Here is a 285,219-nt window from a genome sequence, read left to right on the forward strand (position 1 = left end):
ATCCAACAACATGCTGCCAAAAACAAACAAACAAAAAACCTACTTTAATATAGTGATAGGCGGAAAGTAAAAGGACGGAAAAAGATATACCAGCAAACACTTTTATTGTTTATTGTTATAAATGACAAAAGCAGGAATGACTATATATTAAACCAGATAAAGTAGACTGAAGGGCGAAGAAAATTACTAGAGACAAGGAGACATAATCAAAGGATAAATCTACTAGGAAGACCCAACAATTCTAAGTGTCTAGACACAAAACAACAGAGCCTCAGAATACACAAAGTAAAAACCCACAGAATTGAAAGAAGACATAGACAAATCCACAGTTATAATCAGGGACTTCAATACCTCCACTTTCAGGAACAGATGGAACTACTAGCCAGAATATAGTCAAGGTTATAGAAGAACTGAACAATTAGGATCTAATTGACGTATACAAAACATTGCACCCAACAATGGCAGGGGACACATTTTTTCCCAAGGGTCCACATGGCATTTACCAAGATAGGCCATAAAACAATTTTAAAAATATTTTAAAATAGAAATTATACAGAGTATGTTCTCAGACCACAGTAGGATCAAACTAGAAATCAATGACACAAAGACAACAGAAAAATCTCCAACCACTTGGAAGTTAATCAATCCACTTCTAACTGAAGCACAGGTCAAAAAGGAAATCTCAAAGGATATAAATGGTGGCCCTCACCAAGGCATTTGACCAAAGTTCATTGCCTGTTACTGAGCCCTGTATCTTATCCATCAGGACAGGTGAGTCTGGATGTGAACAAGGGAAGATAGGAAGGTCTGAGCATGGGCTCCTGCCTGCAGCAAGTACACTGAGGAAGCCATAGGTAAAAGGATGCCACGGAAATAAATAGTCTTCATTTTTCCTGGGACAACTCTTATTACTGCCTTACTTTTTCAGGAATGAACGTGACACTTGATTTTATTTTTATTGAGATGAAATTTACATAACATGAAATTAACCATTTTAAAGTGCACAATTCAGTATCATTTAATACATTCACAATGTTGTGCAACTATCACCTCTACCTAGTTCTGAAACATTTTCAACACCCCCAAAAGAAAATCCTGTATGTATTAAGCTTTTCTCCCTGTCCCCCAAGCCCCTGCTAACCACTGATCTGCTTTATATCTCTATGGATTTAGCTATTCTGGGTATTTCATATAAATGGAACCAGACAATATGACTGCCAATTTTGAAATGTGATAGTTTTTCTAAACATGAGCAATGAAAGATCAAAGAAGGGCAGATAGAACTATAACCATAAATATAAATATATATCTGTGATGACCCAATTGTAGATATCTGCCCAGTTCCCTTCAACCTGCTTTTCTTTGTGAAGTACCCCCATGGGACACTGCAGCCATATTTGCACCAGAGCCCTGGGCTCAGTAGTTTGGACTAAGGGTAATAACAGGCCAATCAGGTTTTCTCCACCACAGGTTCCGTATTGGGCTGACATTCCAATTCAGTATGTGTGATTCTTTTGACCAGTGCAGCAGTAAATCAGGATGCTCCAGATAGCCATTTTGAACCAGATGTACAGAGAAAGAAGAGAATGAAGGAATTGCTTACACTCTATTTTTCCATAAAATATCTTCAGGTATTTGAAATAGACACATTTTAACTGTCTATTTATACCCTTTATAATAATATAGAAATATGAAAATGAATCGCAACAAATAAAAAATTAACGATCAGAATACTAAAAGCATTCATGCTATTAATCTAGTGAGTATGTTTAACATTATTGTCTCACAGATTTATATATCTCTGACAAGTTATAAGTAAATAATGTTTTGAAAAAAATGAATTTTTTAAAACATACTGAGCTTGTTATTTTAATGATTCCAGGAACGCCTCTGCTCCAAACAAGTTTATACAACTTTAAAATTTTGTAAAAAGTTCTTGAAGCTTCCACACCCGTGAAATGAATAATCTGAAGGTTGGAAGTTGGATATGTCCACCCGCATGCTATTGCCCCCTAGTGGCTGGTGATGAGAACCTAAACCTGAGTTAGGACCTGCCCAGTCTGTGACTCCGGCAGCTTAGCTATCCCACCCACGATAAGAAGATAAGTTACAGGAGCTTCAAGATGGCGGAAGAGTAAGACGCGGAGATCACCTTCCTCCCCACAAATATATCAGAAATACATCTACATGTGGAACAACTCCTACAGAACACCTACTGAACACTGGCAGAAGACCTCAGACCTCCCAAAAGGCAAGAAACTCCCCACATACCTGGGTAGGGCAAAAGAAAAAAGGAAAAACAGAGACAGAAGAATAGGGACGGGACCCGCACCAGTGGGAGGGAGCTGTGAAGGAGGAAAGGTTTCCACACACTAGGAAGCCCCTTTGCGGGCGGAGACTGTGGGTGGCGGAGGGGGGAAGCTTCGGAGCCACGGAGGAGAGCGCAGCCACAGGGGTGCGGAGGGCAAAGCGGAGAGATTCCCACACGGAGGATCGGTGCCGAGCAGCACTCAGCAGCCCGAGAGGCTTGTCTGCTCAGCCGCCGGGGCGGGCGGGGGCTGGGAGCTGAGGCTCGGGCTTCGGCTTCGGTCGGATCACAGGGAGAGGACTGGGGTTGGCGGTGTGAACACAGCCTGAAGGGATTAGCGCACCACAGCTAGCTGGGAGGGAGTCTGGGAAAAAGTCTGGAGCTGCTGAAGAGGCAAGAGACTTTTTCTTGCCTCTTTGTTTCCTGGTGCGCCAGGAAAGGGGATTCAGAGCGCCGCTTAAACGAGCTCCAGGGACAGACACGAGCCGCGGCTATCAGCGCGGACCCCAGAGACGGGCATGAGACGCTAAGGCTGCTGCTGCCGCCTCCAAAAAGCCTGTGTGCAAGCACAGGTCACTCTCCACACCGCCCCTCCCGGGAGCCTGTGCAGCCCGCCACTGACAGGGGCCCGTGATCCAGGGACAACTTCCCCAGGAGAACGCACGGCGCGCCTCAGGCTGGTGCAACGTCACGCCGGCCTCTGCCACCACAGGCTCACCCCACATCCGTAACCCTCCCTCCCCCCTGGCCTGAGTGAGCCAGAGCCCCCGAATCAGCTGCTCCTTTAACCCCATCCTGTCTGAGTGAAAAACAGACGCCCTCAGGCGACCTACACACAGAGGCGGGTCCAAATACAAAGCTGAAGCCCAGGAGCTGTGCAAACAAACAAGAGAAAGGGAAATCCCTTCCAGCAGCCTCAGAGGCAGCGGATTAAATCTCCACAATCAACTTGATGGACCCTGCATCTGTGGAATACCTGAATAGACAATGAATCATCCCAAATTGAGGAGGTGGACATCGGGAGATATGATATATATGTATTTTTTCGCTCTTTCTCTTTTTGTGAGTGTGTATGTGTATGCTTCTGTGTGTGATTTTTGTCTGTATAGCTCTGCTTTTACCATTTGTCCTAGGGTGCTGTCTGTCCATTTTTGTTTTTTGGGTTTTTTTTTAGTATAGTTTTTAGCACTTGTTATCATTGGTGGATTTGTTTTTTGGTTTGGTTGCTCTCTTCTTTCTTTCTTTCTTTCTTTTTTTTTTATTACTTAAAAAATATTTTTAATAATTATTTTTTATTTTAATAACTTTATTTTACTTTACTGTATTTTATTTTATTTTATCTTATCTTCTTCTTTCTTTCTTTCTTTCTTTTTTCTACCTTTTATTCTGAGCTGTGTGGATGACAGGCTCTTGGTGCTCCAGCCAGGCATCAGGGCTGTGCCTCTGAGGTGGGAGAGCCAAGTTCAGGACACTGGTCCACAAGAGACCTCCCAGCTCCACATAATATCAAACAGTGAAAATCTCCCAGAGATCTCCATCTCAACACTAAGATCCAACTCCACTCAACGACCAGCAAGCTGCAGTGCTAGACACCCTATGCCAAACAACTAGCAAGACAGGAACACAACCCTATCCATTACCAGAGAGGCTGCCTAAAATCATAATAAGGTGACAGACACCCCAAAACACACCACCACACGTGGACCTACCCATGAGAAAGACAAGATCCAGCCTCATCCACCAGAACACAGGCACTAATCCCCTCCACCAGGAAGCCTACACAACCCATTAAACCAACTTTAGCCACCAGGGAAAGACACCAAAAACAACGGGAACTACAAACATGCAGCCTGCAAAAAGGAGACCCCAAACACAATAAGTTAAGCAAAATGAGAAGACAGAGAAACACACAGCAGGTGTAGGAGCAAGGCAAAAACCCACCAGACCTAACAAATGAAGAGGAAATAGGCAGTATACCTGAAAAAGAATTCAGAATAATGATAGTAAAGATGATCCAAAATCTTGGAAATAGAATGGAGAAAATACAAGAAACGTTTAACAAGGACCTAGAAGAACTAAAGAGCAAACAAACAGTGATGAACAACACATTAAATGAAGTTAAAAATTCTCTAGAAGGAATCAATAGCAGAATAATTGAGGCAGAAAAATGGATAAGTGACCTGGAAGATAAAACAATGGAAATAACTATCACAGAGCAGAACAAAGAAAAAGGAATGAAAAGAATTGAGGACAGTCTCAAGAGACCTCTGGGACAACATTAAATGCACCAACATTCGAATTATAGGGGTCCCAGAAGAAGAAGAAAAAAAGAAAGGGACTGAGAAAATATTTGAAGAGATTATAGTTGAAAACTTCCCTAATATGGGAAAGGAAATAGTCAATCAATCAAGTGCAGAGAGTCCCATACAGGATAAATCCAAGGAGAAACACGCCAAGACACATATTAATCAAACTATCAAAAATTAAATACAAAGAAAAGGTATTAAAAGCAGCAAGGGAAAAACAACAAATAACACACAAGGGAATCCCCATAAGGTTAACAGCTGATCTTTCAGCAGAAACTCTGCAAGCCAGAAGGGAGTGGCAGGACATATTTAAAATGATGAAGGAGAAAAACCTACAAGCAAGATTACTCTACCCAGCAAGGATCTCATTCAGATTTGACGGAGAAATTAAAACTTTTACAGACAAAAGGCTAAGAGAAATCAGCAACACCAAACCAGCATTACAACAAATGCTAAAGGAACTCCTTTCCTCCAAGAGAAGGAAAAGACCTACAATAACAAACCCAAAACAATTAAGAAAATGGTAATAGGAACATACATATTGATAATTACCTTAAATGTAAATGGATTAAATGCTCCAACCAAAAGACATAAACTGGCTGAATGGATACAAAAACAAGACCTGTATATATGCTGTCTACAAGAGACCCACTTCAGACCTAGGGACACATACAGACTGAAAGTGAGGGGATGGAAAAAGATATTCCATGCAAATGGAAATCAAAAGAAAGCTGGAGTAGCATTCTCATATCAGACAAAATAGACTTTAAAACAAACAGTATTACAAGAGACAACGAAGGACACTACATAATGATCAAGGGATCGATCAAAGAAGAAGATATAACAATTGTAAATATTTATGCACCCAACATAGGAGCACCTCAATACATAATGCGAACACTAACAGCCATAAAAGGGGAAATCGACAGTAACACAATCATAGTAGGCGACTTTAACACCCCACTTTCACCAATGGACAAATCATCCTGAATAAAAATAAATAAGGAAACACAAGCTTTAAATGGTAAATTAAACAAGATGGACTTAATTGATATTTATAGGACATTCCATCCAAAAACAACAGAATACACATTCTTCTCAAGTGTTCAAGGAACATTCTCCAGGATAGATCATACCTTTGGTCACAAATGAAGCCTTGGTAAATTTAAGAAACTTGAAATCATATCAAGTATCTTTTTGGACCACAACGCTATGAGACTAGATATCAATTACAGGAAAAAATCTGTAAAAAATACAAACACATGGAGACTGAACAATACACTACTTAATAATCAAGAGATCACTGAAGAAATCAAAGAGGAAATCAAAAAATACCTAGAAAAAAATGACAATGAAAACACCACGACCCAAAACCTATGGGATGTAGCAAAAGCAGTTCTAAGAGGGAAGTTTATAGCAATACAATCCTACTTTAAGAAAGAAGAAACATCTCAAATAAACAATCAAACCTTACACCTAAAGCAATTAGAGAAAGAAGAACAAAAAAAACCCCAAAGTTAGCAGAAGGAAAAAAATCATAAAGATCAGATCAGAATTAAATGAAAAAGAAATGAAGGAAACGAAAGCAAAGAGCAATAAAACTAAAAGCTGGTTCTTTAAGAAGGTAAACAAAATTGATAAACCATTAGCCAGACTCATCAAGAAGTAAAAGGAGAAGACTCAAATCAATAGAATTAGAAATGAAAAAGGAGAAGTAACAACTGACACTGCAGAAATACAGAGGATCATGAGAGATTACTACAAGCAACTATATGCCAATAAAATGGACAACCTGGAAGAAATGGACAGATTCTTAGAAATGCACAACCTTCCGAGATTGAACCAGAAGAAATGAAAAATATGAACAGACCAATCACAAGCATGGAAATTGAAACTGTGATTAAAAATCTTCCAACCAAAAAAAGCCCAGGACCAGATGGCTTCACAGGCGAATTCTATCAAACATTTAGAGAAGAGCTAACACCTATCCTTCTCAAACTCTTCCAGAATATAGCAGAGAGAGGAACACTCCCAAACTCATTCTATGAGGCCACCATCACTGTGATACCAAAACCAGACAAAGATGTCACAAAGAAAGAAAACTACAGGCCAATATCACTGACGAACATAGATGCAAAAATCTTCAACAAAATACTAGCAAACAGAATCCAACAGCACATTAAAAGAATCATACACTATGATCAAGTGGGGTTTATCCCAGGAATGCAAGGATTCTTCAATATATGCAAATCAATCAGCGTGATACACCATATTAACAAATTGAAGGAGAAAAACCATATGATCATCTCAATAGATGCAGAGAAAACTTTCGACAAAATTCAACATCCATTTATGATAAAAACCCTCCAGAAAGTAGGCATAGAGGGAACTTTCCTCAACATAATAAAGGCCATATATGACAAACCCGTAGCCAACATCGTCCTCGGGGAAAAACTGAAACCATTTCCACTAAGATCAGGAACAAGACAAGGTTGCCCACTCTCACCACTACTATTCAACATAGTTTTGGAAGTTTTAGCCACAGCAATCAGAGAAGAAAAAGAAATAAAAGGAATCCAAATCAGAAAAGAAGAAGTAAAGCTGTCACTCTTTGCAGATGACATGATACTATACACAGAGAATCCTAAAAATTCTACCAGAAAACTACTAGAGCTAATCAATGAATTTGGTAAAGTAGCAGGATACAAAATTAATGCACAGAAATCTCTTGCATTCCTATACACTAATGATGAAAAATCTGAAAGTGAAATTAAGAAAACACTCCCATTCACCATTGCAACAAAAAGAATAAAATACCTAGGAATAAACCTACCTAAGGAGACAGATGGAGAGATATACCATGTTCTTGGATTGGAAGAATCAACATTGTGAAAATGACTCTACTACCCAAAGCAATCTACAGATTCAATGCAATCCCTATCAAACTACCACTGGCATTTTTCACAGAACTAGAACAAAAAATTTCACAATCTGTATGGAAGCACATAAGACCCCGAATAGCAAAAACAATCTTGAGAAAGAAAAACGGAGCTGGAGGAATCAGGCTCCCTGAGTTCAGACTATACTACAAAGCTACACTAATCAAGACAGTATGGTACTGGCACAAAAACAGAAATATAGATCAGTGGAACAGGATAGAAAGCCCAGAGATAAACCCACTCACATATGGTCACCTTATGTTTGATAAAGGAGGCAAGAATATACAGTGGAGAAAAGACAGCCTCTTCAATAAATGGTGCTGGGAAAACTGGACAGCTACATGTAAAAGAATGAAATTAGAACACTCCCTAACACCATATACAAAAATAAACTCAAAATGGATTAAAGACCTAAATGTAAGGCCAGACACTACCAAACTCTTAGAGGAAAACATAGGGAGGACACTCTATGACATAAATCACAGCAAGATCCTTTTTGACCCACCTTCTAGAGAAATGGAAATAAAAACAAAAATAAACAAATGGGACCTAATGAAACTTAAAAGGTTTTGCACAGCAAAGGAAACCATAAACAAGACGAAAAGAAAACCCTCAGAATGGAAGAAAATATTTGCAAATGAAGCAACTGACAAAGGATCAATCTCCAAAATTTACAAGCAGCTCATGCAGCTCAATATCCGAAAAACAAAAACCCAATGCAAAAATGGGCAGAAGATCTAAATAGACATTTCTCCAAAGAAGATACACAGATTGCCAACAAACACATGAAAGAATGCTCAACATCATTAATCATTAGAGAAATGCAAATCAAAACTACAGTGAGATACCATGTCACACCAGTCAGAATGGCCATCATCAAAAAATCTACAAACAATAAATGCTGGAGAGGGTGTGGAGAAAAGGGAACCCTCTTGCACTGTTGGTGGGAATGTAAATTGATACAGCCACTATGGAGAACAATATGGAGGTTCCTTAGAGAACTAAAAATAGAACTACCATACGACCCAGCAATCCCACTACTGGGCATATACCCTGAGAAAACCATAATTCAAAAAGAATCATGTACCAAAATGTTCATTGCAGCTCTATTTACAATAGCCAGGACATGGAAGCAACCTAAGTGTCCATCAACAGATGAATGGATAAAGAAGATGTGGCACATATATACAGTGGAATATTACTCAGCAATAAAAGAAACGAAATTGAGTTATTTGTAGTGAGGTGGATGGACCTAGAGTCTGTCAAAGAGAGTGAAGTCAGAAAGAGAAAAACAAATACCGTATGCTAACACATGTATATGGAATCTAAAAAAAAAAAAAAAAAAAAAATGGTCATGAAAAACCTAGGAGCAAGACAGGAATAAAGACACAGACCTAGTAGAGAATGGACTTGAGGGTATGGGGAGGGGGAAGGGTAAGCTGGGACAAAGTGAGAGAGTGGCATGGACATATATACACTACCAAACATAAAATAGATAGCTAGTGGGAAGCAGCCGCATAGCACAGGGAGATCAGCTCAGTGATTTGTGACCACCTAAAGGGGTGGGATAGGGAGGGTGGGAGGGAGGGAGACACAAGAGGGAAGAGATATGAGGACATATGTATATGTATAACTGATTCACTTTGTTGTAAAGCAGAAACTAACACACCATTGTAAAGCAATTATACTGCAATAAAGATGTTTAAGAAAAAGAAAAAGATAAATTACATCCGCCAGATTCCCACCAGGGGTCTCCAAAGGGGTAACTCTATATATCTCCCTAAAAAATCTTGCTCCCAAAGGCCCGACTTGTTTCCCAGGATTTCCCTTTTCCCAGCATCCCAGGCTAAATTGGGAGCATGACAAGGAAGTGCCGAATAGACAAATCTTCTATGCAGGAAAATTCCAGATAATTTTTGTAGAAACTCTGCTCTCGAGGTGGTAGGGCTCAAATCTCTACCCCTTGAGTGTGGGCTGCACTTAATGACTCATTTCCAAAGAACATAGTTTGGAAAAGGGGAGAGAAACAAAGAATAACTTTGTTGTGGAAGAACGTGCAAACATGGCCTCAGCCAAGTGATCAAGTGATGAATAATATTGGTAGCACACACCCTTGATACGATGGGCCATGAGAATGGCATTTCACCTCTGTGGTGTTCTTTCCAAAACGTTATAACTGTAATATAACCATGAGAAAATATCAGACAAACCCAAATTGAGAAATATTCTACAAAACACCTGACCAGTACTCCTCAAAACTGTCAAGGTCATTAGAACAGGAAAAGTCTGAGGAACTGTCACAGCCAAGAGGACCCTAAGGAGTCATGATGACCAAAAGTAATGGGATCCTGGATGTGATCTTAGAACATAAAAAGAACACTAAATGGTTTTAGTGAAATCTGAATAAAGTGCAAAGTCTAGTTATAGTAATATATCAACATTGATTCTTTAGTTTTGATAAACGCACCATGGTAACATAAGATGCTAACAGGGGAAAGGAGATGAAGGGCTTATAAGAACCCTCTGTTCTAGCCTTGCAACTTTTCAATAAATCTAAAACTATTCTAAAATTAAAAGTTATTCTAAAATAAATATATAAAATCACTTCCATTACTACCCAAGGGTTCACCACATAAAAATCCACCAAGCTCATACAATTCAATATCAAAAAACAAACAACCCAATCAAAAAATAGGCAGAAGACCTAAATAGACATTTTCCCAAAGAAAATATACAGATGGCCAACAGGCACATGAAAAGATGCTCAACATCGCTAGTTATTAGAGAAATGCAAATAAAACCACAATGAAGTATCACCTTACACTGGTCAGAATGGTTATCATCAAAAAGTCTAAAATTAATAAATGCTGGAGAGGGTGTGGAGAAAAGGGAACCCCCTCCCACATTGTTGGTGGGAATGTAAATTGGTGCAGCCACTATGGAAAACAGTATGGAGGTTCCTTAAAAAGACTAAATATAGAGCTACCATATGACCCAGCAATCCCACTACAGGGTATATATCCAGAAAAAACAAAAACTCTAATTCAAAAAGATACAAGCACCCCAATGTTCACAGCAGCACTATTTATAATAACCAAGACATGGAAATAACCCAAGTGTCCATCAACAGACAATTGACTTAAGAAGATGTGGAATATATATACAATGGACTATTACTGAGCCGTAAAAAAGAATGAAAATTGCCATTTGCATGGATGGACCTAGAAAATATTATACTTAGTGAAGTAAGTCTGACAGAGAAAGACAAATATCATATGATATCACTTATATGTGGAATCTAAAAAATAATACAAATGAATCTGTATACAAAACAGAAACAGATGCACAGACATAGGAAACAAACTTATGGTTACCAAAGGGGAGAGAGAGGGAAGGAGGGACAAATTAGGGGTATGGGATTAACAGATACAAACTACTATACATAAAATAGATAAGCAACAAGAATTTACTGCATATAGCACAGGGAACGAAGTTCAATATCTTGCAATAACTTATAATGGATAATCTGAAAAAAATAACTGAATCTCTTTGCTGTACACCTGAAAGTAATTCAATATTATAAATCAACTATACTTCAGTAAAAAAAAAACCCAAGAATTCACTGAGGAGTCCACATATAAGTGATATCATATAGTATTTGTCTTTCTCTATCACTTCCTGCTCTTGTTGCCTGGGACATTTTTGTACCCTGTGAAAAAGATGTCAGCAAAAATTTTTTAAAGTTATGCACATATTCATAGAGCAAGACTTCAAAAACAAGGCCAACTTTTTGCAGATCTATATTTCTATTTAGGATTTTTTCAAGGCAATATTTCTGACTTTAATATAAAAGAAGGGACACACTTCACTGGGGTGACCACTCAGGGAATAATCAAATGTGAAACAGTCTCAGGACGAAAGGCTTGTGTTTGAGGCTGCTATGTTGTGGTGACGGAAGGACCAGTTTCTGCAGGGAGTCAGCAGTAGTCTGAAATACTTGTATAGGAATTAAGTTTTTCAAGATATTTACATAACCAAAGCAACAGAAAATTTCCCCTGATTACTTTACAAAAACAATTGTCTTGACTTTATTAATACTGTCCTCTTTCCTCTTCAAAGTGATTCACTTTGCTAATAAATTATAGGATCAGCCTACCTAAAAAAGATTCCCAACATAGTTTGAAAAATAGTATAAGGGTTTTTTGACTATGTCTTTTGTTTTGTTTCAGTATTATAGACTGTGGGATCTGCAGGTTCACTCCCTGCCATGGCCTCTCCCAAGCCTGGTCCCGTCCAGGTCTCTCTAGCTTACCTTTGTCCCCAACGCCATCAGTCATGCTTGTTTGGGCCTAGATCCACCTGTCATATCTTGTTAAAAAAAAAAAACCCTCTTTCCTACAACCTCTAAACAGGCTCAAATCCTAGCCCCCACCCCCATTCTAGAGCCCATGTCCTCCCTATCTATCATCTAGTCTTTTCAAGTTTGTCTTCTCCAAAGCCCTCGCTCCTGCTGAAATCTGCTCTGACTGCTCCCTGGGCACCGCAGTCGATGATGTCCTAAGTGGGGAAGACCCTCCTGTTTTGCTCCGTCCACTCTCCCAGGTGAGCCCAGCCCTCCTCACAGTTCCAGAACCAGCGGTTCTCTGATGCCTCCCAGATCCGCGTCTGCAGCCACGTCCTCTGGATGGCCTGCCGAGCACCTGCCGGGAGCACTGCAGACTACATCACGCACCTCCTCCTCCCCACCTGCTGCTCCCACTCCGTTCCCCAGCTCAGTGACCGTCCCAACCTGTCACCCGGGTCAAACGCCTGCTGGGGACTCTACACTCCCCGTTCTCCCTCACCCTCCACGTCCACATAATACAACTCCAGTCCGTTTCACCTTCGAAATTCTCCTCTGACCTCTACCCTCGTTTGCCCGACCCCATAATTCTCACATCGCCCCTGGTACCGCCTCCTAAGGACCACCTTCTGGCCTCGTCTTGCCCACGTCACATCCACACTCCACAAGGAGGGTAAGCGTGGGCCATCTGAAAGGCAAACCAACTCTCTTGCTCGGTGTCGAAACCTTCATCTACAGGAGAAAGTCCAGGGTCTTGAGTGGAACCCGAGGCCTCTCTTGCTTCTCACTTGCTGCATCCCTGCCTCAGACCTTACACCCTGGCCGCTGGAGGCCTCCACCGGCTGTCTCTCCACCTGGGCCTCCATTGTCTCTTCTGTCCATAAGCTTCACCCTGCAAACATTTCTCTTTTTAATTAATTAATTAATTAATGTATTTTTGGCTGTGTTTCGTCTTTGTTGCTGAGCGCAGGCTTTCTCTAGTTGCGGCGAGCGGGGGCTACTCTTCGTTGCAGTGCGCGGGCTTCTCACTGCGGTGGCTTCTCTTGTTGCAGAGCACGGGCTCTAGGCACTTGGGCTCAGTAGTTGTGGCTTGCGGGTTCTAGAGTGCAAGCTCAGTAGTTGCGGCACACGGGCTTAGCTGCTCCGCGGCATTTGGGATTTTCCCGGACCAGGGCTCGAACCCGTGTCTTCTGTATTGACAGGTGGATTCTTAACCACTGTGCCACCAGGGAAGTCCCCCTGCAAACATTTCATCTGGCTAATCCTACTTATTAGATCCCTCTAGATAGCCTTGCTCACCTCTCCTCCACCTCAGCCCCCAGGCCCAGACTGTGTCAGGGACCCCTCCTTCCTGCTTCCAGAATATCTCCATCATGACAATTTACTTTTTCATTTACTCACCAACAACTCTTTCATGAACACTAGTCTGTGCAAGGCACAAGGGTCAGGGGGGAAGCCAGGGATCAGAGAGGTGTGTGGAGACCCTGTGTGTCCCCTGGACATATCCACCAGGAGGCCTTATCTCTTCACTGCCCATCTGCTCCACTGGGCTGTGAGTAGAAAGGACAAAATACTCTTAGTCATCATTTTACTGCCGAGCCTGGCACAGGATCTGGCTATAACCTTTGGTGGATGAGTAGAATGAGAACTCAGACCTCCTGACATCAAACTTGCTATCCTGACTCTTTAGAACTAGAAAGAACCTTACAAATGTGGCCCACCCATCCCCACCACCTTCACAGATGAGAAACCAAAACCCAGCAGAGAAGAAGGTCAAGTGTCAAAACCAGGACTTCTGAGTCCAGAGTTCAGTACTTTTTCTTTCTAAATCATGCTGCCCCTAACTTGAGTGGAATAAAATGTGCTTTGTGGACCTTAGTAACATTTTACGTATTAATATTCTCCATCACTTATTTTACAGTAACTTAATGATCATTCGTCTTCATTCCTTCTTTTCTTTCTCTCTTTCATCCTTATAATCACTTTGACCCCAAAAGGATTTTAGACTGACATGCCTACCGTGAGACAGGCATTATAATGTGTGCTGGGAGGCGAAAGAGATCAAGTTCCCTGCCCTCAGACGAGACAGCTGGACGGAAACAGTGCAGCCAGTGTAAATGCAGTCACTGAAGCAGGGGCCGGTGTAAATGCCGTCATTGAAGTCCCCCTGGTTTGGATGGACCAGGAGAGGCTGCCCGGAGGTGGAGAGGTTTAAGCCTCATCTCAAAAAAGTCAGTGGGCGTTTTCCAAGTATTTGGGGCACCAGGAAGGAAGGTGTTCCTAGCAGAGGCACCACAGGTATAAGGAACAGGGGCAGTAAACGTCAGTCCTTACAATGATATTGGCTATGCTTTTTAGACTTAAAATTTTTCTAACTTTATCAGTTATTACACTACATCTCACATTCTGCTAATGGTTTATGGTTTTCTTGATTCCCTTTCAAAAAGAGTAATTGATTCAGCTCCTCCAATGTTGAATCCACTCCATTTGACAAATTGGATATAAGGTTCTAAACCCTCCGTGCATGCCATGGTCACCAGCACTCCGCCTCGTTCCACGAGCCTGTGTTGATGACCATGTGCTGGGCACTGAGCCAGGTGCTGATGCAGAATCAAAGATGAAGATGAGGGCGCAGAGGATGCAAGGGGCTGGCCCGGTGAAGACCGGAGAGATCAGCACTCACCCACTAAAAAGCTCCTAAGAAAACTAATTTCAGCTGTTATTGTATTGGTTGAATTACTCTAAATTCCTTGAAGGCAGGAATCATATCTGACAGTGCCTGGGAGTCACTCTGATGCTCCTCATGCATCCCTCCCCCCATATCTATCACCAGGTCCTGCCCATTTTACCCGTAAGTATTTTTCAAATCCATTCATTTCTCTCCATCTTTATCACCACCTCTGAAACGGAGCAGGACCCTATGATCCTTCCCCCCAATGTCCTCCAGCCACCTTTTGTCTGTAGAAAAACTTTAGTCAAAGAATAAATTTAATCAGAGAAGTGAGAAAATGCAGAAGCAAAGGGAAACAGCCAAACAAGACCAAATCATAATTGTTTAGTCATTAAATACAGTCAAGGACTTTAGTTCCTCCTCAAGGGCTATAGATAATATTCTGATAATATCCTGTGAGCTGTTTTGTACTTACTGACACCCCCAGCAGGTGGAAGAAGTTAGCTACATGATGACCAGACTGTAGCCATGACATAAGCTGCCACAATTCTGAGAACTGGCCTCAAAGAAATGGGAACACACTGACCCTGGAACTAAAGATTAACTGTACTCAAAACAATCAAGATGATGCTGGTCAGACCACCGCATGACCAACTTCAAGATGACTGTCAGAGCTGACAGTGCTGCTTCTGCATGTAACCCCTCCTCCACCTAGACACCCTTGAAACTTCCCTTTAAAAGCTCTTGCCCACTGATTGTCAGTGGGTAGTTGGCCTTTGGACATGAGTCCCCTTTTTCCCCAGTTGCCGGCCTCTGGAATAAAGCAAACTTTCCCTTCCACCAACCTTGCCTCTCAAGTATTAGCCAGACCCCAACTTTCGTAACACTTCCATATCGCCAGTCGCCACTTTTCTCTCTTCTGGATTACTGCAGTCGTTTTCCTTGCATCATTTCTAATCCTTCGTTAATACCCTCTAATCTATTGTCCACATGTCAGCCAGAAGAATCTTTGCAACATGCAAGCCTAATCATGTTCAATTCTCACACATGTTCAAAGTCATTCCATGCCTTCCAACTGTTCTTGGTAAAAAGACGTGGCCTGTCCCATCGCACTTCCAATGAGAGCAGAGACCTTGAATCAAGCCTTTAGAATTCTCTTTGTTCTCAGTAGTGGGGAAGGAGAAACTAATATGTCATTTGATGTCATTTGATGACTTAAATGCTTGGTCTGCCACAAATTAATACATCACATGTCATTCATTTAGCATCTAGAGACCTTTCCATATCAGCAAATACAGAGCTGTTTCATTTTTCTTCATAACTGCATGGTATTCCATTATGCTTGCTGTTTCATAATTTCTCTAACCTGTCCCAATCCCACTTAAGATGTTCCCAATGCTGTAGGTACACATCTTATACATAGATCTTAGTTTGCTGTTCTTCATCTTCAAAATTATTTTAGCTCTTCCTATAGCATTCTTCCTATTCCTACATCTCCATACAAACTTTTGAATACATTTTTGAACCTCCCTGAAAAATTCTATTGTAATCTTGCTCAGAATTGCAATAATTGTATAGGTTATATGTAAAGAATGAAAAATGAGAACATGGAATATGATTCTGCACAGCCTAGCACCAGTGATTCTATGTGAACAATGACTTTTGCACAAGAAGCCAAAAAAAAAGAAATTGCAAACTATAAGCATAACTCAAAAATAGGAAAATATAGTTTTATTGAATTGGGGGGGTCCATGACATTATTTACTTATTAGAAAGATGTCTACTGAGGAAGTACTATGTGATAGGCACTGTGCCACGTTGCTGGGATATAGACAATGTCTCTATATTGCAGTGTGTGGACACAACAATAGATATATAAATGTACACATACACACATATGCAAAAATACCAGATGGTGAGACTGCTAAGGTAAAGAAATAAACAGCCCTGGGTGCTGTTTTTGGTTGCGTTATTAGGGAGGCTCACCTAGAAAGAAATGTTTAAACTGAGCTTTGATGACAGGAAGGATCCAGCTATGCAAAAACTGGAGGGGTGCACATTTCAGGCAGAGGGAACGGCCAGTGCAAAGGTCCCAGGGCAAGCATGAGATTAGCACCCCGATGGAAGCGAGAGCCGGCGTGCAGCTGCCGAGGGGAAGCGCGATGAAGCGGAGACAGAGGCAGGCTATGTGAAATCAGTCAGACAGGGAAAGACGAATACCTATGATCCCACTTATATGTGGAATCTATAAACAACAACAACAACAAAAAAAAACCAAGCTCACGGATACAGAGAACAGATTGGTGGTTGCCAGAGGTCAGGATGGGAGTGGGGTGAAATGCGGGACGATGGTCAAAAGGTACAAACTTCCAGTTTATAAGATAAGTAAGTCCTGGGAATGTAATGTACGGCATGGTGACTTTAGTTAATAATACTCTATTGCATATTTGAAAATTGTTAAGAGAGTAGATCTTAACAATTTTCATCACAAGAAAAAAAATTATACCTATGTGAGGTAATGGATGTTAACCAAACTTATTTTGCTGATCATTGATATAGAGAGAGCGAGAGAGAGAGAGTCATGTTGTACACCTTATACTTACGCAATGCTCTCTGTCAATTATCTCTCAATAAAACGGAGTGGAAAATGAGGTACCTGCAGACACCAAAGTTCTTCTCCAGGGTCAGAGGCTCTAATAAACAGGGCCCTTTATATTTGACTCCCCAGGGAGGACCACAGGCTGCCCTGTGAATACAAAGATGCTTCATAACAGCGCAAGTCATCTTCGTCCTAAAGTTCATGGTTACCCAGGGCCTTTCTTCTCAGTCCACCTTTTCAATGTCCAGGCTGAACAAAAAGCAAAAGACTGAGCAGTGGAACCTCACTCAAGGAACTCCTTTGAGGATTGTGCAGAGAAAGACTAAGAAATAAGGTCTCAACTAGAAGAGAGCAGGGGATCCAATTTCCCTTCTTTCACACCCAGATCTCAGAAAGTCAGCAATGGACATCCGAGGGAACCCATCATGGCTCTAGCCTGAATTGTGAAATGGAATTTTCACATCCTACTCCTGGCTAGCTCCTGTTTTTCCTTCTCAGGATAAAACCCAGCTCAGGCATCACCACCTCAGATGGTGCGGGTCGTTGTTCCCATTTTCCTTCCCTCCCCAACCCCAGGCTAAGGCTCTGTACCCACCCCCTTTGCCATGTGACTTTGCCCCACCTCCTGCTAGAGGGGCAGAGTATACTTCACTCTGGGGTTGCTGACCTTGACCACGAGCAGCTGTTCCAGCCAATGACATGTGGGCAGAAGTGGTTCGGAGACAGTTCCAAGTCAAGACCTTGTATGTTTCCATCTCTCCTCTTGTGTGCCTGTCATTTGCCATGAGAACACGTCCTGGGGTAGCCACTGGTCCAAAGTGGATGAGAAACCTGGAGACCCTCCCACCGACTTGCAGACCATGAGTGAAAAAAAATAACTATTGGCTATTGCAGGCCGAGTTTTGGGTGGTTCGTATGCTGCTTTATTGCCTCTGTGAACTCTTCTAGCCCTCACATCCATCCACACACATCACTCCCTCCTCTGATCCACTTTCTCACCTCCCACACATGTGTACGAAGGCATACATTCATCCATTGCATTGTAACAGCTGTATGCACGCCCGTCTGTTCTAAAAGCCAAGCACCTCTTACTTGTCAGCAGGAGCACAAGGTGTGGCTTAATAAGCTTCTGTTGAACTAAAGTGAATTTTAAAAAAGCTTATTGAATTTTGCATTACATTGCATTCTCCTTTTGTTCTATGTCATGTGTTTCTGATTCCTAATAAGTATACCAGCCCTTTATGAGTTGGCTGTGTTATTGGCAATGGGCTTGCCTATCATTCCTAGATGTTTAAGCCTTTATTCAGAGCACCTTCCAATCGAGCTTGAATTGGGGTCATCCCTAATTAGGATCAGATATCAGAATATTTCAATTTACTCCATAATTCCACTTTCTTCACAACCCACACAGTGTAAAACTGTTATAATACAGGGAAGCTGTATTTTGACTGTCAATATTGTGTATTTATTAAGAACATGACTTGCCCTTTGCCAAATACAAGCTGTACAACCTCACCAGGCTTTTCACCTCTGAATATCTGGCTTGATACCATTTATCTTTTCTCCTTTTCCAAGTTATGATCCTTCCAAGTCCCAGTCCCAAGACATCCTCATTCTCATTCTCTTCCACATTTCTGTAGAGGAGGGAATGAATCTTTGTTCTCTTCCCACCTGAGGTTCATCGGCTGGGGCCCTGTAAACTAGACTGACAAAAGGTAGATTAACAAGAGAAAAACAAACAGAGGTTTATTAACTCATACATCATGCATACACCGGGAAGCACTCAGTGACGAGGAACTCAAAGGGCTGGTTAGAACTTGGGTTTATACAGCAGCTTAACAAAAGAATAATACATTTGTAGAGAAGTGACAAGACAAAGGGAAGGGACTTTGAGCTTCTAGGAGTGGCAAGTTGTGGGAAGGTAAGTATACGGGGAAACTAGCGGGAGATAAGGGCTCGTTAGTAAGGTTTATTATCTGGGTTCCTCTGGTGCTGCTTCTGAGCTGATAAGCATCTAGAGCTGTCTCTGTATTAGGAATCATCCTGCCCTTTCTGGTAGAGGGGGGAAGGACAGAGAGTTTCTCTTCTGTCTGCTCTTTCTTGGTTGCTTTTTCAGCACAAAATAATCCTCATGCCAGCGTGGCATATGGTGGAGTGGCCTATTCTGGACCTCATCACCTCCATCTTTATCCCTTCCCTTCTTCTGGAACTAGAAAATCCAGTCCTTTTCCGGCTCCCTCTCGCATGCACTCAACCTGCATCCTTCCCTATGCATCATTGCCCTCTCCCCTCTTCCCCCAGCCCACACTCCAGTGCCCCCTTGCAGCTGCCTCTGCCAGTGGATGCCAGGCTTCCAGGTGTCTCCAGGAAGGGCAAAACTTAGGGGATACTGCTGCTTCTGAAGCTTGATTGTTTGGGGGCAGAGGAGGAGATGTGAAAAAGGGAAGAGAGCCGCTGTGAACAGGCAGTAGACAACGGTGGCAAAATGTTGGAAAGGAGAGCTACCCAGATCTTCAAGAGGCTAGGCAGGAAGACGGGAGGCTCTTCCCTGAGGAAGTCAGGTTTAAGCTGAGAGATGAAGGACAAGGGGCAGTTTCCCAGGTAGAGAAAGGTGGGCACAGCATACCACCCAGGGAGAGGAGCAGTGCCAAGGTCCTGTGGCACGTGCCAGAAATACCAGAGAGCATGACATCAGGTCTGGATTTCAGGAGAAAAAGAACCAGACAAGATTCACTTTTTTAAAGTGTGTATTAGAAAAATATTTAAATAACACATTAAACTTAAACCATTACATTGAGGTTACAGGAAATAACCTCAGGACAAAGATATCTATGCTTACATTATTTTTAAATATTTAATTTATAGAAAATATTAGTGTGGATGGTAAAAGAAAAAACTCATTCCTCTACTCATAACACTTCTGACACCAAATGTGTGTATTTGCCACACCAAGCAATTCTCCAGTTCTTGGCAGACACCGACCGAGTGTCCTGCAATTTAATCCAGTTCTGACACTACCCAGTTAGTGCAGACCCCACAGGTTAAGGCTCAGTCCCACAAAACTGTCCCTACTTCAAACACCAATTACAAGTCCATCCCTCCTGTACTTCTGACTTGCTGGCTGTAAATTGGGAGTTCCCAAGACCCAAGTTCAATAACTTGCTAGAATGTGTCACAGACCTCAGGAGACACATTTATTATTATTGGTTTATTATAAAAAATGCAACTCAGGAAGAATTGCATGGGGCAAGGTATGGGAGGGGCTGAGGAACTTCTGTCCCCTCTCCAGGAGCCACACCCTCCCAGTAGACCAGTGTGTTCACCAATCCAGAAGCTCCCCAAACCCTGTCACTTAGGGTTTTTTATAGAGATTCCATTAGGTAGGTATGATTTGATTAAATCATGGGTCATTGGTGATTAACTCCAGCCCCTCTCCCCTCCCTGGAGGTAGGGGGTAGGAAGAAATGAGATTGGAAGTTTCAACCTTTTGATTACATGATTGGTTCCTCTGGTGACCCGCTCACAGCTGAAGTTACCTAGGACAGCCACGCCCCAACCAAGAGTCACCTAATTAGCAAAAAGACACTCATCACTTCTGAGATTCTAAGGGTCTTAGAAGCTCTATGTCAGAAACCAGGGATTAAGACCAAATATTATAACAAAAGATGTTCCCTTCACCCCTATAATTCAGATAATTACAAGGGCTTTAGGAGCTCTATGCCAGGAGCTGTGGGCAGAGATCAAATATATATTTCTTATTATATTACAGATGTTATGAATACATAGCAAAAAGCAAACTCATGATTGTACATAAATGATTGAAGTTTAGGAAACATAGTCTAATCGTCAAATATCATTTACCACAGCATTTTTAAAATAAATTTTATTTTGAAATAATTTTAGATTTATAGGAGTATAGTATTGTACAGGGCTTTCTTGCATATATCTCATCCAGTTTCATTTCCCCTGACATCATCTTACATCACCGTGGTACATTTGTCAAAACAAAGAAACTAACATTGGTATATGAATATTAACTCCACTCCACACTTTATTCACATTTCTCGAGCTTTTCCATTAATGTTGCAGGATCCCATTCAGGCCACCACATTGTATTTAGCCATCATGTCTCCTCAGTCTCCTCTGGTCTGTGGTGGGTTCTCAGTCTTTCCTTGCTTTTCATGACCTTGAACATCTTCAGGAGCACTGACCAGTAAATGCACCCCAATCTGGGTTTGTCTGCTGTTTTCTCATTATTAGACTTTTCTGAGTTTTCAGAAAGAAATCACTTTTTAACACATTATTCTTCAGTAGCAAGAGAACAGTGAAAAGTTCTAACATCGCTACCACAAAGGGATTTTTTTTAATGGACTTTGCATTGCTGAGGATCAGAATATGGCAACCCCCAATTTTTTTATTCCACTTTGGCATAAAGATTATTTGGAGCTGAAGGCAATTGAGAAACAACAGATACAGGAGGAATTCTCTGCCCTCTCCCTTTCTGCCTGGAAGCAGGACATGGCATTTCGCTTTGTGTCGGTGTCCTTCCTCCCCTCTCTTGTGCCAGGAAGAGGAGATGACCCTTATCACTGGAAGCAGCGCTGACTTGAGTCTGCATAACAAATAATGCTAAGTAACCCTAACCTTCCATTAGTTTCCCCCGTATATTTACCCTCCCACAATTTACTAGCCCTAGAAGCCAAAGTGTTTTCCTTTGTCTTGTCACTTCTCCACAATTTATTGCCCTTTGTTAAAATGGTATAAAATCTCCCAGGCTTAACCCGTTTTTAGGGTTTTCACTTCCTTTCTGTGAGGATCCCCACATGCATATGAAATAAATCTTTTCTCCTGTTAATTTACCTTTTGTCAGTTTAATTTCCAGACCCTAATTACTGAACATAAGAGGGTAAAGAAAAAGGTTTTCTCCCCTACAGAATCCAATGCACCTTTAAGGAAAATCTTTCAGAGCTCACTGCTGATTTAATTACAACAATTGATACAATTTGGTGACTGTCATTAATTTTCATGCTATTGTTTTGTAATTTTTCTAAACAATAGTCACAATTGCTTGAAATAACTCAATCATATAAGAGGTCACTAAGTGTGTGATAAAAATGTATAACTTATAAGTTCATTAGCAGCAGGCAAATTCTTACTGAACAATGACTAAAAGGAGAAAAATGTAAGTTCATTGAGGTTCATCCTTAACCTTATATCTAGGGAGCAGTGTTTTACTGTTTAGAGTTTATCTTCTATTCTTAAAGAAGAAACATATTTGTCTGTAACGGGGGGTCCATAAAAAATAGGGGCTTATTCTCTTTTCTTTCCATCTGAGGAGGGATAGAGAGCATGCAATATGGCCAGAGAGTAGGGAGGACCTCCACCTCCCTCCCCCCGCCCCCATGCAGAACCTATAGGTCAATTATGAGAATGTTATTTTTATTCAAACTGGTAAGTATGAAGCAATAGTTCTCAAGTTTCAGAGTGCACCAGGATCACCCGGAGTGCTTGTTAAAACACAGATTGCTGGCCCACAACCAGAGTTTCTGATCCAGTAGGTCCGGAGTGAGGTCTGGGACTTTGCATTTCTAATTACAGTTGACCCTTAAACAACACGGGTTTGAAATGCATGAGTCCACCTATATGCGGATCTTTTTCACTAAGTGTGTACCATAGTACTACACCATCTGAGGTTGGTTGAATGTGTGGATGGTTGAATTCGTGGATGCGGAACCCTCGATTTGGAGGGTGGACGGTAAAGTTATTTGGGGATTTTTTGACTCCTCGGGAGTCTGTGCCCCTAACCCCCACATGGTTCAAGGCTCAACTGTAGTTTCTGGTGCTGCTGAAGCTACTGGTCCCATCTGGAGACGCACCTTGAGAAGCACCGGTATAGAAGAAAGGACTCTGCTAGGATGAAGCCACCTTCCTAATTAACTCCGGGGCCTGCTTCTACCCCATAGAATCTTGTGGTCTTTTCAGTCTGCTGATGTTTGGTGCCCTGGACAGGTGCAGAGCGGAAAGCTACAAGCCATGTGCTCAGAGGCAAGGCCCACCCTTTGTACTCCTTTAGGTTCCTCCAAAAGCATAGAATCAGGGTGAGTTTCTCTGTTCTCTTTTCAAACCACAAGCTAGCAAAAAATCTTCTCTCATATACACTTGCAGAGTGCCTCGGCAGACAATAAACCGTTTTCACAATGTAATCCAAGCCGGGAGGCATCTAGGACCGTTTGTCAGAATGCCTCTTCTTCCTGAATGTATATGTCTTTCTATTGTCCTCACTTACTCTGTCCCTGTCTCCTGGTGAAAGCTGTTCATACAAAAATAGAGAGCACAAAGTACAAAGACTGTCAAAGGTATTGTATTTCACCCTCCTATCCTTGCAGATTGTCCTGTGGACTACCGATGAAGAAAAGCAAAAATATTCATGCCCTATGCTGAATAATTTCCTTCTAAAACTCTATCTCACTTAGAAACAAAGACAAGGATTTTATACCCATAATAACAACAAAAATGAGAGACAATCTGAATAGCCAACATTTCTGGGAATATCTGCATAAATTGTGTACCTACAGCCACACAATGAAATGTTATGAAGTCATAAAATGGTATATACAAAGACTTTTAATGAAGTGGTCAAATGCTTATGAAATTGACTTAGACTAAAAAGCAGAATATGAAATTGCATATACAGAGTGAGCTCAACCATGTACAAAAAGGACCAAAGAAATACACTTCTGTCAAAATGGTAACAATGGTTATTTTTTGGTGGAGAGATCATGAGGATTTTCTTGTGCTTCTTTAAACCCTCTGTACTTTCTCTGGAAGAAGAGGTTTAAGTTTCACCCCCTGGAGGAATATGTACCCAGAAATCATTTCTCTTTATATCCACTGATTCAAGAAATCCATTGATTCTCGGTCCCAACCTCCAAAGTTTTGGGACTCTCTGTTCACTAGCTGTACTTACGTGGTGGACCCTGGTCATGTTGTAGAGCATCTTTGACTCCCTTTTTCCAGGGAGGAGCTAGGCGGTTCCCTGCAGCTCAGGCCTTTGATCTGGGCTCTCCAGTCAAGAGCAGAGAGTCCATTCAAAGTGAGACAGGCTGGGACTTGGGACCTGGGACCCTTTGCTGCAGTGCTTGCACCTGGACAAACATCTCCTCAAGCAACAGAATACAAAGAAACTATAAGCGACTAAAACTAACCGCACGCATGCGTAGTAGCAGCAATTATGACCTGTAAGATACAAAAAGGCCAAAACCCAACTGTCACTTCTGAGGTGCAGGGAGCAAAAGCAGGGTCCTGCACGTGATCCCTGCACACAGCACCACCAAGGGGGTGGGCAGACCACCAAAGCCACCCCTTCTGTCCCACCCACTGACCCGCCCCTATCCTCACCCCATTTAAGGGACCAGCTTGCCCCCCACGCAGGGGAGAGAGCAGGGGCATCTCTTACTTATTCTCACTCCCTCCTGCTTCAGCACGAGTCCCAGTAAAACCTTGCCTGAATCTCTCATCTGGCCTCTTACACTTCCTATTGATTAAAGAGTCCAAGAAGCCCGGCCAGCAACAAAAGGACAGCAACGTGAGGAAGCAGGTGCTACTTGGATTCTGACCAGAGAGGGCGACAGCGGAGGCATCTGACTTCGGGGGTGAGAGACTAAAGATACCAGTGGACAATGGTCAGACCATATATGAAAATGGAACTCTGACCCCCAGCCTCGGCAGCCACCCGCCAGGGAAGCCAAACCACAGAACAGTGAGGACTTGATCAAAACTGCCGGCTTCTTTCATTCTTGCCTCTGCTTCCAAGTCAGGACCATCCCAAGAAAGCCACGCGTGGTCCTCTAATCAGTCCCATCAGATGGCCCGTAGGCTCCAGTGGGGCTCACCTCAAGCTTCCCCACTCCCTGCCTGCCTCGGAGCCTTCGCCCAAATGCAAGTGACGGTGTGGACTCCCCGCTACAGCACACTCGTGCTGTGCCTCTGTTTGTTCCCCTGTGGGTGGCCGCCATGTATTTTCGCCCAGGACACTGGTGAGGGACAGAGCCCAGTGATGGCTCTGTGAAGTACAATGCTGGCCCTGCAGCAAGACAGTGGCATCTTCCCTGGGACAGCCTATTGTGTGGCCAATGCCCCCTCCTCCCCGCCCCTCAGAGATTCTGTGAGTCACCTAATACTCAATAATAAGTTCCTTTTCTGCTTCCCTCAGCTAGAGGCAACCCTGGTGCTCACAGCCAAGAAGGCTGACTGACAAAACCTAATGTCCCAAACTTTCTGCCTTTCGGAACAGGCATGTGACATCGCTGCAAGATGCGGGTGCTGCAGTGACAGCAGAATGTGTGTACACAAGAGGCTGCTGGCCCCCATGCCCTCAGCGGGCACCCTGCCAGCAAATGTGGCCTGAATTGCAACTGCCAGCAGCTGCACCTGTTTGCTTCAGGGCTTTCTTTGGGACAGGCTGGAAGTGTCAGGGATTTTATGTCCCCAGGGAGCAGCCCTCAACCAATGGCTGACAGGAGTTGGTGAAAAAATACCCCAGCCTGCTCCTATCCCGCCATGGGACAGCTCTGAGGCTTTGTTCTGCACCCCAGCCCGGACTTCCTCAGGGTACGGAGCTGACTTGCCTCTTACTGGCTTCCTTCCCTGAGTCAGGCTCCCATTCCTACAGGGTTGCCTGGGATCACCTCCCTTTGAACTACTCCCACTCGGATTCTCATCTCAGGGTTTGCCTCCAGCGATGCCCAAATCTTCATGGATTTATGAATTTTCTAATTGCTTCCTCCATGCCAATTCGAGCCTTTTCTAGGAATTCCCCCTTGTTTTAAGTACTGGTGATGTTCAATAAGTATTATTAACTAATCAATCACTTTATACATTTGAATTATACCCAATTTTTTCAATATATAAGTGATCTCTTTGCAGCTGGAATTATTTCTCAACTCCTGAATGTAACCTTTTCTTTCTCTCACCACCAGAAGAAGTAGTCGTATAAATAGTACTACTTAGGTCAGAGGTTACAAAGTCAGATACCTTCCTGGATCAGGCAGGTGATCTTTGTGTGTAGAGAGGAATGCGGATAGCAACAGGGAGGACAAAGCCTGGGCAGCCTAAGAAGTGTTCAAACACAAATTTTATAGAACTGCCTCGTTGGCTGATTGAGACAACTGAGTTTGGCCAATTGCTGCTAGATTGCAACCCATGGGCTTAGATATTTGGTACACAGCACTTCTTTCTGTTTTGTTTGTAAGGTCTTCCCAAGGGCCATGTCTAAAAAGTATCTTATATCATAGCCTGGGCGCTCAGTGACCAACAAGGATTCATAATACTTCTGGAACTGCAATTTTGAATCCACTTACCAACCTGATTTACTCTGAGAATCAAAACGTTGTGCTGAATGTGTCTATTGTTACCTCCCAACCCACTGTCCCCCTTATAAATGACCCACACCAACCCCTTACACACAGGTGTTGCTGAGGGGGAGGCATAGGGTAACCAACCATTTTGATTTGGGGGACACTTTCAGTGCTAAAACCAGGAAAGTTCTGGGCAAACTGGGATGAAGTCATCTTCCTAGATGTGGGCCTCAGCAGCCACATGTGTGCTACCTGCTGTGTGCTGTCTGCTGTGCTACCTGCCCCAGCCCAGCTGTGGTTACCACAGCAGATTGCACCAGAGCAGACACTTGACCAAAAAGAAGCCAACCCCTATACTGGGCTGAGCCAATTAGAGTCTCTCTTTCTAGAATTGGAGAGAAATAGGAAATTAGAGAATGAGGGACCCTTCAACTGAGAGGTCAGGGAGATCCAGGGCCAAGGCAGTCCTACGGTACTTAAAAATGGGCTGGAATCATGAAGAAGCAGAGAGATAGGGCTCACATTAAAATTTAAAAAAAGCCCACAGCTAATATTATCCTTAATGATGAAAGACAGAAAGATTTCCCCCTAATATCAGGAATGACAGAGGATGTCTGTTCTTAACACTTTTATTCAGCATTGTAATGGAGGTTCTAGCCAGGACAATTGGGCAAAGAAAAGAAATAAGAGGCATTCAGATTGGAAAAAAAGAAATTAAACTATCTCTATTCATAGATGACATGATCTTATATATAGAAAACCCCAAGGAATCCACAAAACACCATTAGAATTAATACTAATGGTAAGATGGCTGTTTAGATATTTGGCCCATTTTTTTAACCTGGATGTTTGTTTTCTTATTGTTGAGTTTTGAGAGTTATTTCTTTGTATATTTTGGATAACAGTCCTTTATGAGATGTTTCTTTTGCAAATAATTTTTCACCATCTGTGGCTTATCTCCTCATTCTCTTGAGTGACTTTTGCAGAACAGAAGTTTTTAATTTTTATGAAGTCCATCTTATCAGTTCTTTCATGGATTATGACTATGGTGTTGTAAATAAAGTCATTAATACAAGTTCAGCAAGGTAGCAAGATACAAGATCAATATACAAAAATCAGTTGTATTCTATACACTAAAATGAACTATCTGAAAATAAAATTCCATTTACAATAGCATCAAAAAGAATAAAGTACTCAAGGATAAATTTAATAAAATAACTGCAAGACTTGTACACTGAAAACTATAAAATATTATTGAAAGGAATCAAAAAAGACCTAATAAAAGGGAAAGATATTCCATGTTCATAAGTTGGAAGACAATGTTGTTAAGATAATAATATTCTCAAATTGATACAGAACTTCAAAGCAATCCTTATCAAAATCCCAGCTCGTTTCTTTACAGAAATTGACAAGCTAATTCTAAAATTCATATGGAATTGCAAGGACCCCACAATAGCCAAAACAATCTTAAAAAATAACAAAGTTGGAGAAATCACATTTCCCAATTTCAAAACTTACTGCAAACAATAGTAATAAAGGCAGAGTGATACTAGCATAAGAATAGATAAATAGATGAATGGAATAGAATTGAAGTTCAGATGTGTACCTTCACATTATGTTCAATGGATTTTCTACAAGAGTGCTAAGACAATTCAGTGGGGAAAGAATAGTCTTTTCAACAATGGTGCTGAGACAACTGGATATCCATATGCAAAAGAATGAAGTTGGAACCCTACCTCACACCATATACAAAAATTAGCTCAAAATGGATCATGGAATTACATATAAGAGCTAAAACCATGAGAAGAAAACATATGAGTAAATCTTAATGACCTTAGATCATGCAATGGTTTCTTAGATATGATACCAAAAGCCCAAGTGAAAAACAAACAAAAAAATAAATAGGACTTCATAAAAATTTAAAAACTCCTTTTGTGCTTCAAAGGATATCATCAAGAAAAAAATTTTTTAAGTGATGTGTAATCTATAGGATGAGGGAAAATATTTGCAAAGCATGAATCTATCTGATAAAGGATATGTCTCTAAGATATATGTAAAGAAATTTTACAACTCAATAATAAAAAGTCAGATAACTCAATTGAAAAAATAAATAAAGTGTCTGAATAGATAGTTCTCCAAAGAACATATACAACTGGCTAATAAGCACATGAAAAGATGCTCAAAATCACTAGTCACTAGGTAAATGCAAATAGAAACCACAATGAAATGACTAAAATACAAAAGACAGATAATAACAAATGCGGCCAAGAATATGGAGGAATAGAAACCCTCATACACTATTGGCAGGAATATAACATGGTGAAGCCACTTTGGAAAACAATCTAGAATTTCCTCAAAAAGTTAAACATAGAGTTATCATATGGCCCAACAAGTCCACTCCTAGGTTTATACCCAAAAGAAATTAAAACATGTCGACACAAAAACTTATACACAAGTGTTTATAGAAGAATTACTCATAATAGCCAACGACTGAGAAAAAACCCAAAGGCCCATCAACTGGTGAATGGATAAAAAAAATGTGGACTATCCATATAAGGGAATATTATTCAGCCACAGAAAGGACAAAGTACAGATACATGCTACAACATAGATGAACCTTGAAAACATGCGAAGTGAAAGAAGCCAGTCATAAAAAGCCACATAGTATATGATTTCACTTAAATGAAGTATCCAGTATAGGCAAATACATAGAGACATTCAGAATGTATATTCATGGTTGCCAGGGGCTGAAGGGAAGAGGGGGAAGGAGAGGTAAATGCTAATGAGTACAGGTTTCTTTTTGGATTGATGAATATTCTGAAATTAGATATTAGTGATGGTTGTATAATTCTGCAAATATACTAAACCAACAAATTTCATCCTTTAAAAGGGTGAATTTTATGGTATGTGAATTTTACCTGCTTTAAAAATCAGCACGAGAATGGGGCAGATCTGGATGAAAGAGAAGTGGAAGAGCATGTGGCCTGTGTGATTGGGCTCCTCTCTTGTGTGGCCAGGGTTCCTGGGGGTCTGGGAGACTGCATGGTGAATTCTTTCCAATAATACCCCTGTACCTGAACTACTTCAAATGAACGTCTGTCGTTTGTCCCCCAGCAGTTGCTGACTAACACAGGCAATTTTTCTGCCTGCATTCTAGCTGACCACCTGCGGTCATGTTGCACGCCACCCCTGGGGAGCTCAGGGCTTTGGGGCTCAGGCTTAGACCTGGTGAGGAAGCAGCCAAGTGTGCGAATCATCCCAGACAAGGAGACGACTTGTGAATTCAGGAAACATTCATGCAGGAGAGACATGACTGAGTCCAAAAGGATATTATCATCTTTATACCAATAAAGGATATTATTATCTTTCCTAAAGATTATGGTTTTCAAAAAGACAAATGCTCCGTTGAAGGCTTTCCCACATCTATTGGGTAAAAACCAAATTGGTGCTACACATTCCCAATCAGTTTTGCCTTGAAATCCCAATGTTTTCTGTCTTCGGCATTAGGTCCTAACCATTAGTTATTTAGATGAATGTTTCTCTGATTTCCTGCTGTACAGCAAGGCTCACTTGAATATGAATTTTGTTGCATGTCATTTCTTCAGGAAGAAACCTTTATTTGAAGATTCACTGTGTGACTCAGGACAAGATTCTTTTAAAAATAATTTTAAATGTTTGGCTTGCAGAAGTAACCTTCACCATCTGTAAAACAAACACTGAGAAAACTCCCCCCTGAGATCTTTTTGTTGAGCTCATTTAGTTTAGCGTGTCATTTGTGTTTGGGAGAAAATTGGTTTTATGCTAAAGAAATCATTCAGCACATTATGCCTTGATTGGGGGAGAGAATGCCTAGTTTTGCGGGACTGATTTTACTCAAGCATTTGCAATTTAACAGCTATATGATTGTACAGCAGCAAGGAAAAAACCCAGAGCTCCCTTCCTTTCCTTTCTTTTTTTTTTTTTTTTGGCCCACGTCGCACAGCTTGTGGGATCTTAGTTCCCCGACCAGGGATTGAACCTGAACCCTTGGCAGTGAAAGCGTTGTGTCTGAACCACTGGAACGCCAGGGAAGTCCCTATTTTTTTTTTTAATTGTTCAAAATCTTACTAATATGAGCATGTGTCGCCATAGAGGATATTTATGCGTTCCCAGTAGGGATGGATACTACCATATGTGAGACACAGGTTTGTTCTTTCCACCCACCGGTGCCTCCTCAGTGGCCCCCAACCTTGCTCACCTACTTTCACAATTCAGGCGTCACCTCTTCTTAGAATTCCCTGTTCCCAAGCTGAATCACACACCTCTGAAATCCCATATTAAAGCCTGTCTTTTGGCACTCATCGCACTGTATTGCAAATCGTGAGAATGTGAGCTCCTTGAAGGCAAAAAGTATCTCTTTTTCTTCTCTGTGACACCGACAAGGAACATAGTTCCTAACACAGAGTAGATATTCCATTCATGATTGTTCAGTGAATGGATGGATGCATGATTTAGCTTGAAGATTTTTCTCTCTGCCACTCCCCAAAAATGTTTTATTATAGACAGTCCAGATGCAGGGGAGGAAAAATTTTCCTCTACCCTTGTAGGTTCTTTTGGCTGGCCTATTAACTAAGTTGACATAGGACAATTTAACAGGAGAAAAACCAACTTGATTACACAGATATGGGAGTTCCATAAGAATATAAGACCCAAGGACAAGTTGGGCAGTTGAGGCTTATATGCCATCCTGAGCTAAGGAATGTGATAGGGGCTGGGGCTTCGAAGGGGAGGAGGGTCATTCACAGGACAAAAAGAAGAGCGGATGTTTGGTAATTAGATATTCACCCTGCATCCAGATAGGTCATTCAGATAAAAGTTATCTCTGGTAAGAGCCGCTTCCTCTGAGCTAGGCTCCCTATGTAAATTTGTAACAGGGAAGAACAACTCTGACTCCATATTGGGTCCCTTTCTTTTACTTTAAACTTTGTATTTTATTGCTTTTGCGACAAGTTAATCACTAAAGGGTTGTTGCCTACCAGTTAAAGTATACATAACGGCCCATCTGCAGGAACCCTGCCTCCCCTGCCTGAGCTTAAGCTAAAATACCTTTTTTAGCTCGCAGAAAACATCCTGACCAGGCCCACCTGCGAATGGTTGCAGGCAAGAAGAAATTAACACATCCCCTCCGGAGTCTGACTGGAACCAGGAAATGTTTGCAACAACTTATCGTCTTTTTTACTTTACCTCCTCAACCCCCCCCCCCTTTGTTCTATAAAGGAAACTAGCATCCAAATCTGGACAAGATAGTTCTTTGGGACACTAGTCCATCATCTTCTAGGTCTGCTGACTTTCCAAATAAAGTCACTATTCCTTGCCCCAACACCTCATTTCTTGATTGATGGACCTGTCATGTGGGGAGCAGTATGAGCTTGGACTCCATAACACATTCTTTTAGGTAATTAAGAGAGAGGTAAAAGTTCTTCTTGAGTCTGCTGGGTCATGACTGCCTTTGGCTCAAAATAATCCACCTGCCAAAGTGTCATATTTTGGGATAATGTATTCTGTGCCCCTTCTTAGACAATCTATTTTCTGCTACTTGTTGTGTGCCCTATATGTACAGTGAAATCAGATCATATGTTCTCCATAATGAAGAACAGTGATTCCCAAAGAACAATGCATGTTCTGAAGCTGGTCCACAATAGATCATTTATTGATCAGCTGCACAATGGGAAAAATAAGGACATGTATTGAAGTTTTTTGTTTTTTTTTTTTAAGATATCATGGTGTCACTATGCATTCTTATTTATTTACTTATGGCTGTGTTGGATCTTCGTTTCTGTGCAAGGGCCTTCTCCAGTTGCGGCAAGTGGGGGCCACTCTTCATCGCGGTGCACGGGCCTCTCATTATCACGGCCTCTCTTGTTGCGGAGCACAGGGTCCAGACGCGCAGGCTCAGTAATTGTGGCTCACGGGCCCAGTTGCTCCGCGGCATGTGGGATCTTCCCAGACCAGGGCTCGAACCCATGTCCCCTGAATTGGCAGGCAGATTCTCAACCACTGTGCCACCAGGGAAGCCCATGTACTGAGTTTTCATGGAGGTAAAATGACACTTTTTTTCTAAGATAAATAATTCTCTTCCTACTCTTTTGGTATAAAAATATTTTTCTTTCATGAACTGGTGAAGTAAATAGAAGGTAAGACCCATGGGCGTGCATGCACACACACACACACACACACACACACACACAATAGGTGAGATATACATAACAATACAGAACATTGATATATATACTACATATTTATATGTAATAAGAATATGTATACTAATATATTTTAATATCTTGTATTGTTCAGAGTAATGGCCAACTGCTTTTTGTACCAAGAAAGGCCCCAAGTTCAATGTCTTGAGGAGAGAGGAGTATTCTTCTCTCACACAACTGTGCCACGGTGAGTAGACCTGGTTGGTGGGGCAGCCTTCTCATGCAGTCGTTCAGGAACCCAGGGTCCTTCTGTCTCATTATCTTGCTCCTCAGGTGGGATCTCCTTGTCTATGTGGTCAAACCTGGGTCACGGACACACCAAAGTAGAGAACTCCAGGCAGGCAGTCTGTCCTTGGGGTTGGAGAGGACTCAGAAGTTTCACACTCTCCTTCTGTTCATGTCTACTATTGGACAGGAATTTAGTATCAGAACCACAGCCAGCGGCACGAGGGGCTGAGAAATATACTCTCTCACTTGGCAACTTTGCAACCAGCTCAGACTCTGCTGCTGTGGAAAAAAGAGAAACCGACCATGGTTGACAGGCTCCATCAGTATGAGCAAGTAAGATCTACAAAATGCTTGAATTTTCCCTGGTGCCAAAAGGGAAAGAAAACTCCCTCCCTCTCTTTTTCTTAGAGCATTCCCTTTAGGAAACTGGTCATGGTAAATCCTTTCTCTGTCTCTTTGAGATGTAGGTATACTTTTTAAGAAGCTGAGTAAAACTCATGCCAGTTTTGCAGCCCAGGAGTGTCTTCCTCTGAGGCCTTAGAGCCAAATCTTTGAAATGTGAACATCAAGAAGGATGGTATCCTGTCTCCTGTTCCTGTGGGAATCCAGCCTTGGTGCTAACTCCAAATTGTAACTTCCTGCTTGTCAGAAAGATCTGGGTAGTTTTATTTTTATTTATTTTTTCCCTTGGATAAAGACAGTTCACATGTATGTAATGGACTGTATCTGCCTGGATATACAAAGGGGAGGGATTTCTCCCCATCTCTGCAATCTCTTTAGTGGACGACCTGAAATGTACACCGCAGTCTTGTTCAACTCTTGTTCAATAATGAAACTGTTTCGTTCTTTTCTATCATTTGTGGAGAGGATGTTTCTGGGTTGGCAGGAGATCTTACTTATAATTATTTCCCCAACTCCACCATATAACTGTATTTGGTAAAATAAACGTTGTCAGTCCCCTGTCACTTCCTCAAATTGCACTGGCCCTTTATCCCTGGAGCATGGGGACCCTCAATGTAGGTCCACGCTTTCCTTGACTTCATGCTGTAGGGGAGGAAACAGATCTTTCCTTCTACCCTCCTAATTTCTCAGCTGGGGCCCCTGTACCAAAAGACATATTAATGAAAGAAAGGCATGCAAGTTTATTTCATATAAGTTTTACATGATACAGGAGCCTCCATAAGGGAATGAAGATCTGAAGGAGCAGTTTTACCTGAGTTTTTATGCCAGGTTTGATGAGAGTGGGGACTTGTGGGGAAACACAATACGACAGAAGGGTATGAGGTAAGCTTGGTAAACTGGAAGAAACAGCAAGGCCTGTTTGTTCAGATTCCAAAGCATCCCCTTTCCTCTGGGTATAGGGAAGGCACCTCTCATGTGAAAGTCTTATGACTTGCTTCAGGGGAAGACCAGAAATCCTTCCTGCACCTGCCATTACTCAAATTCCTCCAGCATGAAATATTCAGTATGCTAAGGTGCCATATTTGGGGGGTAGTATGTCCTGAACTCCATCCGTGTGTGAATTATAATTATATATATATATTTTGTTGTTGTTGTTGTTGTTTGTTTTTGTTTTTTTCTAAATTCAATCCAGTCCCACAGCTACTCCCATCATTTCTTCAGAAGCTCCCCAAGTCCCAGCTCTAGTTCCCTGGGCAGAACCTTAGCTTCATGTCTTAACTTCCAGAATCTATTCCTACCATGGCAGAACCTTAGCCTTTGTAGCCACAGCCCCTGAAATGCCAGGAGGGTGGCTGGCCTTGGCCAAACCTGCTGCACTCTGGTCCCCGCACCCAGGCCTGGTGTACAAGAAGCACATGCTTGCATACAATGACGATAAACTCATCATCACATGATTACAGTAGTTTATTACATGATCTATGACCGATACCAAAATATGGCACCGGCGACATAGCAAGAATGCGAACTCAGAACTAGGTCATATCATTAGGTGACGTAGCTTCCCTAAGAGAATATTTGCAACCATATAAATGAATTGTGTTAAGGTTCCAAGGTTTGCTGGGGGTACAAGAGTTTTAAAACACCCTGGTCTGGATCTTCCTATGGTGTGGTCCTGGACCTCTGACCATTTCTACCTTCACCTCAAGCCTGTCTCCCATGAGGAGACCCTGGGGCTGCCCTCACCCACTGCTCCCTTCTTACCAAAACCTGTGTCTTTAGGCTTGATTCAGGCAAATGTAATTTGCATCCTAGCTCCGTGTCTGAGGTTTTGTTTTCACAGGCCCTGCATTATCAGGGTGGGCCCTAAATGCAATCATTAGTATTCCTATCAGAAGGAGACAAGAGGGAGTCTGGGCACACAGAGAAGGTGACGTGAAGGTAGAGCAGAGAGAGATTTGAAGATGCTGGCCTTGAAGATTGGAGTGAGGTGGCCACAGGCCAAGGAATGCCTGCAGCCCCCAGAAGCTGCAGAAACAAGGAATGGATTCTCCCCTAGAGTCCCAAGAGGGAGCACAGCCCTGCCAGCACCGTGATTTCTGTCCAGTCATACTGATTTTGGGCTTCTGGCCTCCAGAACTATGCAAGAATACATTTCTGTTGTTTTAAGCTAGCAAGTTTGTGGTAATTTGTTATAGCAGCCACTGGAAAATCAGATTGTCTAAATCAATGTTCTTATAGCCACACAATAAAATACTTTTTAACCCATGGCAAATGGTCATGAGGAAGTATGCTTGTTGATGTGGAAAACGTTTACTCATATATTAAGAAGAAAGTGCCGCCTACAAAACAGCGTGCTTGATTTTGGCATACATAGAGTCAATCCTCGTTATTTGAAGATTCCCTATTTGTGAATTTGCCTGCTTGCTAAAATTGATTTGTAACTTCCAAATCAAAGTCATTTTCAGACATGCATGGGGAGGCCAAAAATTTGAGTCATCTGATGTGCACGTTCCCAGCTGAGATCAGACAAGAAGACACTCTGCCTTCTTGTTTCAGCTCCCATACTATAAACAAGTGTCCTTTTGCTGTCTATTTAGTGCCACGTTTTCTATACTTTTGTGCTCTTTGTTGGTGATTCCACTGTTTAAAATGGAGCCCAAATATAGTGTTGAAGTGCTGACTAGTGTTCCTAAGTGCAAGAAGGCTGTGATGTGCCTTATGGAGAAAATATGTGTGTTAGATAAGCTTCATTCAGGCAGTTATATTCCTGTTGGCCATGAGTTCAATGTTAGTGAACCAACTATATACATTAAATAAGTGATCGTTAAACAGAAACATACATAAAACAAGGTTATGTGTTGATCCGCTGGTAAAAATGTGGTGATCAAAGGCTCCCTGGAACTTAACCCTGTATTTCCTTTAGGAGCAATGGTTCAGTGTTCTAGAATTCAGTGTTGGTGGTTACTTTGTAGAACATAACTACTGTGAATAATAAGAATCAACTGAACAGTACATCCACTGAAATGAATTTTATATGATGTATGCATATACACAAATGCATGGAAAAATATGAAAGAATGTGCACAGGCATACAAACAGTTATACAAACAGGTAATGAATAGAATTATGGTCCTTTAAATTTTCTTGTTTTTGCCAACCTGCATTTTCTAGTTTTTTTCATAATAACTATGTATTACATGAATTGTAATTATTAAAGTGGATTTGGTGCATCTTCAAACAGAAAATGAATTCATCATATTCAGGTATTTGATCATTTTCATTGTATAATAAAGATGAAAGAATACGGGAATAAGAAGGGTTTATTTTGGTTTGGGGGTGTTTTTTTTTTTAAAGTCAGAATAGTACTTTCAAAGGTAGTAGGCTGGGCTTCCCTGGTGGCGCAGTGGTTGAGAATCTGCCTGCCAATGCAGGCAACAAGGGTTCGTAGCCCTGGTCTGGGAAGATCCCACATGCCGCGGAGCAACTAGGCCCGTGAGCCACAACTACTGAGCCTGCGCGTCTGGAGCCTGTGCTCCGCAAAAGAGAGGCCGCGATAGTGAGAGGCCCGCGCACCGCGATGAAGAGTGGCCCCCGCTTGCCACAACTAGAGAAAGCCCTCGCACAGAAACGAAGACCCAACACAGCCAAAAATAAATAAATAAAATAAAAATAAAGGAATTCCTTTAAAAAAAAAAAAAGGTAGTAGGCTGTTTCCAGCCTTTAATCCACTTCATTTTTGACTCCCTTTACTTTCACCCCGGATCTTCATTGTACGAGCATATCTGGAGGTTTATCATTAACCACTTAAAGTTGATTAAAACTGAACCTATGATTAAAAACCAAAACCACATTCTTAACAGGTGATTGGATAAACAAACTCTGGTACTTCTAGATAATAAATCAAGCCATGAAAAGACTTGGAGGACACATAAATGCATATTACTAAGTTTTAAGCCTATCTGAAAAGGCTACATCCTGTATGATTCCAACTTGATGACATTCTGGAGAAGACAAAACTATAGAGACAGTAAAAAGATCCGTGGTGGCCAGGGGCTTGGAGGGAGGGAAGGATGAATAAGCAGAGCACGGAGGATTTTTAGGGCAGTGAAACTACTCTGAATGATACTATAATGGTGGATACATGTCGTTACATGTTTGTCAAAACTCAAGGAATATAGAACAACAGGGATAAACTCTAATGAAACTATGGACTTTAGCTGATAATACCGTATCAACACTGGCACATCAATTACAACAAACATCAATTACAAAGGTACCACATTAACACAAGATGTTAATGATAGGGAACTGGGAGTGGGGAGGGTTATAGGAACTCTCTGTAGTTTACACTCAATTTTCCTATAAATCTAAAACTCCTACAAAAACAAACAAACAAACAAACAAAAAACAGTCTATTAAGACCAGAACAAAACAACTCATTCAGTTTCTTTTGGAAATTGTAAAGAAATGTGTTGCCTTGTACAGGACAAAAAGCCTTGGCTACTAAGTTTGCCAGTTAAGGGCTTCCCTGTTGGCGCAGTGGTTGAGAATCTGCCTGCCAATGCAGGGGACACGGGTTCGAGCCCTGGTCTGGGAAGATACCACATGCCACGGAGCAACTAAGCCTGTGCGCCACAACTACTGAGCCTGTGGTCTAGAGCCTGTGGGCCACAACTACTAAAGCCTGCGTGCCACAACTACTGAAGCCCACACACGCCTAGAGCCCGTGCTCCACAACAAGAGAAGCCATCACAATGAGACTCCCACACCCCGCAACAAAGAGTAGCCCCTGCTCACCACAACTAAAGAAAGCCCAAGCCAAGCAATGAAGACCCAACGCAGCCAAAAATAAAAAAACAAATTTATTAAAAAAAAGTTTGCCAGTTAAGGACAACAACATAAACTTCACGATATTGTTTCTCTATCTCTGTGGCCAACTCCTTTTCCAGATTGAATACTGGCAGTGACAACTTTGTTTATTTATTCCACATTTATGAGATTTTAAAAAATATTTTGTTTTTATTTTATTCTTCTTAAAATCAATGTGATTTTCTTTGCCTCAAATAGCATTACCATGTCATTTTTTTCTAAACTAAGATCTCATTGTGCTTACTTTTTTTTTAGAATTTTATTTTATTTTATTTTTTATACAGCAGGTTCTTATTAGTTATCTGTTTTATACATACTAGTGTATAATGTCAATCCCAATCTCCCGGTTCATCCCACCTTCACCCTCCCCCCCCCGTTTCCCCCCTTGGTGTCCATATGTTTGTTCTCTACATCTGTGTCTCTATTTCTGCTTTGCAAACCGGTTCATCTGTATCATTTTTCTAGATTCCACATATATGCATTAATATACGATATTTGTTTTACTCTTTCTGACTTACTTCACTCTGTGTGACAGTCTCTAGGTCCATCCACAACTCTACAAATGACCCAATTTCCTTCCTTTTTATGGCAGAGTAATATTCCATTGTATATATGTACCACATCTTCTCCATCCATTTGTCTGTTGATGGGCATTTAGGTTGCTTCCATGACCTGCTATTGTAAATAATGCTGCAATGAACATTGGGCTGCATGTGTCTTTTTTTGTTTTTCTTAACATCTTTATTGGAGTATAATTGCTTTACATTGTTGTGTTAGTCTCTGCTATATAACAAAGTGAATCAGCTATACATATAAACATATCCCCATAGCCCCTCCGTCTTGCATCTCCCTCCCACCCTCCCTATCCCACCCCTCTAGGTAGTCAAAAAGCACCGAGCTGGTCTCCCTGTGCTTTGCAGCTGCTTCCCACTAGCTATCTATTTTACATTTGGTAGTGTATGTATGTCAATGCCACTCTCTCACTTCATCCCAGCTTACCCTTCCCCCTCCCCATGTCCTCAAGTCCATTCCCTACGTCTGCATCTTTATTCCTGTCCTGTCCCTAGTTTCTTCAGAACCATTTTTTCTTTTTTTAGATTCCATATATATGTGTTAGCATACAGTATTTGTTTTTCTCTTTTTGACTTACTTCACTCTGTATGACAGACTCTAGGTCCATCCACCTCACTACAAATAACTCAATTTCGTTTCCTTTTATGGTTGAGTAATATTCCATTGTATATATGTGCCACATCTTCTTTATCCATTCATCTGTCGATGGACACTTAAGTTGCTTCCATGTCCTGGCTATTGTAAATAGTGCTGCAATGAACATTGTGGTACATGACTCTTTTTGAATTATGGTTTTCTCAGGGTATATGCCCAGTAGTGGGATTGCTGGGTCATATGGTAGTTCTATTTTTAGTTTTTTTAAGGAACCCCCATACTGTTCTCTATAGTGGCTGTATCAATTTACATTCCCACCAACAGTGCAAGAGGGTTCCCTTTTCTCCAACCCTCTCCAGCATTTGTTGTTTGTAGATTTTCTGATGATGCCCATTCTAACTGGTGTGAGGTGATACCTCATTGTAGTTTTGATTTGCATTTCTCTAATAATTAGTGATGTTTAGCAGCTTTTCATGTGCCTCCATCTGTATGTCTTCTTTGGAGAAATGTCTCTTTAGGTCTTCTGCCCATTTTTTGATTGGGTTGCTTATATTTTTAATATTGAGCTGCATGTGCTGTTTATATGTTTTGGAGATTAATCCTTTGTCCGTTGATTCGTTTGCAAATATTTTCTCCCATTCTGAGGGTTGTCTTTTCGTCTTGTTTATAGTTTCCTTTGCTGTGGAAAAGCTTTTGAGTTTAATTAGGTCCCATTTGTTTATTTTTGTTTTTATTTCCATTACTCTAGGAGGTGGGTCAGAAAAGATCTTGCCGTGATTTATGTCAAAGAGATTTCTTCCTATGTTTTCCTCTAAGAGTTTTATAGTGTCTGGTCTTACATTTAGGTCTTTAATCCATTTTGAGTTTATTTTTGTGTATGGGGTTCTAATTTCATTTCTTTATATGTAGATGTCCAATTTTCCCAGCACCACTTATTGAAGAGACTGTTTTTTCTCCATTGTATATCCTTGCCTCCTTTGTCATAGATTAGTTGACCATAGGTGCATGGGTTTATCTGTGGGTTTTCTATACTGTTCCATTGATTTATATTTCTGTTTTTGTGCCAGTACCATATTGTCTTGATTACTGTAGCTTTGTAATATAGTCTGAAGTCAGGGAGTCTGTCCTCCAGCTCCGTTTTTTTTCCCCTCAAGATTGCTTTGGCTATTCACGGTCTTTTGTGTCTCTATACAAATTTTAAGATTTTTTGTTCTAGTTCTGTAAAAAATGCCATTGGTAATTTGATAGGGATTGCATTGAATCTGTAGATTGCTGTGGGTAGTATAGTCATTTTCACAATATTGATTCTTCTAATGCAAGAACATGTTTTATCTCTCCATCTGTGTCATCTTTGATTTCTTTCATCAGTGTCTTAGAGACTTCTGAGTACAGGTCTTTTACCTCTTTAGGTAGGTTTATTCCTAGGTATTTTATTCTCTTTGTTGCAGTGGTGAATGGCATTGTTTCCTTAATTTCTCTTTCTGATCTTTCGTTGTTAGTGTATAGGAATGCAAGAGATTTTTGCGCATTAATTTTGTATCCAGCAACTTTACCAAATTCACTGGTTAGTTCTAGTAGTTTTCTGGTGGCATCTTTAGGATTATCTATGTATAGTGTCATGTCATCTGAAAACAGTGACAGTTTTACTTCTTCTTTTCCAATTTGTGTTTCTTTTATTTCTTTTACTTCTCTGATTGCCATGGCTAGGACTTCCAAAACTATGTTGAATAATAGTGGTGAGAGTGGACATCCGTGTCTTGTTCCTGATCTTAGAGGAAATGCTTTCAGTTTTTCACCATTGAAAATGATGTTTGCTTTGGGTTTTGTCGTATATGGCCTTTATTATGTTGAGATAGGTTCCCTTTATGCCCACTTTCTAGAGAGTTTTTATCATAAATCGGTGTTGAATTTTGTCAAAAGATTTTTCTGCATCTATTGAGATGGTCATATGGTTTTTATTCTTCAATTTGTTAATACGGTGTATCACATTGATTGATTTGCATATATTGAAGAATCCTTGCATCCCAGGGATTAATCCCACTTGATTATGGTGTATGATCCTTTAATGTGTTGTTGGATTCTCTTTGCTAGTGTTTTGTTGAGGATATTTGCATCTATATTCATCAATGATATTGGTCTGTAATTTTCTTTTTTTGTAGTATCTTTGTCTGGTTTTGGCGTCAGGGTGATTTTGGCCTCGTAGAATGAGTTTGGGAGTGTTCCCTCCTCTGCAATTTTTTGGAAGAGTTTGAGAAGGATGGGTGTTAGCTCTTCTCTAAATGTTTGATGGAATTCACCTGTGATGCCATCTGGTCCTGGACTTTTATTTGTTGGAAGATTTTTAATCACAGTTTCAATTTCATAACTTGTGTTTGGTCTGTTCATATTTTCTATTTCTTCCTGGTTCAGTCTTGGAAGGTTATACCTTTCTAAGAATTTGTCCATTTCTTCCAGGTTGTCCATTTCGTTGGCATAGAGTTGTTTGTAGTAGTCTCTTAGGATACTTTGTATTTCTGTGGTGTCTGTTGTAACTTCTCCTTTTTCATTTCTAATTTTATTACTTTGAGTCCTCTCCTTCTTTTTCTTTTTTTTTTAACATTTTTAAAAATTAATTAATTAATTAATTAATTTATGGCTGTGTTGGGTCTTCGTTTCTGTGCGAGGGCATTCTCTAGTTGCGGCAAGTGGGGGGCCACTCTTCATCATGGTGCGCGGGCCTCTCACTATCACGGCCTCTCTTGTTGCAGAGAGCAGGCTCAGCAATTGTGGCTCACAGGCCTAGTCGCTACGCGGCATGTGGGATCTTCCCAGACCAGGGCTCGAACCCGTGTCCCCTGCATTGGCAGGCAGATTCTCAACAACTGCGCCACCAGGGAAGCCCTCCCTCTTTTTCTTGATGAGTCTGGCTAATGGTTTATCAGTTTTGTTTATCTTCTCGAAGAACCAGCTTTTAGTTTTATTGATCTTTGCTATGGTTTTCTTTGTTTCTATTTCATTTATTTCTGCTCTGATCTTTATGATTTCTTTCCTTCTACTAACTTTGGGTTTTGTTTGTTCTTCTTTCTCTACTTCCTTTAGGTGTAATGTTAGATTGTTTTTTTTTTGAGATTTTTCTTGTTTCTTGAGGTAGACTTGTATTGCTATAAATGTCCCTCTTAGAACTGCTTTTGCTGCATCCCATAGGTTTTGGATCATCATGTTTTCATTGTAATTTGTCTCTAAGTACTTTTTGATTTCCTCTTTGATTTCTTCAGTGATCTCTTGGTTATTTAGTAATGTATTGTTTAGTCTCCATATGTTTGTGTTTTTTACATTTTTTCCCTGTAATTTGTTTCTAATTTCATAACATTGTGGTGGGAAAAGATGCTTGATATGATTTCAATTTCTTAAATTTACCTAGGCTTGATTTGTGACCCAAGATATGATCTATCCTGGAGAATGTTCCATGTGCACTTTAGAAGAAAGTGTAATCTGCTGTTTTTGGATGGAATGTGCTATAAATATCAATTAAATCTATCTGGTCTATTGTGTCATTTAAAGCTTGTGTTTCTTTATGAATTTTCTGTCTGGATAATCTGTCCATTGGTGTAAGTGAGGTGTTAAAGATCCTCACTATTACTGTGTTATTGTCAATTTCCTCTTTTATAGCTGTGAGCATTTGCCTTATGTATTGAGGTGATCCTATGTTGGGTGCATATATATTTATAATTGTTATATCTTCTTCTTGGATTGATCCCTTGATCATTATGTAGTGTCCTTCCTTGTCTCTTGTTAAAGTCTATTTTATCTGATATGAGTGTTGTTACTCAAGCTTTCTTTTGATTTCCATTTGCATGGAATATCTTTTTCCTTCCCCTCACTTTCAGTCTGTGTGTTTCTCTAGTTCTGAAGTGGGTCTCTTTTAGACAGCATATATATGGGTCTTGCTTTTGTATCCGTTCAGTGAGCCTGTGTCTTTTGGTTGGAGCATTCAATCCATTCACATTTAAGGTAATTATCAATATGTATGTTTCTATTACCATTTTCTTAATTGTTATGGGTTTGTTTTCGTAGGTCTTTTTCTTCTCTTAGAGAAAGTTCCTTTAGTATTTGTTGTAGAGCTGGTTTTGTGGTGCTGAATTCTCTTAGCTTTTGCTTCTGTGTAAGACTTTTGATTTCTCCACAGAATCTAAATGAGATACTTGCCAGGTAGAATAGTCTTGGTTGTAGGTTCTTCCCTTTCATCACTTTAAATATATAGTGCCACTCTCTTCTGACTTGTAGAGTTTCTGCTGAGAAATCAGCTGTTAACATTATAGGAATTCCCTTGTATGTTATTGGTCGTTTTTCCCTTGTTGCTTTTAATAATTTTTCTTTGTCTTTAATTTTTGTCAGTTTGATTACTATGTGTCTCAGTGTGTTTCTCCTTGAGTTTATCCTGACTGGGCCTCTCTGTGCTTCCTGGACTTGGGTGGCTCTTTCCTTTCCCGTGTTAGGGAAGTTTTCAACTATAATCTCTTCAAATATTTGCTCGGGTCTTTTCTCTCTCTCTTCCTTCTGGGACCCCTATAATGTGAATGTTGGTGCATTTAATATTGTCCCAGAAGTCTCTTAAGCTGTCTTCATTTCTTTTCATTCTTTTTTTCTTTATTCTGTTCTGCAGCAGTGAATTCCACCATTCTGTCTTCCAGGTCACTTATCCGTTCTTCTGCCTCAGTTATTCTGCTATTGATTCCTTCCAGTGTATTTTTCATTTCAGTTATTGTATTCTTCATCTCTGTTTGTTTGTTCATTAATTCTTCTATGTGTTTGTTCTTTAACTCTTCTAGGACTTTGTTAAAGTCCTTTGTTAAAGATTTCTTGCATCTTCTCGATCTTTGCCTCCATTCTTTTTCCGAGGTCCTGGATCATCTTCACTATTATTATTCTAAATTCTTTTTCTGGGAGATTGCCTATCTCCACTTCATTTATTTGTTTTTCTGGGGTTTTATCTTGTTCCTTCATCTGGTACATAGTCCTCTGCCTTTTCATTTTGTCTGTCTTTCTGTTAATGTGGTTTTCGTTTCATAGGCTGCATGATTGTAGCTCTTCTTCCTTCTCTCATTGTGGTTACTTTTTTTCTCAGTCGCCTAAAAGGCATTTTTAGCTCTTCATCCAGTTATGATTTACAGGTATTTATAATATTATAAATATGATGGGATTTTTTTAAAAAAACTATTGCATCAGTAAACATTGTAACAATAATGCAAATCAAAAACAGGGGAAAAAACCTCAGACTTTCAGGGTAAACCCTGTCCATTTTCATTTTTCCCTCTTATAAGGGCACTATATATTGAAATCATTGGATAAATACAATGTTGTATTTTCTTTACAATAATGTATATGTACTTTTCATAGTTTGACAATTAAAATTTTAAAGGAAACATATTTCAAGTTAAAATAACACGATTGATTATTATTAAACATGGTTTGTTTTTAATTTTTTATATTGTAAGTAAAATGTATAGAAAAGTGTTCATGCATATAACTTTTTATTTTTTTAAAAATATATTACTTTAAAATAAACTCAAAATGGATTAAAGACCTAAGTGTAAGGCCAGACACTATCAAACTCTTAGAGGAAAACATAGGCAGAACACTCTATGACATAAATCACAGCAAGATTCTTTTTGACCCAGCTCCCAGAGAAATGGAAATAAGAACACAAATAAACAAATGGGACCTAATGAAACTTAAAAGCTTTTGCACAGCAAAGGAAACCATAAACAAGACCAAAAGACAACCCTCAGAATGGGAGAAAATATTTGCCAATGAAGCAACTGACAAAGGATTAATCTCCAAGATTTACAAGCAGCTCATGCAGCTCAATAACAAAAACACAAACAACCCAATCCAAAAATGGGCAGAAGACCTAAATAGACATTTCTCCAAAGAAGATATACAGATGGCCTACAGACACATGAAAGAATGCTCAACATCATTAATCATTAGAGAAATGCAAATCAAAACTACAATGAGATATCATCTCACACCAGTCAGAATGGCCATCATCAAAAAATCTATAAACAATAAATGCTGGAGAGGGTGTGGAGAAAAGGGAACCCTCTTGCACTGTTGGTGGGAATGTAAATTGATATAGCCACTATGGAGAACAGTATGGAGTTTCCTTAAAAAACTAAAAATAGAACTACCGTATGACCCAGCAATCCCACTACTGGGCAAATACCCTGAGAAAACCATAATTCAAAAAGAGTCATGTACCAAAATGTTCATTGCAGCTCTATTTATAATAGCCAGGACATGGAAGCAACCTAAGTGTCCATCATCGGATGAATGGATAAAGAAGATGTGGCACATATATACAATGGAATATTACTCAGCCATAAAAAGAAATGAAATGGAGGTATTTGTAGTGAGGTGGATGGAGTTAGAGTCTGTCATACAGAGTGAAGTAAGTCAGAAAGAGAAAAACAAATACAGTATGCTAACACATATATTTGGAATCTAAGGGGAAAAAAAAAAGGTCATGAAGAACCTAGTGGCAAGACAAGAATAAAGACACAGACCTACTAGAGAATGGACTTGAGGATATGGGGAGGGAGAGGGGTGAGATGTGACAGGGTGAGAGAGTGTCATGGACATATATACACTACCAAATGTAAAATAGATAGCTAGTGGGAAGCAGCCACATAGCACAGGGAGATCAGCTCGGTGCTTTGTGACCACCTAGAGGGGTGGGATAAGGAGGGTGGGAGGGAGGGAGATGCAAGAGGGAAGAGATATGGGAACATATGTATATGTGTAACTGATTCACTTTGTTATAAAGCAGAAATTAACACACCATTGTAAAGCAATTATACTCCAATAAAGATGTTTAAAAAAAAAAAGATATTACTTTAGAATAAATTTTCAAGAAAAAGATCACTGATTTTTTAATTTTTTGACACTGCAGGTTGGAAATTAATTTATACCCAGACAGTGTGTTATTTTGAGGCACATTTTTCTTTAATACAGTTTGGACTTTATGCATCTCATTAGGTAAAATTATAGAGTGACTCATATCAAAATAATACTGAGATATATCAGTGATTCAAGTGTAAAAACTAAAACCCATAAAGGAATAAAAGTAAACATTAAGAATATGTTTACAATCTTGGAGAGAAGACCCATTTAAGCCTGCAGCAAATAAATAAGTAAAACAATTAACAGATTTGATTAAGTGAAAATTAAAATCCTTTGCAGAGCTAAGGAAAAAAATGCAAATTGAAAAAATATGTTTGCAACACATATGACAGCCTAATTTCCTTAGTATAAAGAGTGCTCATAAATCAATAAACAAGGACAAACAGCCCCATAGGAAAATGGGCAAAGGACCAGAAAAAGTAAGAATAAAAGTGACCAAAAAACATATATGAAGATACTCAATTTCTTTCATCACTAAAGAAATGCAAATTAAATCAATGAGATTATTTATATTTATCTGATTGACAGAGATAAGGTTTGGTTATGCTCAGGGTTCCTACGTAAAGTGGCACCGTTTCTTAGAATACACATTCTCTGACAAATATCATAGCTTGAATTTCCCAGAAAGCACAGCCCAGAGGCAAAGGCTTACACGCTGCCAATTAATCCCAGGAAGCAGGAGAGGAGCTCAATGAACAGGGAAGGAGGGAGACCAGGAAGGAGAGTGAATTAAAGAAATTAGGTGAAAACTATAACATATTTTTAAACTGTTTTCACATATCATATAGTTGGTAGTGTTGCTATTTTAAAACTTTTCTCTGTGGGTAAAACAAATAGGCAATTATGCGGTATTCCAAATTCAACATTTTCAGTGTTCTCAAGAACCAGGATTCTCAGGGTCAAAGAGAAGGGATAGAGCTGTAAAATAAGTGAGATTAAGTAAAACTCTGTAGCCCTACATTTGATTTGGAAACATCACTTTGAGACTATGATATACTTTTTATAAAACAAAATAAACCACTTTTTTCCATGTCTTTCTGCTGAAAAAGCTTTGAAAAAAATGACAATCCCAGTAGCAGTCAGGACCTCCAGCACCTAGATTATTCTCCAAATCATCTTCCATTAAAAGGAACCAGGGCTCCTTGGAAAAATCACTGATACCAAGTCTGAGACAGGAAATGTACAAGATGAGCCTGAACATCATATCATATTAGAAAGCAAGGAAATTATCAAAGCTACAGGAGTCATATCTGAAAGACCAGAAGCCAACTTGAAAGGTTCCCATTAACCAAAAATAGCTTAATTTAACCTCCATCCCCCGCCTCCCAGCCCTCAGTACAGGATCCCCACTAGTCATGAACCATGGAAACTGAATCCTATCTCAAAAGAAACCTCCCATCTCCTGTGCTGAATATGTGGAATGCCACGTTTGAATCTTCTTTAGGCTATACGTGGGGGAAGGGGGCACTAGTCAAAAAGGCTTCAGATTGACCCAGATCTATTTGATTTTTCTATTCCCCACCTCCTCAACCTCACCCCGTCCCCTCTCACTCACCCTCAACACACACAGCCATCTACTCACTCCTTCCCTCATCAAAAAGGCCTTCCCTATTCTTGCCAGGTGAGAATGGCTTTACATGACATTCTTTCCATATCCTCTCAATGGCTAAAGTGATCTGAGTCAACCAGGTCTTGGCTCTTGCCATTTCAAGAGAGGGTTTTTGAAATTCGGAAAGACCTTTATCTCTCAGTCAAGGCCTTTCAAACAACCATTGATTCAATGCTCAGGAAGTCAGAAGGAAACCCAAGACGTAAGTGTCAGAGAAGAACAAAGTGTTTATGTCTTCAAACCTGTTATCCTTCAGCTCCTGGGCCTGTCAGTCAATCTCAACATCACTAAAAGTGTAACACACAGACATTATGTGTTCCTGAGGGGATGCAATTATGATGTGCACAGCACAGCACCAACTGTGAACTAGTCATACCTTAAACACTGAACTTGAATCTAATCAAGCTTTTAAATATAGCTTTCAATGCAGAGGAAATACGAAGGTGAAATAAAGGTTAAATCACCCCCTGAAAAAACAAACAGATAAGTCATAGAACATTCTGTGGGACAAAAGCATGTATAAAGAAGGGGAGGGGGCATTTGCTGCAGATTCACAAACTAAAGAAACAGAACAACCAAATGAAGCATATGGACCTTGCTTGGATTCTGACTCAAACAAACATTATAAAAATACATTTTTAATGAAATCCCTGATTTTTTATGCAATTAGGAAAATTTGAATATAGACTAGATATTACCCGATATCAAGGAATTACCACTTATTTTGTTAGACGTGCTTTTTAATAGAAAAATGTTCTAATGTTTTAAAGATGCATATTGAAATATGTTGGGGTAAAATAACATGATATTACGGATTTATTTTAAAGTAGTTTATACTTTACTTTTTCAAAATATTTATTTATTTATTTGGCTATGCTGGGTCTGAGTTGCAGCACACTGGCTCTTTAGTTGTGGCATGTGGGATCTAGTTCCCTGACAAGGAACTGAACCCAGGCCCCCTGCATTGGGAAAGTGGAGTCTTAGCTACTGGACCACCAGGGAAGTCCCTATTAAAGTAGTTAAAAAAAAAAGAAGAAAAATTCAATCTAAATGTACCAACCTGAGAAAATGTCTATAATACATTTTCTCAGGTTGGTACATGCAAAATGCAAGTTGAAGGTAAAAATATATAACATAATTATATTTCATCAATATAAAGTTTTGTAGTTAGATGATAGATATAGAAATGACCCTATACATGTGGGTAAAATAGGAATAAAATGCACAGAATTTAAATAACAGTTACCTTGGGGGGAAAGTGTTGCTTGGAAAGAAAGAGGACTTTGAAATATAACTTTTAATAATCGCTTACAGTTGTACTGTAATTGATGAATATTTGCTTTTTGTTCTTTAATTATTTGTCAAATAAAAAGTTAAAAACCTTAAAACCACAAACTTAAAATTTAAACCTATTCTACCTATTACATATATAGAAAAATGAAGAGAGAACATCTGGAAGGACAAGAGTTAATGGTGATTTCCTCTGAGAACAGGCATTTGGAGGAGCTGGCAAGACAACTAGAAATTTCATCCTGCAGACTTCAGTACTGATTGAACCTTTTATAACAAGCATGAGGTAAATTCACCATTGAAAGAAAAAGGAATAAAAGTTAATACACAAACTCAAAGCATAGAAAAAACTATTAAACCAAACATCTTTTTATATACAACCTGTTAACTTCTTGAGGATGCATATTTCATCAAATATTTGCTCTTAAAAAAAAAGAGAAGAAACACTAAAATGTTACCAACTGGTTAAAAACAAACACCAAGTTGTTGCGATCAACTTTGGGTTTAAAGTCCTGGATTTGGATCCCAGAGTTGTCACTACAACTGTATGACATTGGCCAAATTACATCATCTCTCTTAGCCACATGACAACTATGAAAGGGGTTAAATAACAGGAGAAGCCCAAACCCAAATCCTTGTTCGGCCATTTACCATCTGTTGTGTCCTTGGTTGAGTGACAATTTCCCTGTGCCTCGGTTTTCTCATCTGCAAAATGGAGGTACAACCTCCTAGGATTGTGGTGAGGATTAAAGGAGTTACATACAAAACATTTAGAACAATGCCAACCCCAAATAAACCTCTCAGTAAGTGGGGTTATTATCACCTCCTACGTAGGAACTACAAAAACTTAAATGAGATTCTGCACATTGAGCACTTGCACAGTACCTTGGTAGCTGTTATTATACTCATCAATCCAGGATTAAGTGTATTTTTTTATTGTGGTTAAAAAATATATATACATAAAATGTGCCATCTTAACCATTTTTAACTGTACAGTTCAGTAGTGTTAAGTATATTCACACTGTTGTGAAACAGATCTCCAGAACTTTTTCATCCTGCATAACTGAAACCTTGTACCCATTAAACAACAACTCCCTTTTACCCCTTCTCCCCAGCCCCACCATTATACTTTCTTTTTCTATGAATTTGACTACTTTAGGTACCCCAAACTAATGGAACCATACAATATTTGTCTTTTTGTGACTTGCTTATTTCACTTAGCATAATGTCCTAAAAGTTCATCTGTGTTGTAGCATGTGCAAGGATTTCTTCCTTTTTGAGGCTGAATAATATCCCATTGCTTGTACATACCACATTTTGTCTATTTGTCCATCCATCGATGGACACTTGTGTTGCTTCTATCTCTTGGCTATAGTGAATAGTGCTGCTATGAATATGGGTATGCAAATATCTCTTCAGCACTCTGCTTTCAGTTCTTTTGGATATATACCCAGAAACAGGATTGCTGGATCATACGGTAGTGCTATTTTTAATTTTGTGAGGAACTTCCATACTACTTTCCCTAGCAGCTGTACCGTTTTACCTTCCTACCAACAGTGTGCAAGGGTTCCAATTTTATCACATCCTCTCTAACACCTGTTATTTTCTGTTTTGTTTTGTTTTAATAGTAGCCATCCTACTATCAAGTATCAGGTGACATCTCTGTGGTTTTGATTTGCATTTCTCTTATGATTAGTGAGGTTGAGCATATTTTCATGCATTTGTTAGCCATTTGTATTTCTTCTTCGGACATATGTGTATTCAAGTCCTATTTCTCTTAAAAAAGAAAGAGAAGAAACACTAAAATGTTACCAACTGGTTAAAAACAAACACCAGTATGGTTATGATCAGGTTTGGGTTCTCTCTCTCTCTCTTTTACTGTGTCCCCCCATGGCAGACAGAGAGAGAGTTCTTTGGCATCCCTTCTTATAAGGAAAGGACACTAATCCTATCAAATCAGGGTCCCACCCTTAGGTTCTCATTTAACTTTAATTCATAAAGCCCCCATCTCCAAACATAAGCACACTGGGGGTTAGAGCTTCATGAAGTTGGAGGGGGACTCAACTCAGCCCATACCACTGAGTAAGTGCATACATGTTCCATAAATCTGCTGTGGCTTGTCACCCTTGCCATGAGCTTCTTCAAGCTACGGCTATCTCACGATGCCTGTATCACTGTAATCATCACCCTCACCTTCATCCTTATCATCAACAAATTGTAGTTTTCTTTCCAGGGAGATTCTCTCAGGCCCCCTTGATGGAGCTTTAGCAAGACAAATGTCTAGCATATCAAGGAAACAAAGTCTTGTGGACTTTTACAGTAACCAAGAAGAGGCGTATCCACTAAGGCCTAAACTGAAATTCTTCAGTAACCTGAGTCCTCAGCTAGAGCAAAATCTTCTACTGCAAAGCTGCTCTCCTCTTTGAGCAGGGGACTGAATGCTGAAGGTCATAAAAAATTTAACAGGTGCAAGTACTGTTCATGAACTCTAATAATTTATTTTGCATTCATGGTGCATTTAGGTTTATAGGACATTGTCAATAAATTGTTGCAATGTGCATTTATGTTTATGATTTATAAATATTGTAAATACTATGATGATTATTGAAAGGCATACTGACAAATCTTATTGATTACCAATGTTTAAATATGTCAGTTTTGTTTGAAGGGTAAAAACTGTCTGTACTTTTTAATTCTCAAGGCTCTTATCTCTAAAGTGGACACATTTTTTTTTTTTTTTTTTAGTTTTTTAATTATTCACTTTATTTTCCAGTTTGGGTCACATATAATGACTTTTTTTCTTTTTTTTTTTTTTTAACATCTTTATTGGAGTATAATTGCTTTACAATGGTGTGTTAGTTTCTGCTTTATAACAAAGTGAATCAGCTATACATATACATATATCCCCATATCTCCTCCCTCTTATGTCTCCCTCCCACCATCCCTACCCCTCTAGGTGGTCATAAAGCACCGAGCTGATTTCCCTGTGCTACGCGGCTGCTTCCTACTAGCTAGCTATTTTACATTTGATAGTGTGTATATGTCCATGCCACTCTCTCACTTTGTCCCAGCTTACCCTTCCCCCTCCCTGTGTCCTCAAGTCCATTCTCTATGTCTGGGTCTTTATTCCTGTCCTGCCCCTAGGACACATATCTAGAGGTATCAAGTAAAACAAGACTCCAAATATGGAGGAAATGGTCCCCGTTCTTGTGACAGCTACTTAATAAAGTAATAAAACAAAGGTAAAAGCTAGAAAACATATAAAGCTTGCCACCAAGAAAATAAGTCACAAACTGAACACAGCACTTTCCTCCAGGCTAGATCTTACAGACACACACACCATCGGTTTCAAAATCATTTTAGAAGAGACTCGGAAAACCGCCCTGCCTCACCCATAGGTTCCTTAGCTTCAAGGGTCCCAACTCTAGTGGGGAGCTGACCCAATTAAAAGCCACAGGCATGATGGCAGCCAGGCCAGGAGACCCAGTGTTCACTCAAATATCTCAACGGAGTCAAGTTAACATTGATTGTTAACATTGATTGTTATGGAGACAGCCAGTTTTCTTCATGAATGAACAGCTGTTCCATCACTCTGCCCAAAGGAACACTGCCAAAGTCTGGGGGCCCAGCTGGCTCCCAACGAAGGCACACACTGCCAGAGAGGGGGCTCAGCGGGAGAAGTGACCCAGCCTTCTTTGACAGGTCAATTGAGCTCTGCTGTAGAAAATGCTTCACACAGGCCTGTTTTCTCTCCTCCTCACCCGCAGGGCAAACATGGCTTGATTGTTAAAATGACCATGAATAACTATGGCTGGCTTTTTGCCCTGTTGGTGGCTGCACATACCGATTTTTCCACTACTTTCAAAATCCTTTCTAAAGGGTGTTGTGAGGAAATTCTAGAAGACAAACACTCCGTATAAATGAACCCCCAAACAGAGGGGTGTTGTCACAGGCCTCAGAGCAGCCTTTCAAGTATGCAGACTTTGTCCATAAGACACCGCCTTCTCACTAATTGAAAGGATGCTAATTCTTGCTGAGTCCCTCTTGCTTGCTCTACCAAGTTGAAGCTGGTTGGATCTAAACTTTGTGCTGTGTTCTCTCTTTGTATCTGCTATTTGTAGAACATTACCTGTGGTGGGAAATATAACTATGAAGACTGGAGTCCCTGCCCTCAGTAAACTCACGATCCCTTGGACCCACAAGTGCACAAGAAGATGGGGTGGAATAGAAAAGTGGCACTGAGCTGATACCCGGCCTGCCAAAGTCAAGCCTGTGTCCTCACAAACTCCAGAGCTAAGCAAAGGGAGGATGAATCACATAAATACGTGGCTTTAAAGCACTGAGGTCAGGACGCTGCACCCATTAAAAAGAACGAGGCAGAGCCATATGTGCTGACAGGGAGCAAGCCCAGAACACACTGGAGACTGACAAAAGTAAGGAGCAGAGCAGTGTGCATGATGTGTTCCCATTCATGCCGAAGGCAGGGAATGGGGAGGAAGAGGATATAAATATGCGGAGAATAAACACAGAAACATTCCCAAGAATCTGGTAACAGAGATTTCCTCTAGGGACAAAAGCTGCATGACTAGGATTTGGAGTGGGGGTGAGTGGGATGGGACATACTTTTCACTATCTTTGAATTTGTTATAGTATGAATGTATTATCTTTCAGTATCTTTTGAATTTAACTTAAAATAATTTCTAAGACACCTATGAGTAGCCTTCTTCATTTGGGGTATAGAGAAACAAAAATGTGTGTGTGTGTGTGTGTGTGTGTGTGTGTGTGTGTTTATTCAATGCAATCCCAATCCAAATCTCAGCATGCTTTTTTCTGATTCTAAACTGATTCTAGAATTCAAATGGAAATGCAAAGATCCTGGAAGAGCCAAAACAAGTCTGGAAAAGAACAGAGTTGAAGAACTAACAGTACATGATTTCAAGAAATATTATAAAGCTACACTATTTAAAACACCATGGTATTGGCGTAATGGTAGACGAAATGATCAGTGGTATAGAGTAGAGTGCGCATGCATAAAAAACTCTAGAAGGATATACAAAAAAACTAATGGCATTTATTATCTTCTTGCAGGTTGGGAGTTGGTTGGATGAAGAGCAGGAGGGGGAGCTTTTCACTATATACATATTTAATGTGTGAATCATGTGAATGTACTACCTATTCAAAAAATGAAATTCAAAAGCACTTATGCCGCTTCTTAAGGCACAGTTTATGCTAAATTTCGAGAGCAAAGTATCAGGAAGTATTGCAAATCTTCCATTTTGGTAAGGAAAAAAAAGTCAAATTGTCCATCAGATCAATTTAAGCCAAGGTTTGGATCCTGGGGCTATTGGTGTTTACAAAGACACTAAGTTATTTCTGAGAACATTAGGAAATGTTGTGTCTGAGCAAGGTATTTTTTAACCCTATGCCGTGGTCACATCTGATCCCAAAGCAAAGAAACTCTTTATCAAGAAAGAAGCTGAATTTCTGGTTCCCTCCTCCAGCTGAGATCTCAACCAACAAGACTTTTTCCTTTTCCTTCCTTTTCTTTTTTTTATTGAAATATAGTTAATTTACAATGCTGTGTTTTCTTTTTTAAGGCAGTTTTATCGAGGTATAATTGGCAGACAATAAACTGTACACATTTAAAGTGTATAATTTGATGTTTGACATATGTATTGAAAATTGCAAAATCTCTCAACACGAAGACTCCATCCAATCCCTAACACTAAGAGACTTGACCAAACTCTAACTTGGCTCCTAGTAGCCTAACGCTGTGTCCCTGGGTTGACCCAGCCCCCCTAAGTTCCTGCCTGGGAAAACCCAGGCTGCCAAAAGAATGTACTGTTTGTTCCAACCAAGACCTGATAAGCCCCTGACCTCCCTTTTCTTAGAGCAATTATGTTAGAAAACTTGCAATTGTTAAGTCCTTTGTCCTGTCTCTTTGAGAAGTATATGTATCTTCTATAACCCAGGAATGTCTTTCTCAAACAGATCCTTTCCTTTGAAATGTGACCATCAAGAAGGATAAGGCCCCTGTCATGCCGTCTTTGTGGGAGGGTAGGAACCAACTTCAATAAGCACCAGTTAGCAGACACAGATGGCGTAATCATATCTCTCTCTTTTTTTTTTAAAGAGATATTTAAAATATTTGAATATTAAAAGTTCTAGGGCTTCCCTGGTGGCGCAGTGGTTGAGAATCTGCCTGCCAATGCAGAGGATACGGGTTCGAGCCCTGGTCTGGGAAGATCCCATATGCCGCGAAGCAACTGGGCCAGTGAGCCACAATTCCTGAGCCTGCGCACCTTGAGCCTGTGCTCCGCAACAAGAGAGGCCACGATAATGAGAGGCCCGCGCACCGCGATGAAGAGTGGCCCCCACTTGCCGCAACTAGAGAAAGCCCTCACGCAGAAACGAAGACCCAACACAGCCATAAAAATAAATAAATAAATAAACCCAAAGTTTAAAAAAAAAAAAAATTAAAAAAAAGTTCTAATTTTTCATAAAGATGCATTATAATTGCAAGGAGTTTACAAGAATTATCTTCCTATTAAACATCTCCTAGAAAATACATATTCCACTAAAGCAAAGATTACTAGCTACCCTCCAAAATATGCGTTACCACTTTAATAATGCAGAATTTTATTTTAGGAAGAAGCGCATGAGGGAGAGACTTCATTTCCCATTCCCTTCTTTTGTTTTGTCCACAAACTGTCTGCTTGTAGCAAATACCTCCATAATTATCATTAATATAATTGCCTCAGCTTTTAGCATCCTCCTTAATAAACACGTCAGGATGAGGAAATGCTAAGAAAGGCAAACCTTTGCCTGGAATGGGCATTACCTCTAATCACGTCTCTTAATGTCCTCTAGGACTTTTCCTTAGTTCACTCTGGCGTTTACTTTTTAATTTAATTTAATTTAATTTTCACCTTAATGTTTAAAAGGCCCTCCCGATCCTCCCCATCCATTCCTCAACCCCAGGCAACCACTGATGTGCTTTCTGTCCATATAAATTGCATTTTCTAGACTCCCTCCCCCAGTTTTATTGAGATAGAGTGGACATACATCACAGTATAAATTTAAGGTTGTTGAAGAAAATTCAATTAACTATCAAGTTAAGAAGAAAAAAAGGGAATTTTGTTAGAACCAAACTGAGAATTATAACAGCGGAAGCAGATTCTCAGAAAGCTCTGAGAACTCTTCCTCCTGTTGGAAGTCGAATACACTTTTTGAGACAAAGGGTCATACATCTAAATGACATACTGATATGTTACATAAAGTTCACCAAGGATACATAGTACAGGTAAGCACGTACAAAGCAAGCAGCAAGTCACCATGACCCCCCACAGAGCTGTGAAAGAACGCTATTCTTTAACAAGTTATATTAGTAGCATCAGAAGAAAGAAAAAAAAATGATCTTTACGGTTGAGCAGGCTCTCCCATCTCTGAGCAGACCTGGTCAATGTGTAATGCAGATGCACACTGCACATCAGGGAGGGAGGAGTCCCAAACAGACACACAAAGAGAATTTTATATTTAATTTTTTCTTGTCCTGTCTTAAAATATAAATTTTATTTCATCAAGGTGCACAGCATAATGGTTTCATTTACGTATATTGTGAAATGATCACCACAATAAGTTTAGTTAACATCTATCATTTCACATAGATACAACAAACAGAGAAATCAAAAAGGAAAAACATGCTTTCCTTGTGATGAGACCTCTTAGGATTCACTTTCTTAACAACTTTCCTACATATCACACAGCAGTGTTAACTACAGTCATCATGCTGTACATTACAGCCCTGGTAATTATTTATCTTGTAACTGAAAGTTTGTACCTTTTGATCTCCTTTCAACAATTCCAATGCTAAAAAATGTAGACTTTTAAAATATATATGGAATCATACAAATATTTATTCTCTTTTTGTCTGGTTTCTTCACTCAGAAATATTACTTTGAGAGTCATCCATGTTTTTGTGTGTGTCAATAGTTCATTCCTTTTTATTGCTGAGGAGTATTCTATTCTGTAGATATATAACATTCTTTCTTACCCATTTACCCACGAATGGGGGTAGTTTCCTGTTTGGGGCTCTTGCAAATAAAGTGGCTATGAACATTTGTGTACAAGTCTTTGTATGGATGAATATTTCCTTTTCTTTTGGTTAAATATCTAGTAGGGGAATGGCTAGATCATAGGGTAGATATATGTTTAACTTTTTAAGAAATGGCCAAATTCTTGGTTCTAGTGTTTTTATCTTTTTTCAAATTCCATCTGATATTCTGATGGAATGTTCTGATAGATGCACTTGTGTGCAAATAAAGACAGTTTTACTTGTTCTTTTCCAATCTGGATGCCTTTTATTTATTTTTCTTGTCCAATTGTACCCCTAGTACAATGTTAAATAAAAGTGGTGAGAGAAAACATCCCTGTCCTATTCCCGATCTTAGGGGGAAAATATTCAGTCTTTCACCATTAAGTATGACATCAGACAGGATTTTTGCAGATGCCCTCTATCTGATTGAAGAAGTTCCCTTTTACTATTAGTTTGCTGAGAGTTTTTATAAGAAATGAATGTTGGATTTTGTCAAACACTTTTTCTCCATCTATTAAGATGATCATATGATTTGTTCATTCTTGTTTTTTTAGCTAATATAGTGAGTTATAATAACTGATTTTCAAATGCTAAAATGACTCTGCATTCCTGGATAAACCCCACTTGATCATGTTGTATTATCCTTTTAATATATTGTTGGATTCAACTTGTTAAAATGTTAGAATTTTTGCACCCATATTCATGAAGGATATTGGTCTGCAGTTTTTTTTTTCTTGTGTTACCTTTGACTGGTGTTAGGATCAGGGTGATGCTGGCCTTATATTGTAGAATGAGTTAGAAAGTATTGCTTATTCTTCCTCTTCAATTTTGGAGGAGGAGTTTGTGTAGAATTTTTATTATTTTTTCCTTAAATCCTTTTTAAAATTCACCAGTAAGGCCATTGGGGCTTGTGTCTTAGTCCATTCAGGCTGCCATAACAAAATAACAGACTGGGTGGCTTATAAACAACAGAAACTTCTCTCTCACAGTTCTGGAGGCTGGAAGTCCGAGATTAAGGTGCCTTCATGGTCAAGTTCTGGTGAGAGCCCTCATCCTAGTGCAGACAGCTGACTTCTCATTTTGTCCTCACATGGTGGAAGGAACAAGGGAGCTTTCTCCAGCCACTTTTAAAAGGGCACTAATCACATTCACGAGGGCTCCATGCTCATGAGCTAATCACCCCAAAGGCCCTCACCTCTTAATATCATCACCTCGGGGGCTAGGTTTCAACATATAAATTTTGGAGGGACACAAAGATTCAGACTATAGCAGCTTGGAGTTTTCTTTATGAGATGGTTTTTAATTACAAATTCAATTTCTTCAATAATTATAGGGTTACTCTGGTTATGTGTGCTTTTCTTCAGTGAGCTAGGGTTTATGTCTAGAGTTTATATCTCTCAGGAATTTGCCCATTTCATCTAAGTTGTTGAATTTATTGGCATTAAGTTGTTTATGTTATTCCCTTGTTATCTTTTTAACATCTGTAGCTGTCACCCATCTCATTCCTGATATTAGTAATATGTGTCTTTTCTTCTTTACTTGATCAGTCTGTCTAGAAGTTTATCAATGTTATCAATCTTCTCAAAAACCAGATTTTCATTAATTTTGTCTATTGTTTTGTTTTCTATATCACTGATTTCCACTTTGATATTTATTTCCTTTCTTCTGCTTCATTTGGATGGAAGAAAGAGAAAAGAAAGTATACATCCCCTCCTTTTGAGGCTATCTCCCAGAAACTATTATACATACATCACTTCCCCTTACATCCCACTGGCTGTAAGTAACTTAGCCACATGGGCAGGCTTTGCTTCCAGGGAAGCTGGGAAAATGGAAAGTATATTCAAGGTGGTCACATGTCCCACTGAAACTCAAGGTTGCTACTGTTGAAAAGAAGAGAACAGATAATGGGGGACAAGGATTAGTCTCTGCCATCTGTAAAACTAAGTACAGAGCAAATTCTCAAAAGAATCTATTGCTGTGGGGTTAAAGAGATGATTCCAACTGGATAAATGGAATATAGCTGGGAATTCCAGAGAACACAAACCCTTATTTCCCAGGGTTAGGTGTGAAAAGAACTTTTGCTCCTTTTTACTTTGAACTATTTGGACCTGTAACACAGCACTTCTCAAACTTTAATGTGCAGATTAATCACCCGGGCATCTTGTTAAAAATGCAGTTTCTGAATCAGTAGGTCTAGGGTACAGCCCAAGATTCTGCATTCCTAACAGCTCCTAAGTGAGACCAGTACTGCTGGTCTGAGCATCATATTTTGAGTAGCAGAGTATAGAACCTGTAATGGGTTGAATTGTATCCCCCCAAAAGATATGTTCACATCCTAACCTAACTTCCAGCACTTGTGACTGTGACCTTATTTGGAAATAGGGTCTTGGCAGATATAACTAAGACGTAAATTAAGATGAGGTCATACTGGATTAGGGTGGGCCCTAGATCCAACCACTGGTGTCCTTGTAAGAGGAGAGGATACACAGAGATCCACACAGGGAAGAAAGCCACGTGAAGAGAGGAAGCAGAGACCGGACGTGGTGCAGCTATAAGCCAAGGAATACCAAGGATTGCCAGTAGCCACCGGAAGCTAGAAGAGGCAAGGAAGCATCCTCCGTTATGCTCGCATCCTTCAGAGTGAGCATGGCCCTGCCTGCGACTTGAATTCAGACTTCTAGCCTCCAGAACTGTGAGAAAACATGTTTCTGGTTTTTTATGCCACCCAGTTTGTGGTAATTTGTAACGGCAGCCCCAGCACACTAATACACACCCCTTGATTTGGTGTGTGGGGGGCTGGAAGAGTCTCTCAGAATCGTACATTGTCAAAACTGTGTCATACTTCATTTGCTTCACCCCCAAGGCAACATTTCTCAAAGCATAGAGTAATGACTTAGGATCTTCTCTTAAAATCCACATTTATGGGCACCACTCTAGCCATGGAATCAATATTCCTAAAGATTGGGCCCAACATTAGCTTTTCAAACAGGCACCCCAGGTGACAGTCTCTGTAGCTGTTCCCTTAAGGTCCTGCGATGTACACAGCTTCATTATGTGATGTGGATTCAAGGCCAAGATGCCGACAGCTGCCTCTCCATTTAAGGTCCACCTTGAAATCTCACTGTGAAGACCTCAGTCCTTCAGCTAAATGGGTATAGGATTAAAAAGCAAATGCCTCATTGTTACCGACCTGGGTTCTTGGACCCTTTAATCAGTAGAAATTGATAAGAGGCTGGACAAGAATTCAGGCAGGTTTTGTGGTTACACAGGTAAATCCATTTGTCAACCCAGCGAGTGTCTGTGCATTTCACTGTATCTAAATATTCCATACAAGAAAATACCAAAAAGTTTCATTTCTACCTCATGAAAACACCACTTTTGGGCATATAGGAAAAGAATGCCATGCTACCAAGTGGTGGCCCAGGCTTGTATTAGGACACAGAGCCGGACCTGAATTCATGTTTTCTGGTCACCAAGAGGCCTTGGTCAGAAAGGCTCTTGCTGTTGTCTATGAACTTGGAGCACCATCAGAGTATGAACTATATATCCAGTACAGTAAGTCCCCTACATATGAACGAGTTCCATTCCAAGAGCGCGTTTTTAAGTCCAGTTTGTTCGTAAGTCCAACAAAGTTAGCCTAGGTACCCCAATAACACAGTCAGCTATATAGTACTGTACTGTAATAGGTTTATAATACTTTTCACACAAATAATACATAAAAAAAAACAAACACAAAAAATAAAGAAAACATTTTTAATCTTACAGTATAGTACCTTGAAAAGTACAGTAGTACAGTACAACAGCTGGCATACAGGGGCACATAGAGTGACCAGGCAAGAAGAGTTACTGACTGGAGGAGGGAGAGGAGGTGGGAGCTGAAAGATCGTCAGCAATAGGAGACTTAGCAGTATCAGCTATAAAAACCGCTGCTTTTATGCTTGCTTCCAGACATACTGGGCTTGAAATAAAGATACTGTACTATACAGTACTGTACAGTAAAGTACACAAAAGCACAACCACTTGTAGAGGATGCATGCATGTGGCAATGTACACCAGACACGTGAACTAACCTATGTGATTGGACTTGCAAACACATGTTCACACCTTTGAAAGTTCACAACTTGAAGGTTCGTATGTAGGGGACTTACGGTAGAGCAAAGCAGCCACTAGTCTGGCTTCTGGAGCCTGAGGCACCTGGTGTTCAGGCCTACTTCTCCCACTTCCTGTGATTGGAGCAAGTCACTTACCTTCCAAGCCTATACTTATTTGTAAAATAATAATAATAATTGTATCTATTTCATGGAGTTGTTGCAGGGAGTAAATAAGAATTTAACACAATATATGACAGATGGTAATCACTGGGAATTGTTGGCTATTGTCACAGATGTTTGTACTAGTATTTATCAGACTTCCAGGTCTGTGTTCTTTTTGAATCTTTACTGTTTATTTATATTTTTAATAAGAGCAGAGCTAGTGACTCCTTGTTTTAGCATAAAGTGAAGGAATTATGTCTATTTAATTCTATGTTACCACAACCATTTTTAGAAAACTGCTTACAAGTAACAAAACAGCTTTATTTTACAAACATTATGGGCTGAATTGTGTCCCCTCAAAATTCATAAGTTGAAGCCGTAACCCCTAGCACTTCAGAATGTGACTGTATTTGGAGATAGTCTTTAAAGAGGTAATTAAGGTCATTAGGGTGAGTCCTAATCCAATATGACTGGTGTCCTTATAAGAAGAGGAGATTAAGACACAGGTACAGAGGGGAGACCATGTGAGGACACAGGGAGAAGACAGCCATATATAAGCCAAGGAGAGAAGCTTCAAGGGAAACCAACCCTGCTGACATCTTGAGCTCAGACTTCCAGCCTCCAAAACTATGAGAAAAAAATTTCTGTTGTTTAAGCCACCTCATCTATAGTACTTTGTTATGGCAGCCTTCACAAACTAATACAAATGTATATTAATAAATAGTTTATACCAAGATGAAGCATAATTAAGTAACATTTTAATTATAAGAGTACAACCTACCATTTTTTTATCATTATTTTTTAAGACTTTACTTTAAAGAGCAGTTTTAGGTTCACAGTAAAATTGAGAGGAAGGTAGAGTTTCCCATATACTTCCCCCACTCCCACCCCATGCGTTAACATCCCCGTCAGTGTGATACATCTGGTACAACAGATGCACCTACCCTGATATATCATGCCAGAAGTCCATAGTTTACCTTGGGATTCACTCTTGGTGTTATACATTCCACGGGTTTTTAAAAAATGTATAATGACATGTATCCATCATTACAGAGTCCCTAAAAATCCTCTGTGCTTCACCTATTCATCCTACCCCCAACCCAACCCCAGGCAACCACTGATTTTTTCCTGTCTCCATAGCTGCCTTTTCCGGAATGTCATACAGTTAGAATCATACAGTATGTAACCTTTTTCAGACTGGTTTCTTTCACTTAGTGATTGGCATTTAGGGTTCCTCCATGTCTTTTTCATGGCTTGACAGCTCAGTGCTTTTTAGCGCTGAATAATATTCCATTGTCTTGGATGGACCAATGTTTATCTATCCATTCACTACTGAAGGACACCTTGGCTGCTGCCGAGTTTTAGCAATTATGAACAAAGTTTCTATAAACATCCATGTGCAAGTTTTTGTGTGGTCATAAGTTTTAAACTTCTTTCAGTAAATACCGAGGAGCATGATGGCTGGATCCTATGGGAAGGGTATATTAAGTTTTGTAAGAAACCGCCAAACTGTCCTCTAAAGAGGTTGTTCCATTTTGTGTTCCCTCCAGCAATGAATGAGAGTTCTTGTTGCTCCACTTCCTTGTGAGCATTTGGTGTTGTCAGTGTTCTGAGTGATTTTTTTTTTATCACTAGTCCTGGAATCTTAGGCAATTCACAAGCCCATCTTCAGCAACCCTCTCTCCATTCTCTCCTCATTCTTCTTTGCCACATGTGCCCCTTTCTAGCTGCTCCATCCATATGTGAATGGTGTTCTATTCTGATAGAGGAAAAGGAAAAGATCTTTTTAAAAAACTTAATTATCAAATGTCTTACTGTCTTGATATATGTATTTTTCATCTCTGGAGGGTTTGCTTAAAAATACACATATGTAGGTAAACACACAAGGAGATACAGTACAAACGGTGCAAAATCAGACGTCTGGAACAGTTAGGCTTTTCAGGGAGATAGTTGGGGGTAGGACAAGCTACTTCTGAGCCTCCCAAAATGTGCCCCTTCTCCTGCCCCTTCTCCTCCCCTGGGGTAAGCTGGCCGCACTGTTGTATTTCTTCCATCAATAATTCAAACTTTCATGTCTCTCTACTCTGACTCCTTTCAAATGTCAAACTGTAGCCCTGATTGATCCTCTCTTTTATGCAGGTTGCTCTTCCTGCCAGCTTGAAAAGCTTTCACGGCTCATTACCATAGCAATAGGAGCACAATGCTGAAATCAGCACCAACGAAGGGCAGGGGAGTACCTGCTCCCACACAATGGCAGATCTGGGGTCACAGCCATTTCAGGCCTGCTAAAGGGGCAAATCTGCATTTCCTAGCTCACAGACATTAAAAGTAGGGAGAGATTATCTCTTGGGCAAATTACTACACACCTCCAGACCTCTTTCCTCTCCTGTATATATCTGATAGAGTTTTTCTTTAACCCAATGCTGAGGAAAACCTCAAGATGGTTCTGTTTAATCTCACTCAATATAGGGTTGACCCAATATATAGGCCAGGGGACCTTCTGTTCCACAATGCACCATCCCTCTAAGGGCTTAGAGCCACCCTACAACTCACGAGGCTTGCATCCTGGGCTATGGAATGGGGGAGAAGTGAGTTGCTTGGGACTGAACACAATTTGGTGACTGACACAGGTACAGCATGGGGGCTTCTGGCTGTGGAGGAAGGGGGGCCTCACCAGTCTCTGAGAAGGTAGACTGAGGTGAGGCAGTTCTGTGGCTCACTCAGATGGAGAACAGGTGGGCCACAGGCTGGAGAAGCTCCCATGAGGCCTCCTGGATGTCAAGAGGAGGCTGATGGCCTCTAGAGGTGAAATCCACCCTTCAGATTCTGTACCCCCATCCAGATTTCATCAGTCTCACCCCTGTGTCCGATCCCCTCCCCCCAGTCCAGGGACTCCCTTCCAGATTCAGGTACAGAAGGCTTTTACTGCTTTCATGTCTTCCAAATCTCTTTCTACATGCATGCATCCCTCCATTTCTCTCTGGTGCCTGGGCTTGGAAAATTCAAACACCAGTAATTGAAACTTGTTTTTCTTTCTGGTTTTCCTGTGCTATTCAGATCCTCAGGCAATGAACAGAGTGCCTAGATCAGGAGTCTATGGACCTCTTCTTAGAATAAAAATGTTAAATGCATAAAAATAAAAGAAAAAGAAACCAATCATGTTGAAATACAGTTGTCAATATATTAAAAAACAAACTGTGATATAGTAATATACATGCTTGTTTAATATATCAATAAGATTAAGTACCTTGATTTCAAAGTGTTGATATGTATAAATGTTATTTAGAGATATTTGATATAAATATGGTATGTTATGAAAATATCTATGTTTTCTATTGGCTACAAAGTCATGGGTACTGTGAATACAGTGAGGTCTATTTCTACATTAAAATGGAAGGTATGCTGAGTCTCAGTTAGAGGTTATTTCAAGAACTGTGAAGGGCTGAGGTTTTGCCCTCCTTCAAAGGGTACAAATTAGCATATCATGGTGTCATGGATGCTCATAGAAGACAGGAGACTTCTGAGGCAGAGACAAAGGACAGTTGATTAATCACAGCCAGAGCAGTAGGCAGAGGCATCAACATTCATGCCAGTCCTCTGAGCCCCATTTCCCACAAGGTAATGTGAAGAGTATTATTTATGTTAACATGGAATGAACTTGTTTTTAAATAAAGTAATAAATATTTTTTTAATTTCTAAAATATTGATAGTGGAACTCACATGATCAAAAACTCTTTGGGGTCACAAATAATTTTTTAAAAAACAAGTTATCAATTTATTTTTTAATTTTTATTTTATTTTTTGGCTGCACCACGCAGCTTGTGGGATCTCAGTTCCCCAACCAGGGATTGAACCTGCATCCTCGGCAGTGAAAGTGCCAAGTCCTAACTGCTGGACCACCAGGGAATTCCCCATCAATAATTTTTAAGTGTGTCTACTTAAAATTTTGTGGTCCTGAGCCTAAATAACCAAAACAATCTTGAGAAAGAAGAAAAAAGCTGAGGTATCATGCTACCTGATTTGAAACTATACTACAAAGCTATAGTAATTAAAATAGTATGGTACTGGCACAAAAACAGACATGTAGGTCAATGGAACAGAATAAAGACCCCCAAAAATGAAACCACGCTGACATGGTCAGTTAATCTATGACAAAGAGGCAAGATTATACAATTGGGAAGTGATACTGTCTTCAATAAATGGTGCTGGGAAAACTGGACAGCTACATGCAAAAGAATCAAACTGGACTACCTTCTCACACAGTGTACAAAAATAAAGTCAAGATGTATTAAAGACTTGAATGTCAGACGTGAAACCATAAAACTCCTAGAAGAAAACATAGGCAGTATGCTCTTTGACATTGGTCTTAGCAATATTTTCTTGGATATGTCTCCTCAAGCAAGAAAAACAAAACAAAAATTAAACGGGACTACATCAAACTAAAAAACTTTTGCACAGCAAAGGAAACTATTAACAAAACGAAAAGGCTGCCTACTGAATGGGAGAGGATATTTGCAAATGATATATCTGATAAGGGGTTAATATCCAAAAGATATAAGAACTCATATAACTCAACATCAAAAAAACAAACAACCTGATTAAAAAATAGGCAGAGGATTTGAAGAGACATTTTTCCAAATGGCCAAAAGGCACATGAAAAGATGCTCAGCATTATTCATCATCAGGGAAATGCAAATCAAAACCACAATGAGATATCACCTCACACCTGTCAGAACGGCTACCATCAAAAAGACAACAAATAACAAGTGTTGGTGAGGATGTGGAGAAAAGGGAATGCTCGTGCACTGTTGCTAGGAATGTAAATTAGTGCAGCCACTATGGAGAGCAAAATGATCCAGCAATTCTACTTCTGGGTTATTTTCCAAAGAAAACAAAACACTAGTTCAAAAAGATATATGTACCCCTATGTTCATTTCAGTATTATTCACAGTAGCCAAGATATGAGAGCAATAAGTGCCTATCAATAGATGAATGGATAAAGAAGATGTGGTATAAATATACACAATGGACAATATAATTTAGATTTTTGGATTCTTGTCTTTCTCTATTTCCAGTCACAGTCCCTTGGCACACATGACACATTTTCCTCCTTTTCTTTGGCTCCCAGCTTCCTCACTTTTTTATTCACATCATGTGGTTTCTTCTGAATGTACCATGTGAAGAACTAGTGCCACCAAGGCTGACGGTGGAAGAAGATGCCCTTGATGATGAAGAGCAGCTGCATCGCTTTCTAAGCAACATCCTCTCTCTCCGCAATCTCCACCCCCATCCCCACCCCACCCGCCCCGCTGGGCCCTGATTTACTGTGTTCTTGATGTCTCTCCTGATTGACTGACACTCACTGGCCTCAGGAATGCGCTGGAAAACCAGTCAGTACTAAAGTGTCAGTGTTCTGCGGGCTGTTCTGATTATCTATTGCTGCATAACCAACCACCCCCAAACGCAGTGGCTTAAGACAATAATCATTCTGTGATCCTCCCGAAAGCCCTGGTGCTGACTGGATGCAGCTGGGCACTTCTTGCTCAGGGTTCCTCCCGCAGTCACAGTCAGATGGAAAACCCAAAGGCTGTCTTAGTTCATTCAGGCTGCTGTAACAAAACACCACAGACTGGGTGGCTTACGGACAACAGAAATTTATTTCTCATGGTGCTGGAGGTCAGAGGACCAGGTGAGAGCCCTCTTCCAGGTTGCAGACTGCCGACCTCTCACAGTGTCCTCACATGGTAAAAGGAGAAGGGAGCTTTCTGGGGTCTCTTTGTAAAAGCACTAGTCCCTCCCAAAGGACCCGTCTCCTTATACCATCACCTTGGGGGTTAAGTATCTGGCAGTGGGACACATTCAGGTCACAGCAGTGGGTGACTCTGGAATTCGAGGGGGAATCATCTGGAAGGCTTCTTCACTCACGTGTCTGGCAGTTGCTGGTAGCTGTTGGCTACGACCACAGCTGGGGCTGGCGGCCAAACATCCACACGTGGCCTCCACGTGGCATGGGCTCCCTCACAGCGTGGTGGCTAGTGAACATCCCAGAGAAAGCCAGAGGGCAGCTGTGCTGCCTTGTATGACATCAGTTATGCTGTGCTCTATTTGCTGGAGCAGTCATAAGTCCCCACCCAGATTTATGGAGGAGAAACAGCCCCAGTCTCAATGGGAGGAGTGTCAAAGAATTTTGGGGCCAAGGCAAGTCAATACTTTTTTTCTTTCCCTACTTAGTCAAGGCTGGACCAGCTTTAATAACATACTAGGGCTTCACTTTATTGATGTAGGTAATCTGCCTTGCTAGGAATGGCAGAAATTGCTAGCTGTTGCTAAACATTGCTTCTTTCTTCTGTGTGCCCACAGCTGGGCACACAGCTACCCAGAATAGGAGCCTCTATTTTCCAGCTACCTTGCAGCTAGGAATGGACATGAGACAAAGTTCTGGCCAAGGAATGTAATCGGAAATGTCATATGCAACTTCGGAGAGGTGTCCTCAAAGGGAGAGAACAAGCTCTTCTTTCTCCTTTTCTCCTTCATCTGGGTGGAATGTGAAAGTGACAGCTTCAGCTTAAACAGTCATCTTGGACCATGCGGATGAAGGCCACACCTAGGAGCCGTGGAGCTGGAATTCCTGCTGACTCTGCAGACCTGCTACTTCAGCCAAGACTGTCTACTTGGAGACTCATCTGTGAGAGAATGGAACTTTGTGGGCTTATGCCACTATTATTTGGGTTTCTTGTCACTGGCAGCCGAACCCAATCCTAAAATGATAAAAAAAGCAAAGCTCCCTTTCTGTGCTTGAAGTTCATGTCCCATAGGGTGGAACCCTACAGGGAAAAAAGATCTTTTCCAGGTCCTTCCATAGGGTGACTATCCTTGTACTGTTCACTGGATCATTAGGCTCTCTGTTGAGACCAGAGAATCTAACGGCATTGGGGTAGGAGCATTTTTTGCTGTGTAGGATCCCCAATTAAGATCAATAGCAGACCTCTCCCCACCCCCATGAATCACTGTTTAAAAACAGACTTTTAAACAAGACTGATTATAATCATCAAACTTGCCAAGAGACCTAACTTCATTATTCCAATCACTAAAAAGAAATGATAATTACAAAACATGACAGAGGTGCTAAGTATCGCTACAATGGCAATCATATTACAATATAGAAATACATCAAATTAACATGTTATACGCCTTAAATTTACACAATGTTATATGTAAAATATAATTTAGAACAACAAAAAAATTCTCCTCACATTTCCAAATGCTCCCTCGGTGCAGGATACCACCCTCAGCTGAGAACCACTGCTCCAGACCAAGGAGACTGACCCACCCACTTTAGTTCTTTCTTTCTGAAGACGACTACTGGGCATGACCCATCCCATACCCACAAGGGTGTGATCTCACTATGTCACCCTAGGTGACATGAAGTAGTTCTTAACACAAGTTGTGAGAAGATCTTGCTGGGCGTGGAGAACTTGCCACATTTGGTAAGATGGTCAGTCAGTGGGAACATAAGCAAAAGCCAGGACAGCAGAATTGGATGCATGTACTCTACTCCACAGTGCTTAACTATATACTTGTGTGAAAAAAAGAATTCACATCAAAACAAAGGGCAGAAACGACTGAAATACAATTGACATTTCAAACATTTTCAAGAAATATCCTCCTTTCTCAAACATCATTGAAAAATAAGCAATAGTGGAAGAGTCGTTGAGCCAGGCAACTTCTCAAGTTTGTAAGTTTTCAAGTATTCTTACCTTTGCTGCAAAGTTAAAACAAACTGTGAATCCCTCATTCTAGATATACATCTCAAGGTTAAAGAACTAATCTACCGCAGAAGACTTTTGAAGGGGCTTTTGAGAACCAAAGACATGCAAGCATTAGTAAAGTAGAAGAACCTTCTTTTCTTCAACACTGCATCTGGGTGCAAAAAACACACAACGCTATTTCCGTATATCCTGGGCGGGGGTACTGTTTTATATATGCCAGACTTCATGCTGTCAGGCTGGTCTCCAGATTTCAGGATACCCTCAGCTTGGCCACTTTTTTTTTCTCACCTGTTCAATGGTCATTGCCTGACCCCCTCCTCTGCTCCTCCAGCTGGGTCTCCCATAATCCTTTGCATTTGGACCACACCCTAATAGGTACATCACACCAAGTAGAGGAAACTGTGAAAGCAGCTCTGGAACAGCATCAGTTTTTTGTTTTGTTTTGTTTTTTTGGGTTTGTTTTGTTTTTAAAATACTAGTTTCTTTTATTTATTTATTTTTACATCTTTGTTGTAGGTGTCTCAACACATTCAGGCACCTTTCTACTGCTTTGCTCAGTATTGCTCAGGCTATTAAAAACTGATAATGTGTCCTTCTCAACTTCAAATCATATGAAGGTTCATGACATTATGAGGCTATAATCACATTCTTTTACAGCCCCAGTCAATACAAGAGACTGAAGACAGTAATTCAAATGCCTAAAATTATGAGGTATCTACTTAGAATAAAGATTATGCCTATCTTCCTTTGTACTATAACAACTGGCCTTTCAAAGGTTTCAGATGATCAATAAGAAACCTTCTTTCAACATAGGATTGCCAGACTTGGCAAAAGACAAAAACCCCAAAACAGAGAAAACAGGATGCCAACTTAAATTTGAATTTCAGTTAAACAACAATATATATACATATGGTATCAGACCCATGCAATATTTGGGACATACTTACACTAAAAATTTATTTGTTGTTTATCTACAATTCATATATATCTGACAACCTTATGCAGGTAACGAAAAGACCCTATGAGTTAGAATTCTTTGGGCTGCTTGTGACAGAAACCCAGCTCATATTGGCTTAAGTAAAATGGGGAATTAATTGGCTGATATAATTGGAAGTCCAGGGATAGGACTGGCTTCAGATATGGCTGGGTACAGAAGATCAAATGATAGCAACACTAGATTTTGTCTCTGTCTTTTTCAACATGTTAGGCTGATGTCTCCACATGGAGGCCCCAAACAGCTCTAGGCTTATCTTTTCCTAGTATGGGTTGCCTTAGTGGCAAAAAGAGCTTCCCTTTCCCAGCAGCTCCAGCAAATGTCCTGTAACAGAGTCTCAATGCATTAACTGGGTCATGTGCCCATCTATGAATCAATCACTACAACCCCTGGAATTGGACATTGTGTTAATTTCCGGTGGCTGCCGTAACAAATTACAAAAACTGGGTGGCTTACAACAACAGAAGTTTTATCCTGACATGGTAGTGAAGGTAAAGTTGTGCTTTCTCCAAAGGCTCTAGGGAAGAATCCATTGCTTACCTCTTCCAGCTTCTGGTGGCTCCAGGCATTCCTTGGCTTGTGGCCACATCGTTCCAGTCTCTGCTTCTGTGGTCACATAGCTTCTACCTCTCTTCTGTCCAAAACTCCCTCTGCCTTTCTCTTATAAGGACACCTGTGACTGCATTTCGGGCCCAGATGGATAATCCAGGATAAGCTCCTCCTCTCAAGATCTTTATTTAATCACATCTTTTGCCATATGGAGTAATATTCACAGATTATTGGGATTAGGACATTGAAATACATCTTTGGGGGGTAACTGCTCTGTTTACCACAGGCATTTAGGATTGAAAAGCCAGTGAGAACTACGTACCTGAGGAAGGGAAAAATGGACGCTACAAAGCACACACAGCAAGAGGTTTACGACAAGGACTTTCTATTCTATTCCATTCCACTGATTTCATGTATTTAATACCTTGAGAGCGCCTCCAATGTCCTGGGCACTGTGCTGCCCACAGGAGCCTGTAGTCCAGTCTGGAGTATTTATCCAGCACTGACTGTGTAAGTGCCAGGGAGGAAACCACGCTAACAAAGGACAGTCCCTCCCCTTGGGAACTTTACTGATTTTACACTGTGGGCAGACTGTGGTGGGTACTACGGGAGTGGGTTCTGACTGGGACTTTTGGGCTGAGTTGTGAGAAAAGGAAGGGGGAAGGGGGACCTTCTAGGCAGAATAGCAGAGCAAAGCTGGTCTGTGGGGAGCACAGGAGAGTGGCCTGGCTTGAGGAAGTTTGGACAGAGTGTCTAGGACGCTAAATTCTATATAGGCACGGAAAAGCCATGGAAAGTTATTAAGAGAGGGGTGACGTGACCAGAGTGGTATTTGGGGAAAATTACAATATTGTATAGAATGGTTTGTTGAGTCTGAGGTAGAACCCTTGGGCCTACTTTTCTGTCTTACTGCATTTCTTTCTTACCCTCCCATCTATAATGACTCCCCAATCCAAACTAGTTCCCTTGCTGTTCTGCTTCACGCTTTTCTCATTCTAGGCCTGTCATCATGCTGGTGTATTTCTCCACACTTCCAGGCCTGTGCCGAGCTCCTGCCGCACACGTGGCTTCCCCAGCGCCCAGCTCTGCAGCGCCACGGTGGCCGGCAGCAACCAACAGCTTCTCCAGGCACCCGGAGCAGTTTTGTAAGAGAGCACCTCCTGTGAGAAACCAACCCATGAACAGCTTTCCTGGGAAGCTTAGAAGGTGATTTCTGGAAAGTTCTGGAGGGCAGATTTTCAGCAAGTTCTGCTGATGCCACAGCAACTTCTCTGCCACTCAGGGAGCCACAAGCCCTCTCCACGGAGGTCTCAATCTTATTCCTGTGGCCTGGGGATAGAGAGGCAGCTCTTTCTCAGATGCTCTATCTCAGCACCATGGGGGTAGCAGCTGCTCAGAATACCTTCTGTTCCTATATTCTTTACAGTTCTCTTTGCTTTTTACTAGCCAGACGCTCATGAGTCCAATCTGCTGCTATGTTAATGATTCTTTGTATTTAAACTTACCCTGTTTAAATTACTCTGTGTTTTCTCTCTCTCTAGATTAGATCCAAGTGGGTACACCATCCTTCCCAAGCGGGTGTACCATCCCAGGTACAACATCCTGTTTAATGTTATAGCCACTAGCCACATGTGGCTATTGAGCATTTGAAATGTGGCTGGTGCCAAGAAGGAACTGAATTTTTTTTTTTTTTTTTTTAACTTTGGGTTTATTTATTTATTTATTTTTATGGCTGTGTTGGGTCTTCGTTTCTGTGCGAGGGCTTTCTCTAGTTGCGGCGAGCGGGGGCCACTCTTCATCGCGGTGCGCGGGCCTCTCATTATCGTGGCCTCTCTTGTTGCGGAGCACAGGCTCCAGACGCGCAGGCTCAGTAATTGTGGCTCACGGGCCCAGTTGCTCCGCGGCATATGGGATCTTCCCAGACCAGGGCTCAACCCGTATCCTCTGCATTGGCAGGCAGATTCTCAACCACTGCGCCACCAGGGAAGCCCCTGAATTTTTAATTTAATTAAATTAAAAAAAAAAACCTGAAGCAGTGTACTTTTTTTCTGTTAAATATTTTATTGCATGTAAAATGTCCCATTTGTATTTTATTAATAACATGTTGAAATGATAATATATTAATATATAATTGATAATATATAATATAATATAATATTATCAATATTAATATATAATATTGATAATATATAAATGATAATATATTACAGGGGTCCCCAACCCCCAGTACCAGTCTGTGTCCTGTTAGGAACTGGGCTGCACAGCAGGAGGTGAGTGGCGGGCGAGTGAGCGAAGCTTCATCTGTATTTACAGCCGCTCCCCATCACTCGCATTACCACCTGAGCTCTGCCTCCTGTCAGCATTATGGTGAGTTGTATAATTATTTAATTATATATTACAATGTAATAATAATAGAAATAAAGTGCACAATAAATGTAATGTGCTTGAATCATCCCAAAACTATCTCCACCCCCCCGTCCATGGAAAAATTGTCTTCCACGAAACTGGTCCCTGGTGCCAAAAAAGTTGGGGAGCACTGATATATTAGATATAGTGGGTTAAATAAAATACATTTACATTATTTTCACTTGTTTCTTTTCACTTTTTTAATGCAGTTACTGGAAAATTTTAAATTATATATGTGGCTTGAATTCTATTTCTATAGGACAGCCCTGTCCTACACCCATTTTCTGTTCAGTCTTTCCTGATTTTCCTAAACAGACATGACTTCTGCCTCCTCCACAGCTCTTTGAATTTTTCTTAGGATAATTGTGGGGGGCATTTGCTAGTTATTTGCCTCCTCTTTCTATAGGCATCTCAATCTCCTTTTGTGGAATTAGTGGCCACATCCAGCTACAGAAACCAGAGTTGTCCCTGCTAGCCTGGGAGATGGGCATAGAATCAAATTCCTCCAACTGTATGCTCCCTCTGGACACTATGTATCCTGAGCAAGTGTTGCAAACAAGTGGGGTCAGTTGGAGGTCCAGTGACGCAGCAGTGTGGCATATATACCATACTCACTCTATCTGCTGTGTCACTTTTGCAGCGATTTCTGCTGCCTAGCCCTCTGCAGCATCTAGGTTTTTCCAAACTGATTGGAATTCAATCAATATGATTTCATGGATTCTCACCATTGACTCTCTGAGAAACTGAAATTTGTCCAATCAATTCCTTTTTTTCCTTAAGAGTTACAAAAGCTGTTCTGTTGTTTGCAACCAAAAACTCTGATTGATTCTGTATTGTTGTTCTACTATGTATTACATTTATTTCTAGCAAGTTCTAGCTATGGGGAAAGTCTCAGAATTGCAGGATAAACTGAAAAGTCAGGCTTTGGGAAGCACAGGAACCAGCCCCACAGATCTACATGCCAAAAATGATGGGTGCCATCACTGAGATAAGTGCCCAATGATCTTTTTAAGTTCTTGGGTCATCACTTTGCTCATCCCAGAAATAGAGTGTAATAGATCAGCTGAGAGTAGGGGTCTGTAGTAGGCAGAATAATGGCCCCTCAAGATGTTCATGTCTTTCTTTTTTCTTTTCTTTATTTACTTATTTGTTGGGTTTTCTTTTCTTTCTTTCTTTTTTTATTTTTGGCTGCATTGGGTCTTCGTTGCTGTGTGCAGGCTTTCTCTAGTTGTGGCAAGCAGTGGCTACTCTTTGTTGTGGTGCATGGGCTTCTCATTGCGGTGGCTTCTCTTGTTGTGGAGCACAGGCTCTAGGGTGCGCAGGCTCAGTAGTTGTGGCTCGTGGGCTCTAGAGCACAGGATCAGTAGTTGTGGCACACGGACTTAGTTGCTCCATGGCATATGGGGTCTTCCTGGACCAGGGCTTGAACCCGTGTTCCCTGCATTGGCAGGCGGATTATTACCCACTGCGTCACCAGGGAAGTCTAAGATGTTCATGTCTTAATCCCTGAAACGTGTAAACGTTACCTTAAATGGCAAAAGGGACTTTGCAGATGTGAGTAAATTAAGGACCTTGAGTTCCGGAGATTATCTTGGATTATTGGGGTGGGACCAATGTAATCACAAGTGTCCTTAGAAGTGAAGAAACTTTTCCAGCTGGATCTGAGAGATACGACTATGGAAGCAGGATTAGAAAGATGTTACTGATTTTGAAGATTGCTGGTTTGGAACATGAAGGAAGGGGGTTATGGGCTGAGGAATGCCAGCAGCCTCTAGAAGCTGGAAAAGGCTTGGATGGATGAAATGGAAAAGGCTTGGATGGATGAAATGAAATGGATCTTCCCAGGAGCCTTCAGAAAGGAATGCAGCCCTACTGACACCTTGGTTTTAGCCCAGTGAGATTTTTGACCAACAGAACTGTGTTGTTTTAACTCTAGGTCTGTGATAATTTGTTAGGGCAGAAAATAGAAAACTAATACAACAGTCTATCCCTTGAGCTGGAGAAGCCATCACTTTGATTGACAGTCTGACCAAGGCTGTATCCCTTGGAGAGTAGGAGGTAGGTTCCTGTATGAAAATCGGGTGCCATTACCTAGTGAGAGAAAGAATGCTGAACAGACAAAACCTGGGGGCCTGCTGCAACCAACCACCACAGCCCCTTCCACATTGTTTAATCAAAATCTATCCAGTTGAATTTTTAGGGCCAGCAACCGATTAGGTTAAACGTTCTGGGCAAGAAGCCTTGAGGAAACAGAAGAGAACTTTATAAGAAATGTAAACCCAAATTTACATATGCAACACTGCATATATAAATATTGCATCTTAAAAGAACTTTAAGAACTACATCTTAAAAATTCCAAATTTTGTCATAAAGATTCTTATGAAACTTGGAAAGGACTGATTCCCCCTCAATAAAGATGTAGTTAACTCAGCTAGCTTCCCTAGTACCTAGACATATGGACCTCTTCTATAAAGTGTTTAAGAATCACTGGCTTAGTCACTGACTAATTAGCTGTTGATAAATCACAGACACTAATGGGAACATACTTAGAGGCAAATGAGGTGGAAGTTATGGTCCACAGTCTAAGAAGGCAAAACATTGCTAGGAGAGCCAAAAGGAGCAATAAGGGAAGTTACCGTGCCTGTCCTAAAACCCTGACTGTGGTCACTGAAGATGGGGAGAAGGTCAGAGCCAAGGAATACAAGTCAAGTCTATGGAAAAGCCAGGGCTGACAGCCAACGCACGTTCAGCTTTTGAACACTTAGTCTGACCAGGTGGCAGTCTAACAATGGGTAATGAAAACATCATTTTGGAATATACTCGAATATCACTCTAAAGGGGTCATTATTGTCAGCTCATGATTCAGGTAAAAGGTTTTGGCTCATGAAGATACTTTTCCTGCAGTTAACGAGATCCATGCTCAGGTGTTAGTAAGACATCTTAGTCACCTTTTTGAAGGGGAGTTCGTTCTGGTTGAAAATAGTTTTGGCCGTGAGCGTTCCCTCAGGAGTTTGCGTGTGTTTCTGCCTGTTTTTTGGTGTTGGGGTTTGGGAGGGGTGAGCCAAGGGACTCTTTTCCCAGACACTAGAGCCAGGTAGGTTCAAAAAGAGATTGTTCTAGGAAAACTGTTCTCAATCCTGGCCACATGTTACAACTATCTGGGAAGCTTTAAAACAAAAATACCAATGTTTGGGCTCAGAACTCCAGAGGTGGGACCGTGGTATCTGAATACTCTAAAAGCTCCCAGAGAATTCCAATGTCTGGCCAATGCTGTCAGGGTCAAGAACCACTGCTTTAGAATTTTCTAGTATGGTTATCCTAAAGGTCGCTAGTTTTGTGGCATCTTCTCAGGCAGGTACGGCTCAACAGTGCTTCTCAAACTTCCGTGTGCCCGAAGGCCACCTGGGCACTGTTTAAAATTCAAATTCTCAAGCCCCATCCTTAGAAAGCCCTAGAGGATCCCGCTTGCGCAGCGCCCAGGAGTCTTCGTCTTCTGTTGCACGCCGTCCCAGGGTCGCAACCCGACAAATTAGCGCTGAGAGATAACAGCTGTGGGGCGATCAGGACCAACTGAGAAGGGCTGGTGGAAGAAAAAGGACAAATTCGTGAGCACAGATCCCAGGACTACTGAGAAAGAGACGTGAGTATGACCAGGAGTGTGGCGCTGGGTGTGGTCAGCTCTGGGTTCCGGAAAATTCCCTCGGGGCGGGGGCGGGGGTGCTGGGAGGCGTGTCTCCCCGGGCCCCCCCGGGCCCCATCTCCCCGGGCCCCTTCTCTCCGCCGCCGCTTCCCACCTTACGCGCCTCCTCCGAAAGCCTCTGAACCTCTCCGTTCGGCTCTCTGAGCCGCGACCAGAAGGCGCGCCGGGAGCCGCCGTGGGGAGGGGAGGGGCTGGGCTGCTAGCGGCGGGAAGGGGGCGCGACGGGGGCTTCCCGGCTCCAGCCACAGGTCGGCCGCGGGCCAGGGCGCGCGCACCGTGGGGCCGAGCGTCCGGGCGCGGCCACGGCCTCGCCTCCTCGCGCTCGCGAAGCCGCCTCCTCCCCGCGCTGCCGGCGCTGCCCGGGGGCGGGGACTCGCCGCAGCGGAGGCCGGAGACGCGGCGGCGCTGGAGGCTGCGCGGGGCGCGGAGCGGGCGGGAGCGCGAGGCCGGCGGCGGTAGGAGAGCGGCCCGGGCGGCCTGGGAGCCGGGCCTCGCAGCACCGAGCGGCCGCCTGAGCCGCTGCAGGAGGTGAGTGGGCGGCGCGCGTGCTCGGCGCGCCCTCCGGCCGCTCTGGCCGCCTTACCTCTCCTTGTCCCTCCTCGGTCCCGGGCCCGCGCCCAGGGACCCCGCGCCGGGTCCCGGAAACATCCCCCGGCTTGCGCCCGGGCCTCAGCCTTTTACCGGAGTCGGCTCGGTGCCGGCCCCGCACCTCCCCGCGCCGGAGCCTCCTTCCCGGGGCCGCCCCGACCCGCCGGGTTCCGTCTCCCGGGCTGGGCTCCCCTGCGGAGGCCGGTCTGGGGCGATGCGGGCCCTTTCTTTTTGTTCTTAGGTATGTCACGCGCGTCGGCATCCAAAGTCAAAAGCGAGCATTCTCCAAAGTCGCGCTAGTGCCAGCCGTGCGGGCGTGATTGGCACGCGGGGAGGGCGGGCTGGCCGCGCCGCTCATCTCTTCCCCCTCAGCCCCGCGCGCGCTCGGGCCGCCGCGGTGCCCAAGTTGGCAGCGGTCGCGTACTGGCAGGTGACCGGGAGCTTGACGCCGGGTTCTCGGTCTGCGAGCCGCCAGGGCTCCTCTGAAGCACGTCTCAGGGATGCTCCGGGTTCCCTCCTGTACCTGTATTTCCCACCTTTGGCGGCGTGGAGGGTCCACAGAACTTTTGTTCTGCTGTAAAAATAGTCTCCTGGGTTTTCATACTCTTTATATGTCACACCCTATTTAGTATTTTTAATGATTGTTTTTTGGTAAAACAAAACAGGCAAAATGCCTATTTTGATGAGTGTTCTTTTTAGCGGAATTTAAGAATCATTGTATTCGGCAAGTAATGGTGGTGCTTAAGATATCCCGTTTACAAATTTGCAAAACCAGACTCGTGTGGCTTTCACGGTTTTCAGATTTCCTTTGTCTGGTTTGTGGTCTTCAAGGCCCAGTTGCCCTAAATTATGCAAATATTGAGGGACATTCCTAGGAGCAGAGTAAGATGTCCAGTAGCCTGCTTAAATATTTAACAGCTTTAGAGTGACTCTGTTTGACTCATGGCCATGAGATTGACTCAAATTTGGCAGTTTTAATATTTCTGAATTTTTTGTAACGTGAAACCTGAGAAGTGGAATCTCTTGTTGGTCCTTGTGGGTCTCCTAGGGCATCCCTAGCTCCTTCTACTTGTGTTAGAGAAGATTAAGCCAAGCTCATGCTATCGTGAAGAATAGTTTTACTTTATTTGTAAATAGAAACCAGTAACTTGCTAAGGCTTGCTGTTCTTAGGTCAGAATTCAATTTTTAAGGGGTCAGTGGTGAAAACATTGAGTTCATAGGATGTTTAAAGAAAACAGGTTAACTCTTCAAGACGTATTTTGTTCTCCTGTGAAGATACCACTTTTTTTTTTTTTTTTGGTTTTTCTCAAAAATGAAAGACCAGCGATGAGAGGAAGGAATGCTGGGGGGGTGGTGTCAGATTTTGGGGATGTTGCCATTAGGAGCTAAGGATGCCATCTGCTTTCTAATTGCTGGCCCTAGGTCCAGTTATTGATGGGGGAATGAAAAGATTTTGCATTTATATAGTTTTTTTTGAGGGGTGTGGCTGAAACAGCAGTGAGGATGGTTGACCATGTCAGGCCCAGGGCTACCTTCAGTCCATTTATGTGGCCACCTTCCCTCAGCAGGGAGGGAACTGCTGACTGTACTGAAGATCCTGTGAATGCTGCAAGCTGGCTTTCTGCATCTGAAGCACAAAGGATAGCCAGGCAGAGCCTGGGGAAACTGCCTCTGCCGGGAAGAGTTAGAAGGTGGGGTGTCGCTTCAAGCCAGCTGTGCTGCGTGGGGAACAGGATCCCATCACGGGCAGTTTAGTGAAAGGGAGCTTGAAGGTAGTGTGGTCCCTGAAGACCAGTCCTGCTTCTAAACGGGCCTGGGGTGGCCAGGAGAGGGGGAGGCAGGGACAGGGATGAGAGGCCCTGTGCCTGGGGCTTTAATTCAGTTGTATTATTGTTGTTTTTATTTTTCTTTAGAAAAAACTAAGGTGCCTTAGGAAAAGATTAATTTCTCGTTTAATGACTTGGGAAATGGGAAATAACATCTGTAATTGGGATAAGAAGAAAGAGCACTTTTTTTGGTTTAAAAAAAAAAACTTGGTTAAAATTATTTTCTAAAAATTCACGGAAGTAAAAGGAATGGTCTTGATATGCCCTTGGCGTTCACCTTAACAAAGTGTGAATGGGGTTTCACTTGCTCCCCCAAGATGGTCCTAGATTGTGGTTATTTTCTTTTCTAGACTTTTTCAAGTGACTGATGAAATTACATTGAAAGAGAGACTTGGCTTGAAGTTTAAGGATTATTTCCAAAATTCCCAGAGAGCCTACTTTGCTTCACAAAGAAATTTCCCCCATTTTCAGGGAAAAAAATGCATACCTTCTCAGATTTTTACAACATTTTGATCTTATTTTCCTTCAAGGCTGCATTAACAGAACTTCCTCTCACTAAAGTTTTGAAGGTTAATTAGTGCCTGACAGGAAGAATATATATGTAAAAATACCATATAATATGATTATAGTGATATATATTGTAGTTTGCTGTGGTTTCCAAGCTTTTTTGCTCATTCTTGTTAGTAAAAAAAATTTTAACACCTAAAATGAAGACTGTAATATGTCAATTATATCTCAATTAAGGCCAATTTTTAGCACTCCTCTTATGTGTGTTTGTTACTTAATTATAAATTATATACATGTGCTGTCATTGTTTTCTTGTACCTCAAGATTCAGTTTACACTTAGGGATGGATTCACTGTTAATCACAGTGGAGGTAAAACCCTTTTTCATATACTCCTTGAATTTTGAGTATTTTTGGCCTGGTTCTTGTCAGATCTGAGTACATCGTCATTGTTTTTACTTTGTGATGTGGCTCAGGTGAAGCTGACTCAGGGCGGGAAGTGTGTTCCCAGCCTTGGGCTTGTGTTCACCTCTGCTTGCGTTTATTAGTGTAGCTTTAATTTGTGCTTTTTGTAGGAATCTTAAAGCTATTCATATCCTCTGTGGGGTTTAGTTTAGTTATAATTTGTCCATCTACCTCATGGTGCGCTTGCCCAAGTCAAAGGAGCGCTTCAGGCACCCCAGAGGGCTGGTGACAGGTGACCCTCGACAGAGGGTCTTTGTGAGGATGCAGTCAGTCAGTTCCTGCTTCTATTAGCACTATTAGTATTTCATGGTAGTATAATTAGTACAGTGTAACATAGTGTAAAATAATTAGTATATACATAATATATTTAACTTGTTATATATATATATATTACTTGTTTAGTAATATTTATATTACTAAAACATAGTTGCTATTCTACTTTTTGGATAAAAATAAATGTAACTTCTAGGATTTTTTCCCCAGCCAGGTGGAACATCTTTTACACCTTCTGGGATGCATGCACCCTGCTGGTAGACAGTTGGTTCTCTCACTTTAGCCACACTCTCAATACCACAGCAGTTCCTTTCAGTTAAGTATTTACTTGGTGGCAAGTAAATGCTCTCATTTAATTTTCACACCAGCCTTAGAAGACAGACCCCAAGGTTATCCCTTTACAGATGAGCCCAGAAGGTTGGGAGGAGAAGAGGAACCGCCCCGTCACCAAGTCAGAAACGGGTCCTCACGCTGCCCTGCATCTCCTCTCAGTTACCTGCCCAGGCTCAAGACAGGGACCTGGGTCTTCTTAGTGTCCCCGGTGGTGAGGTCCAGCACAGAAGGGAGCCTTGGAATGTATTTGAATCAGTTCAGTGTATTTCTCTACTTCATAATACATATATATGTTGTCATTGTTTTGTTTTAGAAGAAGCTGTAAAATACGGTGTTTTAATTTGGGAATGCTACAAATACAGCTTCAAAACTTGCTAATGTTACCATTATACATCTGCCTAACATCTCAATTTTTTATTGTCACTGTTTGGCTTTTGTATTAAAGATACGCTCATTGAGGAAAAAAAAATGGTATAAAGCAAAAAAATGAAAGCTTCATTCCTCTATACATTCTGCTCCCTTACTACAACTTGTATATATCCTTCCTTATAAACATTTGCTATACATTTTCTATGGTGGAAAAATATATTGATTTATTGAGAGTATTTAAAAAATTTTTTCAACAAAAGTAGGATATGATAATTGCTATTTTGTAACTTTTTTCATGTAACAATTTGTATTTTGATCATCCGTTGCTCCATAACAAATCATCTCCAAGCTTAAAACCATCATTTTATTATTGCTCCTGATTCTGTGGGTTGACTGGGCTGCAGTCTTTTGAGGCTCAGTTGGGCTGGAACTTCGAGATGGCTCATTCGCTGTTACCAGTTTTTAAAGTATTGCCTTGGTGAATTCTTGGACAGAATTTTAATATACTAATGATTGATTTAGAAAAAATTTTTTTAACTATTTCTCTGATTTCAGTGCTGTCAGAACTGGAGGGTCTAACCCATCAAAATGCTCTCTGTCATTTATATCTGTGGAGCAGATAGATGATTCCTTATCTTTCCTCTGTGTTTTCTGTATCAGTGAGGGAGGTCCTGTAGAAGCCACGTTGCTCTGGAATTAGTGATCACTTCATTCTGATTAAAGAAGAGGTACCTTTATCCACAGGTGAGCAGTGACTTTGAGATGGCCAAAGGGAGAAAAGACCCTCGACGGAGAAGTTACTTTAAATGGAGTCCATTTGGGGTTACTCTTTACCTCTTAGGGAGGTAAAAAGAAACCTTATTTCTCTAGGGCACACAGTAGTAGATAGGTTTAGGGACAATGTTTGCAACTGCAGATGGGAGGTGTGAGAAAATAGTAGAATAAAACAGAAGGCCAAAGACCAAGAAAGAGCCGGGAGGAAAAAACTCAAACTTAACCTTTAAACAGTAGGGAAATACAAATATTTCTCCAAAGATAAACAACACACCCCCTCCAACATGCCTTTCCTCTTTTTGAAAATAAGTGAGTGCAGCCAGAACAAGATTCACTCGTCAGACTTGTCCAGTGAGCTCTGGAGAGGACAGTGGTTCTCAGCCTTGACCTGCATCAGCATCACGTGGAGGGCTTTTAAACACAGACCCCAAGTCGCTGACTTGGTAGGTGTGGGGTGGGCCAGAACATTTACATTTCTAACATTCCCACGTGATGCTGATGCTGCCGGCCCAGGGAACACACTTTGAGAACCACTGAACTACAGCAGGTGTCTCAAGGTACAGCAGACCTTTTCTGTAAAGGGCCAGATGGTATTTTAGGTTCTGCAGGCCCTGTGGGCTGTGTCACAGCTACTCACTTCTTGTAGCCTGACAGCGATAGACAGTACGTAAATGAATGGGTATCGTTGTATCCCAATAAAACTTCATTTAGGGACACTGAAACTTTAATTTCACATATTTCAGTACTTTTCATGTCATGAAATATTATTATTCTGATTCTTTCACTTAAAAAACTTAAAATCTGAGCTTTCAGGCAGTGTACAGAAGCAGGTGGCTGGCAGGATTCGGCCCTTAGGCTGAAGTTTGCCAACTCCTGAACTAGACCAGGAGGAATTTGGGAACGCCTGCCAACGTGTAGTCTTGGTGTCTGTAGGGAAGGTGGCCCTTCTTCAGAAAATCAAGTGCTGGAAGAAACACAGTGGAATTTGGTTCTCCTCATTCACTTTCACTCATTCACTTCAGTTTTTGGTATTTTCACTGCGTAGCGCTAAACATGCACATTAATTTTTAGTTTTTCTTTTTAAAACATTTTCTTGAGTATAATTGACATAACATTAGTTTCAGGCATACAACAAAATGATTCAATATTTGTATATATTGTGAAATGCTCACCACGATGAGTCTAGTTAACATCTGTAACCACATAGTTAGGATTTTTTTTTTTTCTTGTGATGAGAACTTTTAAGATCTACTCTCTTAGCAACTTTCAGATATGCAATACAGTATTATTAACTACAGTTACCATGCTATTGAAGGTTTTTCTTTCTAAACTGTTAGCTTCTAGAATTGGGGAAAAATTGGAGGTTGGGAAAGTGAGAGGAGGAGAATCTGTGCACTTCCTGGTAAGTTTTGAAAGCAATGACTTGTCATTTAACCCTAATGGTTTAGAGCAGGAGTTGGCAAAGTTTCCCGAAGGGAAAGATAGTAAATACTTTAACTGTTTCAATCTTCGTAATAACCCTATGAGTAGATCCCCATCTCTACTTTTCAACTCTGCCTCGTAGCTAGAAAGCAGCTGTGGGCAGGACTTCAAGGGCTGGGCATGGCTGTGTTCAGCAAACCCTTATTTACAAAATGGGCCACCAATGGCCTGTGGGCTTTGGTATGCTGACCCCTTCCTTGGAGACATTCTTGGGACAGAGTAGAATATCTCTAAACCCTCCAAAAAAAATGCGGAGTGGGGCGTCCTCTGGTCTGTTTGCTTCACTATGGTGACTTCTGAACTCCGTGCAGGGCACCTCCGGCTCTGGCCCTCCGCCATCCCGGTGAAGCCATTTCCTCTGAAAAGGAATAAAGGTGCGGCTCCCCTGCTGTTTGGAGAAGCTGTGTTGTTTCTGCAGTGATGACATTGGTCAAACAAGCCAATCCGATTTGATTGCTCCCATATATTTGCCTATATGATTAAAAACCTCTATGTGAGAATGAGGAAATGAAAAAATTATTTAACTAGGAGGTTCAAGGGGCTCATGCATTTGGCCAGTTGCCCATTTTCTTATGCTTTTTCTTTTTCTGAAAAAAGTAATTAGAGGTCTCTGTTTGCTTATAAAAATTTTTGTCTTACAAGCAAACAATAATTTTAACCAGTAGATTGAATTTTTTAAATTAAGTCAGTAGAAAGAATCTGCAGGGTTTTTTTTTTTTTTTTCTTATGACTCTTTCAACTTACCAAGAAACTTTTAGTGCAGACACACACCACTTTCTTTCACTCCAGGGAAGCCTGGAATTTCACAGAGTTTGGCTGATTTAGGTTAATCTTTTTCAGTATGTCAGGTGACTGTAATCAAATATGAGACAAAACACATTCTGAAGCCTAAATTATAACTATTAATCTGTCTGACACAGTCTGTCTCCCACCCACTTCCATCACCCTCCAGTCAACATAAATTCTAAGGTGGAGGAGAGGAAGGCGTTTGAAATGTTTGACAGCCGTAAACTCTGGCTCTGAGCTCCTGCCCTCAGTCTTCATCGGGCTTTGGCATTTAGCACCTGTGTTTGTCCCTTTGTCTTCAGCAGCAGGGTTCCTGCAGTCCTGGAAGTCCGTGGTGAGGCATGTTGCAGGCCCAAAGGCTCACTGTTGGCTCTCCCTTCCTCGTGGTCATCTTCTTACCTGGGCAGCCCTGTGTCCATTGGGAAGTCCAGGGCTCTCCTAACCGTCCCTCTGGGAGGCTGCACACCGTCCGGCTGGCCAAGTGCTGGGTCACAGTGACGGGCTTCTGAGACTGTACGCAACTTCCTGGAACCTCTCTTTTACATAATGTGGTCCTGGTCTGGGATATCTACTGCTGCAGCGGCATCCGGAGTCAGTCCCAGGAGATGGCAGTTACTGCTGCTTCAGTCGACAGCAGAGTCAAGGGAAGAACGCAGATGGCTGGTTCCTATAAAGTAGAACGATTGAGGAAGGAAAACATTCATCACCTTTTTCTTATAAAACGAGAAAAAGACCAGATCTGGAAATGATTTGTTATTCATCTTTCCATCTCTAATAATGATAGTCAGCATTTATCGAGCAATTGACACTATGTGCCAGTTGTGGTTCTAAGCACTTCTCATATCTTTACTCATCTGTTACTCACTTTAACCCTCTGAGGAAGACGGTGAGGAACAGATGGGTCCTCTGACTCCGAAGAGGTGGAACCAGCATCCAACTCTGGCCATCAGGTTCCAGAGTTTGTTCTCTCAACACTGCCCTGAGCTTCCTGGTGCTAGCACAGCACCTGTCCCCTAGTAGTTGCTCATTAAATTTTTTATTGACTGGCTAAAGGAAGGAGAATGTTAAATGATCGTCTGTACACTTCCTTGAAGTGAGAGTTGAGTTATATTGTTTTCAGAGTTATAGTATACCCACCCTGACTTACATCTGCAGGAATAGCAAAGGGTCAAGTGAGGGTCCCATCTAAAAGTTTATTTTTAGGGAATTAAGCATATGACAAAGATGGCCTTTCAAAGAACCAAGTAAAAATAGTTTATTCCATAAAGGATGCCCAAGGAACTGGCCAGCCATTACAAAAAAAAAAAAAAAAGAAGTTGTTTTCTTTGTATTTCCTTACTCCTTGCGTCAAAAAGGAATTCCAAGTGGATGAAACATTTACATATAAATATGAAACCATAGATATGTTGAGAGGAGATATGGGTAAATGTATATATAAACTTAGAGTAGGAAATGTCTTTCTAAACATAAGCAAAATCTAGAAGCAATAAAAGAAAAGAGTGATAAGATTAGGTTATTTTAAAAACACCACCAACCACCAAAAATTATTGGCAAAAAATTTTACAGAGAAAGGAGGAGTGGGCCCAGTTGTTGGTAATTTAAGAAGTGTCCCAGGCGATTCTGATGCTCTCTGAGGGTTAAGAACAGCTGGAATAGAAGGATACAGCCAGTGGAGTGGGAAGAGGAGGAGTCTTAATTTCACACTTCGTGTGATTTTTCTCCCCAATTGTATTTGTCTTCTTATATTTTAAAAAGTTAATAAGAGTAAAAAAAAAAAAAAAAAAAGTGTGATTAAAATCAAACATGATGAGGCAGTGGAGACAGTTTTAGCAGATCTATAAAATGTTCTAGAACTTTAGTATTTCTGAGCATTAGTCTCTGTTAGTACGTACAATGTTTGCTGATATCAACTGTCAGTTGAATTTAAAACTTTTTTCCCTCTTTTGTCCCGAGAGACGAGAATCTGGCGAAGAAGCCATCAGCCAGTAGAGGCTGGATTCAGCCCTCAATTCATGGGAATTCTGGGGGTGCTTTGTTGTAGGTGATTCAACTAGATTGCTCATGCAGAGACAGAGGATGTCTCCCAGGGACACACTTAGCTACAGATACCATGGGGGAGAGCCAGCTTTGTCAGCTCTTCTGTGTTCTCACCTGCAGGAACTTCACCTCGAACCTGAGTTCCTGGTAGTCTCCCTTCCCCCTCCTCTCTCACCTCCTTTTCCTCTTCCTCCGTTGCTGGCCCCACCTGGCATAAAAGCATATCTGTTCTGAGGGAGACTGTTTATTGTGTGTGCTGCCCTCCCTCTGATAAGGTCCTTTGATTTGGTTCAGCGAAAGCCATTTGGAAAAGTCAGCTTCCCTTGTCTTTGCTGACCAGGGCCAGGATCCAGCCAGACCTGGCTTGGGGTTGAAGCCCGTGAGTGAAACATAGCTCCTTTCTTCTCAGCTGTATTTGTGTTTCTTTTAAGAAGCTCCATGCTCCCTGCAGCCCTTGAAGTCTCCTCCTCACTCGGCTGTGCTGCACAGATATGGCTTCGAAGGGAGAGAACAGTGCTCAAAGGAAGCAGAGCATAAATGCCTATTTCTGCTGCAGGCGGGGCACCTCCGGTCCTGGCTTCACACACCTCTAGAAGGCTTTCCGGCTTTGCTCAGGAAACACTTTAATTGGGTATCTTTGGCAATTCTGTCACAGGGTAAAAAACCCTCCCTGGTTAGGAATCAGATCAAAAAGGCTTTGGGGAATAATGAGAAATGGGGTCTTTCTAGTGTGATGTAGAAGCACTAATATTTGCTATTGCTGCTTCAAGAGGTGATTTCTCAGACTGTACTGGGAGGTAGGAACTATAATTATAGATGAGAAAACTGAAGCGTAAGAGAAATTGTTACCTGCCCGAGGTGTTGAGCCGGTGTGTGATGGGTTTCTAGGACGGTGCTTGCTCCCACAAGCCTGTCCCAGGGATCTGGCCGCACTGCCCAGGGCACACACCGCTGGCTCTGGGTGGGCTACTTACACGGTCTTCTCCACCGACAGCTTTGCAATTCAAGGAGAAGACGCCAATCCATGTTTCGGGGCAGGACACCTTCGTGTTGGTTGTGATGACGGTTGTGGCGTGCCTGGGGCATGCTAATACTGCTACTGAGGCCTGTGTATTTGTTTTTATTTGGCAGATTCTCAGCCTGGTCTTTGAGATGATGGGATTGGGAAACGGGCGTCGGAGCATGAAGTCGCCGCCCCTCGTGCTGGCTGCCCTGGTGGCCTGTATCATTGTCCTGGGCTTCAACTACTGGATTGCGAGCTCCCGGAGCGTGGATCTCCAGGTGTTCTGTTTGTGTGGATGTCATAGAGTATTTAAAGCTGCTGGGCGGTGGGGTCCGAGGGGCTTGCTGTTTATCACCACCTAAGGTGTTGCATGCTGTAATGCTCGCTAGGGGCTCTGCATGTCCCCCCACCCAGCCCCGGGCCTGACTCCACGCCAGCTCTGCCCTTGGGTGGGAGGGGACCCCCTTGTGACTTTTAGGATTGCTGCCAGGACATGCCTCTCTGCTTCTCCTGTGAGTTAACAATTTTCAGTCAAGCCTTTTGGGCTGGTCCTGGGAAGACAACTTACGTAAGTAGTAAGTACCCTGCCCACAGCCCGTTCTGGTCCTCCAATCCACACTCAAAATCTAAGAGTGGTGTTGGTAATGTACGTGGAGAATGGGCACGAGAAATATGTTTTTAGAGGTACCGATCTTTATCAGCATCATTTACTGATCATAGTAACTTTATCTTTCCCATTCATCGCTGCCCATCGTGGGTCAGGCAGTGCTGAGCAGTGACAGAGACTCTCATTGACCGCAGTTTAGTCAGCCTCTGAGGAGCCCCCTTCGTGACTAGGCCTCCATCTTGGTCCCCCATCCTGTTTTTGGCCTGCCCAGCCCAGGCTTAGCAAAGAATCCCGCTAACTCATCCCTCCACCCCTGATACCTGAGCAAGTTCCTCATCCCTTATCTTTGATGTCTAGCCCTGGGCCTGCCTTTAGCAGGACTCCTGTGAGGCCAGTTTAGCAAGAATCTCCCCACCCTCTCAGTGCTTTTCCACCCACTGACCCCCTCACTCTGCTCGTTGGCTATAAATCCTCTGCTGTCTTTGCTGTGCTCAGAGTGGAGAACAGTTTCTCTCCTGACTGCAGTAGTCACGACCCCTGTTGCAGTAGCCTTGAATAAAGTTTTCCTTATCATTTTAGCAAGCGTCAGAATAATTTTTCTTTAAGGATATATTGCATACATTACCTTCTTTTGTACACAGACTCTCTCAGGTTGGGATTTTATGTTCCCCACTTCACAGGTGGGCAAACTAAGGCTCGGAGAGGTTAAGGACGAGGGGAGCTGGGATGCCAACCCAGTCTTTCTGACGGCAGAGCTTGAGCTCTTAGCCATGGAAATCCATCCCATAGGGGCGTTTTGTCCTCCTCTCATGCTTACCTCCCACGGTTGTAGTGCTTTCGTCTGAGCTTCCACTGGACCCCTGTTCTCTGGGCAGATGGGGTCTTGGTGTCCAGAGAATTGAATCTGTTTTCAGAGATTGTGTCTTATAAAGAGTGTTAAATACTCTGTTAGTGAGGAAAAGGAACTAAATATTTGAGCACCAGCTCACGCCCGGTAAAGCATAAGGCATTTTATGTACAGGCAGACCTTGGCGATATCCTGAATTCAGTTCCAGACTGCCGCAATAAAGCCAATAGCGCAATAAAACAAGTCACGTGAGTTTTTGTTTTCCTAGTGCATAAAAAGTTATATTTACACTATATGGTAGTCTGTTAAGTGTTCAATAGTGTTATGTCTAAAAAAAGTACATACTTAATTTAAAAATACTGCTGGGACTTCCCTGGCAGTCCAGTGGTTAAGACTTCTCGCTTCCAGTGCAGGGGTGCGGGTTCGATCCCTGGTCGGGGAACTAAGATCCCCACATGCTTCGAGGCACGGCCAAAAAATAAAAAAATAAAAATACTTTACAGCTAAAAAATGGTAACCATCATCTGAGCCTTCAGGGAGTCATAGTAGTAACTTCAATGATCATGATTGCAGATCATCATAACAAATATAATAATAATGAAAAAATTTGAAATATGGCGAGAATTACCAAAATGTGACACAGAGATGTGAAGTTAGCAAATGCTGTTGGAAAAATGATGCTGACAGACTTGCTCCACGCAGGGTTGCCACAAACCGTCAATTCCTAAAAAACACAGTATCTGTGAAGCTCAATAAAATGAGGTGTGTGTGTACCTGCCTCATTCAGGCCTCCCAAATCCCTGTGAGGGGTGTGGTGGTGTTTCCACGGAGACACGCGGTGGAGACACAGATGCTCAGAGAAGTGAATTCCACCATTTCTCTAGAATAACCTGTGGGAGCATCTACACCACTGACCTAAAAGATTGAGCCCTGGGAACACACCGTGTGTGACCACACTTGATGCTGGCTGGGGCCCCAGCGTGGTCTTGCTGAGGGAGCGCGGGCGGTCTGGTCTGGACATGGCTTGACACGGTCCTTACTCTGCGATGTCCTTTGCAGACGCGCATCGTGGAGCTGGAAGGCAGGGTCCGCAGGGCGGCAGCGGAGCGAGGGGCCGTGGAGATGAAAAAGAACGAGTTCCAGGGGGAGCTGGAAAAGCAGCGGGAACAGCTGGACAAAATTCAGTCCAGCCACAACTTTCAGATGGAGAGCGTCAACAAGTTATACCAGGATGAAAAGGCAAGACCTGCTTGGTTTTCCTCTTAATTCTGTTCTAAGTACCATTTATACGCTGTCGAATTCTCCTCAGTGGGAGGATAAGCCGCTGTGTGTGTATGTAATGTAGTTATGTGGAATGAGCCTCTTGATCAAGCTCTGGGTGTCTCCTCATATCGCCGTTAGGCCCTGGGTGGGTTTGTTGGAAAAACTTTTGCAGTGCTGATAAATGGGAGAAATGCAAAAGAACTGTCTTAGCGGCACGTTCGTCCTCCTGTTACCTTTTTTCCTTACTTTCTACAAGTATGCATTAAGTACCTACTCTGTGCCAGGCCTGTGCCGGATGCTTGTATCTCACAGAGGAATAGCATTTGTGCCCTTGAGCATCTCACAGTGAGAGGAGATGTAGACCTCCTCATATATACTAACAAAGAAGGTAGGGGACCCAAGAGTGCTGGTTTTTAAATTTAAAGAATACCAGATCCTGCACAGATTAAAAAAGGGGCTTCCCATTAGTGAGCGTATCTAAGCTTTACGTGTCTTGCTTTTTCTGGTTTTCTTGGGACTGTGTGACTCCACTTTCCTGTTTGTTAAATTGTATAATGGTGTGAGTTACTAATATCTTCCTTTCTAAAGTGCATCAAACTCATGACTATTTCCTCGCAAGATTTGACTATTTCCTACTAAAACCAAGTCCACATTCAAGATAATGGATCTCAGGATATGACCTCCTTCCAATAAATCAAGCATTTCACAGAGAGAGGCACACGGATTAGTAAGAGCCAAATCTGTGTAGAGTGCTACTAGTTACCAGATCATGAATCATTTCTAGATAGGGCCTCAGACTTTTCCTGCGTAACTGGTTTAAAAGGTGAGAAATACTTTTTTTTTATTTGTGGAGTACTTTCTCATAGTCACAAATGTGTATTTCTCCTTTGGGAATTGTTCCAGTTTTAATGCTGTTATAGGAAAGTGCTCCCTATAACTTTATAATAAAGTGCTTTCCTATAGGAAAGTTCTCCCTTTTTCTCATGTGTGGGTGACACTATCTGTGCTCCTGAAATCCCCTTTAACTGAATAGAATGGGACCTTGCCATTTCTCACAGTGTGTACACATGCTTAACCTCCTGAAGCACGCTTTGGGAGGTGGCAGAGTTTATTCTCAAGGGATAGAGTTGGCAGAAACTCCATCTGGGATTTGCAGGATGTGCCGAGAAGGTCTCTGGCACCCTGGCCCTCTGCCCAGTTAGGAAGGAGGCCTGTGATGGGACCTGGGGAGTGTTGGGCTGGGAAAGGGGACCCAGCAGAGACCAGCAGCCTTGCCCCGTTGGGCCTGGGCCGAACAGGGCAAGGTGGGAAGGACCGTACGTGCTGAGGTCTGGGACCAGCCAGAGCAAGGTTTTCCCATCTACAGGGAGGGAAGAAAAAGGAGGAAGTTTTGTGTACCTGTCTGCCTGCCTCTCCACCCCTGTGTGTATGTGTGTCATTACCTGAAAATTTGACTCTTTTTTCTGTAGGAAGAATTGTCTTTTATTGATACTCTGAGTCTCTGGCCTTCTACGTTTTGTTTTTAACTTTTTTTTTTTTTGAAATGGTAGTGATAGAAGATAGAAGGGCTGTTCGTGTCTGCATGTGGTGTTTGCTTATTGCTTTTAACTGTCCTTGTTTTCTTAACTTCATCAGTCTCCCAAATGCCTCTGAAATTTTACTGGCTCATGAAATCCAAAATTCTGGGAATGACTAATCTCTCTTTTCATACTCCTCCAAGCTCCTGGATATTTTTGTGCATTGCACAAAGTGTGGGTGCCTGTTTGGGGTGGGGAGAAGGAAAAGCGATTGCAGGGTAATTTCTGCTCATGGGACCTTCTGCCTTGGCCTTGGTACGCCGAGGGGCTCCAGAGTCCTGTAAAACAGGTTGCAGACAGCCGTGCTTCCCGTATTGTATGGGCAGAGTCCTCAGAGACTGCGCTGCACGGAACCATTTGTTCTAGCGAATTCATAGTAACACAGTCAATGAAGCTTCACCACAGGCAAGCCCTAAATATAGAAATGCTGGTTTATTGAGTGTGAGCTTTTGTGGGGATTAAGACTTCAGACTTGGAATTCTTTGAAATGTGATTGACTGACTGTTTCCTAAAAACATCTGCCTCTATAGGAGGAAATGAGAGGGAACATCTCCCAGCCAGAAACCAGGTGACTGTTACACCTCGGTTCTGAATGCTTCAGTTTTACGGCTTCTTTTTAAAAAAGGGGACATAATGCGGGATCTTAGCACTCCTACCCCACCCCCAAGTTCAAGAACTGTTTGAGCATCCAAGGGGAGGGAGGCTCTTGCAGTCACAGCAAACATCTAACAGTGGATATTGAAAGTCAAGGAGCCCCAGTACAGAAGGTAAAGTACACATTGGAGAGAAAGTCATATAGCCGCTGGGAAAGGGTGAGAGTCCTTTCATTTGGAGTTGTAAGCTTTTAGGAGATGTGATATAAAGGTCTTTTCATTTTGGGAGTGGGGGCTCGTTTCTTAGCTCCAGGAGGATTTTTGCCGTAGCTTGGGGTGGCGGTGAATGGCATGGGGCTTCCGGCCAGGCAGCCCTGGGTTCAAATTCTTGTTTTCCTTAACTGCATGATTTCAGGGAGGTCAGTTAAGTTCTCTGGACCTGTTTTCTCAGCCGCCAAGTGGAAATAACGACAGAATCCCTTTTGCAGGGTGGCTGCAATGATTCAGTGTAATATTTATGAAGGGTTTATCACAGTGCCTGACATGGAGCAGGAGCCCGAAACGCGGTAGCTAGTATTATGGCAACTAGTCGTCGTGGTGGTAACGGTGATAGCGTAGGGGTAGAGGTAGTAGTAAACCACAGCGTCTGGAGTGATAATATTATTATTATTTTTTGGTGTGGACTCTTCTTTTTTCTTCTAAATTAAAACCATGAGACCAGATGGTCCTGGCTTTCAGAAGAGATGAAGGAGGGGCTGGGGTGTCTGTGAGAGCCAAGCGCGAACAGCGCATTTGAGCCGTGGAAAGAGCACCAACAACGGCTGTCACACCAGCGACCAGAGCGCATGTTTTTCAAATCTCTGCCGAGCCAGGGTTACGTTCAGCATTACACAGGGATTGTCTCCTGTCTTCCTCTCAGCAGCCTCATGAAGTTGGTGCTCATTGTACAGGGAGGGATCTGAGGTCCAAAGGGAGTTTGTAACTGTCGCCTAGGATGTGACCTAGACCCTGGATGGCCGCCAGCGGGGCCTCCATCTCTGCCCCTGGCCTCCTTCTGCTCTGTGCAGACCCCGCTTCTCTGGGCCGCAGGGGGCCTCTCCAGAGCTCTCCATCACCTAAGTCACGCAGGGGGCCTGGGTGTGGCCACAGAAGAAACCAGGTTGGCCTGAGTTGATAGCTGTTAAAGCCGGGCGATGGGATCACTTTTCTGTCTCCTTGCTTCGAAAGACTACTGTATTCCCGCTAGCTCTCCTTTGTCCCCAGTTCCAAATTCTGAGGCAAAAAATACCTGATTGTTTCAATCTGGCTGGGAAGTCCTCAGAGAAGTTGGGCTGGTCCGTCACCCCAGTACATGACTCTGTGTTATCTATTTCTTTTAATCTTAGGAAGTTAGCACTCGTGCTTTGAATTGCAATGAGGCTCTTTTTCAGAATTTTAAAGACCCTGCTGGTGGACTGATAGTGATTCTCAGCTGTGGGAGGAGCCGGCTTGCTGGCACGTATGGGTGCAAACCTCACGTGACCTAGGGAGTTCCAGCCTCGGCCGGCATCCTCACCTCAGGCTGGCATTGCTACTCTGCATGGGTATAAAAGTCCCCAAGTGGGGGGCTGGGTAGAAGCTTGAAAGCCGAACCTATCAGGGACAGTGTGGTAATGAAATTCATGCTTTGTTCGGGTCAACACTGTCTAACAGAATTCCCTGTGACGGTGGAAACGTTCCTTTTTTTTTGTTCTGTGGTACGGTAGCCGCTGGCCCCGTGTAGCTGTTGAATACCTAAAATGTGGCTAGTGGGACTAAGGAACTGAATTTTGAGTTTTCTTTAATTTTAACTAATTTAAAATTAAATAGCCAGATATTGGACAGCACAGGTTTGGACAGTAGAGACAGACCAAAAGCAAAAATAAACAAATGAGGATGTCTCAAACTGAAAAAGCTTTTGCACAGCAAAGGAAATTATCAACAAGACCAAAGGCTGCCAGATGAATGGGAAAAGATATTTGCAAACTATGTATCTGATAGGTGTTAGTATCTAAAATATGCAGAGAACTCATACAACTCAACATCAGAAAAACAAAGAACCCAATTAAAAAATGGGCAGAGGATCTGAATAGACTTTTTTTTTTCAAGGAAGGCATACAGATGGCCAACAGGCACATGAAAAGGTGCTCAACATCACTAATCATCAGGGAAATGGAAATCAAAACCACAGTGAAATATCACCTCACACCTGTCAAAATGGCTATTATCAGTAAGACAACAAATAACAAGTGTTGGCGAGGATGTGGAGAAAAGGGAACCCTCCTGCGCTGTTGGTGGGAATGTAAATTGGTGCAGCCACTATGGAGAACAGTATGGAGGTTCCTCAAAAAAATTAAAAATAGAACTACCATATGATCCAGCAGTTCCACTCCTGGGTGTGTATCCTAAGAAAACAAAAACACTGATTTGAAAAGATATATGCACCCCTGTGTTCACTGCAGCATTATTCACAATAGCCAAGATATGGAAGCAACCTAAGTGCCCATCAGTAGATGAATGGATAATGAAGATGTGGTGTATACATACAGTGGAATACTATTCAGCCATCAAAAAGAATGAAGTCTTGCCATTTGCAAAAACTTGGATGGACCTAGAGAGTATTATGCTAAGTGAAATAAGACAGAGAAAGACAAATACTGTATGATTTCTCTTATATGTGGAATCTAAAAAACAAAACAAATGAACAAACAACAAAACAGAAACAGACTTATAGATACAAAGAACAAACAGATGGTTGGTTGCCAGAGGGGAGAGGGGAGGTGGATGGGGGGAGGAAAGAAATAGGTAAGGGAGATGAAGAGGTGCAGACTTCCAGTTGCAAAATAAATGGGTCACAGGCATGAAGTATAGGGAATATGGTGAATAACTGTGTAATATCTTTGTATGATGGCAGATGGTAGCTAGACTTACTGTGGTGATCATTTTGAAATGTATAGAGATATTGAGTCACTGTGTTGTGTAACAGGAACTTACATAGTGTTGTAGGTCAAGTATACCTCAAAAACAAACAAAATAATAGAAAAAGAGATTAGATTTGTGATTACCAGAGGCGGGGCCGGAGGTGGGAGGAGGCAGAATTGGATGAAGGCGGTCAAAAGGTACAAACTTCCAGTTACAAGGTAAATAAGTACTAGGGTGTAAGGTACACCATGATAAATATAATTCACACTGCTGTATATTATGTATGAAAGTTGTTAAGAGGGTAAATCCTAAAGAGTTCTCATCACAAGGAAGAAAAATTTTTTTGTTTCTTGAATTTTATATCTATGAGACGATGTTCACTAAACTTATTTGATAATCATTTCATGATGTATATAAGTCAGATTATTATGCTCTACACCTTAAACTTACACAGTGCTGTATGCCAATTATATCTCAATAAAACTGAAAGGAAAAAATTAAATAGCCAAATAGTAGACAGCACAGGTTTGGATCATAGAGGCAAAACTCATGTAAAACCCCTGATTTTTGGCCTCTGAGTTAACAGTCATGTTCTGTGGAGGAGCAGTTGGGCCAAGGCTGGGTCTCCTTTGCTTCTTTGGTGCCTTTTCCTTTTCTCTGTAGGGCTCAGAATTGGGCGATGGAAGATGAGGTCACCTCATCGGGTGGCTGTGCTCCCCATCAAAGCCTCTGTTGCTTGCCAGAGTTCAGTGGTGCAGAATCATCAGTTCAGCTTATGAAATTGGCTGGTGTTTATGCCTCACCTTGGGGTTTTGAACTTACTGGTTACAGAAGTTGTTTCAGAGCAATCGCTCTTCGCCTGGCTGCCCGGCACAATCACCTGGAAGCTCACCCAAGAGATACAGAGTTTTAAAATACACTAGGTCAGGAATTCCCTGGCAGTCCAGTGTTTAGGACTCTGTGCTTCCACTGCAGGGGGCATGGGTTCGATCCCTGGTCGGGGCACTAGGATCCCACAAGCCGTGTGGTTTGGCCAAAATAAATAAATGAAATAAAATAAAGAATCAATATATATACTGATAAATAAAATACACTAGGTCAGAATCTCTGAATGTTGGGCCTCAGAAGTATAGAATTTTCAAAAAATTGTATGCACTCGCAGTGTGTGCACAGGCACAAGATCATCATGGTGCAGATAGCTAATCCAGAGACTGCTGATGGAGATGGGATGTTTCATGGTATTATACTTTTAAAAATAAAATTGTGTTCTCAGGTTTTTATTTTCATTTTTTTTTGACCCTTCCTCAATGAAATGATTTTAAAAGTAGAGGGCATTATAAATAAAGAGATATAATTCTTTAAAAAGAAATTGGCAGTACTGTTACAAAGTAATTGATTTTTTTCCTTAAGATTTATTTTTCATCTTTACCCACGTTTACTGGAATCTTTGGAAGTTTTTAGATGTGCCAGGCTGCAGATGTACTGCTCACTGCTGTTCCCCTGAGAGCGCCATCCACCCAGATGTGGGACATAGGTGTGTCTCAGGGTCGTCAGTACTGAGACCAACTTGCTCAGACTCCCCTTCAGATGTCACCGAGAATGGGTAGCAAGTGGGAAACATCACGTGAACTTCTCAACAGCTGCGCTACAGTGATGTCATGAGACCTAGAACAGTTTCATTATGAAATAGCCGGATGTGCAGAAAGGTCAGAAGAATAGTAAGTTAATACCTCTGTGCTCCTCACTCAGGAATTATTTAAAACAAAAACATAAAGTTGTGGTCCCCTGTGTCTTCCCTGTCAGTTCCTTCCCTCTTTCCCTCCTGCTCAAAGCCACTACTGTGAATTTTAATGATTGTAGTTTCTATTTCTGAACTTTTACTACATGCGTCTAAAGCAATGCAGTTTTTTTTTTTTTTTTGGGAGTTCTTACTGTATGTTTGGTTGCTCTAACACTCTTAACTTGCTTTTTACAGTGAACGTTGTTTTTGAGGTCTCTGTTGGTATATAGATCTAGTTTATTCATTCTCACTGCCGTGCCCTATTTCTTTGCATAAATATAGCACAGTTTACCCACCCCTGCTATGGGACCGTAAGTTGTTTCTAGGGTCTGGCTGTTGCAGAGAATGAGCTGCTTCTACCGGGCTCCCTCAGCACCTGTGAGTTTCAACAAGCTTGCAGTATTTTTCTGACTACAGTTTGGGACCCATTAATGAGCCGTGAATAATAATTTATTAGGTTATGACCCACATTGGAAACATTTAAAAGATTAGAGTACTGTTATATCATTTTGTATTGTTTGGTCAAACCATTGTGTCAGCTTATATATAAAAATACATGTGTGAATGTTTACACTGTATTATAAGAAAATTTGTCATTGTGAGTCATGGTCACAGGAGTTTTAGGGATAAACTTAAAAGTTGAATTGCTGGAACAGAAGTTGTACATATATATTATTACATTTTTATTAGCTCTTTCCACCTTGCTCACCAAATGTGGTCCTGCTGTTGTTGTCTTTTTCTTGCGGCACCTTCCTGGCCTGTTCCTTTTTCACCAGCCACAGCCCACTGGATGCAGGGAGAAGCCTGGCCCAGTGAAGTGCACCCATTGCCAGGGCAGCGGCTGATCAGTCAGGTTCTCTGTCTTGATAATTTGAACCAAATCTCACAGACTGACCGCTTGATGGTAAACACTTCAAATGAGACTTCAGATGATTCTTGGAGATTGGACTGTCATTTTCATTTTCTTTCTTTTCTGCATTCCTGTCTGTTGCATAAATAGATGTGGTTGAGACCGTTGGCATAAATGCTATTATGCAAGTTAACTGGGTGGAAACTCATTTCCTGAGTTATATATAAGTAGGGATATTCAGCTTTGTTTTAACACAAAAAATGATTGTGTATGAGTCAGGATTAAGTAAATGTCAAAAAGTTGTCTTTTTCTTAATTATCAAAATATTGTTGTTGTAGACAATTTTGAAAATATAAAAAGAAAATCAAAATCACCTGTAATTCCATCACTCAGAGATTAACCACTGGGAACCTTCCACCCCCTTTTAAAAAATACAGATTACACTCAAGCTTTTATAAATGATGGTTGCATTCAAGCTTTTATAAATGTAGTGTGCCATGAAGATTGTAGATAAAGTGGGTTCTTTAAATGATAAACGTGTTTGAACACACCTAGTTTTTGCACGTCATTTAAAAAGACCCAGAAACTCTTGGCTTATTCTGCATTGTTATCTTAGGGGTATTGAGGTGACCCTCCCTTAGGTAGGAAGGCAAGGGTATAATTCCAGATAAGAGGATTCTTCATAAATGTTTGCTGAAGGGAACTTTTGTAGACTGCCTTGACATCAAATTGGCATAGGGGACCATGTTTTGAATGTGAAGATCTGCTTTTGAGTCAGGTGAACAGGATTATACATATATGTGTTGTCCTGTTATTTATTATTGGGTAACAAATTGCCCCCAAACACAGTGGTTTAAAACCATGACAGACATTTATTTTGCTCACAATCTGCACTTTGGGAGGGCCCAGAGGGAACAACTTGTCTCTACTCCACACTCCACCGTCTGGGGTGCCCCTTTTTTAAAAAATATTTATTTATTTATTTGGTTGCACCAGGTCTTAGTTGCGGAAGGCGGGCTCCTTAGTTGTGGCATGCAGTCTCTTAGTTGCGACATGCATGTGGGATCTAGTTCCCTGACCAGGGATCGAACCCGGGCCCCCTGCATTGGGAGCCTGGAGTCTTATCCACTGCGCCACCAGGGAAGTCCCTGGGGTGCTTTGAAGGCTTGGGGCGGAGTTGCCTGAAGGTTCCCTCACTCGTGTGTCTGGCAGTCAGGGACCCTACACGTGGCTTTTCCATGTGGCTGGCGGCTTCCTCGAAGCATGGAGGCTGGGTTCCCAGGGTGATGATACCAACAAAGGGAGAGGGAGCGAGCAATTCAGGAGGAAGCTGTCATCTTTTACAGGAGTTTCCCAGGGCTGCCAGGACAAATACCACAAACTGGATGGCTTAAAACGAAAAGCTTGCTTTTTCATGGTTCTGGAGGCTGCAAGTCCACAATCAGGGTGTCAGCAGGGCCATGCTCCCTCAAAGGCTCTAGGGGAGGACCCTTCCTTGGCTCTTGTAGTAGATTCTGGTGTTTGCTGGCGGTTTCTGACATTCCTTCACCTGCAGGTGCATCACTCCAGTCTCTGCCTCTGTCTTCCCTCTGTGTCTCTGTACCTTCACCTCTTCTCTTTAGTCATGCTGATTAGGCGCCCACCCCCCTGACTTCACTACAACTTACATCTGCACAGACCCTGTTTCTAAATGAGGTTGTTAACAGGTTCATTCACAGGTTCTGGGTGGACATGAATTTGGGGCTACAGTATTCAACCCCATATACCTTTCACTGGCTGGGCCTCAAAAGCCTGCAGGGTCACTTCCTGTGCATTAGTTAGAAGCAGGTCACTAAGGCCAGACCAGATGAAAGGGGCGGGAATTAGACTCCATTTTGGGGAGCAGTGTCAAGAACTTGAGGGGATATTTTTAAACCACCGCATTTGTGTGGGTACAAATAATCCTCACATCGGCACCCAGTGAAATACTATTTTCTTTGTACCGGCGTATAGGTGTATACCTATAAAACAGGTTTTTAAGGGTCCTCAGTGGAAACAGAGCCCCAGGTTATAGTTAGTTTTGGCAAAAGCTAATGGAGAGTCTCTTGTACAGGTCTACTTCGACTCCTGAGGATGGCACAGAGTGGTTGAATTCATTCTTTTACTCTTGGCAGAATGCCAGTTAATGTTTCTGGGTCTGAAGACTTACCAAGATCTTGGGTAGCCTCCTGACTAGTTGCTGCCCTGTAGCCACGTGGTGGCCCTAAAGGCATTTGAGGGACTGATTACCTAATATCTGAGATGGTCGGGGGAGAAGTCTGGGAGACCCTGAATTACTAAGTAGCACTTTGTCCAGGGAAGGCTGAACGTCCTGCTGTTGTGTTCATTTTCACTTGCCAGAAGTGAGAGTCAGAAATAGCTTGATTTGCCATAGTTTTGTTTGGGACATTCTTTCTAGGCTGGTTTCTTGCAGCCATTTGTCTGCTTTGGCATATTGAGACTTTTCACTTATTTGTTAAAATATGTAAATTAACACTGAGTAGTGCAAAGAAAATCGTTTGAGTAACATTTCATTTGTGGTGGAAATACGGTTCCCGTGTGTCGTTCCTGACCTAGAAGAAGAAAGATGGTAAAGCGGGAGGGTGGAAGAGGGGACGCTGGCAACACGTTAACTGTTTTGTGTCCAGGAAGAGGAAATCTTAAATAGAAGAGGCAGCTGGGAAGGTGGAGGGAGGACGGGCCCCCATTCCACTTGCCTCGGCCCCCTGCTGTCACTCACCTGTGTGACCTGCGCCCCCACTGAGGTGGCCTATCAGCTGCCGGTTTGTCCTCTCTTGCACGGTGACGTGGGGCACGAAGGGGCTCTGGAAGGCATTATTTGAGGTGAGTGGCGGGAAAATATCCTACGTTTCTGGGGCTTTCCTGTTGTGAGTGACGGGTAGTGGGGGGGGGGGGTGGTGTTGGGGCCAGGAGAACCCCAGGTGTGTGCCTCCTGGCTCCTGTGCGGTGTTTGGACCTGGCCTGGGGCTGCTTCCCTCGGTCGCGGCAGCGCTGGTTTCTGTGAGTGACTTCCTCTGTAAGATTCTGCCTCTTGAAAAGGAAACGACGAGCATTAAGAAGTCTGGCCATTTGTCCTGCTTTAGAGTTCCCAGAATGCTTTCACACATGTCATTTCTCAACGTGCCAGCCTGGGAGACAGGCACTGTCACCTCTGAGATGGAAGCGAGGACTGACCCCCTGAGAGGTAACCCGGCTCGGGGGCCTGCAGAGTGGCTGGCGGGGGCAGGGCTGGGCCTGGGCTGCTGGTTCTTTCCATCCCTTTGGCCTCACCACCCTGAATTTTCAAACAGCAGGACACAGTTCTGAGTGTTCCAGTTTCTTCTTTCTGGGCCAGCCTTTCTTCCGTAGCTGGGAACAGTGATGATTTTCTTCCAGACAGTGGGTTTTCTTAGGGAATCAGAGTAGACTTGTGCAGATAAAAGTATTTTTTTTGATTTTTATCACCTTTTACCCCTGTGGTTGACTGAAGAATCAAGGGTTCTAAAATAGCTTTTCTGTTTTTATTGCCGTAAATTCTCCGTGTCCATTTCTATCCATCTGTTCAGTATTTATTCTGCCAGGTGCTGGCCTTGAACCCTGTGGTGGACCAGGCCGGGCCCTTTGTCTGTGCACTTCCCGTCGAATGCAGCAGAAAGACGAGTTAATAGGTCTATCGGGGTCGATTTTTAAGCAGAAAGGATTTAGTACAGGGAAGCAGGTGACTATAGAAAGGTGGGAGGGTCTGGAGGAGCAGCCCCGGGCCAGGGACGGCTCCTGGGGCACCAGGCAGGACTGGCCCCGAAGGCGCCCTCCCTGTGCCCGACCTAGAGCTGGACGGGAGGCGGTTGCTGCACCTCTAGCTCAGAGCCAGGGTCCCCATGCCTTGCTGCTTTCCGCACCTCCAGCCCCCTCACCCTGTTCAGCGTTCCAGTCGCAAGTCAATACCTCTGATCTGAATCTAAATCCTGCTGGGAACGAATCTGAAGAACGTGCATTAGCCTTTGCCATTCAGGAGGGCACAGTAAGTAAGAGCTGCGTGCCTCAGACGCCTAGTGCATCTTCCAGCAGGCAGGTGGAGCGGGGTGTCTGCACGCTGTGTGAGTCGCTGTGTGAGGAGAGCCGTCTCACGTGTCACCTGGAAGTGACAGGTGAATGTGTCCCTCCCGGGGTGCGGGGACAGCACCTGGTGGCTGGGCGTAGAGAGAGTGGGGTTGGACGCAGAGTAGAGAGGGGTGCAGGGGTCCTAAGAAGAGGGTCTTTTGTAAGTCACTAGGGGGTTTGGACTTGAGTTCGAGGACAGGGGACCCATCACAGGGTTCAAGCTGTAGATGAAGGCTGTCAGATCAGATCTGGGGGCTTAAAAGGCAGGCCCGGGCCCCTGGGGAGTGTGCTTAGGGTAGGGAGCGGGGCAGAGAGGAGGCAGACCACTCAGGCAGCTCTTGAAATATCTGAATCAAACATGTTGCTGAGCTGAATTGAGGTAGGAGTGGAATGAATTCTGTAAAGTGAGCATATTCGAGAGACGGCCAGGAGGAAGAGTGGACAGGCCTGGGTGGCAGGTGGGATGGGTTGGGGTGAGGGACAGGTCTGTATAGAGGCAGAAAGGGGAAGCAGGTGAAAGCAATCCACCAAAAATCTGTTTCCTGAGAAAAAGTGTTTCAGAAGACTCTCAGTCTTTTCAGGTTGTAAATACTCTAGTTTGCTGCTTGAATGTAGCTTCAAAGACAGCTTTGTGATTAAACTCAAGTAATTTACCCCCCAACATTAAAAAGAAAAAAGAGTGTTTGTTAGGAGAAGCAGCAAAACACATTTTCTGGGCCGTCCCTGCTTTGCAGGGAACGCACCTGGGGTCTGTTGTGGTTGATGCTGGACGTCAGGAGAAGCTAAGGGAGAAGCTTACTTGATTCAAGACCCAATTAGATGTCACAGTACGTCCTGGGTTAACTCCACGGGGAGGGCGGTATCTTGCCTTCCCGTCTGTGAATTGCCCCTGACCGTCTGGGTTGAGCAGGCGAGAGTGTGTTTTCTGTGCTCTGCTCTCCTGTGTCCACAGGAAGGGAAACAAGCCCTGCAAAGGTGCTCGCTCTCCGCTCGGCTTCCTCCTGCAGGAAAGAGCCTTTCCGTCAGCATCTCCTTGCTCCTCGGGAGCGAGGGGCGCCCCCGGGTGGCTTTTGTCTGGTTCTCCCCTCCTCACAGTTCCCCGACCCTCTGTTCTTCTAACCCAGCACTGCGGGACAGGCGTTTGATGTGAAATACAAAAAGGGAATTTGACCTAGCCGTCTTTTCATGTATTTCCCTTTGGTATTGATGAGTGAGATCTGCGGTTTCGTGTTTAAAACAGTGTGGGATGTGTTAGGAGCGCTGGCTGTGGCCCTGGATCCGTACACTTAGTTCAGTTTTCTCCTTAGTCCCCAAGTGTCTGTGCACACCCTGTTTGCGGAAAGTCAGAGCTTCCCAAACTGTGGCCTCTCCCACAGGGGAGGGCGAGTTGTTGGGATTCCCATTTGGGAACAGGAAAACTGGCGCCCACGGAAGGGGCTCAGCCCAGCTCCTCCTGCGGCCGGTGCGGTGGGTGGGTCGGGAGGAGGCTGGACCGCACGCTGCCGGCGGCAGGGGCGCTTCCAGGCCGGTTGAAGGACGGCCAGGGAGCGTTTGGATTGCTGAGGCTGTACGTGCTGCCATCAGTGCTTTTCTTCCTCCGAAAGCAGGGATGAAGATTTTCCAGCTCCAGCCCCTGTGTGGGCAGCTTTCCAGCTGTGCCTGTCCTGGTGAGGGCTGGGGCGTGGTGCCGAGGAGGGGCACCCCAAGTGGGCTGCTCCAGGGGAAGGGCCCCAAGTCCCCTGGCAGCTGATGACAGACCATCAGGGTCTGCGCGCTGAGAACGAGGCCATTCTGCCTGAGAGCCAGCTGCTAGAGAGGCAGCAAAGAACCATCTGGGGTTCCCACTGCCTGCCCTGTTTGGGTCCTCCTGGCAGTTCTCTGTGACCCAGGTCACGGTGGGCTAGAGGCTGGGCTGGGCTCTCCCCCTCCCCTCCCCTCCTCCCCCCCCACTCCCCTCCCCTCCTCTCCCCCTCCCCTCCCCTCCTCCCCCCCCACTCCCCTCCCCTCTACTCCCCCCCCCCTCCCCTCCCTCCTCTCCCCTCCCCTCCTCTCCTCCTCCCCTCCCCTCCTCCCCCCCCACTCCCCTCCCCTCTACTCCCTCCCCCACTCCCCTCCCCTCCTCTCCCCCTCCCCTCCCCTCCTCTCCCCCTCCCCTCCTCTCCTCCTCCCCTCCCCTCCTCCTCTCCTCCCCTCCTCTCCCCTCCCCCTCTCCCTCCCCTCTCCTCCTCTCCCCTCCTCTCCCCTCCCCTCCCCTTCCCCTCCCCCTCCCCTCCCCTCCTCCTCCCCTCCCCTCCTCTCCCCTCCTCCTCCCCCCTCCCCTCCCCTCCTCCTCCTCTCCCCCTCCTCCTCCCCCTCCCCTCCCCTCCCCCTCCTCTCCCCCTCCCCTCCCCTCCTCCTCCCCTCCCCTCCTCCTCCCCTCCCCTCCTCCTCCCTCCCCTCCTCCTCCTCCTCCCCTCCCCTCCTCCTCCCTCCCCTCCTCCTCCCCTCCCCTCCTCCTCCCCTCCCCCTCCCCTCCTCTCCTCCCCTCCTCTCCCCTCCCCCTCTCCCTCCCCTCTCCTCCTCTCCCCTCCTCTCCCCTCCCTCCCCTTCCCCTCCCCCTCCCCTCCCCTCCTCCTCCCCTCCCCTCCTCTCCCCTCCTCCTCCCCCCGCCCCTCCCCTCCCCCTCCCCTCCTCTCCCCTCCTCCTCCCCTTCCCCTCCCCTCCCCTCCTCCTCCTCTCCCCCTCCCCTCCTCCTCCCCTCCCCCCTCCCCTTCCCCTCCCCCTCCCCCCTCCCCTCCCCTCCTCCTCCCCTCCCCCTCCCCTCCCCTCCTCCTCCCCTCCCCCTCCCCTCCCCTCTTCTCTCCCTCCCACTCCCCTCCTCTCCTCTTCCCCTTTCTCCTCTGCCTCCTTCCCTCCCTTCATCTTCTATTCCCTACCCTCCCTTCCTCCCCTCTCCCTCCGTCTGTCCTCCCTCCTTTAACCATTGTGCCCCTTCCTGGGGAGCTGGGCATGGGTGTGAACCAGTCTTGGTCCAAGGCTACCTCCCTGTCGGCCTCGTTCTCGTCCGCACGGTGGGCAGCTTGAGCAGACCTGGAATCAGAATCCACAGAACCTTCCGTCTCCTTTCAAGTCTTTTTATTTTCTTCAAGAAAATCACCACTCTCCCCCATCTTTTTTCTGATGCTCTCAATCTCTCTATTTATTTCTCTCTTTCTTGCTCCTCCCTTTTATCCCTTAATGAGCCTCAAAAGCCCTTATAGCTGATAAATTGTTGACGGACCTGTATATACTGTGATAAGACAACTGCTCAGTTTGGGGAGTGAAATTGGAGTCATCCCTGGGTAGCCTCGGGAGATTGGTTCCCGGACACCCCGTGGCTGCCAGCCTCCGTGATGCTCAGGCCCCGCGTATGACTGGTGGAGTGCAGCCCGCCCTTGTGTCCGTGGCTTCAACTGACGGCGGGTGTGAAATCCGTGGTTACAGAGGGCCAACTGTGTAAGTGAGAAGTAACACATGGGAAGGATCCGCGCCTCTAAAAGGTCTTGAGCCTCCCAAAATTCCCTTCAGAAAACAAAAGTTTGGGGATTCTCTGGCGGTCCAGTGGTTAGGACTCAGTGCTTTCACTGCCATGGCCTGGGTTCGATCCCTGGTCGAGGGACTAGGTAAGATCTTGCAAGCTGTGCGGCACGGCCAAAAAAAAAAAAAGTTAACCTCACTATCATCTAACTCACCTTTTTTTCCCACAAAAATCAGCCTTGTAGTTAAGATTTAAAAAAGAATTTGTTTTTAACTTTGCTTTTTCTGTTTTAATTATTGGCAGTGTCACAAGATTAGTGTGTCTGTGTGTGTAGACTAACTGTAGAAAAGTTTAAACATGAAAAAGTAGACAGAATGATCTAATGGATCCCCAGTGTCCAACATCAAGCTTCAGTGGTTATAATTCATGCCGTTTTGATCATTCATATTTCAGTACGTATCTCTAAAAGGTGGGATCGTCCTTTGTCGTTACTGCACAACCCCCAAACTCCAAATAATTTCTTAATATCAAATATTCCGCCAGTGTTCACATTTCTGCATGTGATATTTTAAATCACAGCAGTGACTTATGTCAGCTGTAGGGTTTTGTGGACTGGACGTGTTGCCTCACCGTTTGTGCTGTGGTTTCTCTGAGAAACCACGTATGTTCAGTGGGCCAGCGTTTGGCCCACAGGCACCGTGGGTATGAAGTGTTTGGATGACAACTTGTCTGTTGTTGCTGTGAATCGGTGCCAGTGTGAGTGTGTAATCCTATTTGGGTGTCGTAAATAAATAATAACTAACTGGCACTCTCCTGCCCTCTCTTCTTATTGCTCAGGGGCTATGCTCTCTCTCTAGCAGGTGGCTGCTGAGCTCTGAAATGTCCCAGTTGAGATGTGCTGTAAGTGTGAAATGTGCTAGATTTCAAAGGCTTGGTGTGGGGAAAAAAAAAAAAAAGTAAAGTATCTCATTAATACTGTTATGTTGATTACATCTTGAAATGATAATTCGGAGGTATTTAGATTAAATAAAATATTAATATTTAATTTCATCTAATTTAATTGGGATGAATTCACACAACATAAAAGTCACCACTTTAATCATTTTAAAGCGTACAAGTCAGTGGTTTTTAGTATATTCACAGTGTTGTGCAGCCATCACCACTATCTAATTCCAGGACATTTTCATCCCTCTAAGAAGAAACGTGTACCCGTGGAGCAGTCGCTCCTCGCTTTGCCCTCCCCCCAGCCCGCAGTGACCACTAATTTATTTTTTCTGTATAGGTGTGCCTGTTACGGGTGTATATCGTGTTTCAGTGTGTCAATACTTCATTTCTTTTTATGCCTGAATAATATTCCATTATATGGATAGACCACTTTTTGTTTATCCATTCATCACTTGATGGACATTTGGGTTGTTGCCACTTTTTTGGCTGTTCTGAATAATTCTGCTGTGAACATTTGTGGACAGTTTTTGTGTAGACATATGTTCCCTTGGGGATATACCTAGCAGCAGAATTACTGGGTCATATGATAACCGTTCAGGTTTTTGAGGAGCTGACAAATTGTTTTCCACGGCGACCGCACCATTTTACATTCTCACCAGCTGGGTCTGAGCGTTCCAGTTTCTCCACATCCTTGCAGTACTTGTTATTTTCCTTTTGTTTGTTTGTTTGTTTTTCTTGTAGCCATCCTAGTGTTGTGAAGTGGCACCTTCTCATTTTGATTTGCATTTCTCTAATGACGCTGAGTATCTTTCATGTACTTTTGGCCATTTGTGTATCTTCTTTGGGGAAATGTCTATTCAACCCTTTGCCTAACCTGTTTCTTTTTTACTTAATTTAATGTAACTGCTAGAGAATTTAAAATTCCCATATCTGACTGACATTATGTTTCTGTTGGGTAGCATTGCTTTGGGAGATTTTGAAATTGGTGAGGGGTAAAGAGAAAACTCTCATGAATACTTCATATTCTTCCCTTCATTCTTAATGTCATTCACTGGTCACGAAGGTTAAATTCTTCTTTTTGAGGTTCATCTCCCAGAGCATTAACAGGAATGTCCTTACAAAGAAGTTATCCAGGCACCTGATTGCCGGTGGGTTGACAAGGGCTAGATTGTTTGAGGGTCATCTTTAGCAAGGCTTAAGATGGACCCACATCTTCAAAGCAGGTTGGTTATTTTAATGAGCCAAACAAACACAGCAATAAAGGTCACCTTCTCTTTTTTATAACGTGATGAGCCTCACACTTCCAGTGAGCTTTTCAAAAGTTAGCATTTTAACACATTTAGTCATTTGTGTCTTATTGAGCTTTTCAGAACATGATAATCTATTGTAGATTTATTGCTTTGGAAATTTGCTATGACATGTTGAGGTTATTTTCTTAGGAATCTAATGGAGAAATAGTTTGATAAAATATACTTGTTTCCTGCCTGGAATAGAATGGTTATAATACATTTGTTTGTGGGTGATTCATTCCGAGGTCTTCTGAGCTTAGTGTCCAGTTAAACTCTGGTGGCACTTCCTTGTCTGCTGCTGAGACTTCCCAGGGGATGGGTCACACACACCAGGAAGTACAGCTCCCCCCAAAGTCACTCTGCACCAAAATGCGAAAGTCAACTGGGTTGTTTAGAGTACAATATGTAATTCATTTAAAAATAATTTTGTTTAATGCAGGTGTTTTTTTCCTTTATATTGAACCCCCCAAAAAAGCTAGAAGCGTTTTCCTAGTTTTCCTGAAAATGATTTAGGATTTTCAGTAAATATAAAACTGCATATATAAAGATCTTGCTGGCATTTTATGGTTCTTTTCTCATTTACTTACGTGGAGACTGTATTTTTCCATGCATCTGTAAGTAGGTGGGGGAAGATAACTAAAATGTATTTTGTTTGGAAAAATAAAGTCACATGGGAGACAAATATCTACAGATGTTTCAAATTGCAGCAATTCCTAAGCCCTCAGGCAGTTGCATACTCTAATAAGGATTTTTTTGGGTGGGGCTGAGGGGAATGAGCGGAGAAGGGGCAAGTAAGATTGCCATAATTGTTGTAGAAATGATTTGCCCAGGAGAGATCGGCTTTCGAGATTATCAGCATGTAATCATCTAAGTGCTCCTTTTCTTTTTCTGTTCTGTTTCAGCACTGTTGTTCAGAGGGAGGGTGGTTTTGATACCCATGCAAGGTGGAAATTGAAGTGTACAATTCAGTTGTGTTAAATATATTCATATTGTTGTGCTGCACATGTCTGTAACTTTTTCTTCTTGCAACACTGAGACTCTACGCCCATTAAACCCTAGTCCGTCCCCTCCACCTACCCCTCCCCCCTCCTCCCCTCCCCCACCCTTGGCAGCCACCTTTCTACTTCATGTTTTCATGATTCCATCTGCTTTAGACACTGCCTGTGAGTAGAATCATACAGTACTTGCCCATCTGTGACTGGCTTAGCATGATGTCCTCGAGGTTCACCAGTGTTGTAGCATGTGACATTCTTTCTTTTTAAAGGCCGTGTTCTATTCCATTGTATGTGTCTGCCACATTTTCTTTATCCATTCATCCGTTGAGGGACACCTGGGTTGCTTCGATTCTTGACTAGTGTGAATAGTGCTGCTGTGAACATGGGTGCAGATATCTCTTCAAGATCCTGCTTTGTGTTCTTTTGAATATATACCCCAGAGTGGGACCGCTGTGTCTTAGGGCGATCTTTCGCCTTTTTAAATGAATGTGTGCAAACCTTTTCTGAGAGTGGCAGGACCTGCGAGCTGTGTGAATCTGATTCCCCGCTGGCCCACGCAGAATATCCATAAACACTCTTCTTGATGATCTCTCCCTGAGAGATTAACTGTACAGATAGTATCACTGTGACTTCTTTCCTGTTGTGCCAGGAAGTGTTCCCCATGCTCAGACCTCCTGAAATAAACACCAGAATCATTTGGCCAGGTTTCACTGCTAGGCACGCACCCCTAGAAACACCTTCCTCCAGAAAGCTCCACCCAGGACAAAGAGTGAGGGCCGGACGGAGAGGTCCGAGAGGAAACAGAGGCACAGAAGGGTGAGGCGGTGTGGCTGTCATTGTCCTCCTTTACCCAGAATGAGACAGCAGCCTGTCCCCAAGTTACGGCCAGCAGGTTGACAAAACCTTGTTGATTATGACACAGTAAGAAACTTCCATGTTATGGCCCAGTACGCACCTCTGTGTGTGTCCAGAGAACATCACTTACCTGTGTGACGCGTGCTGGTATTTAATGTTCTGGTCCCCTCTTCTTCAGGTGCTTGTTTGCTGTTGCACCGGGTACGGTCACAGGATCGTTGTCCTGCTGGGGTTCACATCCCGCTTTGGCAAGTACGCAGTAAGGAAGAGTTCCGTGTCTGGGGCAGGCCTGCCGGGCTCGGGCTTGGGCTTGGGCTCTGCCTGTTTGCTCTTGAGAAGGCCACGTGACCTTGAGTCTCTAAAGCCAGCTGTGCCTCAGTTTCCTGTCCCCTACAGTGGGATCATATTGTGCGCCCTCACACAGCTGGTGTGAAGAGTCATGGGGCCACGGATGCGGGGCGCCCAGAGCGGCACCTGGCCCCAGGTGGTGACTCCGTGCCCACCGGCTGCTGGTTAACACCTAACCCCACACTCTTCTTACTTTTTACTGTTTTTCACTGTTATCCCAAGGCCTGTGTTGCTTCTTCCTCCTCTGTTGTCAGCATTCCCAGCTTTGTGTAACTAACTGGGGGTGACCTCTCCATCCTTTGAGCCCGCAGGGTCTGGAGAGAAGGAAGGACGTCAGAAGTTAAAATGGATCAGGAAGCTTCGCAGGCGGAGCGGTCGCTGAGCCCCCGTTTCTTTTCCCCATCAGCCAGGATGGAATTCAGTTTGGCTTCTGACTGAGACAGGACTGTACCTGGGCTCCCCCAGAGAAAGGCCGGAGTTGCTGCTTCAGCTGGCACGGAGCTGAAACAGGACCCGGGGAGCCGCCCGCCCCTTGCTCGGGTTGCAGGCTGGTGCTGGGACATGGTGCTGCCCCTCCCCAGGCCGCAGAGGGCTCACAGCCCGGGGTGGGAGGGGGGGCTGCTCCCCACCTTTCTCCCTCAGGCGCATCTTGTCAGGGCGCTTCTGAGTTGTCAGGCTGCCAGTGTCTCATTATGTGATTATCTTCCTTGCAGGCAGTTTTAGTGAATAACATCACCACAAGCGAGAGGCTCATCAGAACCTTGCAAGGTGAGTTCCACTCCCCCCAGACATCAGGCCTGTTAGGAAAAACCCACCTTTCCTCTCTCCTTTTCTAAGGTCTCTTAGTGAACTCTAATGATGGGTGGTTATACAAGTAATTGGGTAATCTTTACTCTTTTTGCCTAACTATGTTTCCTTAAAGAGCTTTTCCTTGTATAAGTTTACTGAATACATTGCAAGCTGTTACGTAGAGAATTCAGATTCTCATTTTGTGATACATTAAGACATATGTGTGTGTAATCTGTTTTATATATATATATATATATATATATATATATATATATATATATATATATATGGTATATGTATGCTCTCTTTTCATTAGGTCACCCTGAAATCAGATTTCCTTCATGAAATTTATATAAAAATTATCCAACCTAGTTTAATTCCATTTCCTAGCTACTCTTATTCAGTTTGGCAGCCAGAATTTTTCTCTGGGCCCTTCTGAAGCCGCCGGGGGAGGCAGGGATGGGGTGAAGCCCCTCTGTGAGGTGTGACCAGAAGGGTCACAGGGTCCAGTGCAGCCTTAGAACCTGGTGAAAGGAGCACTGGGGCCTCTGATCCCTGACCTGACCCTAGTCTCACCTTTGCCCCTAGTTAAACTCCATCAGCGCCCTCAGCCTCAGTTTCCACCTTTAAGGTGGGAAGGTCAGTCTAGAACTGGGCTGTCAAGAATTGTAGCCACAAGCCCCCTGTGGCCAGTGAACATTTGAAATGTGGCTCATGGGACAGAAGAACTGGATTTTTAATTTTTGTTTAATTTTCGGCAATTTAAATTTAAAACTGATACTTGACTCAGTTATTGGGAAACTTAAGTATCTTTGGGACAACTTGGGTATACCAATATCCTTTTTAACTGTAAATTTTATGAAATCTAAATTCAGATCAAGAATTCCCGATTCCTATTTAACATCTGAATTGAGATGTGCTATAACTGTAAAATACACACCAGGTTTCAAAGACTTAGTATGAAAAAAAGAATATAAAATGTCTCATTCATGATTTTTTACATTAATTCTATGTTGCCATGGTAATATTTTGGATCTGTTGGGTTAAATGAAATATATTATTAAAATTAATTTCACCTGGTTTTATTTACTTTTTAAAAATGTGGTTGCTAGTAAATTTTAAGTGACCTGTGTGGCTTATAATATTATAGTTCTATTTGGCAGTGCTGGTCTAGAATTCTAGTTCCAGATCAGCTTCTAAGAATATTAATAGGGGAAACTCAGAGCTTCGCTAAGTTTAAATGGGTTGCTTGACTGCCGGGGGCTTCTCAGAGCTGATGATCTGCTGGTCAGTCCTCAAGTAGGGCACAACAGCCTGCAGCCTTTGCTGTACTTAGTATTTTTAAACAGCTTTAATCAGGTGTAATTGACATACAGTAAACTACACATATTTAAATTGCACAGTGTGACAGGTTTTGACATAAACGTACAGTTGAAGAAACCACCACAAAATCAACACAGTGAACATATCCATCACCCCAAGAAGTTTCTTTGTGCCCCTTGGTAATCCTCCCCAGGCCACTCTGATCTGCTTTCCGTTCCTCTAGAGGAGTTAGTAATTTTTATAATTTTTGTATACAGGGAATCAGACGGCATATACCCTTTTTCGTCTGGCTTCTTTCACACGGCATAATTATTTTGAAATTCATCCGTTCTGTTGTGGCTGCCGTAATTTATTCCTTTTTATTGCTGAGTAGTATTCCATCGCCCCATGCTCGGTTTGATTATAGAATTTTTTTTTAAGTTAGGTCGGTTGAAGTATAATTTACACACAATAAAGTTTACCCATTTGCAGTGTACCTTTCTGTGTGTTTTGACACATGCACCGTCCCCTGGATACCAGAGTCAAGACACAGCTCGTGTCCGTCACTCCAGGAAGCCCCACCCACACCTGCCCTCACCTCAGCCTCGGGCACCCAGCGACCAGTTGTCCACCCCTGTAGTTTTGTCTTTTCGAGCATGGCATGTAAATAAGTGCTTTTGAGATGGATCCCTGTTGCTGTGTGTATCAGCAGTTCATCGAATCCTTCACTTTTATTTAATTTGATCCCCCACCCCCCTGCCCCCCAGAGAGCCTTGTAGGTCTAGGGTTGTGAGGACAGACCTTGGGGAAACTCAGGTGTCTGTCCAGGGCTGTGTTTCAGGCCCTCGTTGCTGCCCTCGACCCGTCCTGGTGTCCCCTTTGTGGCAGCTTTTCCTTCTACCCCCCAGCTTGGCTCTTGGTCAGTGAGCTGCTGCTTTTTTTCTACAGAGCTTTTCCGAGCCAAGTCATCAGGGCAGCAGTGATGCGGCTGATGGATTTCCTCAAAGAAAGCTGTTGTTTCCCAGATAGGAGGGTCAGGTGACTAAGTGCACATGGGGCCTCAGAGAATAACTGGCCTGTGACCAAATGACAGGATGCTGGCAGGTAGCCTGGTAGCTGAGAACAGGGGGTTCAGCAGGAGTGGCTGCTTATCTGACTGGATGTCGAAATTAGTGTTTCACAGATTGAGGGATACGTCTTCTGGGGGCAGGAGACACAGTGGCGTGTGTGCCCTTGTGGGACAGTTCAGGGTTTATGATGTCTAGGAGAGAAATAGGTGGATAGAACCTCCTGGTGCACTGTAAGGGTTGCAGGACAAAAAGGAGATTTAGGAGAGATGTGTGAAAAGGAATCAAGGTGCTGGTTCCCATAGGATTGCACATCTTCTGGGCTGCTTCCAGGGCTGGGGTGGGGAGGTTCCTGGGGAGGGGCCGTGATCTCATCCCTTCCTCTTTCCCCTCCTTATTCTGTTGGTGCCACGGCCCATTGTGTTCCCGTGGTGGGTTTTGATGTGTCTTCTGTTGTCAGGATGGCCATGCCGGTGCCCTGTGTGATTTCGTGTCCTCCTCTCGGTTTAGACCAGTTAAAGGCCCTGCAGAAGAATTACGGCAGGCTGCAGCAGGATGTCCTTCAGTTTCAGAAGAACCAGACCAACCTGGAGAGGAAGTTCTCCTACGACCTGTAAGTGTGTCCACATCAAGTGTGTGCCCTTTGGGGGGCTGACGTGTTTTAAGCGGAGGGCCTTGGACGGGGTGCAGCATAATCACCACTGGCCTTTTCTGTTATAGAGCATATAGGTCTCTGAGGAAAAGGTTCAGTCCTTTCTAGGAGTCATGTCCTTTAGACATAATGCATTTTATTTTTTAAGTGTCAGCAGTGCTTCGGAAAGCCCTGGAGAAGTGTTAGCCAGTGGGCTCCTCATACAAGAGGGCACAGGTCTCCTTAGCAAGAAATGACTTAACTCAATATACCTTAAATTATGTAACTGAGAACTCTGTGAAGCGCAGGTGTGCTGGTTAAATCAATAATCTAAAGCCTTTAAAAATGTGTTCCAAAAGTGCTCAGAAGTGACCTAAGTCAAACTCATAGACTAAAAGGAGTTTGGTATAATATTAATATAATTTATCACTGGGTGTTGGCATTGTGGGCATTTTGTTTTCTTGATACTTTTAAGTGTCTTTCCAAATTTTTGCAGTGAGAATGGAGTCCTTTTATTTTTTTTAGCTTTATTGAGGTATGATTGACAAATAATCATTGCATGTATTTAAGGCATAAAAACATGATGTTTTGATATACCTATACATTGTGAAATGATACCCCCAATCAAGCTAATTAACCATCCATAGTCTCCCATCTTTACCTTTTTTTGTGTCTATGGTGAGAACACTTGAGATCCACTCTCTTAGCAAATTGCAAGTATAAAACACATTATTATTAACTGTAGTCACCATGTTGTACATTAGATCTCTAGCATACGGTTAGGACAATCTGTTTTAAGCTGATGACTTTAGTCACATACAAAAACTCTACATATCAGAGTCCTTCTGTGGTCAAAAGAAAACAATAAACTTTTTAAAAGTTTGGCTAAACCCATTAGTAAGATAGTAAAAACCAGTTTAGAGGGTAGCGAATAAAGTTGTAGTCTATGTATTTTTCTCCCCTTTTTTCTTCATAGAAACAGTATAACTCAAGCACAGGAACTTTGGGATTCTGAGACAACCAGCTGCCCTAACTCCACCCTCTTTTTTTCTTTGACTTACTTCTATTTAGTCCATGCCCAAGTTCATACAGAGTTTTTACATAATTGCAGTTGCCATTAAATTTTTTAATCATTTTTTTACTTTCTTGCATTATGTGTATATAAAAATCCATTTTGTTTCAGAATATTAAATACTCCATAATGTGGAGGTACCAAATTCAATTCACCATTTCCCAGTTGGATATTTAGGTTAATTCTAAGTTTTGGTTATTATACATTGGCCTGACATCAATACATATAACTTTTAAAAGTTATTATTTTGGATTATTCTAAAAAAGACTGGATTGTAGGTTTAGTGTGTCAGTTGGTATAAATCACCAAATTGTCTTCTGAAAGGATTTTAGCCATCTGGTCAACAGCAGTGTTGGTGACCTCACACCCACTCATAAGGATTCTGATGTCCTTCCACTCACCATAATATCTTTCTGATGACTTTAAAACTAAATACTACTAAAACCAGGAAGCCTCAAATACATAAATATGCAAAGGACATGTGCAAACAATGCAAAGGAAATGTCATTAGAAAACATGCATATGGAACCTTCTTCCGCTAGGCCAGTGGCTCTCAGTGGGTGGCAGTTTTGCTACCAGGAGACCTTGGGCAATGTCCCAAGACGTTTTTGGTGGTCACAACTCAGAGGAGGTGTTACTGGCACATCGTGGGTAGAGGACAGAGATGCTGCTACATCCTGCAAAGCACAGGGCTGCTCCCACAACAGAGCGTTTATCTGGCCCAGGGCACCAACAGTGCCGAGCTGAGAAACCCTGAGTTAGGCTGGTAGTCACTGGAAAGCATTCAGACCAAAGTGAAGTGCTCCAGTCTTCTTATTCATCCTTGAAAGATACCTTAACACACGTATTTCCCTTCCATTGATTGAAATACAAGAAGCCGTTAATGGCCTCACTTGATAAATGCTGACCCAGAAGATTTTGACCTAGCTGGAAATCGGCCAGGGCCCAGTGACAAGGAGGGCAGCTCAGCTCCCATGTAGGAGTGTTCAGACGGGCAGTGAGCAGAATACTCAAGCCTGGTGGCCATGCGTGCAGGATGCGCTCTTTTTCTCTTAGGAAGTTGATAGGTAAATTGAAAAAGCTGACTGACTGCATCTATTTTACTAGCTGTGCCCAAAACCTTGTACCAGATATAGGATGCTTCCCATCCTATATCTAATGTTTATAAAATGTTGAAAGCTGGAATGAGTTAGGTTTTCTTAACTTTCTCTGGATTATAGACCCCTTTTTGAGAATTCGATGAAAGGTGTAGACTCCTTGTTAGCAATTTTATAAATGGGTATATACACAAAGTTGCATGTTCAATTTAAGGGACCGCTGAAGCACACCTGCATGCCCTCTTCATTATGTTTCCTTAGGCTCCTCTTGGCTGCAACAGTTTCTCAAGCTTTACTTATTTTTTATGGTTTGGATTATTTTTTATTAGTTTTGAGGACTACTGGTCAGGTATTTTGTAGAATGTCCTTCAGGGATTTATCAGATGTTTTTCTCGTGGTGAAACTGGGGCAACACATTTTTGAGAGGAAGGTCACAGAGGTGAAGTGCCATTCTCATGGCTTCACATCAAGGGTACGTGCTATCAGGATGACTTATCACTGTTGATCACCTGATTGAGGTAATGTTTATCAGGTTTTTTCACTATAAAGTTACTCTGTTTTTTTCTCACTTTATGCTCTAATCTTTGGAAGAAATTCACTATGCTTAGGCTACGCTTAAAGATTGGGAAGCTATGCTCCACTTCCCTAAGGATGGAGTGTCTACACAGATTATTTGGAATTTTCCTGCACAGGAGATTTGACTCTTCTTCTTATCTATCTGTCTAATTATTTATATCAGTACGGATTCATGAATATTTTGGGTTATAATCTAATACTATCTTATTTATTTTTTCTTTTGCTTATATTTTTCCAGCTTTTGCCATTGGGATCTCTTTCAGTTGATTCCTTTATCCAATTGACATATCCCTGATATTGTGGGTTTGGCCCCCCGCCACTTTTAAAATTACTTTTTTATACTCTGGCACCAAAAGATGCTCCAGACTCATTTTCATATACTTCCTGTCCCAATCAACCAATCAACCATTTCTCCAAGGAGCCCTTGTTCTTTTTATTGGAGAATGGTATTAGAAACCAAGATCTGGGGTACTAGGTGTGTTTGTTGCTACTAGGGTGTCATTGCTGCTAGGCTCTCTGAGATGACAGAGCAAAGAGATATATGTGTGTGTATACTAACTTGTGTTATATATAGATACTGATAAATATTTCTATATGTATTCATCTATATCTAAATTAAACTAAACATGAATTTGTACTGCTGTCCCCAACTCTAATCCATTTACATTAACATAATAGTATGTAATTGGTTATGTTCTCAACCTGGGACGCTATTCAATTACTTTATCAATGTTTTGTGACTCAAAACATTTTTTTAAATTTATTTTCTTTTACTTTTTTGGCTGCATTGGTTCTTAGTTGCAGCATGTGGGATCTTCGTTGAGGCATGTGGGATCTTTCATTGCAGCGTGGGCTCTTTGTTGTGGTGCACAGGCTTCTCTCTAGTTGTGGCATGTGGATTTTCTCTCTCTAGTTGTGGCGCGCGGGCTCCAGGGCACGTGGGCTCTGTAGTTTGCAGCACGTGGGCTCTCTTGTTGAGGTGCGTGGGCTTAGTTGCCCTATGGCATGTGGGATCTTAGTTCCCTGACCAGGGATCGAACCTGTGTCCCCTGCATTGGAAGATGGATTCTTTACCACTGGACCACCAGGGAAGTCACTGTGACTCAAAAAATTTTGAAACTGCCTGTGGCAAGACCGGTCAGTGCTTATCCAAATCCATTCATCTTTTTGCCCAGCAAAAATACTGGGCAAATTCCTTGCAGTTAGGTATGGCCAAGTGACTAAGTTCTGGCCAGTGGGGAAAGGAAATCTTGGGGTGGGACTTACAGGAAGGCTTCTGAGAATAAGGACAGTCCACTGCACATCCCTTTCCTTTACCTTTTCTCCTCCCTCCTTCCTGCTGCCTGGGCTTCACACAAGATGGCTGGACCACTCGCAGCTATCCTGGATCATGAGGTAATCATGGGGATAGAAACCAGTGTTAGGATATTGAAACAGCAAGAGAAGCCTGAATTTTTGATGACTCAGAGCTGCCATACTAACCCTGGATTTCTTTTATGTGAGGAAAAAATAAACTGCTATTTTTTGGCCTTTTTGTTTCACCTAGCCAAACCTGATGCTAACTTATATACTTTTGAAAATGCCTTTAAATATTGTTGTTTCTTAAACTGGATCATTTTCATCAATGCTCATCTATTACCCCCAAAAAAGACTTCTTAGGAAAGGCCATTTAGAATTGAGTCCTAAACAATAAGGAGTAGAGAAAGGAGATTAGGAGATGTTAGGAAACGAGAACCTGGGGAGCCCAGAGTGATCTGGGCAAGGCAGATAATATCATATGGTCATGGAGGGGAGTGAGTAAGAGTAGTATCTTGAGGATGGGCATGAAAGTGACTAGTTATGTGGACCTTGCTAGGAAAATCTTCTCTTTCACAGATTCTGATGACGTGAATGTTAGGTCTTTTGTAATAGTCACACAGGTCCATGAAGCTGTGTCCTTTCTCTTTCCCCAGTCTATTTTCTCTCTGTGTTTAGGTTGGGTAATGTCTATTGTTCTGTCTTCCAGTTCATTGATTCTTTCCTTCTCTGAGTTTAAAAATTTTGGTTATTGCATTAAATTTCCATTTGGTTCTTCTTTATATCATCCCTTTCTTTGCTAAAACTTGCTGTTTCTTTGCTGAGACTATTTAGTTTTTCATTTCTGTCAAGCATGTTTTAATTACTCATTGAAACATTTTTCTGGTGGCTGCTTTAAAGTCTTTGTCAGATCATTTTAACTTCTCTGTCATGTTGATTTGGTATCTATTGATTGTCTCTTTTTGTTCAATTTAAGATCTTCCTGGTTCTTCATATGATGAACGATCTTTGATTGAAACCTCTGGGCAGTGGTGGTGAAAGCCCTGGCTCTTCATTGACGTCCTCTGACGCCACCACCTGGGGAGAGGGAGGGGGACCTCATTAGTGTCAGATGGGGATGGAAATGCAGGCTTCCCATGTAATCTCCAATGACACCACTGTGTTGTTCTAGATCCTAAGGTCCCTAGCCAGTCTGCCTTCGTCTCTCCATCTTTCAGAGTCTTCTTATGTTTGTTTTATTTATTTATTGTTTTAAATGTTTAATTCTCATGGCAGACAATGTTAGTCCCCTACCCCACCCTACTTACTCTTCTTTTTTTTTTTTGGCTGCACCATACAGCATGTGGGATCTTAGATCCCGGACCAGGGATTGATCCTGCACCCCTTGCATTGGAAGTGTGTAGTCTTAACCACTGGACCGCCAGGGAAGTCCCTGTTTGTTTTAAATGTAATGTCCAGAGTTCTAGTTGTGCTTAGTGGAGGAAGAGTGAAAAATACATCTATCCCATCTTCCTGGAGTAGAAGTCCAGTTCAGATTGGGCACTACCCAGAGGTAGCACAAACCCCACATGTTACGGGGCTCAGTCCCACAAGACTGCCCCTACTTTGGACACTAGTCATAAGTTCTTGGTGGCCCCAGGCCACCTGTTCTTTTTGCCTGGGTAGCTACAAATTCAGGCCTTCCCCAAACCCCTCAGGAGCAATAATTCTCTAGAACTCAGGAAAGTTGTAAACTTACAATTGCAGTTTTATTATAAAGGATACAACTCAGGAATAGCTAAATGGTAGAGACTCATAAGGCAAGGTCTGGGGTGGAGGTAGGGGGCAGGCAGGAACTTCTGTTGGCGTTGGGGTGCCACCTTTCTGGTTCACAGATATGTTCACCAAACAGGAAGCTCGCCAAGCCTCAGAGTCCAGGGTGTTTATCTGAGGTTTTATTACATAGGCATGACCGACTGAGTCATTGGCCACGTGTTTGATCTCAGTCTCTAGTCTCTCCCTGCTTCCTGAAAAATGGGGCTGTAATTTCCAACCCTCTAATCATATGGTTGGTTCCCCTGGCCACCAGCCCCCATCCTAAAGCTATGTTGGCTCCTCCCAGTAAGTCAACTCATTAGCATGAACTCAGGTATGGTCTGCAGGGGCCCATTATGTATAACAGAAGACACTCCTGTTACTCAGGAAATTCCAAGTGTTTCAGGAGCTCTGTGCAATAGTTGGGGACAAAGACCACCTTTTTTTTTTTTTATTATGCCACAGATCATATTTTAAAAATTTGTTTTTTCTAACCAGTGAAGTTCACTTATTTTACAACAACGTGACATATTTTTTTGTAACTTTCAATTAACTCCTGTTTCCTTGTCATTTAATAACTGAAAACACATTTGTTGCCCTGCCCGTGTCTTCTTCAGATAAAGTGCGGGAAGCAGGAAAGAGACGAGCTGTGTCTCACTGGGAAGTGGATTTCACTGTCACAGCAGGGGCAGACTTGCTGTATAGACGCATCTCTAAATAGCTGTCCTTTCATTTGCTTGCTTTCACCTTCACAGGAACCAGTGCATCAGTCAGATGAAAGAGGTGAAGGAGCAGTGTGAAGAGCGAATAGAAGAAGTCACCAAAAAGGGAAATGAAGCTGTAGCTTCCAGAGACCTGAGTGAACAGAAGGACCAAAGCCAGCAGGTAATCCTGGCTTTTTTCTGCCGAGGATCTCCCAGAGGTCTTCCTACCCTCTCTTCAGGCATCTTCGTCCTTCATGTGCTCTCTGACTCGCTCTAGGTCCCTGACACACAACAGCCTGGTCCCGGGATGCAGGGTCTCTGGCCGAGTATGCTGGCCTCCAGACCTGGTCCCTGTGCTCTGGGCCATAAGGCGATTGCTTCATTTAAAGCTCACAGCCACCCTGGGAGAGAGTTGTTGTTGTTGTTTTCTTGTTTGGAGGGCTCTGAGGCCCATGGAGGCGGTTAGGAACTGTCCCAAGGTCACAGTACCGGGTCAGTGATGGAGCTGATCAGAGCCCGTGCTATCAGGCTGCCTCTTGTGAAAGCACAGCCCATGAAAATGCTGCTCACAGCCTTCTGGGGATCTTGGTTTGTTTTAAATGCAGCACTTTTATTGAGATATAATTCACGTACCATATAGTTCACCTATATAATATTTATAACTCAGTGGGTTTTAGTATATTCACAAAGTTGTGCAGTCATCATCACAGTCGATTTTAGAACATTTTCATTACCCCAAAAGAAATCCCATACCCATTAGCTCACTTCCCTTTTACTCGCAGTCTCTGGAGCCTGAGACAACCTCTGATCTATTTTCTCTGCAGATTTGCCTTATCTGGGTATTTCCTATCAATGGAATCATACTGGTTTTCACATAGCATAATGCTTTCAGGATTCATCCATGTTGTAGCATGTATGAGTACTTCCTTTTTATGGATGAATAATATTCCATTGTATGACTGTACCACATTTTGTTTATTCATTTGTCAGTTGATGGGCATTTGGGTTATTTCCACTTCTTGGCTACTGTGAATAATGCTGCTGTGAACATTCATGCACACACATTTTTGTGTGAACATAAGCTTTCATTTCTCTTAAGTATACTGTATACCTAGGAGTAGCATTGCTGGGTCGTATGGTAACTCAACTCTCCTTAATGTATTGAGAAACTGCCATACTGTTTCTGAAAGTGATCATACTCTTTTACATTCCTACCAGCAGTTTATGAGGGTACCAGTTTCTCTACATCCTTGCCAACTCTTGTTATTATCTGTCTTTTTCACTATAACCATCCTAGTAGGTGTGCAGTGGTATCTCATTGTGGTTTTGATTTGCATTTCCCTAATAACTGATGATTTTGAGCATCTTTTCATGTGCTGTATTGGCTGTTGGTATATCCTCTTTGGAGAAATGTCTATTTGTATCCTTTGTCCATTTTGAAATTGAGTTATTTTTATTATTTAGTTGTAAGAGTTCTTTATATATTCATATAAAGATATTGGATATATGATTTGCACATATTTTTTCCCATTCTTTGAGTTGTCTTTTCACTTTCTTGATAGTGTTCATTGAAGCACAAAAAAGTTTTAAATTTTCATTATGTCTAGTTTATTTTTTCTTCTGTTGCTTGTTCTACTGGTATCATGTCTAAAACCGCTTTGCCTAATCCAGCATCCTGAAGATTTATTCCTGTATTTTCTTCTGAGACTTTTATAGTCGTTAGTATTTAGTTCTTACATTTAGTCGTATGATTCATTTTGAGTTAATTTAGTTTTTGTATATGGTGTGAGCTAATAGTCCAACTTTATTATTTTGCATGCGGATATCCAGTTGTCTCAACACCATTTGTTGAAAATAAATAACTATTCTTTTCCCCACTGAGTTGCCTTGGCATCCTTGTCAAAAAATCAGTTTACTGTAAATATGAGGGTTTATTTTTAGACTCTCGGTTCTGTTCCATTGATCTCTTTTTCTGTCCTTATGTCCATACTACACAGTCTTGATTACTGTATCTTTGTAGTAAGCTTTGAAATCAGCAGCTTTAACTGCTCCAACTTTGTTCTTCTTTGTCAAGATTGTTTTGGCTATTCTGCACTGGTTGACTTTCTGTATGAATTTTTGGATCCGCTTGTCAATGTCTTCAACAAAGCCAGGTGGGATTCTGACAGAGATTACATTCAGTCTGTACGTCAGTTTGGGAAATGTTGCCATCTTAACAACATCCAGTCTTCTGTTGTGTGAATGTGGGATGTCTTTCCACTTAAGTCCTTTAAAAGTCTTTTTCAATAATATTTTGTAATTTTCAGAAGTCTTGCACTTCTTTTGTTCAATTTATTTCTAAGTATTTTTTGATGCTATTATAAATGGAATTGTCTTAATTTCATTTTCGAACTGCTTATTGCTAGTGTGTAGAAATACAATTCATTTTTTATATTGATCTTGTATCTTTCAACCTTGCTGAACTTGTTTATTAGTTTGAATAGTATTTTTTTTTGATTCCTTAGGATTTTCTGTATTAAGATTATGTCATCTAAAAATAGTTTTACATCTTCCTTTCCGATCTGGATGCCTTTTATTTCTTCTTATTGCTTAATATCCCTGGCTAGAACCTCCAGTATAATGTTAAATAGAAGTGGTGAGGATAGACATCTTTGCCTTGTTCTTGATCACAGAGGGAAAGCATTAAGTCTTTCACCATTAAGTCTGATGTTAGCTGCGCAGGCATACCTCGTTTTATTGTGCTTCACAGATATTTGTGTTTTTTTACAAATTGAAGGATTGTGGTAACCCTGTGTTGAGCAAATATTGGCTCCATTTTTTCCGGTTTGCTCACTTCATGTCTCTGTGTCACATTTTGGTAATTCTCACTATATTTCAAACTTTTTCATTATTACGTTTGTTACAGTAATCTGTGATCAGGGGTCTTTGATGTTACTGTTGTAATTGTTTTGGCCTTTTTTAAGCAATAAAGTATTTTTTAACTAAGGTAGTACATTTTTTGGACATAATGCTATTGCATACTTAATAGACTACAGTATAATGTAAACATAACTTTTATATGCACTGGGAAACCAAAAAATTGGTGTTACTCGCTTTATTGCGATATTCACTTTATTGCAGTGGTCTGGAACCAAACCTGTGATGTCTTCAGGGTATGCCTGTATATTTTTCATAGGTGCACATTATCAAGTTGAGGTAGTTCCCCTCTGTTCTTAATTTGTTGAGTGTTTTTATCAAGAAGAGCTGTTGGATTTTGCCAGTGTTTTTTCTGCATTGAGTTGATGTGTTTTTGTCCTTTATGCTATTGACATGGTATTACATTAATTGATTTTTAGATGTTAAACTAACCTTGCATTGCTGGGAGAAATCCTACTTGGCCATGGTGTATAATCCTTTTGTATGTTGCTTGATTTGATTTGCTAGTATTTTGTTGATGATTTGGGGGTCTATATTCATATTAGGTCTATAGTTTTATTTTTTTGTAATGTCTTTCTCTGGCTTTGGTATCAGGGTAATTACTGGGCTCATAGAATGAGTTGGGAAGTAGTCCTTCCTCTTCTGTTTTTTGGAAGAGTTTGTGAAGATTTAGAATTAAATGTTTGGTAGAATTCACCAGTGAAGCCATCTGGAACTGGGCTTTTGGGGGGCGGGGATTTTTAAATTACTACTTCAGTCTCTTGTTATAAGTCTGCTCCGATTTTCTACTTCTTCTTGAATCAGCTTTGGTAGTGTGTGTCTTCCTAGGAACTTGTCTGTTTCAGCTAAGTTACCAAACTTGTTGGCAAACAATTGTTCTTAGTATTTCCTTATAATAAAACTTTTTTATTTGTGTAAGGTTGGTAGTGTTATCCTCTTTCATTTTTGATTTTAGTAATTTGAGTTTTTTTAATTCTCAGTTCATCTAGCTAAAGCATTGTCAATTTTTTTCATCTTTCAAAGAACTAACTTTTGGTTTCATTGATTTTATTTTCTTTTCCATATGTCATTAGTTCCTGATCTAATCTTTATTATGTCCTTCCTTGCTTTAGGTTTAGTTTGCTCTCTTTTTTCAGGTACTTAAGGTGAGAGATTAGGTTATTAATTTGAGATCTTTTTTCTTGAGATAGGCCTGTAAATGTCCCCTTAGTACTGCTTTAACTGCCTTCCAGAAGTTTGATGTGTTGTGTTTTAAATTTTTCTCAAGGTATTTTCTAATTTTCCTTGTGATTTCTTTGGCCCATTGGTTATTTAGGAGTATGTTATCTAATTGCCACATATTTGTGAATTTCTCAAAAAATTTCATTCCTGTTATTGATTTATAATTTCATTCCATTGTGACTGGAGACCATACATTGTATGATTTCAGCATTTAAAATCTGTTAAGGTTTGTTTTGTGTCCTAGCATCTGTCTGTCCTGGAGAATAGTCAGTGTGCACTTGAGAAGAATGTGTATTTTGCTCTAGTTGGGTTGGGTGCTCTGTAGATGTCTGTTCAGGTGGTTTGTCATGTTGTTCAAGTCTTCTCTTTCCTTATTGATCTTCTGCTTACTTGTTAATACATTATTAAAAGGTTTCTCTGGGAGATGTGGACCCAGCCTCAGATCTTCTGCTTTATGCCAGGTGGTAGGGCATGACCGGGGTAGAGTATGGCATTTCTCAGGGTTTCCATGTTCTTATTCATCAGAAGGACGTAGTGGTCCATTGCATTGCTCAGCGTTGTTGAAGGTTTATGGTCATGGAGCCCCTGGCTGCCTGTGGTCCTGTTTCAGCTCCGAGCCCCCAGTGAGCCCCAGCCCAGGCCGCAGGAAGCAGGCCTGCCCCAGGCAGAGGTGCCACAAGCAAGAGGGAACATGCCCAGCAACAGCGAGCCCCAGACACCAGTCCCCAGTTCTGAGGCGGCTTTGGATTTGAAGAAACAAGGCGAGAAAGGTAAGTGAAGCTTGGCAATGACATGTTTTAAGCCCTCTTCAGGGTCCCGTGCCAATAGAAAGCATAGCAGCGGGTCATGCCCTCCACTCCACACAAATACACAGGGCAGAGTGTGCTGCTGGCGGCCGGTGGGGACTCGGTAACGGGGCTGCAGGTGGCAGGTGAGTGTCTCTCTGGCACCTGGACTTGGGGCCACGGGCTTTTTCTCTGCCTTGCTGATGTCTCACATTGTAAACTAAGTGCCTAGTTCTTTGGCAGCTCTGTAAAGGAAGGTCCAGGCAGAGCCTTTATTCAGGACAGTGGTGGGACTGTGGGATTAAGGGGACGTGGCTGAGTCCTAGGCAGCTGTCGTTGGCTCCCAAGCACTCGTCTTAAACAGGACGATCAGATAACCTCAGCAGTGCAGCCTCCTCCACTTGCAGGGTGTCTCTGTGAGCCAGATAACTTAGTCTGAATTTTTTTTCTAAGCCATTTCCTCTTCCTGGTGGTTCTGAAGATGAGCTGCGGGCATAGAGAGGCCTGGAGTCTGCTGAGGCCACAAAAGAATTGATCCACCTGCCCCGTCAGTCCACAGCCCTTGGGAAGGCTCTGGGAATTGAGTGGTACGAGGGTTTCTGGTTTTGTCTTAATTAATTGCTAGTGAGGTCACAGCTAACTATGTTCTGTGCACAGAGGGAACCAAGGAGATGCAGGTCGCCAGCAAGGAGGAGCTTCAGAGGGACGGCCTGGAGCTGCCGAAGGAGCCAGGGCGAGAGCAGAATGTGGAAGAAGACAGACGTGTGGGCGGAAAAGGCCATGTAGAACCCGGAGAAGTGGGCCACACCCCACAGGTGCCAGCTGCCCTGTTGGCAAGCCAGGAGAATCAGGAGATGGAGGGCCCTGAGCGGGACCAGCTCGTCATCCCCGACGGGCAAGAGGAGGAGCAGGAGGCCGACGAGGAAGGTGGGTGAGATTGTCTACCTGGCACCAGCCTCCTCGGTCTCCTTCCTGACGCAGGATGGGCAGCCATGAGGATTACCAAACAGCAGGTCACCGTTTGGTGGTTCGTTTTGTTTGTTTTGTACGCGCTATCCAGCAGGAGGCAGGACAGAAGAGCCGTCACTCCCAGCACTTGGAACTTTTAGAAATAATATTCACAGGGAGCCTAGGGGGCTTTCCAGGTGGAAGACCTTGGGATGGGAGCTGAGCGTCGAGTACACATAGGTCTCCTGCCAGGTGGACCCCGCGCCTCATCTTTGTTGCTCCATTTCCGCATGCGGTTTCACCAGCAGTGCCTGGCAAGCAGATGGAGGAAGGAGGGACGGAAGGATTGGCTAGATGGAGTTTCACGCACGTTTGAGCCTTGCAGAAAAGTGACGTGGGAATCCCACCTTTCTGGTTTGGTTGACTTTTCTCTTTTTTAAAGAAAAGTGTGGGAAACTGAGATTAGCAGAATATTCTGGGGTGTATTTTGGTCCCTGAAAGATGGGGAAAATTTCAATCCTAGCTAAGCCAGGAGTGCTTAGACAGAAGACACCTGTGTTCTGAGCCTGATCAAGTGACAGAAGTTGGGGAATGTACTTATTTGCAGAAGTTACCCTGATTCCATTTAAATCTTAATTTTCACTCAAGCTTCTGAGAACTGTGTTCTCACAAGTTTTCAGTTAAAGAATTGGGGGAAAAAAAGAAAAAGGGAAACTCTGGTGGCTGATCAGATTGGCATTCAAGTTTCAGACCATTCAGTAGCTGGTCATCAAGTGCAACCGCTACCAGTAGGCCTGAGATACTGCTGGGGCTGTGTGTCACACCTTGTCCTGGGTCACCTGTAATGGTCTGATTAGTAGGATAAAGCTACAGGAAACGCAGGCCTGGCCTTTGTTTCCACTTCAGGCAGTGAGTGCAGGGAAATAGAACTAGAGCTGTCTTTTCCAGGCACACTTTTTTAACAAAAGATTTTATTTACCTACCTATATACAGATATAAAATGTTTACATTAAACCCTGTGAGTATGTTTCTTGAATGCATTCTGTCCCGATCTTCTTTTCTGGTTGCTGTTCTCTCCAGGGATGAATGCAGTGATGAACGGTCTAATTCTGTGAAAATTTTATCCTTTGGCTCACAGTAGCCACTCCGTTTCCTTCTCTCGGGGCAATGAACCATTCTAAGGAGATGGCTGCCATTAACCAGCAACCCGTAGTTTCCGAAAACAGTGGTGCCTTCCTTTAACCTTGAGTTGATTGTCTCTTTAAAAAACTGGGATTTTGGTTTGGTGAGCTAGTTACCCCGTTTCCAGCCTGGAATATAGCCCTTTATTTAGGGCCATATTTTGTATAGATTCAGAATTGGAGTGGGGCATACATAAGCAGAGAACGCCTGCATGGTATTCGCACTGGAAGCAAGCACGTGCGTCCCTGTCATTTCCTGAGAGGAAGCAAAAAGATCTGATTGTTAAACCAGGATTGGGATAACCCCAGTACCTGGGCTCTGGTGTTCCCATGGCATCGAGAGAGAAATGATGTAGCTTATGTTTTATGGCTCTGCTAATTTTATAGGGAGAAACCAGCAAAAACTGGGAGCAGATGATGACTACAACATGGATGAAAATGAGGCAGAATCTGAAACAGACAAGCAGGCAGCCCTTGCGGGGAATGACAGAAACGGAAATGGTAATTAACGGTGGTGGGTGGGGTCGCCTTTCATTTCTGCTTTGTGGTCCTTCACTTTTGCAGTGACTGTACACCGAAGCCCAACAATAATAGTGTAAATAATCCATCATTAGAAGACTTTGTTTTCTTCAGAAGCCTTTGAGTGTAGGGGCAGTGGAGGGAGGTGAAGGGTTGAAAAGGCCACGACGAAGACGTGTCAGAAAGTCTGCATATATGATGTGGGGCTCAAGCCCTCAGGAATCAGTGAGGATTTGTGTTCATTGACATTTAGGGATTTCCCAACAAAATGGTAGTTCACTGCTTCGTTACTCCACAGCACCAGTTGAAAAGCCCCGATACACGCACAGAGCTTCCAGGCAGCTGTTTATAGTAGCACTTCGTGTTATTGTTATTTTGAATTCTTGAGGAGTCCAGGCCAGCAGGATGATCAGATTCTGGATCTGTCTGCCTCTTGTGACTGGAATCAGGTTGAACATTTTATAGGTGCAGTTGTGTTCCTCTGGTTCCCCACCAGGAGGCACGGAATGGCAGGTTGATCCTTGGTTAAGGTGGTGCCCACCAGGTCTCTCCGTTGCAAAGGTCCATATTCCATGTGTAATACATCGTCTAGAGGGGGATGCTTTGAAATAGTGTGGCTTTGCCATCCATTGAAAACCGTTGTCTAAATCATAACTCCTCACATTTATTAACTGCCGTTCTTTAAGGACCCCCTCACCCCTGACATGTACACATGTGAGCGCACACACACACACACGCTCTCTCTCTCTCTGTGTCTTCCCCCCTTGTTTTAGTATCACTGTGGACTCAAGGTTTCCTTTTTTGAAATTCGTTTTTCCATCAGGCTCTTGGTGTTTCTTTCTGTTTTTAAGAGCTCTTTATATGCTGGGGAGGTTGGCCTTTATCTGTAATTTAAGTTGCAAATACTGCCTGGCAGTGTGTCTTGGTTTTGCTTATGGTTTTTTGCCATGTGAAAGTTTCAAAAATTTTTGTCTTTTCTTTTATTGCCTCTAGATATTGAGTCATAGTTTTCTCATCTAGACTTGAAAGGAATTCGCCCATGTTTTTGTTCAGTATGCTTTCAAATTTTTTGGGTTCCATTATAAAATAAAACAGATTCACAAAACCACACATAACAAGTGAGTTTTTAGAAGGTGAACACGTTGTAACCGCCCCCTGCCTCGCTGGTCAAGAAACAGAACTTGGGGGGCCCTCCTGAGGCTCCTTCTCTGTTGCTCATCCTGTCCCAGCACCTCCCCTCCCTGTACTAGAAATGCCTACCCTGACCTTTCCAGTCAGCATTTGCTTGAATTTCTTTATGGGTTTATCACTCAAGTGGGCATCCCTGGACACCATAGTTTAGTCTTGCCTGTTTTCTTAAATTTGATATGTCTTTAAGTCTCTGAGTCTCCAGGTTCCCCCTCCATTCCTTTCTCTTTTTTTGTTTACAGTCTGTTTAAGAGCCATAGCTGTTTGACCTGGAATTTCCCACAATCTGGATAGTGTTGATTGTGTATTCATGGTTTGGTGTAGTGTATTCTTCTTTCCTCCCTATTTCCTGCAGATCACCAGCTGATATCTAGGTGGTATTTTAATTCAACTCCTCCTATTTCATTTGTTAATTGGAATATTTTATAAACAGATGTCAGTGGTATTGTTCATATAGCATAGGCAGGATAAATGCTTCTCCTAAGCATTGGTAATTTACTGTGAAATTTACCAATTTTCACAGTAAGGAATTATTTCCTCTCATCTTCTGAAGGTGACCATTTAAAAAATATAAACTTGAGGATTTAAACCTTTTTGACAGGTTTCACTCAGTTGCATTTATTATCCTTTTTGAAGTTCACATTGTCCCATCTTCTTTGGCTAGTGGGGTCTTCCCCACTTTCATCTGAACCTTTTGGTTCTTTTGTCCCTGTCCTGCTCAGCCACTGCTTCACTCCACTCAGTGCTTTTTCTCTGTGAGGGGCTCTACCTAGGAAGGACCCAGAAAGGAGCCAGTTTCAGAGGGAGCCTCCACCAGCTCCTTTGTCTTACCATGGACACTCTGTGGTCACTTGCTATGGTAGTAGCAGAAACACTGCCACTTCCAGCTGCAGTTCTCCCACTGGCCCAGGTACTTTCTGGTGTAAACCTGTTGGCTGTTAGGGGTTCTGTTGTTCTCAGGTCCATCTGATGCTCCATTGCTTCCCTGTTTTCTTTCGATGCCCCGATCATATGGGTCGCTGTCCATGGTTTGTTTTTAACCGCTTGTATTTTGGGGGTCTGCGGGACTCCTTGTCATCTAGTTTTGTTCTAAATGTTCTCCAGTTTTTGAGTTTTTAAATTTAGTTGCTTTATGTAGGGACTCTGAAAGGTTCAAAAACTACACCACTGTTTCTACCATCTTTCCAGAATCCTCCTCTGCTTTCATATTTTACATTTAGATCTGATTCATTTGAATCATTTCAGATGTATTCAGGTGAATGGCACAAGGTGTGGGTCCAATTTTCGTTTTCCAAAGGTGTTTACAATTGGCCCAACACCATCTTAATTCACCACCTCAAAGTTAGTGATCTGAGGTGCTACCATCATCAAACACTAAATTTTTATATGTACTTGGTCCTAATTTCTGGATTTTCTATTTCTGTTCCATTGGTTTGTCTCTTGATTTGCAGTGTACATTACTCTTAACAGCTTTTTAAAAAAACATATGTGGCAAGTTGAGTTTCTCTGGAAAATCCCAGCCAACATCTCTTTGAATAATGCTGCTTCTTTCATTTTTGATTCCTTCTTGAATTCAGATTAGAAGTATATTAGATCTTCTCAGTCTATTCGTGTCTCTTACCCTCTTTTTCATATTTCGCATTTCTGCCTTTCTGATGTGTTGAGAATTATTTCCTCAGAAATATCTTCCAGTTCAAAAATTTTTCCTTCAGCTATGCCTTATCTGTTAATTTTTCATTTCTAAACTTTATACTTGGCCATTCTTTATGGGCCCTTATTCCTTGCTCATGTTTTCAAACACCTTTTATTTCTCTAACTATATCAGGGTTGTTTCAGATTTCATATTTTCCAATTGCAATATCTGAAAACTTTGTGGGTGTTTCTATTTTGTTTCTGCAGGCTCTCCTCGATCCCTTGTTTCCTTGTTGTGTTTTGTGCTTCTTAACTGTGAGCTACTGCTTTCCTTGGAACTCTACCTGTGGGAAGTCTTTGAGGACTGAGGCACAGTTGTATTGGATTAGAGACGGTCACTTGCCTCTGCCAGTCTCAAGGAGGGTACTACAAACTCACAACCCCTTCAGTAAAGTAGATTGTCGTCTTCAGGGTTTTTTTTTTTTTTTGGACCACATGGAAAAATGTGACTTCAAAGTATATACCTGTACAGTCATCTCATGCAGTTAAGAATCCCCCACTCCACACACTAGGCTTTCTTGCTGTCCCCCTTTCATTGCAAGTTTATTTCCTATTACCTTTAAGCCAAGGATGTGAACCTTTGGGGTTTCAGCTTTATATAGGCATCCCCTTCTTGACTCCCCACCTTGAGGGGAGCCCTTGTCTTTAGGGCCTGTCCTCCTGCACCTTTTGAAGCTGTGAAGGGAGAAGCCCAGAGTCTTCAGGCTTCAGCAGAAGTCCTCAGGGCAAAAGCTGGCATTGATGCTTATTACCATCAGGAGTTGATACTTCCACTTCAGTTTTGGCCTCACAGATTCCTCCTTTTAGTGTCATTCATAGGCAATGCATTTTAATGTTTTATTTAATTAAAAATTTTTTTCACTTTTCATCTTGAAATAATTTAGACTTAAAAAAAAAAAAAAAAACTAGTAAGAATTTCCATATATCCTCCATCCAGGTCCCCCAAATGTTAACATCTTATGTAACTACAGTAATCAAAATGAAGAAATTAATACTGATATAATGCTATTATCTATAGACATTATTCAAATTTCTTGAATTGTCCAACTAATATCCCTTTTCTGGTCCAAGATCTAATCCAGGATCATACACTGCATTTAGCATTGTACTTAGTGTCTTTTAACCTGGAACCTTCTGTCTTTATCATTTGTATCATTGATAATTTTTGAAGTGTTCTGGCCAGTTGTTTGGTAGAAAGTTGTTTGATTCAACAATGCATCCTTAAAAAATATCTTTCATATTTTATCCAGCATGTCACTCACTACAGTTGGTTGTTTGGGGTTTCTGAAATTGGAAGTCTCAAGTTGATTTTTAAATTATTTTCATAGACTCTTTAGGTAATTTTTTTTTTAATGCAAAAGATGAACACATTAGGAGTCAGAATTTTAAACAGATACAAGTTAGATGTGTGACTTTGCAGTGAAGCCTTGGGATCGTTCATCCCTTATACCCAGGCATCCTTGTAAGGATTTGACCTTGTACCTGCTAAGACTTTAAACAAATTGAGGAGTGAGGCAAAGGAAAGAAGCTAAATGTTCTGTAAGCTCTTTTAAGAAAGAATTTTAAGTTGAAATCATTTTAAAATTATGTCATCAAGATAGTTGAAGACCCTGCTTGCTCCAGGGAGAATTAGAAGAGGCATTAGCTCCAACTTTATTAGAGAACTTAAGGCAGCCGTTTATTTAATAAAATTGTCAACCATTTAATGTGCAGTAGTTGTAAATGAGGATCTTGCTTTTAGGTTTTATTTGTGATGTGTCTTTTTATGTCCTTTGTGTATCAAAGGATAGAGTAAGGAGGCTGGAAGCCATGTCTAGACATCAGCTCTGTAATGAGAGCTTTGGCGTCACGAAAGCTGACCTAAGTTGCGAATGGCTTTTAGGAGGCAGTGTGCTTGCTGCCCGAGGTGCAGGAACAGAGATTCAGGCAACCCACAAGGTTCACGATCATGTCAGAAGTTCCATGAGAGTACGTTTTATACTGTCCATTTGACAGGACGTTATTTCACTCTTTCACACAGTTACGGAGTTTTTAGATGCTTTAGCTATCTTGTCCTTGATTAGCAGTGCACTTCCATGTTGTAATGTTACTGTGGGAGATACAGTCCTCTTTATGACACAGCTTCTAGACATTTATGTCCAATGGGACCTGCCTGGGCTGGGTTTCTCAAAATGTTTAATACTAGAACATTATGTTGTTGTTGTTATCCTTTTTTAGTTTTTAACGCTGAAAATCAGAAAGGAGGCAAAATAAATTTACTAGAACAGCGAGAAAAGAGGAATCATACACTCTGAATCAAACTGGAATCACATACTTTGTGTCAGAATTGAACAGAGATCACTACAAAATATTCATGAGGGATTGAATACTGTGAAATGTACTAAGTAAAATATCTAAAGATGATTATTGTGGAGTTTTAGTTTGTATTCACTATGTAGGAAAATGAGATTGTCTTTGAGACACTTTTGAAGTGTCTGTATTGAGATGTCAAAATTGTCGAAATTTGTTGGCTAATAGGTATTTCATGAGAAGATCAACACCAGAAATAGAACACAGGTTCTCCTTCAAGTACGGCAGCAGTAGGATTCTACTGTGGAAGTAACTTCTGACGTGAAGGAGACCCACCGCACTTACAGAGCTCCTTGTCCTCAGTTCCCTCTGGAGTCATTCTCTTCTCCACATGCTGTGCTGAGTGACGGGTACCAGCCCCTGGTATTTCTCCTCGGTGGGCACTGAATGATTTTTGGTTTATCCTCCTGTACCCACCTCTGGTTCTGACAATCAGTGGCCTAGAGCACTGAGTGTTAACACAAACATCACTAGCAACGGTGTTAAACAAGTCTAAACACAAAGGTGTTTTGTGTGATAATTTTTTAAAAGATTACTTGTATAATAACCCTTGTCATTAATGTACAAAATGCTTTTAAGTGACTTGTAATTTGAATACTTGTGATCTATACTTGCCTTGCTTAATATGTGTGGGCAAAGCAAAATCTTGTGTAATAGTCCTTAGACTTTTGTGGGTTAGACTTCTGACACAGCAGGGGCCAAAGCAGAGCTGACCCTGGCTGCCTGCGGCAGAACAGTGAGGGCAGCACAGTACTGTGGGGAGAACTGCCTACTTCGCTACTAGAAGAAAAGAAGAGAAAGCTGATGTTGAAGGATATATACATCATTACAAATTTGGAAAGATTAGAAAGTCAAGAGAAATGCAATAGTTGTTCGTGTCAGTTTACACATTTAGCATGTGGTAAAGGACTATCACAAAACTGATTTAAAAATCAAGTTAATCTGAAAACGACTAATCATAATTTACATTAATAGTGACGTCAGGTTTGACTTGAGTTGGTTCTTAACATTTTAAGGTAAATAGGTTCTTGCCGGGCTTGTGAATGACTGGCAAAGTCACACTAATGACCTTTAGTGAGGCTCTCTAAAGGGTAGGTGGGTGGTGATGCTTTATTAAAATACATTTTGAGTCATGGGATTTGAGATGCAGGGGCCTCAGGTCATTGGACATAACTAACTAACTCCCTTGTTTACAAAGAAGAAACTGGAGCCCGGAGGAGTTCTGAAGCTTCTCCAGGCCAGCAGCCCGTCAGCTGGAGTGCCTGCGTCACGGCCAGCTGTGGACTCCGGGTGCCACTGGCAGTCACTGAGGGCAGGACCTGGTTTGCATTCAGGTTAAGATCTCCAACTTGAATGCTGTGTGATATTCTCCTACCTAATCACTAAGATTAAACTTTCTACCCAGAAAAGGCAACTGAAGAAGGGTATGAAAGTAGCTTTGTAAGATACTTATCTAAGTCCTTGTCCAACCTCCCTCTGTGTCTTAGTCTTAGGGTTGATATTCTCTCTTGCTTAGCCTTTATTCATCTCATGTTTAATCAGTATGCCTAGAGTTGCTGAGAAATAAAATACTGTTAGTTCAACTTTTAAAACTGCTTTCAGTTTTCCCTTCATCCCCTGCTGGATCCCTAAGGAATCAGCTTGTAAACTGTGGATTAAGCATGGTGGTTTGCCTTATTAATTCAACCTTTTGTGGAATGAGATGTCATTGTAAATTTAAAAAATCATGATTTCATCTCCTGTACAGAGGCACCAAAAGGCCATCTGTTCAGGAGGTGTGTACTTTAGCTATTTCTTCAAGCAGTCATGCTTTATTACTGTTGACTTCCCTTGGGATCACAGACACCTCTTCCAAGGAATCATCTAGAGGTGTCACGGTTATTTAAAAAACAAACAAAACCTGTGTAATAAGCATCAAATAGATATCAGACCCCCAACCTTGGTCTTTTGGGTTCATCCAAAATTAAACCAGCAAGGTAGTCCAATTTTTAATAGGTATAAACTCTTTATTTGATTCACACCCTCCTCTATACTGTCAGATGGTGTGTAGACAGGAGTGATGATTCATTTGATCTTTTTTCCTGCAGGTAGGACTGCAGATGAAAATTCCCTAAGCAATTTTGGACTAGATTTCATGAATTATCTAATCACCACACATAGTATACCTTTGTGTGATAGAATTTGAGAAATAAACCATTATCTGTTAAGTCAGTATGCTGTCATTAAATAACTAGATTGGTAACTAGCCTGATATAGTTTTAATTGGTAACAGGTGGCTGTCTATTCATAGTAGAACTTGGAATGGTGTAAGAGAATTGTGATTTCAGGGTGCTTTCAGGTCCAGGGGGAATTGGTCTATTCCCACTATGTATTTTAGCCTAAAAGATTATTATAAATAATAAATGATAGTTTATAGGACACTCAACCAACTTCTAACACTTGTCTTTGAAATAAGTTTGAAAACAAATATATACATTTTAAAGTTTCCATTAACTGGGGGTTATATTAACATTTTTTCACATAGTTAGCTTAGACTGAAAATGTTCATTAGTGTTAGAAAGTTGGGGAAATGGCTTATCTCGTGTATTTAAATGTTTGTATGTTTGTTTGTGTACTATTTCAGCTCAGAGGGCAACACTTTCTTAAAAAGTGTACTAACTAAGCCACTGTTCCGTAACAGCTGGTTTGTAAAGGATTACGCAGAAGTAGTTATCTTGCCACGCACTTAAAAAAAAAAAAAAAAAACAAAGAAACAAAAATACTAAACTAAAATGCTTCTATCCTTGTTGGTGCGCCTGTGAAACACATCTCTGGGAAAGTTAGTTACATGACTTGAAATATTCTCATCTGTAAACTATATATAAACTTAAGGTGACATTTTTATAAACCAGGACCCTAACCAAGACAAATGCCTACTTCTTATCCTTACTCCTTAGAATAAAATTAAATGTTCTAGGGACTTCCCTGCTGGTCCAGTGGTTAAGACTTTGCCTTCCAATTTAGGGGGTGTGGGTTCAATCCCTGGTCGGGGAGCTAAGATCCCACATGCCTCGCAGCCAAAAAACCAAAACATCATAAAACAGAAGCAATATTGTAACAAATTCAATAAAGACTTTAAAAATGGTCCACATCAAAAAAAAAAAATCTCTTAAAAAAAAAAAATGTTCTAAAGTAGAATAAAAATCCTGAGTCAAGTGACATAGGCTTACACTTCATACCCCTACAGAGATTCTAATACTGTGGGAGTGCTTGGTAAATATTTGACTATTTAAAGTCCAAGTAAATGATTGTGACTGATCAGTGTTTTACCTTTTAGAACCTTTATAAACAGATTTAGATGAACAAATGCCTTTTTAGAATGAATGTTAATAAACACATGGGAATTAGGATAAAAACTCAAGGCTTATTAAGAGGTAAGCCGGAGTCTTTGTGGAAGAGCTCCTGATGTTAGAGCTTGCTTTTTACTAATTTGTCTCTCTTAAAGCTGTAGTGAAATGCAATGGAACCTCCAGTATAATGTGACATGTCTGCCTTTATCCAGAAATCAAACCTTCACCTGAATATTTTAACTCAGTCCAAAAAAGCTGCTACATTATCAACATTTAACATCTGAGCATCATTTAAAAGAGTAGTTCTGTGACCTTAACCAGCAGTCTACAACTGCCAGTTTTTTCCCTGTGAAGGATATCTTGGTATAATAACATCCTTGCTCTCGTTTTTTGAGATGGGTTCATTCAGAAGTTATTTGGGAAGTCAACAGATAACACATCTGTGGTCAAAACAAAGAACCACACTTTCCTTTAAACTTGGCTTAATGTCTGAATTCTAAACAGAAGGTTGCAGGTATTTTATCTATCTTTGCAGTAGTTTAGAAATTCAGAGTTTTACATAACTTTATGTGATCCTGGAAAAGCTGATACATTCTCTTTTTAAATAGAAGGAATAGAAGGCAATATTAGCAGAGGACTACAGAAAAAAGTCAGTGTAAGTGAATGCAACTTCTTCACTTCACTGGAAGCAAACTGTTTAGGGGTAAAGCTGCCAGACTTCAACTTGCCACCTCCAAGTTCCTACTTCCAAATTCCTCTGCACTCTTAGTGTCCTGTGTTCTCACCATCAAGTGTCTCTGCTATTAAAGGGAGCCCCGGAGGCCTTGTTTTACCTTCTCTATTCAGTTTTCCAACAAATTGCCTCCAGGATGTCTTTTACATTTTTAAAAGATCCACATCCCATTAATTGAGTGAGCAGGTTCTGGAACAATGAAGGCCTTTTTCTCAAGTTTATACTACAGCTGGGAAGACAGAAACAATTAACTATTTAAATTACAACTGAAAATGCTAAGCACTTTTAAAGGGTTTGGCCTAAACCAGGAGATGGAGACACCTTCTCTGAAGATGTCACATTTCAGCTGAAAGGATAAAGGGAAGCTATCTAAGAGAAGAGGCTTGCTGGTCAGAGGAAAAGCAACAGAGCTGCAGCTTGAGAAGCCAAGGGGAGAGGGCAGAAATGGAGTGGCCAAATTGGGCATTGGTGGGTGACCAAGACTATATCATTAACCAGAGAATAGTGGATCTTTCACGATCATACCAGCTCCTCCGAGAACAGGGCGGGGCAAGGATGACTGTGGGGAAATCAGTTCTTCGCAATGACTCTGTCTCCATTACTTCATCCCACGCACTCACACCTCAGCTTACTCTCCAGACTCTGCCCCACCTCTTCAAGAAAGGTCTCCCTGCTGTCGCCAGCAACCTCTGTCAAATCCAGTGGGCCCATTTTGGTCCTTATCTTAGGCCTTTCAGTTGTCTGTGGCCCTGCATTATTTTCTGGCTAAATCTCCTTTGCAGGCTTTTGCATAGCTGGAGCGGAACTCCCTTAAACTTTGCTGAACAGGGTGCCCTTTGACCAATAACTGAGGTAATGTTTTAGAAAAGTCAAGAGTCTTATGAAAATAGTGACATAAAAACTTTGCCAGAAGGTGGCATGGCAGGATTTTAAGGTGCTCACTTATGTTTCACCTACCCGCTCCCCCCACCCCCGTTCCCTGGCCCACTCTTAGAACTTGGCTGTCCCAACTCTATTCCTTGGGACCAATCTCAGGCCCTTCTACATGCTCCCTGAGCAACTGCAACCCCCAGTCCAGGCTTTAGTTTACATCTTTGCAGCCACTTAGTCCTCAGTTCATGTCTACCCAAGAATGCACCTTTCAGCTCCACACCAGACTACTTGCTGTCTTCACTAGGATGTCTTTCAACGACATCTCAACAGGGACTTCCCTGGTGGTCCAGTGGTTAGGACTCCACGCTTCCACTGCTGGGGGGCCTGGGTTTAACCCCTGGTTGGGGAACTAAAATATCACAAGCCACGCGGCCAAAAAAGAAAAAAAAAAGACATCTCAACATCTAAAACAATCTTTATCCCCAAGCCTCGTCTCCTGTTTTGCCTATATAAGCAAATGGCACCACTCCATCTAGTTACCAAAGCCATAAAACCTACAAATCATCACCCTTGATTCCCACAAACTCACCCAATCATTACCAAGTCCTGTACCTCCTTTATCTTTTGATTCTATTCACTTTCCTCTATTCCCTCTGTCACTACCTTAATTAAGACCAACCATCATTTCCTCTCACCTGAGGAGCTTCCCTGCCTGCAGCCTTGTCCCCTTTTGAACCAGCAGTCTTGAGCAAGCAGATCTGATTTGATCCTGTTGTTTCCCCGAGTCAAACCTTTTAGTGGTATCCACCAACATCAGACAGTCAAATTCGTTCACCTGGCTTCCCAGGTTCTGGAGGACCGGCCTCCCCTCACTTCTCAAGCTCATCCCTCCAGCCCCTTGTCCTGCTCTATACTTTATAGTCAAACTGCCACCTTCTCATCTCAGGCTTGTGCACATCTGTGTCCCTGTCTAGGACCCCTTTACCAGCTAATAATGCCTCTTTATTAATCTTTGGGACCCAGATGAGATGGAGACTTTCTCCATAAATCTTTTATGTGAGGTGGTTCTACACCAGCATACTGCATTTTCCCCAGGATAAAGACCTGTCTGCTTTTCTGCATTCTTAAGGTTGTTAGATCTGTGAGGGGAGAGGTGGTCTTATTTCCCCCATCATTTTTTTTAGCACCTCGAATGGCAGATATTTTAAAAGTTCTAAAAAATGTAACTTTCAGCTTTTCTGATTAGAAACCTGCAGTTAAAACTTAGGAACACTCTTTGCTCTTAAGAAGACCCACTCCTGAAAAAACAGCCTTAGGTGCTGTCTAATTAGGCAGAACACTTGCTCAGTAACTTTCATTTACATTAACTGACCTAATTAGACATCATTTAAAAAACGCCAGAGTGCCCTCTTAATCCAACAGTCCCTGGTGGCCCTGACCCGCATTCTTCTAGCTTGCCTCAGGCTCTTGGCGGTTTGCAAATCTTGCTGTTTTTTATCCTCTGTGCATTTTCTTTTGATTCTTTCTTCTACTGCCTCTTTTCTACCATTTCTGTCATTTTTGTTTGAAGTGTTCAGAAATTACCAGCCAGAAAGTGTTTCCTTCTCAAAAAACTAACCACATAGCTAACAACAGGTATATTCTTTATCTCTTCATTGCTCAAGTTTCTACTGTACAGCCTACTTTATTTTTAAAGACTTCTGGATTCTGAGATTTCAGGATGCCTACTGGCTGTTCCTGGATGACACATGTGTCGCCAGTTTACTTCAACAGCCACGAAGGAGGGGGTCAGGAAAGTTCTTACTCTATAGCCGGCAAGATTCGCTCAGGTTAGCTGCTTGCAAATATTTCCAGAAATAAAGTTTCAATAATCACATTTGCAAGAAAGGTGTCAAATAAGAATTAGGATATTTGAAACTCAGAAACCACAGAGCAAATATAAAATGGGTGCTAGTCTTAAGCCAAGCCAAAAGTCAATTTAAGTTAGGCGCAGGGTAGCTCATTCTGCTAATAGTATTGCTTCCTGTGGAGGAGAAGGAAAGGCCCCCAGAGGCCGTGGCAGCTTGACACAGAACAGCAGAGCAGAGACGGGAAGAGGAACTGGCAGCAAAGGAAGAAGGGTGAAGCCACTGGCACTGGGCATTTGTAGGTATAGGTGATTTAAGTCAATTTTCAAAGCCAGAGGATGCTGGAAAGACCCTGATTGAAAATGTCTGATGGGTTAAACTGTGAAGTAGTAAAGAAAAAGGAGCATGCCGTGTTGAAACCTAACTCTAAAAGTGAACAAATCTATAAAGTCTTATCTTTTGAATAATGTCACTAGCAAACATGATGTGTAATCTTTTAAAAGTGCCAAATGTAACAGTTAAAGGATTTTTAAAAAAATGTATATTCTGACAGGTATATAATTTAAGATACCATGACACATAAAATCACAATCCCCATGTAATTTAGTCTCCCTATGTAGCTAGGAGGCCCCCCCAGAATCCCTTTTAAATGTATTTTGCCCAAATCCCATGTGAGTGTTTAAAAAATCCCTTAATTTGAAACTTCTTTTGGATAATTTGTTTGAACTACTCAAACATTAAGAGTAATAAACACCTTCAATTCTTAACATGTATCAACAAAGTGCTATTGTTTTTCATCTCCAGTAGTACATTTTTTGTCAAGAAATTTATTAACCTTTACAAACACTATTTTCACTCAATCATTCATAAAAAATGATTTCTGAGTAAATCTGTAATAAAACCATATAACGTTCATCAATGCATTCAATAAGACCAGTTTCATCCATGGAACATAATAAACCACTTTAAAACAGCAGTTTTCATTCACGTCATGTAAGGCTGTCAAATTAAAAGTATTCCTTATAATGGGCTGTTACCCAAGAAATCCATCTCACTGCATGTTATGTGGTAAGACTGATGGATAGATCCTCTAAGAGTAGAATCTGAAAGTAGACTCCACCTCTTTGGTCACCTTTTCAGTCTCTCTTTCAAACAAGTTTCACAACAGGAAAATATCTGTGAGCAGAGAAATCAAATTCAGGAGGAACCTGTAAAGAAAACAAAGTCAATTAATGTATCTTATACATATTCAGACAGTAAACAAAATAAAGACTATTATAATTTTAGAGTTTCTCATGTTTTTAGAGACAAGGCAGCACAAAAGAGATTTAGAAGAAAATGATGTAGCTTATCTCTGGGTTTATGAAGGTAATTAGAAAACATTCTGAGCAGTGGTTTTCTAACTTCAGAGAATAGTTAGCAAAGGAAAATGGACTTAAATTACAGGAAAAGGTCATGGGCCAGCAAGTTTTTTTTTAGTTCCAGGGTCACTGATACTCCTGAGCAATGAAATGAATCACTGCTAAAGCAAAGCAGGAGATAAGGAAGAGAGATCATAGAAAAGCAATGGGAGTAAACAAATAGACGTATGTATATAATGGGCAAATGCCACCAAAAATGCCTCGGTGGTTGGCCTCTTACTTCTGCACCGAATGTTGATACAGCACTAATGATACAACAGCATTACCAACGGAAGCTTACAGAATCTTCCATGTCCTGAGCCATTAAAGTCTTTAATTATTGAAGCATTCACTTTTCTAAAGGCAGATGACTTTTTAAATAACTCTCCCATAAATTTGTTTATACACATTTTCTTTTATTACCTTAAGTCACTCAGTAATTTACATGGAAGCGCAGACTTTAGAGATTTTAAGTCAACAAAATCTTTAAGTTTCAAGGAAAAACGGCAAGCTCTAATTTATTTTCTGCCACTGAATCTCTTTTAGAATAGTTTCTATGAGCGTTTTGACTTTTTTGTAATATTTATTCATCTTACTGAAAAACAAAATGAAGTTTTACAATAAATTAAGACCATTTATTTTCCCTACAATATACTTACCTTAGATTCCTTTTTGTGTCCTCCTGCCAATAACTTCACAACCACAAAGTTGGGTTTGGCAACCTTTAAAATTCTATTGACCTAAACAATGAGCAACATTAAGCTATCAAAACATAAAATTCATAGTCAAAATGTATTGATATATAGATAATAAGAGGAAACTGGCACGATGTAAGTGTTGATATTTTATTAAAATAAAGGCAATTTAAAAACATGAACACCATCATACGTCTTTTAGTAACACAGAACTCTAGTAGTCAACCAGGAAAACTTGAAAGGGCTACTGTATCTCGTTTTCATTAAAACAAAAGAACATTATGTTGCAAAGTCCTACAAAGACAATACAATATAGTGTTTGGGGCATGGACTCTGGAGTTAAGCTGTCCATTTTCAAATTCCAGCTTTGCCACTTACTAGCTATGAAACCTCTGGAAGTTTTCTAACCTCTCTGTTCCTTAGTTTCTTCATCTGTAAAAATAGGGATAATAATTTACCTATCCCACAAAGATTTGTTCTGAGGATTAAGTGAGTTAATACATATTATGAGCTGAGACCCACACCTGGCAGGTAATAAGTGTCCTTTAAGTGTTGACTGTTACTTCTGACAACCATTTGTCTAAAAGGCTTCGCCTGAACACATGAATAACAATGGAATGGAATATTCACTTCTCTTAAGAGGAAGTAATGGGCAACTTGAAGGAAAACAAATTCCCACTGCCCTCTTCTTAGTGACCTCACTTGACACGTCACCACAAGTTCAGGAACTGCTTCTCCTCAGCTCCAGATCACACATCCACTTACCTACATGACTACTCCATTTGGACATCCAAAAGCCATGTCCAAAACTGAGCTCCTGACCTTCCCAGCCCTGCCTCCCCCGTGCTCCAGCCTGCAGTCTTCCCTACATGACTCAATCCACCCTGGTGGTGCTCAGGCCAAAACCCTCAAAACCATCCTTGACTCTCTTTCTCTTACCCCACATCCAATCCATCACCATCAATCAATCCCATTGGCTAGACCTTAAAATTCACAGAGGACGCAATCACTTCTGATCCACTGGCACCACCACCTTTCAACTGGATCATAGCTATGGCCTCTAACTGGCTCCCCTGCTTCCACCCTTGGTCCCACCACAGTCTCTTTTCAGCACAGTGGCCAGAGTGATCCTTTAGAACAAAAATCAGATCTGGTCACACCTCTGCTCAAAACTCCCCAACAGCTCACCCCGTTGTTCACCTCACTCCAACACAAAGCCCTTGGCTGTTCTTCAACTACAACAGGGCACACTCCGACCTCTGCACCTTTACACATAGTGGGTCCCTCTGCCTAGAAGGCTCCATCCCCAGATGGCCACGTGACTTGCTTCTTCACCTTCTTCCAGGACTTGCCCAGAGGCCAACTTATTTTAAAATGTCTAATCCCCTCCACCTGCCTCCTTCTTGTAACATTCACTACCCCTATTCCCAGCTTGATTTTTCTTCATAGTACTTATGATCTTCTAATACACTATATAACTTATTTATTTATTTACTGCTTGCCTCCCCTGCCCCGAGGAGGGCCCAGATTTCTGTGTTTTTTCCTTGCTGGAACCTACCATAGTGCTTAGGACATAGTAGGCACTCAACAATATTAGTTGAGTTAAATAAATGAAGTCCACTAAAAGAAATATTCCATCTATTATAGGCACCTTCCTCTAATTTTTACACTCCCCCCTTTTATTTTCTTTCATTACATGACTATATATGATTTTTTTAAAAAGTCATCTCTCTCCTACCCCTCTTCCCTAAGGCACTTAGCAACCCTAAGAAGCAAACACTGTTATTAATTCTTATGTATCTTTCCAGAGATACGTTATATTCATATAATATTGGCACACATACATGTGGTCTTCCTTTGTTCCTCTTGACTGAAATGGCAGCATACTATACATACAGATTTTAAGCTTGCTTTTTAAACTTCTTATATTCTGAAGAACATTCCATTACAGTAAATAAATATCTTCCTTGTCCTTTTTAGGGCTGCACGGTACTCTACTGCATAATGAAAAATCATGTAACAGTTCCTTTTGATGGACACTAAAGTTTCCTCATTCTTTTACTATTACAAATCCTGCTGTAATAAATACTCTTGTATATTCATCATTTTCCACATGTGCACGTGTTATCTATAAGATAAATTCCAAGAAGCAGAATTTCTGGGCCTAAGGACATGTGATTTTTGACAGATTGCTAAAATACCCTTCCATGGAGTTTGTACCAAGATATACTCCACAAAATGGTCTGTGTGTTACAGGTAACTCTCATTTACAGAATAAATGCATTTCAGTAAAATTAGGTATAAATTATGAAACTAACAAAAGGCTGAAACAGTATTTTATATTTTACAAGTTCTAAACTCTAGAATGATACTCAAAATAGTCTTCAAAACAATAGTCTTTATTTTAAGTGGAATACAGTTGTTTTTACTTCCTGTGATAATTGACCAGATCATTTTTTAGATTTAAGATTTATATAATTATATTTTAATACAGTAAACTATAAATTAAAAATTTTTAATCATAACAACTGAACTGTGGATCAATCTGGATCTTATTTCTATTCTTTCTGCTTACTTTATGGTTCTAAGTCTTAATTTCTCTTTGCATTGATTTCTAAATGTACACAAAGGAGATATTTACATCACTTCTTTCATCAAATAATTTTAAGTCTGACAAGGTTAGGTTAGCAAAGCTATTTGAAATCCTTAGCAGAAACATGACAGGCTTCATTTATTAATACTGTAAGGTTCGTTTTATAATTAAACTGTCATCCAGTAGTAAGATAGGTAGTTCCTGCCAAGCTTTTCCTCTAGAATTACTGTGACTGCAGTCTTACCTCATGGTCTGGGTTTGGGATATTTTCCAATATCATTTTTGCCTGCTGAAAGTGCTTACTAGCTGCCACATACAGTTCTGGAGACTGAGGAGGAGGGCTATATTTATTGAGGTCAGACATTTCCTAAAAAAAAGAAATACTATTATTTAAAACATGCTTAATATGAAAAAACTCTAAAATACCTTTTTTTTTTTTGATTAATTAATTAATTAATTTATTTTTGGCTGTGTTGGGTCTTCGTTTCTGTGCGAGGGCTTTCTCTAGTTGTGGCAAGTGGGGGCCACTCTTCATCGCAGTGTGCGGGCCTCTCACTACTGTGGCCTCTCTTGTTGCGGAGCACAGGCTCCAGATGCGCAGGCTCGGTAGTTGTGGCTCACGGGCCTAGTTGCTCCGTGGCATGTGGGATCTTCCCAGACCAGGGCTCGAACCCGTGTCCCCTGCATTAGCAGGCAGATTCTCAACCACTGCGCCACCAGGGAAGCCCTAAAATACCTTTTTTAAATTAAAGAATTCTACATTGATTATCCATTCACATACGGACACTAAAGCAAACACCTGGCATGTCCCTATTTTTTTCCTATTCAATTTTCAATCTTCATATACCACGCCTCATATTATTCTCATATTTAAATAACTGTTAATGTGATGAGTATATCCAAAGTCAAATAATTTTCATACTATTTAAAACTGCTATTTTATCACTTTATCCCATTGATCCAATAAGTTTGACTTGACTATTTTAACAAAATGGCTAGGTACGAACAGCCCATCACCAGGGAGGTCTAAGACTAAATATTTTACAATTATTTTAAGGAGCAGGTTCACCTTGAACTGCAGATAGTGCACTGGTGGTGGTGTCATTACACTGTTGAATGGAGCAAATCTGTGCTCATATCGAACTTGTTCACTATCAAGCTCAAACTTGGGTTTTCGTACTTTGCCATCCATGTCAAATGCTACCATAGTCTACAGGAAAAAGAGAGAAAAACAGATGGTATTAATATGAAAATGTGAACATCCTCATTAATACAGAATAGAAAACAAGAAACAGCTATCTACATATAGTTAATCAAAACAAGGCTCAGAAATCAGAAACAGGAAGAGAAAAACTGGCTTTAGTATTCATTTTGATATCCTGAGCCACCTTTTATACAAAAAATGTTCAAGTTCCAGTGTCTAATATATTACTAATTTTCCTAGTGAAATGATACCACATGCACATTATTCTTCCTAATGCTTTTACAATAGCTTTAAAATCTTCAAGTAAAAGCTCCTGAAGAAAAAGTAGAATATAATTTTTATAAGAAAAGCATTGGTCCTGTTTTTCAAACAGAAGTCCATATTCTGTTTTATGTATTTTAATGTAAGTTGCCTTAAATCATTTCTTGAATTGCCAAGCACAACTTAAGAGTTACTAATTCCTGAAAATGCCTGCTTTGCTTAACCCATTTACTGTGGAGCTTGCCCCATTCCTAATACACTTCTTAAAAAAATCCAGACCCCATCTCTTCCAAGAAACCTTTCCTGATCATCAATCAGAAGTAAACTCTTCCTTCTCTTAGTACCTATGACACATATATGTCACCTGGCCTGTCATTAACTAGGCACGTGATACAAGGATCACATCTGATTAGACTTGGTATGCTGCAATGTAGCCAGTACAAGATATCTGACACATGACAAGGGTTCAATATTTGTTAAATTAATATAAACCACTAGACTTGGAAAAAAGGTAATTTTCAAGCAGATAGTAAAAATAAAGGTGAAATTAGAACCTGGAAAGAATCACAGAACAGAGTTCATTTTATTGGGTTGGCCAAAAAGTGCCTTCGGTTTTCAAGAAAAAATAAAAGACACATTTTTCATTTTCACCAAGAACTTCATTGAACAACATATTCACCCTTTTTGTTCCACTACCTTCTGCATTTTTCAGGCAACTTCATAATTCCATCTTCCCAAAACTTTTTATCTTTTTGAGCAAAGAACTGTTCCAGGTGCCTTTCACAGTCTTCCAGGGAATTGAAATTTTTTCCATTAAGAGAATTTTGTAAAGACCGAAATAAATAGAAATCCAAAGGTGCAATGTCTGGTGAATAAGGTGGATGAATCAGAACTTCCCAGCCAAGCTGTACCAGTTTTTGCCTGGTCATCAAAGAAACATGCAGTCTTGCATTATCCTGATGGAAGATTATGCATTTTCTGTTGACTAATTCTGGACACTTTTCGTCGAGTGCTGCTTTCAGTTGGTCTAATTGGGAGCAGTACTTGTTGAAATTAATCGTTTGGTTTTCTGGAAGGAGCTCATAATAGAGATCTCCCTTCCAATCCCACCGAATACACAACATCACCTTCTTTGGATGAAGACCGGCCTTTGGTGTGGTTGGTGGTGGTTCATTTCACTTGCCCCACGATCTCTTCTGTTCCACATTATTGTACAGTATCCACTTTTCACTGTCCATCACCATTTGTTTTAAAAACAACGCTTTCATTACGTTTAAGTAGAGAATCGCATGCACAAATACGGTCAAGAAGGTTTTTTTCGCTAAACTTATGTGGAACCCAAACATCAAAGCGATTCATATAACCAAGCTGGTACAAATGATTTTCAGCGCTTAATTTGGATATTTTGAGTATGTCGGCTATCGCCCGCGTGGTATAACGTTGACTGCTCTCAATTAATGTCTCAATTTGATCGCTATCAACTCCAAGCGGTCTACCCAACCGTGGAGCATCCTCCAGCACAAAACTTCGCAAACCACTTGTGACATGTTTGATCAGTCACAGCACCTTCTCCATACACTGCACAAATCTTTTTTTGCGCTTCGATTGTGTTTTTACCTTTCTTGAAATAATAAAGCATAATATGCCGAAAATGTTGCTTTTCTTCCATTTCAATATTAAAATGGCTACACAAAAATTCACCAATTTTGATGTCTTTTTTTAATTGCACACTGAATATGACAGCTGTCACATACAATCTAACAAAATTGTTTCGAATGAAGTTAAAGACAACTAAGTGCTACCACAGCCATCTTACAGAAAAAACTTAACGAACCTTTTGGCCAACCCAAGAATTAAACAATGTAATAGCAATGTAGCAACTTACTTTAAACATTCCAGCACACATATTCTGATATGCCTGGCTCATTGTGATCTCTCGGCTCAATGGGCGAACTGTAATTAGAAAGAAAATCATCCAAACTCTTTCCCTCCTCCTCTTGCATTACTGCAGGAGAAATCTAAATTTAAAAAACCTTCTTTCTACCTTGTTTACTAAATTAAAATGTCAAACAGTTTGTTCCTACAGGCTAAATTTTATTTTATGGCCCAAATCTACAAATAATAAAATATAGCAGAAAGTTTAAACAATAACTGTGTTCCCAAATAGTTAATACCATAAGATTTTAGTATGAATCAATTGTAATTTCTTCTCAAGTCACAATACAGGGACTTCTTTTATAGGAATGCCATGGTGATACAAGTCATTTAATGACCCAGGCAAAGTGTTGAAATCTGAAGGGAACACAAAGCACTATTTTGTAACAATTGTAGCCTATCTGTACCCTCCCATGAGTGATTAACAGGGGAGTCCCTTTGAAACATATCTTTCTCCTCACGGTCCTTGGGCAGTATGCCAAAGTGCTCTGTGATCATCTTTCTGTGCTGACTGTAACAGCACAACTCCAGATTTCCTTCCTGAGCTGTCAGCCTTCTGTCAAAAGAGTATCAAAAGTCTCCTGCTGTCTTGTTCCTTAACCTATCTTATTCCATGTGGCTACTTCTTCTTGTCCTAAGGTCCTTTGACACATGAAATAGCAAAGTAGTAAAAGAAAAGCAAAAAAAGGAACCAAAAGGTTTGTACCAATATTGTGACTCAGTTTCTACCCTTATACCTTCTGAAGAGAAGATGGGTGAGAATTAAAATATAATGACTAATTCACCCATTAAAATGCACAGGTAGCTCACTCCAATGTTACTTATTTCTTAAGTTTAAAAATAATTCACAGACTCATGCAGCTCAATATTAAAAAAAAAGAAACAACCCAATCAAAAAATGGGCAGAAGACCTAAATAGACATTTCTCCAAAGAAGACATACAGATGGCCAAGAGGCACATGATAAGCTGCTCAACATCACTAATTATTAGAGAAATGCAAATCAAAACTACAATGAGGTATCGCCTCACACGGGTTAGAATGGGCATCATCAGAAAATCTACAAACAACAAATGCTGGAGAGGGTGTGGAGAAAAGGGAACCCTCTTGCACTGTTGGTGGAAATGTAAATTGATACAGCCACTATGGAGAACAGTATGGAGGTTCCTTAAAAAACTAAAAATAGAATTACCCTATGACCCAGCAATCCCACTACTGGGCATATATCCAGAGAAAACCATAATTCAAAAAGACATATGCACCCCAATGTTCACTGCAGCACTATTTACAATAGCCAGGTCATGGAAGCAACCTAAATGCCCATCGACAGATGAATGGATAAAGAAGATGTGGTACATATATACAATGGAATACTACTCAGCCATAAAAAGGAACAAAATTGGGTCATTTGTAGAGACGTGGATGGACCTAGAGACTGTTATACAGAGTGAAGTAAGTCAGAAAGAGAAAAACAAATATCATATATTAACACATATTTATGGAATCTAGAAAAACGGTACAGATGAACCAGTTTGCAAGGCAGAAACAGAGACACAGATGTAGAGAACAAACGTATGGACACCAAGGGGGGAAACGGGGGGGGGTGGTGGTGGTGGGATGAACTGGGAGATTGGGATTGACATATATACACCAATATGTATAAAATAGATAACTAATAAGGACCTGCTGTATAAAAATAAATAAAATTCAAAAAAAATTCACAGCACCTTTCTAACTTTTTTTTTTTTTTACCTTTCTTCTTTTTTTTTGTTTTTTTACTACTACGGCCTTTCTGCTGCTCTTCCATTATCCTTTCCTCTGCCATCTGAGAGCCATCGGCACGACTTAATGTTGACATCAACCATGCATAAAGGAATTCAGAGAGATACCTTAATGGAAAGAAAATGTTAGTCAATGGCAGATGTATAAATGAGATAGCTTGGTCAATGCAAGTACTAGTATTAATAAAGAGATATTTTTTATAATGCTTTAAAAGTTTTTTTCCAAAAACAAAATTATTCAGTTAGATAATTGATAGATTAGATCTTACAAGAAATGAGCATTACAAATGATTAACTTTCCCTTACTTGTTGCCACACAATATGGAAAATTTTGTTTAATTTCCTACAATGATATGAGTTTTACAACTTTTCTAAAGATTTCTGGTGGGGAGGGACAAATTAGTGGTATGGGATTAACAGATACAAACTACTATATATAAAGTAAGATAAGCAACAAGGATTTACTGCATAGCACAGGGAATTATACTCATTATCTTGTAATAACCTATAATGGAATAGAATCTGCAAAAGTACTGAATCATTTTGCTGTACACCAGAAACTAACACAATATTGTAAATCAACTATACTTCAATTAAAAAGAGATTTCTTGATAATTATTTATATATATGTAAATCAAATGAATGGCCATTAAATTGTTTTTACTATATCAATATAGGTCACATTTCTCCTAAACCTATTAAGTTAATGTCTTATTTTGTTATTAATTACAAAAGGAAACAAATACAGAAAAAATAAAAAATTATAAACATGCAAGCATATAATTTACTTGAGTTTACTCAATAAGGAAATATGATAGATTATTCCACCAGATACTAAATTTTCATAAGTTTAAACTAACAAACAATACGTTCTCTTAAGCCAGAGAAGCAGTTTAAATCTAGGATATGAATATATATTCTTTAAATAAAATTAAGGACCACTACTACATTAATGAAAATCAAAGATTTATAAGAACTTTTATTATGATCAAGTTTGAGTGTATGACACCTATTCCCCAAATTTTTCAAACAGTTACAAGGCAGGTTACAATATTACAAAACACATAAAAAAAATAAAACATAAAAACATAAAAAAAGAACATTTTAAAGCAAAACAAGGGAATTCCCTGGCGGTCCAGTGGTTAGGACCTGGCGCATTCACCACAGTGGCCCAGGTTCAATCCCTGGTTGGGGACTAAGATCCTGCAAGTCACATGGCATGGGAAAAAAACAAAAAACCAAACAAATGAAAAGATACACCTGGAATGACTCAGGTACTGTATCTTAAAGCTAAACTGAGCACTACGCTTCCTGGCAGTTAAAGCAAACCAGTATATATATGTATATATATATATTTTTTTGATTTAAAAAAGTATATAATTTCACATGGAGAGAAAATCATTCCTGGCAATGAATTTAAGAAAAGCATTCAATATAGTATACTTTTATAGGATACAAATGAATTTTTTTCCCCCATCACACTACAAAATGAGGGTTTGTAATCTCTCTTAACTCAATGAGAAGACTTTTTTCTTTTTTCTTTTTTTTTTTTTCTGCCGTGCTATGCAGCATGTGGGATCTTAGTTCCCCGACCAGGGATCGAAGGCAGTGCCCCCTGCAATGGAAGCACAGAGTCTTAACCACTGGACCACCAGGGAAGTCCCGAGAAGATTTCTGTACGGAACTAATGAGATACCTTTTAACTATCTAACCGAAGGACAGACAAGTAAAGGGGATAGCTGGCACAATTCAGGACTTTCCTTTCAAATATCAGATATTTCAATGAGCTTTTATTAAGTGCTTTATCAAAATTAATACACAGTTATATCTAAGGAGAGTCAGAGTGCTAATATTCTATACCAATTCTCAATTGTGATCTCAGGACCAGCAGCAGTCTCACCAGGAAAGCAGTTAGAAATGCAAATGATTCAGTGGGTCCTACCCTAGACCTAGTAAACCAGAAACTCTAGGAACAGAGCCCCAGCAAGTTGCTTTCCAAGTGATTATGATGCACGCTAAATTTAAGAAGCACTGTTTTCTACTGATTTTAAAAGGGTCCACATGCTTTAGGAATCACATTCATGAAGAACAACAACAGTGTATATCTTGTGAAAATATTGGAGCCCAATCTGTAATTTTGAAACTAAAAAGCAGTTAAAACTAACATGAAAGTAGACCAGAAGGGTACTTACAAGCAGAACTAAAATTTCTTTTGTTAACAAGAGAAGAAATGAATCTGCTCAAGTATTCAGGTAAATTTCTAATGGAGTATTTATCGGAATATCATTTTCCAATCCATCGTGCAAAAAAACATATAAAAATTGTATCTTGAGAAATCAAGAGCACAAAAGCTTCCAATTAGCTGTCTCAAACCACAACACTTGAGCATGTTCCCCTATAAAATGCCTCGTTTGAACAGGGGTGTCTAGTATGAATAATAAGAAAAAATCCCAAGTAGCTATAACAACACCTGCTGGTAAGAGTTGTTACCTGTTTTTCATAACCAAGAATTACCTGTTAAGAGCCCTAGCAGCCATGACCACAAAACCATGTTAACAGCGTAGAAAATAATTACTTTCCTGCCTCCACAGCAGTGACTCCAGGGAATATACAATATCTTAAATACCAAGTTAAATAATTTAAATATGAATTAAAAAGATGAACTAAGATCTAATTAGTTATATTAGATGTATCTTAGATATATTAAGATCTAATATATTAAACTTAGCTGTTTGTGATGGGCAATAATAGGTCATTACTATTTTTAAATTACCACAACTAAATTACCATACTTTACTAGACTAAGAAAAAGATGCAAGATAACTGAATTCATTAGCTCTCAATTTTCTTATTTTATTTCTGTGACAGCTTTTTCACACCTAAAATATTCTCAAGCATCCTCTTACTAGGTTTATCTCATCTCCAACTGAAAGCAAAGAACTACTCTGCTGAAGATCATCTCTTATCAACTCCTTCAAAGCTCCTGAGACAAATCCTCAGGGCCATAGTTTGCAAGTTATACTCCCAATGATAATCTTAGCCATAATTTCTCCTCAGAAGAAAGATGTGGTTCAAATTTTGAAACTTATTTCAGTTAAGTACATTCCACAGCTAGTACACAGCATCACTGAAGTCAGTGCAAAATGTATGTTAATTTTTCTCTTTGGAAACAGACAAAAGCTCGTCAATTAATCCATTTACTTTGAAGCCACTTTTATTAGTGAATTTTAAATAAATATTACAATGGCTAGAAAAAATATATTTGTACATTGTTATGACACTTAAGATGTTTAAGATGATCTAGCTCTAATTTTCAATAGATATTTTTCAGTTGTCCCACAACTAAATTTCAAATACAGTAAATAAAAACGTACCTTAAAGTTACACTCTACTTTACAGATACTCTCTCAGATGTTACGTATCCCACCCACCACCAATTTTAACTCCAATCATTCTCTTACCAATATATGTAATAGTACTCGTGCATGCTGTAGAGTTCCAATTCAAAGCCACTTAGAAGATACTGTATCATAATTCGAAGGTTATGGTAAAGGACCCAGGTACCTAAACAAGCCAAATGTTGCCTTTGGGGCTCCTGTTTCAACAGCATAGTGTGAAGGGCTGCATCAACCTTCTCTGCCTATCACAACAAAACGTCATAACATTAACTTTCTTTTTAAGGTAATGAGAGAATTACAAAAAAAAAACCAGCTAAAAATAGCACATGAGCAGAAAATGTAAATCTCACCACCTCAAGAATTCATACTTTCAAATGTACCTTTGGTTAGGTCTACATTCAAACTTCTCATTTCTCAAAGGATCACATTTATCTAAACATTTCCTAAATTAAAAAGATATCCATTTTATAGTACAAAAGTAAAAATAACTGACTTCATATCTTTAGTTATATTATTAATATGGTTCTGCTCACAAATTTACTTGAAGATTAATACATTTTTATTATAATGTAAACTTGCTCTAATTATAACTACAGCTCTACACATATTTTACAATTCATCCCGATTATCAAAAAAAATAATTTAAGATGTTTCAAGGTTTGGATTATTGTTTTGTTTTGTTCTGTAAACCCTTTCTTTGGTATACGTAACTGTTACATTTTAAGTCAAAAGGAAATTCACCATATTGAAAAATTAAATAGCCAAATTATTGTTCCAAAGAATTGTTTTTGAAAATCTGGTCAAGGTATATGAATTGCTTAATTTTGGAAGGAAGGGCAACTTGTTGGCTCTTACCTCATCCTGCAAGGTGGCAAATTCCTCAAGAATATGACCGAGCTTATCTCTCTGTCGAGCCCTGTTATGTCCATGGATCTGAATAAGACTACAGAATGGCTGCAATACACATACAATTTGTTAACCGTCAATATGAAATACGCTTATACTAAAGAAAATTAACATTCAAAAGTTAACAAGTTTTCGGGTTTCCCTGGTGGCGCAGTGGTTGAGAATCTGCCTGCTAATGCAGGGGACACGGGTTCGAGCCCTGGTCTGGGAAGATCCCACATGCCGCGGGGCAACTAGGCCCGTGAGCCACAACTGCTGAGCCTGCGCGTCTGGAGCCTGTGCTCCGCAACAGGAGAGGACGCGATAGTGAGAGGCCCGCGCAACGCGATGAAGAGTGGCGCCCGCTTGCCGCAACTAGAGGAAGCCCTCGCACAGAAACGAAGACCCAACACAGCCAAAAAAATAAATAAATAATAATTAAAGGTGCTAATAATTAAAAAAAAAAAAAAAAAGTTAAGTTTTCAAAATCTTGTTTAAGGGAAAAAAATGTATATAAGAATCATGCTATGCATACTTTTTACACAGGTGTTTCTTTTTAAGAAACTCAATACTGGAATTTATCAATAGCTAGAGGAGTGGCTGTTTATGAAACTTGTTTTCGTATGGCAAAAATATCTTCCTTCAATCTTTAGATATTTTCCCACAAATTAAAGAGGACAGTTTCTTTTTTGCTTATGTCAAGCCAAAAGCCAGTGTTCAAGGCTGCCACTTCTCTGCTGCTTTAAATATACCAGAATGCCTATTAATTAGATAAGGGCTAATACCTACAAACCCTGACTAAGGTTCTTTATTCCTATTCTTACCTACACAGTATTCTCATATAAAATATTGTAACATTTCATGAATCAGACAATAGGAACAGAAGTTTGTTCTGATTTAAGAAGTATGCATTTTAAGATTCTTTAAGGATAATAATGTTTTACATTTGCATACTTTGACAGATATCTCATTTAATTGATAAGTAGCCGATAAGAGGTATAGGGGTAGTATTAACATTTCACTTTTTAAAGACTGAGAAGTTTACAGAAAAGTAAAGTGATCTGCCTAATAACAATAAAATGTTAGTAATAAAAATAAAATCTGGTCTTTTATTGGTTTTCCTTTCATCAAACCATGCTGCCTTTATATCTATACAGATAGATCTATCTGTCTATCTATCTATCTATCTATATATACACACACACACATATAAATATTTAGTAACTGTAATTAGGCAAGAAAGAGCTGTCTATAAAGAGCTTATAATTAAATAAGAATGATTTATAATTAATTTAATCACCTACAAGGTTTTTATTTTTCCAAATTATTCGAGATTTGAAAAAAGTTCATGCTCTCATCTAAAAGTGATAATTTTAATTTTACTATAATCCTGTTCTCATTAAGGCAGTACAAAGATAAGTGCCTGGGGATGTTACCCATATTCTTTGTTTATAAGGTCAAAAATAAATAAAGTTTTTGTGTCCATTTAAAAAAAAAAAAAAAGTGAACTCCTTTCTTCCCAGATGGGGGTCATAGCTTATTCTGTTTCTGTGGTCCCCAAGGGTTACAGTGAAAGGGCATCAAAAGGTGCCTCAGTATCTAACAACCTTCCAGAAGACTACAGGTTATGAAGCTATCCACTCGAGTGTAAGAAGAGACAGAAATTTCCTACGAATTTCAGGGAAGATGAATAAGAAATGTCAGATGAAAAAACAGCACAAATTAATGCTACTGAAAATACTGCACACCACGATTTTTAAGTGTCCACTATAATGATCCAAATTGTAGTTCTTACCCGAACACAGTGAGTAACAAAGGAATCAATACAGTCCTTAGCCTGGTGATTATTATATAGGCAGCACCTGTAAGATAATATAATATTTTTGTTATTAAAATTAAACTATTTGGCCTACATAAAGAAGTGGTGATTATTGTAGGTGCTACCAACACATAGGGAAAAGTGGAAAAATGAGAAAATGGAACCAAATACATTACTAAGTTGAAGACTGCTAACATTACAGTCTGGGAGGATCTGCTACCTGCCTGGCCCTGGAGGAAATACAGGGCTGAATAGTTGGAAAGATTTTTTTTTCCTCTCCCTGAGGTGGGACTGACAGTAGCCTTTGCACCTAAGGAGATGGGAAAAAGTAAACACTTTTCCTGGCGCACTGAAAGGAGCTGACAACTTGCTACTCCTAAGTGTTTGCCATAACTGAGCAATCTGACCAGAACCTCAAAGATAAACAGAGTCATGGTCATGCAACAGATAATGACAGAGCATGCAGCAGCCAGGGGAAAGAAAAGGCAGGACACCTGGAACAGGTGGCAGCAAAACAGAAGTGGAAGGCCACTTACTTTGGGCTGCAAGGCCCAAAGTAAGAAAATTACTTAAGATGACAAAAATAAAGCCCTTAAAAAAAAGACTTTCTGGATCTGAAAATTAGGATTTTCAAATTAAAAAATTTAGTAGGTGAAAGATGCTCATAGTAGCCTTGAAGTTCTAGGGAATAAAATAACTTTCTTACAACACAGCAAAAATAATGTCATGAGGAATACAGGGGGAAAAAATCTACAAGATAGAGTATATAAGGAGCTCTTTAAAAAGAAAAAGAAAAAGAAAAAGAAACAGATGAAGGTGAGGCAATAATTAAATAAATAATAAAATAGGAAAAATGATCTGATTTGAAGACTTGAGGCTTTAATGACTGATTTCCAGATAGGAATAGTTGAAAATCACACATGAACATTCTGGTAAAACTCCTGAACTCCTAAAATAAAGAGAAACTCTACAATCCTCCAGAAGAAAGTGTCAAGTCACTCACAAAGGAAAAAAACATTGTAACATCTGTAACACTGGAATTTTTAAAACAGCAGGATAACATCTATAGGCTACCATGCAATGAACTTTCCTATATACACAGTCGATTCTTGGTATTTGTGATAGTTATGGTCTATAAACTTGCTGTGGACCCTGAATAGAGAATACTGAAACACTGCTGCTAGGGTAAAATACAGGGTTAGGTTCCTGCCAGCCTCTGGTCCCAACATTTTAATCAACTGATCAATGTATAACCTTGGTTTACGTGTATTTCTTTTTAAAGACACTATACGTAATGTACATTGTTAATTGATTAGCAATGAACTCACGCCTGAGCAAACCTTATCTAACACACATATAATCTCTCTGTAAGGCACACCACAGCCTTCTTGTGCCAGGAACACTAGAAAGCCCATCACTACACTTGGAGGCCATTAAACTACAAAATCACCAACAAAAAGCACAAAAACAGGGGTATCTAATAGAGTTTACAGTATAAGGCACAAGAAGACAGAGTTGCCTTGTTTGACCTCAGCGTTGGGCGACTTGAATATTTTGCCACTCTGCACGTGTCCACGAATACAGCAGGAGCAGAGTGAATATTGATTTGAGGGTTAACAAATACATTTAGCAAGTAGGCAAATTAACAAATACAGAATCTGCAAGTAATGAGGATCAAACTGTAGTTAAATCTAAATGGATAATGATAAGTGTGACAATGTGGAATCTAAGTGTTCAAGATTGTTAAATAGAAAAGACAAAATGCAAATTAAGAGGATGTAGACACTATTTCATATACGTCATATTGTCAAAAATTGAAAAGTCTGATAATGCCTAGACTATGGGGAAATTGGAATCCTTATACACTGTTGGCTGGCATACAAACTGGTTCAATTATTTTGGAAAGCAATTTGGCAAAACTAGTAAAGCTGAAGATGCACATGCCTATGATTGGCAATTAATTATATTTTTAAGTATATAGTCTATGTGCAAAAGGAGACATAATTCAAAGATGTTCACTACAGCACTGATTTCAACAGTGATAAATTAGAAACAAGGTAAATATCCAATTGTAGAGAAAAGCAAAATAAACTGCAGTACAGTTAAAGGACAGATTTTAATGAATAAAATAAATTTGCTGGATAAACTTGGTCAATTTCAAAATGCTAATGTTGAAGGAAAAAATCATGTGGCAAAAGGATATATATATATAGTGTGACAAAATTTATGCAAAGTTTAAAAACAAATAAACTGATATTATTTATGGACACATATATTTGGGTAAAGTGTACAAGCATTCATAAAAGTGAAACACATAAACTGTAACGTAGTGGTTACCTCTAGGAACAAAGTAAGAGAAAAGGATGGGGTGAGGGAGGAGGATTTGAAATTATAGTCAGCAGCTCTCAAAATGTGCCCTAGGTTCACCTGGTGGTGATGGTAGGGGCGGCCCTTGAGGGGGTGGCTTTTGGGGAGAACACAAGGTCAAAACTATTTTCATAATAACATTAAGATGTTATTTGCCTTTTGCACTCATTCTCTCACAAGTGTACAGTTTGCTTTTCCAGAAGCTACGTGGTGTGTAATATTTCAACAGACTGAAAGTAGAAGCAGGTTAAAATAATCCAGCTTTCTTCTACTAAGACAGACATGAAAGAGATTTGCAAAAAGGTAAAACAATTCCACTTTTCTTACTAATTTTTCTTAAAAAGTTATTTTCCATAAAAATGTTATTTATGTTAATATGCAATTTATGAATGTTATGTATGTATATTAACATGTAATAGATTTACTGTTTTTCAAAAAGAATAAATATTTTTAAAGTATTGTTTTAATTTCTAAAATAGTAGGTATCAGTAAACAGGACCCATATAAACAAAAGCTATTTGGGTCCTTAATATCTTTTAAGAATGAATTCATTAAAATTAGCCCACTCCTTGATACTTAAGCTCAGCCCTACTCTTGAGACCTTTCAGTTATTACTTACTGTCAGGAAGCTTCATTCCCTGATTTTGCATAGCTCACTCACTTCATCCCCTGATTTTGCATAGCTTACTCTCTGTTTATTTACATGTATCACCACTTCCAAGAGGCCTCCCATCTAAGAGAACCATCTTATCTTACCTTATCTTTCTATACAGTACTTATGACCTGACATTATATATTTGTCTACTGTTTAGTCTCTCCCACTGCAAGGCAAGCTCCTTGTCAGCAGGAGTGTCCTTTTCTCCAGAACCCAGAAAGGTGTCCGGCAATAGTAGATACTAATTTATTATATTTATTAAATAAGGGAATTAATACAATTTATTAATTCATATTAATATATTTAGTATTTATAAAATTTTATCAATTTCCTTACCAGTAATGGAATTTATAAAAGCAAAATAAAAACTCTGCTTAAAATGGATGGCGGTACAGGTGTCTGTCAGTTCATACAACTGAATATACGATATATTTAATCACAGAAATTTAAAAATAAATTTTAATGATCTCTTTTTGCAGATTACACGGTATTATGTATTGAAAACCCTAAAGATTCCACCAAAACTGTTAGAACTAATAAATGAATTCAGTAAAGTTGTAGGATACAAACTCAATATAAAAAACTCTGTCACACTGAACTATCAGAAAGAGAAATTAAGAAAACAATCCCATTTACAATAGCATCAAACAGAATAAAATACCTAGGAATAAATTTAACCAAAGAGGTGAAAGATCTGTACTCTGAAAACTTTAAGACATTAATGAAAGACACTGAAGAAGATACAAATAAATGGAAAGATATTCCAGACACACGGATTGGAAGAATTAATATTGTTAAAATGTCCATACTACTTAAAGTGATCTACAGATTCAATGTAATCCGTATCAAAATTCAAACAGCATTTTTCACATTTTGATGTGACAAAAGATTAAGAAAAAAAGTAAATCTGCAATGCCTATCACAGATAAAGGATTAACCTCTCATAATATACAAAGAGTTACTACAAATTTTCTGAAAAAAGTAAACCACTTAATAAAAGTCAATGGGCACAGACGAATGGATAAAGAAGTTGTGGTACATATATACAATGGAATATTACTCAGCCATAAAAAGGAACGAAATTGAGTCATTTGTTGAGACGTGGATGGATCTAAAGACTGTCATACAGAGTGAGGAAGTCAGAAAGAGAAAAACAAATATCGTATACTAACGCATGTATGTGGAACCTAGAAAAATGGTACAGATGAACCAGTTTGCAGGGCAGAAGTTGAGACACAGATGTAGAGAACAAACGTGTGGACACCAAGGTGGGGAAACCGCGGTGGGGTAGGGATGGTGGTGTGCTGAATTGGGCAATTGGGATTGACATGTATACACTGATGTGTATGAAATTGATGACTAATAAGAACCTGCAGTATAAAAAAACAAACAAAAAAAAACAACTAATACTAAACTTTCTTTGGGTTATTTGTATGGAAATACATTAATATAAATGTTTCAGACATTACATGAAATTTCTAAAAATCTTATATGTTCTGGTATAATGTTGTAAGTCATAATTCTAGTTATTACTTTAAAATGTATATCTCAGAAATAACTAAATTTCCTTGTCAACTGCATTATTATGAACTTTCATCAAATCTTTAACCGTGGTCATTTTTAAGTCTTGTCATTTACAGACAGTTCTGGGTGTACTCGGATGCTTTTGCAAAAATGTTCCTATAAAAGGGTTTCATCTTCAAGGAATTCATGGAAAAGACTCTGACAAGTACAAGTTTCTGGTAACTGACTATACTGCTGAACTGAATGAATAAGCATTTTCAGAACTCTAATGGAAAACTGATGAATTCATAGAAGTGCTAACAAAAGATCAAGATGAAAAAAAAAATTAATTACATGGGACTGAGTGAACTGATGAGGATGATTATAATTTTTGTGACTTTCTATTTGAATAATAAAAAAAAAATCCAACAAGGACTCAGAGGCAAAAAATATACAAACCAATTTTCACTGCAAAGTAAAGGAGCTGTTACAGTGGAGGATTACTGGACTGAATGTCAATATTATGACATAGTATGAGTGTGTTTCGTGTTTGGTAATTGCAATCATTGTTGCTTTTGTTGTGGTCATCCATTTACAATGCTTGGTGTCGGTTTATTTATCTCTTGTAAAAATAAAATAGTGTGTGTGTGAAAAAAAAAAATCCTACAGGAGTAGGAGAGGGGAAAGTCAGGGGAAAGGGAAACAAGTTGGGTCTTGAAACACTTGAAGTAGTAGTTTATCAAGCAAAGGGAAGAGGTCTTCCATTTTCAGTTTCTTATTTCAAAAACAAGAATACTTTAAAACTGGAAAACTTTTTTTGTAAACAAACGAGAAAAAGACTATGCTCATTAGGTCTTCTATTTAAAATGTTCTATAGTACTATACTATTCCCTCAAAAAAAAAAAAAGTCAATGGGCAAAGGATATAAACAAGCAATTTATAGAAAAACCATTCTAAATGTCCAATAAATATCATATTAAGTGCTAAAATTAAACTAACAATGAGATATCACTTCTCACTCAACATACTGGAAAAAATTAAAGAATGATGACCCCTACTGCTGGTCAGGATGCAGGGAAAGTGTACTCTCTTATACTGTTAGTAGAAATATAAATTGTTGAAATCTTTCAGAATACAATCTGCTAATATATATTAAAATTAAAACTACACATGTCCTCCCACCCAGTAACCCCACCCTATAAAATACATTCATATTACGAAACATTTGGCAGCCATTAAAAAGAATTAACTAGGTACTTTGAGACATAAAGTCATCATGTATTTTTGAATGGAAAAAAGATAAAGAAATTTTAAAATAAAAATTTTTAATTTAAAAAAGCAATCCAAAAAAATAATTTAAAAGCTCATGATAAAAACAGTTTAATGGGATCCCAAATATATATAAAGTCATAGATGTGTGTGTCTTTATACACAAAGATATCCACGGTGATGGTCATCGAAATGTAGTTATCTCAGAGGTAAGATTTTGGCTGATTTTTACTGTTTTCCACATATTTTTCTACCATGTTTAAATTTTCAAGTGTGACCATGTATTATTTATATAATCAGCTTCTGTTTCTCGTTTTAAATCAACTTACTTTCCCCCTGCCTTCCTTCCCCTATTAAATCAGCTTCCTGTTAAATTTTACTACTGAAATGTTTTTCAAATCTGTCTCCTCTTTTATATTCCCAGAGTTTAATCCTTCCTCATCTCTCACCTGTACAACGGAATTAGCCTAGCTAAACATTTTGCCTCCATTATTACTACCAATTTGCCTCCAATTAAAAAATACATATTTTACTATGCCAATTCCCTCCTAAAAACTCAATCAGTTCTTCACTGACCATAAAATAAAGACCAAACTTTACCAAACCATTCAAAACTTTCTGGACTCTAACTCCAAACTATCCTAACCGTTCAACTTTTATTTCTTTGTTTATTCATTCATTCAACAAAGTGTGCTTACTGTGTGACAGACACTGTTCCAGCACCTACTACACAACAGTGAACAAACAGCCAAAACTATCAGCCCTGACCTTGTGGAATTTATATAGTTCTACATATATGGGGGTTCGGGGGGGTGGAAATAAACATAAACATAATGAAGAATTATACAGGCTCTTATAGAAGTAAACATAATGAACAAGCAAATTATATAGTGCAATATGATTTATAATAAGTATGTATTTTGTCATTCAGATATATATTTCTCAGATATATTTGGGTCTTCATCACAGTTCCTGGCTCACAGCTACCGAAACTCTTGGAATTTCCTAAGGGTTGAGAGTGATAAAGGTGTCTTTCCTTATGTTAATGAGGTGATTGGAGTGCACCTAAGAATGGGGGCTGGTTACCAGAACCTTGTGATTAGAGGGTTGGAACTTTTGGTCCCACCCCCTGATTTCTGGAAGGGGAGAGGGGCTTGAGGTTCAATCAATGACCACTCGCCAATGATTTAGTAATCATGCCTATCTAATGAAACCTCCACAAAAACCAGAAAAGAAAAGCTTTTTGGCCCTTTTCCAAGAGCTTCCACATTGGGGAACATGCTTCCATGTGCCACCATTCAGACTCTATGCATCTCTTCATCTGGCTGTTGATTTGTATCCTTTAATATCTCTTTATAATAAATTGGTAATCTAGTGAGCAAATGGCTTTTCCTGAGCTCTGTGAGTCATTTTAGCAAATTAACTGTACCAGAGGAGGGGTTGGTCAGAACCTCTAATTTGTAGCCAGTTGGTCAGTCAGAAGCACAGGTAACAACCTGGGAAGTAGAGGGTGGTCTTATGGGACCAAGCCCTTTACCTATGGAATCTGATTCTATCTCCAGGTAGACAACGGTCAGAATTGAGTTGAATTCTTGGGCACCCTGCTGGCATCTGAGAATTGCTTATTGTAGGGAAGTCTACATACACATACACACACACACACACACAAACATGCACGCACACTGGGCTTGGGTCTGGGAACCCCTCTACATATAGTATGTAAGAAGATAATTGTTATGAGAGAGAGAAATGGAGTGCTGGGCAGGTTGGGAGAATGGGGAAGGTTTATACTTTTTAAATTGACTGATCAGGGCAGCCCTCACTGAGGTGACACTGAATAGACTTAAGGCAGTGAGAAAGTCAACCTGCGGAGTTTTGAGGAAAATACCCTCTACCCCAGATCGTATGTGAAGGCTGTAGGATGAGAGAGGGACAGTATGTTACAAGAATAGCAAGGAGGCCAGTGTGGCTGAAGCAAAGAAGGTGAGGGGACAATGGTAAGAGATGAGGTCAGAGAGGCACCAAGACAGGGGTCTAACCCAGAGCACATGGGGCCTCATGGGTTCAACAATAAGGACTTTGGCCTTTACTGTCAATGAAACTGGAAATGTAACCAACACTGAGGATGCCTCCCTCGGGCAGTCCTTAACTGACAGATGTGTAAATTCTCAAGCTCCCTTGTCCCTGACCGGACAACTGTGAGGTATAATCCACACAAGTCTCCAGGGCTCCCCGACAGGACCAAACCAAAGTTACCAACTGTGAAGCACACCTTCAAGTGGCTTTCTTCCTTTTTATGTCCCACCTGCCTGAAACCCTGCAAGTTTTCCTGGAATTACTTTCTAAATTACGTTTACATGAATCTTTGTGTCAGGGTCAGCTTCTGGAGAACCAACCTAACACAGGAAGCTAAAGAGTTTTATGTGAAACGTGGCATGATTTATTCAACAAATTGAATGCTGAACCACTAACTTTTCTTAAAATATATAATTTCATACACCACGTCTTCACACATCCTGGTTTCTTTCCTAAGAAATAACATCTCCTTTCTTCCTTCCCTGAGGCAAATGCCAATAAAGTTGGCACTGTTTTCCAAAATGCCAACTCAAACGATCCTTTCCAGCATTTTATGGCAGCATGTTTTTGGGGAGGTGACTCTACCAGAATATAATTTAAGGATCGATTATCTGCATTTTCTATTTCTATCTAGATCAGATTATTGAGAAGAAATCTTATCTTTTCATAATTATTTCCCCAAAGTGCCTACTTAGCACAGTGCTTTGCACACAGTAAGGGTGAATATAACTTGCTGAATTTCTGATCACTCCTTGTAAGCTTTTCTTCTCATACTGGACCCAATATCAACTTCACAAAAACCTCAATTTAAATCTAAATAATTGGGACTTCCCTGGTGGCACAGTGGTTAAGAATCCACCTGCCAGTGCAGGGGACACGGGTTCAAGCCCTGGTCCGGGAAGATCCCACATGCAGCGGAGCAGCTAAGCCCGTGTACCACAACTACTACTAAGCTTGTGCTCTAGAGCCTGCGAGCCACAACTACTAAAGCCCGCATGCCTAGAGCCCTTGCTCTGCAACAGGAGAAGCCACTGCAATGAGAAGCCCGTGCACCACAACAAAGAGTAGCCCCCACTCACCACAACTAGAGAAAGCCTGCACGCAGCAACGAAGACCCAACGCAGCCAAAAATAAATAAATTTAAATAAATAAATTTTTTTAAAAATCTAAATAATATGTGGCAGAAATCAATTAATTTTAACATGATTGAGTTATTTTTTCATGTGGAGACTTGATTCCAACAGTTTTTACGTCTTTGCTATAAAGGAGCACAGAGAACTTGGGCTTTTAAGAAACACACATGCTATACAATGTCTTATGACACTTACTTTGGGGAGAGCACCGGAGGACTGACAAAAGACCGAAGTGCATCTTTCACCATGTCTTGCATGAGATGGGTTCCAAAGACCTTTTTGTTATCCACCAGGAAAGTGGTCTTAAAACAAATGTTATATATATTAGTAATGCTGTCACAATCTTGACATATTGTACATGTAGTTGTCATTACTGTGACATGAACATACTTCTTATAAATGCCACAGAATACAAGAGATTAAAATGTAAAAAGTTGGTGGAAAATTTTTTTTTCCACAATGCCTCCACAATGGGTACTACTTATTAATCCCTATTTAAGGTGTATTCTGATGCAGGAGAACAAAAAATGTGCAGAAAAAAATCTCTCAGGTCAAGAGTAGTAATATTGAACTAGTGAAAATGAACTGATGGGTCTGAATATGTCAAATGAGCTAATATACAAGAAAGGGTTTCATAAATTATGAAATATTTAATGGTTATAAATATCAAGTCAGTCGATAACCTTATCTCTAATAAACACCTTGGAATACATACAAACTTTCTGAAATTGGAAAAAATATAGTTAAAATAATAAATTATTAAATTGAAATACACTACTATTTAATAATAATTTACATTTAATTTTCTTCCCTTAACAATCTCAATGTATCTTAATATTTACTATACTATACCTTAACTTGATTTCCTAACACACTTGAGTTGTTTCCAGTTTTTGGTGATCATGAACCAAACAGCTTTAAACACTGGCATGCATACAGGTTTCTAGGAGAATGTCAGATTCCACTTCTCTTGGGTAAATAAGCAAGAGTAAAGTTTGTATATTTGTTTTTATAACGATCTGCCATCATTTTCCAAAGTGGCTATGTAGCACTTCATATTCCTATCAGTAATGCATCCTCTCCAGTGCTTGATATTTTCAGTTTTGTTCTTTTTTCTTGTTTTATTTTAGATATTCTGATAGGTGGATAGTGGTATTTCATTGTGGTTTTAATTTGCATTTCCCTGTTTTCTTACTGTTACGTTTACAGAATTCTTTTTAATGTTCTCGATACAAGTCCCTTGTCAGACATGATTTGCAAATATTTTCTCCTACTCTGTAGAGTCTCTTTTCATTTTCTTAACAGTGTCTTTCACAGAATTAAAGTTTCAAATTTATCAACTTGCCATTTTTTTAAAATGGACTGTGCTTTTGATGTCATACCTAAGAATTCTCTACCTTTCCCAAAGTCACAAAAATTTTCTCCTATCCTTTCTTCTAACAGTTTTATGGTTTCACATATAGTACTACATAATAAAGGACTAATTAAGGAACAGAACTTCTCTGGACTTTCCCCTTGGTTCCGCTGATCACATGTCCATCATTTTGCCAACAGCACACCTGTCTCATAGTCAGGTAGTATTGAGTTCCCCAACTTTATTCTTTTTTTTCAAATTTGTTTTGGCTGTACTAGTTCCTATGCCTTTCCATATAAATTTTAGAAGCAGCTTGTTGACATCTACAAAAATTTCTGCTATGATTTTGGGATTGCTCTGAATCTGTAGATCAGTTTTGGGGAGAACTGACATCTTAAAAAAATATCAATTCTTCTAATCCACAAACAAGATGTATCTCTCCATTTATTTAAGTCTGCTTTGATGTCTTTCATCAGTACTTTGTAGTTTTTCAGTATACAGGTTCTCCAAACAGGTGTTAGAGACTTATACCTACATATTCCATTCTTGATGTTATTGTAAATAGTACTGCTTTAAATTTTTTGATTTGCATCGTTCATTGCAAGTATATAGAAATACAATTGTTTTTTGTAAATTGGCCTCATATCCTGTGAGACTGTTAAACTCATCCATCAGGTCTAGGAACTCCTTTGCAGATTCCTTGGTACTCTACATAGATAATCATGTTGTCTGTAAAGAAACATTATTTCTCAGTTTCTCAACTGTATGCCTTTTATTTCTTTTCCTGCCTTTTTCCACTGGCTAAGATTTCCAGTACTATGTTGAGTGAAAGTGGAGTGATGAGAGTGGACATCCTTGCTTTCCTCCCAGTAGGAGGAAAGAATTTAATCTTTCGTCATTAAGTATGATGTTAGCTATAGGTGTTTGGCACATGCCCTTTATCAGATTAAGGAAGTTACCTTCTATTCCTAGTTTTGCTGAGAGTTTTTATCATGAATGGACGTTGGTTTTGTCAAATGGTTTTCCTGAATCTATTGGGACTTTAGATTATATGGTAAATTACACTTTAAACACTGAACCAACCTTGCATTCCTGGGATAAAACCCACTTGGTCATGATGTATTCTTTTTTTATATATTGCTGGATTTGATCTGATAATACTTTAAGATTTTTATGTCTATGTTCATAAGGAATATAGGTCTATAGTTTTCTAAGCTTGAAATGTCTTTGTTTGGTTTTGGTACTGAGGTAATGCAGGCCTCATATGAGTGCCCTTGCCTCTTCCATTTTCTGAAAGAGACTGTGTATAGAATTGGCCTGGAGTTTTGTTGGAAGGCTTTTAACTATGAACACAATTTCTTTGATAGACACAGGATTATTCAAATTTTCTATTTCTTTTTGAGTGAGTTTTGGTAGTGTCCCTCACGGAATTGGTCCATCTCATTTAAGTTTTTGCATTTATGGACATACAGTTGTTTAGAATATTCCCATATTATCATTTTAATTTGTTTAGGGTCTGTAGCAATTCCTGATATTATTCATCTGTATCTTCTTTTTTTCTTGTTCCATCTAGTTAGAGGTTCATCAATTTTAGAACCCGCTTTTGGCTGCAATGATTTTCTCTATTGTTTGCCTCTTTCCTATTTTACTCATTTTTGCTTTTATCTTTGTTATTTCCTTCTGCTTGCTTCTAGTTTGATTTGCTCTTCTTTTTCTATTTTTTTAAAATAGAAGCTTAAATTATAATTTCAGACCTTTCTTCCTTTTTTTCATATGAACATTTAATACTATAAATTTCTCTCTAAACACTGCTTTAATTGTATCCCACAAATTCTGATATTTTCATTTTCATTCAGTTCAACATATTTTCTGATTACCCTCAATACTTCCTCTTTGACCAATGGGTTCTTTAGAAATGTGTTAATTTCCAAATATCTGGAGAATTTTCCAGATACTTCTGTTATTGCTTCCTAATTTAATTCCAAATTAGAGAGCATACTTTGTATGATTTCAATTTTTTTTAATTATTAAGGTTTATTTTATGGCCCAGAATATGATCTTGATGAATGTCTAACACTGTAAGTCAATACTTCTATTACAAAAATATACCACTAACTGTGGAATATCCTTTAAAAGTATCTACCTTTTGTTCCATCAATCAATAAAACAATGTCAATACACAGTATTTGATGTTTAAAGACATATTTTGATACTAAGTGGAACTTACTTGTAATAGAGATCTTGAAAGAACACAAGGTGATTGTTCACTAAATTCACAGAAAAAATCCTAATAGATACACAGAAAAAAAGTGTCATTAATAGATTAAATAAAAGCTGAAAATGTTTGTATACAGAGTATAATTTTTACCAGACCTTCTGGGAATGATACACTACCAAAGTTAAAATAAGAAAGATAGCTAAAGATCATTTCTATAAGAATTGTCTAATTGTATGAACGGAAAAATGGATAATTTTAGAGCCTAAAATTTTTTTTTAACAAACTTACCAGTAACAGTATTATGTGGATACTGATATTATATTTGTACATCATGAAAATAACAGTATCAATAATAATTTACTAACTAATGACAGAGATTTACTTCCTACTTCACAGAAATAAATACCAAGTAACCAGGCTAACTGAATTCACATTCTCTTTTTTTTTTTTTTACATTCTCTTTTTTCGTAATTAATTTTTACACCTTGCGCACACTCCTCAAAGTGAATATTCTCCACCAGAGAGAGATTCTACTATTCCACATTACAAAGAAAATTAAAACAATTTATCCCACAGAAAATGCCTCAACTTCAGACTCTAAACCTCTAGTTGTATCCACATCTGTACACAGATCCTTTCCTTGCCTACTTTAACAACAGATGTATTAGACTCCATTCCTTCTGGCTTTTTCACAAACATTACACACTGTCAATTATCCATACTTTGCTCTCCTAGATATTAAAATTCTTCCTCTCTACCAGATCGTTCCCATTTTCATTTAAAGTCAAGTTTCTCTTATCTTTAAAAAGAAAAGAAGATCATCACATGATGTCACATTTTCCTCTCAACTGCTGCCTTCTTCTCAGCCAAACTTTCTGAAGAAGTTGGCTGCACCCACTGTCTCCACTCACTCAACTCAATTCTCACCCATCTTCAACACATGTAACCTGGCTCTTTGCTCTAGTCATCACTTGTCCCCCATTACTAAATCCAATGGACATTGATTTGGGACCTTATTCATCTCTTTCACTTGACCTCTCAGCAGCGTGACTTCCTTCTTGAAAAACCTTTTAAATGACTTTTCATGTTTCTTCCTCTGGCTACTTCTCAGCTTATTCTGCAGTTTCAAAGTTTAGTTCCAGAAAACCTTCTTTTCTTAACCTATATATTTTTTCCTCGTAAATTCTGAAGCATAAACACTCATGCTTCGATTACTATCTATACTGTAATAATTATAAAATTTTAACTCTAAGCACAGACTTCTAAACTCTATCCATATAGCCAATACTATCCAATATCTCTACTTAAATATATTAAAGGTACCTCAAACTTTACTTCACTAAGACCCTCAAAGGTCCTTTGAGAATATCCCCCTTTGAGTGAACAGCACCAAACGTGCATCTAGACTTACAAGGCAGAAGCCTAGAGACCTTCCTCAGAGCTCTCTCATGCCCCATGTTTAATTCATCACCAGTATTCTATCAATTTTAGCTCACACATAGCTCTAACACTGACAACCTCACCATCTCCCTGCCATCCTTTTAGTCCAAGTTACCATCTTCTCCTTCCTTGGACTGCAGTACTGGTTTCCTAATTTATCACACTGTGTTTACTCTGGTCCCTTCCAATCCTTTCTCTACAATGCAGCCACATTTTTGCACATTCTTGATCCTATTATGTCACTGTGCCCCCCACACACTGATCTTTCTTGATAAAACTAATGGTTTTCCTTTGCTCTGCGATAAAGATTGAAATCCTTAATGTGGCTTAAATGGCCTTGTCTGGTCTGCCTACCTCACTAGCCTCACCAAATCCCCCATCCCCATCACTCAATGCTACATTCTGCTACTTTTCTTTTAGTTTCTCAAATGTATCATGTTCTTTCCCATCACATGGAGGAGCATTCAGCTTCCTGCACCTGGAACTGTCCCCCTACTGTCCCAAATGATGTTTACCTAACTGTTAGATCTTAGCTTTACCTTCACTTCTTTAAGAAAGACTTCTCTGATCATTTAGGTCAGTTCCTTCACTATATGCTATATGTTCTAGTTCCTTTGCTTCATACTCCCTACACTGGTTTGTAATTCTATAATCATTTTTATGATTATTTGATCGATTTCTACCTCATACTACACTGTAAGCTCCATGACAAGATGGATGATATGCTTTTGCTCATCACTGTATACCAGCCATAGCACAGCACCTAGCACAAAACAAGCATGTTGGCTGAATTGATGAATGTACATATACTGTACTCGCTATCACAGTTCGTCTGTACTCAATTTCTTATTGCTAGTATACACCCCTAACAGGATACAGTCTATAAAGTCCATTATTTACCTCATTTAAACTAGGTATATCTTCTTAATTAATCCACAGCTGTCCAAAGTATCATCTTATGGGTTCCTAAACTATGAGTTTCCCTTTACTAGTGTCACTACCTTCCCCCTTACCATTGGTTTTTGCCCTATATGCAAAATACCAGAAACTTTGAAAATGCAGAAAAATGCAAAAAACAAAACTATCATATAGCGTTCCACTATCTATAAATAGTCATAATTAATATTTTAGTATTTGTTATTCTAATCTTTTGAGAAAGAATTTGGTTGAATTTGGCTTTGTCTCTGAATATCTTTTCTGTGTGCAACAACATATATAAAAAATATTTTAAAACTTTCAACAGGGACTTCCCTGGTGGCGCATTGGTTAAGAATCCGCCTGCCAATGCAGGGGACATGGGTTCAAGCCCTGGTCCGGGAAAATCCCACATGCAACTAAGCCCGTACGCCACAACTACTGAGCCTGAGCTCTAGAGCCTATGAGCCACAACTACTGAGCCCGCGCGCCACAACTACTGAAGCCTGCGCGCCTAGAGCCTGTGCTCCACACAACAAGAGAAGCCACAGCAATGAGAAGCCTATGCACCACAACAAAGAGTAGCCCCTGCTCGCCACAACTAGAGAAAGCCCGCGTACAGCAATGAAGACCCATAAATAAATAAATAAATTTATATTAAAAGAAAAGTTAAACATAACTTGACATTCACAAACATTTCCCAATGTCAATACTTCCCATGTCAATAGTTTTCTATAACATATTTTTTAATGGCTGTGTGACATATATTGTAAACATACCACAGAATGGATATTGTCACCATTCAGTATTTAAACTGTTACTAGTTTTTGAACATTACAAAGGATGATGCAACAAACACCTTTTTTCTTATTCTAAATGTCTAGAAGGAGTTTCTGGGCCAAGTATACACATTTTTAAGACTTTTGAGAGAGACAGCCACTGGAGTATAAGAGAATGACTACTTCCCTTTACCAACATTAAATATTATTATACTTTTCAATCTAGCTGTTATAAATTGCATTTCTTTAATTACTAGTAAGGTTAAGCATCTTTCATGCTTATTTCTTTTTAAATACGTATGCTCGTGTCCTCTCCCAATTTTTCATTGGGATGTTTATTTTTATCTTACTGATATGTAGAAGCACTCTCTAGAACCTGGCACTTTATCCTAATAATAACAGGTTTCCTATGCAGATCCACCAGACAATTTGGTCCCTTATCTTCCATAAAACTTTAATCTTTTTCTCTACTCGTGCTCCCTGCTGCACTCCCCCCACTACCACTCTGTCTCAAGTCTGTCAGAGATCCAAATTCTTCCATTACTATGCCTTCTCCATGTCCAGTGACAGCAGTCCAGGCCTGGCTCCTCCAGCTCCCCTCTATTATGATGTGTCATTATGCATTCACCCCGTCCCTGACAAGGCAATCCATAATCTTTTGTCAGAATATCAAGTTCCAACTGTTGCATTATACTTTCTTATTCCAATTCACATTGATCTTCTCCTTTTCTGAAATCCTACAATTAATCTAGTGAACACAAATATATATTCATATATCAATTAAGGATTAGAAAAGTAGATGCAGCAGAACAATAAAATCTCTATTCTAATTCTCTTATGACACTAACTAACCATCTAATTTGGTTATAAAGCCCTGAAAACCTTAGTTTGTTTAGCTGTACAATAAACTGCAAAATGAACTGGCTTGTGCGTATAATCTTTTTTACTTTTAAGATTCTATGATTCTTATGACAGAATAAGGAAAAACTACTAAAAAGAAAGGAAACACAAAAGGAGGTAATAAAGGCATAATCAGTGAAAGTTTCACTAAGGAACAAAGACTTAAGCTGGGCTTTAATGGTAAAGAATTAGTGGAGGGCTTCCCTGGTGGCTCAGTGTTAAGAATCCGCCTGCCAATGCAGGGGACATGGGTTCGAGCCCTGGTCCAGGAAGATCCCACATGCCGCAGAGCAACTAAGCCCGTGCACCACAACCACTGAGCCTGCACTCTAGAGCCCGCAAGCCACAACTACTGAAGCCCACGTGCCACAACTACTGAAGCCCGTGCACCTAGAGCCCGTGCTCCACAACAAGAGAAGCCACAGCAATGAGAAGCCCGCGCACTGCAATGAAGAGTATACCCTGCTCACCACAACTAGAGAAAGCCCACATGCAGCAACAAAGACCCAACACAGCCAAAAATAAATGAATAAAAAAGAAATAAATGTAAAAAAGAAAAGAAAAAAAATTTTTTAAAAAAGGAAAATAAAGTTACTATAAGAAAGAGCATAACAGAAGCACAAATCTTTATTGAACATTTATCAATTATACCCCAGAGGCTGCTGCTAAATTCTAGGAATATAAACTAGATAATCTGTCATCTGAAGGAACACAGGTACAGAAGCAACCTGAAACCAAACGGGAGGACTTCACAGAGGAAATGACATGGGGCTAGAAATTATGTACCTCAACACTGAGGGGGAGCAAAAGTCAAATGCGTATATATGTATAGTCATACAAAATAAATTAGTGTACTTATGTCTAAATAACACTATTATTTTGCCTGTTTTCTACCTTCCTAATTGAAGTATATGTCATTATAGCCTTACCAATTAATAAAACTCCATCTCTGAATGTCTTAACATTCCCCAAATAAACCTTGTGTTCCTATATTTTTACCCATAAAAAAGATTAATCCAAAATATGCCAGCTTAAAAATGTACATACTCTTTTACCCAATAACTTCACTGTTTAGCAATTTATCTTAAGGGGTAAGGAGGCACATGATATAAAGATTTACCTACAAAGATGTTCATCTTAGTATTGTTTATAAGTGTAAAACACTGAAAATAACCTCAATGTAATTCAACGTGAATGGACTAAAAAAATCTGTGGTATATACTTACAATGCAATACCATGTAGCCATTAAAATAATGTAGAAATATGTATATTTGTTGACGCGAAAAGATGTTCGTGGTATAGAGATTAGTGATGAAAAAGCAAGTTACCAAATACCATGATCCAATTTTTGTATGAAAAAATATTTATACATATGCACATATATATGTACGTGTATATGTATACATGCGTGCATAAACACAAACATTTATTTATATAAAAGGTTCTGAACAGAGAATTGACGATTCAAAGCCCCATTCTTAAAACTTGGGTGAATTATCTAACTCCTCCACACTTTAGGTTCTTAATCTCTATAATGGATAGTATAAAATCCTTATGAGGATTAAATACAAAAAGTATACACACACACACACACACACACACACACACGACTTAATTCTCCAGATATCACAGATAACAGGTGAGCGGCATTATTTATCCTTGGGACAGTCAGTCTCTAAAAAGTAATAAACTATTCTGTTGTTAAATCAAAGTTACATTCCAGAATAGAGATTTGTACTTACCAGGATACAATGTAAATTTGTTAAATTGACCACCTCACAGACTGTTTTTATTCTATCTATTAATCTTGCAAAATAGTTGACCATTTCTTCCCTCTTTATTATTTTTGCGTATCGAGGGAAGGTGGGTGGAAGTAGTCTCTGGTTAACAAGAGGCTCAAAACCCATCATAATGGGATGATCTAAAAAGAAAAAAAGTAACATTTTCAACATTTCTCTGAATTTTAAACCTCAAATACTACTAAATATAAAAAGAAAAAGGCCAGTTTCAAAAGCATCTCTGAATTCTAATCACAATATTCTCTAAATGGATTTTATAATTTACAATTAATGTATCTATACACACACATTTTTAAAATGAGATAAGCAGATTTAATAACCTAATATTGTACTTCCTCCCTACATGGTGGTGGTAGTGGTGACAGAGAGAGGTTTCTACCTCAAAATTAACTCCAAGCCAAGAATGGGATAAAACAGAGTTAACATATTCTCTCAGAATAAACAAAAGGGCAATGCTGTATTAACCATGAGATTGTGAAGAAACGTTTCAAACGGGAGCACAAACATGGGCTTGTCTTCCCTTCAATTTCTGAACTGCAGAATCAATTCACACTCAACTACATAGTAATGTAAAGCGGCAGAGGAAAACAGTCCCCATCCCATCCCCATGAGTTTGGAATGCATCTGGCACTGAGATGTAATTCCAGAAATTCACAATGAAAATAACATATCACAAGAGACCTGAGGGTGAGTTCCTCTCTCCCATTCTTTGTCCTCTGGTGATCTCACTTTTCACACTAGTACAAAGCTCCAAACTAAGTCTTTCTCAACTTGAAATTTCCTGCCACTTTTATAGAAAAAAATTCTGTACTCCAATGAAGTATGCATTGTCAGACTGACTCTATGGGAGCTATTTTACAAATCTAGAAATTGTAGGTAACTGATAAACATGAAATTCTGTTCTGTCTGGTAGAGATTCTACCGGCATCTTCTATACTCTATAGAAAAAAGTTTTGCCTCCATTTATAATTTATTTCAATATTCCACTACTCCATATAAATGTGTGTTTTAAAACTTTTCATGTCTGGTTGTGTCACTGAATGAGTTTAACAAAATCCTTAACACATGTTCACTTTTATATCTGTATAAGAGTCATGGTTTTACCTTTGTCTGAAAATCATCTTTTAATACTCCCTATTCCCTAAGTACTATAAGATATAAGCAAGCACAGTGACTTACAAATATCATGTCCTTTTATGCCTCTTTGCTTATACAAACTATTCTCTCTACCTGTAAAACCTACCCCCTTGTTCTTAGCCTGAACTTGATATAGCTTGAATTCTCTCTCATCATTGGTCCCCCCAATGATGTATATACAATGTTCTTTGTATATACACTACTATACTGTCTGTGTGGGATTACATCATTTGTCTCTCTCTCTGAGTTCTTTTGAAAGCAAGAACAGGGTTGGATCCCAAACACCAAATTCCTGGCTCATGACATGCACTGGATACTTGTTTGCTGAATGACAAGATATGCATGCTCAAAATAAAATGAAAGACTGCCACCACTATAATAATTTGAATTTCTGATTTATAATACTTCATTTAGAACTAAGGTAAAAGTAGTAGTAACGATGCTGTAAGAAGCTTCTTTACCACATTAACATGAATACATTTCAGACTTTAATGATAAACGCACAGAATCCAGATACTTAAATAGTCCATTACACTGATTTTCTCTGAAAGTATTCTAATATGCACGGAAAATTACTACCCAGGAATATGCATTTACTCTTAATACATCTATTTTTAGGCTTTAAACCACAAGTAGAAGATAAATACATAATAAGACACTCATGAAAATTTATATTACCATGGAAAGAAGTAAATATTAATGGGAAATGGATAACAAACACAATATATTCTGACTTCAATTTTATACAAACAAAAAAGTGCAATATAAAACAATATTACCTTTTGAAACTAACTCAGCTGTCCTGCACAGCTGATGTTTAGCAACATCCCTGACCTCGACCCACTACATACCAGTAGCAACCTCCTAATTGTAAAATAGATCCAGACATTGCCAGATGTCCCTGGGAAGCCCCAGTTGAGAAACACTGGTCTAGATGAACACAAGATGCAAGTATAATTCAGTGAGGGTAAGCTCAGGATGTCAGAGGAGCGTCTTACCCATGTAAAAATTAGGTGAAAGACTTCATAGAAGTGAAGTATAAGAAAAGACCTAAATGGGGACTCCCCTGATGGCACAGTGGTTAAGAATCCACCTGCCAATGCAGGGGACACAGGTTCAATCCCTGGTCCGGGAAGATCCCACATGCCGTGGAGCAGCTAAACCTGTGCGCCACAACTACTGATGCTGTGTGCCACAACTACTGAAGCTCATGTGCCCTACAGCCCACGCACCACAACTACTGAGCCCACATGCCACAACTACTGAAGACCATGTGCTCTAGGGCCCATGTGCCGCAACTACTGAGCCCATGTGCCTGCAACTACTGAAACCTGTGTGCCTACAGCTCGTGCTCTGCAACAAGAGAAGCCACCGCAATGAGAAGGCCACGCACTGTAATGAAGAGTAGCCCCTGCTCGCCACAGCTAGAGAAAGCCAGCACACAGCAACAAAGACCCAATGCAGCCAAAAATAATAAAATTTTTTTAAAAAGACCTAAATGATAAGTTAGTTAAAGGACAAAATATTAGTCAGGACAAAGTATTCCAAGAATATCAAAGGCCTGGAAGACAGATAATATGGCTCTTTTTCTTTTTCCCTTAGGGAGCTGCAATTTTCCAAGTCATAACTTCTCTGAACTCAAAAGTAAAAATAGATGCATATAAACAGAGTGGGGACAAAATCCCTAGGCACAAAAGTTAGAAGTCATCTACATGCTTCTCTCTATTCTCTACACACATTTAAATTTTCCCCCTACATTTTTCTGGACATAGTCCTTGTAAATGGTTAAGTGCTAAAGTGGTTCCTCGTAGCTATTTTTAAGTCTCAGCTGTTCTTGAATCTCATGCCTAAGGACTTTGTAACCATCCTATACAAGACATAGTAACTTGCCTAACTAGAAAAGAGCATAAGAACTGAGATATAATAAGAGATCAAAGCCGTTATTCAGGATATAGAAGAGTTAAGGAGGAGTGGGGATAAAAGCCAGGCAGGAGTTTGCATTTGATTTCATGGCAACACAAACTACAAAAAGTTAAAGACAGCTTTACCACACAACCCCTCCCAGAATAAACCGGTCTAACATTTTCCCACTAAATTTCATATATCTCTATCACACAATTTATCTCAGACTGTCTTATATTAAAATAACCTGAATAGCCCTTACTAAATGAGCCCAGAAAAGACGCTAATTCACATCACTTTCTACCCACTGTGTGTTATGCTCGGTAAAGATTTCCTGAATTAAACTGGATACAGATCAGACAACTTCTAGACTCTCTTCTGACTTTACAAGTCTGTAGGTGTACAAATATTATCTTGGTTTTCCAGTTAAAAATGCATAAAATTCTTCAATGACAAATAAAATGATTTTCCCTTCACACTAGCACTCTTTTAAGGATACAATAATAACATTTAATTACTATATTCAAAATATTATGGCACATTGGTTTAGAGTGTTTTAGTTACTAAAGTTCTTGCTAGATAATTGACCTTCATTATCAATAGCAGAAAAGTATTACAAATAGCATAAGGTCCTTGGATAAAAGATTTATAGTAACAATGTGCTTTGATTTAACTTAACAAAGTAAGCTATTCTAAAATTAATTAGATGCCAAAATTAAAGATTTGGAAGTGTGTAAGTCAAAAGAGATAGAGACAGTATATCATTTTTGGACAATACATCTCTCCCAAGTTAGGCAGGCAGGCAATTTACAGTTAGACTTATTGAAATAAGTTTTAGATGCCCTGAAGTTGGAAGGAATTCTAGAAAACAATGCAGAAGCTGCTGAGGTTTTGTTATATTATACTACACTTCTTGGTTACTTGATTTCTCTCTATAAAATGTTATAAAATTATGCTACGTGAAAGAAGCCAGACACAAAAGGACAAATATTGTATGATCCTGCTTATATAAGGTACCTAGAGTAGTCAAACTCATAGGGACAGAAAGTAGAATGATGGTTGTCTGGGACTGGAGTAGGGGGAAATGGGGAGTTATTATTTAGTGAGTACAGAGTTTCAGTTTGGTAAGATGAAAACTTCTGGATATGGACAGTGGTGACAGTTTCACAACAATGTAAATGTATTTGATGCCACTGAATTCTACATTTAAAAATGGTTAAAATGGCAAATTTCATGTTATAAATATTTCAACACACACACAAGTTATAAAAAGGTATTTAACCACAACTGTTAACCTCAAAAAGCATAGTCTCAATGAATATTCTATCCTAATCACTGGTCAGAGTAAGTTATATAAGCAATATAATATGCATATAAATGAGATTACAGACACATCTACAAATTTTGGAGTTTCTTTGGTATGTATTTTTGAATAGGTATCCATGCAACAGATTTAAAAAGTTTCAAATGCAACAAAAGGAGGTACAAAGAAAAGCAAATCTCCTGCTCACTTGTGACTAGTTCATCTCTTGAGAACTAACCACTACTACAAGCTTCTTCCATGTGTGGTTATTTATATATATATATTTTTTCAACTTTACTGAGGTATAGTATACATATTATACAATACAAATATTAAGTTTATAGTTCATTGTTTTGAAAAATATATACAACCATGTAACTACCATCACAATCAACGTATACAACATTTTCATCTCCCCAAAAGGTTCCCTGTGCCCCTTACCAGCCAGTCACTCCCATGCCCAGCAACCATGGCACTGTTTTCTCCATGAATAAATCAGTTGTTCCTACTTTGATACAAAAAGAGTCACACAATTTGTACTCTTTTATATCTGACTCCTTTCAGCATAATGTTTCAATGATTTATCCATTATGTTGCGTGCATCAACATTCAATCTTTTCTACTGCTGAAAACCATTTCATTGTATGGATATACCACTGTTTGCCCATTCAAACAATGTTACTTTTGTAAATAAAACATCAACATTTTATACACGCTGATCTGCTTTTCTGCATTATTTTTTTTTTTTTTTTTTTGGATGACCACAACAAAAGCAACAATGATTGCAATTACCAAACATGAAACACACTCATACTATGTCATAATATTGACATTCAGTCCAGTAATCCTCCACTGTAACAGCTCCTTTACTTTGCAGTGAAAATTGATTTGTATATTCTTTGCCTCTGAGTCCTTGTGGGATTTTTTTTTTTTTTAAATTCAGACAGAAAGTCACAAAAATTATACTCATCCTCATCAGTTCACTCAGTCCCATGTAATTCATTTTTTTTTTCATCTTGATATTTTGTTAGCACTTTTATGAGTTCATCAGTTTTTCATTAGAGTTCTGAAAATGCTTATTCATTCAGTTCAGCAGTACAGGCAGTTACCAGAAACCTGTACTTGTCAGAGTCTTTTCCATGAATTTCTTGAAGATGAAACCCTTTTATAGGAACATATTTGCAAAATCATCAGAGTACACCCAGAACTGTCTGTAAATGACAAAAGACTTAAAAATGACCACGGTTAAAGATTTGATGAGAGTTCATAATAATGCAGTTGACAAGAAAATTAGTTATTTCTGAGATATACATTTTAAAGTAATAACTAGGATTATTACTTATAACATTATACCAGAACATATAAGATTTTTAGAAATTTCATGTAATGTCTGAAACATTTATATTAACATATTTCCATACATATTTCCATACAAATACAAATATAAGATTTTTAGAAATTTCATGTAATGTCTGAAACATTTATATTAACATATTTCCATACATATTTCCATACAAATACAAATATAAGATTTTTAGAAATTTCATGTAATGTCTGAAACATTTATATTAACATATTTCCATATAAATTACCCAATGAAAGTTTAGTATTAGTTGTTTTGTTTGTTTTTTTATACTGCAGGTTCTTATTAGGCATCAATTTTATACACATCAGTGTATACATGTCAATCCCAATCGCCCAATTCAGCACACCACCATCCCAACCTCACCGCAGTTTTCCCCCCTTGGTGTCCATATGTCCATTCTCTACATCTGTGTCTCAACTTCTGCCCTGCAAACTGGCTCATCTGTACCATTTTTCTAGGTTCCACATACATGCATTAATATACGATATTTGTTTTTCTCTTTCTGACTTACTTCACTCTGTATGACAGTCTCTAGATCCATCCACGTCTCAACAAATGACTCAATTTCGTTCCTTTTTATGGCTGAGTAATATTCCATTGTATATATGTACCACATCTTCTTTATCCATTCGTCTGTTGATGGGCATTTAGGTTGCTTCCATGACCTGGCTATTGTAAATAGTGCTGCAATGAACATTTGGGTGCATGTGTCTTTTTGAATTACGGTTTTCTCTGGGTATATGCCCAGTAGTGGGATTGCTGGGTCATATGGTAATTCTATTTTTAGTTTTTTAAGGAAACTCCATATTGTTCTCCATAGTGGCTGTATCAATTTACATTCCCACCAACAGTGCAAGAGGGTTCCCTTTTCTCCACACCCTCTCCAGCATTTGTTGTTTGTAGATTTTCTGATGATGCCCATTCTAACAGGAGTGAGGTGATACCTCATTGTAGTTTTGATTTGCATTTCTCTAATAATTAGTGATGTTGAGCATCTTTTCATGTGCTTCGTGGCCGTCTGTATGTCTTCTTTGGAGAAATGTCTATTTAGGTCTTCTGCCCATTTTTGGATTGGGGTGTTTGTTTCTTTGATATTGAGCTGAATGAGCTGTTTATATATTTTGGAGATTAATCCTTTGTCCGTTGATTCATTTGCAAATATTTTCTCCCATTCTGAGGGTTGTCTTTTCGTCTTGTTTATGGTTTCCTTTGCTGTGCAAAAGCTTTGAAGTTTCATTAGGTCCCACTTGTTTATTTTTGTTTTTATTTCCATTACTCTAGGAGGTGGATCAAAAAAGATCTTGCTGTGATTTATGTCAAAGAGTGTTCTTCCTATGTTTTCCTCTAAGAGTTTTATAGTGTCCAGTCTTATATTTAGGTCTCTAATCCATTTTGAGTTTATTTTTGTGTATGGTGTTAGGGAGTATTCTAATTTCATTCTTTTATATGTAGCTGTCCAGTTTTCCCAGCACCACTTATTGAAGAGACTGTCTTTTCTCCATTGTATATCTTTGCCTCCTTTGTCATAGATTAGTTGACCATAGGTGCGTGGGTTAATCTCTGGGCTTTCTATCTTGTTCCATTGATCTATGTTTCTGTTTTTGTGCCAGTACCATATTGTCTTGATTACTGTAGCTTTGTAGTATAGTCTGAAGTCAGGGAGTCTGATTCCTCCAGCTCCGTTTTTTTCCCTCAAGACTGCTTTGGCTATTCGGGGTCTTTTGTGTCTCCATACAAATTTTAAGATGATTTGTTCTAGCTCCGTAAAAAATGCCATTGGTAATTTGATAGGGATTGCATTGAATCTGTAGATTGCTTTGGGTAGTATACTCATTTTCACAATGTTGATTCTTCCAATCCAAGAACATGGTATATCTCTCCATCTGTTGGTATCATCTTTAATTTCTTTCATCAGTGTCTTATAGTTTTCTGCATACAGGTCTTTTGTCTCCCTAGGTAGGTTTATTCCTAGGTATTTTATTCTTTTTGTTGCAATGGTAAATGGGAGTGTTTCCATAATTTCTCTTTCAGATTTTTCATCATTAGTGTATAGGAATGCAAGAGATTTCTGTGCATTAATTTTGTATCCTGCAACTTTACCATATTCATTAATTAGCTCTAGCAGTTTTCTGGTGGCAGTTTTAGGATTCTCTATGTATAGTATCATGTCATCCGCAAACAGTGACAGTTTTACTTCTTCTTTTCCAATTTGTATTCCTTTTATTTCTTTTTCTTCTCTGATTGCCGTGGCTAGGACTTCCAGAACTATGTTGAATAATAGTGGTGAGAGTGGACATCCTTGTCTCGTTCCTGATCTTAGAGGAAATGCTTTCAGTTTTTCACCATTGAGAATGATGTTTGCTGTGGGTTTGTCATATATGGCCTTTATTATGTTGAGGTAGGTTCCCTCTATGCCCACTTTCTGGAGAGTTTTTATCAGAAATGGGTGTTGAATTTTGTCAAAAGCTTTTTCTGCATCTATTGAGATGATCATATGGTTTTTATTCTTCAATTTGTTAATATGGTGTATCACATTGATTGATTTGCGTATATTGAAGAATCCTTGCATCCCTGGGATAAATCCCACTTGATCGTGGTGTATGATCCTTTTAATGTGTTGCTGGATTCTGTTTGCTAGTATTTTGTTGAGGATTTTTGCATCTATATTCATCAGTGATATTGGTCTGTAATTTTCTTTTTTTGTAGTGTCTTTGTCTGGTTTTGGTATCAGGGTGATGGTGGCCTCATAGAATGAGTTTGGGAGTGTTCCTTCCTCTGCAATTTTTTGGAAGAGTTTGAGAAGGATGGGTGTTAGCTCTTCTCTAAATGTTTGATAGAATTCACCTGTGAAGCCATCTGGTCCTGGACTTTTGTTTGTTGGAAGATTTTTAATCACAGTTTCAATTTCATTACTTGTGATTGGTCTGTTCATATTTTCTGTTTCTTCTCCTGAGTCAGTCTGGGAAGGTTATACCTTTCTAAGAATTTGTCCATTTCTTCCAGGTTGTCCATTTTATTGGCATAAAGTTGCTTGTAGTAGTCTCTTAGGATGCTTTGTATTTCTGCGGTGTCTGTTGTAACTTCTCCTTTTTCATTTCTGATTTTATTGATTTGAGTCCTCTCCCTCTTTTTCTTGATGAGGTCTGGCTAATTGCTTATCAATGTTGTTTATCTTCTCAAAGAACCAACTTTTAGTTTTTATTGATCTTTGCTATTGTTTTCTTTGTTTCTATTTCATTTATTTTCTGCTCTGATCTTTATGATTTCTTTCCTTCTGCTAACTTTGGGTTTTGTTTGTTCTTCTTTCTCTAGTTTCTTTAGGTGTAAGGTTAGATTGTTTACTTGAGATTTTTCTTGTTTCTTGAGGTAGGCTTGTATAGCTATAAACTTCCCTCTTAGAACTGCTTTTGCTGCATCCCATAGGTTTTGGGTCGTCGTGTTTTCATTGTCATTTGTCTCTAGGTATTTTTTGATTTCCTCTTTGATTTCTTCAGTGATCTCTTGGTTATTTAGTAACGTATTGTTTAGCCTCCATGTGTTTGTCCTTTTTATGTTTTTTTCCCTGTAATTCATTTCTAATCTCATAGCGTTGTGGTCAGAAAAGATGCTTGATATGATTTCAATTTTCTTAAATTTACTGAGGCTTGATTTGTGACCCAAGATGTGATCTATCCTGGAGAATGTTCCGAGCGCACTTGAGAAGAACGTGTAATCTGCTGTTTTTGGATGGAATGTCCTATATATATCAATTAAATCTATCTGGTCTATTGTGTCATTTAAAGCTTCTGTTTCCTTATTTATTTTCATTTTGGATGATCTGTCCATTGGTGTAAGTGAGGCGTTAAAGTCCCCCACTATTATTGTGTTACTGTCGATTTCCTCTTTTATAGCTGTTAGCAGTTGCCTTATGTATTGAGGTGCTCCTATGTTGGGTGCATATATATTTATAATTGTTATATCTTCTTCTTGGATTGATCCCTGGATCATTATGTAGTGTCCTTCCTTGTCTCTTGTAACATTCTTTATTTTAAAGTCTATTTTATCTGATATGAGTATAGCTACTCCAGCTTTCTTTTGATTTCCATTTGCATGGAATATCTTTTTCCATCCCCTCACTTTCAGTCTGTATGTGTCCCTAGGTCTAAAGTGGGTCTCTTGTAGACAGCATATATATGGGTCTTGTTTTTGTATCCATTCAGCCAGTCTATGTCTTTTGGTTGGGGCATTTAATCCATTCACGTTTAAGGTAATTATCGATATGTATGTTCCTATGACCATTTTCTTAATTGTTTTGGGTTTGTTTTTGTAGGTCCTTTTCTTCTCTTGTGTTTCCCACTTAGAGAAGTTCCTTTAGCATTTGTTTGTAGAGCTGGTTTGGTGGTGCTGAATTCTCTTAGCTTTTGCTTGTCTGCAAAGCTTTTGATTTCTCCATCAAATCTAAATGAGATCCTTGCCGGGTAGAGTAAATCTTGGTTGTAGGTTCTTCCCTTTCATCACTTTAAGTATATCATGCCACTCCCCTTCTGGCTTGCAGAGTTTCTGCTGAGAAATCAGCTGTTAACCTTATGGGAGTTCCCTTGTATGTTATTTGTCGTTTTTCCCTTGCTGCTTTCAATAATTTTTCTTTGTCTTTAATTTTTGCCACTTTGATTACTATGTGTCTCGGCGTGTTTTCTCCTTGGGTTTATTCTGTATGGGACTCTCTGCGCTTCCTGGACTTGGGTGGCTATTTCCTTTCCCATGTTAGGGAAGTTTTCGACTATAATCTCTTCAAATATTTTCTCTGGTCCTTTCTCTCTCTCTTCTCCTTCTGGGACCCCTATAATGCGAATGTTGTTGCGTTTAATGTTGTCCCAGAGGTCTCTTAGGCTGTCTTCATTTCTTTTCATTCTTTTTTCTTTAGTCTGTTCCGCCGCAGTGAATTCCACCATTCTGTCTTCCAGGTCACTTATCCGTTCTTCTGCCTCAGTTATTCTGCTATTGATTCCTTCTAGTGTAGTTTTCATTTCAGTTATTGTATTGGTCATCTCTGTTTGTTTGTTCTTTAATTCTTCTAGGTCTTTGTTAATCATTTCTTGTATCTTCTCAATCTTTGCCTCCATTCTTATTCCGAGGTCCTGGATCATCTTCACTATCATTATTCTGAATTCTTTTTCTGGAAGGTTGCCTATCTCCACTTCATTTAGTTGTTTTTCTGGGGTTTTTTCTTGTTCCTTCATCTGGTACATAGCCCTCTGCCTTTTCATCTTCTCTATCTTTCTGTAACTGTGGTTTTTGGTCCACAGGCTGCAGGATTATAGTTTTTCTTGCTTCTGTTGTCTGCCCTCTGGTGGTTGAGGCTATCTAAGAGGCTTGATGGGAGGCTCTGATGGTGGGTAGAGCTGACTGTTGCTGTGGCGGTCAGAGCTCAGTAAAACCTTAATCCACTTGACTGTTGATGGGTGGGGCTGGGTTCCCTCCCTGTTGCTGTGGCGGTCAGAGCTCAGTAAAACCTTAATCCACTTGACTGTTGATGGGTGGGGCTGGGTTCCCTCCCTGTTGGTTGTTTTGCCTGAGGCAACCCAACACTGGAGCCTACCCGTGCTCTTTGGTGGGGTTAATGGCAGACTCTGGGAGGGCTCACGCCAAGGAGAACTTCCCAGAACCTCTGCTGCCAGTGTCCTTATCCCCACGGTGAAACAGAGCCACCACTCGCCTCTGCAGGGGACCCCCCAACACCAGCAGGTAGGTCTGGTTCAGTCTCCCCCAGGGTCACTGCTCCTTCCCCTGGGTCCCAATGCACACATTACTTTGTGTGTGCCCTCCAAGAGTGGGGTCTCTGTTTCCCCCAGTCCTGTCAAAGTCCTGCAATCAATTCCCACTAGGCTTCAAAGTCTGATTCTCTAGGAATTCCTCCTCCCGTAGCCGGACCCCCAGGTTGGGAAGCCTGACGTGGGGCTCAGAACCTTCACTCCAGTGGGTGGACTTCTGTGGTATAAGTGTTCGCCAGTCTGTGAGCCACCCACCCAGCAGTTATGGGATTTGATTTTACTCTGATTGCGCCCCTCCTACCGTCTCACTGTGGCTTCTCCTCTGTCCTTGGATGTGGGGTATCCTCCTTGGTGAAGTCCAGGGTCTTCCTGTCAATGATTGTCCAGCAGCCAGTTGTGATTCTGGTGCTCTCGCAAGTGGGAGTGAGAGCACGTCCTTCTACTCCGCCATCTTCTTCCCTCCCTTCTGCATTATTTTTTAAGGTGGATTTTTCTTTTGAAACAATTTCAAACTTACAGTAAAGTTGCAAGTGCAGTCAATACCGAATCACTCTCAAATACAATGAGAGTGTTGTTCCTATAAAGACATACCCTTATATATTCACGATTCAACAATCAGAATTAGGGAACTAACAATGACCAATTACTACCATCTAATGCTCAGACCTCATTCAAGTTTTGCACACTGTACCAATAATATGCTTCAAATCGACATCAGAATCACAAGTTGTATTTATTTTCATTGTCTCTCAGTCTCCTTCAATCTGGAGCAGTTCTTCTGCTTGGCTTCTATGAATAACTTTGACAACTCTGAAGAATAACACGCCAATAATTTTGTATACTGCCCTTCAATGTGGTTTTCCTGTTTCCTTGTGATTAGATTCAAATTATTAACCTTTGGATTATAAAAGAAGTGACATTATATTGTTCTAATTGCAACCCATCAGCAAAGTGGAGATTTTAACTAACTACTACTGGTGTTAACTTTGATCACTTGATTAAGTTGGTGTCTGCCAGGCTTCTTCACTATTGTTACCTTTTCCCTTTGTAGTTAATAAATATTTGGGGTGCAGGGGAAGGACACCTAAATATGCTCATTATCATCAAACTATCTACTCATTAATTCATTTATTTATATCAGTATGGAACCATGGCTTCTTCTTTTATTCAATTGGTTATGATCTATCAGAATTATTTATTTTGATGCTCAAGTTGTCCCCAACCTGGACTGTGTGAAACAGCTGTGTTCAAGCTGTTTTCTGTGTTTAATTGACCTGTCCCATCATTCTTTGAACATTTACTCACTTCCAGCTAATAAGACATTCCAGGCTCATCTTGTTCTTTCCCTGCCCTAGACCTGGAATCACCCATTCCTCCAAGATGTACTAGTTCCTTGTATTTTTTATATTTTTTTACAGTTTTATTGAGGTATAATTGACCATAAAATTGTAAGATATTTAAAGTGTACAATGTGATGATTTGATATATGTATAATTCTGAAAGGATTCCCCCCACTGAGTTAATTTAACACATCCATCACCTCACATATTTATTTTTTTCCTTTGATGAGAATATTTAAGTTCTACTCTTTGAGCAAATTTCAATTATACAGTTCAGTGTTATCAACTATAGTCACCATTTCATACATCATATCATCAGACCTTATTCATCTTCTAACCGAAGGTTTGTACCCTTTTACCAACCTCTCCTTATTTCCCTCAGCCTCTGGCAACCATGTTTCTACTGCTTCTATGAGTTAAACTTTATCTCTTTTAAATTCCACATATAAGTGATAAATGCAGTATTTGTTTTCCTCTGTCTGGCTTATTTCACTTAGCACAATGCCCTCCAGGTTCATCCATGTTGTCACAAACAAGAGGATTTCCCTCTGTTTTAAGGCTGATTAATATTCCAGCGTATATATATTGTATTTTCGTTATCCATTCATCCATCAATAGACACTTAGGTTGTTTCCATACCTTAGCTATAGTGAATAAAGCTAGGAAAAGCATTAATTGAAAAAGCATGCCAATGGAAACCAAAAGAAGCATAGAAGTAGCTAAACTTATACCAGACTAAATAGACTTTAAGCCAAAGAATATAACAAAAGACAAAGAAAGTTATTACATAATAAAGCAGTCAATTCATCAAGAGGATATAACAAACGTAAATATTTATGCATCCAACACAGGAGCACAAAAATAAAGCCAATATTCAGAGCTCTAAAAAGGGAAATAATAATTCAATAATACCAGGAGACTTCAATATCCCATTTTCAACAATGGATAGATCATCCAGACAGAAAATCAGTAAAAAAAAAAAAAAAATTGGAATTTAACTACACATTATACCAGATGGAGCTAACAGACATATACGGAATGTTTCATCCAAGAGCAATAGAATACACATTCTTCTCAAAGGCACACTGAGGGACTTCCCTGGTGGCGCAGTGGGTAAGAATCCGCCTGCCAATGCAGGGGACACGGGTTCAAGCCCTGGTCCAGGAAGATCCCACATGTGCCACAACTACTGAGCCTGCGCTCTAGAGCCCATGAGCCACAACTACTGGAGCCCGCACGCTAGAGCCCGTGCTCCGCAACAAGAGGAGCCACCGCAATGAGAAGCCCGTGCACCACAACAAAGAGCAGCCCCCGCTCACCACAACTAGAGAAAGCCCATGCGCAGCAATGAAGACCCAGCGCAGCCAAAGAATAATTTTTTTAAAAAGGCACATTGCACATTCTCCATGATAGAGCATATGATATGACACAAAACAACTCTTAACAAATTTAAGACTGAAAGCATACCAACTATCCCTTCTGACCACAATGGTATGAAACTACAACACAAGAAGAGGAAAGCTGGAATATCTACAAGTATGTGGAAACTAAACAACACACTCCTGAACAACCAATGGGTCAAAGAAGAAAACAAAGGAGAAATTTTTCTTAAATCTTGAAACAAATGAAAATTTAAAAACAACAACATACAAAAAGCTATAGGATACTACAAATGCAGTTCTGAGAGGCAAGTTTATAGCGATAAATGCATATATTAAGAAATTAGATCTCAAATAACAACCTAACTTTACACCTCAATGAATTAGAAAAAGAACAAATTAAGCTCAAGTTAGCAGAAGGAAGGAAATAAAAGACCAGAGTAGAAATAAATGAGATAGAAAAAGAATAGAAGAGCAACAAAACTAAGAGCTAGTTTTCTGAAAAGATAAAATTGACAAACCTTTATCTACACTTTATGTCTTTTGATTGGAGAATTTAGCCCATTTACAATTAACATAAATATTGATAGGTATGGATTTACCATTTCCAGTCTGTTAATTGTTTCCTGGTTGTTTTGCAATTCCTTTGTTCCATTTTTCTTTCTCTTGCTCTCTTCCTTTATTATTTGATGATTTTCTGTACTGGTATGCTTCCTTTCCCTTTTACCTTTTGCATATCTACTACAGGCTTTTGCTTTGTGGATGCCATGAGCCTTGCATAAAACATATTTATAACAGTCTATCTGAAGCTGATAATAACTTCAAATGCATACAAAAGCTCCCTCCTCCCACATTTTATGGTTTTGACTTCACCATTTGCATCTTTTTGTGCTGTGTATCCAATAACAAATGACTGTAGTTATAGTTTTTTAAATACTCTTTGTCTTTCAACATTCATACCAGAGATATAAATGGTCTACCTGCCACTATTACAATATTAGAATTATTTTGAATTTAGCTATAAATTTACCTTTACCAGTGAGTTTTATACTTGCACGTTTTCCTGTTACTAACTAGTGTCCTTTTGTTTCAAATGAAGAACTTCCTTTAACACTTCTTGTGAGGTCAGTCTAGTGGTGATGAACTCCTTCAGCTTGTCTGGAAATTTTTTCTCTCTTCCTTAATTCTTAAGGACAACTGCTGGATATTCTTGGTTAGCAGCTTTTTTGTTTTGTTTTCCCTCAGTACTTTGAATATATGATCCCTCTCCCTTCCGGTCTGCAAGGTTTTTGTAGAAATAGCTACTGATAGTCTTATGGGGGTTCCCTTGTACACAACCAGTTGCTTTTCTTTTGCTGCTCTTAAGATTCTAACTTTTGACAATTGTCAAAAGCTTTTGTCTCTAACTTTTGACTAATTATAACGTGTTTGAGTGTGGGTCTCTTAGGATTCAACTTCTTTCGAACTCTCTGAGCTTCCTGGATCTGGACATCTGTTTCTTTCCCCAGGTTAGGGAAGTTTTCAGCCATTATTTCTTTGAATATGCTTTCTGCCCTGCTCCTCTCTCTTCTCCTTCTGGAACCCCTATCATGCATATATTGATCTTCTTGACGTTGTCCCACAAATCCCATAATCTTATCTCTTTTTTTCCTACTCTGTTTGAATGAATTCAACTGCCCTGTCAAGTTTGCTGACTCTTTCTTCCACTTGATCTAGTCTGCTGTTGAACCTCTCGATTTAATTTTTCAGTTCGTTTTTTGAATTCTTCGGCTCTGTGATTTCTCTTGTGTACTTTTTAATATTTACTATCTCCTTGTTGAAACTCTTATTTTGTTCATGCATTGCTTCTTAACCTTGGTGAGCATCTTTATAACTGTTGTTTTAAACTTTCAATCAGGTAAACCACTTATCTCCATGTCATTAAGATCTGTTTCTGGATATTTACCTTATTCCTTTGTTTGGAATATATTCCACTGTTTCTTCATTTTTCTTGACTCTCTGTTGGTTTCCATGCATTAGATAAAACAGTCACACCTTCCAGTCTTGACAGAGTGGTCTCATGTAGGAGACGAATATTGTCATATAAGAGATGGACCTCGTCAATCAGCCCAGACCAAGACCTTAGTTTTCTCTCAAAGTTTTGTGACCGTCCAAGCCTCCTCCTTTGCTCTTAGTGGCTCCCAGTAGTTGAGGGTGTGCCAAGACCCATCAGTGTCCGAAAGGGAAGGATCACAATCAGAACCTAGAGGTACGCTGCTTAGAAGCTGGACCCTCAGGGAGCAGCTGGATAAGTATGTAGTTAAACTTCTTCCAGGGAGAAAGTGGGAAAAGGTTGTATTTGCCTAATCCTTCTTTGCTGGACCTCGGTACATGGCCATGGGGAAGGGTTCTCCTGCACTCATTAACAACTATTTGTTTGATAAAGCCCTGTAAGACTCTTGAATGCAAATCCCATTGGCCACTAGAGCCAGATGACCTGGGGGCTCATCCCTCAGATGGCAGCTGCAAAAGCTTGGGCACCAGATGTGTGTACAAGCTTTTTTTTGGGAGACGCTGTCAACTGGGTTTTATTATTGGAGCAGGCTAATGGCGAGAAGGTGGGAGAGATGCCTGCTGGCTTCCCCTGTCTCTGGGGAAGATCTCAAGTGGCCCTTAGATGCCTGCTAAATTAGAAGCCCAGAACGCAGGCAGCAGCTTTTAAAGTACAGAGTTAAACCTATTTCAGGGAAAGACTGGAAGACGGGTGATTTCGTTTGCTCTCTGTGTGCTGAATCTTGGGGTGTAGAGCCAGTTAAGGAATGCTTCTTTGCTATAGTCTTCTGGAACTCATGAGTGGAAGCCCCTTTGGCTATCACTGCCAGGAGATCTGGGTCCCATGCTTCAGGCAGCAGCCACAAAAGCTGGGGTGCAAATGTATGTACAAACTTTTCCAGACAGATGCCGGTGACTTGGAGTGGGCTGGAGGCAGAAGCCAGCCTTTTATGTATACAGATAAACCTCTTTCAAGGAAAGACTAGGAGATGGGCAATTTTGCCTGCTTCCTCCCAGCTGATCCCTGTGGGGACAGTCATAGCAAGTGACTGCATTCCCAATAGGAACTGCTCCTCTGGTTGGCATAGTCTTATAGGTCTCATGGACACAAGCCCCACTGGCTTTCAGAGCTAGGTGTTTTGGGAGCCTATCCCTCGGGAAGGAGTCAAAGTTGGGGTGCTAGATGTAGGCTCCAAATGCTTCACTCCTCAGATAGAACCTGAGAGTTGGGGGTCCTCTCCCAATTGTGTGGTGCTGTGTCAGGGGTGGGGTTTTTGACAAGTGTGTCTCAGCCTTTCCCACCCCCTTTGATGTGGGTATTTCCTCAACTGTCCAATGTGTATAAGTTGCTCAACTAGTTTCTGGATCGTTTTTAGAGGGAAGCGTTCCATGTGTAGGTATACATTCAGTGTGCCCATGGGAGGAAGGGGCGCTTCCTATGTCACCATCTTGGTTGACTCCCACCCCCGGTTCCTTTTAGCAGACAATCGTCTTTAGGAAGCAAGATCTAGATGTTAAGCGTGCTCACTGCTATGTGGACATAAAAGTAAGTATGTTTACATACATGCACATGCACATTCAAACATATGCATATTTACATGTACATTTATTTCTATATCAATCTATATATATTAGAAACTATGTACTATACCCATATCTTTAATTTCAATCCAACACCACAGAGTTCAATCTAGTTTTCTCCCTTTCTAGAAATTACTGTAAGTCAGTACCTCAAGTCTGAAAAAAATGGCAAAGCATAATTATCAATACATTTATATATATGATCAATTCCACTGTATGCAATCTATCTTTGTATTAGTTTCTAGGGCTGCTGTAACAAATTACCACAAATTGGGTGTTTTAAGACACACATTTATTCTCTCACAGTTCTGGAGACCAGAAGTTTAACTTCAGTATCACTTAGCTGAAATGAAGGTACTGGCAGGGCTGCACTCCTGAAGGCTCTAAGGGAAAATCTGTTCCTTGCCTCTTCCAGTTTCTTGTGGCTACTGGAATTCCTTGGCTTACAGCTGCATCATGCCAACTTCTATCTCCGTCATCACATCACCTTCTCCTCTTCTGTGTGTGTCCAATCTCCCTCTGCCTCTCTTGTAAGAAGGACACTTAGGATGATATTTAGGGCCCATCCAGATAATCCAAAATTATCTCCTCATGGGAAGAGTCTTACTTAATCACATCTGGAAAGATCTTTTTTTCCCAAATAAGGTAATAATTACAGGTTCTGAGAACTAGGACCTTAATATCTTTGGGGCTATCATTCAGCCCATTATAATCTCCTATCACTGACACGCACCTCCCCCTTAGTCCTGATCTCCACGTCCTTTACAATTTTTCAGCAATGCTTAGCATACTTTTTGGTATTTTTAATTAGGTCTTCACTTTCAGGATTTTTCTCTCCTTCTTTCCTGAACTCTGCCTGCTCACCTGTACTCTGTTATTCATTATTTCTTCCTTTGGTCCTAATATTTCTATTTCATGCTTTTGTTTCATAGAGGTTATTTTTTAATGAATTTTTTGAAATCTCGAAAAAGAATGTTTCTGATCTGTTTTTCATCTGCCTCTGCCTTTTGTTTTTGTTCATTAATTTCCTCGAATATTTGTGTATAAATACTACTGTGCAGTTTCTTTTTTTATTATTAAATCATTCAGTGAATGCTTTCTGAGCCAGTTATTTGGGTGTGGTGTTAGAATAGCTCTCTAGACTATCAGGAAGCCTCACTGACTTGCAGTTAAGCCACATGTGATATGCCTGTGTGAGTATGCAAGAGAAGTTACCTTTCTATTTCCTTTACTGACAAAGATTACCATTCACTAAGCTGCTAACATCTATAGCATCTCCTCTCTCTTATATGAGTAACAAAAACAGCATTTTTGCGTGGTTTGTGGGAGAGCCCCACCTCCTCTGCCTCTCCAGGATATTAATCAGGTAGGTTCCCACAGCCAGCCTGTGTGCCCCACTCTTAGCTGTTATTCCAGAGGAATCCCTAGTTTTATCTTTCAGATCATGCCAACTACTTTGGGGAACACTGTGCTTTTGATGGTTTACTTCTTCTGTTTATACCAGGAAAATCTTGGAATCCATTCTCAATGTTCTCCCTCATCTGGGTCCTACTGTTACAGTGTTTGGCTGCCTTTTTTTTTTTTTTTAAGGTTATAAAGGTTTCCTATTTTTTAAGAAGTTGAGAGGATTCTGTTTCTCATATTTCTTATAGTTTTCAATTGGTTGTAGACAAGAGAAGCAAGCAGCAGAAATAGCTTTAACTCCAAAAACCAGAAGTCCTCTAGATTACACATATCCCTCACATGTGTGAGGATGTCTGTTTATTTTTTTGTAAAAAGAAGATGTTTTAAAAGAGTAAAACCACCTCAAGTTCCTGGCACTAGTACATCATGACATAGGCCTCTCTAATGGGTGGTGATTTTAAAATGAAGTCAGTTCCCACCTCTCCTGTGCACTGCCAAACCAGCATATGAAGTCGACTGGGTTGAGGCAGCATAATTTCTGCTTTAGCACCAAGTACAGCCCTCAGGAGGTTAAAGGTGCAATACTACCAGACAATAAACCATCATAATTCTAAACTATATTTTAATCTACTTTTAATTCACATTAACTTTTAATTTAGTTTCTTTTACTCAGTCATAAATGCATACCACTTGAGAATCAAATAGCCAAACAAGGTTTTTATTAAAACTAACAATCTTCTGCCCACCCTCTCCCGCCAATTCCATTATTTCCTCTCTTCCCAGAGGCAATGTCTTCCACTTCTTAGCTCTTTTGGTATTTACCTACATATCACCAAATAACAAGCTTATAGTGTTACTTACTTCATATTTTTTCAGTTTTACACATTACCTGACTTAATCCAGCTTCAAAAGGAGAGGATATGTGTAAAAAGAGATAATGGAAAAAATATGAAGTAGCACTATAAGCACATATAAATTATATGCATATATACATTTCTGTCCTCTCACCTCCAACATAGTTAGATCAAAATTTTGATTATTATCAATGTTCAGCACCATTATGATTAAGCAAATTACATTCATATTTGGGCCATGGATAACTTTTGCAAACATGGAAATAAGTTTTACTTTCATATATATTCTGAAGTTAATCACTTCTTACTTTTTGTTTGCTTTGTTTGGATGTACTTAACACTTTAATTCGACCCCAAATCCTTTGCCAATTCTCTAAATCTCTTTTTTCTACATTAAAGAGAACAGCTATTGTATCAATTTCATTGGTGACAACAGATCTTGTATCTACTTTGAGCCATCTACCCTCAAGCCTTGTGACTTTCTTCAATCTGGACTTGTCCTCCACGTATTATGCTCAGATATATAGTATCTTATGATCTTGCTGCACTATCACCCTACGATTTCCTTCGTTATTCTCTTATGCTGGATTCTTATATTCCTTAAACTCCATGCTTTCCTTTACCTTGATTTACTCCCTTGTTTTAATGGAGCACATTCCAGTAGCCTTGAAAAACTTTTGGGAAGATTAATTTTGTAAGATTTTCAATACCTGAAATTATCTTTCTTCACAATTAAATGATAGTTTTGGAAAAGGATTCAAGATTAGAAACCATTTCCCCCCCCAAATTCTGAAAACACTGGTCCACTGCTTTTCTTTTAATCACAACTCTACTGAGATACAATTAACATACCATATAATTCATCTATTAAAAGTGTACAACATAATAGTTTTTTAGTATATTCAGAGTTGTAAAACCACCACCACCATGAAAAACAGAACATTTTCATCACCCCAAGAAAAAACTCCGTATACGTTAGCAGTCCTCCTTCTTCCCACCCTCCTCCAGCCCTAGGCAACCACTGATCTACTTTATGTCTCCCTGGATTTGCCTACTCTGGATGTTTTATATAAATGAAAATCATATATGATCTTTTGTGACTGGCTTTTTCTACTTAGCATGTTTTCAAGGTCCATCCATGTTGTAGCAGATATTAGTACTTCATTTAATTGCCAAATGCTACTCCATTGCATGGATGCACAACATTTATCCGCTCATCTGCTGACGGACATCTGGGTTGTTTCCAACAACCTTTTGGCTATCATGAATAATAGAGCTGTTGAGCATTACTGTACAACATTTTGTGTAGACATGTTTCCATTTCTCTTGGGTGTATATATACTCCTAATATTAGAATGGCTGGGTCATGTGATAAATCTACATTATACCTTTTGAGACACTGCAAGATTGTTTTCCAAAGTAGTTGCATTATTTTATACTTCCACCAGCAGTGTATGAAGGTTCCAGTTTCTCCATAACCTCACCAACACTTGTTACTATCTGTCTTTTTGATTACAGCCATCTAGTGGTTGGGAAGTGGTATCTTTTCATTTTGATTTGCATTTCCCATGGCACGTCTATTTTTTCACATGCTTATTGGCCATCTGTAAATCTTATTCAGAGAAATGTCTAATTTATATAGATCCCTTGCCTATTTTTTCATTGACTTAATTTTTCTTTTTATTGATTCTTAAGGTTTATGTCTAGGTTTTAGAGTTTCATATTTTTAGTTCTTACATTTATGTCACTGATCCATTTTGAGTTGATTTTTGTTTATGATGTGAAGAGGGGGTGGGGGAGGGTAACAAACTTTATTCTTTTGCATGTGGTTATCCAATTGTCCCAGTGTCATTTGTTGAAAATACTTTTCTTTTCCCATTGAATTGTCTTGGCACTCATGTGAAATATCATCTGACCACAAACATGAGGGATCATTTTTGGATTTTCAATTTTAGTCCACTAATCTATGTCTACCTTTATGCTAGTTCCAAACTCTCTTGATTAATGTAGCACCGTAGTAAGTTTTAAAATGAAGAAGTGTGACTACTTCAACTTTGTTCTTTGCTCCACTAATTTCTAGCTTCCATTCCTGTTGTTGAAAAGCTTGATTACATTCCGTCTTGATTCTGTGTGTGCAACTTGCTTTTCTCTTTCAAATCTCTTAGGATCTTCTACTTTTCCCCACTATTCTGAAATTTCATGATGATATGCCTTGATAGAAGTCTACTTTCATCCTAATTGTGCTGGGTAACTCTTTACTGGCCCTCTTAACCTGGGTATTTGCTTCATTTCCTTCCAGGAAATCTTCTTAAATGATCAAATGATTTTTTTTTTTGCTTCTATTTTCTTATCTCTATTTCTGGAAAAACTTTTATTAATTTATCCTTCATTTATCTTGTTTATTACTTATCTTTATTAGACAATGGACCTTCTGGACTGATCCTATTGTATTTTTACTTTTTTCCTCCTTATTTTTAACCTGTTCATTTTTATTCTACTTTCTCTAAGATTTCCTCAACTTTATGTTCTATATTTTCTATTTTTTTAAATGATTTCTGCTCTTACATTGTGAACCTCAAATATATTCTTTTTTCCCTTTTTTTTAATAACATCCTATTTTTGTTTTACATACGCATTTTTTTTTCATTTTTTTAAAGGTTTTTGTTTGCTTGCCTGTTTTGGTCTTTTTTATAGGCTAGATATTTCCACCCATGACTATATACTCGGGCTTGAAACTAAAGGACCAAAAATCTCATTAAGAGCTCTATGAATTAGGTTAGGCTTTTCTACCAAACCATTTTATCAGGAGAACTGCTAATACCAATAAATTTAGATTTTGCTGATGTTTTTCTCCATCTCTTGGGTTTGCCAGATTTCCCTAATAAGAGTCTTCCAAATTCTTAGGTGAAGTGCAATAGCCAGGCTGCACTGTTTTGGAAGCTGAGTAGGGGGGAAAAAACAGCTAGAGCTTGATGTGGTGTGCAGGAAAGGGGAGAACAGGTGTTACAATAAGTACTTAAATTACCACTTAGCTCCCCATAATGTGTACCATTCAACAGTGTCTGGTATCTTCTCAGTTCAGAATCTCTCTGCTCCCCTATTCCAGAGAATAAACTTTTAGTATTCTGAGGCTCAGGAATGTTACCATGGAGAAAATGGGGAGGAAATCTCTGTTTATAAACAGTTTTTAACCAGTTCTCATCACCATAATTCTCATCCTCATTTTTAGAGGTACCTGGTATACTAAAAATGAGGCCCTTCAGAGGATCTGCAGTATAAACTGGACTGTATCTTGACTTTCCCTATCAGTGGCTAAGAACTCAGTTACTTGTGGACAGACAGCTCAATGTCCTTCTGTTTTCCAGCTTTTAAAATTCTGTTACTATTGTCTTCTTTTCCTTTTCCTCGTTATTGATTATACCTATTTTTTTTAAAAATCCAAACACTTACCACTGTTTCATTAAGGTTTCAGAAGGTAAATGCATGTCTTTAATCTACCACTTGAATCAGACGCCTTTTAATTTTTTTCAAAAGGATGACAAGGCTCTTTCTGTTTTTGTTGTTTTGTCTGTGCCGCACAGCTTGTGGGATCTTAGCTCCCCAACCAGGGACTGAACCCGTGCCTTGAAGCAGTGAAAGCACAGAGTCCTAACCATTGGACTGCCAGGGAATTCTCCAAGGTCTCTTGAAACTGAACGTCAGATTTGGAGATACACTTCAAAAGTACCTGCCAATTTCAGGCAACATAAGTTTAATTAAATTTTTCATTTCCATTAGCAACTGTTAAAGATACTTGCATTCTAAAGAGTAAACCAAGCCTAATCCACAGACAACTATAAAAGAATATGGGAAAGAGAAATAAATTTTGACAAGTAGAACATGGAAAATCTCATTGGAGGAAATGATCTGAACATTATTTTGAAGCATTCCACAGACATATAAAAAGAAGCACAGAATTCACAAGCAATACAACAGCATAAGCAAACATGAGGAGCAACATGTGCTTCACTGGATCCTCTTCTTGTTTTTTCAACAAAGTTCTAACTCAAGGTCCTGAACTCAGCAAGCGCTGAGCAACCATATCTACTCCTTCAATTTCAATTAGCACTTAACATGAAAATAACTCCAAAACCTGCTGTTCCATCCATTTTCCAGAGCAAAATATTTACTTTGCCGGTGGACTGTTCCATGTCACCGCGTCAAAAAATCCCATTCGTCATACCTGAGCTGCCTTCCTTAAGCATCTCCTGTTCCCAAACCATTTCTGCCTCCTTCATCTTCAACACATCACATCCACCGAGTAAACCGACCAGCAAGTAATCCTTGAATCAAGTTTGATTCTTCCTACTTTCTCCCTTTATACCACTGTTTCCAAGTTCCCACGGATTAAGTAGCTTTTCAATGAGAAGCTAAAATTAATGCTCAGCAATTTCAAGCTTTACACAGTCATTTTGTCACTAGCTGGAGTTGTACTAATATTAAGAAGGCAAAATGAATAACCTGAGACCAAAACTAATCTACACTATTGCTTTAATCACCATTTTCTTAGAATAAACATTGCTGGGAAGGCACTCACTTTTTTTTTTATTATAGAACTGTTTAGCTTCATGCTTCAGTTGGATAATTACAAAGTTAAATTAAGTGAGTTAAACAGTGTTTAACTAAGCACAGAGTGAGTACTCCCTAAATTTAAAACTTCACTTGCTTAGTTTATTCAAACCAACTTTATGCAAACCATCTTCCTAAAGCTTACTCATGAACAACCCATAAAATCAGAGAAACAGTTGAGAATATACACACAGGTTTGTTTGTCTGTTTGTTTATTTTTAAGTGCTGACTGATCTGAACTACAGGGAAGCCACAAACCACATGGGCAACTAATGTTCCCATGGCAATTATTATCCTCAGTTATATACAAGAACAGCCCACAGTAGTCAGGATATGGCAAAAGGAGCATCAGAATAGAGTCATCTGAAAGACTCGTGTTTTGCATCATAATACCCTATTGATACATAACCAACCAAACAAATTACTTGGAAGTAATGTATTTTACAGTGGTTTCCATAAAGTATTCTTGCACTAGATTTCAAAGTATTGACGAGTTGTAGGTATGTTTACCTCTCTGTAAACATGTACTAGATAGCTTGCTATGCATAAAAACCTTTTTCTTTTTAAGGTCCCATGGTTACAGAATGTCATCTAGTCAATCATCTAATAGTCACTTATCTTTCTCTCTCCTGGAGAAAAAGAAAATGGTAATGAATTAATAATGAATTTATAAGTTCAGTATAATTATTATCCATAAAGATAATACTGATTTCCTAAACCAAATTACCTTTTGGACTGCTCCACTACCTAAACTTTGAGTAAGAAAAAAAATTCATGGGAAGGGGAATACCACAACTTCTGTCCCTAAAAGGAGGGGAAAGGATGAAAAAGGAAAGGAGTGTGAATCAATAAAACTGGACTTCCTGGTCAGAGGACTAACAACTGTGAAAAACTAATTTTAAAATACAAATATCATCTCATTTTAATGGTTTTAAGGATAACCAAAATTGCTACACATTACTAAAATGTTAACTCAGTCAGGGCTTTTACAATAAAGGTACACTATGCCTTTTATTTTTAAGGCTTAATTCATAAATAAAATCTACTGCCTGTCAACAACGTGCCAAGCACTGTAGAGACCACGCAAAGTTAGACTCTGGCCTAACAGTACTAAAAATCTCATGGAAAGACAAAAGGTAAACTATAATATGATATACTAAAAAAATGTAACAAAGGCATGTATGAATGCAATGAGGCCACAGAGGGAATACCTAGGCCTGCCTGGTGGAGTCAGGGAAGACTGTGTAACGGAGCTGATGATCTCTCAAAGGAGTAAAGGGAAGAGGTGATTAAAAAAGAATGATTTACTGCTAACATCACTGCGTGATTACGAGACAGAGTAAAGATTCAGAACCCAAACAGTAAGATACAGGAGATGGCCAACTGGTCTAGAAAAAATTTAAAAAGAAGGTACCATAAACACTCTATATAAGTCTATGGAGCAAAACATACCAAAGTCTACATAGACTGACTTAACGGATATTTTAGAACAAACCAAACACTGTATACGCTGGATGGGAAAGAACAAAAAAAGAGTAGGAGCAAAACAGACAATTACCTCCTTTTGTAGTATCATTCTGGGCCTGGATGCCATGATGCAATGAATTATGAATGGCAGAAAGAAGATCTGCTGCTTGAACCATCAATTTTTGAGCTTCTGCAACAGCACTGGTCTAGCAAATAAATCACCAAAAACATTCTTACATATTCTTTCACTGAAAGATATACATTAAATAGGAAAATCCTATAAACAATAATGAAATTAAATGCTTGCTGTAATGACATTGGTTTTCACAAACTATTCACTTAATATAGGATGCCCAGATCCTGTTAGGATAGAAATAATTTTTTTACCCATATCTATACATTATAGGAGCCATTAAAGAACAATAGGAAACATTTCTGGTTTATTCTACTAATCTCATGTTTAAAAAAAAAAAAAGAGAGAGATGCAATCAACTAGAAAATGGGAAATTGCAACATTCCTACTAAGTCACTCATCAAGGTGAAATTTAAAAAAAAGAACAGAATTACAGAAGTTAGTAAAGGTTGGATCTCTACTTACCACTTATTAACTATTCACAAATTAGTCTATAATTTACTTCGAGTTAATGCAATATACACACAAAAATATTCACCATCTATTCCACACAAATCTAAGTTAATTACTTAACTGAATGAAAGAGGCCTACTTAAAATTCTCATTTTTAATTTCTCCAATTCACAATAACTACCCAGAAGCAATTTCAGCTTCTATTATTTTATCCACTAATACATAATACGTTATTTTTATATCAACAACAGACATGGACATGTTATGGAACAGAATGTAAAATTCATGTGACTTTTGGAGAAAATCAGGGATACTCTGATGTAAACACACCAAATGCTGAGTGCTGTATATGTGTGCGTATACATTTCAATAAAAAGTCTCAGAACTACCAAAATAAAGCATTCCATCGAAAACAGAAACAGTAAAATTTATAGTAAATACCCTTACCTCTTTCTTAGTGAAGGCTATAAGCACTGTCAATAACACTCGAGTAAATTTCACTCTGCTGAATACTGCTAAACACTGTTGGTGCTAAAAAAACAAGAAAGGACTAAAAGTTAAAAGATGCAAAGTCTGTCAAAGAAATTTCATTTTAAAATATAGTATTTTAAGTCCTAAATCTCAGTGTTAATAACTTACTATTGAATACATTACAAACACCTTCACTTATAGTCTTTTAAATGTCTGAAAAATGAGCTGCAGGCAACATAATAAAACAAAGCCTATTTTACTGAAATAGAAATACATAATAAAGCTTATGTATCAAGAGGACTGATTTTTCCCTAAGTCAGGAGTTACACTATTATTTCAAAACTGATTTAATTAGCATTTTTAAAAGGACTGATAAAAAGGTGCTTTAAGCAGAGTCAGAAAATTTAGGATCTTAACAAAGGTTTGACAACTTTTGATACTGTGTAAGTTCTTGAATTCTGCCAACTTTTGGTGGATCATCTGTAAAAAAAAAAAAAAATCATTTTTTTCTTCCTACCTCACAGGAATATTGAAGAGCTTTGAAATCATGTATTTGAAAGAGCTGTATTAAAATTCTATCAAAATAAATACAAGGGAAATAAACTCCCTTGCAATGTCCAATTTGTAAAGAAATACCTTAAAAAGGGCTTCCATAAATTATAACGTACTTCATAAAACTACAACATTAACTTCTCTGATATTATCTACCAGAAAATAAGTTCAATTACTTCTAGTTCAACTTCTGGATCTCTTTCTTCTCCCTGTCGACTTCGAGTACTCTAAAATTTTAAAAAAGGTATATTAAAACACACACAAACCTGTAAAAGCATTAGATTACAATTATACAAGGTAAAGCAATAAATTAATTTATTGAGTATATGCAAGAATCTATTTGAAGAAAAATATTTGGAAGAAAAAAGCTGTATCAATTATTTATTTTCCTATTAATACTATGTACAGAAAGTTCATTTTGATATAAATTATAAAGATCACACAAAAGAATACGGTATTAAAAACAGCAAAAGCAAAACAATGAAAAACATAAGCAGAAGCACATGGTACATAGTACTTCCTGCTTTTAAAAAATCTATTGGGGCTTCCCTGGTGGCGCAGTGATTGAGAATCTGCCTGCCAATGCAGGGGACACGGGTTCGAGTCCTGGTCTGGGAAGATCCCACCTGCCATGGAGCAACTGGACCCGTGAGCCACAATTACTGAGCCTGTGCATCTGGAGCCTGTGCTCCGCAACAAGAGAGGCCGCGATAGTGAGAGGCCCGCGCACCGCGATGAAGAGTGGCCTCCGCTTGCCACAACTAGAGAAAGCCCTCGCACAGAAATGAAGACCCAACACAGCCATAAATAAATAAATTAATTAAAAAAAAAAAACTATTAACTGAAATTCCTGATGCTCTCCAAACTAACCCTGTTAGAAAAAAAAGTAACCTTTACAAAATCACATCATAAAGTCACATGGTAAATACTGATCAGTTCTATACTAAAATGCAAAACATCTTGTTAATACATGTGTTACATATGGTTGACTATTCTGACAAAATTCCAAGGCAGTACCATAGGAAGATCTGGTAGATCGGGGTTCTAGCCCTGGAGCTGCCACTTACTAATGGCATGCCCTTAATAAGACTCAAGACAGGTTACTTAACTCTTTTCAGCTGTATTTTCTTCATCTAAAAGTGCATTTTATTGCCTAATGCTCTGAGTAACTGTAAATATCCAATAAGACAATAATGTAAAATTGTTTTGACAACCATGCTGTGTTATACAGGTATAAAAAAACAGTAGAAATGTAACTTTTTTTCATTTTTAATTTCTGTGAGAACAAAATCATCAGGATCATCTGGCCAAAGGATGTCATTCAAAGAAGGCTTTTATCAGATTTGAGGAACTTCCATTTACTGAGCTCTTCTGCTATGTTCTAGACACTGCCTTAACTATTAATGATACAAAGGTGAAGAAGGTAGTCCTTACCTTTGAGGAATTTAAAATTCTAGAATCTTATGCTATTCTTAAAATAGCATACTAAAATTTTAAAACACTGGCAAAAAATTGAAAAAATTTGAAAGGGTTAAATTTTCAACACTTGAAAGCAACACTAATTCACCAGAAACCCCTCTAGCAGTGTTCTAATTCATTACCAAAAAAAGGTACGGCATATATAAAGAAAGTTGGTGGTCCTACCTACACTAGCTATTTGTAATTAGCTAAAGTTAACCTGACATTTAGAAGAATATAAACATCCTATACCAAAGAAAAGAGAAAAAAATATATACCTTTACTCTTCTTTGCATGTCATCCTCCACATCTTTTAGCATGCCTAGAAAGAGAGACAATGATTTTAAAAGGAAACAAATCCAAATGTAAAATTTGTGAATTATATTTATAAATGGTTTTACCTGTAACTCGAAGATCTGTCACACTGTTGGCCATTTTAAATCCATAAGTCATTGACTGAAAATCTTCCTATACAGAAAAGCAATAATTAGGCCCTTGAATAGTAGCAAAACCTTTCATTATATTTCTCTTAGAAAATCACTATTTGCTAATAAGAAAACAGTAATGGAATGTCACCCTAAATATTGCTATCATACATCCAAGCTTTCTTTACAGGCATACCATTAAAACACCACATTCTAATGTTGTCTCTGTCCCCTTAATTTCAATTGCTGTCCTTAGGCTATTTAAGCATACTCACATTAATATGTTCATTTGCAAAATAATGCTTATGATAATATCACAAATAATTCCCACTTACAAAGAATTCTCACATTCACAGGTGAACAGTAAATATGTAATAATTACTATTTGCAAAATTTAAACAAGACTCTTCAAAACTTATTATGCCATTTTACACACTGTTAGGCTAAAAGGTTAAGTCTTCTCAAAGAGAATTACTCAGTGACAGCAAAACCACATTCCCGCTTCTGCCCATTGTAAAGAAAAAAAATGATTCATACATGGATTCCCACTCTCAAAATCGTTTAAAACACTGATGAGATATTAGCAAATTAAGTGGTTTAATGGATTCACTATGAAGAGTTTAATAATATCTGGCCGATTTCAGCTAAGCAGTTAGAAGCTCTATTAAAGGAGTGTTTCTGCCACATTACGATTCTTATAAAAATGTATATAAAAGCCTAACATAATGAAATAACAGATATTCACAGCAGTAGCCAGAACTATAGTGAAACTTCTGGACTCTTAAAAACGTCAGTAAGCATGCAATTCACGTCAGGTACTATATCTGACAAACAGAAGTACAAACAATGTCTCTAGTCTCAAAGAACTCAGGAGAATTGTATGCCTCACAGGATTGGGTCTTTCAAAAGTCTCAGGTTGTATTAGAGAGCTATAAACTTACCCTCCAGATGAAGTTTATACTCTATCTCTACTTGGACATCAAACAGGATTCTCAAATTATACATGTCTAAATAGGAACTCTCCTAGTGTTTACCACATCGCTAAAAGGCACCCCCATCCTTTTACTCAGGCTGAAAACCTGCATTTCAAGTCATCTTGTTTTCCCAAAACCCGTATCAGATCCATCAGAAAACACTGTAGGATCTATCTTCAAATTCTAATCACCAAGTCTGACTCCTTTCACAGCTTTCTCCAGTTCAAGGATCCACCATCTCTCACTTCTATAACTGTCTCCAGACAGGTCCCCCACCTTCCACAACTGTCTGCTATATAATTTATTCACCACCAAAAGCCAAAGAGATTGTTTTAAGATAAGCCATTTCATGTCACTTTCTACTCAAAATCTTTCAGGAATTTCCCTCCTCACAGTAAAATTCCAAATTCCCCCATGGCCTCTAAGGCCCTCCATCATGTGGCCCTGGTCTCCCTCTCCAACCCATTTCCTACTTACCACTCATCTCCATGTTCACTGCACTGCAATCACACAGGCCTTCTTGTTGTCCTTCAAGCATATCAAACACATACTCTTCTCAGGACCTCTGTACCCGCTGAACCCCCCTCCCCAAACTGATTTTCTTCAAAAGATTTACAAAGCTCCATCCCTTACTATATTTCAGCCTCTGTTTCAATGTCAATTTCTCATACGAGGGTTTACCCTGTGCGTTCTCTCTAAAATAGCACCCTCCACAACTTTATATCCCCTTCCCCTACTTTACTTTTCTTCACAGAACTTGTCACCACCTGACATTATATATGTAATTTGTTTACTTACACATTGACTATTTGTCCCAAGGAATGCATAATCTCTGAGCTCAGGGCTTTGTTGTATTCATGCTTTATCTCTAGGGCTTAGAATAGTGCTTGGCACAGAGTACTGTTCAAACCTATTTGTTGAAGGATTGATGAGCTACTTCAGGGCAGGGGCCATTTGGCCGTTAACCTTACTAAGAACATCAGGCTGGTTACAAGTTATACTGAGGAGTGGTGGAGACTGTGGCAAATGAGAGAACGTACACGTCATCTAAAGGAAGTAGGCCGCTGCTTACCCTCTTGGGGCCATGAATGAATACAGCACTAGTTTGGTACGGTCTCCTAGGTTTTCAGAAAAACCTAATTTAATGTAAAATCATCAGATTTTTTAATGTTACCAAGTTTTAAAAAATTAAGTAGCCCAACACTGTGTAGAAAAAAGAAAATGGGGGGAAAAAAAAACAACCTGTAAGCCCTATCTGTGGACCCTTAAGTTTGCCAAGAAGAGTCTAAGGAAAAGCATTCATCTGGGAGACTATCACAGGTCTGTGTAATAAATACAGACCTCAGTAACAAGAACTTAATCTAAGTCATTGGAGGTCTGAAGCAGAAGAGTTACGTCAACAGATGCTGCCATTAAAATATCACTACTGAAACTCTGTGGACTTGAGGAGGACAAAAATCAAAGTAAACCCAGAGAGACCAGATACTGGATACCACCCAACAGTCCAAGCAGCAGCTGATGGTGAATGGGACTGATATGATAACCAGAAATGATGAGAAGTTGTTGAAATCAGGATATATTTAAAAGGTAAAGCCAACATGATGTGCTGAAGAACTGAATATGAGGTAAACTGTAGTACAATCAAGGGTTTTGCGGTCTGAGCAACTGGTAAATTATGATGCCATTCACTCAGATGGGGCAGTCTGGGAGGAGCAGGTTTAAGGGCAGAAATGGAGTACAATTTTAATTATATTAAGTTTGTAATTCCTTTGGTCATCCAAGGGAAGATTTCAGGAAGGCACCTGCTTGAGTCTGAAAGTCAGAGGAGGAAGTCAGGATTAGAGATATCAATTTGGACTTCATCAGCTTATAGTTGGTATTAAAAGCCACAGAACTAGAGGAAATCAACCCAGGGAGAGCCCAAGAGAACTGGAGATCTACAGGAGCAAGCACAGGAAATGGACTAACCAGTGAGAAAGAAAGAAATCCAACAGATTGTCATAATAGAAGAAGAAAGTATTTCAAAAAGTGGTCAGTTGAGTCTAATGAAGCCAACAGGCTGAAGAGGGAGGAGTGAAAACATTGGATTTAGCAAGACGGGTATCATTAAGGACCTTGCTAAGACCAGTTTCTGTGTAGTGGTAGAAGAATGTCCAATTGGTGTGGGTGAGAAGAGAACGAAAGAGAAAGTAAAATAAATCAATATTAACAGCTCATTCAAGGAGTTTTTGGTACATACAGGGTAGCAGAGAAATGAGACTGTAGATATAAGGAGCCATGGGATCAAGGGAACTGCGGTGTTTTGGTTTTAAATTGAGTCATATAAAAACATGTTTATATGCCAGTAAGAATAATCTAGCAGTGAAGGATACAGCAGCAACACAATACAAAGGGTTACTAACTGCAGTAGGCTGGAGGGGATAGAATCTAGAACACAGTGGAGGGGCTGAGAGCTTACAATGTCACAGGGACACTTTCATTTTAACAACAACAGAGTGTGTGGATAACGTAACAGGTTAGCATTTGTGATAATGAGAAGATGGGATACTTCTAATTACATCTGACTGTATCTAATGTCCCATTAAGGGAGAAAGCAAGCTGACAGTGAGGGTTGGCACTGGAGGTCTGAGAAGTAACAGGTGTGAAAAAGTCACCTTAGACACTGGAAAAGCAAGTTTGCTACGGAAGTGTTGTAGGATAGGATTGTCTCTAGTGTTGAGTGCCCATCTGAGACTTGCAGTCCTAAAATTAAAGTGAGAACAGACACACAGATGTGAATTTTCCCTAGCTGCCTTCTGTTGTTTGGGTGCAAGCAGCAAGTAGGCAGGTGGTTGGAGTTTTGCCAGAGAAGTGACACATTATGAGATTAGAGGGGCAAGGGTGTTTGAAAAGCGATTTTAGCACTAACTGGGCCATGGAAATGAGAACATGAGGAAAGTAACAGAGAAAACTAAAGCGACAGCATCTATGAATTGGAGGTCTCTGTGGCACTAAAGGACAGAAGGAATAGGGGAATCCAAGTAAGTGGTATGGATCAAAGGATAGTATGCTTGATATCAAGATTTTAGAGGTGAGTAATTAGCAGGGAAAAAATTTTGTCCATTTCTGAGCAATGCACAAATCATTTTCTGAGCACCCTATGATGGCTGGTATGGGCTAAATACCAGGGATACAATGGTAAAATACTATCACTGCAGTTATAGAGCTTATTATCCAGGGACAGAAGTAAGATGTCTTGACAGATAAAGCCCATGTTCTTCGCTTGTACTCTACAATATCTTTACAATACTACCAAGATATAACTGCAGAAAATTATAAGGGATATTTAGCATTCTATAAAACACAGCATTTAAAACAATGCAGCCTTGCAAAGAAATTTAGAATAGTAAATATTTACAATCATAACTGTAACAGAACACCCAATATCAGAAGTGAATGTGATTTCACCAAAGCAGTAATCTTGATTGTACTAATATTCTAATAAAGTAAAACTGTTTCAACCCCTTCTAAAACTTAATAGTCACAATGTATCAGTTGTGATTTATTACTGCTTTAAACATTCATTTCACAGATAAAATACTTTGCATAAATATTTCAGGGGCTCCTAAAATAATCTGATTCATTCAACTAAAATTTGAGTACCTACCACAGACCAGATACTGGGTAACCTAGTAAGGGTACAAGTAAGGGTAAAACATGTGCACAGATAATTCAGATTAGGACTTGAAACAACTTAAATGTCCATTAGTAAGTGGCTTGTAATTTACTGTACATACAGTGGAATACTACTGCTGCTGCTGCTCCTACAACTACTAAGAGCAGCTAATGTTATTAAGTGCTTATCATGTGCCAGGCACTGTTCTAAACATTTTACTTGTATTAACTTTGTTAATCCTCACAATAATGCTCTAAGGTGGGTACTTTTATAAACTACATTTTATAAATGAGGAAACTGAGGCATAGAAAGGTTAAATTCCGAAAAACCACAGAGCTAGTACGCGACAGAGTAAGAACACAAACTTATGTGGTCTCACTCCCCAGAGGCTTTTCTAACTTTTATTTTGAAAAAAATTCAGATTACAAAAATAGTAAAGAGAAGTCCCATATTCCCTTCACCCATACTCCCCAAATGATAACATTAAACCACATTTTACATTATAATTCTCTATTTTTTTTCCCTGAAACCTTTGAGACTAGGTTGCAGACTATGATACCCCTTTATCTATAAATGCCGGTGTGATTTTATAAAAACAAAAATCATTCTCTTACAAAACCACAGTACAATTATCAAATCAGGAAACTGATGTCTCTTTAATCTGGAACATTTCTTTTGTCCTTGTCTTTCATGTCCTGACATTTTAGAACAGTACAAGCCAAAGTTATTTTGTGTATGTCCCTCAATATGGGTTTGTCTTATGTTTTTCCAAAATTCAAATCAACTTAATATTTGATAGGATATTTGACCGGAATACCACAGAAGTGATGTTGTGTCCTTCTTAGATCACTGAATCTGGAGACACATATGGTGTTGACTTATCCCATTACTGGTGGTTAATTCTGGCCACTTGGCTAAGATACTAAGTGTCTACACTGTAAACTTATCATTTTCCCTTTTGTAATTAACAAATGTCTTGTGGGATGATACACTGAGGCTAGGTACAAGTCCTGTGTCTCATTATACTTTTGTCTACTAGTTTCAGCATCCTTTGATGACTCATGCCAGAAATAGTTCTTCAAAATCTGTATTCTCAACACGATGCAATGCAAATAAAAACAATGAGGTAGATCTACCTACATGTGCTGGTATGTGCAGAAATCTATTCTCTATACTCTGTGGGAAAATGCAAGTTGCAAACAGTCTACATAATTCCATCATGTTAAGTAAAATACACATGGGTACATATCATAAAAAATACTTGGAAAGATATACATCAAATGGATAATAGTGTTTACTCTTTGCCAGACAAGCCAAGAACTTCTATAGTTTCATTTATTTACTGTTGTATTAGAAATATGCTTGGCTGCAAGTAAGAGAAAAATCCAACTACACTGACTTAAGTGATACAGATTTACAGCATGCCAAATAACATGAACATTAGAATATTAGAAAGTAATCTTTCTTTCAGCTCCACTATCCTAAGCTTTCAGATTTTTACATCTGTCACTTCATGTTCACAAAATGAAGCAGTACCTCCAAACATCACATCCATATTCAAGCTGGTATACTACTAAGGGTAAGAGGGGATGCTGTAATAATTATACCAGGACAAAAGGTGTCAGGCAGGACTGTTCTATGCAAACCAGCATGTACAGACACTAGCTATGACAGAAGAACATGCTAAAGAACAACAGAGAACAAAACTGAAGTCTGGGGAAGTCAGGAGATTGGGATCCAAGTTTAAAGTTAAGTAAGACTCTGCCCTAAAAGGGTAAGGAGAAGAGAAAAGGCCTAAGAGTCAGAAGGAACATCCTGTGCACAAGCATGGGATAATGAAAGAGAATAACATATAGGACCAGCTGAAGAATAAAATGCCAGGGTAGAAGAAAAAGGTTTACAGGCATACCTTATTTTACTGTATTTTACTTTATTTCACTTTGCAGATACTGCATTTTTTTTAAAACAAATTGAAGGTTTGTGGCAACCCTGCATTGTCAGATGATGGTTAGCATTTTTTAGCAATAAAGTATTTTTTAATTAAGGTATGTACACTGTTTTTTTAGACATAATGCTGTTTCACTTAATAGAGTACACTATAGTAAATATAACTTTAACATGCACTGGGAAAACAAAAAATTCGTGTGACTCGTTTTATCGCAATCTTTGCTTTATTGTGGTGGCCTGGATCCATACCTGCAATACCTCCGAGGTACGCGTGTAATAAATACCACAATGCAGCATCACCTCACACCCCTAAGAATGGTGATCATCAAAAAGACAAGGGATAACAAATGCTGGCTAGGATGTGGAGAAAAGGGAACCCTTGTGCACTGTTAGTGGGACTGTAAACTGGTTCAATCACTGTGGAGAACAGTATGTAGGTTACCCAAAAAATTAAAATTAGAACTACCACACAATCCAGCAATCCCATTAATGGGTATATGTATCTCCAAAGGAAATGAAAACAGGTAACCAAAGAGACATGCACTCTAATGTTTATTGCAGCATTATTCACAATAGCCAAGGTATGGAAACAACCTAAGTGTCCATCAATGAATGAATGGATAAAGAAGATGTATATTTATACAATGAATAATATGCAGCCATAAGAAAAAAAGGAAATTCTGCCATTTGCAGCAACATTAATGGACCCTGAGGACATTATGCTAAGTCAGACAGAGAAAGACAAATACTGTATGATCTCTCTCATACGTGGAATCTAAAAAAACCAAAATCGTAAAAGCAGAGAGTAAAATGGTGTTTACCAGGGGCTAGGGGTGGGGGAATTGGGGAGATGTTGTTTAAGGGTACAGACTTGCAACTAGTAGATTAGTAAGTCCTAGAAACCTAATATACAGTACAGTGATTACAGACAACAAAACTATTATAAACATTAAACTTGCTAAGAGACTCCATTTTAATTGTTCCCAACACTAGAAGAAATGACAATTATGTAACACAATAGAGGTGTTAGCTAATGCTACTATGGCAATCATTTTGCAATATAAATGCAGCAAATCAATATGCTATACTACTTAAAATTATACAATGTCGTATGCCATGTAACTCAATAAAAAAATTAAGAAGTAATAAAAAATGAGTAATAAAGTTGGGGCCAGATGATAAAAATAGATACTCTAAGGGTTTTGAATTTTATCAGGTAGGCAGTAGAAACAATGGACTTTTGGTTAAATGTGGTATTTCCACTACACCTCTTGAAATCATACTATACATCAGTAAAGGAATGAAAAGTTTGAATTCCAAAGGACAAAGAAGACAAAGAGAATGGAAGACAACATTCAAGACACATAAGGCAATTTTTGGAAGATGCCAAGTAATTGGACAACAAGAGAAGCCACCGCAATGAGAAGCCTGCACACAGCAACGAAAAGTAGCCCCCGCTTGCCGCAACTAGAGAAAGCCCGCGCGCAGAAACAAAGACCCAATGCAGCCAAATATAAAATAAATTAAAAAAAAAAAAAAAAAAAGATGTGGGGCTAGAGGAATAAGAAGCTGGATGTCTAAGAAAGAAGCTCTTAGATTCCCATCCTCACTCTGCACAGCAAAGTGATATGCCTATCATTTTATTCCCAGCACTTGCCACAATGTCCAGCATATGTTAATGAAATCAATAAATAGATAGTACAGATTAAGGATAGGCAAATTTTTTCTTAAAGGGCCAGATTATATATATTTTATGCTTTGCAGACCAAGTGGCAAAACAGAGAATACTGAGTAGGCACTTATATAACTATATAAATGTAACCATTTAAAAGGAAAAAAAATATTCTTAGATCAAGGACCATAAAAGACACAGGCAGCAGGGCTGGTCTGCAGGCTGTAGTTTGCCAAGGACTTCCTGAGGGTTTAGATGCAGGGTACGGGAGAAAGAGAGGAGTTAAGGATGATGCCCAGGTTTTTGGTCTGCGCAACTAGAAGAATGGAGTTCCATTTGCTGAGATTGAGAAGACTACAGAAGAAAGAATTTGGAAGCAAGGGGAAACCAGCAGCTTCATTTTGGAAATGTTATGTGTGACATTCTAGTGAGAATGTAGAATAGGCAGCAGCGTATATGAATATGACATTTAGGGAACAAGCCTAGGTTAAGAATATAAATTTGGCCTCATTAGCAGAGACAGAATTTAAAAATACGAAACTGCATGAGATCATCAAGAGTATAGATAAAGAAGTGTAAAGAGTGAGCCTGAGTCACACCAATGTTTAGAGCTGTGTGCCACATAACTACCGAGCACTTGAAATGAGACTAGTTCAAACTGGGATGTGCTCTAAGTGTAAAATACATACCAGATTGAGAATATTCAGTAGAAAAAAAAGAATTCAAAATATTTCATTAATATTTTTTCCCCAAAATATCTGGACCAATTTATTCTCTCTCCAACAGCGAAAAGAAGTATCCATTTTAGGGACTTCCCTGGTGGTCCAGTGGCTAAGACTCCACGCTCCCAATGCAGGGGGCCCGGGTTTGATCCCTGGTCAGGGAAGTAGATCCTGCATGCCACAACTAAAAGATCCTGCGTGCCACAACTAAGACCCGGCACAGCCAAATAAATAAATAAAGATTAAAAAAAAAAAGAACTGTCCATTTTATTGCTCTGTTGCAAGCTTCAGGTTGTCTCAAATTTATACCCATTTACTTCACAGGCCAAAAAAATGGTATCTAGTTTTAACATGCATTTTTGGATCATCAGTGAGTTGTTTAAAAAAATTCTTTTCCCATAATTTTGTAAGCCATATGCATTTCCTGTTTTGTAAATTGTCTCTTCCCCCACTTCTAAGGTCCAGTGGCAGGCAGAGAATACCCTACAATTAGTGTCTTGCCCAGCTTTCCACAGAAGTGGGTAGTAATACTAAATAAAAAACAGATGTGATAGTACTATGGATTGGTATCCTCCACACAGGATACCCTATGCAGCTAGGGTCATTAATATTTTTAAACTGATTATATATTGAAGTATTATTTTAGATATATTGGGCTAAATAAATGTTATTAAAATTAATTTTACCCATGGTTACTAGAACATTTTAAATTATGTATGTGGCTTGCATCATATTCCTATTGGATACTGCTGGTTTAGAGAATGAGATGACAAACAAGAACAACCAGTGAGATGGGAAACCAGGGATAAAGGACATATTAAATGCCAAGAAAATAATCTGTTTCAAAGATGGAGTGATCAACTATGTCAAAATCTTCTGATAGGTCAAGTTTAAGACCAAACATTAACTACTGCGTTTAGCAACACTGAAGTTTTTGATGACCATAATGTCACAATTTTGGTGGAACACGTGTTCAAAGCCTGATTGGAGTGGACTCAACAGAGAAAAGAGGAGAGAACCAGAGACGGTGGGTATGAACACCTCTTAAGGATACTGGCTGAAAAGAAGAACCGAGATATGGGCAGAAGCTGAAGGACAAGACTATGCCATGAAATGGTATTTTTGAGATTGAGTAAAATGAATAAAGCATGTTTGTATGCTGATAGGAATGATCCAGTAGAGCAGCAAATTCATTACTCAAGGGATAAAGGTGAGAATTGGTAGACCAATGTCTTTGAATATAAGACTGAGTATGGAATCTAAGGCACAAGCAGAAGGGATCACTCTTAGAAGCAGAGAAAGTTTATCTACATAACAGAAGGGCAGCAGAAAAGAGGTCACATATGCAAGTAGGTGGGAAAACTGCTTCTGTTTATTCAGTGCAATAGAAAGGTAGGTCATTTGCTTCAAGTGAGGATGGTCAAAGTGTTAGAAGTTTGAGGGGAGTGGAGTGAATGAACTAGGGAAATGTAATGATTGTTAGGGAGCACGGAGGGCCTACGTGCAGTTACTGGTGATGAAATGGTAGTAGGACCAATCAGTGGAAATGAATTTTTTTCCAGTCACACTGAGATGTGCAGGTTTATGGGCAGAGTAGGCCAAGGGTTAGATTCAACTAGAATTGAGGTATAACAAGGCAAGAGAGGAAGGGAGCTGAAAGTATATGCAATGGAAATGACTGTAATAAAGGATGATGATACTTAAATTTGGAAAAGAGGGTCAAGAGGTTAATAACAATGAAACGATGATATAAATAAACTGAAGTCCAAGTAGGAGTGAAGAACTCTAGGAATCAGAACACAAGTAATTTAGAAACAGAGGTGGTGGTCTAAGAACGGGATGCTTTAAACTTCAAAGATCATTAAGGGGTTACAAAGACTAATCTAAGGTATGGTCATTAAAAAGAGAAATTCTAAATGCTTCTAAAGAGAAAACATGAGTCGCATATAAAGAATCAGGATGGTAACACTGGGATTACAAATCAGTGGAACAATGCCTTCAAAATGCTGAGGAAGTTATTTTCCAGCCTAGAAATCCATTACACCCAAACTATCAATCAGGTGTGAGGGCAGGGAAGACATTTTCAGACATGCAAGGTCTCAAAGAAAAATTCCCTCCCTGTCTCCCCGAAGAAACTGGAGACACTGCACAAAGTAATAAACTAAGAACAATAAAGGCACGAGATCCAGGTAACTAGGGATCTAACAAAAAGAGAGGGAAATGGAATTCCCAGGAGAATGGTGCAGAGAAACCTGGGATGACAGCTGTGCAGTGGGCCTAGAAAGCAACTGACCCAGCCTGAAGCTAGAGAACAAAGAAGTTCAAGAAGAGCATTTCAAAACAAAAATTATAAATTACCTGATATATATATATAGAGATGTTTATATACATGATGAAATATACGGATTACCTGATGTGTTTAATAATAATGGGAAAAGAAGAATTAAGGAAAAGTACACATAAAACTAAGCAAACCAAAAAGAAGAGGTAGTTATTACCTTCAAGAAAAAAAAAATTTGTATGAGGAAAAAAAAGCATACACTACTCTGGCTCATCTGTCATTAATATATATACAATCACAATAATGTCAGAATTGAATGATTTAACCACAAAGTGAATTACTATTTGGAGTGAGGAGGTAATGTATGAATGCTAAACATATGCTAAAAATGTGCTGCTATACTATAGCTAAAAACTGATAAACCCTTAAACCCAGAAACTAGAATATAAGCCTATTATACAGAAACATAGAAGTAGATAGTAGAAAAAGCTAAAAGAATTGAATATTATTATGAATGGATAAGGAAAGAGCAGAGCACTATAATTTTTTCATTATAAGTCTTGTGGGCTATTCGATTTTGTATACTATGTACAAGTATCATTACTTTTATTAAAATACACACCCTAGTGAAAACTTTCAAAGAGCAAAACTGAACATGACCAGATTACCTTTAAGAAACTGATGGTCAAGTGGAGAATGGACTAGAGGGAAAAGACTAGGCCAGAAAGTAGAGTTCAGAAACTCTCACAGGAGCCTAACCTAAAGTGGACAGAGGCATGAACTAAAGCAGGAACAATGAGAGGGAAGAAAAAACAGTGCCCAGATTCAAGACACTTGCAAGGTAAAAGGATCTGGATGTCGGAGGTTAAAAAAAGTAATCAAAGATAACACTAAAGACACCATTTTACAAGATACAGAATCCAAGAGGAAAAGCCATCTGATGGGGGAACTGTGGTTCCCATTTGCATGCGAGCAAGATATTGAGAAAGAAACATCTTTAGGCAACTGAAAACGTCTCCAGTTCAGGAGTAAAAACAAAGCAGAGACAAAATACATAATCATCTAGGAACTTCTGAAGCATCCATTTCAAACAAGCAAATTATTTAAGTCGTTCTTATTTATTCATTACCAGGCCTCTTAAGGATTTTACTAGAAGATCAATTTTTTTTTTAATTATTAAAACTGAGACAAATTTATCTGGAAAATCTGAAAAGTTTAGCAAAACAGGAAAAATATCATCTTTCCAGCCTAGGAGCTAACTTTTGTTTATGTTTCTTTTCAGTTTTCTTTATTTTTACATAATTGATTACATTGTGTGCTGCCTTCTTAACCTTTTAAAGTATGCCTTTTTCCATTATATTAAATACTTTGTGATCACTATATATTCATTACACGTAATCAATTATGTGTAATAAATTAACCATAATTTATTTCAACCATAACCCTAATGGTGGCATTTTGATTGATCCCAGTTTTCCCTATTAAAAACACTGATTAATGTATTTGGGCATAAAGCATCCACATTTCTAATAATTTCTTTAAGGCTGAGTTCTAGAGGTGAACTAACTAGTTTAAATGGTGTCAATATGTTTAAGACTCTTGATATATACACTGCTAAACTGTTTTCCAAAACAGCTATGCTAATGCATACCCCCAACTAGTAAAAAAAAAAAAAAAAAAAAAAAAGTGCCAACATATTGCATCCTTACCAACATTGAATATTCTCATTTTAAAAACTTTGTAGATGAAAAGTGAACTAATTATTATTTTGTTTTTCTTGGATTACACTGAGCCTAAATTTTTAAAATATTATGGCCATTTGATAACCTTCCTCTATGAATGAGGTATTTATTTTACTGCGCATTCATCCATTCGGGTTTTAGTGTCATGCTTTATTTGGATGGGATCTTAATACACAAAAATTGATTATCTTGTTGTCTATATTTTTCCTAAGAATTTTTTCTATCAGTTTTCTTCCTATTAGTCCTTTCCTTTAGGATTTCTCCCATCTCTTAGTAAGTCCTTCATCCAGAGACTATATAGAAATTTGATTACTTCTATCATAAAAAAATTTTTTTAGTTTATTTAAAAAGAAAGTAATACAGGCATATAATAAAAATTCCAGTAGTACAAACAAGTATATACCCTGACCCTCAAATACCCTAGTTATCTTCTTGTGTATGAAGATTTAAGTACCTATCTCTTTAGAAAAAAGAAAACAAAAACAGTAGCAAGCTACACATGCTTTTCTACACCTAACTTATTTTATATTAATTTGGAAATCTAATCTCATCTGTATAAGTAAGCCCACCTCCTCCTTTGTAAAGGTTACACAACACTTACTTGGCTGTATGAGTGTAGTGTCATTTAATGAGTCTCCTATTGATGGACATTAGTTTCCAGACTTTAGTTACTGCAAACAACACTACAATTAATGTCCTTGTATGTAGACCTTTGGGGATAAGCACAAATATATTTATAGGCTAAATTCCTAAAAGTGAAACTGCTGAAACAAGACATGCATTTTAAGTCATAGATATTACCAAACTGCTCTTTTAAAAAGTTGTATGAATTTACACTCCCATCAAAAAATGTATGAATCTTGCTTATAATGGAATCCTGTCCTAACTAATAAATGTGGAGGGAGTGCTAGAGTTCAAAATCATCATTTTGCAGCCAACACAGTCAAGATTAGTCCAAGCAAGTACCATGAATGGATACTAAATATATAGGGAGAGACTTTAATGAGCAGGATATTTATATGATCTTAAAGTGTTTCCCTAGAGATTGCTTATTATGTATGCAAGGTTAGATATAGTAACCATCTGGGAATGTAAACTGGTGCAGCCACTATGGAAAACAGTATGGAGGTTCCTCAAAAAACTAGAGTTGCCATATGATCCTGCAATTCCACTCCTGGGCATATATCTAGACAAAACTATCATTTGAAAATATACACGCACCCCAAAGTTCATTGCAGCACTATTTACAACAGCCAAGATATGGAAACAACCTAAATGTCCATCGACAGATGAATGCATAAAGAAGATATGGTATATATACAGTTGAATACTACTCAGCCATAAAAATGAAATAATGTCATTTTCAACAACATGGATGGACCTAGAGATTATCATACTAAGTGAAGTAAGTCAGAAAAAGAAAGACAAATACCATATGGTATCACTTACATGTGGAATCTAAAATATGACACAAATGAACTTATCTATGAAAGAGAAACAGACTCACAGACAGAGAACAGACTTGTGGTTGCCAAGGGGAAGAGGGCGTGGGCGAGGGATGGATTGGGAGTGTGGGATTAGCAGATGCAAACTATTATATATAGGATGGATAAACAACAAAGTCTTACTGTATAGCATAGGAACTATATTCAATATCCTGTGATAAACCATAATGGAAAGAAATATGAAAAAGAATATGTATATATGTATAACTGAATGTGTATATATGTATAACTGAATCACTATGATATACAGTAGAAATTAACACAACAATGTAAATCAACTATACTTCAGTAAAATAAATTTTTTTTAAAAAGTAACCATATAGCAATCAGAAAACACCTTGATGGGGTGATAAAATCACATCACCATTGAGGGGCAGATGGACACTGTATGCCTCAGATGTGATATCATAAGAAGGACACAACATCACTCACATCATATGCCAGCCAGGACTGCATAATATAAATCTAATCATGAAGAAAGAGCAGACAAACCCCAAGTGAGGAACATTCTATTAAAAAGGGGAAAGCAGGAGAGGGCTGCATTTTCCAAAAATATTACTGTCATTAGAGACAAAAGGATAAGGAACTGTTATAGATTAAAGGACACTAAAGAGATATGCAGCTAAATGAAGGACATGATCCTAGACTGGATCCCATACCGTAGGGAAAGATAAGAAGGACATTACTGAGTCAACTGATAGAAATGGAACATGGGTAATGGATTGGTATTATAGATTTACTGAGGTTGATAATTGTGCTGTAGTTGTGTATGAGAGTGCCCTTTTCCTTACAAGGTGCATACTGACGTGTCTCAGGGAAGAAGATCATAATGTACACAACTTACTCTGCAATGATTCAGAGAAAAAAAATACATATATACATACATGCATGAGAGAAAAACTGAAAAAACAAATGAGATAATAGGTTAATAGCAGCTGAATCTGGGTGTTCTTTGTGCTGTTACTGTAACTGCTGTTATTTGGAAAATATTTCCAAATAAACTTTCTTTTCAAAGATTAAAAAGAGGGAAACAATGACTATTCATATCCTACACACACACACACACACACACACACACACACACACACACACACAGAGCATGTGAGTGCCTGTTACAGGTAGAACATGGTATCTCACAGTTTTAATTTGCATTTCTAAAGTGAGGTTAAGAATCTTATGTTTAATGGTCATTTTATTTCCGTAAACTGTCTTCCGATTTTTAAATAACTTTCTACACTTGAAATATTTTTTCTATCTACAATTTACTCTGATGTTGTTATAAACTGAATGTTTGTGTCCCCCCCTCACTCCCAAACTCATATGTGAAATTCTAATGCCCAGTGCGATAGTATTTGGAGGTGGGGCCTTTGGGAGGAACCCACAGAGTTGTTTAACAAAAAGTCGCAAGGCTTAAAAAAATAAAAAATAAAAAAGAGGGGGAACCTATAGATCGAGACTTAAGACATATCAATCAACTGCAGTAAACAGCCTGAATGTGTCCCGTCAAATTTTATATGTTGAAACCTAACCTTCAATGTGATGGTACTGGGAGATGGAGTCTTTAGGAGGTGATCAGGTCATGAGGCTGGGGCCCTCATACATGGGATTAGTGTCCTTATAAAAGAGACTCCAGAGAGCTCCCCACCCCTCCTTCTGCCATGTGAGGCCACAGTGCAAAGATGAACCAGGAAGCAGGCCCTCACCAGGCACCAAATCTGCTGTTGCCTTGATCTTACACTTCTTAGCTTCCAGAACTATAGGAAATAAATTATTGTTTATAAGCTACCCAGTCTATGGTATGCTGTTATGGCAGCCCAAATGGACTAAGGAAGATGTAAAATGCTGATGAAGTAATTTTCAAGGGTACTAACTAATTGTTCCAGTACTATTTGGTAAAAAAATCCTTTCTCTTTCCCACTGATTTTTTATGTCTTTTTGGGTGTACTTTAAGAATGTACTTAAAATAATTTGTATGACTCTTCTCACTTTTTAACTCAAACTAATCTTATAAAAAATTCCATCCAAATGGATAAGACTTTCCATAATGACATCCATATCAATTCAAATATGTAGCTAAAAAACCAATGAGTGTATAAGAAGTACACAGTATTTCATAAACAACTCATAAGCCACACATTCAAATGTGAAAATCACATTAGGCATATATTTCATTATTCTCATATACATAATATAAATTTAGAAAAGCTTTGCACTGAACCATTGCTGGAGCCTAAGATATTTATTCTGTATCAGTAACAGGGTGAAAAAAAAAAAACAGTTTCAACATAGTAAAGAATTAAACAAAAATAATTACTTATCAATAGTTTCAAATGCTATCACATCTCCCCTTAAAATATCAGTATCTGAAATCTTTTTTTTATGATAAAGAGAAAAAAATCTTTCTATGTCTAAAATGCACAACACTTCCTCAGGCTGAGGTACTTAGTACTAAGTGGAAGAAAACGTTTATATTCTAAATTATTCTTCATAACTTTGTTTTCCTTAGCTCCCTCTTATCTAAAGACTGAGATTGACAGAAGGAACACACATTAAGATGAAGGTCCTTTCTTGGAGAAAACTGGATTGTTTTAGCCAATATATTTGTAAACATCAACAGCATATTACTTTAAAAAACTATTCTTAACTATAAATGTTGACAAAAAAATACATATCACACAATCATTTAAATACTTCACACTGAATAAGGTGGTAAACGAGCTTCAGGAATTCTTATATTACAAAATCTTACCTCTTCAAAAACAGCAGCTTTATTTACTTTTTCCCTTGCAATGTCACAGATTTTCAAGATACCCAGAGCAAAAGCTTTCATGGCAGGATCTTCTATAAAGTCTGGATTATGAATGTAAAGGCACGTAAATACTGTCTGTGCCAAGGAATGGCCTTCTAACCATGTTATCTATAAAGAAATAAAAGAATGCACATGTTTAAGGTGATACACAGAGTCTGAAAAGTCTGATCCAACAGTCAAAGGCCAGAGTGCCACAGGCCCAAATAAATATGATTAATCACAAGATTTAAAAGATGATTAAAAGGAAGGTCAGAAAAGACAAAATACAGTTAGAATTCACTTTCATAAACTAAAGTCTTTCAAGAATTAAAAACATGATTACTTTAAAGTAACAGATATGGGAAGCATTCTTTTATATAATTCAGTTTGCGAATATTCAGAGATTAATGAAATTACAGGGCCTCCTTACATCACATCCAAAAGCTATCAATTCTACAATGTAGTCAATAAAAACCCATGAAATTAAGGAATTCACAACTTTAGAGCTAACCCGGTTCTTAGCCACTCATTCAACTCTTCTTTTTCAACCCAACTATTACTAACCCGGTCAAGTGCATCACATCTCACCTGGATTACTACAAGAAACTATACAACTGTTTCCCTGCCTCCCACCTCTACTTCAGTAACCCCATTCAGAGGGATCTTTCTAAAACACAAAAATAATCAGGCAACACTATTTTACTGAGTGACTACCATGAGCCAAGTACCATGTGCTAGAAGCTAGAAGAACAGCAGCCAAAACTGAGTAATTATGATATCTAAGTACTATGCTAGGTATTTTCATATATCTTATCTCATTTTTTCCTAACACTTTGAGGAAGGCGGTATTTTTCTCATCTTACATATAAAGAAATAGTCAGAGAGTGTAAATAATTTGCCCAAGTTTATTCAGTTATAATTTACACTAAGTCCAAGAATTCTGCAATAGAGCAAAAAAAAATGCTACATTACAAAATGCGAAAAGCACATGAAAACTGCTCTAATTAAGATGTGTATTTTGCGTTACTAGCGTGCAGAAGAGAGACTTTCCAGACTGAAAACCATCTGCCTATTAAAGTTCAAACTTAGATACAGCCCCGAGTCTCACAGAATTGTTCCTCAACTTTGACAAAAATCCTCCTCCTTGCCTCCTTTTATCCTATTCCACTAGGACAGTAAACAGCGAAAGAGTAATTAAAACATCTCTGAGAGAAACAGACAGCTTTGGAGGAAGAAGAATCAGGATCAGGATTCTGGTTATGCCCCTTCCTAGCAAAGTAACCCTAGGCAAATAGATAAGAGTGACACCAGATAGCTCACAGAGCTGATATAAGACCTAAGTGAGGGACTTCCCTGGTGGCGCAGTGGTTAAGAATCCGCCTGCCAATGCAGGGGACACAGGTTCAAGCCCTGGTCCGGGAAGATCCCACATGCTGCGGAGCAACTAAGCCCGTGCGTCACAACTACTGAGCCTGCCCTCTAGAGCCCGTGAGCCACAACTACTGAGCCTGCCCTATAGAGCCTGTAAGCCACAACTACAGAGCACGCATGCCACAACTACTGACGCCCACACACCTAGAGCCCATGCTCCGCAACAAGAGAAGCCACCGCAATGAGAAGAACACGCACTGCAATGAAGAGTAGCCCTCGCTTGCCGTAACTAGAGAAAGCCCACGCACAGTAACGAAGACCCAATGCAGCCAAAAATAAATAAATTAAATAAATTTATTAAAAAAAAAAAAAGACCAAAGTGAAAAATACACACAAAAAATACATAACAGAAGTACTTCACACACACTGGCAATCAATGAGTATTTTACTGGATGCACAAATGAAGAAATTTTATATTATGTTTAAGGACAATGATTTAATATCAAGTTTAAAAAAGAAAGGGACAGTCAGAAAGAAGGGGGCAGAAAAAAGGGCTGTACAAATGAGAATTTTCCCACAATTAAACCACATGATCCAGGGAAGACAACCTATTCAGCATATATATAAAAATCATTAAAAAATTTTCTTCATGGTAGAAAATGGCCAGTTTACTTCAGTATACCTTAGATTAGGAAAAAAACTTATCCAAAGCCAATCCAAAATTCTCTTTGGTTCAATTTCATGCTTATTAATGGAACCTCCCAATTTCAGATTTGTTTCCCTGGGTAGCGTGAGAATAAAAAGGGTACTTTGGATAATGCCTATATATTATTATCTTCCTTGGAAAGAAAATATCCTTCCAGAAAATGAGAACCTAAAACCACTCAGATGAAAAGATAAAATGCTGTTTCCTACAGCATAACTTGGCCTGCTAATCTTATGTACATCTTACTAGGCCAAGCATTACATATATTTCATATTCAATGTTGATGTATATACTTCCAAACTGAAATTCAAGTAAGTCACAGTTTTTAACTTAACCAACATGTTATCTTAACTCTTACCAAACAGCAAAAACATGTATCCATTATCCCTATCAATTCAGGCAAGGTGAGGTCTTTAATTTTAATGGTGCCATCCTAAAAAGAAGGGGAAATATGACATATATATAAGTTTTTAAAATATGTATGGCTACTATGTACAGTAAATATTTTAAAATATCAGTTCTAAGGAAACTATCTCATCAGCTGATAAAACTAAGGTGCCAAATTAACTCTGTATTCTTAAAAATAATGTATCTTAATGGGTCTTCAATATGAAAAATCAAAGCCTCTCAAATTTGAAACAGAATAAAGGCCTTTATAAAAAAATAAAGTCAAACCAACAAGCATTTTAAAAGCACAGTTCAAATTAGTTTTAAACATTAATAAGTATGAAGCATTTTAATGAATTGAAACTACTCACAAGAAAATAAAACTACTTACAAAGAAAAAAAATGTTTTAAACATTTCCCTTAAACTAATTAACTATACTACTCATAATTTTTTTTTAACACTATCCACTTACTTAGCAAATCTTTCTTCACAAAATACGCAAAAATTAAACTCTGAGGCAACTATGAATGAACTTCTAAATCAATTCTCATTGAGTTAAACATCTAGTTCACTACCACGAGCATTTTACTTAATATATTAATACATAAAATTTAATCCCTAAGCCAATTACCCAGGTATGTGAATACATACTCAAATGCTTTCAAAAATTAACTTAAAAAATGCACACAGACACAAATTTAGAGCAAGCTTTTAATGGAGACCTTAAACAATTAAAATTTCAATGGAAAGAGAAAGATAACCAACGCTTGTTTACATACCTGAGAGGCATTTAAGCAAATTACACTTTAACATACTAAGTTTGATTTCCGTTATTAATCAAAATGTTTTAACATATGAATAACAAACAACAAAAGAAAACACAGAAGGCACAGTGGTGACTACCTTGATAGCTTGTTCAAAATTGAGAACTTTTCGATTAACTTGGTTTCCAATCATGCCAGCATCCATCTTGGGATCCATCATTTCAATGGCTGACATAGCTTCAAAAAGACCAAATCTGCAAATAAAAAAACTGACTCTACAAATTGTTTATGAACTAATAAGCTTACCCAGATTCCAACAATGGTACAAAAATTATTACAGTACTTTAAATAACTACCCTATTTTATGTATTTGGTCTTCCCAACTTGCTATCACTTCTACTTCAATTAGATAATCTTCCTTTAACATAAAAATTCTTCCATGTACTTGTCACTCAAATTATTTTACATGTACTATGAGGCAAGAAAAGAACTAAAACCAAAGTTGTTTTTGTTCTTCCTTCAAAAAGTTCACACATTAGAAGTTTTTGGAAAAAAAGAGATCAACTGATCTACAATGGATTTCATTTTGCCTTCTTTAAATAATTTTCTCCATTTAACACTTAGAAAGTTATGTTTGGAATAATCATTATCAAATGTAAATTTTAGATTTTTTTTCATTTTCTTTACACCTTGAAAGTCTAAAAACCTGGCATGTTACCATCTATAATGCCCAAAGTTTTGGCCATTACATAAGAAAAAAATAAAATCCAGAAATTTTGATGGTCTGGTGTTTGTAGCTTATTAGCCATAGAAGCAGATAGTTGTGATGTAGTGTGGACAGATTAGTTAGTATATCTTTAATTGAGATATGAGAAAAGAAAAGCCTGAAAGAAAGTTTGACTGTCCATCAAGCTACTGACTTCCTATTTTGCTTAGTCTAAGCCATTAGATTACCAGGAAAATAAAGACATCTACCTTGTTACATTAAATCATTTCTCTCAGAAAAGCAGCAGCAGTAAGACATCAAGAAAAATAAACAAATCGGACCTAATCAAACTTACAAGCTTTTGCACAGCAAAAGAAACCATAACCAAAATGAAAAGACAACCTACAGAATGGGAGAAAATATTTGCAAATGATGCAACCAACAAGGGCTTAATTTCCAAAATACATAAACAGCTCATACAACTCAACAACAACAACAAAAAACAACCCAATTGAAAAATGGGCAGAAGACCTACATAGATGTTTCTCCAAAGAAGAAATACAAATGGCCAGCAGGCACATGAAAAGATGCTCAACATCTCTAATTATTAAAGAAATGCAAATCAAAACTACAATGAGGTACCACCTCACACTGCTCAGAATGGCCATCATTAAAAACTCTACAAATAACAAATGCTAGAGACGATGTGGTGAGAACAGAACCCTCCTGCACTGTTGGTGGGAATGTAAGTTGGTACAGCCACTACGGGAAAGAGTACGGAGGTTCCTGAGAAAACTAAAAATAGAATTACCACATGATCCAGCAATCCCACTCCTGGACATATACAGACAAAACTTTAATTCAAAAAGATACATGTACCCCTGTGTTCACAGCAGCACTATTACACAACAGCCAAGACATGGAAACAGCCTAAATGTCCACTGACAGATGAATGGATAAAGAAGGTGTGGTACATAAATATAATGGAATACTACTCAGCCATAAAAAAGAATGAAATAATGCCATTTGCAGCCACATGGATGGACCTAGACATTACCATACTAAGTGAAGTCAGACAGAAAAAGACAAAAACCGCATGATATCACTTACATGTGAAATCTAAAATATGACACAAATGAACCTATCTACGAAACAGAAACAGACTCATGGACATAGAGAACACACTTGTGGTTGTCAAGGGGGAGGGGGTTGGGGGAAGGATGCAGTGGGAGGTTGGGGTTAGCAGATGTAAACTATTATATAGAGAATGGATAAACAACAAGGTCCTACTGTATAGCACAGAGAACTTTATTCAATGTCCTATGATGAACCATAATGGAAAAGGATACATAAAAAAACATGTACATATGTATAACAATCATTTTGCTGTACAGCAGAAATTAACACATTGTAAATCAACTATAATTCAATTAAAAAAAAAAAAGAAGAGCTTTAAGGAGACACTCCCTGAAATCCATCAAACCTCTTAATGCTTCAATTTAAGATACTCTGACAATATGAGCATACTGAAGAAAACTCTCATCTATAAATCTGATGCAATGTTGTGAATCAAAACCCAAATGGTATTTTTCAAAGAGCTTGTCAAGCCGAAAGAGAAAATATGCAAAAATGGAAAAGAACCTTTTCAATAAAACAATAGGGATCACCAAATATCAAAGATACTATAAACCTGTAATAATTAAAAGCATTCTAGCATACACAGATGCAGAAAAAACAATCCAAAGCCATGTTTTTGTAGGAAGTACATATGATAAAGGTGGAATTTCAAATTAGTGGAAAAACAGTGTATTAGTCAATAAATACTATTAAGACAAATGGCTAACCATCCTGAAAAAGTGAAATCTTTGATTTACACAATTTAATAAAACAAACCCCAGGCAGATCTAAGTTCTAAACCTAAAATAAGCAAACAAACAAAAACTCTTTTAATAATTTACAAAGCTACAAAGAAAAAAGTTGATAACTCCAACTGTGTAAAATATTAAAAATTTATATGCAACAATAAACCAGTCAGTTAAAACACTGACAATTATCTAGGGGAAATATTTTTAATATAAGTAATTTTGAAAAAGTTAATATCCAGAATATATAACTAACTCATACAAATAGGAAAAGGCAAATAATCCAAAGAAAAGTAGGCAAAGGACATGAATGGATAATTAACAGAAGAGAAAATATAAACTATTAATAAAAAAGTAAAAAGCTATTCAAATTCTAATGTAATCAAGTAATGCAAAACAAAATGATGCTGGTTTTTGGCGGGGGTGGGGCAGGGTAAGGAAACTTTTTTTTGTTTAATTTGTACTCTCATATGCTGTTGGTGTTAGTGTAAATTGATAAAGACTTTTGTGAGGGGAAAAATTTGGCTGAATCCATTAAAATCCAGTCATTTGATTTCTGGGCTTCTATCCTAAAAATCATTTGCACATGTATATGTATAAAGAGGCTTGTATAAATTAAATGTTTTCAATTTTCCCATGTTACCAAAAAATGTTGCAATCTGAATGTCCATCAATAGGGATACCATAGAACAAATTATGGTACAGTCATTTTATAAAATAAAAAGCAGCAGTTAAAATGAACAAGGTGGAGCTAACATGGAAAGATCTCCAAGACATACTGAAAGGGGGGGTGGGGAATTTGCAGAATACACACAGTCGACCCTTGCTATACAGGGGGTTGGCTCCAGGAGCCTCCACAGATGCTCAAGTCCCTTACATAAAAAATGGCATATAGATGAATACTGTACTATATATCCCCATTTACAGTTAACTAGTTTTATAGATTTCATTCACGTATATAAGTATATATATTTTTTATAGGTCCAGGACATGTTACAATCTGATGACTTATAACAATGACTATCTCCAAGCAAAGAACAGAGATTGTGTTGGAGAGATGGTGTCATGGGAAGTTCTGCTTCATCTCTAATGTTTAAATTTGTTAAAAACAAAGTGTCCGTTTATTGCTTATATGAAAACAACTAAAGAAAAGCTGTTAATGGCACAATTAAAACCCTAGATCAATAAAGTCTACCACATGACCCAGCAATCCCACTACTGGGCATATACCTTGAGAAAACCATTCAAAAGGACAAATGTACCCCAATGTTCATTGCAGCACTATTTACAATAGCCAGGACGTGGAAACAACCTAAATGTCCAACAACAGATGAATGGATAAAGAAGATGTGGTACATATATACAATGGAATATTACTCAGTCATAAAAAGGAACAAAATCGGGTCATTTGTAGAGATGTGGCTGGACCTAGAGTCCGTCATACAGAGTGAAGTAAGCCAGAAAGAGAAAAACAAATATCGTATATTAATGCATATATGTGGAATCTAGAAAAATGGTACAGATGAACCTATTTGCAAGGCAGGAACAGAGACACAGATGTACAGAATGGACATGTGGACACAGGCGGCAGGGAAGGGTGGGACAAATTGGGAGATTAGGATTGACATATATACACTACCATGCATAAAATAGCTAGCGGGAACATGCTATAAAGCACAGGAAGCTCAGCTCGGTGCTCTGTGATGACCTAGACAGGTGGGGTGGGGGGTGGGAGGGAGGCTCAAGAGGGAGGGGATATAAGCATACATATAGCTGATTCACTTCATTGTACAGCAGAAACTAACACAACAATGTAAAGAAGTTATACTCCAATAAAAAAATTTTTTTAAAAATAAGGTATTTGCTTTATTAGTAAAATTGCTACAGAAACCAGAGTAGCAGTAAGTTAGCTATTCCATGCATTCAACAAATACTGAGTGCCTGCTTATGTGCTAGGCACTGTTCTAGGCACTTGAGATACATGAGTGAGCAAAAAAAATTTGCCTGTCTCATGGGGCTTACGTTCTAGTGGAAGGAAACAAACAATAAAGATAAGTAAATGACATAGAAGGCTAGAAGACCATACATGCTAGGGGGAAAAGAAATGACAGTTAAAGAAGATATGGATTAAAAGGATACAAATTTAATAGATGGCCAGGGCAGGCTGCTGGCAATCATGATCCCTGGGCTCAGTGTCTAAAACCTTGGGGAAATGAAGAGGGCTATGTCCCTCTAGCGGCCCTCTCTCAAATGTTATTCCATAGTCAGGAGCCACATTCTTTCCTGCATTAGCTTATGGTTTGATTTCATTATATCCTTCCTATCACTGCCTGTGACATCAAAATGATGACCTACAGTGGTTCTCAAGGTGTGGTCCCTAGATCAGCAGCATCAATCTCACCTGAGAACTTGAGAAATGCAACTTCTGTGATCCCACACTAGACCTACTAAATAAGGAACTCTGGGGGTGGGTTCCAGAAATCTGTGTTTTAAAACCCTTCTGATGATTCTGATGTCACTAAAGTCTGAGAAGAATTAAGCTTCAAGTTTCTACTTCCCCTAACAAATGTCCAATCTTGTCTACTTACTAATTTAAAATTTCATACTCCCAACCTTGAAAATTGAGTCTGGCCACAGCAGTATGGGAACTGAGGCTATCTATGGGAGTATAAATATAATCAAGAATTTCCTTTCATTTACCTTTCTAGGGATTCTCAATCTACTTTCATCTAGGCATTTAATCACCTACCTCTGCTCATCAACCAGCGTTATCACATACGACATGCAACCAATACCTTTTCTCAAGAAATTCCACATCCTGTACACCTACCCTCAAGGAATGACCATAAGTCACCGTTTCACTAGGTACAACCACTTCCTTACCACGACTAAGGTCAGCTGCCCCAAAACAGCTGACCAAGGTTAAAAATATATAATTAGTGTTATTCTTACAGCTTTGAAATGTAAAATTACTCAGACTTCAAGGAATACTATTGCACAGGAGACAAAATAGATGGAAATATTACACTACACTATTTCAAAGTACACAAATACTTACAGCTTATCATGAAGCAGTTCTCCCAACTTTAATTCTAAAAGAAACAAAGAGAAAAATCTTTTGAATAATACCATATTTATATTTAACTGTGAATTGTAAGAAAAAAATGAAACAAAATATTAGCACCTGAAAAATGTGCTTGCAGTCCTTTAAACTTCATTTTCTAAGAAACGGTCATGTTATTTCTACTCAATTACTAATATAATGTCTTCTACACAGTGAATATTTAAACACTAACTATAAATTGAACTTCTGAGAATTAACAAGTGACCCATCACAGGCTACAATAATACAACCAGAATTATCAGCCTCATTTTAAAAAAACCACTAATACATTTCTCCCTAAGTAAACTTTTTCACAGAACTGTATGCTATTTCTCAAGTTGTTTTTAAACTACTTGGCATCATAATCTAATCTTTTTTTGTCCCAGGAACAGGGTCGAAACTATTTTTTTATTACATTTTATTTAAATAGTGTAGAAAACACTTGCATAAACAGCTGATCAAAAGAGTGTTAATCCTCCATAAAGCAGCAGTTCTCAACCTTGGCTGCATGTCACTATCAATTGGGGAGCTTTTGAAAACCCCAATGTCCAATCAGCACCCCAAACCAATCAAATTCTAGGAGTGGGACCCATAGAGTGGTTTTAAAGTACTCCAGATGATTTCAATGTGCAAGTAAAGGGAGAACCACTACTGTATCATTTTTAAGTAGCTTAAATGTTGATGGTCAACTCCTGTGGAAGACATAAAGAAGCAGTTCTCAGAATATTACTAATCTCCCTAGCTAATAAGTTAAATGACATTCATTTTTTAAAGTTCCATGTACTGAAACAGATAAATCAATGAGAAGCATTTATCAAAATACTATAATGAAGCATAATAGAACAGACAGTGGTTCTCAAAGATGGTTTGAGAACCCAGGAGTCTGTGATGTTAAAGTCATTTTGTAATAATACTAAAACTAAAATACTAAAATAATACTAATACATTTTGTAAATAATACTAAACTTTTTTTCATTGTGTTGACATTTACAACGATGATGCAAAAGCAATGGTGTAAAGAGGAAAAGGGCAAAACTCTGTAGCTTCAGCACAAATCAAGACAGTGGCCCCAAGCTAAACAGTGTATTCTTCACTTCCATGCACTTTCACTTAAGAAGTCCTTGATGGAACAGTAAAAATTATTAATCTCAGGGCCAGGACCAGAGTGCAAGTAAGGCATGTAGGGTGCAAAATTTAAGGAGGTACTTTCAAGTAGTGCCTTCTTAAATTTTGTACCCTAATTGCCTCACTCACTTCATCCTAGGGCTGGTCCTGATATATGTAATTAAATTTCAATCTTTGAATACATCTTTTTAATATTCTATTTGACAAATGGGAAGTATACATAAACACTTCCTCTGCTTACCAAAGTAAGAGACTGTCTCAAGGAAAAGCTCTTGCACAACCATCATGGAACACCACTTTTACTTGAAAGAACAGTGACAAATTATAGTTATTCAGACTTGTCAATATGGCATTTTCTTGAAAATAAATGAGTTTGTCACTTTAGGAAAATAACTGACAAGGTTTATTGCCAGTGATAAAATTTGAGCTTTCAAGAAAAAATCAGAATTTTGGAAAACATGTATCTGCCACTGTGAACTTGACAGTGTCCCAATACTTAAAAAGGCTTTCCTGAGGATACTGTGGCGATATTAACAAATGTGCTTTTTAATACTGTATAATGAAGTGTGTCAACACTTGGAAAATGTGCTTAACTCACTAAACCAATATTTTGCAAATAGCAATGCATGTTACAAAATCAGGCATGGATAAAAGATCCATTCAACGTTCTAGACAGACCAATATACTTTATGTAACACAGCATGAAAGGTCCACTGATATGCTTTCAGATTCCACACTGCAAACTTAATCTTTAAGAAACTACCACCTGCCAAGTTTTGGTATAGTAGCAAAGAATATCCACAATTACCTGAAAAGGTTCCACCATCTTTTAACTACATATTTGGTGAGGCCTGATATACTTCCTATACGTCTACCAAAACAACATGTGGCAACAGACTGAACACAGAAGCAGATAGGGAATTCAGGTGCCCTCTATTATGCCGACATCAAAGAGATTTTCAAAAGTATAAAATAATGCCACTCTTCAAAGTTGTTCTTTGTTTTGGAAAATACATTTTTCATTTTAAAAATGTTATGTTGACATGCAATGGGTTTATTACCATTTTCAAATGAACAAGTATTTTTTAAATTTCTGTTTTAAATTCTAATACTGTAAACATCAATATACATATAATACACATAAACAACACTTTTTAAAAGCATAAGAGGGTATTTTTAAGAGTATAATGGGGTTCTGATACCAAAAAATTGAGAACTGCTGTAATAATTTACCATATACTTAGGGTAGATTTGGGTACCAAATAGCTTCACTGAACACTCCACAGACCCAGAAGCAAGTTGATCACTCTGGGCCCTGATTTTATCATCTGTAAAATGAAGGCTTGTACTAGATGATTCTGTTAAAGTTCCTTAGGACATCCTCCCTTTTGCCTTGGCAATGAACAATGAACTATAACTTGTAGCTGGAGTTTGGGTTTGCAGCAGTGCTAAGCACTTGAAGCATACGATCATTCTCCTGAAGAAAAGTAATCTAACGGGATGAGAAAAACATGGAACTATTTGACAACGCAAATACATTTTACCCTCTTATAAATGAGAAGATCATTTGAAAACTGGTGTTACAGATCTTTGAATATATTTCTACACGTAACATTGTACATGATGGTTAAGCTCACTGCTAGGGTCGCTATGAAGGCCCTACTGAATCTATGATATAGCTGGAATCCAATACCGTTGTACAGTGATAATTAAACAGATGAATTAAAGTTTACCCCTGGGTAAAGGTGGCCAACTGAACACATGCAACAACCTTTAACTCCCTCCTGAAATCTCATTTAAACAATTAAAGGAAAAAAATAAATTTTTTTTTTAAAGAAAGCTATGAACCTAAAGGAAGAGGAAAAATAGGTACAGAAATAATACAACAAAATTAGGGAAACTTGGAAACAGAAAGACGTTTCCTAGCAAACCCAAGAAAAATAAAACCAGCAGTGGAGAAAGCCAAAACCAATCCGATTTACCACTTACCTCTGAAAGTGAGGATATAAAGATGGGCTAAAATATAGAGAACTGAGTCATCAGACAGCCCAGAGCCCTGCCCTAATTTACAGAACAAGATAACTACCCCTCCCTCACCCTGGATAATACTGAAGGCTTTCTTTGAAAAGGGCAAACCAAAAAATCTCCAGGAACAGAAGGTTATTTGAAGGGTAGGGTTCAGTACTGGAAAGAGGGGGCATTAAGTGAATATGTGAAAATTCCAGACCTCTTCCCCACTTAACTGTTAAATCACAGGCAGACAGTCAAATCTTCAACCTCAAGCAGGAGATTAGATAAATTTTCTCTACAGAATATAATCTTTCCAAGAGGAAGGAGCTAAATAACTGACACCAGAGGTTCTCCAACACAAAAGCCAAGTCAGATCACCTGATACTGGCGTTCATAGCAGAAGAGTCCTGCTCAAAAATTCGGAGCTTCCAGCTGGCTTTTTGGCAGCCCCCCCATTCGACAGGCAACAAAGGATTCTTAGATATCTGAAGTAATCCCCTAACACGAAAGATAGAAACCAAAGAAAACAAACTAAAAAAGGCAAGTTGGAGGAAAGACACTACATTGGGAAACAAAATTTCAAAAGAACTATTACTATTCTTAGAGAGAAAAAATAGTGCAACCCTGAAACAAGAACACTCTACTTTTATTAAAAAAAGAAACATTCAGAGGGAAAAAATCTTAGAAATTAAAAACATTACAGCAGAAAAGAAAAATTAAATTAAGAGTCTTAGTCCACTCAGGCAGCTATAACCAAAATACCATAAATTGGATGGCCTATGAATAACAAACTTTTATTTCTCACAGTTCTGGAGGCTAGAAAGTCTGAGATCAAAGCACCACCAGATTCAGTGTCTGGAGAGGGCCCACTTCCTAGACAGCCATCTTTTCACTATAACCTCACATGGCAAAAGGGACTAGGGAGGCTCTGTGGGGTTTCTTTCATAGGAACATCAATTCCAATCATATGGGCTCCACTATGATGACCTAAGCACCTCCCAAAGGCCCCACCTCTTAATACCATCACATTGGGCATTAGGTTTCAATATATGATTTGGGGGTACACAAACATTCAGTCCATAGCGTTGAGGAAAAATACAAAGAGATGGAAAATGGGCAAGAAAGCATAACAAAAAAAACAGATAATCAGCCTAGACGTTTCAATATCCAAAAAGTAAACACTCCATAATGTGAATAGAGAAAAAAACAAAGAGGAAATAGAGTAATTCAAGAAAGTTCCCCACAGAATATGTGAAACAGAAAAGACCAAACGGAAGCAAAAACCTATCAGACTTGAATAGCAGATTCCACATATAATAGAAGAAAGACTCAAGATAAATGAACCCATCCATGTTTGTCACTCAGTGGTTACGTGGAGTGCAGTGTTGAGAAGGCGTGTGAAGGATCTACAGTTGTCCCGTGAACAACATGGGTTTGAACTGCGTGGGTCCATTTATACACGGATTTTTTTCAATAAATATACAAAAATATATGTGTAGAACATCCTGTGCAAGACTTGTATTGAAGTGGAGAGCCTATCCTTACACAGACATAGGAATTACAGAGGGAAGGAAGAATGAAATGGGGTCATCGGCTTCTTCCCACAGCTCCGTAAATCTGCTGACAATTGCCAAACTCAGAAAGCCACGTGAAAAGAGAGAGGGTCAGAGTAAGGAAGATCAGAGGATATCTTTGACTGCCATTTCTGTGATTAATGATTAATAGTGGAATTTAAATATCCAACTGAAAAATTAATGTGTGAAATTCTGGATGAAAAACAAGTGTTAAAAAAGAATGCCGTGGGACTTTCCTGGTGGTGCAGTGGTTAAGAATCCGCCTGCCAATGCAAGGCACACAGGTTTGAGCCCTGGTCTGGGAAGATCCCACATGCCGCGGAGCAACTAAGCCCGCACACCACAACTACTGAGCCTGCACTCTCGAGCTCTCAAGCCACAACTACTGAGCCCGTGTCCCACAACTACTGAAACCTGCAAGCCTAGAGCCTGTGCTCCACAACAAGAGAAGCCACCGCAATGAGAAGCCCACGCACCGCAATGAAGAGTAGCCCCCATTCGCCCCAACTAGAGAAAGCCCACATGCAGCAATGAAGACGAAACAGCCAAAAATAAATTAATTAATTAATTTAAAAAAAAAAAAAAAGGAATGCTATAGTTGTAATGGTAATGATCATGGTGGTGCTCATGTTTGGAAAAACTATACACAGAAGCAAGTTAAATCATTGATATTTTTGGTATATACTTAATTAAGAAAGTGTTTAGTTTTTGTAAAAGTTTGGATTTAAACTAAAAATTCATTTGGATTTAAAATAAAACTATTTTTAAGAAAAAAAAAAAAAAAAAGAAAATTCCCCAGAACTGAAAGATCAAAGTGAAAGGGCTCCAGAGTCATCAACAAAGCAAACCATTGTGAAAGTTCTGGACATGGGGAACAAAGAGAAGATACTAAAAAGTTACATATGAAAGCTCAGTAATCAGAATGTCATCAGACACTTGAGCAATGCGCTCAAAATTCTCAAACGTACCCAGATGTATTATCAATAAAGCAGGAGGATACAATAAAGACATTTTCAGACACCCAGAGTCTCAAAAAACTGTATCTCCCATGTGTTTTACTCAGGAAGATAATAAAGATGTCTAATCAAAACAAGGGAGAAAGTAAGAAACCCCAGGCTGATGATGAAGGAAGATCTCAGGATCACACCAGGTACAAAAGGCAAAAGTCCAGATCTGAGCAAAGTAAGAGACTTGAGAAGAAATTTCTTTATGGAGATTAAACACAATAGGATGTCTGATGTGCCTGAATGTCTTAAGAAGATTTAGACAACTGGTGAAGGGTGTAAGGTAGAATTAATGACAAGTACATGGTTTCTGAATAAATATTTTTTGCATAAAACAGAAATGTGTAGGAAGGGAAAAGCAACAACAGTTTTACTCTTTGGCTCAGCTATGAATAATATTTGCATAGCTCTAACTATGTGGGGGGAAGTCCATAGATAATGCCCAAATGGGAGTGGGGGGAATCAAGAAACAGCAATAAAAGCCTGCTATCTAGAATCATGATTACTAAAATAACCAACTAACAGGGGGAAAATAGTGACTTCTGAGGACACCTTTTCTATTGACCAAAGCTCCTAACATAGAGCAGGATAAACAATACAAGATTAGGGGGAAATCTGGTAAGAAGAGCCTTCAAAATGCAACAAAGGTCCCATTCCCTTCCTACTGCATGTGCTATTTAATGCTAGTCGTTAGAGGTCTTATGACATCCATGTGTTCCTTTCCTAAAAAAATTCAAGGTCAAAGAGGTTAAATGATAGCTGAACATTCTTAAAAGTAATCTAAATGGAGTGAACTAAGCGGCACTACTGCTATTTTGGGCAGAAAGCTTATTTTTTGTGGGGGCCACACCGTGCATCAGATGATTAGCAGCATCCTCAATGTGCACCCACTAGACACCGGCAGCAAACCCCCACCCCCGAACGTGACAGCCAAACACGTCTCAAGACATTGGCAAATGTCCCTTGAGGGGCAAAATCACCCCTGGTGGAGAACAAGAATGATCCACAATTACCAGTGCTGCTCACCCCATCCATGCCCCACCACTAAAAATATTCCTGATAGTATGGAACAAGGAAAACATAATTTTCATTTCCAAAACCAAAATCACTTAAAAAAAAGTTTTACAGGTTGCCCTGATCTTTCACCAGGACAATTTTTGTCCATCTTTTTCCTCTTAGAATAAAATGGTAACAAACAGCAAATGCATAGAACAATGATTCTCAAACTGGGGTTCATGAATTGAGGGGGTGGAGTGAAAGTCCATTAAAATTTTATCAAGAATCTATACTTCTTCTATAATAATTGTTAAATGCTATGCAATCAGTTCAATGATAACCTTTTTAAAAGATTACAGAAACATATTCCAGACCAAATGGATGATAACATTATAACCAAGTATTGCTACAGTGTCAGGGCCCAAGCTTGTGTTCATAATTATGCTGGTTCCTGGCAATCACCCACAATGACAGCATTTCATGTAATACAGGTTCTCATACTTCTGAAGTACAAGATCCAGATATTCTCTGGTTTGAAGAAACATGGCCTTAGAATATTCATTTATTCTTAAAAACAAGTATATTGTTCTGGGTGAGAGAAGACAACAGGAAAGAAGAGAAATAAGAGGCTTAAGCATCCTGGATTTTAAATGAGGGAAGAGAAAACAACAAAAGGAGTTTTCCGAAAGTACTGGGCAAGACCTAAAGGAACTGGATGGCTTATGGGGGTCCTAAACAGTGATACCTGTTATAAAGATTGACTAAGGAAGAATGAACTAAGCCATCAAAGAGAGAAGAAAATAGGATGAGAGGATGGGCCCATATCCTCCTAAATTAGAGTTTAGAAAGAATGAAAGTAATTATAGCTGACCTTGGATTACCTCTGGGCTCTAGACACCTAATGGTGTCAACATCCTAGGAGAGGTTGTTGGCTATGCAGAGCAAGTGTGGAAGAAGGGAATCTAGCAGGCAGAAGCAGCAGCAGCAGTGTATCTTTTATGATCATTTATGTTTCAGTGAAGTGTCTAAGTTGTAACTTTGTAATTCAGAAAGTACCTAAATATAGACAAACAAGTGGAATATAAAGAGCAGAGGCTTTACAGGTAACAAAATGAGATGGACTGAATTGGGCAAGGTTTCCCAGAGAAGGGAAGCTCAGAGGTGTAATTTAGACGAATGATATGTTACATATCAGGTAAAATAACAGTGATGGCACTACACATTCAAAATAATTTGGAAAAAAAAAAAAAAAAAAAGCCTCAATGTCAGCTATAGGAAATGTGGCAGGAATGTGTGCCATCTGACCAATAAGAAATAAATGATGAAAGTTAGAATTTGATCCAGAAGATTCTGAAGAGCCTCTAAAAGAATAAGTAGAAATGTGCATGAAAAACGCTGTCATCAGTATTCAGATTATTTTATAGTACTCCCCTCCCCTGAAATCACCAAAGTCTATCCAAATGCCATCACACTGTTACCAAAGAGAAACCACTGCGACAGTTAAGAAAAAGATGTAATGGTATGTGTATTAAATTTAGTTTTCAGAAAGGTGTTAGAAGTCTAACCTATAATCAAGGCTATGAATCTGATTATTTCAGGAGGGGAAAACAAATTATTAATACCATAGGCTCAAGAATGCTAACAGCCTTCAGTCCAAAAATCATACATAAAGATTAATTCTTTATCAACTTTTTAGTTTCAAGAAGTATACCTCACATTTGAGCCACCTGAGACAGTACAAGGGCTAATTATGGAGGAGTATTTAATAGGATAGTCTGATGCTGGCAACAAAATGATATGCCACCCTCTCTCAATCCACACTGAAGCAGGTATTAAACCATATTTTCTACTCAAGGTTCCTTCCCCAAAGAAGCAGAATTATTCACTGTTCATCAAACATAAAGGTCTCTGGGCTTCCCTGGTGGTACAGTGGTTAAGAATCCGCCTGCCAATGCAGGGGACACGGGTTCGAGCCCTGATCTGGGAAGATCCCACATGCCGCAGAGCAGCTAAGCCCGTGAGCCACAACCACTGAGCCTGCGCTCTAGAGCCCGTGTGCCACAACTACTGAGCCTGCACTCTAGAGCCCGCGAGCCACAACGACTGAGCCTGTGTGCCACAACTACTGAAGCCCGGGCACCTAGAGCCCGTGCTCCGCGACAAGAGAAGCCACCGCAATGAGAAGCCCGTGCACGGCAACGAAGAGTAGCCCCCACTCGCCGCAACGAGAGAAAGCCCACGTGCAGCAATGAAGACCCAACGCAGCCAAAAATAAATAAATAAATAAATAAATTTATATTAAAGAGAAAAACATAAAGTCTCACTGAACTTTGGCTCTAATGGTTCATCTCAGTTTAGAGTAATTCCCTAACATTCACTTAACAGAAACTTGACCACTCCTTTACGGCCCAACTCAAGCCATATATACTTCATAAAACCTTTATAGGTCACTGAAAATCAATCCGAGATTATAGGTGTGATCCACTTAATAGTCTAAGAACACTGAGCACAAAAACTACACTGTAACTTACACTTCTTTCTCCCTTAGAGAGACATATTTGGGCAGTCACCCAACGCTCAGTCTAACGTTCTTTCCACTATCTCACCTAGGCATACTTCAACTGGACATGTATTTCAGAACAGTCGAAGGGTAAGCACATGAGTTATCGCTTTGCTTATACTCAGCTGGCTCCCTTTCCACCTGCAGCTGCTCCAAGTCGTTACTCCTCTCCCTAAGAGCACTATTCTAAACACACGTCACCATCACTAAAAGCCTAACCCTCCGTTCACCAGGAAAATAGAAGCCATCAAGGTGTGAATCCCTCCACCATTCCTCCCCACCCACTTAGAAATATACCTGTATCTTCATCATCTTAACCTTTATTCCTCCTGTCTCAGTAAGTCCCCATTCTTTTCCTGAGGTTAATTTCTCTACAATGTTCTTGATCCCATCCTCTCTTAAAGTTCAAGCTCTCACTCTATCATTTGTTCCTTTCTCTTACCTTCATTCTCTCCCTAAGGCTCTTTCTTCTCAAACAACAAACATGCTTATTTCTCCAATCATTTATGCCCAAGCATCTACTGAACTTACTATGTACCAGGCACTGTTCTGTGTGCTAGGGTTATCGACAGGATTTCTGCACTCACAGAACTTATATTTCAGTGGGTGAGGCTAACAACAAAAGGTAACTGAAAATGATGGTTTCTCACAGTAGATAAGTGCTATGAAGAAAATAAAGCAGGGTGATTCAACTGAGGCGGAGCTGGATAGAAGAGAATGAGGGGATAAATCTGCTTAGATTGGCTGTTAGACCTCACTGGGACGGTAACATTTTTTTTTAATATTTATTTATTTATTTGGCTGCACCGGGTCTTAGTTGTGGCATGCAGGATCTAGTTCTCTCACTAGGGATGGAACCTGGGCCCCCTGCATTGGGAGCACTGAGTCTCAACCACTGGACCACCAGAGAAGTCCCTGGGACAGTAACATTTAAGTGGTCAGGAAGAAGCCGGCTATGTAAAGACCTGGGGACACGACCTTGGTGTGTTTAATGAGATAAGGATCTCATGACTAAACATAATGAGTCTAGAGAAGCAGTGGTACAAAAAAAGTCTGAGGCAGACACTAGATCACATAGGCCAAAGGGAAGAAGTTTGAATTTTACTCTACATGCAACAGGAAGCCACTGGAGGATCTTAAGCAGGGAATGACATGATCTGATTATTTTCAAACCTCAAATATACAATAATACTCCCGTCCTTAGGGCAACAGAATTCATATTTCCACAGTTTGAAATTATTGCTATGTGCTCTCTAACCTGTTACTTAAAAGTTAGAAAATTTTAACCCAAGAAACTGCCTGAACATCTGTATTTAATGCTATATCCTATATAAACTGGCTTTAAATGAAAGTTAAAATCAGAAGATAGAGAATGAATAAGTGTGGTTAACAAACTCGATAAACCACACATGTTGATTTTTTTAAACTTATTGAGATAGTTTAGAAATCACAATCCACATTTTTATTGCACCCTTTCCCAAATTTTGAACTTCTAATTCAAAAATTCAAACTCACCTCGACAAGCTTCTTCAAAATCTTGGGTTATGTCCACCCAGTTTGTATTGCTTTTTTCCATCTTTTCTGGTATACTGAGCTCCCATCCTGAATCATCATCGTCTACAGAAGCTTTCATAACCATTATTCCTATAAAATTAATATTGGTGTAAAAGAGAGGATGTAGCTTTCGGGACAAGAGTATTTGCAAACCATGTGCGTTTAAGTATTGGATGAAAGTCTTACTAAACTCTTTAAGCAGAGCTCTTCTGAGTTTGAGGACCGCACTGTAAAAAACTACCTTACTGTAATTAAATCCCACGTCAATTAACACTGCTGCTGCTCATTTAATAAGAGCCCACCATCTACCAGGACTCAAACAGTTTGCCTATTTAGGAAGAAAGAATCACAAACCATCCCACCACTGGCCCAAAAAGAACCAACTCCAGAGCTTCCTACTTTCAACACTGGCCACAAATAACCAAGGCACTCTTCAGGGTCCCCTCTCGAAGCCCAAGACCCCAGCAACTACTCAAGTCAAGGTGGTCCTTCACCTGCCCGGAGCTCGCCGGGCCAACGTCGCCCGGCCCGGCCGGACTCCTACACAGCCTGTCCGGGGGGCATGGCGTGAGGGAGAGCACCGCCGGGCCCCAGCCGCCGGGCCCAGGGCGGGGGCGCACCTGAGGAGAGGATCGCCCCACCCGGGTCAGCCCGGCCCGGCCCCAGCCCCACGGGCACGGAGGCAAGGACAGGGCTGTCGTCGCGCGGGAGAACTGGCACGCCCGGTGCCAGGTCGTCGCCCCGATAACACCGAGTAAGGCCAGGGCCCCGGCGGGCAGCGGGCACGGGGAAGCCCGCAGCTCCTACCTGAAGCGCGGCGGGTGGGCAGGGGCCGCAGGGTGACCTGGCGTCCCCAGGGTCCGCCACCCGCGCGGGGGGTTGCGGCTCTCTGACACGGGAGGGAAGAAGTCTCAATGGCTCCGCACGGCGGTCCCTACCTACTTCTCCCGTGGCCAACCGCGCCGCCACGTACCGTCCAGATCGCGGAAATATCGACGCCGCCTGGGCCGCCGCCGCCAACCCCTCCCCTCTCAGCCCAGCCCGACCGGCCGCGTGCGCGCATGCGTACGCCCAGTGCGCGCGACCCCGCCTCCCCTCCCTCACGCCTTGGGACTTCGCGCTCCCCGGCCACACCCCCTTCCTTGCTACCGACCGCCTTCGGCCGGGGCGGCTATCTCCTCTTCTCGCGGGATTAGAGCCAGTCGCGAGACCGGAAGCTACCTTCTTTCTCCAGCCTGCGGCCTTGTTCTGGGTAGTGGGTGGGTGCCGGTAAGGGGCGGAGCCTGGGGACCCCGAGCCCGCCCCGCTTCGCGCCGCGCGGTTCCCTGGGAAATTCTTAGAAAGGTGTCGGGGAGGCGCGAGGAAGCGGTGGAAGTACGTGCAGGCCTTAGATGTTGGGGCCTTGAATGAAGAGCCTGCCTGACACCGTTTTATGTTTCCTAGAGAGCCTGGGGATTTCATGCGGAAAAATGGAAACAAAATATAAGCAGAATCAAGCCAGTTATTTTCTTTTACACCCTTTACATGGTTTAGATTTTTCCTGAAATTAATAAAATGATCAGTTTTAAAGTGGGGTTACATAAGTAGACTAGTATGGGTAGGAAATGAAACGCATGCTTATCACTACATAGCCATTAAGATGGCCAGAATTTAAAAGACGGTATCAAATGTTGACAACATGGAGCAGCTGGACCTCTCATATGTTCCTGATGGGAATCCAAAATGGTCCAACCACTTTGGTAAACAGTTTGTCTTTTACTATAAAATTAATCATGCATTTACGTGATCCAACAATTACACTCCTAGGTATTTACTTAGGAATGAAAATGTGCACACACAAAAGCTTTTTTTTTTTCTTGGTGAAGCCACATTAATTTCTTTTTTAAGTGAATTTGACTTTCAGTGCAGTTCCAATTCATGCTTTTAGAGATACATGATCTCCAAAATGTTAAAGTAGTTTCAGTCAACTGAGCCTTCAATGGCAAAGCTTACAAATTATATTTATTAGTATGGTCAAGATAAGAAAGGAGTTTGGGCTTTGATTATAAAATGCAGCATCTTTCTCTGATTCTCTTGGCTAAACTTTTCCTCTTCTTTTTTCCATTCTTTTCTTTGCTGTCTTCCATCTTTCTGGCTCCAATTTCCCTCATTAAATCAAAAAATACCTTGTCAACATTAGCTCGTGTTTTAGCAGATGTTTCTACATAGTTAACATTCCACTGATCGGCTCTGGTTTTTGCCTCTTCATAGCTTTATTTTTAATGATCAAAAACTGGAAACAACCATAATGTTCATCATCTGGTGAATGGATAAACAACCTGTGGCATATCCATACAATGATATGTAATTATTCATATAATGAATAGTAATTATTGACAAACAGGGATGACTACTTGACATGCAAAAATGTGAATCTCATAAAACATTATTCTGAGCAAAGGAAATCAGAGTATGAGCAAAAGAGTATGATTCCATTTTTATGAAATTCTAAAAAAGACAAATCTAATCTATCATGACAAAACAGAACAGTGACTGACAGGAGACGAGGTGGGTGTCAAGGAAGGATTAATTGGAATAGGGCTAGGTGACTTGAGGGGATGGAAACGTTCTGTATCTTGATTATGGTGGTGGTTATATGGCCGAATTCATTTGTAAAAGTTCATTGAAGTACACACAATGTGTGCATTTTACTGTGTGTAAATCAAACCTCAGTAAAGTTGATTTTAAAAACAGAAAAATATACATCTTCATGTCTCATATAGAATAATGTTTCCTAAGGGCAGGAGCTTTAACTATTTTGATCAAAGTTGTATCCCTACCATAAAAAGCAGTGGTTGGCCTATAGTAGGTACTCACTAAATACACTGAAGATAAGAATATAGAAAAGAATGACAGTAAAACAGAAATTTATATTGTTTCTCCAAAAGCATTTGATGATCTTTTCAGAGGCCATAAGAAATCTAGAAAAGGATGAACTGACTGCATCTGAGTTATTCAGTATTATGTGTAGATTGTGACAAAAACCAATACAGCACACAAAAAAACAAAGCAAAACACCAAATTTTTGAAATAAGACTGCTTCCAAAATAACTCAAAAAAAAAAAAGTTAGAAAGAAAAGAAAAAGAAAAATCACCAGAACAAAGTAGCCAAGTGAAACAAGATTTTAATTTCTTTACTAAAACTGTAATTTATTTGAAATTCAAACTTATTTTAACAAGTTCTATGTATCTCTCTGCTTTAGAAACCATTTTCCCTGAGAAGGAGAGGTTTAACTTATGATGCCATCCATATGCTTCACGTGCTGAGAAATGAGTGTTTTACACATTAGTTAGACTGCATATTGAATAAGCGAATGCAAAGGAACTGATTGACAAATAGTTGGTCTACCTAAACAAGCCCATAGATGTCGAATAGATGGGCATTTTTGGAGAGGTGGAAACTAACTGCTATGAGTCTAAGTCTTGACTTGTAAAATCCTAAGTATTCCATGCTTAAACATTTGTGTTGAGAGGAAATTTAGCTTGACGTCATCACATTGTACTGACACCAGGAACCAGAAAAACATGATTTTGATAAAAGAAGAGCTTCCAAAGTGAATTTTGTGTTTGAATGTATTCAGTTTTACCACTACATAAAAGAAGCTAAGGATGTCCTAAAGTCTATGGGCAGTTCAGAGAAATGCTTTCAGAAAAGGAAACAGAGCCCAGCAAAGACTGCCACTGTGTCCTCCCTGCTGTCAGCTGCACACAGTGGGGTGTCACTCTAGAACCTTGCTTCAGACATGATTCCCCCCATCCATTAAACCATTGACGTCTCTTAAAAAAAAGAAAAGGAAATAGAAAGAATAAAAATATCCTACTGTATCATCATGTTTCTGTAACAAAAAGAAAAATGGCATTAGTTTTTACTAGGTATAGGTAATATCAGTTTAGTTAGTTCTATCATATTTACATTCTCCTTATTAAAAGTCTTATATTTTATGTATTTTAAGATACAGCAATCCAATAAAGAGTTATAAAAAGGTTAAAGTAAACTTCTGTGTTAAGGGATAATGTATAAGTATCCTCTTATGATGTTTCTAGTTATGTATTTCTCACACATTAAATAGTTGTTCCTACTACCAATTACTACTGATCACCACTGTTAATTAGTCCTATTGTTTTGTTTTAAAAACGGCTTTTAAGTAACAGAAAATTAAATCCAGAATATACAATTTCAAATATCTATTTTTCATAAATTTATGTTTAAGACATATGTGTATATTTATTATATATCTTTTTTCCTATGTGGCTGTGTCCTGGATTGACAATCTAAAAAGATAGTCACCCCACTTCACTGAGTGAATACACCATAATTTATTCAACCAGTTCTCTGCTGATGGACATTTAGGTTGTTTGCAGGGTTTTCCCATTATAAATAGTGCTACCATGAATAGCAGTGTACGTATGCCTTTTCATAATATTGCCAGTGTATCTTTGGGCTAAATTCCCGTAAGCGGCATTTGGGGTCTAAGAACACATGCACATGTAATTTTGCTATCGCCAAATTCCCCCCATTAAGTGTTCCCTCCCCACAATTAGCAACGTATGAGAGTGCTCCCTTTTCCATAACCTCATCAATACAGTATGTGGCCAAACTTTTGGAATTTTTCCAAACTGCTAAGTGATAAAAATGCTATCTCAGTATAGTTTTAATTTGTATTCTCTTATCATGAGTGAGGTAGAAAATCGTTTTATCTTTTTAAGGACAATTTGCACCTTTCTCTGTGATCTGTCTGTCCTCATCTCTAGCCCATTTGTCTATGGGATTGATTATTTTCTTTTTTCTTTTAAGATGCTCTATATATTCACTTTTTATTTAAGTTGAAATTTTTTAAGCCAATGTGTCATTTGTCTTTTTACTTTGTTTTTGGTTGTTTAGTTTTTGTTTTGGTTTATTTTTTTATTTGCTATTTGAAATTATTTTTTAGTCAAAGTTATTAATAAAAATATCATTTAGAACCATGGAATTACTGAGATCACATAAGAAGATGCTATCAAGAGGGAAATGGGCTCAAAATTGAGTCTGAGGAACCTCAACATTTAGAGATCAAGTAGAGGAAGAGGATCCAGGACTCTGAGAACAAAGTCTGAAGCAGGAGAAAAACCAGGAGAGTGGTTCGCTGAATCTGAAAGAGATGTTAACGCCAAATTATCCCTTTAATAACAACACACATACATAACTTATAACACTGCTTTCTTTATAAGAAAATCTTTTCAAAATTCCTTTTTATGGATGATTTTCAAGCAGTTTCCTGGGACCTATCAAGTCAATTTTTTACAAAAAAACAGATTAACTACATAGGTAAGTTACTTACAAGGCCATCAATAAGTTATCTAATGCATAAATATTGAAACTTAAACTTCTATCAAAATGTGAAATAAGCATAGAAGACATACCAACCAATTGCAGATAGAATATGAAATTAATGAATTAGAAGAGAAAATGAGAGAAGAAATAGTGAAAAAGCATGAATTAGATAAACTTTAGATCCTAATTGAAATATTGTAAACAATTTGACTCTATTGAGCAAATTTGACGACTGACTGGATATTTGATATTACATTTTTAAAAATTTAGGTAGTATAATGGTATTGTAGTAATCTTTTAAAAACATCAGTCTTAATTTTTTTAAGAGATATATACTGAAATATTTATAAGTGAAAATATTTGATGCCTTGTATTTGCTTCAAAATCATCCAGTGGGTTTGGAGGTAAATGGATAGAGGGAATAAGATTTGTTGATAATTATGGAAGATGTTGATGGATATAAGAGTTCATTATCCTATTCTCTCTACTTTTGTGTATGTTTAATTTTTTCATAATAAAAGTTTTCTTAAAGAAAGAAATTAGTAGCCAAATATCTGTCCCTAATGGCTTTATCTCATTGAAGGACAAAATGGTCTTTACTCTTCTGTATTACCATAGTCCTAGCAATATGAATAACATGAAACATTGCAACAAGTATGTTGCTACAAAATAAAACATGTCGGTGTGGAAACTGCAAAGTAAATTGGGAAATTTAAAATTGTCTTCTCTTAAATGTTACACTAAACAGTTACTGTTCAGTGACCTAAATTCTTTAATGTTTATTAAAATTTTACTACCATAACCATTGGGTATTTTTCTTGTTATAAAACCAATATAAAAAATTACTCATGCATGTAAGCCAGCATATAAAAATCGCCCATAATCCCAGACTGAAAGATGACCTTTGTTTATACTGTTCATTCATTTTCCAGGCATATATATGCTTTTATTTTGTTTTGTTTATTAAAAGTGGGTTATCACTGTACATATTGCTTTGTATTCTATTTAACTTCCAAATGGATTGTATCTTTCACATTAATAAAAATTATTGTGGAACACTCAGGCACACAAGTATTTTTTCCCCTCATAGGATTCTTTTAAATCTCGCTCATATCTGTGTTATTTCTCCTTTGTGATTTTCTGATCTTGACCATTTTTTTTCCTTTTCAGGTTAGTAAGAAGTTTAACTCATATAATTTTTCCATTTGTAGGTTTTTCCCCAAAAAAACAACTTTTAATTTTTTTGGCCTTTTTGTATGTTTTCTAACTAATTAATTTCTTATTTTTCCTCATTAATGCCATCTCAGGTTCTGTTGGTAGTCCTCTTCTAGTTTCATAAGATAAGTTTCATAGCAGCACTATTTACAATAGCCAAGACATGGAAGCAACCTAAATATCCATTGACAGATGAATGGATAAAGAAGATGTGGTATATACACACAATGGACTATTACTCAGCCATAAAAAAGAATGAAATGCCATTTGCAGCAACATAGATGGACCTAGAGATTATCATACTAAGTCAAAGACAAATATCATATGATATCACTTATATATGGAATCTAAAATATGACACAAAAGAACTTATCCACAAAACAGAAACAGACTCACAGACATAGAGAACAGACTTGTGTTTACCAAGGGGGAGGAGGGTGGGGAGGGATGGATTGGAAGTGTGGTATTAGCAGATGAAAACTATTTTCTATGGAACAGATAAAAAACAAGGTCCTACTATATAGCACAGGGAACTATGTTCAATATCCTGTGATAAACCATAATGGAAAATAATATGAAAAATTATATACATATATATATATATATATATATATATATATATATGTATAACTGAATCACCTTGCCATACAGCAGAAACTAACACAGCATTGTACTTCAATAGCAACTGTACTTCAATAAAATAAATTTTAAAAATTAGATCAGTAGTTGGTTCCTTTAATTTTCATTCTTTGTATTTAATAATGAGAAAATGTCAGATGCTTTTCCAAGAGGTCCTTTTGGTTCCCTAAATGTTTCTTATAATACTGTCTTCCACATATGCATTATCTTCTGATAACAGATCTCTGATAACATAAATAAAAATTTTCTCTTCTCCCTCCATACCTTATTTTTTTCTAATTTTTTCAGTCTCTGTCTTTCATATGAGAAATTTCTTCAGTCTGGTGATTGTTGGCCAGAAGTTCGTATTGAAGCATGGTGTTTCAAAGAGTAGCTCTAAGGGTTTGTGCTTCCAGGAAGGGCTTGTCAAATGTTGTCTTCACTATGAGAAGACCTGGCTGGGCCATTCAGTTGGTGAATCTTTAACAGCATCAACTTTGGGTCTTGTGTCTTGGGCTGGTCTGATTTCTCAAAGCTGTTTCTGATCCAGGGCCTTCATGTGTGGCTGTGCAAGCCTGGGCACTGCACACCAGGGGTGTCTTTCACATAAACTGTGTGTATGAAAGGCTCCCCCAGAGCTGTGCAACTTAGCAGCTTTGCTCCAAAAATCTACTAGCTGAGTAACCATTTGGAGTGGAGGAAGAAGGCTGGGAGATAAGGGAGGGAGAATCAATATCCATTATAATATTTTCACTTAATCTCCCTTTTTCATAAGCACCCCCTTTGCCAGAGATTCCTTTACCTTTTCCAATCTTCCACAGGGATTGAGGAGGGGCTGCCACAGCCTCCCCATTGGGGAGGAGATGTCAGGTCCTGGTACTTCTGAAACATATTCCCCTTCTTTTAGCCTCATCCTGACCTCCACCTTGGGAGGTAGCTGGTTCCATCTGTTCCTGGAAATTCTAGGTGTTTCTGTGGTACAAAATGAGTGGTTTCTTGGGTTTCCCCATCACTGGCTCATGATCCAACTCTCTTGGGTCCACTAAGTAAGTGCCCTCATCCATCTGCTTCATAGCATCAAAGGCATGGTTTTTCTTCATCCATTTCTTTTGTTCTCGTGAGTGTGTGCCTTTTCATCTTCATTTTGTGGAAGTTGATACCTGTGTCCTGTCCTCCATATTTAACAGGAAGTCTGACGAAGGGATCTGGAGCAAGTTTCTTGAACATGCTAAATTCCAGTGTCCTCATTCGTAAAGCAATGACTTTACATTGCTTACAGAGTTGTGAGAATCAAAGTTTAGAGAACTGTAAAATTACATAATGTAATCCTTTTTCTCATTCCTCTGATATTGCAGTTATTTAGTGCTACTTGACTACATGGTCTAGAAAGCTATTTATCTAGTACTGAAAATAAAGTTCCAGGACTTCACTTTTGTCACACCCAGATTCATGTCTGCTTATTCCATTTTTTAAACATCTTTGAGGAAAAGGATCTTTATTTTATATGCTCATCTGTTCAAAAATCCATTTCAGGGCTTCCCTGGTAGCTCAGTGGTTAAGAATCTGCCTGCAAATGCAGGGGACATGGTTTCGAGCCCTGGTCTGGGAAGATCCCACATGCCACAGAGCAACTAAGCCCTTGCACCACAACTACTGAGCCTGCACTCTAGAGCCTGTGAGCCACAACTACTGAGCCTGTGTGCCACAACTACTGAAGCCCACGCACCTAGAGCCCGTGCGCCTACAGCCTGTGCTCCACAACAAGAGAAGCCACCACAAGGAGAATCCAGCGCACAAGAACGAAGAGTAGCCCCCACTCGCAGCAACTAGAGAAAGCCCGCACACAGCAACAAAGACCCAACGCAGCCAAAAATAAATAAAATAAAATAAATTAATTTTTTAAAAAATCCATTTCAATGACTTGAGTTTATAAAACTATAAAGGCACTCATGCTTTAGTTTCAGCACTTTGCAGAAGTACTTTTTAGTTGCCTAAAAAGCAGCCTTTCAGAAGCTTGAAGATTTACATTAAGCCTCTTATGATTGTCAGCCCTGAGATAAAATGTAAAACCACCTTTATTCTAAACTAAATTGAACCAAAAATATAGATGCTTACGTGAGACATATAAATTTCTCCCTATCCTTTAGACATGACTTTTCTTTTTTTTGATATTTATTTTTTAAAATTACTTATGTATTTATTTTTGGCTGCGTTGAGTCTTCGTTGCTGCACGCGGGCTTTCTCTAGTTGCGGCGAGCGGGGGCTACTCTTCATTGCAGCGCACGGGTTTCTCATTTCAGTGGCTTCTCTTGTTGCCGAGCACGGGCTCTAGGCACTCGGGCTTAGTAGTTGTGGCTTGAGGGCTCTAGAGCACAGGCTCAGTAGTTGTGGCGCCTGGGCTTAGTTGCTCTGCGGCATGTGGGATATTCCTGGACCAGGGCTTGAACCCATGTGCCCTGCATTGGCAGGCGGATTCTTAAGCACTGTGCCACCAGGGAAGTCCCTACATATGACTTTTTAAGAGCTATAAATGGTCATGTTTACCTTTTAGAAAAGAAGTATGAAATAGTACTTTAACCTGCACTGTCCCTAGACATCTGAAGTCCTTGGAGAATTCTGTCAAAGGTAAAAAAAAACATGTTTGGGCGACCCAAATGTAGAAAATCATGAGAAGAATGTTGTTATTTATAGAATAGCAATATTTCCATCTTTGTATGCCAGATACTCTTTAAAGTATACTTTAGTACAAACAAAAGAGATTTATATTCATTGGTATTATTAAGTAGGAATATAAAACATGAAGTTAATACTAATAATATGATTCATTCAAAACTGGAAGGCAAAGTAGCCAAAAAGAATGCAAAATGAAATCTACTCTAGCAATCTTTCTTACAAAATTATTACCAAAATTATTTGAAAATAATCCAGATAAAATATATTGGTAAGGGTGTAGGAAAAAAAAGATCTGTTACAAACTAAGATTGGCAATTTTGCAGTACTGTTCTATTCTTTTTCTCCTTAGAGATCTTCAAGAACTAGGAATGTCCTTAAGGACATTCAAGAACTAGTAATGTCCTTAGGGACATTCAAGAACTAGATAATGCCAATATATGAAATTTAGAGTTATCATTATAATGTCAACACACGAGTGGTAGAATACCTGGAGTTGTACTAAAAGATTCAAAGGAGCATCATAACTTCAATGTTCTTCAAGAATCTAAGGTATGAGATACACCGTTCTACACACATATATTACAACCAAACAGATACAACTTAAAAATGTCTGCAAGCACTCCTCTTCTTTCATTATTTGCTCATCCTTCCTGGAAATTAAAGTAGACTGAGCAAGATAGGACATGCCTATTTCTTAGGATTTTTGTATACAATTTTCACTTCTGCACATCCTTTTTGTTCTGCTAACAGCAGACTGCATTCATGTTGTAGACTCTTTCTCCACAACACAGACCTATATGTTTCTTTGCCTCTTCACATGGTGTTGGTCTCTCTTTACTCCATATGAGAAAAATGCAAAGAAGAAAAATTACCTCTTTTACCATCACTGCATTACAAACTCTTATTTTTTCAGTTCTGTAACTTTTTGATTACTTTATATAACACAAATACTCATTAAGCGTCTTTTTTTTTTTGCACCATGTTTTCTTATATGCAGTGGTGATATCTCTGTATGTAAGACAAATAAGATCCCTGCTCTCACAGAAATTATAATTTATGAAACTAAATTATTCTGGTGTTTTATTATAAAGCAATTTAGCAAATTAGAGGTAATTGAGAAGAAAGAAAAACAGGACACACTAATTCATGCCAAACACAATTATTGTTAGCATATTAATCTCTTTGTTTCTATTTTTTTTCTTCTGCCAGAATTTGTTGTTGTTGTTTTCCCTTTTGGGTGAATGACTGCAGGGAGAGGGAGGTGCTGTTTAACATACCAAGTCCTACATTTTTGCACCTGTGAATATGTGTCCATGTAACTGCATAATTCTCATGGCCATCATTTTGATAGTCTATAATGCTCACATGTTTATTATTTCTTGGCACTGGCAATTGGGTAAGACCTCAGGTTCACATATCCCATCCTTAGGAATAACTGGTCTACCCTGGAGTTTGTGAGAAATGCTCCTCATAGCTCCAAATGATCTTTTAACTTCAGACTTGTTGATCAGAGGTCACTGGGTCTATAACAGACTCACACAGAAAGGAGACCTGTATTTATGCTATTGACCAATGCTACGACATACTTTCCCATAGAAATAATGTGATGAATAATCTTCAATTCCTAGACCAGTCCAGATCATGAGGATTATGGTTTTTTTGGTTTTTTCTTTTGTTGTTGTTGTTTGTTTGTTTTTTGCCTATGATGTACTTAGTGTACTCTTGGCATTATGCTTCTTCAAAAATTTAATTGGCTTCGAACACCAGAATCATAAACTAAACCATTGTTATCAAATTGGTACTAGGTGAAAATATGTTCAGCATTACAAATAACTGCCATACAAATGAATTTTTGGACATGACTTATTTATAAAGTGTTGACTGATATAGCAATGTTATTTTTCCTTGTTAAAGGGAATAATTGCCAATGGATAGAATCAATTGTATTCATCTATTTATTTCATCCAGATACAATGCAGTCGGGTCATCTTTGCTTGAAAAACAATCTCTGGCTTTAGTGATATTATTTGAAATACTTCAGATAACAGGACCTAGAATTTAGTCCTCAAATCCCAAATGTGTGCAAAGAATTATCTAGGTTTCTGAGGGTGTGCCAAAATAAAGGCATGACCCTCAACTAGCTTCTGATTTCAAGGGAGAGAGTTGCATGTTAACAACTAAGTACAACCATGAGCCAGAATGAAGGAGAGTGTCACAACAGTGGTAGAAGCTTTGAAGAAAGTAAAAAGACCTCAAAGAATGGAAGAAAATTTTTGTAAGTCATATATCCAATATGGGACTTGTATATAGAGTATATGAGGAACTACTACAACTCAATAATAAAAAGACAAATGATTCAGTTTAAAGATAGGCAGAAGGGGCTTCCCTGGTGGCACAGTGGTTGAGAATCTGCCTGCCAATGCAGGGAACACGGGTTCGAGCCCTGGTCTGGGAAGATCCCACGTGCCGCGGAGCAACTAGGCCTGTGAGCCACAACTACTGAGCCTGCGCGTCTGGAGCCTGTGCTCCGCAACAAGAGAGGCCGCGATAATGAGAGGCCCGCGCACCGCGATGAAGAGTGGCCCCCGCTTGCCGCAACTGGAGAAAGCCCTCGGACAGAAACGAAGACCCAACACAGCCAAAAATAAATAAATAAATAAATAATTTTTTTAAAAAGGCAGAAGATCTGGACAGTTCTCCAAATATGATACACAAATGGCCAATAAGCAAATGAAAATATAACATCATAAACCATCAGGAAAATGCATATCAAAACCACAATACCGTTTCATACTAATAAAAGGGACCCATAATAACAAGTGTTAGCGAGGATGTGGAAAAATTAGAACACTCATACATTGCTGATGGGAATGTAAAATGGTGCAGCTGCTTTGGAAGCTGTCCAGCAGTTCTTCAAGAGGCTAAACATAAAGTGACAATATGACTCAGCTATTCCACTCCTAGGTAAATACCTAAGAGTAATGAAAATTTATAACCACACAAAAGCATGTACATGAATGTTTATAGCAGCATTATTCACAATAGCCAAAAAGTGGAAATAACCTGAATGTCCATCAACTGATGAACGGATAAATAAAATGTGGCATAACCATATAATGGAATATTATTCAGCAATAAAAAGAAATGAAGTACTGGCACATGCCACAACATGGATGGACCTTGAAAACAGGCTAAGTGAAAAAAGCCAGTCACAAAAGACCACATATTATATGATTCCATTTAAATGAAATATCCAGGGACTTCCCTGGCTGGCCAGCGGTTAAGACTCCATGCTTCCACCATAGGGGGCATGGGTTTGATCTCTGGTCAGGGAACTAAGATCCTGTGTACCGCATGGTGCGACCAAAAAGAAAAAAGAAAAAAGAAAAAAGAAATATCCAGAATAGGCAAATCCACAGGGATAGAAAGTAGACAAGTGGTTGCCTTGGGCTAGGGTTAGTGGGTGATGCCTAAGGGGTACAGGATTTCTCTGAGGTAATGAAAATGATCTAAAATTGATTGTGGTGATGGTTGCTCTGAATATATGAAAAAGTCATTGAATTGTACACTATTTTTAAATGGGTGAATTTTATGGTATGTGAGATCTCTCAATAAAGCTGTTTTTAAAAAAGAATTTGGGATATTTGGGAGCAAGAATGGGGAGTGACTGCAAATCGTCATGAGGAATATTTTAGAGTGGTGAAAATGTTCTAAAATCGGATCATCGTAATGGCTTCACAACACTAAGTGTTCTAAAAATCATTCAAGTATACCCTTAAAATGAGTGAAATTTATGGTATATAACTTACCTATCAATAAAACTTTTTTTAAAGTCAACTCTTAGAGGATTTGAGATTCCAGCTCAGAGAGGCAAGAAATATTTTTGGTCAGAACTCAAATTCCTGGAATAGTCACTCTCCCTGAGGCAGAAGACAAGCTCCCTGTAAGACAGCATTGTTTGTGGTCAGCCTGGTACCACGGAGAGATCTGTGGCCACCCACAGGACCCAGAGGCAGAGCTGCTAGCAATAGTATCTCACAAATTCCAGCTCACTAGTCATGTGTTGATTTTCAACTGGTTAGGTGGCAGAAAATGGGCAACTTGTGAAGATGGGCGTTTCTGCATGGCCCCACCTGAACCTCTAGAGCACAGACCTCTATGTATAGTGGGATTCCCAGCAGAGCTTAATCATCTGTCATGACTTCTTACACTGGAGTTATTCTTGAACAGTAGTTATCTGAGCTCCTGGGTTGGTTCCTGGTGGATGAAATGACCTAAATACCCCTGGAGAATTCCATAGGTTAAATAAGTAGTGGAGGTGTGGTGGTGGTGGGCATTGGGGGTGGATGGGGGAGGGTGCTGTTCATCTACATAACTCCAGGAGAAGTCAGAGTTCAGAGTTTTTAGACAGTGAGGGAGAAAGCGGAGAAGTAGAGCAGCACCTAGCTGGTACCTCTGTCCCCTCCCATGCCTGGCAGGCCAGAACACAACCATATGGTAGCCACCCATGCAGGCAGATCAGCACCATGACCCAGAGACAGGCATGTCTGACCCTGGACAGTGCTGACAGAGCTTCATCCGACTACCTGATTTCTCTGACAGTCAGGCATACCAGGATTCGTCTACGACCACTTAGCAGGTAAATACTTGAAATCTAGTTTCTGGTCAAACTTGTAACACTGGTCACTATAAGCTTAACTACCTACTATGATATTCACATCAAACTCACTCCAGAGGGATCCCACCAAACCCTTCAAGTAGCACCTGGATTCAACGTTGTATATATCAGCCTTGGTCTTAAGCTAAGAGATATCATCCACTGGGAACCCAACTAATGTGGCCCACTGAATGGTACCTCATCCAAGATTAACACCATACCAGGCGACAGAATACAGAAAACCATCGAAGGAGAAATTAAGTTGAAGGTTTACATAGCAGGACAGCCCATCTAATCTGTGTGGGTTAAAGCTCTCAGGCTGGGCTAGAGACAAGTCCTTAAGGCAATAAAATCTCCAGGGGAAAAAAATCAGGAGAGCTGGAAATGTCACTTTGGGGGTGATCTGCAAAGAGTAAGCAGTAGAGATGGCATGGTCACTAGGTCTACATGAAGCTGGGCTTAAATTCTTGCTCTGCCATTTACTAGCTAAGTATCTAAGGAGTGAAGTTACTTTTACTGGCTAAACCTCAAGTTCATCATCTGTAAATCCATCTTGTTTTTATCTGATGTGAAATTAGATATTTTTCTATACCCCTGAAGCCACAGAAATAAATGAGCTCTTCTCCCTAACCCCTCAGGAAAAGATACAGCATAAGAGGGAAAGAACAGAAAGATATAATTATACAAAAAAATGGTAAACATTTAGATGAGGACAGATTTCATTATTTCCTGGCATCCAGAGTTTAGTGCAAAGTGAAAACAATCATTTCTCAGGTCATAGAGGAATATACTAGTTTACTATATTGATAGGCAGGTCAGGAGTAGAAATGACTCTGAATTTGGATCCATCAGGATCTGAGTTTTAATTCTGGCTTCACCATTTACTAGTTCTATGAACCTCAGCAAGTCACAACATTCCCAGCCTTCAGATTTACCATCTTGGAAGTGGTCATAACACTCCCCATCTTTTAGGTTTGGGTTAAGAATTAAATGAGGCCTCATAAAGATGTTTGTAACTTTAATCCGCAAAATGACAGAGGCTTCTGTCATGAAAAAGAATCAGTTATAAAACATTTATTGCTTTTCTGAACCCAATTTGTCAGGTAGGTATATACACCACAATTAAAGGAATATTGGTACTCACAACTGTAATTTAGATAATGTTTGGCTTCTAGCAAATTTGGTATGTTCTAGATTCAGAGATTCAACCTTGGCTACATATTAGAAATCACTCAAGGGGCTTTAAATATTGATGTCCATGCTTCCCCTGTAGAAATTCTGTTTTAATTGGCCTGCAGTATGGTTAGGGTAATGTGATTTCTAGAAACCCTCAAGGTGATTCTAATGTTCAGCCAAGCTTGAGGCCCACTACTCTAGAGAAAATTGACAAAAATACAATCTGGGGTAACCAAACCATTGAACTCTACTGTATATTTAGCTAATCTAGTCTGCGTCTAGCCTGAAGTGGGGATTAAGCTGGATGAGCCCTGATACAGCGAAGACAAGGCTCAGCTTCTTGTTCCAAGCCCAGTCCATCCTCATGAATCATTGGACCCATGACACCTTCCTCTTGCTGGTCTCGCCAGGTACCCTGAGAAAAGTCTTCTATAGCCAGGCTGTGCTGTGGTTGGGACCACCTCTGGTTGTATAATCGGTGTTCTCCAGAGAAACAGAATCAAAAGGATGTGTGTGTGTACATATATAATAATTATAAGGAAATGGCTCATACTTTTGTAGAGGCTAAGAGTCTCAACACCTGCACTGACAACAAGGAGACCCAGGAAAGCCAGTGGTGTATTTCCAGCAGGCTTGAGATTCAAGAAGAGCCAATATTTCAGTTAGAATCTGAAGTCAGGACAAAACCCTTATATTTCAGCTAGAAGGCAGTCAGGCAGGAGGAGTTTTCTCTTACTCACAGGAAGGTCAGCCTTTTTGTTCTGTGAAGGCCTTCAGCTGATTGGATGAGACCCACCCACACTGGGGAGAGCAATCTGCTTTACTCAGTCTATTGATTCAAGTGTTAATCTTATCCAGAAACACTCTCACAAACACACCCAGAATAATTTTTGACCAAATGTCTGGGCATCCTGTGGCCAAGTCAACACATAAAATTAACCATCATAGTAGTATTTGATCTTAAGAAACCCCATCTGCTACCTCTACAGGAAGCACAAAAGGGTGCCCAGGAGCAGGGGTAAGGAGACTCTGGGACAGATGTCTGTAGCATAGTTTCTTGGCAATTGATGGGAAGGAATGAGAAATTCATAAACTGCCATGTTATTTATTTCCATATCTACGTTTCTAAATCATTTAATAGTAATGGCTTCAAGAGTTGCTACAACAAATTCTGTTTCCTTCCCAAGCATTTGGGTCATTTAAAGGGGAAAAAAGCCAAATAATTGGCAACACACAAATGGAGTTCTCCCTCACTCAACATCTTTACTTCAATATTACTGAGTTACCTTAATCTTAATTAAAACAGAATACTGTTTTAGTAAAAACATTAGGGCTATTTAAGAATCTTCACCACTACTCCATCCCATTCCTAGATAATTCTTTTTTTCTACTTTGCTTGGGTTCTTAAAGTTTTATATTAGTTTTCCCCTTGCCTACCTCATCCACCTGTGTCGTTGGAACTTATCACTGATTCTAAATGCTAAGTTCTAATTGTTAAACAGAAGCTTCTCTCTGCACTCTCACCTATTTCAAACTCCTACAGTCTGGAAATGATACCCACTCTTTTAGAAGCTCAGTTCTTTTCAGAGTAAGCCAAAGTCAGCTGAAATCTGATTACTTTCTTTTTTTCTTTTAACATCTTTATTGGAGTATAATTGCTTTACAATGTTGTGTTAGTTGCTGCTGTATAACAAAGTGAATCAGCTATACATCCAATAAAGATGTTAAAAAAAAAAAGAAAAGAAAAGAAAAATTACTCTGGCTGTGGTGTGGAGTATGGATCTGAGAAACAGAAATGGATGTGGGGAGACCTGCAGTAGTGCAGGTGAGAGGTGGTGGTAACATGTACTAACAAGATGGGAGAGTGAAGACAGAAATGGACGGATTAGCCATGTATTGAGGAGGAAAAATCAATAAGCTGTAGTAATGGATTGGTAGGGTAATGAGTGATCACTAACATTTATTGAAGGTTTACTAAGTAGCAGGTTTTACACTGTCTTACTTAATCCTCATTGCAACTGTAAAATGTGGGAATTTGCCATCTCAATTACATAGATCAGGAGCTTTGGAGAGGTTCAATAACTTGCCAAGGTTTAGAGAGGTTCAATAACGTGCCAAGTGGGAAAGTGGCAGAGTCTTAGCTGACTCATGGCCAGCACCCTTGACCACTGTACAGGAATGGATGTAAGGAAAGTTTAGAGGAGAGATGGAGAAGGTACCAAGAATCACCCCTAGATTTCTGCCTTCCTGTTTTGATGACTGGTGGTGTCATTCACTGAGGCAAAGAAAACCGGGTGAGGCCCAGCTTTGTAGAGGAAGAGCATTTATTGTGTATATGTTGAGTGATCTTCCATAAGATCACATTTTAGTGATCTTATTCAAGTTCAAATTATGCTCTGGCACAATCACCCAAGAAGTTTGTGATATATACAGCTTTTGTTTACTTAAACTAAGCCAGAAAATATGCTTCATGATTGTACTCATCCTATCTTTATAGAGAGGGAACAGTTAATCATTCCAACTCTATTGTTCTTCAGTAGCTGGTTCATTTTTTTGTTTATATTGTAATTGTCTCTTCTCCTCTAGATTGTAAACAATTCCTTTGGTTCCAAGTATCTGATGTGGGAAATGATGTCGGTTCAGTAACTGCTTGCTGGAAGAACGTAAGATTAATAGCAAATATTTAAATAGTACTTTACATATTTCAGACAGAAATTTCACTTCATATGGTCCCGAAGAGGACTTATTAGATTTTATTTCTAGTTTTAATTTATTTTTATTTTTTATTTTTATTTTTTTAACATCTTTATTGGACTATAATTGCTTTACAATGGTGTGTTAGTTTCTGCTGTATAACAAAGTGAATCAGCTATACATATACGTATATCCCCATTTCTCCAACCTCTTGCATCTCCCTCCCACCCTCCCTCTCCCACCCCTCTAGGTGGACAAAAAGCACCGAGCTAATCACCCTGTGCCATGCAGCTTCTCCCCACTAGCTATCTATTTTACATTTGGTAGTGTATATATGTCCAGGCCACTCTCTCACTTCATCCCAGCTTACCCTCCCCCCTCCTGGTGTCCTCAAGTCCATTTTCAACGTCTGCATCTTTATTCCTGTCCTGCCCCTAGGTTCTTCAAAACGATTTTTTTTTTATTCCATATATATGTGATAGCATACGGTATTTGTTTTTCTCTTTCTGACTTACTTCACTCTGTATGACAGACTTTTTTAAGGAACCTCCATACTGTTCTCCATAGTGGCTGTATCAATTTACACTCCCACCAACAGTGCAAGAGGGTTCCCTTTTCTCCACACCCTCTCCAGCATTTGTTGTTTGTAGATTTTCTGATGATGCCCATTCTAACTGGTGTGAGGTGATACCTCATTGTAGTTTTGATTTGCATTTCTCTAATAATTAGTGATGTTGAGCAGCTCTTCATGTACTTCTTGGCCATCTGTATGTCTTCATTGGAGAAATATCTATTTAGGTCTTCTGCCCATTTTTGGATTGGGTTGTTTGTTTCATTAATATTGAGCTTCATGAGCTGTTTTTATATTTTGGAGATTAATCCTTTGTCCGTTAATTCATTTGCAAATATTTTCTCCCATTCTGAGGGTTGTCTTTTCGTCTTTTTTATGGTTTCCTTTGCTGTGCAAAAGCTTTGAAGTTTCATTAGGTCCCATTTGCTTATTTTTGTTTTTATTTCCATTACTCTAGGAGGTGGATCAAAAAAGATCTTGCTGTGATTTATGTCAAAGAGTGTTCTTCCTATGTTTTCCTCTAAGAGTTTTATAGTGACCGGTCTTATATTTAGGTCTCGAATCCATTTTGAGTTTATTTTTGTGTATGGTGTTAGGGAGTGTTCTAATTTCATTCTTTTACACGTAGCTGTCCAGTTTTCCCAGCACCACTTATTGAAGAGACTGTCTTTTCTCCATTGTATATCCTTGCCTCCTTTGTCATAGATTAGTTGACCATAGGTGCGTGGGCTTATCTCTGGGTTTTCTATCTTGTTCCATTAATCTGTATTTCAATTTTTGTGCCAGTACCATATTGTCTTGATTACTGTAGCTTTGTAGTATAGTCTGAAGTCAGGGAGTCTGATTCCTCCAGCTCCATTTTTTTCCTTCAAGACTGCTTTGGCTATTCGGGGTCTTCTGTGTCTCCAAACAAATTTTAAGATTTTTTCTTCTAGTTCTGTAAAAAATGCCATTGGTAATTTGATAGGGATTGCCCTGAATCTGTGGATTGCTTTGGGTAGTATAGTCATTTTCACAATATTGATTCTTCCAATCCAAGAACATGGTATATCTCTCCATCTGTTGGTATCATCTTTAATTTCTTTCATCAGTGTCTTATAGTTTTCTGCATACAGGTCTTTTGTCTCCCTAGGTAGGTTTATTCCTAGGTATACTATTCTTTTTGTTGCAATGGTAAATGGGACTGTTTCCATAATTTCTCTTTCAGATTTTTCATCATTAGTGTATAGGAATGCAAGAGATTTCTGTGCATTAATTTTGTATCCTGCAACTTTACCAAATTCATTGATTAGCTCTAGTAGTTTTCTGGTGGCATCTTTAGGATTATCTATGTATAGTATCATGTCATCTGCAAACAGTGACAGTTTTACTTCTTCTTTTCCAATTTGTATTCCTTTTATTTCTTTTTCTTCTCTGATTGCCATGGCTAGGACTTCCAAAACAATGTTGAATAATAGTGGTGAGAGTGGACATCCTAGTCTTGTTCCTGATCTTAGAGGAAATGCTTTCAGTTTTTCACCATTGAGAATGATGTTTGCTTTGGGTTTGTCGTATATGGCCTTTATTATATTGAGGTAGGTTCCCTCTATGCCCATTTTCTGGAGAGTTTTTATCAGAAATGGGTGTTGAATTTTGTCAAAAGCTTTTTCTGCATCTATTGAGATGATCATATGGTTTTTATTCTTCAATTTGTTAATATGGTGTATCACATTGATTGATTTGCATATATTGAAGAATCCTTGCATCCCTGGGATAAATCCCACTTGATCATGGTGTATGACCCTTTTAATGTGTTGTTGGATTCTGTTTGCTAGTATTTTGTTGAGGATTTTTGCATCTATATTCATCAGGGATATTGGTCTGTAATTTTCTTTTTTGTAGTATCTTTGTCTGGTTTTGGTATCAGGGTGATGGTGGCCTCATAGAATGAGTTTGGGAGTGTTCCTTCCTCTGCAATTTTTTGGAAGAGTTTGAGAAGGATGGGTGTTAGCTCTTCTCTAAATGTTTGATAGAATTCACCTGTGAAGCCATCTGGTCCTGGTTTTTGTTTGTTGGAAGATTTTTAATCACAGTTTCAATTTCATTACTTGTGATTGGTCTGTTCATATTTTCTGTTTCTTCCTGGTTCAGTCTTGGAAGGTTATAACTTTCTACGAATTTGTCCATTTCTTCCAGGTTGTCCATTTTATTGGCATAGCGTTGCTTGTAGTAGTCTCTTAGGATGCTTTGTATTTCTGTGGTGTCTGCTGTAACTTCTCCTTTTTCATTTCTAATTTTATTGATTTGAGTCCTCTCCCTCTTTTTCTTGATGAGTCTGGCTAATGGTTTATCAATTTTGTTTATCTTCTCAAAGAACCAGCTTTTAGTTTTATTGATCTTTGCTATTGTTTTCTTTGTTTCTATTTCCTTTTTTCTGCTCTGATCTTTATGATTTCTTTCCTTCTGCTAACTTTGGGTTTTGTTTGTTCTTCTTTCTCTAGTTTCTTTAGGTGTAAGGTTAGATTGTTTACTTGAGATTTTTCTTGTTTCTTTAGGTAGGCTTGTATAGCTATAAACTTCCCTCTTAGAACTGCTTTTGCTGCATCCCATAGGTTTTGGATCGTCGTGTTTTCATTGTAATTTGTCTCTAGGTATTTTTTGATTTCCTCTTTAATTTCTTCAGTGATCTCTTGCTTGTTTAGTAACGTATTGTTTAGCCTCCATGTGTTTGTGGTTTTTATGTTTTTTTCCCTGTAATTGATTTCTAATCTCATAGCTTTGTGGTCAGAAAAGATGACTGATATGATTTCAATTTTCTTAAATTTACTGAGGCTTGATTTGTGACCCAAGATGTGATCTATCCTGGAGAATGCTCCGTCTGCACTTGAGAAGAAAGTGTAATCTGCTGTTTTTGGATGGAATGTCCTATAAATATCAATTAAATCTATCTGGTCTATTGTGTCATTTAAAGCTTCTGTTTCCTTATTTATTTTCATTTTGGATGATCTGTCCATTGGTGTAAGTGAGGTGTTAAAGTCCCCCACTATTATTGTGTTACTGTCTATTTCCTCTTTTATAGCTGTTAGCAGTTGCCTTATGTATAGAGGTACTCCTATGTTGGGTGCATATATAGTTATAATTGTTATATCTTCTTCTTGGATTGATCCCTTGATCATTATGTAGTGTCCTTCCTTGTCTCTTGTAACATTCTTTATTTTAAAGTCTATTTTATCTGATATGAGTATAGCTACTCCAGCTTTCTTTTGATTTCCATTTCCATGGAATATCTTTTTCCATCCCCTCACTTTCAGTCTGTATGTGTCCCTCGGTCTGAAGTGGGTATCTTGTAGACAGCATATATATGGGTCTTGTTTTTGTATCCATTCAGCAAGACTTTGTCTTTTGGTTGGAGCATTTAATCCATTCATGTTTAAGGTAATTACTCATATGTATGTTCCTATGACCATTTTCTTAATTGTTACAGGCTTGTTTTTGTAGGTCCTTTTCTTCTCTTGTGTTTCCCACTTAGAGAAGTTCCTTTAGCATTTGTTGTAGAGCTGGTTTGGTGGTGTTGAATTCTCTTAGCTTTTGCTTGTCTGTAAAGTTTTTGATTTCTCCATCAAATCTGAATGAGATCCTTCCAGGTAGAGTAATCTTGGTTGTAGGTTCTTCCCTTTCATCACTTTAAGTATATCATGCCACTCCCTTCTGGCTTGTAGAGTTTCTGCTGAGAAATCAGCTGTTAACCTTATGGGAGTTCCCTTGTATGTTAATTGTTGTTTTTCCCTTTCTGCTTTCAATAATTTTTCTTTGACTTTAATTTTTGCCAATTTGATTACTATGTGTCTCGGCGTGTTTCTCCTTGGTTTTATCCTGTATGGGACTCTCTGTGCTTCCTGCACTTGGGTGGCTATTTCCTTTCCCACGTTAGGGAAGTTTTCGACTATAATCTCTTGAAATATTTTCTCTGGTCCTTTCTCTCTCTCTCTCCTTCTGGGACCCCTATAATGCGAATGTTGTTGCGTTTAATGTCCCAGAAACCTCTTAGGCTGTCTTCATTTCTTTTCATTGTTTTCTCTTTATTCTGTTCTGCAGCAGTGAATTCCACCATTCTGTCTTCCAGGTCACTTCTCCGTTCTTCTGCCTCAGTTATTCTACTATTGATTCCTTCTTGTGCAGTTTTCTTTTCAGTTATTGTATTATTCATCTCTGTTTGTTTGTTCTTTAATTCATCTAGGTCTTTGTTAAACATTTCTTGCATCTTCTCGATCTTTGCCTCCATTCTTTTTCCGAGGTCCTGGATCATCTTCACTATCATTATTCTGAATTCTTTTTCTGGAAGGTTGCCTATCTCTACTTCATTTATTTGTTTTTCTGGGGTTTTATCTTGTTCCTTCATCTGGTACATAACCCTCTGCCTTTCATCTTGTCTACCTTTCTGTGAATGTGGTTTTTGTTCCACAGGCTGCAGGATTGTAGTTCTTCTTGCTTCTGCTGTCTGCCCTCTGATGGATGAGCCTATCTAAGAGGCTTGTGCAAGTTTCCTGATGGGAAGGACTGGTGGTGGGTAGAGCTGGTTGTTGCTCTGGTGGGCAGAGCTGAGTAAAACTTTAATCTGCTTGTCTGCTGATGGGTGGGGCTGGGTTCCTTCCCTGCTGGTTTTTTGGCCTGAGGTGACCCAACGCTGGAGCCTACACCGTGCTCTTTGGTGGGGCTAATGGCAGACTCTGGGAAGGCTCACGCCAAGGTGTACTTCCCAGAACTCCTGCTGCCAGTGTCCTTGTCCTCACGGTGAGCCACAGCCAGCCCCCATCTCTGCAGGATTCCCTCCAACACTATCAGGTAGCTCTGGTTCAGTCTCCCCTGGGGTCACTGCTCCTTCCCCTGGATCCCAATGCACACACTACTTTGTGTGTGCCCTCCAAGAGTGGAGTCTCTGTTTCCCTGAGTCCTGTTGAAATCCTGCAATCAAATCCCGTTAGCCTTCAAAGTCTGACTCTCTAGGAATTCCTCCTCCTGTTGCCAGACCCCCAGGTTTGGAAGCCTGACGTGGGGCTCAGAACCTTCACTCCAGTGGGTGGAGTTCTGTGGTATAAGTGTTCTCCAGTTTGCGAGTCACTCACCCAGCAGTTATGGGATTTGATTTTATTGTGATTGCACCCCTCCTACCGTCTCATTGTGGCTTCTCCTTTGTCTTTGGATGTGGGGTATCTTTTTTGGTGAGTTCCAGTGTCTTCCTGTTGATGATTGTTCAGCTGTTAGTTGTGATTCCGGTGCTCTCACAAGAAGGAGTGAGGACACGTCCTTCTACTCCTCCATCTTGAACCAATCTCTGATCTTTTAGAAAATATCATCTCATACATTCCATTGGGAATGAGGTCTGTATTTGAGGGATTATTTGAACTAGGTATTATTGTTTTATGTTTGCTAAGATTTATATTCCTTCTTGTCAAACTCTGTACTTGCTGCCTGTCATGTTTCTTTAAGCCCAAAACCCCAACCCATATGATGATCATTCAACATAGAAGCCCAGACCTAAAGTCTTGACCTCATCTTGGAACCCGTGAGTATTTACAATTAAGTGTGAAACAGTTTCATTCCTCAAGCCCTTGTTAGGCCTATGCCCTTTAACAGCTGTCTTCACCCAGTATGCCTCAGGATTAAGGAAAGATCAAAAGAAGGAGGTACTGAAACCATACCCTGTGCCTTATACCCTTAGGGCCCATAAGGTAGAAACAAAAGATAATAAACCAAGACCTCTAACTTGTTTTGCAGAATACCAAGAAAACTGCAGATAAGGAAATAACTTGTTGACGGTCCTGTCAACTGAACATTGCACAGGTGCCTTGAAGGACTAGAATGACCGAGCAGTGAACTCTGGACATCACAGGCTGAAAATCCACCTCATGTAACATATGGAAAGCCCCCGAATTTGCACACTGCACCCATGAAGAGACATAAAAGGCAATTGCGCCTGTACAGAGGACTCTTGAAACTTCCCTTTAGGGAATTCCCTGGTGGTCCAGTGGGGAACTAAGCCCCCACAAGCCGCACAGTGCAACCAAAAAAAGAAACTTCCATCTACCCCTCCACCAATCATCTCAGCCTCCAAACCCTCCTATTCCCTACTCCCACAATAAAAATCCCACTCAAAAGCCAATGGGGAGATAGATCTGATAGATCTTGTCTCCTTGCTTGGCTACCCTGCAATGAAGCCTTTTCTCTCTGCAAAGGACTGTTGCCTCGATATTTGGTATTTTCATTGCACAGAAGGCAATAAGCCTGCTTGGTTGGTTACAATAGGGAAAAAAAAAAAATGTTTAATTGGAAATTTATCCTGAAACATAAAACTAAAAATGTAAAAACTTTACCTTATGGTAAATAAAATTTAGATTATAATTTTAAGAAAACATCAAATCATAGAACAAATAAAGAATAATTCAAGTGTTGAGTTTTACAGGATTGTAGGAGATGCCATCTTCTATAACTGACTTTCACAACACAAGTGTTTTAGTAAAACACTTAAGGATGTCATCAGATTTCTCAAGAGACCTTTCTTAATCCTTTGGTGGTTAATTTATTTTCTTTTGAAGCTCCTCTCATGTCTTAATCATCCTCATTCATTTTTCTCTCATTCATTAACTCTCCTAGATATGTATGCCAGATCATGTGGCATCGCCTCTCTTTTATATGAATTTTGCTCCCCTTTACTATTTTTGTAACTGCAGGAGTTAAATAACGAGTTTTCAGAAAATAAAATCCTCTTAGAAGAATCTTTGGTCTCATCTTCTGAGGCAGTGTAAGTAACATTGTGTTCAATATGACCATTTCATACTTTTTGAACCATTTTAAATGTTTACAAAATCAAACTATTTCCTGAAATCTCTTTAAAGTTTTGTTTTAAAATAATTTTAAAGAAAGATTTAGGGGCAGGAACATGCCCTGGTACCTATATTTTTTTGGAAAGTTTACCAACTGGCATATTTTAGACAACAGCATATTGTAATCCTGTTTTTGTTTTATCTACAATTTCACAGTTACAAGTGAAAACATATGGAAATATTTAAGGAAGATGTGTCTGAGGCCTGTGAAATATCACCAACTGTCCATTTTTTTGTTATTGTTAAATAACTTGTATTCCAACTTAAGATCAAACAACAAAAAAGCTGCCAAAGATACTCACATTTGCACAAAGAGCATTTGATGATGTTATGGCAACTGAAACTGACTAGTAGAACTGGAAGTAGAAGTTAGCAATTCCTACTCCTTCCTTTAGTTCTCAGTGACCCTCAGTACAGACATCAGAATATAGCATCTTGAGGCAGCTACTAAACTTGACCATATTTTGCATGACAAATTAACATCTACAATTGTAAGTATTTTATTATAAATGTTTTTCTCTTTTTTTTGAATTTTATTTTATTTTATTTATACAGCAGGTTCTTATTAGTTATCTATTTTATACATATTAGTGTATATATGTCAATCCCAATCTCCCAATGCATCCCCTCCACCACCCTCACCCCCACTTCCACCCTTGGTGTCCATATGTTTGTTCTATGTATATACAATGGAATATTACTCAGCCATAAAAAGGAATGAAATTGGGTCATTTGTAGAGATGTGGATGGACCTAGAGACTGTCATACAGAGTGAAGTAAGTCAGAAAGAGAAAAACAAATATCGTATATTAACGCATATCTGTGGAATCTATAAAAATGGTACAGATGAACTGGTTTGCAAGGCAGAAATAGAGACACAGATGTAGAGACAGTTTTTCAATGAAACCAGTTTTTTTTTTTTTTTTTTTTAAACATCTTTATTGAAGTAAAATTGCCTTACAATGGTGTGTTAGCTTCTGCTTTATAACAAAGTTAATCAGTTATACATATACAATATGTTCCCATATTTCTTCCCTCTTGCATCTCCCTCCCTCCCACCCTCCCCATCCCACCCCTCTAGGTGGTCACAAAGCACTGAGCTGATCTCCCTGTGCTATGCGGCTGCTTCCCACTAGCTATCTATTTTACATTTGGTAGTGTATATATGTCCATGACACTCTCTCACCCTGTCACATCTCACCCCACCCCCTCCCCATATCCTCAAATCCATTCTCTAGTAGGTCTGTGTCTTTATTCCCGTCTTGCCACTAGGTTCTTAATGGCCTTTTTTTTTTTTTTTCCTTAGATTCCGTATATATGTGTTAGCATACTGTATTTGTTTTTCTCTTTCTGACTTACTTCACTCTGTATGACAGACTCTAACTCCATCCACCTCATTACAAATACCTCCATTTCATTTCTTTTTATGGCTGAGTAATATTCCATTGTATATATGTGCCACATCTTCTTTATCCATTCATCTGTCGATGGACATTTAGGTTGCTTCCATGTCCTGGCTATTGTAAATAGAGCTGCAATGAACATTTTGGTACATGACTCTTTTTGAACTATGGTTTTCTCAGGGTATATGCCCAGTAGTGGGATTGCTGGATCGTATGGTAGTTCTATTTGTAGTTTTTTAAGGAACCTCCATACTGTTCTCCATAGTGGCTGTATCAATTTACATTCCCACCAACAGTGCAAGAGAGTTCCCTTTCCTCCACACCCTCTCCAGCATTTATTGTGAAACCAGTTTTTGAGTACCAACCAGCTGTAAGAAATAAGACCTTGTGCTCGTGCTGCAGTATTGTTTTGTATATATTATTCATATTGGTGTGAAAGAAGATTTTTTGCACATAGCTGCCTCCCTTGCATCATTTCTGTCTCAGCTCAATGATCCCCTCCTCAAAGGCCTTCTCTGACCAGCTCGTATTGCTTTCCTATATCACTCTCTATCCTATCATCCTGTCCCATTGCCTAATCTTTATTTGAAGTTACCTTGTTTTCATTTGTTTAGTTATTTATCCTGCCTCCCCCCAAGAATGTAATCTCCCCAAGCACAAGGATTGTACCCATTCTGTTCTCTGCTCTGTCCCCAGTGCTTGGAGCAGTGCCTGTCTGGCAGATACCAAATTTGTTGAACAAATTAATAAATTATGAAGTGTCAAAAGCATAGCCAGCTAAATTAATATCTATACATAAGAGGTTGAGTGAGTCTCAAAGTTTCATTGAAATATTTGCATTAAAATATTAAATTCCAAAAAAAATTAACTTGTAATTATTTGTAGAATGCAGTGCAGGCATCAGATAGAAATACACAGTCTTTTCTAATCCCAAGATGCCATTATCCAAATACGTGTTGTCAGTTCCTGAGATAGCTTTCCTACATTGCATAGCTACATTTGGCAAAAGCACCAACATTTGTATGCAAATCCAGCATTCTCCCTGTCTATTTCTTAGAAATTTATATACTGAGTCTCTCCAAAGGTAGGGAGACCAGACAGAAAGTATGTGGCTTGAATGAGAGTTGCTTCAATTTCAGGCAATTTTATTCTTAATCAACAGAAGTTACACACTCATTTTCCTCTAGAAATGAAATTCTCTTCCTTTCAATCCTCTTATCTTTGAAATAGCAATCCACATGACTGAGACAAATGTACATGTCCAAGAACACTGAAATCATTCTATGGTAAAATCAATGTTTCATTTTTAATTCATCTAATAGTTTCTCTTTTTAGCGTACATTGTAAATTTTAGTATATGTAATAAATTGATTTGTCAAAAATATTTCCCTGTTTTTCAAAACACCTCAATAAGTAAGAAATAAATTAAGAAAAATATTGCTGGGAATTCCCTGGCGGTCCAGTGGTTAGGACTCCACGCTCTCACTGCCGAGGGCCCGGATTCAATTCCTGGTCAAGGAACTAAAATCCCAAATCCTACAAGCCGCATGGCATGGCCAAAAAAAAGAAAAAAGAAAAATATTGTTGCCCATATTATATAGCTAGCTAGCTCATATATTCTTGATCAAAGGTAAGGATAGCATATACTAATGAAGTCAATGCCCATTTCTTAGTTTATTCATTAGTTCCAGTTTCTTTTCACTAAGTCCATTATTGAATAGCCAATGAAATACAGAATCATCCATCAGCTTATGTTTTATTATTAGTTAAAATTAGGCTAGGTTGATGAAAATTAGGCTAGGTGTCTTTCCCCTTTGGTAGATTTTCTGCCACAAGCTTCCAAAGAAAAAATAGGTTTCCTCTCAAGCATCATATCTTTGGAACTCGTGCTCTCCCACGACACCTCACCCCAGGCCTCTGTTTAGAATTTAAGAACTATGTTAGCGCCATGTTGGAGAGTCTCCATAGGACTGCACATAAGTAGGTAGGTGGGGATAAAGTTACAGCCTATTAGATGTTCTCAGGCCAGCCAGTTTACACCCTTAACTTCAATTTTATTGCTCTATCTTAAAAGTTAGGAAAGAAACCCTGGATTAGAACTAGGAGTTCTATTCTACATTCAGGGTTCAAAAACACTGTCATGGGCACTGGTTGATTCATCCACCTCCATTCAATCCCAGATAAATAGTTGGAAGTCAGTTGCAGTAGTTCTATTTCTCTTCCAAAGTGGAGTGATGAAAAGTTTCTTGGGTTGCTGATAACAGTCCTCCCTAAAGAATCCACCAACCTGGAAGCCTGCTCTGCTTCTTGGAGTTGATTTGGTGGAATAATGAACATCTTTACTGTTTTTTTTTAAAAATAAATTTATTTATTTTTGGCTGTGTTGGGTCTTTGTTGCTGCTTACAGTCTTTCTCTCTAGTTGCGGCGAGTAGGGCCTACTCTTCGTTGCGGTGCGCAGGTTTCTCATTGCGGTGGCTTCTCTTTGTTGTGGAGCACAGACTCTAGAGCACAGACTCAGTAGTTGTGGCGCACGGGCTTATTTGCTCCGTGGCATGTGGGATCTTCTCTGACCAGGGCTCGAACCTGTGGACCGCTGCATTGGCAGGCGGATTCTTAACCACTGTGCTACCAAGGAAGTCCCTGAATTTCTTTATTGTTGAAGCCAGTTTGAGTCAGGGTTTTGTTACACACAACATAAAGCATTCTAATGCATACAGGTCCCCTAGGAAAAGAGTCCATTGCCATGGTTCCAATTCACTAAGAAGGACCTCAGAATTCTGGTACCACATAAATCAAATGCTCCATGGAGCATCTTCACCTAGATTCTGAGACCAGTGCTCTCTGAGCCTCAGATAAACCTCTTTGTAATTTCTGGACTGTAGGAGACCTTAGTCTAGCTTGACATTCTTTGCAGTGGTCCCTGGGGTCTCTGAAAGCTATGACTGGTTTTACTTATTGATTATTCATGCTTTGAGACCAGTTGAATTTCTCCAGGGGTTCAAAGATCCAGTATATTCCAATGTGGTTTCTTCTTAGAAAAGTAATATCCAGCAGTTTCAGTGCTTGTAGATGCATGAGGGGCCGGATTATTGTACCAAAATAATCTAAACCTGCAGGCTGCATTTTATAGTTGCCTATCTGTCTCCATAAACAAATGGGAATGAGATTTACCATCACAACTGAAATTGTTAGCTCTAGTCTGATAAGTAGACCTAGGGTATCTGAATTTCAGCAGGATGTCTAACAAAGCCTTTTGTGCTGACTTTGCAGAAAAATTGGGGAAAAGTGAGCTGGCTATTGATTTACATTTGTTATTGCTATTATTGATTCATATTTGATATTAATATTTAAATGCTGAGACTTTCAGGATGCTGATTAATGGATGAACGTCAACTTAGAGAACGCTCTCCAATCCCTGCTTTAAAGCACTGTCATCAGATATGTTCTATTCAATATTTTTCTCATTGAATAAGATGAAAACACAGAAAGCATGGCTTTGTATCATTTCCCAATGACATGAAACTTAAGAAAGTGCCAATATGATGGGCAACTCAAGCAGAATCCAAAAATAACTCAGCAAACTGAATCAGTGAGCCAAATATAGTGGAGGCTGTTTTCATAAACAGTATAAAAAGATGGTGAAGATCATGTAAGAGCTGTTGAAAAGAATTTGGGATATGTAAAAGGAAAAAGTAGGTAGCCAATATTTATATATTTGAAGGACTGTCATGGAATTCCATAAAGTAAAACTAGAATGAATTTTTTGGCTCATTAATGAAAGGACTCTAACATTTGGAGGCAAAGGAGCTGAATTAGAAAAGAATTATCTGGATCAGGAAGGACATAGTGATATAGTGAGATTCCTATAGTTTACAAGTTCAAACCATAGCCAAGTGGTCGTATGTATGTATAGATAGATAGATAGATAGATACTTTATAGATAACTTGGGAGGAGATGAACTCTAAACTCTCTTCCTTGGGGTTTATTTTTTAAATTAGCCTGTCATTCTTTGTGTTTTAATTGGAGCTTTTAATCTCTTTACATTTATTGTAATTACTGATATTTTGATTTTGTGATTATATATTTGTGTAATTACCACATGATTTATATTTTTTCCATCTGCTCTATGTTTTATTTTCTCTCCATTCTTACCTCTTTTGGATTGATTGCTTTTTTAAAATTTTTACTTTTATTCTCTATTTGCTAGGAAGTTAGACACATTTTACTCTTCTTTTGCTGCTGTCTCAGAGATTACAACATGCAGTTTTTGGCTTGTGGCAGTTATTTTCTTTCAGCCAGTGGAAAAGGCCATTTCATTGTCATCTGACTTCCGTTATTTCTACTGAGAAGTAAACTATCATTTTAGTTGTTCATTTTTAAGATGATCTGCCTTTTTTTTCTCTGGCTTCTTTTAAGATTTTCTCTTTTTCCTGGGTTTTGGTAGTTTTATTCCAATGTGCCTAGGTGGGCTTTCTTTTTCTTATCCTGCTTGAGGTTTGTAGGACTTCTTGAATTGATTGGACTGATATCTGTACAAGAGTTACTTTGTGTGTCACCCTGGATCCATGCACTAGCCTTTTTGTCACAGATTCAGGTCAAAGCCCCCAGTTCCACCCTCACTCCTGCCCTCTGTGGTGGCTACTCCCATCCTTTGTCACACTTGGGCACAATCTGCAGTTGTCTCACATCATGCATGCACCATGCACTTTCATATCCTGCCCTGGGGCTTTCCCAGTGTGGCCGAGGTGAGAGATAACATTGTACCCACTGGGCACTCACACATACACAATCCTGAAGTTTATGAGTTATCACCCCTGTGGTGGACTCTACCCAATGCAAGAGGAGAACTGGTGGATAATCTTCTCTTCCTTCTTCCTCCTAACCAGACTGTTGTAATAACAGTTGCTCATGTACCCTCTCTGAAGATGCCCTGTGAGACTAAATAATAAGCTTGTCATGAGTTTATGGCCACGTTGGTAAAAACACAGTCCTTATATTTGTACTATTTTCTTCTTTGTCTCACACCACTTTTACCTCCTTCCCGCTCCTGTGGGATAACACTTTCCAATAAAGTGTTAAAACAAATAAACATTTGCTTCAGGCTCTGTTTTCTAGGCTATCTGGGTAATAACAATGTCTTCAATCAGCTTGGAAAATTCTCAACTATAATCCCTTCAAATACTTCTTCTGACCCACATCCTCTTTCCTTTTCTTCTGAAACTCCAGTGGAATGCATGTTAGATTTTTTTTTCACCATCTCCTCTGGGTTTCTTATTCTCTCTTCCATAATTTTTATCTATTTTTCTCTCTATGCTTCACTCTGGTTATTTTCTTTTCCTTCTGCCTTATCTTGTAGTAATTCTCTATTCAGCTATGTCAAATCTGATGTTAAACCCACCCATTGAATTCTTAATTTCAGTTACTGTACTTTTTCAGTTCTAAAATTTCTGGATACTTCTTTCAAAAAGTCTTCTATGTCATTTTGGTACAGTTTTCAGGGTTTTGTGGGGTTTTTTGGGCTGAATTTTCTATCTTAAGTTGTGTTTACTTGCATATAGTAAGCATGGTTAGTTCCAATATCCAGAATCCCTATGGATCTAGTTTTGTTGCTTATGATTATTACTGTCTTCATTCATGTTGCCTTGTCTCTTTATGTGCCTGGTTCTCTATGCGTATGTGCTGAACATTTTATTTGAATGAGCCCTAGGATGTTACCTTTCCCCCCAAAAATTTTCATTTGTTTTGAGCAGATGCCTATGACCACTGCCATCTTGGATTACCTTAATCCAATTTCAGAGACTAAGATTTTTATGGGCCACCTAAATAACTGGGAGCTGGGTTGTACTCTGAGTAAGGGGTGTTATGCTTTTGATTCACCATTACTCCTACGGTACCATCTTCTATGGTATTGTCCCAAAGCAGGGGATTTAATCAGACTTTTCCCTTGGTGAAAATCTTTGTCCCTCTTTTACATGAAAGCTGTCAAAAGCACCACTCAGACTTTCAAGTGACAAATGTCCCAGAAGGAAATGACTCCAACTGCCAAGATTCCTGTCTTCTCTTGGAAGCAATTCTTTGGCCCAGCAATTCTTTACTACGTTATCTTTCTGGTGCTTTCAAGTAGATGTTTTCTGTATTTCGTCCAGCTTTTATGATCATCAATGGCAGTATTGGTCAAGTAGAAGAGAAATGCTAAGTCTAGCCTACAGGTACACTGAGCATCTTCACTTCTGGACTAAAATCAGTATTTCTTTTTTTTTTTTTTTTAAGAGCTCCTGACTTATTTATTTATTTATTTATTTTTGCTGTGTTGGGTCTTCGTTTCTATGCGAGGGCTTTCTCCAGCTGTGGCAAGCGGGGGTCACTCTTCATCGCGGTGCGCGGGCCTCTCACTATCGCGGCCTCTCTTGCTGCGGGGCACAGGCTCCAGACACGCAGGCTCAGTAGCTGTGGCTCACGGGCCTAGTCGCTCCGCGGCATGTGGGATCTTCCCAGACCAGGGCTCGAACCCGTGTCCCCTGCATTGGCAGGCGGACTCCCAACCACTGCATCACCAGGGAAGCCCCAGTATTCCTGATTAGTAAACTTAACTTGGTGCAGGTATTTTGGCTGTATGTATGTTATTTTAAACACTTTATGAACAGTAAAGTGGTAGTAATGTGTGACTTCTGATGATAACAGAGTACTTGAACTTAATTTCTCAGAACATAAAAATTCTATTTTAATTTTCAGAATAAACATAAAGTTGGAAAATTTTATTTTACCAAGTACATTAAAAAATAATAAAAATTAATGTTAACCATCATGATTATTTCATAAAAGAAAGAATTTTGATACAAAAAATCAGTAAGGACATAATCTCATAAAGGATGATCCTTTAAATTGGATAAATCAGTATTATGTAAAGTTCAGTAATTTGTTGTTATTTTTCTCCTTTCATCAAGAATCAGTGAAAATTTGATTATCTGGAAACAGAGGTGTACAGATTGGTGTTTTGGAGCTATTGCCTTATACTATTTAGTTTATTCTCTAAAATGGTATTTCAAAAATAACATAAAAATCTAAATATAAAACATTATGGAATAAAATGCATGTAGGTTACCAATGAAAAGTCTCTCAAAATCACCAGTCTCATGCTAAATTAAGTGAAAAACAGATTCTCAATTATGTGCCAACAGAATCAAGCTGGCAATGATCTTTTTCTGCATTGATAAAGAAATCTGACAAGTATTTTTATACTTTAGGAATACAGAGATGTTCCTAAAAAAGTGGCCACATTACATCTTCAAGTCAACATGACACTCAGAGCTACAATTTATCAAGTATGAAGAATAATTAAAAATATAGAATATTTTGGAGGTTATTTTCAAAGGCTATGACAATAATTTCTAGTGGGTTTTTCAAAAGGACTCTGGTCAAATAATATTTCCTGGAAGACTTTACATTAAGAGAGGACAAAACCTAAATAATGTTAATGCAAATTCACACAAGTCTCCATATTTCACAAGGAGAACAAGATGGGTATTTTTGTGAAAGTTTCAACTTAACATCTTATTAAATAAGATCCTTTGAATTTGATTTATGATGCAAAATAAAATTCTCTCTCTCTTTATAGCTGCAGAGGAGATGGTACATCACTTTTATTTTTTAAATAGACTTTTAGTTAATTATGAGGATTTAAATTAATTAGCATGTTTTAAAAAAGCCTATTTTTTGAATTTACTTCCAGATATAGAGAAAGGATGAATAAGATATTACCTACAAAACAACGAAATAAGGAGCTTATGGCATTTTTATTTGCCAGTCTCTCAGTTTTGTTCTTTTTAAATCAGATTTAAATCTGCATGAGAAATCTTAATATTTGAGCTTCAGATTTGCTTTCTCTTAAATACAAAATGGGCACTTTTCAATCCTTAAAAGAAAGCTTTTGATGCATTCTTTCAAGACTACAATATATGCAACATTTTCTAACTATTATCACTATATACAGGCTTACCATAGTTCACAATATTGCTAATATTCAATTTTTACCCTTAAATTTCCCCAAAAGTCTACCTGGCTGTGTAACTAGGTCCCATCTCTCAGACTGTTGCAATGTAGCAGCTTCTTTTTTTCTATGTGAGTACACGATAATCCTAAACAAATTCTAATTAACAAGAATATTGACCTCATATTTCTTGCCAAATAAATACTCATCCTTTGTTGACAAAGGTGAAATCTGGAGCCATGAAATTCGAGGACAATGACCACCACAGCAGTAGTGAGCAGATTTTAGATGTAGCCAAGGATTTCTGCCCTGTTCCAAAAAGGCCAGCTTAGTCCTCAGTCTTTGAATAAAGTGTAAAACTCCATATGGTAGAAATTGTACTATTTTATTCTATCAAACTGTAGTGTTTTATTTATGTCTTGGAAGCTGTGAACCTTTTCAATATGGAGAGTTGGGAGATAATTCATGTTGGAGGTAATACAACATGTATGTATAAGGTGAACATATAATTTCTCATCCAAACTGGGATACTTCTGACAGTATAAGGGGGTGCTATTAATAATTATACCGAAATATTAGGTGTAAACTGGTATGGTACTGTGCAAACTTAAACCTATAAGGCAAGAAATGGACCAAATGCATGGCAAGTATGGGAAAGCATAGGTTCCACATATAAAATAGGTGACTTTATGAGTTGTAATTTTTTTTCTTTAAGTTGAAATTCCTATCAAAATCCCAATGGCATTTTTCACAGAAATAGAAAAAACAATCCTAAAATTTCTATGGAACCATAAAGGACCCCAAATAGGTAAAGCAATCTTGAGCAAAAAGAACAAAGCTGGAAGCATCATGCTCCCTGATTTTAAACTATATTACAAAGGTGATACTGGCATAAAAAGAGACACATTGACCAATGGAACAGAATAGAGAACCTGAAATAAACTTATGCATATATGGTTAACTAATTTTCAACAAAGCCCCCAAGAATATTAAATGGGAAAGGATAGTCTCTAATAAGTGGTGTTGGGAAAACTGGATATCAACATGCAGAAGAATCAAACTGAACCATTATCTGTACACAAAAATCAACTCAAAATGAATTAAAGACTTAGATGTAAAACGAAAACCATAAAACTCCTAGAAGAAACCACAAGGGAAAAGCTACTTGACATTGATCTTGGCAATGATTTTTTGGAATTGACACCCAAAGCACAGGCAACGAAAGCGAAAACAAACAAGTGGGGAAGCTGCAAGTTTCACCACAGGAACAATGTGGAAATATTCAAGGGTCATATTTTTAGCACAGCCTAGGGTCTGGTGCTGCTACTGACATTTTGCAACAATATAGGAACCCAGTATATTCTCAATGGGATAAAACAGAGAAGTGCCAGTCTGCAAAGTTAGAACTCTGCCATACCCAGCTCAATATTAAGATACTTGTTTGCCTTCATCTGCTCAGTCATCACATCTATCATCCCAGGTGAAAGACAAAACATCTTAGTGATCCTTCACACAGTGATGAATGATGTGTAAAAACAGGTACAGAAATTAGAGATACTTACATTTTTTGTACATTGATATGACAATCAAAAAGTGTATTATTATTGTATTCTTAGGCTACCAAATCATGCAGTCACAGTTACCAGTTTGGGCCCATCATTCTTAGTGAAGGTCAATTTTACTCTTTTCTTGACAGAGAACCCTGTTCATCTTAAAATTGCAACTTAAAGTCCGGGTAGAATGTTGCTTAGTATTGATCAAGCATCAAGGTACTGGATTACTCTGGATTACTGAAACACACTTTTAATTCCAGTAATGATCTTTGTTCCAATCTTGGTCGATACAAAAGAAAGGATTAATAATCTTGTTCAGTCTTGGCATTGTGTAAAAGTTCCCCAGTAAGGACTGATGAAAATGAATACTAATCAGTTTCTGACCAAAAAATGTTTACCAGTAAATCAGGCTACCTCAGAAATTTTTGTGACATCTGGTCCCAGTTCATGGATAAGTGGGGCAGCTTTGACAATACTGTAGAGCAATTACAAAAAACAAAAACAAAAACTGGGGATGGGAGCCTACCACTCTTACCTAATTATTTCTAGCGTTTCCCTCTTGGATTCTGAGCAAGGAAGGGAGTACACCTTGGTGTTACCAAGTGGCCATCGGTGTGCACCAAAGACAATCTGGGTGCAAGGACAGCCTGTCGGTTTTCTGATTTTGGAGTATAGCTAACATGTTTAAGAACAAAGAATGGCTATAGCCATGACTGGATTATTGATGAGAGTAACAACATTTTATAACAACCACAGCAGAATGTGACATGCTATTAGGAATTTTTATCTTGTCCAAAAGTAAGGAATCTTTAGAGGTTTTTTGGTTTTGTTTTTTTGCTTTTTTTTTTTTGGCAATTGTTTATGGACATGAAGGCAAAGGACCCAGAGGCATAACTAGAGTCAGTACAAATATTAACAGATTTTTGAAAAGTGAGATTATACATATGGGTCTAACAGTAAGTTCTGCCACCTGGGAAGATTGCACAAAAGGCAAAACGAACTTTTCACTACATCATGTTGAAGCAGACTGTAAACTCAGTGATGCAATCCTCTGAACTTCCAGTCTTCTCTTCTGCATTGTATTTGAGTTTATTCATTAATTTTTATATGTCCTGGTATGTATTTATAAATAACATGTATATAGTCATATCAAGCAATGTTTAAATGACAGTAAAAAGCTTTAAAACTTTAGTTTTCAAAAAATATAATAGATCTTTCCAAGCATATATAAGATAATGATTAAAATGAAATGATTGTACCATCATAATTTAAGTGTTATGAAGAAGAAATAAATTTATATCTGGCCAAAAATACATGGTTAAAAAAAGAAAAACACAGACTAGAGGCTTGTGCTTCTGGGATGATGGAGTAGGCATAATTTTCTTGATCCCTCTCACTAAGTACAAATAAAAACCCTGAAAATTATACATAAAATAAACATGAGAAGACTCTGATATGTGGAGAGAAGAAGGAAGACCAGCTAGGAGCCGCAGGGTCCAAGGAACAACATGGTAGTAAGTTCCTTGGGTTTCCTTTTGGCCTCATATATCTCAGACTTGGAGCTAAAGAAGTCAGCAACTTGGAAACATCAATGCGCACAAACAAAAATAGCCCCAACCAAAGGCTGCTCTTTCTAGCCAAAGGATAAGGGAAAGGGCAGCTAGGCAAAGCAGAAAACTTTTAGACGATAACCACTCTATTCCAGCCAAATACCATAGAAAAAAAACTGTGGCCTCACCCTCACCCACACCAGTAAAATCTGAGGAGAAAGCCTAGACTAGGGTCCTAAACCCCCTGCAGGGGTGGTAGCAGAGAAAGCTGAGTAGGGAGCTGGAAATTTCATTCCAGCAACCAAATTCCACCTCTACCCCTGTGGAGACCACAGAAAGAGTCTGGACTTCTACTAACATCCGGCAGTAACAAGGCACCCTTCCCCCTCCTCACGGGGGAGACTGCCAGTGGAGATCATGTGAGGAGAGGTAACTCCCACCTGCCCAGTAGTACTGAGGTAGCCCCTCCTCAGGTGTCAATGGAGGCCAACTGGGGAATCTGGACATCTACTTCTATCCAGCAGTAATAAGACAGCATCTTCCCCTTCTCCTGATGAAGGGGTCAAAGAAAGCCTCCCAAAACAGAGGGGTTAATTTACATCCAGAGTTTTATTGCATAATAGGAGAACATTCAGTTTTCAAAAAAAGCACTCATTATACTAAGAACCAAGATCTCAACTGAATGAAAAAGGACAATCAATAGATGCTAACATGATGTGACAGAGATGTTAGAATTATCTGACAAAGATTTTAAAGCAGCCATGATAAAAAGTGCTTCAATAAGCAATTATGCACACATTTGAAACAAATGAAAAGATTGAAAACTTCAGCAATGAAATTGAAAATCTCAGCAAAGATAGATAAAGATATAAAGAACAAAAGGAAAATTTTGGAACTGGAAAACACAATAACCAAGTAAAAAGCTTGGTAGAGGTGCTGAACAGCAGAATGGAGGGGACAGAGGAGAGAATGAGTGAACTGGGGGATAGAAAAATAGAAGTTACTCAACCTGAACAACAGAGAGAAAATAGGCTGAAAACAAAGTTGGCAGCATCTCAGGGACATGTGAGACTATGACAAAAGATCTAACATTTGTGTCATTGGAGTCCTGGAGGGAGGGGAGAAAGAAGATGGGGCTGAAAAAGTACTGAAAGAAATAAGGGCTGAAAACTTCCCAAATTTGACAAGACACGTCAACCTACAGATTCAAGATCTGAGTGAACCCCAAACACGATAAACCTAAAGAAATCCACTCCAAGACATATCAACCAGCAGGATTTAAATAACATTTACAGAATGCTCCACCAAACAACAGCAGAATACATATATTCCTCTTTTCAAGTGTCCATGGAACATAAAACAACAAATTTAAAAGAGCTGGAATCATACAAAAAATCCACACAGAGTGTATTCCCTAACCAGAATGGAATCAAGTTAGAGAAGAATACCAGATAGATAACAGGAAAATCTCCAGACACTTGGAAACTAAACACATTTCTAAATAGTCTATGAGTCAAAGAGGAAGTTTCAAAAGCAATTTTAAAATGCAGTGAACTGAATGAAAATGACAATATCCAAATTTGTGAAACATAGGTAAAGCTATGAGAGGGAAATGTATAGCACTAAATGTATACATTAGAAAAGAGGAAGTCTCAAATCAATAACCTAAGCCCCCTCCTCAAGAATATAGAAGAAGTAGAATAAAACAAACCAAAGAAAGCACAGGAATGGAATAATAAAGATAAGGGCAGAAATCAATGAAATTTTAAAATAGAAAAACAAGAAAATAAAAGAAACGAAGAGCTGGTTCTTTGAAAAGATCAACAAAGTTGATAAATTACCAATATTAAGAATGAAGCAGAGAATATCACTACAAACCCTGCAGATATCAAAAGGAATACTTTCTCCCCTAAGGCTGGGAAACAAGGCAAGAATGTCTGCTTTCATCACTCTTATTCAGCATAGTACTAGAATTTCTAAGTAGTTAGTCCAATACCATTAAGGAAATAAAAGGAAATAAAAGTTACATAGTTTGGAAAGAAAAAAATAAGACTGTCTTAATGCAGATGACATGATCATCTCCTTAGAAAGTTGATCAGAATACTCCTAGAGCTAATAAGTAAGTTTGGCAAGTTCAGATTACAAGAGAAATGTACAAAAATCAATTGTACTTTTATATACTAGCAGTGAACATCTAGACACCAAAATTAAAAAATACAATACCATTTACAATTGCTCAAAAAAGGGAAATGTTTAGGTGTAAATTCAGCAAAAATGTACAGGACTCATATGCTGGAAACTACACAGTGCTGATAAGAGAAATCAAAGAGGGTCTAAACAAATTGAGAGACATATTGTGTTCATGGATTGGAAGAGTCCACGTAGTAAATGTGTCAATTATTCCCAAACTGATATACAGGTTTAACATAATTTCTATCCAAACCTCACAAATTTTTTTGGAGATATAGACAAATTATCCTAAAATGTATATGAAAAAGCAAAGAAACTAGACTAGCTAAAACAATTTTGAAAAAGAAGAGTAAAATGGGAGGATTCAGTCTACTTGTTTTCGAGACATTACATAGCTACAGTAATAAAAACGGTGTGATATTGAGAAGGGACAGACACATGGATGAATGGAACAGAACAGAGAAACTAAAAATAGAGTCACACAGATATGTCAACTGACTTTTGACAAAAGTACAAGAGCAATTCAATGGAGGAATGATAGCGTCTTTGGCAAATGATGCTGGAGCAGACACCCACAGGCAAAAACAAATGAACCTCAACTTCAGACTCACACCTTGTATAAAAGTGAATTTAAGTGGATTACAGCCTTAAATATAAAATTATAAAGCTTTTAGAAAAAAGGCATAGCAGAAAATTTTTGGGATTTAGGACCAGGCAAGGAGTTCTCAGACTTGATCTAAAAAGGGAAAAATTGATAAATTGTGCACCATCAAAATTAAAAACTTTCGTTCTGTGAGAGACCCTGATAAAAGGATGCAAAACACTAAGAGAAAGCAATTGCAAGCCACAAATCTGACAAAAGAATACTATTTCAAATGTATAAAGAACTCTCCAAATTCAACAGTACAAAAAGCAAACAATACAATAAAAACCTGGGCAAAAGACATAAAGAGACATTTCACTGAAGAACATATACAGATGGTAAACAAGTACTTGAAAAGTGTTCAACATCATTACCCACCAGGGAAATGAAAATAAAAACCACAATGAGAAATCACCACACACCTAAAGAGAATGGCTAAAATAAAAAATGCTGTTGGAGATGCAGAGAAACTAGATTACCTGATATGGGTGGTGGGAAAGTAAAATGGTACAGTCACTCTGGGAAACTGGAAGTTTCTTAAAATGCCACTAGCCTTCAATTTAGCAACTAACCTTCAATTTAGTATTTGCACTTCTGGGCATTTATTCCAGAGATATGAAAACCTATGTTCGCACATAATCCTGTACATAAATATTTATAGTAGTTTATCCATAATAGTTGCAAACTGGAAACAATCCAGTTGTCCTTCAAGAGGTGAATAGTTAAACAAACTGTGATACATCTGTACTGCAGAACACAACTCAGCAATAAAAAGCAATGAACAATTGATACATGCAACAATGTGGACGAACCTCCAGAGAATTGTGCTGAATGGAAAGAAGCCAAAATAGTTACATACCATATGACTCCATTCATATAAAATTTTTAATTTATTTTATTTTTTTATTTTTTATTTTTGGCTGCGTTGGGTCTTCGTTGCTGCGTGTGGGCTTTCTCTAGTTGTGGTGGGGGGGGCCACTCTTCGTTGTGGTGCACAGGCCTCTCATTGCAGTGGCCTCTCCTGCTGCGGAGCATGGGCTCTAGGCACGCACGCGGGCTTCAGTAGTCGTGGCGTGTGGGCTCTAGAGCACAGGCTCAGCAGCTGCGGTGCACAGGCTCGGTTGCTCCGAGGCATGTGGGTCTTCCCAGATCAGGGCTCAAACCCGTGTCCCCTGCTTTGGCAGGCAGACTCACAACCACTGAGCCACCAGGGAAGCCCTATATAACATTTTTGAAATGACAAAATTATAGGAAGGGAGGACAGAGTAGTGGTTGCCCAGGGTGGAGAATGGGGTGAGGGCTGGAGGGAAGTGGTTGTGATTTTCAAAGTGCAACACGGTGCTGGAACTGTTCTGTATCTTGACTATGTCAATGTCAATATCCCAGTTGGGATATTGCATTGATATTTGCAAGATGTTTCCATTAGGGTAAAGGGTGCATGAGACCTCTATTTTTTCCTACAACTGCATGTGAATCTACAATTATCTAAAAAAGTTCATTAAAACACACACAACAGACATAATTTATCTTCTCTGTCCTTTAAAATGTTGCCTTTAGAAAATTTCCTGACAACCTAAGAATCCTCACTATTTACTTAAATTTACTGTTATTCCAAGATCTCAAAGCCAGTTAGAACCTATAATCTAAGTTGACATTAAATCATTTAATCACTGCTAATATTAAGAACATATCAGAAAAATAAAACACCTTAAAACATCACCTGGATAGTGTAAATGGAAAATCTCTGTAGGTCCACATAATTCAGCAGTGTTGGAAATTTACCAGAGCCAATTGTATAACAATGGTTTTAAAAATTCGGTTTAATTGAATCCATGTTTTCTTTTATATAGTACTTTTAAATAATGGTGTAAAGAATAAATGTAACAAATTTAGGAAGTTACAGTTGATTAGCCTTTTGCCAAAAACAAATTCAAACTTTGCATAAACTACAATGTCATGTTTGCATTTCATTTTTGCACTGTGATAAAAGTCAGGGTGAAGACGTCTATCCATCCTTTTACTCAAATTCATAAAATAAATTTGTTTAGAGTTTTTCAGTATTAGAAGATATAAGTAAATTTCACTAATGCTTAAAACAAAATTCTTCAAATTAATTTTATGGTCTAGTATTAAAGCCCTTTAAATTATAGTACAAGATCCTAGTACAAGGAAAAGTTCTTTAAAGAATTTTTACAACTACTGATTGTCCAATGCCAAGGGTGCCAATTTGTATTTCTTTGGTCCTAATCTTATAACTCTGTAGCAGGGGTACTGAGGAATACTTTAATAAACCAAAGTTACATTTTTATTTGGTAAATATAATATTTACCTTTAAGCAAAGGTTTCATAACTGAGTAATTGATTTTCACTTGGAAAAGAAAAGGAATATATTCCAAGTATAAAACAATTATAAAATTTAGTTCTCTAAAGACCCATCTCTTTAATCTATTTCAAAGTATTTGTGCAGGTTATAGCATATAATTTATTGCTTGGTTGTTTCATGAAGTCCACACTTTTATTTCTATCATCCTGAAAAGTTTTTCTCAAAGTTACGCTCATATAAAGCATACATATTTTGGCTTCGTTTTATTTACTTTTGTTTTCTGGGAGTCTTTGACACCTCTTATTTTAGATTTAGTGTGTACTTGGTAGTGTCTAGAACCAATCAAAATAAGAGCTCCACTGAATTTGAGACTATACAACTTTACTTGCTAATTCGCTGTTAAGGTGGGCCATCCTATCTTATTCAAAGATAGCTTTCAAGGGAAACACATTTCCTTTACCAAAAGTGTGACATAGCCCTTCCAACCCTGGAGGAACAGATTCCTTACCAAGGTGGGGAAAAACATTTACATAGCAGAGGCATCCTATCAAAATCTGACTTTTAGGACGCCTTCCTTTGAGGCCAGGAGTCTCTTTCCCTAAGTCTGGGAGAGTGATCCTTGAGTGGGGATCTTAGCAAGGGTGATATTAAAAATGTTTGACTATGTAAATGGCAGATGCCTGAACATTCAGGTACATGCCAAACCAGCATACAACAGCTGCACATCAGAGCTGGATCCTTGCCCAGTACAGGTCTCTGACTCAGGGAATTCTTAAATGAGCAGTTTATAATGGAACTTATTGCTCTCTATTTCATTATGCACTTAAAAAAAGAAGATGAATTTGACCAATTAGACAGTGGGAG

At 39.3% G+C, this 285,219-nt stretch overlaps 2 protein-coding genes across 6 annotated transcripts; one reads left to right on the forward strand and one right to left on the reverse strand.

Annotated features, from left to right (window-relative positions):
- Nucleotides 1–77,415: 77,415 nt before the first annotated feature.
- On the forward strand, nucleotides 77,416–135,919 carry GOLM1 (golgi membrane protein 1). 2 transcript variants are annotated; one of them, XM_036855862.1, is made up of 10 exons: nucleotides 77,416–77,561; nucleotides 87,604–87,753; nucleotides 89,989–90,168; nucleotides 110,693–110,747; nucleotides 113,648–113,750; nucleotides 120,359–120,488; nucleotides 125,055–125,214; nucleotides 125,887–126,156; nucleotides 127,746–127,859; nucleotides 133,275–135,919. In XM_036855862.1, exons 2-10 carry the CDS (start codon nucleotides 87,625–87,627, stop codon nucleotides 133,283–133,285), a joined length of 1,152 nt encoding a protein of 383 aa, XP_036711757.1. In that variant the 5' UTR covers nucleotides 77,416–77,561; nucleotides 87,604–87,624; the 3' UTR covers nucleotides 133,286–135,919. The 2 variants fall into 2 exon arrangements, with proteins under 2 accessions (XP_036711757.1, XP_036711756.1); XM_036855861.1 differs by lacking the exon at nucleotides 133,275–135,919 and adding an exon at nucleotides 132,975–133,259.
- Nucleotides 135,920–137,957: 2,038 nt separating this feature from the next.
- On the reverse strand, nucleotides 137,958–241,953 carry NAA35 (N-alpha-acetyltransferase 35, NatC auxiliary subunit). 4 transcript variants are annotated; one of them, XM_036854991.1, is made up of 23 exons: nucleotides 241,864–241,953; nucleotides 240,852–240,980; nucleotides 230,023–230,056; nucleotides 224,536–224,650; nucleotides 223,603–223,677; nucleotides 221,129–221,296; nucleotides 203,858–203,924; nucleotides 203,735–203,778; nucleotides 202,175–202,225; nucleotides 201,423–201,506; nucleotides 200,481–200,595; nucleotides 174,211–174,389; nucleotides 168,443–168,502; nucleotides 165,057–165,163; nucleotides 155,835–155,901; nucleotides 154,010–154,108; nucleotides 153,218–153,396; nucleotides 149,728–149,864; nucleotides 147,927–147,994; nucleotides 145,646–145,786; nucleotides 144,821–144,943; nucleotides 141,948–142,028; nucleotides 140,696–141,096 (listed from the first exon to the last, which is right to left on the reverse strand). In XM_036854991.1, exons 2-23 carry the CDS (start codon nucleotides 240,973–240,975, stop codon nucleotides 141,037–141,039), a joined length of 2,178 nt encoding a protein of 725 aa, XP_036710886.1. In that variant the 5' UTR covers nucleotides 240,976–240,980; nucleotides 241,864–241,953; the 3' UTR covers nucleotides 140,696–141,036. The 4 variants fall into 4 exon arrangements, with proteins under 4 accessions (XP_036710887.1, XP_036710886.1, XP_036710888.1 ...); XM_036854993.1 differs by having other exon boundaries at nucleotides 140,698–141,096; nucleotides 241,829–241,937; XM_036854990.1 differs by having other exon boundaries at nucleotides 140,831–141,096; nucleotides 241,698–241,927.
- Nucleotides 241,954–285,219: the final 43,266 nt, after the last annotated feature.

The sequence above is a fragment of the Balaenoptera musculus genome, chromosome 6 (assembly GCF_009873245.2).
Source record: "Balaenoptera musculus isolate JJ_BM4_2016_0621 chromosome 6, mBalMus1.pri.v3, whole genome shotgun sequence".
NCBI classification, from domain to species: domain Eukaryota; kingdom Metazoa; phylum Chordata; class Mammalia; order Artiodactyla; family Balaenopteridae; genus Balaenoptera; species Balaenoptera musculus.

What these genes read in the sequence shown, in the direction of transcription:
- GOLM1 (XM_036855861.1), top strand. Translation starts at nt 87,625, where the DNA reads ATGATGGGATTGGGAAACGGGCGTCGGAGCATGAAGTCGCCGCCCCTC. An exon ending in AGTTATACCAGGATGAAAAG is followed by an intron (nt 90,169 to 110,692) that starts GCAAGACCTGCT and finishes TCTTCCTTGCAG; the next exon opens with GCAGTTTTAGTGAATAACAT. An exon ending in GCTCATCAGAACCTTGCAAG is followed by an intron (nt 110,748 to 113,647) that starts GTGAGTTCCACT and finishes CTCTCGGTTTAG; the next exon opens with ACCAGTTAAAGGCCCTGCAG.
- NAA35 (XM_036854991.1), bottom strand. Translation starts at nt 240,975, where the DNA reads ATGGTTATGAAAGCTTCTGTAGACGATGATGATTCAGGATGGGAGCTC. An exon ending in TTGCCACCTTGCAGGATGAG is followed by an intron (nt 153,397 to 154,009) that starts GTAAGAGCCAAC and finishes TTGTTGTGATAG; the next exon opens with GCAGAGAAGGTTGATGCAGC. An exon ending in TGTGTGCTGGAATGTTTAAA is followed by an intron (nt 145,787 to 147,926) that starts GTAAGTTGCTAC and finishes TTTTTCCTGTAG; the next exon opens with ACTATGGTAGCATTTGACAT.